Source organism: Podarcis melisellensis (genome assembly GCF_964234715.1).
Source record: "Podarcis melisellensis genome assembly, chromosome: W".
Classification (NCBI taxonomy): domain Eukaryota; kingdom Metazoa; phylum Chordata; class Lepidosauria; order Squamata; family Lacertidae; genus Podarcis; species Podarcis melisellensis.
The window spans coordinates 2,758,480-3,004,600 of NC_138535.1; the positions used below are offsets into that span (position 1 = coordinate 2,758,480).

At 44.8% G+C, this 246,121-nt stretch overlaps 1 protein-coding gene and 1 long non-coding RNA gene across 6 annotated transcripts; one reads left to right on the forward strand and one right to left on the reverse strand.

Moving 5' to 3' along the window:
- Positions 1-69,556: 69,556 nt before the first annotated feature.
- Positions 69,557-181,667, reverse strand: LOC309361311 (integrator complex subunit 6-like). Of its 5 annotated transcripts, XR_014164414.1 has the most exons (19): positions 180,910-181,456; positions 180,630-180,707; positions 151,595-151,744; positions 143,941-144,030; positions 143,106-143,289; positions 140,129-140,257; positions 139,140-139,303; positions 135,239-135,391; positions 130,468-130,600; positions 128,486-128,580; positions 126,494-126,604; positions 110,561-110,776; positions 110,322-110,445; positions 97,478-97,620; positions 97,109-97,340; positions 76,120-76,497; positions 70,955-71,048; positions 70,264-70,643; positions 69,557-69,869 (listed from the first exon to the last, which is right to left on the reverse strand). XR_014164414.1 is itself a non-coding variant. In XM_081896200.1 (18 exons), the coding sequence occupies exons 1-18, from the start codon at positions 181,018-181,020 to the stop codon at positions 69,806-69,808; spliced, it is 2,649 nt and encodes an 882-aa protein (XP_081752326.1). In that variant the 5' UTR covers positions 181,021-181,458; the 3' UTR covers positions 69,557-69,805. The 5 variants fall into 5 exon arrangements, 3 of the variants coding, with proteins under 3 accessions (XP_081752326.1, XP_081752325.1, XP_081752327.1); XM_081896200.1 differs by lacking the exon at positions 70,264-70,643 and having other exon boundaries at positions 180,910-181,458; XM_081896199.1 differs by having other exon boundaries at positions 69,557-70,643.
- Positions 167,179-168,363, forward strand: LOC309361307. The gene is made up of 2 exons (XR_014164413.1): positions 167,179-167,881; positions 168,081-168,363. It is a non-coding gene; the product is annotated as an uncharacterized lncRNA (long non-coding RNA).
- Positions 181,668-246,121: the final 64,454 nt, after the last annotated feature.

The following is a 246,121-nucleotide window of genomic DNA, read 5'->3' on the forward strand; positions in this document are numbered from 1 at the left end:
CAGCCAGTTTGGGGGCGTGGAAGTCCGGAGATGACAAACAGTTAACCATATCATTGATGTAGATGTTGAATAGAACTGGGGCCAGGATGCAACCTTGCTTGACCCCCTTACTGACAGGAACTGGTCCTATAAGATGGCCATTTAACGAAGTTCTTACATGCAGCACCGTGTCTTTATATAAACAGCTAATCAGAAATAATAGTCTTTTGTCTATACTTGATGTGCTCAATTTATCCCAGAGTCTTACACGTGGAATTGAATCGAAAGCAGCCTTTAGATCGATAAAGGCTGCATATAACACCCCACGGGATTTTTTGGCATATTTGTCAATTAAATAGGCTAGGGTGAAGCAATGGTCTATGGTGGTTCTGCCTTGCCTGAAACCCGCTTGCTCTTCCGCTAGAATAGCTTCAGTTTCCAGCCAGCTAGTTAGCTTGATATAAAGATGTTTGGCATATAGTTTGCTGGGTATAGGCAGAAGGCTGATTGGTCTATAACTCGCCGGGTCTGTCATGGGTCCTTTTTTATAGATTGGGATAATTATTGCCTCAGTCCAACCATCTGGGAGTAAACCCGTTGAGTCGATCCAGGAAAATAAAGACGCCAGCAGGGGGGCCCACCAGCCAAGGTTGGACTTCAGAAGTTCGGCAGGGATGTAATCAATCCCTGGGGCCTTGTTGTTCTTTAATTGTGCGATTAAATTCTCAACTTCCTTTGCAGTTACTGGTGGCCAATGAGGTAGGTCCTCCAATTGAATGCATAGTTTGTAATGTTGGGCTTCCTGGTCATAGAACAAAGATTGAAAATGGCGCAACCACTCCATTGGCTCCACTGTACAGATGGAATTAGTACGCTCCTGGTCCAGTAGACCAGATATGGTTCGCCAAAAGCAAGTAGTATCTTTCTCGTGCGATGCCTTAACCAAACTGTGCCATGCGGCTCTTTCAGCTTCCAGTTTCTTTCTCCTTAGTAATTGTTTGTAAGACCGTCTCAGATAAATATAAGCATTGAGTAGGGGGGCAGTCCCTGATTTCCTGTATCCCTGGTAGGCTGTTCTCGTTTGTCTCCTTGTTTGCCTGCACTCCAGGTCAAACCAGCTAGCTCCGTCCTTTGCCCTCTTTGTAGCGGAGCTATGTATCACTGTTGTTAAATGGGGTTTCAATCTTTCCAAAAGTAATTTAAAGCGTTCCATAATCGCATCTACTGAATTGCCTGATACAATAGCGGAGCGAATAAGCTTTAACTCCACTGACTGAAGAAGGAGGGTTAGATTTTCATTCAGTATTGGGGACTGTCAGGGAACTGACATCTAAAGCGCCGCAGGTGCAAAGGCTCCCTGAGGTTGAGAGAGCAGTAGCAGCGGAAGAGGGAACCAGTAGAGGGCGAGCAAGAACTCCAAGGGAAAGTGAGTCGGAGGGATGGCTCAGAGACGCTTCAAGCGAAACCAGTGGGGAGGTCTCAGGACCTCCTATAGGGACACCCACACCTCGACGGAAACTGTCACGCCGAGAGGCCAGACGACGTGTTTCCGTTAAGGAGCTTTTATGTTGGAAACGTTTCCGAAAGCAGCCACTTTCGGATTCTACTAGTGATTGACGCAGCCATGCTGGAGGGGCTCCGTCACAGGCAGAGGTTTGAAAACCTGATCAAACTCTGAGGGACTTGCATTTTACGCACAAGCAGCTCATCGTCCCATCACAGCAATCCGAAAGTCACCGAAAGCCAGCTTGTGCAGAGAGAAGCATCATGAGCAACCCAGCCGGAACCGGGGGTGCAGGAGCAGCTGGAGGGGGTCCAAGCCTGGAAGAAAGGTACAGAGCGTTGGAGATCCAGTTGGCGCTGCAAACGGCGAGGCTTGAGGAGAGGAGGGCTCAGGATGCAGAAAAGGGAAAGGAGAAAACCACCCCGCTCGCCAGAAAGGTACCAGGATTGGTGCAGAAATTCGGGGGGGATCCCAGGAACTATCATGCCTTTAGAACAGAGATGCAATACGCTCTAAACTTGCAGTTTGATGACTTCCCCGACGAGGAATCGCGAGTGGCGTATGTGATTGGCCATCTCGAATCCGGGGCGAAAGATTGGGTTAGACCCCTGATGGCAGCGAATAATGAGATCTTAAAGGACACGAGGAAGTTTTTTCGTGCCATGGACCTGATGTTTTCCAGCGATATTGAGCAGGGGGTGGTGCGAAGGCAGTTAATGGCTTGCCAGCAAGGAAGCAGATCTGTCCGTGAGTACTGGACTGAATTTACTATGCTGATTCATAAATTGGGGTGGGACCTATCGGCGGAGCCCATCCAAATGCTTTTCGAAGAGGGGCTTTCTTCAACCGTCAAAGATGAGCTTTCCCGGGGGCCCAGGGCGGAGTCTATGGACCAATTAACCAAATCTGCGCTGGCCATAGGAGCGTGCCAGGAGGCGAGGGCTTTGGAAAGGCGGGAAGGGAAAGGAGACCGTTGGAGGGAGTTCCGCATTCCAGACATTCCAGAGCCATCTTTCCCGCCGGCAGAGCCGATGGAAGTTGGAACAGCGCGGGCGCGCGCAGTTTCAAATCCCAGTGAAGGGCGGAAGAAGGAGGGAAAGAGCGCCAAGAGATGTTATCTCTGCCAACAGCCAGGGCACTTTGCCAGAGTCTGCCCACAAAGAAAGGAATGGCAAGGGATGGCAGGAGCTGTTGGGGGAAAGGAAGAGGAAAGCAAGGAGCAAGTAAAAGCCAACGCCTGGCTGCCACCGTCGGGGCACAGCAGCCAGGCCAAAGAGCAATGAAAGTGCCCATGCCAGAACCTCCCAGACCTGCTTTAGTGATAGAGGTGTTACTAGAACTGCCAAACGGACACCCACTAAAGGTCAAGGCGCTTTTGGATTCAGGCAGCTCCTGTAATTTCATGAGTAAGGAGTTTGCAGCTGAGCACCAGATACAGACCATCCCTTTAAGTAACCCCTTGCAGGTGACTACGATTGACGGCAGAGAGCTGTTGGGGGGAGAAGTTAGCCAACAGACTGTCCCGATGATAATGAGAGTGGCAAGGCACACCGAACAGATAGCGTTTAATGTGGCCATCCTGGGAGGAGCGCCCATCATTTTGGGGATGAGCTGGCTGGCGCTACACGATCCGCTAGTGGGCTGGCATCAGAGGGTGGTCTCCTTTGGGTCAGCGCATTGCCTAGAACACTGCAAGGAGGGGAAGGTCTCGGGAGGAGACAGAGTCACCCTAGCGGGGATGGAAGTGATGGGCAAAGGGAAGGTGCCCCCGCAATACGCAGATCTGAGCAACGTATTCAGCGAAAGGGAAGCAGACAAACTGCCACCGCATAGACCCTTTGACTGTCAAATCAACCTACTCCCAGGGGCCCAACTCCCAGTAGGCAAGCTGTACGCCATGTCAGACAGGGAGATGCAGGAGCTGAGGGAGTTCATTGACAAAAACTTGAAGCGAGGTTTCATCAGAGAGTCCCGAGCGGTGGGGGGCAGCCCAGTGTTTTTTGTGGACAAAAAGAACACAGACAAACCGAGACTGGTGTGTGACTTTAGGGGCCTCAATGCAGTGTCGGAGCCCCTGGCTTTCCCTATGCCCCGAATTGACGACATTTTGACCAGAGTAAGGAAGGGAAAGATTTTTACAAAACTGGACCTGCGGGGGGCGTACAATCTGATACGCATAAGGAAGGGAGATGAATGGAAGACCACCATGTTTACCCCTTTGGGAGCCTTTGAATACCTCGTTATGCCCTTCGGTCTACAAGGGGGCTCCGCCTGTTTTCAAGCTTTTATAAACCACGTTCTGGGACCTTTGCTCTACAAGAACTGTGTGGCCTTTTTAGACGACGTGTTGGTGTATTCGGAAGATGAGGAACAGCATGTGAGGGACGTTCGAGAAGTGTTGGGCAGGCTGCAAGCCAACCAGCTGTGGGTGAAACTGGAGAAGTGCCAGTTTCATACCAAGGAGGTGGAATTCCTGGGGTACCGCTTGTCAGACAAGGGATTGGCCATGGATCCAGGCAAGGTTCAAGCGGTACTGGAATGGAAGACACCGAAGACCAAGAAGGACGTGCAAAGATTCTTGGGGTTTGGGAACTTTTATCGGAAGTTCATCAAGAACTTTGCCCACTTGACGGCGCCCATCACCGACTGCCTCAGCAGCAAGAAGAAATTTGTTTGGACGGTGGAGGCGGATCGAGCCTTTGAAGAACTGAAAAGGGCTTTCGCCTCGGAAGAACAACTTCTGCATGTGGATTTACAAAAACCCATGAGAGTGGAAACAGATGCATCCGACCGGGCTATAGGGGCGGTCCTTCTTCAACCGGGGAGGAGTGCGTCGGAGTGGAGACCGTGTGCATTCTTCTCGCGGAAACTGAATAAGTCCGAGAGGAATTACACGGTGTATGACAGGGAACTACTTGCCATTCACGAAGCATTCCGGAGGTGGAGACATTTATTAATTGGGGCACAACACAAGGTGCAAGTGTGCACCGACCACAAAAATTTAGAGTATTGGAGAACAGCTCGAGTGCTCAACCAACGACAAGTGAGATGGGCACAGGAATTCTCCAAATTTAACTTTGAGATTTGTTATGTGCCAGGCCCAGAAAACGTCAGGGCGGATGCGCTCTCACGCAAACCAGAATATTGGGAAGGGGAGGAGGTGATCGAAGAGAGACATGTCATCCCGGAGGACCGCTGGGTGTGTGGGGCGGCGCTGGTGGGGCAACGGGAACTGGTGGAGGAAACGGAAAATGATGAATATGCCCAGGATAAGCTCAGAGGTCTCAGGGGGGAGGGCGAGAGCCCCGGAGGTTTTGAGGAAAGAAATGGGGCATTGTATTACAAAGGGGCACTGTATATACCCGAAGGTGAATTGAGGGGGAGAGTACTCAAGCAGTTGCATGATAGCCCCACGGCGGGACATTTTGGGCAACACAAAACCATGTGGTTGGTTACCAGGGAATTTTGGTGGCCTAAGGTGAGGGAAGATGTAAGGGAGTATGTAAGAGGGTGTGACCAATGTCAGCGAGCCAAAGGGGAAAGAAGGGCGCCGGCAGGGTTATTAGAACCTTTACCCACACCAGAACGGCCTTGGGAAGCGATATCAATAGATTTTATGACGGATCTGCCAAGGTCCAAGGGGAAAACAGCCATCGTGGTAGTAGTAGACCTGTTAACTAAGATGTGCCATTTTGTAGCATGCTCACATGCAGTCACAGCGGAAGAAACGGCGAAGTTGTTTGTGGAACATATCTTTAGGTTGCACGGGGCTCCCTCGAGGGTGATCTCAGATCGAGGCAAACAATTTACTTCCAGGTTCTGGAGGAAGCTCATGAGCTTGCTACACGTGGAAGTTAATTTTTCAACTGCCCGGCACCCTGAAACCAACGGGCAGGCGGAAAGGGCAAATGGCATTCTTCAACAATATCTTAGGTGTTATGTCAATGACAGAGAGAACGATTGGGTCGAAAAGTTGGCGTTGGCAGAATTTGCCTACAATAATGCGGAGAATGTGTCCACAGGGATGAGTCCCTTTTTGGCTAATTACGGGTGTCACCCCAGGGCATTTCCAGGGGAAGGAGGGGAGAGATGGAGCGTTCCAGCGGCTGAACATTTTGTAGAAGAGATGGAAGCCATCCATCAGCAGCTCCAGCTCAACTTAGAAAGGGCCAAGGCACAATATAAGAAGCAGGCAGACAAGAACAGAAGGGAAGGTGAAACCATAAGGGTGGGGGATCAAGTGTGGTTGTCAACCCAAGGGTTGCCGTTCAAAGGGGGTTGTAAGAAACTGAGGCCCAGAAGATTGGGACCCTTTGAGGTGATTCAGCAGGTCAACCCGGTAGCTTTCAAACTCCGATTACCCAACCACATGAAATTGCACCCAGTGTTCCACAGGTCGTTACTGTCACCATACAGGGGGGGGACGTGAAGGGGAGCACGTCAGGGGACCAGCCTTGGAAGAGAGGGAACGCCGCAACCATGTAGCGGAAATCCTCGATTCCAGGTGGAAGGGTAATCAGGTGGAGTATTTGGTGGCGTGGGAAGGGGAACCGGAGTCAGAAAACACCTGGGTAAGTGCAGAGGAAGTCAATGACGAGGTTTTAACAGAAACGTTCCACCAAAGGTTCCCGAGGAAACCTCAGCCTATAGCAAGGTTTAGGAGGGAGTATTTCGGCACCACCGATGAGGAAGAGGAAATGGAAGGGTTCACGGAGTCGGAGTTGGAAGATGGAGTGGACTCTGATGACGAAGAGTACCTAGAGAGTAGGAACAGCAACAAGTGGAAGGAAGTGTTCGCGACGTCGGAAGATGAGGGAGGTTCTTTCAGGGGTTTTACCTCCTCACCGCCAGTAGGAGAGGAGACGGGAGGGGGTGAAGGGGGCCCTGGAGGGGAGGTGGATGTCAGGGAACTGACATCTAAAGCGCCGCAGGTGCAAAGGCTCCCTGAGGTTGAGAGAGCAGTAGCAGCGGAAGAGGGAACCAGTAGAGGGCGAGCAAGAACTCCAAGGGAAAGTGAGTCGGAGGGATGGCTCAGAGACGCTTCAAGCGAAACCAGTGGGGAGGTCTCAGGACCTCCTATAGGGACACCCACACCTCGACGGAAACTGTCACGCCGAGAGGCCAGACGACGTGTTTCCGTTAAGGAGCTTTTATGTTGGAAACGTTTCTGAAAGCAGCCACTTTCGGATTCTACTAGTGATTGACGCAGCCATGCTGGAGGGGCTCCGTCACAGGCAGAGGTTTGAAAACCTGATCAAACTCTGAGGGACTTGCATTTTACGCACAAGCAGCTCATCGTCCCATCACAGGGACCATTTGAGTCTTTTGGGGGCAGGTATATCCAAATTTACAGAAGGTATATATTGTGGCTCGGCAATAGAATAGTCAAAAGGCCGACCTGCAAGCTCTAAAATTAGAGGTAGGTGATCACTCAGAGTATTGTGGCCCACTTGGAACTTCCTTACAAAGCTGTGAGCAAATCTTGAGATTAAGATATAATCTATAACGCTTCCCCCAGCCTTGGAGAAATGGGTATATTCCCCGGGGCGGTCCCCCTCTATATTGCCGTTTAATATCAGCAGTTCCCTCCGTCTGGCAGCCTGCACTAAGCAGAGACCTGGGAAATTACTTCTACTATCTTTGGACAGTCGTGTCGCACCAATATCCGTCTGTTCTTCAGGGTCCATAAATTGGTTGAAATGAGTGTATAGACTGTTGTCATCTGTTCCTATACGAGCGTTGAAGTCTCCACACACAATAGTCAGGGCAGACGGGTAAGTAGATTCGAGAGGCTCTAAAAACGCCTCTAGCTCAGCCCATGTAGCCTTGACAACGGGGTTTTTTTGGCCTGGGGGAATATAGACATTGACCAGCAAGAGAGTAGTTCTCTTGAAGCTAAGTAGAGCGGCTGTTGCTAAAGAATTGCAGCTGGGTAGGGCTGTTAGAGAATGCGCCAGCTCCGTGGAAATGAAGCAAGCTAGGCCACCACTAGATCTGCCGCCCCTTAGAGATGGAGAGGCAGGCAGGTAGTGGCAGTTATACCCATTAAGAAATATAGGGTCATTCTGCCATGTCTCCTGAAAGAAGATGATGTCAAATTGCTTAAGGTAGCACAAAAATTGTTGATTATTTTTCTTGGCGTGCCAACCCGCGATATTCCAAGACAGCACTTTTAGGCCCCGGGCCCTTCGGGGAGCTGGATCTATGTCACCACCACGTCCAGCAATTCTTTGGTGTCTAAAAAAACACACCCGTTGGCTCTTTTCGAGGATGACTGCTTGGAGAGAGTGTAGTGATCCTCTTTTCTTGGTGATTTGGGGCTAGATTTTGGAGTTGGGGGGGAAGCTAATTCATTCGGAGACAATTTAAGATAGCTGTGCCAGGAGCTTTGAGGTTTCACACCTTGATTTGGTCTTACTTTATTGTACATCACAGGGGGCTCAGATTGTAATTCCACATCTACACATTTAAAGGTGCCTCCCACTGTCCTCTTATCCACCAGACATTTGGGAGATATGGGCTGCACATAAGGGTCCTTCATTGTCTCACCTTGATCATCCTTTTTTTCTAGTCTGCTTCGAAGTAAATCAAGTCTTTTCAGGATCTCAGTTTGAGCTGGAGAATGCAGTGACCAGAATCGCTTTATCAGCGAGAGTTCTTCCTCCAAAGCGGAGTCCTCACCATCACACGTGAGAGGCCAGACGCCAGTTGGATGTGGGGCTTCCTTTTTTTCATTTGGTACTGTTTGATGGAGATGATCCTGCTGGAACTTATGCTTTCTATTTCGATGGTTTTGGTGGTTGGTTTTTTCCCTTTTGTGAACTTCCATTCCTATGCTCTTGGGCCCCATCAGAGAGGTTGCAGGTGCTCTATTTTCAAATATTCTTAATAGGACTATTCTTTCTTTTTTGAATAGGTTTTTAGCTCTAAAAATGAAACTGGCCAGATTATGATCTAAAAAAGTAATCAATGCTCGTACCGAGCAATCATCTTGATGTAGATACTCTATAGCGGCTATGTCAGTTGCTTTTACTACCCCCGGTAAAATGCCACTTATAATGGACAAAAAGTGGTCTATACGGTCCAACCCTGCATAAAATCTAGGCGGTTTAGGGTAATTAGCAAAGACAAGCTTTTGTGGGATTAGGACTAAACTCCATTCTCTTTTGGGACACAACATCTGTCGAGCTTGGGAGGAGTGGTTCCCCTCAATAGTTTGGGTCGCCTGCTCACCTCTGTCTACAGATTCTGTGCTGGCCATAAGAGGCCTCTGGGGCGGTATAACTGTAGATGGATTAGTTCCTTTGTCCCAGCTCGGTGTTGATTCTTCAAAACTTGATTTAGATTCTTTTATGGGTGTATCTACTTTACGTGTCTCTTTGATGGCACTCGAGTTGGATTTGTTTGTTCCACTTGTAGAAAGGGATGGAAGAAGGTTAAAGAGCTTCTGCCAATATTTTTTACAGGTACGGTGAGTTGTCTTAAGCCGCCTTAGGTTTTTCATATTTTTGCTTTTCTTCATCTTAGGCTCAGCTTTTTTCCTCCGGGGTTTGCTGGGGAGTGGTGGATCCGGGCTGGCTAGGGGATTTGTATTCTGGTCTGAAGCGCTCACATGTTGTTTGAAATTATCCACTAGGGTCAGGAGCAGCCCGTTTGTTATCGCTAAAAATTTTTTAACGTTAAGGAGATCCTTAGAAATCTGGTATATCTGCTCCTGAAGATAATCACCCCACATTTCTGTTCCGCAGTCATTGGCTTTCAACCAATGGGTTGAAAGATTACCTCCACGTTCCAGCGGTGACAAATGAGGATTGGCATCAGGTGTGTTGGCTGTATTAGCCTTTGTAGCATTCTCTGCTATGGCAAGTTCTTGGGCCAAATTTGTTGGATGGTTTGTCCTCTTGTTGTTTGTTTGCAAGTCCTTTAGCTGTGTTGACCAATCCAACACTGTGAGTGGCAAAGGCATAGCTACATCTAGGATACTCTCATTCTGAGTTCTCTTGCTCGAGTCTTTTTGAGGAAAGTAGCTGGTAATTTTACTTTGTCTCCTTCGGCGCTCCATCGGGCTCTGTGGTGAATTAGGCAAAATTCCTTGGTCCTTGTATTTTTTCCTGGTGAGGACCATAGTGGGTATATGGGTATATATGGATATATGGTAGGGGGTGCTTGCTTAACGGCGGCTTATCTTTTGTTCTAAGCTGGAGTAAACAATAGCAGAAATGCCGATTTGTGGAAGTTGCCTCCTAAACCTCTCCAACCTCTCCAACTTGTTAGTTTCTCCAGCAATTTACATCGGGGCTTGTGAGGTATCAGTCATTTAAAATGTTAGAAAATATTACTGGTCTTAAGCTTTCATACTGTGCCTTGTTTCGTTTAAAATTCAACTAGGTCTTTCTCCCTCATTCAACAGCCTCACGACGTAACCAGTAAAGTAGCTAGGTAGTATAACAAAGCAGAAAAAAAAACAAAACAAAAGTCCCTTGGAGTAATTATCGGGTTGAACTTGCCTTGTGTTTCTTGGGGTTATAGCTGCTTCAATTCCTTCCTTTTTTTTATAGATAAAAAGCTCGGCGTCCTTTTATAGATAAAAAGCTCGGCGTCCTTCCAAAGGAGTAGCTGGCCTCCCCGTCTGCTAATTACCAGCTTCGTGAAGATAGGGCGGCTTGCTGAGCCTCTTTTGGATAAAAATAGGCCTTTGGCAGTTAATAAAAAAAGAGTGATAGTTTAAAACTGCTAAGCTCGGTTAAAAAAAGGAAAAAGAAAAAAAAAAGCTTTAAAAGTGCTGATAAATACTGATAAATCTATATTATCAACGCGGAGCACAAAATAGAGCTACCACTAACGACGCCATCTTGGCCAACCTGGAGCAGAAGAGTAAGGGGTTGGTTTCTAGTCACAGGGCTTTGGGAAGTAAGCCAGAGGGAGCCGGTGACCCCTACTCAAGAGGCTGCGTTGGCTGAAGATAGCCAGCAGAGAATGCAAAGAGAGCTTGATATGCTGAAGGCATGCGTACATGCATCGCTGAAACCCCATCTGGAGGGCGTAAAGTCATCAAGGGCTGCCTGGGAGGTGCTGAGAAGTTTGTGTGAAACTTCAGCAGGAGGCCAGAGCCCTGGAGAAGCTGGTGAAGAAGCTCTGTTTCCCGATGAATCAGCCTCAAGGAGCGCTGTTGAGCAGGTCGGGGGGGTGAAGAATTCCAAAGGCAAGGTTAAAGAATTTTCCACTGTGAGTTCTGGAGTGGAAGGCCGTTTCAGAGGGGGCGAGGCTGGCAGGAGGCGCTTTTCCGGAAGAAGGAGGGCCAGGCCAGCAGTAAGGAGCCCCGGGCAGTGTTTTTCCACTGGAGTTGAACGTCTGCGTCGCTGTTGCCCCCACCGGAGCAGAGAATCGGAGCAGGATGTTGCCAAGGTCACTTCCCATGGGAACCAGCTGGGTTTCCATGGCAACCAGCCTGGAAAGGCAGGCAGGCGTGGAGCTGAACGTGGCAAACAAGAGGCGGCTTATCAACTGACTGCCAGTATGGCTTTGTTTGAGAACAGCTGTGTGAGAAACTCAGAGCTTTGCTTTGTGATTGACTCAGCAGCTAATCGCAACATGGTTCCTGAGACCCCTGCAGTTAAGATGTGGAATTGCAAGGCAGTTCCAGCTGGACAAACTGTTTTATTTGCAAATGGACAAAAAAGGAATGTATCTAACTTTGCTACAATATTCCTTTCTGTTTTGCAGGAGGAGGTCGAAGTGTGCAGCATTCCAGAGATGCCTCACTGTCTTTTGTCTGTGCCTTATTTGTTAAAAAAGGGGTTTAAGGTTTGTTTTGAGAATGCTGTCTGCACAATCTCCAAAGGAGAGAGGATACTTGCCACGATTAAGAAGGGGCAGAATGATCTCTTCATTCTTAAAACGTCTCTTGGGGGTGAGGGGAAGGTTGAGAAAGCACAAGCTCTGCGTGCTACAATTCCCGCTCATGTTACATGTGCTTGTGTATGGCACCAGAGGACAATTCATGGTTCTCTAGAAGAACTGCAGGTACTTCCTGAGGTTGCCAAAGGGTGTAAGATTAAAGATTGTGGAAGTGCCATAAATTGTGACACTTGCAGACAGGCAAAGGTAAGAGGGTGCAGTTACCCAAAGGTGGAGAGGGTAACCACTAAACCTTTTGATCTTGTCCACATAGATCTGTTCGGTCCCGTAGATGAACCTAGTCTGGGAGGGGCCAAGTTTCTGCTAACGATACAGGACAGTTTTTCGCAGAACACCTGGACTCACGGTCTCAAGTCCAGGGAGGACGCAGCACAGCTGATCAAAAGCTGGATTGAAGCGGTGGAACTAAGGTTCTCCACCAGAGTGCAAGCAGTCACCAGTGACAGACACGCTACGTTTACTGGTTCTGCTTTGCAGAAGTTCTTTCACAAGAAAGGGATACATCACACAGTGACTTCTCCCCAGCAGAGGGGGGTGGCAGAGCTTAGGAGTGAAGCTCTGGTCAAGGCTGCACAGGTGATGCTGACAGATGCTGGGTTACCTCCAAAGTTTTGGTTGGAGGCGGTCAGTTATGTGTGCTTCACCTGGAATCGTACCTACAATTCACTGGTAGGTGACACACCTTACTTCATGTTGCATGGCAGGAAACCCCAGATTCACTTTCTGCGCACGTTTGGATCACCTGCATCTGTGCCGGTGCCTAAGGCTTTGTGAGGGCCAGATGGATCCAAGTTCCAGAAAATGATCTTCTGTGGGTATGAGCCAGCAGCTTGTGCATGGAGGTTTGCATACCCGTCAGGTGATCAGAGTAAACTGCTGATCAGTAAACACGCTGAGTTCTTTGAGCAGGATGAAAAGCCAAAGATTCCTGCACAGCGTGATGTTCTTTCAGAATGTCTTTCTGATGCAGAACAGGAAGGTTCAGATGAGGAGGAAGGAGAGGCTGAGTCTGCTGATGACGACCAGGTCACTGACCAGGGTCAAGAGCAGGATGGGGCATCTCCACAAATTGTTAAAAGAGAGCCCAAAAGTGAGCCTAGTTCCCCTGTGAGTGTAATGGAGAGGATTCGAAGACGCTTTAAGTCAGAGGGGGAATCCCGTGATGCAGAGGACACACCTGCTGACCACAGTGAGTCAGAGGAAACCCCTGAGTTTGTACCCAGGCGGTCCAGTCGCACAACGAAGGGTATTCCACCTGAGAGGTACCAGGCCACAGGTGCGTGGGTAAGTTTCGCACAGTGCGATTCTGAGAGTTGTGAGGTGGTTCCACAGATGCCTGACAGGAACACCAGGAGAGGGCACAAGGCATTGGGGAAGGGATTGATCTCACAGAGTTTTGCTGAGGATGTTCCACAGGTCTTGTCAGAACGCGACGCAAGAGGGGGTGCTAATGTGAGGAAGCGTGCCAGACCGTTGTAAATGGCTAATTGGCGATCGTAAAGCAATTAGCAGGTCACGTCCCAATCAATAACACTGACACTGGAATCCTATCTTTTTGTCCAACTTAAAAACTTCTTTAATCTGAGCGTAATGTAACCAATCTCTCACTTTATCTTTTAGTTTCTCCAAACTCTGCAACCTCCAGTTATCTCCATCTTTTTCTATTATTTCCCAATATTTCGGCCATTTGGCCTCCATATTGAGTCTTTTCAGGGCCTTAGCTTCCATTGGTGACAACCACCTTGGGGTCTTATTTTCCAGTAAGTCTTTATATTTTATCCAGACATTAAACACTGCTTTTCTGACAATATGGTTCTTGAAAGCCTTATGGATTTTAACCTTGTCATACCACAAATATGCATGCCATCCAAAAGCACTGTTAAATCCTTCCAAATCTAAAACATCAGTGTTTTCAAGAAGCAGCCAGTCCTTCAACCAGCAGAAAGCTGCTGATTCATAGTACAGCTTTAAGTCTGGCAGGGCAAAGCCCCCTCTTTCTTTAGCATTGGTTAATATCTTGAACTTAATTCTGGGCTTTTTGCCCTGCCAGACAAATTTAGAGATATCTCTCTGCCACCTCCCAAAACACTCCATTTTATCCACAATCTGTAATGTCTGAAACAAAAACAGCATTTTTGGCAATACATTCATCTTTATAGCAGCGATACGTCCTGACAAGGAAAGTTTCAATCTTGACCAAACTTCAAGGTCCCTTTTAATTTCAGACCAGCATTTTTCATAGTTATCCTTAAATAAACTCATGTTCTTCGCTGTTATGTTTACCCCTAGGTATTTTACTTTTTTAACCACATTTAGCTCTGTCTCTTTCTGAAACCTTTCTGATTCTAAAGAAGTCAATTTTTTTTCCAAAACCTTGGTTTTCTGCTTGTTAAGTTTAAATCCCGCCACCCGACCAAACTCATAAATCAGTTGCAATACCCTTTTGGTACTTGACTCTGGCTCCTGTAGGGTCAATACTAGGTCATCTGCAAATGCTTTAAGTTTATACTGTTTCGCTCCGACCTGAATTCCTTCCACCTCTAATCATATTCAGGAGCACTTCCAGGACCGAAATAAATAGCAGAGGGGAAATAGGGCAACCTTGTCGTGTTCCTTTTTCAATTTTAAACTCTTCCGTCACCACATTTTTCACTATCAATTCAGCCTTTTGCTCCGAATAGATTGCCTCTATCCCATTCTCAAACCCCCGCCCCACTCCCATCCCTTCCAAGTTTTTCTTCATAAAGCTCCATGAGATATTATCAAAGGCCTTCTCCGCATCTATAAATATCAACACTGCTTTTGTATTGATATTTGTTTGCAAAAGTTCCAAGATGTCAATAATATTCCTTGTATTAGCAAACAAATGTCTACCTGGGAGAAAGCCTGCTTGGTCCTTGTGAATTACTTCATTTAACACTTTTTTAAATCTACTTGCTAAAATGTCTGCAAATATTTTGTAATCCACATTTAGGAGGGAGATGGGGCGGTAGTTCTTAAGTTGTGTCTTTTCAGTTTCTAGTTTAGGTATCAATGTGATGAAAGCTTCTTTCCACGACTCCGGTGCCTTCTTCCCCTCCATAATTTCATTGCAAACCTCCATTAATGGATGTATCAAATAGTCTTTCAATGTCTTGTAATATTTGGAGGTGAGCCCATCTGGCCCTGGAGATTTGCCCAGTTGCATGTTCTGAATGGCTTCTTCAATCTCTTGTTGTGTTATTTTATGGTTCAGGATTGTTCTATTTCACTGAGACAACCTTGGTAAACCATTCTTCCTTAAAAATTGTTCTATCTCCAATTCGTTTTGCGGCCCTTGTGTATATAGTTGTTTAAAGTATCTCTGGAAATACTTTCTAATCTCCGCTGGGTTCTGGATGTTTCTTCCTTCAATCTCTAAATTTGTGACCTTGTTCAATTTTTGTCTCTTTTTCAGCTGCCATGCTAGCAGCTTTCCACATTTGTTTGCCGATTCAAAGGATCTTTGTTTCATTAGCTTAACTTTCCATTCCACTTCCTGGATTATCAATTTTGAATATTGTGCTTGGTAAAGTTTAATTTCTCTTAGGATCTCCTTTGACTTCGGTCTCGTTCTTAACTTCTTCTCACCTTCTTTAATTTTCTCCAGAATCTTATCTTTTTTCTCATTCTGTGCTTTTTTCTTTATAGTGTTCTGTTGTATCAGAAACCCCCTCATAACCGCCTTACTTGCGTCCCAAACAGTTCTTTTTTCCTCCGTGGTGTTCAAATTTATCTCAAAATAGTCCTTCAAAGCTTTTTGGGCCTTTTTAATAATCTCCTGATCTCTAAACAGATTGTCATTCATCCTCCATCTGAAGGAGCCGGTTGGAGTTAGTCTCATATCCATCTTTACAGCGTTATGGTCGGAGCAGGTCTTTGGGCAGATTTCCACTTTTTTTATCTTGGGTGCCAGGCCTCTAGTTGTCCATATTTGGTCGATTCTTGTCCATGTCAGTTGGGCTTCAGAAAAGAATGTTCCTTCTCTTCCTAGAGGGTTCTTTGTTCTCCAAATGTCAATCAAGTCCATGTTGTCAGTCAGTTCAAAAAAAGTTTTGGGTAGTCTGCCATCTTTTGTTACGTTTAGGCTATGTGACTTATCCATGTTGGTTGATACCACCCCATTCATGTCTCCCATCATAATGATGTTATCATAATTCAGATAGTCCAGCATTATCTCATGCAGCTTCTCGTAGAATTCCGATTTTCCCTCATTTGGCACGTAAATTCCTAATATCAAAAACTTTTCTCCTTGATTTTGAATCTTGATTGCCAAAATTCTTCCTTGTTCATCTTTAAATAAAAGTTTTGGTGACAGGCTCTCTTTTGCGTAAATCACCACACCTCTTTTTTTCACTCGATCCGAAGAGATAAATTCTTGGCCTAATCTTTTATTTATTAACACTTTTCTATGTAGCCTGGTCACATGTGTTTCTTGCAAACAAATAATGTCCAATTGTTCTTTTTTCAATATATGAAATATCCTTTTCCTTTTCTCCGGATAGTTGGCGCCATTTATGTTCCAGCTCAGAAGTTGCAGAGACATCCTGGATAAATCTGTTATTGCTCTGGTGGTGGTATCTTTTTTTCCTGGTCTTCAGACCCCGAAGGTGTAGGTGTAGGTGCAGGCGGTGGTCCAGCCCCTGAGGGTCTTTCAATCCCTTTCTGAAGGTCCTCTCCGTAGGTATTCAAAAAAATTTCTTTGTCTTCAGCTGTTTTAATTTTCACCTTCTTCCCTCTGAACGTAAAAGATAATCCTTGGGGAAATTCCCACCTAAAGATAATTGAATTACTCCTCAGCAGCCTTACTAGTTCAGTGTAGGTGGATCTAAGGTCCAAAAGTTGTTTTGGAATATCTTTGTAAATCTCTGCTCTTTTATCCAAAATTTCAAGTGACTTTTCGTAGTGTAGTCCTAGTATTTTGTCTCTTTCCTCCTTGGATCTCAGGGTAATCAAACAGTCTCTGGGCTTGTCTTTCCTTGTTGATTTTCCAAGTCTAAAAGCAGTCACAATTTTAAAGTCCTTTTCTTCCTCCAAAGGCCACCACTTGGAAAATTCCTTTGTCAAAATCTCAATTAAGTTCCCTTGTTCAGGTTCAAGTTCTGGTATAAACCTCAATTTCAAGTTGTTATCCCGAGCCCGTAGTTCGATCATAGACAGGTAGGCCTGCTGTTCTCCAACCTGCTTATGCAGTGGTCTTACCTCCTGCTCCAGTACCTCAGTTTTTTGGATAGCTTCCTCTGCCAATTTCCGATTTTCTGCAGTGGATTCAAATAATTTGCCAATTGATTGTGCATTCAAAGTAACTTCTTCAGTTAGTTTATTGACACTGTCTCTAGTCTGATCAATCTTTGCCGTTTGTTCATCCACTTTTTTGTCTAAACCTTCCAGTTTTTCAAGTATTTTTTCTAATACTGAAGTAGATCCACCTGTTGCCATATCTTCTAACAACGGTTGCTCAGTTTCTTCTAATTCCAAAACATCAGGGACAGATTATCTGCGTGGCTGTGAGGATAAATTCAGAGTTGTTTGCTTTGTTTTCCCTTTAGCCGCTCTTGTTATTCTCCCAGTGCCACTCATTCCAATTCTGTCTACTAGTCAAGGTCAAATTGAGTATATTCCCATGAGAATCCACAAGCCCATAAAGTAAACAACCAAGTAGGAGGAAAGGAAACAGAAAGCAAAGTCACATATAGTTGTAAATCCAAAGTCCTCTAGAGGGAGCCCACTTATGTTTTGAGGGAAGAAATCAAGTTATTAAAGCCAATTATTTAAAACGTCAAACTTTTCCAAATTCCAATACTTCAAAAACAATGTCCATACATCCCTTAATTTCCAAGGAACCTTCAGTTTCCTTGTGTTTAGCAGAGTTGGTCTCAAGGCGTAACAATGTCTCAACAAGTGCAGGATGGAATGAATCAATGTAGCAGTTCCACTAGAGCTCAGCTTGTAATAGCACAAAGCAACAAAGTGTCAAAGTTTGCAATCTGACAGTTCTGTTATATAGGCAGTCCGACTGCCTGGGTTTCTCTGTAAATTTATAAATCCAGCAGAAAAGGTAAAGCGCAGTTCATATTACGAAGTAAGCCTTTTAAAGGGTTAAATCCTAGAAACGACTTCAGTAGATGTAAGAATTGATTGCCTTTTAGCGCCTCTTCAAAGGCTCCAAACATCAAAGTCCTTTGCTTTGAATCTTAAGCAGTGGCAAGAGACGGACTTCCTGGTTTCGTCTCTCGCTTTTAGCCGAATTAGCAATAATTTATCCTCCAAATCTTTCTTTCTTTTCTTACTCACGAGTTGTTGTTTTCAAATCGGATGTTCCCAGGAAAAGAGGACAGCGCTCGCCGACAGCAGCTACGCGGCTTCACTCCACAGAAAGAGCGATTGACTCACAGCACCGCGCCAACCCTTCCACGTTCCGGGACCTCTTACGAGGTCCCTTCTACGTTTCGGGGGGCGCTCCTGGTGCCCGCCGAGTCCCACGGCCACAGGCTTTCGCTGCCTGTGGTTTTCCGACGTGGGTCTCCGCTTCGCCGTAGCGGACGACCCGTTTCTGAAGAGCTCCCTCTTCGCAGTTAGAAGAGGGCAGCCATTGTCGGACGCGCCGCCTCCGGAAGTCCAGAAAACTCGAGACAACTTAACCTCCCCTCGGGTGCCTGTAACTTTAAATCATCAAACAAATTATCAGATTCAACAGGCTTTTTGTCTTCCATTAATTCAGAATCACTATCATTCCCTGCTTCTTCTGTGAGATTTTGACCAGCTTCGGCCCCTCTGAAGCTGATACAGGCTCGTCTTATCTTGAGCCCAAGCAGAGCGTTGTCACACAGTAGAAGGATAAGCAGGTAATGTGCCACATGCTGACTTTATTTACAAGCTATGCTGAGAGCATACAAACATGCATCCTGCCTCTGTGAGAGCAGAGAAGCAACTGTCTCTCTAACAAAGAAACCGAGAGAACACTGAAAAACAGGAAACCAGTGTACGTCACATCCAGTCTCCCATTCCCGTGGGAACCCAACAGTAACTCTGACTGTGAAATGCAAAAGAATGTCTTGTGACATGCATTCGCTGCTCAGTGAGGAAGCAGAAACCAACATCTTCAAGGACTTCCGGTCAGCGCCAGCGATTAATGGCGGATTCCCTCTGAGCTCCGGAGGGAATCGGCTCTGCGGGACCGGGTCTTGCCGCTGCGGCGAAGCGGGGACCCCAAAAAATCACAGGCGGTGAAGCCTGTGAGCGAGGAGACTCGGCGGGCACCATTTGCGCCCCAAGCCATGAAGGAGCCTTTTTAAAGGCTTCGGAACGGGACGGGCGAGCGGCGCGGTGCTGAGAGTTGACTACCCATTCCGTGGAGTGAAGCTGCACGGCCATTATCGGAGAGCGCTGATTTCTTTCTGGAAAATTGGACTTTAAAGCAACTACCCATGAGTAGGTTTAATTGACTCAATTGGAGAAAAATTAGAAGAATTTTGGCACCGAAACGGGAAAGGCATAAACAGGAAGTCTGCCTTTCCTGCCTGTAAATAGACCAAAGCAAAGAGACTGTAAAGCTGTAACTTTGGAAGACGTTTTTCTTCGAAAAAGAGTAAATCCAGCACCAAAAAAAAGCGACCCCCCTCCTGTTGGCAGGAGCGGAGGGGGAAGAATTTGTGCATTATATACCTGCAAGAAAGGGGGAGAGTAAAGACATATCCGCTGCCTTAAAAACCTGGGAACGGGCTGCCTTTGACAGGGAAGCCGATCAGTGGGCTATTAGCACGTTAAAGGTAAAGACTGTTGAAATAACTCTGCGAAAGATGCATTGTCTCTAGGACTGTTTTTGAACATAAAGTAACCTTCAAGGAAATTGAAACTGTGGCTTTCTAGGGGATATGGGAGACCTATAAAGACCATATTTGTTTCAAAAAATTGCAAAGTGAAGTTGGAAGTGTGTCCCCCCTAGAGGAGACTTTGTTGCAACAACAATTAAGCCACTAAGCAGCTAAGCCATTGGAAAATTCCTTTTCAAAACAAATCTACAGATGTGAGACTGACCTTGGCTTTGCATGAGAGTGTTATGGCAAATGATAAAGGGAAAATAGAGCTGGTACAGGAAAAACTACCAGGTCTGGCAGACAATACAAGACTGACACCTTACACCAGCGAAGGGCTTCAACGTCTGGAACAGCAGGCACAGTAGGAGCAGCTGCCGCCTCGCAAACAAAATCAAAAGCTATGTTATCTGAAGATGCTTTGGCCCAGGCACTTGGCAAAATCAAGGAATCTTTGGAAAATTTAACGAAACAGGTAGCAGAGACAAATAAACAAGTTGCAGAAACCAACAAACAAGTAGCTGAGGCCTCAGCAAAAATTGATTTGAACACTACAAGTATTAATGAATTGGGAAAGAAGGTGAACTCTAATACACAGTCCATCGAAAAACTTCTAGAGGAATCGGCCACGACTCGAAAGATTGCAGAGGAAGCTAAGGAAATCGCAATTGCTACCCAGGAGAAGATACCACCGGTGTACAAGAAATTAGAGGACCACGATCTGACACTGTCTATGATTGAACTACAAGGAAAGGAGAGAAATTTAAGAATTAGAGCAGTACCTGAAAGTGAGAAGGATAATTTGGCGGACTTCCTTACAAAGGAATTTATGGATTTTTGGCAACAGGGCCTGGAGAAGGAAGAATTTAAGATTGTAAGTGCATTTAGACTTGGTAGAAGACAAAGAAAGAATAAGACAAGAGACTGTTTGATTACTTTAAGAACAAAAGAAGAAAGAGATAAAATTTTGAATTTGCATTACCAAAGAACTTTGGAAATTGAAGACTCATTTGTGGAGATCTTCAAGGATATACCGAAACATATTTTGGATGTAAGGACCTACTACAGAGATCTGGTTGTTTTATTGAGAAGAAACAGCATACTCTTCAGGTGGGAATTCCCCCAAGGCCTATCTTTCAAATATAAAGGAAGGAAGATAAGAATAAGGACAGTGAATGACAAAGACAAGTTTTTGAAAAACCACGAAGAGGACCTTCAGAAAGAAGCGGAATCTGGAGAGGAACCAATTGCATCAGGAAAAGGAATACTAGACATAGGAAACTTATCATTTGGACTCCCTGTACCAGGGAAAGACAAACCACCGACAGAAGAAGAACAACTACTCAGTGCAGTTGGAGGGGAAACTAAGTAACTTCACCATGGCTCTGCAACTTCTAAGTTGGAACTGCAATGGACTTAATTCCCCGCGAAAGAGAAAATGTGTTTTTCATACATTAAGAAAAGAACAATTGGACTTGATTTGTTTACAGGAGACACATGTAATGAGGCTACATAGGAAAATACTTATTAATAAGAGATTGGGACAAGAATTTATTTCGTCTGATAAAGTAAAAAAGAGAGGAGTGGTGATATATGCAAAAGAGAAACTTTTACGGAAATTAATTTTCAAAGATGAACAAGGAAGATATCTGGCAATTGAGATTCAATTTCAAGGAGAGAAATTTTTGATTGTAGGGGTGTATGCACCGAACGAGGGGAAATCTGAATTCTTTAAGAAGTTGCATGAGACTCTACTGGACTATTTAGACCACAACCTGATTTTGATGGGAGATATGAACGGAGTAGTTTCGACAAATATGGATAAAGCACAGAGACAGGTAGTTACAAAAGATGGCAGACTACCAAAAATCTTTTTTGAAATGAAAGACAATATGGATTTAGTGGACATTTGGAGAACAAAGAACCCTCTCGGAAGAGAGGGAACATTCTTTTCTGAAGCCAAGATGACATGGACTAGAATTGACCAAATTTGGGTAACTAGAGGAATGGCACCAAAGATAAAGAAAGTGGAAATCTGCACGAAAACCTGCTCTGACCATAATGCCGTAAAGATGGAAATGAAACAAATATCAACCGGCTCCTTTAGATGGAGGATGAATGACACCTTATTTAGAGATGAAGATGTGTACCAAAAGGCCCAAAAAACCTTGAGAGACTATTTTGAAATAAATATGAATACTGATGTTGAAAAAAGAGTAATCTGGGATGCAGGTAAAGCTGTTATGAGAGGGTTTCTGATACAACAAAATGCAATAAAGAAGAGAAGCCAAAATGAGAAAAAAGATAAAATCTTGGAGAAGATAAAAGAGGGGGGAAAGAAATTAAGAGCGAAACCAAAGTCTCAAAGAGATTTTGAGAGAGATTAAGTTATATCAAACACAATACATGGAACTGATGAACCAAGAAATAGAATGGAAAATTAAACAAATGAGACAAAAGACATTTGAATCAGCAGATAAATGTGGTAAATTATTGGCCTGGCAAATGAGGAAAAGACAAAAATTAAATACGGTTACAAACTTAGAAGTGGAAGGAAAGAACATAAACAACCCAACTGAGATTAGAAATTGTTTCCAGAGGTATTTTAAACAATTATACTCACAAGGGCCACAGAAAGAAATGGACATAGACCGATTTCTTGAGATAAATGGATTACAAAAAATCTCCCATGAAAGTAAAATAGTGTTGAATCATAAAATAACAACAACAACAATCTTTATTACGGTCCAGAGACCAACAAAACATTACAAATCAATACAGAGTTCATACAGCCTACCTCCAGGTTAATCAAGCACTTTGTTTGGAATATAGGGCTCATTTGTTCTTGCAACCACCGATAGAAACTTTGCCACTGCCAAAGTTCTAGCTTTTGTCCGGTCTTCCAGTAGGAACCTGACATAGTGAGCCTCTAACCTTCCCGGGAAAGGCACCAGCAAGGGTAGTATCAATTCAGCCCTGGCCTGCTCATACTTCGCACAATGTAACAAAATATGATTTATGGAATCGATGTCTTGAGCACACGAGCAAAGTCTGTCCTGGTAGGGAACTCCTCTCAACCTACCATCCAGCACTGCAGAGGGGAAGACATTCAGTCTGGCCTTGGTAAAAAGCCTTCGATAGTTAGGTACTGTCAGGTTTTTGATGTAAGATGTTAACTCGAAGACATACCCATATTGAACTCCTGCTGCCAGTGGACTACAGACTGCATGTGATCGAGATCGCAAGTCACTGTGTGCATTGTCCCATAATCTTTGCTTTAAAGCCTTTTGGGCGCCTTCATAGCCCAGGTAATACAGTTGGGGGGGAGACAGACCAATAGAGGTGGCTTTTTTAGCCATGGTTTTCTGCCATTTGCTGACAAATTCCTCATTGGTCAAATGTTGGTACAGACCCTTCCCTAGATTAAACACTGAAATCCTGAGCCAATGTCTTAGGGCAGCCCACCACGCTCTAGCTGAAATTGGGCATTCACCAGCTTCCAACAAAAGTGCGGAGTTGGGGACGCAGAGTTGGGGACGCAGTTAGAGATCGTATAAATTTTGCCTGAAAGCCATCTAGCTTTGGCAGGTCCCCATTATGCCAGACATTTGCTGCATACAGGAGTTGGGAAACGGGCTTTGTGTTGAAAACCCTTAAGGCTGCTGGAACATATTTGCCGCCCTTTGTGAAGAAGAATCTATGTATGGCTAGCTTTGTAATCTCCGCCTTTTGAAGGGAGGTTTGCCAATGGTGCTTCCAAGATCTTGTATGATGGAATGTGAGCCCTAGGTAACTGAAGTATTTTACCTGTTCAAGGTTATGGCCATCCAGCACCCATTTAGACTGGGAGAATCTTCTTTCGAAGACTAAGATTTTAGATTTTTCATAATTAATGGATAAACCATTTCCAGAACAGTAATCAGAAAAATTCCTCAACAGATAATTCAAGCCCGGCCTGGAACGCGAGATGATGGCTGCGTCATCAGCATACAACAACAAAGGGGTCCTTCTCATTCCTATTTTTGGAATGTGTCCATCTGGGTCCATTAAGTTCTCTTCTAGGTCATTTAAGAATAGACAGAACAATGTGGGGGCCAAAATACAACCCTGTCTCACCCCCCTAGTCATCTCGATGCTGTTCGATAGCTGTCCCTGTCGACCGCATCGGACCTGCAGTTTGGTTCCATTGTACAGGGCTTTTATAAGAAAGAGAAGTCGTTTGTCCTGCAGGATCAGACTCAATTTGGACCATAGCTGGGATCTGGGGATGGAGTCAAATGCTGATTTCAGGTCCATAAAGGCCACGAAGAGTTTACCCTGTAGGTGTCTGGTATACTTCTCAGCTAGGAAGGACAGCATTAGGCAATGGTCTGTTGTTGAATGATTCTCACGGAAAGCTGCCTGGGCTTCAGATAGTATATTATGTTCATTTAGAAAAGTTGTCAATTTGCTACTGAGGAAATGGGCATACAGTTTCCCAATTATTGAGAGCAGGCTAATAGGCCTATAATTGGAAGGTACATTTGGGTGGCCTCTCTTAAAGATTGGAACTACTATAGCATGTTTCCAGCTATATGGTACCTTACCAGAGTTATTTACTACCGTAAAGAGTGCTGCCAGAAGCAGAGCCCACCAGTGCTGGTTTGATGTAATCAACTCAGCTGGGATAAAGTCTTTCCCCGGAGCCTTTCCACTCTTCAGATTCCCAATTAATGTATGGACTTCCTCCACAGTAACCGGCCTCCAATTAGGGAGCAGTGACAATTGTGCCCTGTCATCCTCCTGTAAACTGGAAGGGAGGTTTGGATTTTCCATAAATATATTTCTGAAGTGGTTCTCCCAAACCTGAGCTGGAATGACACAGCTGGGGGCTGAGGAGCTATTTCTCATTGAGTCGGAGACCAGTTGCCAAAAGAGTTTAGTTTCATTGTTTAGTGAGGCATTCAATAGTAGGGACCAGGAATTTTGTTCGGACTGCCTTTTTTTTGAGGCCAAAAGGGCTTTGTACTCTTTTTTGATTTTGAAATAAGATTGAGGTAAGTAGCTTAATCCAGCGTTTCTATAGGCCAAATAGGCGTTCCTTAAGGCTTCCTTCTTTGTGTGGCACTCTTGGTCAAACCAACTGCGCCCTTTAGCAGTGCGTGGCTTGCCGGCTGAGTTTATATTAACCGAGACCACATCCTGCAAGGACTCAATGAGATTTTCATAAGCTGTCAGGGAGGAGTCTATTGATAAATTGTTTATTATAATTGATCTTAACTCAATTGCAGTTTGTGAATTCAATCTATTCTCAACTGCAATTGCTATCTCAGGTGTCCATTTTTTCCTACGCAATGCTGGATCATTTGCTTTGACTATATCCTCATGTTCTATGTGAGAGTGCTGAATTGAATTTTGGCCAGTAGTGGAGATGATAAGAGGTAAATGGTCACTTTCAGTCCTATTATCTATTGTGAATTTTTTAATTGATTCGAAGGCCTGTCTGTTAGTGAGACAGTAGTCTACTGTGCTGGCCCCATTTGAATTTATGAATGTGTACTCGCCTTCTCTGTCCCCGGGGAATGCCCCATTAGCAATGATCAAATCAAGACTTATTTGTAAAAAAAGCCAGACAGAATCCAGCATAGTTGATTTGGCAATCTTTCGAATGTCTACGTGGGGGTGGGTTTAGCAAGAGGGCGCTATTTTCCTTTAGATCTCTTAATATTGGGAATTTTATTTCCAGGCTATCATCATTTGAGCCTATTCTGGCGTTCATATCTCCCATTAGGTAAAATGGCGAGCCAGGGTACCTAATTTGTAGGGAATGAAGGAAACTATGGATTTTACGCCACGTGCTCTCTATCTGTGTTTGCACTGTATGTGGTGGAATATACACTGAAACAAGAATAATACTCTTGGATTCCATATGCAAGGTGATCCCCAGTGCCAGCTGCTCGAAAACTGAGCACTCAATGACTTGTGACGCCAGTTGAGTGGAAACCAGAGTTACTAGGCCCCCCCTCAGTCGTCCCCTTCCAAGCAGTTTAGAGGCCTTGATTTCATAGACATCGTAACCGTCGAGAGCTATGTTATCAGTTGCCCAAGTTTCCTGCAGCATTATTATGTCAAAACCCATTATATATTCACGAAATGGCTCGTCCCCAAGTTTGTTAGCCCAACCCGCTATGTTCCATGAGATAATGTTAAAGCTGCTCGTTCCATAACTGGCTTGGCTTCATTGTGGTGGGGAAATTGTTATCAGCTCTCCCACTGGTTCGGTAATGATGCAACCGTTCTTAGGATATGCACGGTGTTGTTGTTCTCGGGGTTGATTTGCAGCATTTTCCCGATTTCCCGGCATCGACGGTGTTATTTGGATTGCTGGTGCCATCGGGGGGTCTTCGTCAAAGATAATTAAATCTGTCTCTGGCTTTCTATATGTCCCATTTCCCTTGGGAGGGTCGTCACTTGGCATTGGTTGATCAGATTCCAGTTGGGGTAAAGGGTGGTGAAATTCTGGATCTGCCAAAGGCGTAATAGAGAGTCCTATCTTTGAATTATCTAGATTGGGCTGGCGTTCTTTGTGTGTTTGACCTTTTTGGTCTGATGTTTTCCTCTCCAAGTGAGTGTTGCAGCTGGGTTCACTGCACATAATCATCTTTGACGGCCCTTCCGAATGAATCATGGCCTTGTGGCGAAAGCCCTTCGGCAGAGAGGGTGCTGATTGCTTGGGGTTGGTCCGGCTATATGACAAGTTTGGCAGTAGTTGTTTTCGTTCTGTGTCTTTAAAAACACGCCTCAAAACAATATTATAGTCCTGTAAAATGGCCCTATATTTCAGTAGCATTTTAGGGGTAGCTGAGTCAGAAAATGTCAGCGTGAGTCTAGTGTGCTGGGGGTCCGTGCAAAGTAAGTTTATCGCGACCAGAGTGTTGCAATGGATATTTAGTAAAAGCTTAAAGTTTCTCTTCACACTGTCGATTGATTTCCAGTAAGGCAGCATACCATTAAAAGGATATATATCCAGAGCTACTTGAGTACTTTGTAGGATCAGGTCCCTACTTTCGCTTTTGTTGTTTTTAATATTTGTAGTCTCTCGGTTGCACCCCTGTACATGATGGTCTAGAGGGAGGCCAATGCTATGGTCGGTCTCTTTAGTACTGAGTTGGCTATTTTTGGCTGTCAGGAGCACCAACTCCGCCAGGAGAGACGTTACCTTTTCTAATTTGATATTAATTTCCTCCACTGTTCTTGCAGTCAGCAGACAGTGGTCTGCGAGTATTTCTGCATAGAGCGGTGCGCCCTCAGATGGTAGTTCATGGGATAATTCATGAGCGCTCATCTCAGCATTCTCCCCTGGGTGATCTCCGCCCATTAAAGCATCCCCACCTACCTGGGAATGAGTTCTGTTTGGTGTGGTAGGTTCTGAGTTCTGTGCTTTTACAAAATCGTCCATTTTGCTCTGCTTGCTCTTCTGTGGGCTCCCTTCTGGAGATGAGGCCGGTCGTTTCTTTTTCCTAGGCATTTTCCAGGGATAGAGCCGCTGTAAATCAAAGCAGCTTCTGCTGTAAATCAGGAAGCTCGGCGTCGACCCACGATAGGACGTCTAATCTCCACTCCTGCTGAGCTGGAGCTAATTAGGGCCTTCTCCGGAGCTTTCCAGACTTTCTGTAACTCAGGCCCTTGACCTAAGCTTTGTAAATTAATAGCTGCCAACTAACAAAAATAAAGTACTGAGGCTGATAAAAGCTAATAAAAACTGATAAAAAGCTAGTAAAAACTGATAAAAATAATAAAAACAGCATCAACTGATGCGGAGTTCAAGTCGACGCTACTACTAACGACGACGCCATCTTGGATCCACCCAAGCAAATGGATTACAAAAAATTTCCCATGAAAGCAAAATAGTGTTGAATCATAAAATAACTGAACAGGAAATAGAAGGTGCCATTCAAAATATGCAACTGGGCAAGTCTCCGGGACCGGACGGGCTGACTTCCAGATACTATAAAGCTTTGAAGGAGTGGTTATTACAACCTTTGAAGGAAGTCTGCAATGAAATTTTGGAGGGGAAAAGGGCACCAGAATCGTGGAAAGAGGCTTATATCACACTTATACCGAAAACAGAGACTGAAAAAACTCAACTTAAGATCTACTGCCCCATTTCGTTATTAAATGTGGATTACAAAATTTTTGCTGACATTTTGGCTAAGAGATTGAAAAAAGTATTGATGGAGGAGATGCATGGAGACCAAGCGGGCTTTCTCCCGGGAAGACACTTGTCAGATAATGTGAGGAATATAATTGACATTTTGGAAAAATTAGAAGTGAACATAAACACTAAAGCAGTTTTGATATTTGTGGACGCGGAGAAAGCCTTTGACAATATTTCTTGGAGCTTCATGAAAAAGAATCTTCAGGGGATGGGGGTAGGCCAAGGGTTTGAAAACGGTATAGGTGCAATATATTCTGAGCAAAAAGCCGAATTAATTGTAAATAATGTGGTTACGGAAGAATTTAAGATAGAAAAAGGGGCACGTCAGGGGTGCCCAATCTCCCCAATGCTTTTTATATCAGTCCTGGAGGTTTTGTTGAACATGGTTTGTTGGTTAAAGGTATACAGGTCAGAGCTAAACAGTACAAATTGAGAGCATTTGCAGATGATCTAGTACTAACATTACAAGAGCCAGAATCTAGCACCAAAAGGTTTTTAGAGTTAATTCAAGAGTTTGGTCAAGTAGCAGGATTTAAACTGAATAAGTCAAAAACTAAGGTTTTAGAGAAAAACTTAACAGCAATTGAAAAAGAGAGGCTTCAGAATGAGACAGGTTTAAATGTGGTTAAGAAGGTGAAATATTTGGGGATTAATATGACAGCGAAAAATGTGAACTTATTTAAAGATAATTATGAGAAATGTTGGACAGAAGTGAAAAAAGATTTAGAAATCTGGTCAAATTTGAAGCTTTCCTTGTTGGGCAGAATTGCAGCTATAAAGATGAATGTATTGCCTAGAATGTTGTTTTTGTTTCAAACATTGCAAATTATGGACAAGATGGACTGTTTCAAGAAGTGGCAGAAAGATATTTCTAGATTTGTCTGGCAGGGCAAGAAGCCCATAATAAAATTTAAAATACTAACTGATGCAAAGGAAAGGGGTGGTTTTGCCCTGCCAGACTTTAAACTTTACTATGAATCAGCAGCATTCTGCTGGTTGAAAGACTGGCTGCTTCTTGAGAACACAGACATTTTGGATTTAGAGGGTTTTAACAATATTTTTGGGTGGCATGCATATCTGTGGTATGACAAGGTTAAAGCTCACAGAGCATTTAAAAACCATATTGTCAGGAAAGCATTGTATAATGTCTGGATTAAATACAAAGACTTGTTGGAAAATAAAACCCCAAGGTGGTTGGCGCCAATGGAGGCAAAGGCTGTGAAAAGACTCAATATGGAGTCCAAATGGCCGAAATATTGGGAAATTTTGGAACAAGAAGGAGACAAATTGAAATTGCAGAGCTTTGAGAAATTAAAAGATAAAGTGCGAGACTGGCTTCATTATTACCAAATAATGGAGGCTTATAAGTTGGATAGGAGATCTGGCTTCCAGGTGGAAAAATCAAAATTGGAAACAGAATTGTTAGAACCAAAAACTAAGAATTTGTCAAAGATGTATAACTTGCTGTTGAAATGGAATACACAGGATGAAACGGTTAAATCAGCTATGATTAAGTGGGCACAAGATATTGGTCATAACATTATGTTCGCTGACTGGGAACAGTTGTGGACCACCGGCATGAAATTTACGGCATGTAATGCCTTAAGAGAGAATATTATGAAAATGATTTACAGGTGGTACATGACCCCAGTTAAGCTTGCAAAAATCTACCACTTGCCTGATAACAAATGTTGGAAATGTAAAGAAAATGAAGGTACATTCTTTCACCTTTGGTGGACGTGCCCAAGGATTAAGGCTTTCTGGGAAATGATATATAATGAAATGAAAAAGGTATTTAAATATACCTTCCTGAAGAAACCAGAGGCCTTTCTCCTGGGCATGGTCGGCCAATTGGTGCCAAAGAAGGACAGAACATTCTTTATGTATGCTACAACAGCAGCAAGAATACTCATCGCAAAGTATTGGAAGACACAAGACCTACCCACTTTGGAAGAATGGCAGATGAAGGTGATAGACTACATGGGCCTGGCAGAAATGACTGGCAGAATCCAAGACCAGGGAAGAGAGACGGCGGAAGAGGATTGGAAGAAATTTAAGGACTATTTTGGGAAATACTGCAAAATTAATGAATGTTAGAATTATGTTGGTTTAGAAATTAAGTGGTTTTCAGCTGTAATGATTAAGTAAAAAGAAAAGAAAGGTTGAAAATTAAATGAAAACTAAGGGTGAGGATTTGCTGAATTAATAATTAGAACTGGAATACAAAAAGGGGAGGAATGTGGAGGTCTGGGAAGTAAGTTATAAGAAAATAAGGGAATGAAATTTTACTTGTTTTTAAACTGTTTTTAGGTTTGTATTTTTTATATATTTGTTATTTTGTGTGTTTGTGTTTTATTTTTATTGTTTTTTCTTTGTATAACCTTTGAAATTTTAATAAATATCTTAAAAAAAACAAACCAGAAACCAACATCTTCTTCCTCAGTATTATCTATACCATTAGTATCTTGGAAAACAGCAACTCCATTCCAATTTACAGTTTGTATCATGCTTCTGGTAATATGAAAATTGCCAGTTGCTGGTACATAAATTCTGTATGCTCCCTGCTGGTAGCCCATTAATTTTCCCTGAACACTACGCTCACCCAATTTCTGCTTAGCGGGATAATGCATAATTACATCTGAACCCCAAATGCGTAGGTATTTCAGATTAGGGCGTTTTTTAAACAACATCTCATAGGGGGTGACATCTAAACCAGAATGATAACTACGATTCTTAACATAGCAAAAAGCATTGAGCGCTTCAGCCCAAAAAACTTTGGGCAGATTAGCATTGTGCAGATAAGTTTTAACCCCTCCCTGCAAGTCACGCTGCAAAACTTCAACAAGCCCATTTTTGCCAGGGACTTTGGGGGCAAGATAACTCATGCGCTTCCTGTTAAACAGAGCAACGAAAGAATAAGCTGCATTTAAAAGGAAAATTCTTTCTTTTTTAATCTGCCAAACCTGACATTGAACTTAAACCTCCCCCCATCAGGCAGGAGAAGGGGGGAAGATAATTGGACACTGGTAACCTGCATTAAAATAAGCGGAAGGAAAAAAGTTTTTCACTGCCAAACCCCCCGGAATCGGGCTGCCTGAATAAGGCACCGGGAAAGCGAACTGTCAAAACAATTTTGGATACAAAGTGGACTTTACCTGAAACAAAATTACGGGACTTTAGAGGAACTATTTTGCTGAACTTCTGTTGAAACAAAGTAAGGATTTACAGTTTGACTCTTGAACTTTTTCATCGCTCTATGTTTCCTTGTTTCTTTGTCTGTTATTTCCATTTGGATACAATCGAATGCTCCCTCTAGAGGGTTTAAAGGGAAACAGTTTCATTGAAGAAGAAATAGTGGGATTTTCCACTTGTAAACTTTTCCTGTGAGAACGACCTTGAGGACATGAGCGCCCCAGCGGATGAGATATCAACTAGATCCAAAGCAAAGCTTGCACAAAGAAAAAGGGGCTCAATATCAGGAGCAACGCCAGCTGCACAGGAGAAGGCAACTACAGCATCAATGGATCCTATGACACAGGCATTGCTTAAAATAAACCAGTCTTTGGAAGTATTGACAAAGCAGTCTGCAGAAAATTCTAAAAAACTGACAGAATTGACAGCAAGATTGGACCTGAATACTGCAACTGTGACATCTAATACAGACTCTATAAATAGATTAATACAGGAAAGTACAGAAACAAGAAAAATTGCTGAAAGTGCTAAAAGCACTGCAGAGGAGACAAGGCAAAAATTTATCCCGATTGCAAAAAAAGTGAATGAACATGATGCAACTCTGGCTTTAATGGAACTGCAGAGGAAGGAGAAGAATTTGAAATTAAGATTAATTCCTGAAAGTGAGGGGGACAACCTTGTGGAATTCCTTACAGAGAACTTTGTGGAATTTTGGCAAGATGAATTGGAGGTAGATGAGGAGATTGTAATAACCACAGCCTTTCGGCTGGGCAGGAGACAAGGCAAGAAGCCAAGGGATTGCCTAATTACATTGAGATCAAAGGAAGAAAGAGATAGAATACTGAATTTGCACTATCAAAAGGCACTGGTGATCCAGAACTCTCAGGCACAGATCTTCAAGGACATCCCTAAATACATTTTGGAGGTGAGAACCCTCTACAAAGATCTGGTAGACCTGCTGAAGAAAAACTCCATCCCATTCAGGTGGGAGTTTCCACAAGGATTGTCCTTCAACTTCAAAGGTAAGAAGATTAAAATAAGAACAATTCAAGACAAAGAACAGTTTTTGGAGAAAAACTCAGAGGATCTGCAGAAAGGAACGGTAGGAGAGGAAGAAACAACTGACATTGCAAATCTATCATTTGGACTTCCCTCAAGACCAACGGAGGAAGAACAAAAACTTGGAGCAGTCGGAGGAAAAGGTACTTAATAACAAAATGTCTCTGCAACTTCTGAGTTGGAACTGCAACGGTTTGAACCTTCCCCGAAAAAGACGCCAAGTTTTTCACATTTTAAAGAAAGAACAATTAGACATAATATGCCTGCAAGAAACTCACATTGCCAGGATACACAGGAAACTTTTGACAAATAAGAGACTGGGACAGGAATTTATCTCATCAGATAAAGTTAAAAAAAGAGGTGTGGTGATTTATGCAAAAGAAAAATTGGCTCCAAAAATGATATTTAAAGATGAACAAGGAAGATACCTGGCAATTGAAATTCAAATTCAAGGAGAAAAAGTTTTGATAGTAGGAGTTTATGCACCAAATGAAGGGAAGGCTGAATTTTTTAAGAAGTTGCATGAGACTCTAATGGATTTCCTTGACTACAAAATCGTAATGATGGGAGATATGAATGGAGTTGTCTCCACAAACATGGACAAAGCGCAGAGACAAGTGATCTCTAAAGAAGGGAGATTACCAAAGACCTTTTTTGAAATGACTGAAACTATGGACCTTATTGATATTTGGAGAACAAGGAACCCTCTTGAGAGAGAGGGAACTTTTTTCTCTGAAGCAAAAATGACATGGACAAGAATTGACCAAATTTGGGTAACTAGTAGCCTGGCGCCAAGAGTTAAAAAAACAGAAATCTGCCCAAAAACCTGCTCCGACCATAACGCGGTAAAGATGGAGATGAAACTAACAACAACTGGATCCTTTAGATGGAGAATGAATGACACCCTATTTAGAGATGAAGAGATTTATAAGAAGGCCCAAAAAACATTGAAAGATTACTTTGAGATAAATTTGAGAACAGATGTGGAGAAAAGAACAATCTGGGACGCTAGTAAGGCCATGATGCATGGTTTCCTAATTCAACAGAACTCCATAAAGAGGAAAAAGCAAAATGAGAAGAAAGCAAAAATTTTGGAAAAAATGAAAGAAGGAGAAAAGAAATTGAGATCTAAACCAAAGTCTCAAGAAATCTTGAGAGAAATAAAATATTATCAGACGCAATATATGGAACTGATGAATCCAGAAATAGAATGGAAAATAAAGCAAATGAGACAAAAGACTTTCGAATCAGCAGACAAATGTGGGAAACTTCTGTCATGGCAACTGAAAAAGAGGCAAAAACTGAACACTGTGACATGCCTTGAAGTGGATGGAAAAATCATCCACAAGCCGAATGAGATAAGTAATTGTTTTCAAAGCTTTTTTAAGAAATTGTACGCACAAGGGCCAGTAAACGAACAAGGAATAGATGAATTTATTAAAAAACACGGATTACCAAAAATTTCAGAACAAAGCAAAATGATCCTGAATGAGAAAATTACAGTACAAGAAATAGAGGGTGCCATTCAGAACATGCAATTGGGGAAATCTCCAGGACCAGATGGTTTGACTGCAAGATACTACAAAGCGTTGAAGGAATGGTTAATACAACCATTGAAGGAAGTATGCAATGAAATTTTGGAGGGGGAAAAGGCTCCCAAATCGTGGGAAGAGGCATTTATCTCACTTATACCAAAAACAGAGACTGAAAAGAATCAGGTTAGGAACTACCGCCCTATATCTTTACTGAATGTGGATTACAAAATTTTTGCAGACATTTTGGCAAAAAGACTTAAAAGAGTGCTGTTAGGGGAGATTCACAAGGACCAGACAGGCTTTCTCCCTGGGAGACAGATGTCAGAAAATGTGAGGAACATTATAGACATTTTGGAGTTATTAGAGGTGGACATTAACAGGAAAGCTGTTTTGATTTTTGTGGACGCGGAGAAAGCCTTTGACAACATTTGCTGGAGTTTTATGAAGAAGAATCTCCAAGGGATGGGGGTAGGCCAAGGTTTTGAAAACGGTATAGGTGCAATATACTCTAAAAAAAAAGCTAAGTTAATTGTAAACAATGTGGTAACGGAGGAAATACCAATAGAAAAAGGGACACGACAGGGATGCCCAATATCCCCTTTGCTCTTTATATCAGTCCTGGAGGTTTTGTTAAATATGATTAGAAGGGACCAGTTGGTTAAAGGTATTCAGGTCGGAGTCAAAAATTACAAGTTAAGGGCATTTGCAGATGACCTAGTGTTAACTTTGCAACAGCCAGACACTAGTACCAAAAGAGTATTAGAACTAATTGAGACATTTGGTCAAGTAGCAGGATTTAAACTGAACAAACAGAAAGCGAAAGTGTTGGAAAAAAACTTAACAATGGAAGAAAGAGAGAGATTTCAGAGTGAAACAGGGTTGGAAATAACAAAAAAAGTGAAATATCTGGGGGTGAACTTAACATCTAAGAATGTGAATTTATTTAAAGACAATTATGAAAAGTGTTGGACAGAAGTAAAGAAAGATTTAGAAATATGGTCTAGACTGAGACTTTCCTTGTTAGGCCGAATTGCTGTTATTAAGATGAATGTATTGCCTAGAATGTTATTTTTGTTTCAGACGTTACAGATTTTAGACAAGATGGACTGCTTCAAGAAGTGGCAGAAAGACATATCCAAATTTGTCTGGCAGGGCAAAAAGCCCAGAATAAAATTTAAGATTTTAACTGATGTAAAAGATAGAGGGGGCTTTGCCCTGCCGGACTTAAGACTCTATTATGAATCAGCAGCTTTTTGCTGTTTGAAACATTGGCTGCTTCTTGAAGATACAGACATTTTGGATTTGGAAGGGTATGATAATAACTTCGGTTGGCATGCATATTTATGGTATGACAAGGCAAAGGTGTATAAAAGTTTCAAAAACCATATTGTTAGGAAAGCACTATACAATGTTTGGATTCGATATAAAGACTTGTTGGAAAGTAAAACTCCCAGGTGGTTGTCACCAATGGAAGCTAAGGCGGTGAAAAAACTTAATATGGATTCTAAATGGCCAAAATACTGTGAAATCCTAGAACAAGATGGTGAGAAGTTTAAACTTCAGTGTTATGAGAGACTAAAGTTCAAAGTTCGAGACTGGTTACATTACCGTCAGATAAATGAGACATTTAAGCAGGACAGGAAAATAGGATTTCAGAAGGAGAGGTCAAAGTTAGAAACAGAACTGTTAGAACCCAATACTAAGAACTTGTCTAGAATGTACAATTTGCTGTTGAAATGGAATACACAGGATGAAACGGTGAAATCAGCTATGATTAAATGGGCACAGGACATCGGTCATGACATTATGTTTGCTGACTGGGAACAGTTATGGACCACCGGTGTTAAATTTACGGCATGTAATGCCTTAAAAGAGAACATAATGAAAATGATTTACAGGTGGTACATGACCCCAGTCAAGCTTGCAAAAATATACCATTTGCCCAATAATAAATGTTGGAAATGTAATGAGACTGAAGGTACCTTCTACCACCTTTGGTGGACCTGCCCAAAGATTAAAGCCTTTTGGGAAATGATCTATAATGAAATTAAGAAGGTCCTTAAATGGACTTTTCCTAAGAAACCTGAGGCTTTTCTCCTGGGCATGGTTGGCCAACTGGTGTCAAAGAAGGACAGGACCTTTTTTATGTACGCTACCACAGCAGCAAGAATTCTTCTGGCAAAGTATTGGAAGATGCAAGAACTACCTACTCTGGAAGAATGGCAGACAAAGGTGACAGACTTCATGGGACTAGCAGAGATGACCGGCAGAATCCGAGATCAGGGGAAAGAGACAGTGGAAGAGGACTGGAAGAAGTTTAAATTATATCTTAAAAACTGTTGTAAAATTGAGGAGTGTTGAGATGTCAAGGGGTAAGAAGTAGAGAAATACAGCTGTAAATATTAAGTCTAAAGAAATTTAATGAAAGGGAATCAATAGATAAACTGATTAAAGGGTTGCTAAAGAACTTTGGAACAAGGATGCAGCGAAAGGGAGGTATGGGGAAGTCGGTATATGTTTAATGTTGTGTATGTTTTTGTTTTGTAATGTGTTTGTCTTTTATTATGTGTTTGAAAAATCAATAAAAAATTTTATAAAAAAAAAAAGATAACTCATGCGCTTCCAGGAAATCCTCAAAATCCTCAGAAACAAATTCCCTGCCCCGGTCGGAAAACAGGTTCTTAATAGGTTTGTACCTACGGGACCGCCTCACAGAGAAACTTACGGTCTTCAAATAAAAACATCTTGAAGGTCCCAGGCCACAGAGAAGTTAGGCTGACCTCAACTAGAGCCAGGGCTTTTTCGGCTGTGGCTCCGATCTGGTGGAACACTCTGTCACAAGAGACTAGGGCCCTGCGGGACTTGACATCTTTCCGCAGGGCCTGCAAGACAGAGCTGTTCCACCAGGCCTTTGGCCAGGGCACAGCCTGACTCCCTCCCTCGGCAATCTTCGCGGAGCTCTGGCCCAATGGTTGCCAGTGGCTTGATTTGAATTAATTTTATAATGAATGGCTTTAGAGTGATGCTTGTGCTGTACTTTTGTACTGTTTTATTGTTGTTAGCCGCCCTGAGCCCAGCTTCGGCTGGGGAGGGCGGGATATAAATAAAATTTATTATTATTATATTGTTAAAATGTGTTTTTACCCAACTGCAAAAAACTTTGTACCTCTCAAATGCTTGTGACTTCTCAGCTATTGCATAGGTCCAACAATATCTACTATACTGGTCTATCAGGGTAAGCCAGTACTTAGAACCTCCTAATGATGATGGGAGTGGCCCAACTAAATCACAATGTACACTTACTTATCAAACCTTTATTAGGCATTATGCGAATAAAACCATAAAAGAGAAAATAACATATAAAGGCCTTGAAATATATATAAAAGGGCAGCAGTTGGCTACATACATATATATATATATACATATAGAGTCAATGATTTTCTTTCTTAACCTGCTCCTTGGAGGACTGCTACCAAAAACTCGGCTACCCCCGCCGTTACCCTTTGGTCAACGTCGGATAGGTAGAGTCCCACACATTCACCTTGCTGGGGTTCCAGACCACCCGAGAGAGGGGACAGCACGCGTTGACGGAGCGTACTGTACAATGGGCAATGAAAGAGAATATGCTCTACAGTGTCCGGGACATTCATAGAACATCTGCAGAATCTCTTGTTTCTAGGAATGTTTTGATATCTTCCCCTGGCAAATGCTGAGGGAAAAACATTCAAACGGGCCAGCATAAAAGCCCTACGTTGGGCTGGGATTATTAATTTAGTGACGTAATTGGCTCTGCTATCTAAGATATTTAAATCATAGAATATGGGGGAGCAAATTTTGTTTACAGCTGCCATAATATTTTGTCTCTCGACATCCTTTAGTCTAGTTAGGATATTATGGAAAATGTATTGCTCATTAGAATTGTACAGGGGCTCCAGCTCGATGCCTAAAGATTCAATCTTTTTTTTGAGGTGCTGATACCATCTTGATTTATAGGAGTCATTGAGCAAATCAGCGAGCAGACTTGATGGAGGGCAGCGAAAATGGCAGCGTAACCAGTACTTTATTGAGGTGGACCATGCCCAATATTCCATTGTGTGTATGCCTATTTCTGCACACATTGTTTCATATTTGATCATAGCTGGGAGTCCAAGAATACGTCTCAGAAAGCTGGAGTGAATCTTTTTTAAATCACTGTTATATGCTTGGACCCATAGCGGGATTCCATAGAATATCTGGGATTGCACTTTTGTTTGAAATATCTGATTGGCCGCAGGAATAAATTGATTACCTTTCTGATAGTAAAAACGGGCAACTGCTGATGAGGTGCACTTTGCCTGTTTTATGGCGTTTGTGCGATGGGTTGCCCACCCTAAATTGCTCTGGAATAAGATTCCCAGATACCTATAGATTTTCACTTGTTGGATTTCTTGCCCTCTTATTTTCCATTTCTCTAATTTCCAACCATTCGAGAAGACCAAAATTTTTGTCTTCTCATAATTTATAGAGAGTTTGTTGCATTCGCAGTAAAGGATCAGTGAAGATATAAGACGTTTCAGACCCAAGCTCGTTAATGATAGTAGGACAGCATCGTCTGCGTATAATAAGAGAGGAACTGGTTTCTGATTAAGTTTAGGGGCATGTGATTCTATTTTTTGAAGGTAATCTGGCAAGTCTGATAGAAATAAATTAAATAGAAAGGGGGCAAGGATACACCCTTGTTTTACCCCTTTCGAGTTAGGGATGTCTGATGAAAGGTGACCTTTGGTGTTAAGTTTGACTTGACAGGTATTGGAAGAGTGTAGATTTTGCATTAGAATCAATAAGCGCTGATCAATTTTTAATTCTGCGAGTTTCCTCCACAACTTTGGGCGGTCAATTGAGTCGAATGCACCACGAAAATCTACAAAAGCAGCATATATCTTGGATTGCCTTTGGAATCTGTATTTTTCAACCAAGTGCATAAGTATAAGACAGTGGTCTAGTGTAGAGCAACCTTTGGAGAAACCTATTTGTTCTTTCCCTGGTAAATTTAGATTTTTCATCCAGGTAAGGAGTTTAGATAAGAGGTGCTTGGCGTAGATTTTCCCTATCACTGATAATAGGCTAATCGGTCTATAATTCCTTGGTTCTTTTGGGTCGCCATTTTTAAAGATTGGAATAATTATTGATCTTAACCATATCTCAGGTATGATCCCATATTTATCTATGAGAGTAAACAGTTGAGCTAAGGGTTCTGCCCACCAATCTATATAGGTCTTAAATAATTCTATTGGTAGACCGTCTGGCCCAGGAGATTTCCCCGATTTGAAATTTTTAACTATCTCTCTAATTTCCTCTTCCTCTACCCTTGGCCACTCCTGGAGTTTATTAATTTTATTTTTAGTGGTTTCATTTCCTTTAAGTTCACTGTGTAGATTGTTAAATACAGATGTAAAGTATTGGGACCATTTGGATTCTTCAATTGATGGTAGAGTTAGTTGATTTTCGGCTTTCAATCCTCCGTACACTAAATTCCAGAACGCTTTGTTGTTTTTACTCTGAATTGAGTCGAATAATTGTAGCCATTTTTGGGTTGCGTATTTCTGTTTCTTTTCGGCCAGAATGTAATGATATTTTCTTTTTTCATCAAGATAAGAGGGCTCTAGTTTAGTGCGATTATTTTTAAATGTTTGGCGCAGTTTTCTTTTTAGCTGGAAACATTCATCATCAAACCAAGGGCTAGCGCTATGTTAAAGTACCCAAACTTTAGGTGGAGTACTAAGCTCTACGAACATTTGGAAGATTTCATTATAAATTTTCGGTATATCACTGTAGAAATTAGTGGTCTTTAAGTTGGATAGTACTTGTTTTCTCAGGTTGGCTGTAAGTTTTTGCCCCACTGCTGCACTCATTTCCTGGGACCATTTTAATTGGGTCATTTGTTTGTATTGAGAAGGTTCTATGATATTGTGCTTAGTTATTTTGGTTTCGTCCTTTAAGTTAATAGACAACGATAATGGCTGATGGTCGCTTTCGGTGCGCGTTCCAATTTTGAGGTCCATGATCGAATTTATGATATTATAAGGGACAAGAATATAGTCGATGACACTGCATCCTCGGGGGGAGAAGTATGTAAACTCCCCACTTCTATCGCCTTTTGTTGAACCATTCACAATCTGTAAATTAAAGTTGTTACATAATTCAAGTAGGCGTAAGCCTTCGTTGTTTACAACCCTGTCTCTGGAGAATCGTCCTATTTTCAGGGCATGTGCGATATCATTATCAGTATTCCAATTTAGTTTGCTACATAGTTGTTCATTGTTGGTTCCCACTCTGGCATTAAAATCACCTGCTATTATCAGTGAGGCATTTGGGTATTTATCGGTCAAATTTTCTATATAAAAGGTTAGTTGTGACCAATTTTCACTGCTGCTGTTGTTTTTGGTTGGGGGGATATAGACATTTACAAGTAGCAAAGTATCGTTTTTTTGGGTTAAAAGCAGAGCTTGTGCAAGTGGTAAGCATTTTTCTGGTTGCTTGATTTCAAACCCTAAGTTGTCTTTGATCATACAACAGAACCCTGCTTTCGGCCGACCCTTCGCGTTTGTTTTCAATGCGGGTTTCGTATAGGAGGTGAATCCATTGATTTTAATATCTCTAGTTGACCATGTTTCTTGTAGAAGTATTAATTCAAAATCTTTAAAGAAGTTCATTAGGTCTGGGTCTCCGTCTTTGTTTCCCCACCCTGCGATATTCCAGGACAGCAAGCGTAGGATCCGTTTTTGAGTTGGTGGCTGGTTGACAGCATTTAGTCATTCTAGTTCTGTCATTGAGTCCAGCGAGGGATTTTGTCTTGTGCAGATACAGCCATTTGTCGCTGCTTTCGGTGGGGAACATAATGATGGATCTTTTAGATTCTTTTTTAAAGTGCGGGGAATTAAAATTTCCTCCCTTTCTTGATTTTCTTCCTTAACTGTTCCTTGTTCCTGAGAAATTTCTGTGGTTGGTGGACTATTATGGACAGTAGGACTGTTTTCAGTCTCTACTTCCATTTCTTTGGCCTCATTTGGTGTTGAGCTCAGTGTGTCAGGTCTGTTGGAGGTCATCTTTTGTTCGGCAATGTTAGAGTCCTTTGTAGTGCTTAAATAAGGGGTACCTATTTCGTTTGGAGCTAGTATTTGATATCTCAGCCAGGAATTTGTGGTCTCATTACTGGAGTTTTTCCTTGCCATTTCATATTCTAAAGGCGGCTGGATTTGAAGCTCTGCATCTATACATTTGAAAGTTCCATTAGTAGCTCTCTTTTTGACTATGCATTTTGGGGAAAAGGCTGGTAAGTGTAAAGTTTGATTGTGTATTGTTTCTACTGCATTTTGTTGACCTTGTTGGTGAATTTCGGTCAATCTGGCCTGTAGTTTCGTCAATTTACTGAGTATGTTTATTTGTTCTTTATCTGGTAACTTGGTAAAGTTACTCAGCAGATCTTCTTCTTCTGGGACTGTCCAGTCTATTGTGTCAAGGGCGAGGTTGTTATTTGATGCTACAGACGCATGGTTTGGGAGCTTGGATTTTTCTTGCGTGATTTCCCGGATAGCTGGCTGCGGTTTCTCCCATCTACTGGGTTCTTCCATGGGAGTAGGGCAGATGTCGGCTTCTGGTGGAATGGCCTTGTTCATCTTGTTCTGTCTTTTAGATGCAATCAATGGTCTGGGTGATATATCTTCAAAGTGTCGACGCGGAATAATTCCTTTCTGGGCTAAATGAGTCTTTTCCCTTAAGATTTTAGTTGGAATTCTATGACTACCAAATCTTAGTAGTACTTTTTTGGAATATCCATCGTTAGTGAGCCTCTTGACTGCTTTTAAGTCAATGCTTCCACCCTCAAGGCCTAGGAGCAGATTTAGATGATGTCTGGCCCAGAAAGATGACTCCCAGTAGGGTAGGGGCCCTCTATATGGAAAAATGTGGAGAACAATCTCACATGGTCTCAGTATCAGGTTGATTGAGTGAGGGGGGCTTCCTCTGGTTTTTGGCTGGTTTAGAGGTATAAATTTGTATTTGTTCTGTTTATCTCCAGGGCTTGTTAAGGATGGCAAGAAGGGAGTGAGTTGCCTCCTTTCATCTGGGTTATCCAGCTTCTTGGAGATGTTTTGTAATTGTTCAAAGATTTTTTGAACTGTTTGAGCAGTCAATAGGCAGCATTCCTCCAGCAGCTCCACCTTTCTATCAATTAGTGCTTGTGCCTCGGTTATGGGAGTAGTAGCCTTGTCCTCATTTATTCCTAGGGATATCTCTTCAGTTGTCTTTCCATGTAAAGAGTTGAGGAAGGTTTTAGGAGGAGATGCGTGCTGTTTTTGAGGTAGCAGGTAATTATCTAGATTACTCTGTTTGAAACCAGAGGGCTCTGTGTCAGTTTCTGTATCAAGACACCTGAGTCTTTTGGCTCTTCTCATTGCTAGATTCTTCTTAAATCAATGAGATCAGACTTCTAAATAGAGTGATAAAGTGCTAAAATTCTCAGGTCGCAATCTCGTTTAATTCTCATTCAGTCCTGGCTGGGCTGCTGCGAGGAGTTTAAAACTGAGTCCATTTATAGCACTCCTTTGGAGTACCCCCCCCCCCTTCTTCTCTGTTTGTTAAAACAACTGAGATGTTTGGGGGTCCACGAAGTTAGAGGTGGTGGGAGAAATTTGTGGTTTTATGAATTTGTAGTTAGAAGCCCATTGGAAGTCCTTAAAGATCCTTGGAATAAGTTTGTCACGAGGAGTCAACGAGAAACTAGGAGGGAGTGCCTTAATGCCCGGGAGGGAATGTCTGAGAGCCTTCGTTAAAACTTCATTAACTTCATTAAGTCCCGGCACCGAGGAGGATAAGATAAGATGTTCAAAAGCACAGCGAAATAGTGAAAGGAAATAAAATGCAAAGGAAGGAGGAGAGCCAGCAACATTTAGTTAAAAGATCTCTTTGAGCTCCGATAAGAGCGTCTTACCTCGGCGCCATCTTGGACTTGTTTCCCACAATGTACACACTCAAATGGCTCATTTACTTTCCTATCTGAGCACCTACCCTTGTGTGCAACCTTAATCTTATTCTTGCAACAGGATAAACATTGCATAAAGAATTTACATGGTTTTAAGTTGAGGCCATTAACAATATTTGACTTAATTACATCAGCAAAATTCAGATGTCCTAAAAGTCAATGTGCTTCATGGACACACCCAGAATGTGGCCTTACATTCCTCAACCCCTGGCTTGACTGTGCTGCTCTGCAATTTATAGGCGATTGTGAGTCGGTGCGGAAATACAGTCTATATAAACCATCAGAGTCCTGGGCATACAATAGACGTTTGTTCCCAACAAAAAACTCACACATTGACTTTAAGAATCGCACAGTTATGCCTTGACGAGCAAAACACCTTACTGACAATAAATTATCTACTGATGGGCAGTAAATGCAGTTGACTATCGTAATGTTTAAAGAGTCAAGTTTAACAGTACCCCTGCCAAGCGACTGCAAGACTTGTGAATTGGCTAAATGTACATTACCAATTTCCTCTTCAAAAGAAATAAACAAGCTTGATCATTGCAAATATGCTGGGATGCTCCGGATTCCACAATAAAAGAATTCCACTTGGCACCTTTAATTCTTTTACAATCTGTTGTCCAAGCGTGAAAAGCTCACGGCTCGTTTTTGTCTTTACGATATGATATTGGCTGCTGGGCTCACGACTGTGATTGATGAACAGAAACAGACTTGGGAGTACTTTGCTTTCTTTTGGATCTGCAGTCCTTTGCAAAATGTCCTTGTTTATTGCAGAACCAACAACGCTTGGCAGCTTTAAATGCAGTCGTATCACCACAAGTTTGCATATGGCGTTCCTTACTATTTCTGGAAATAGGAGTGCTTATCGCGCAAGCCTCCCTTCTGTCCAACTTGCCCATTAATCTTGCCGTTACCCCTTCCACAGTTAATTGTGCTGGTGGAACGGCAGATATCTGGCTAGCGACACCATCAAAGTCCTCATTAAGGGAACAAAGAATGTTAATACATACTGAATATCAGGTATCTCCATGCCCCTTTGAATCAATTCGCCGCATATCGCCTCCAGATGTCTCAAGTGTGCTGCCAAATCACCACCAGGCTGCAACTTCGTCTGGTACAGCTGCTTGAAAAACGTCAATGCAGACGCCAACTCTTTTCTAATATGTACTGCTGCAAGACTGTCCCACATTTCTTTGGCAGTTTTCTTATTCCTTATATATACTACTTTCTGGTCGCCAAATTAATTATCGCCCTGGCTTTTGCATCTCCTTTCAACCAAGCATTAGTCACAGGGTCAGGAGGGTCATCAGTTACATAGGTCCACACTTCCCGAGAGGTCAAAAGTGCCTCCACCCAAAACGACCATAAACTATAGTTCTCATCTGTCAGCTGTGGGAAGGTCAGAGCTTTCTTGGCTTCTGGAACCTGGTCAACCATTCTGGAACTCTTCCAGACTATACTATATACTATACCCAATTGCTGACACAGCTTAATTAACACAACGTAACAGCACCTGCTATACTGTTTCACAGCTGTAAAACTAGGTCACGTTATTTGCTCTGGCCCTTAAAGAAATACACATTTTGTGGAACAATAATGAACCTTCAAATTTAAAGGGACCATTCAACAAGGTGTAGGGAAAGGGGATCCTCAGAAAGGATGTACAAAAGTGTACCTGATGTGTGGAACCAAGCTGTGGGCCCCCTTGCTACTGGGAAACCACTTGCTATAGTACCCACCTGCCAAATGATGCTTTGGCATATGCATACCCATCTAGTTTGTAATGCTTAACAAACTTAGAGGCCAAAGCCCAGATGGCAGCCCTACAAATGTCCCTCAAGGGTGCATGATGTGAGAAGGCACAGCAGATCCAGGACCCTCATAACACCTGGTGATGCACCCTCGTAGTCAACAGGATAGTGTAACCGGTGAAACTTTCCTTCCTATGGTTTGACACTGAAAAGATACAAAGTGTCAAACAAGCGGAAGGTCTTGGTACAACACAAATAGATGCAAAGGGCTCAACAAACATCCAAGGAGCGCCACTTGCATTCCTGATTGGACTTAGGACAAGGGCAGAAGGTTGATAAGATTACATCCTGTGTCCTATGAAAGACAAAATTCCCATTGAGAACAAAAGTAGGATCCAGCTTCAAGACCATGGCATCCTGCTGAAACATGCAGAGTTCTTTCCTCACCAGCAAGGCTCCCAACTCTGACAAACAGTTGTGGTGATATAAGGCTAGCATGTGGGTTGTGTGGGAGATTCTGGAATAATGAGTTTAAACACAGATATTCCTCATTAAGGTCTCAAGGCCAGTGTTGAAAGGTAATCAAAGACATGTGATGGGAACAGGTGTTGATTCCTTTGGGGTGGAGGTGCATAGTTAGCATTCCCTTAAATCTGGGTTGGAGATGGTATATCAAAGCTCTCCTCATGATGGGATGATCAGTGCCTGTTTGGACCCCAGACAGAATCTTGCTCAGCCGGCTATGATTTGTGTGTGTTTTCTGTCAACTAGCTAGATAAGATAGTTTTGTTATTTTCTTGGCTTCTGAGCAGTCTTAATTTCTGTAATCATACGAAGTTTTTCCTTTTAACAAAGTATTATTTTTAATAAAGTTTCTTGTATGTTTTTAGGAACCTCCTGATTTTGACTGCACTTTTGGAAGTGGGTCATTCATCACATGGTGGCGAGAGGTGGGGTAGGTTGTTACTCTTGAGTAAAATTTATAACACACACTTTTGAATGCTCAGAAGCAAGGTTTTTTTTATCAAATCAAATTTTATTAAACGGTCACAGACCAGATTAACTCGTACAGCTAGTCAGCGAAGCATAACACCAGAAAAAAGGACAATTTCAATACAGATTAGGCCATAACAGCAATTTAAAATTAGACAGCATAAATAAAATTAAGTATTTGCCTTCGCCTGCATATTGACATTGGAAAGCTCTTGTTTCCTGCGCCTAATAGCGGCTACACAGAATTTGGCAACATTGATCGTAATTTCAGGAACCTTATCTTCTACCAAGGCTCTCATACGTTGGAGTTCTGGTTCATTTTTAAGCTTTTGTAGAACTGGGGCAATAAATGTCAGGCGTAGATCCTCGTAGTAACTACAGTGCAGCAATACATGCAGACTTGTTTCCACTTCCGATGAGCCACATGTGCAAACACGTGACTCATATGGTTTGCCCTCATATCTGCCTAGCAGCAGGGCAGAGGGCAGAACGTTGAATCTGGCCAGGGTAAAGGCGTGTCTGTACTTAGGTATTTGTAAATCAGCCAGATAATTTGCGGGTGAAAACCCTCTCCCAAAATCTCTAATTGTGGCATGTTTATCCATTTTGCCCTTATGACATTGCAGCTCTATGTCCCTGATGCGCTGGAGCACTTGACTTCTGGCTCTCTCATATCCTGCCGCTATCAAGATCTGCGGGGAGAATCCCAAGCTTCTTATCTTTTCAAACAGGGAAGCTTTCCAGGTAGAATGAAAGGTGTCTAAGAGTGTTAAAGGAGCCAAACCGGCCGGGGAAAAAATAAGTTTTAACCAGTAGTGTATCTTTAGAATCCACAACCGCGCGTTAATGGGTGGTTGTCCAACTTCTAAGCGGACAGCCATATTAGATACACAGGGGGGGATCCCCAATAGACACCAATAGAATTTTGTTTGAAATGCCTCCATAGGCGCAAAATTTTTAAAACTGCAAACCTGGGATCCATAAGTGAGTTGTGGGAGTATTTTTGCAGCAAAAACCTGGGAGGCCGCCGGAACGTATTTACCCCCTTTCCCGTGAAAAAATCTTATAAGGGCTTTATTGGCCCTTCCTGCGTTGGCAATGGCGTTTTTCATCTGTTGGTGCCACGAGAGCCTTTCCTGAAAAGTTATTCCCAGGTATTTGAAATTTGCTACCTGGTCAATAGGTTGACCATTTATTCTCCATTTGTGTTTCGTTCTTTTTTTTGAAAACACCATAATTTTAGATTTGCTGTAATTTATTGATAGTTGTTCCGCTTGACAATAGTCAGCAAGTGATCTCAAAAGCTTCCTCAAGCCAACGCAGGAAAAGGAGAAGCACCGGGAGGGGCAAATCTGCCAGTTTGGGAGGGTGGGCATTTTCTTTCGCCATATTTACTGCTAGAGAGTTGAAGTAGAAATTAAATAGCGTTGGCACGAGGACACATCCTTGTTTAACCCCATAGTGCGTTTGAATTTCTTTAGTTAGATGGCCTGACCGATCGCATCTTACCCTCACCCTGGTATTTTCGTATAGACCACGAATAAGGCGTAATAAGCGTTTATCTATGTTTGTAGCGCCAAGCTTTTCCCAGAGTCTATCCCTTGGTATTAGATCAAAAGCAGATTTAAAATCCACAAAAGCTGCATATAAAGACCCCCCTTTTCTAGAGTATTTATCTGCCAGGTGTTGAAGGATAAGGGCCTGGTCTATAGTTGAACGCTTTGCTCTAAAGCCAGCTTGAGCTTCTGATAGAATATGCTCTCTTTCCATCCACTCCACTAATTTATCACATAAATGAGCAGCGTACAGTTTGCTAATAATACTTAATAGACTGATTGGTCTGTAGTTAGCTGGCTCAGTTCTGTTTCCTTTCTTGAATATTGGAATGATGATGGCTAAACCCCAGTCCTCGGGGATAATAGCCGCTTGATTTATACTAGTGAACAAGGCGGCTAACACAGGGGCCCACCATTCAACATTTGCCTTAAGAATTTCTGGTGGGATATTATCAGCACCCGGGGCTTTCCCTGATTTAAGAGATTGAATAAGGCCAGTAATTTCTTCTGTGGTTACAGGGGGCCATTCCTTGCCAAAATCACTTGAAGCAGGAAGCAGAACTGGGACCAGTTGATTTGATGAATATAATGAGAGGAAATAGGCCTCCCATGCTCCAGCGGGTATAGAGTATTCGATATCAATTGGGGAGTCTCTCCAGCTTTTTGCAATTGTTTTCCAAAACGTGGCAGAATCTTTCCTTTGAGAGGCCTCCACTAGGCACTGCCATTCCTCCTTTGTGCCTGGAGCTTTTTCTTGTTAATCAAAGCTTTATAACTGCGTTTAAACTCAAACCAGTCTAATGGAAGCGAAGGTAAGTTCGCTGCTCTATAGTTCCTGTACTTATCCAGCAGGAGGCGTTTCATAGCCATGCATTCTTGGTCAAACCAAGGTTTGGATTTATTAGAGTGTAGAGATTGCTGTGGCGTTTTTTTGTTGGTCAGATAAGGTTGTAGGGACGAAATCAGTTCCCGGAACATGTCTAATCTAGCCTCAGGAGTTGGGGAATTAACGAGGTTCTCCTTTCTAGCAAGAAAAGTATCTGAGTGAAGTCTTTCCGATATTTCATCACTCAATTTGCTGGACCATTTAATACGCGAGTATCTTAGCTCCATGTTTTCGAAACATGGGGCTACAAGTTTATCAGAGCAAAATAAATCTTTTCTTACATCCAGTATTAAACAGAGCAGTAGTTGGTCGCTGTCAACCCTCTCCACCACTTTACATTCCCGTGCTTTGCTCAAAAGGTTAGATGACACCAGGACGTAATCGATAGTGCAGGCTCCCATGTTGGATATAAATGTAAATTCCCCACTGGGTTCTCTGTCGACACGACCATTTAATACAGTCAGATCCAGATTGTTGGAAAAACGTAGAAGGCATAGGCCTGCGTAGTTGCAGCCCTTGTCTTTTGAGAGCCTTGGGGGAATAGAATGGGCTTCTTCAGAAATGGGAGGTACGTCATGGAAATGAGCATATAACGCTTCGTCTGATTGGCCAATTCTGGCATTTAAATCCCCAGCCAGCAGCACTGCCGCTGCAGGAGTTTGATTCATTAGCTCATCGACATATGATTCTAGCCTATGCCAGATATTTTTGATAAGCTGCTTGCCTCTTTGGGGAGGGGCATATATAGTAATCAATAGAAGTGTGCAATATCTGCATTTCATTAATAATGCCATGGCCACACTGCTCAGAGGCTCCAGCTCGACGAAAGATGCTCTCAACCTTGTGGATATTAGAATGCCTAGCCCTCCCTTAACTCGTCCCCCTTTGTTGCTTGGTGAACCTGCGAGCGAAAATGAGGCAAAACCATTTACATCTAAGTCCCCTGTTAGCCATGTCTCTTGCAGGAAGACTATATCATGATCTTGAATAAATTTGACAAATGATTGGTCAGTCGCCTTGTTGAGCCAACCAGCAATGTTCCATGATAAAAATTTAAGATTGGCTTTATCACATTCGAGTCTTTGTCAATTATTAGCTAACGTACTTTTAGGGTTTGTCGCTTTATGTATCGCTCGCCTATCGTCTTTGTATGGCGGGCTATCCAGCCGCTCTATGATTTCAAAAGGTGGATGCAAAGTGCTCACATTTGTGAACACCGGATCTTTATTATGCATAAATTCCTTCTGTGGATATTCTGCTGCGGCCTGATTTTGGCCCAGTTCTGTTTCATCTAGGTATCTCAGTTTGTCCCATACGTCTGGTGGGGTCACCTTAGGGATATTTCTCCTTCGGGGGTGATGGAGTGCTCTCCTTGAAGGGTGGCACATTCTCTCTTGGTGGAAAGTTAATCTCCGCTTTAATCTGAAGGTTACGTGTTGTGGTCTTTTTTTGGTCCCCCTTAATAACCTCGTTGCCTGAAGCTGTCTCTGCCAGCTTATCTCTTAGCTTGTCTAGTCTTCCCAAGATGTCAGTTTGTATTAATGGTGGGAACATCCAGAATTGGTCAATTAGGATATTTTCTTCCATAGTAAAGAAATCCTCACCTTTGCTCACAAGGCATTGCGGATTCTGTTTGTCAGGCCAGAATTTTGAGAGTTGTTTCCCCTTTCTAAGATTTGCCTGCTTAGTTTTCAAAAGGGGGCTCAAAGGAGCCTTATTTTCAAAGAGCCTAAGTATTGTTATCCGTGCTTTTAAGAAGGCAGGTCTTGACCTAAAAATAAACTTGGCCAGGTTCTGATCCCTAAAAGTGGTCAGTGCTCTCACTGAGTGACCATCATAATGTAGACATTCCACCGGGGTGATATCATTAAAATTAACCACTCCTGGCAGTATGTCATTTAGGCTAGATACAAAGTTCATTATTCGCTGTTTCCCTGTAAGGAAGCCCTTAGGCTTCGGGAAGTTCGTGAGTACCAATTTTTGGGGATTTAGGATCAAATTCCAATCTCTTTCCTGTCTGGAGGCTTGCCAGGTCTGAAGGGGGGTATCATCTCTACTAAGCGCTTCCTCTTCCCCGCTGTTCGATTTGCTAAGTGTTTTATTGCCTTCATAGGTAGAGGCCTCTACTTCCACAGCATCAGGTTTGTTAAATAGTTGGTTATCCAGGGACTGAATTGCTACTTCTGCCTTCTCACTTGCTACTGGAGTCAGCCTTGGCGAGTCCTCCTTAGCCGGTTGCTGTGTAACTATGTTTGTTTCTCTCTTTTTACCCTTCTTTTTACTGCCCCGTGTGGTTGATTTATTTGGGGCCAAGGGAAGAAGTTTAAACAATTTCTGCCAATGTATGTTTCAATTACTGCGGGTATACTTGGCTTTCCTTGTTGTTTTGATATTTTTACTTTTCTTCACTTTTACCCTTGAGTTGTGTCTTTGCAGATTCTTATTTATTACTGGTTTGTTCGTCCCCACTAGCTCAACTGTTTTATGTTCTTGGGGCATATCATTTAATTTTATCTCTTTTAATTGAGGTGTGAAATTTTCTACTAACGTCAGCAGTAGCCCATTTGTTATTGTTAAATAATTTTTTATGTTGGCTAGATCAGTACTTATTGCTAGGGGATAATCCAAAGGGCGGCCGTCACTCAATTCTGTTTGAGAGTATTTTGGAATAGGTATCTGGTTTTGATGGGTTGATGTAATTTCTTCCGTGGGCAGCTGTTCCTTAGTAATAGAGGTATTTCCCTCCTGAAGTTCCTCGGCTAAAGCTAGTTCTTGCGCTAGGCTGCATGGGAAGTTAATATTTCCAGTATCTTGATATGTCTCTTTAAAATAAGACGTCCAATCAAGAACAGTAAGAGAGGGGGGTATTACTTCATCAAGAATTAACACTTTTTGTGGACTCTTACCCTCCTCCATCTTAGGAAAGTAATTTGTGATTTTGCTTTGTCTTTTACCAGGGCCCGGGGGGCTGATTGCCGAGTCAGGCAGTATACCCAACTCCTTATATGTTCTTCTAGTAAAAACCATGGTAAAAGTTGTCGTGATATAAAGAGAGGGCAGTTTACCCCAGGTGCGACTGCCTTAGATTGGGGGGCAAGTGGGGATATCAATCTATATTCCCACCTGCTCTCTGCAGCAGCTTCCTGATGTGCTCGTCAGCAGCCTCAGTATATTTCTCTATTTTGAGTTCTCTGCTTTTAGATCTTGGCGATTGTCCTAAGCCTGTAGTTTTCACCTCAATCATGCGACCAGCGCTGTTTCACAAATGCAGCAACCTAGTCAGAATATAATAATAAAACAATGCTGCCAAAGGGACAGCAGTAATAAAACGGCTAAAAAATTACATTAAAATTAAAATTGCTTTATTTAGGCAATTTATGTGCCGCTGGAAAAGGATAATAGTGGGGTTTGGCTATAGCGCATGTACAGCTACGATAACCTTGTATTTCGGGCCCTAGGTTAGTCATTAGAGGCCATCTCTCACCGCCCTATACAGAACGAAGGATATCCAAGAGCCCCAGAAGGGAAACTTTCTGTGGGCTGATTCACTGATTCCTTCTAAGCAGTCTTTCAGAGGCCTACCACATAAGGCAGGGCACAGAACGATATCTTGCTGAAGCCGGTTTTCCAAACCTCCAAAGGGTCCTATCCGGCACACTGTTGTAGAGTTATTGTGTAGATTAAAAACTTCCTGTAAAAAAACTCAGGATGCCTTCACCAGGAGACTCTGAGAGTATAAATGCTGGTCTCCTCAGAACAGTTTGTTAAAATGAAGAGTCTTTCCAGCTAATGCACTTCCTCTTCAGCTGTGAAGCAGGAATGCTGTCCCCAGCTAGTTCACACAGCCCCCCAGCTGGGCGGGGGTCAGTCAGTTCAGTTAACCCCCGAGTCTCCAAGCTTTATCTTTCTCTGGGTTCAACAGAGCTGGGTGTCTATGGGCCAGTCTCAAAGCAGGGCTCACAGTCGTGTCTCTCCTTACCCTCCTTCTCCAGGCACCGTTGGTCGGGTAAGCAGTTCACAGTTCTGTCTTTAGACCTCTTCTCTCTCTGCTCTCAGTTCAGGCAGCAGCGTTCTCTCCTCTCTGGCAACCTTGACCGGGCAGCTGATAAGGAGGGAGGGAGCAGGCTGGAACAAGCTGAAGACAAGCTGGGACAAGCTGAAGCTCACAGAGCCAACAGGAATTATAAAAGTGCTCAGTCTTTAAAATGTTTTCCGTTTGTTAGAAATTGGCATCTGGAGGGCAATTAAGATAAGGTTTTAAAAGAATAAAAGTGTTATAATAAACTTGTTATAATCTGAGTGCTTATGGACTTGATACTTTGAAACATCACTGTGGCACTTGTTCAGAAACAAAGTAATGCTTTTTAAACTAACTCTGCTAGTACAATTTAATTGAAGGTTTTTATGAAAACTGGACTTTTTACTGACTTTTATTGACTTGGCTTCTTCCCTCAAGACATTATGAGCTCCCTCTAGAGGACTTTGGATTTAAGGACGTGACTTAAACTTTACTTTCTCTTTCCTTTCCTCCTATTTGACTGTTTACTCTCTGGGCTGCAGAATTCCCATGGGAACAACTTGATTTGACCTTGACTGCTAGACAAAACTGGCATGAGTGGCGCAAGAAAGAAAGAGGCTAGAGTTAGAACCAGACAAACAACTTTAACCTTAGCCTCACAGGCACATAGATCTTCTGTCCCTACTGTGCTGGTGGCAGGGGAAGAGGAAACTGAGCATTCATCAGTGGAGGATATGGCTGCAGGAGCATTAGGCCCAACTTTAGAGAAAATCTTGGAAAAATTGGAAACTTTGGACAAGAAAGTAGATGAACAAACGGCCAAGATTGACCAAAATGCAGCCAGCCTAAACAAAATAACAGACCAAGTGGCTCAGAACGTACAAGCGATTGGACAGTTATCGGATGCCACTGCAGAAAACCGTAAATTGGCTGAGGCAACTAGCCAAAAACTTGAAAACTTGGAACAAGAAGTTAAACCACTGCACAGACAAGTAGGGGAGCAGCAGACGTATTTGTCTATGATAGAACTGCGGAACCGGGAAAATAACTTAAGATTAAGGTCGATACCAGAGCTTGAACAAGGAAACTTAATTGATTTTCTAACTAAAGAATTTTCTAAATTTTGGCCTTTGGAAGAGGGAAAGGACTTTAAAATTGTGTCGGCCTTCAGACTTGGAAAGTTTGCGAGGAAAGATAAACCCAGAGATTGTTTGATAACCCTGAGGTCGAAGGAGGAAAGAGATAAAATTCTAGGCTTACACTACGATAAGTCACTGGACATTTTGGACAGAAGAGTTGAAATTTACAAAAATATTCCGAAACAGCTTTTGGACCTCAGATCTAACTATCTTGAACTGGTTAAATTGCTGAGGAGCAACTCAATTATTTTCAGGTGGGAATTTCCTCAGGGGTTATCATTTACCTTCAGAGGGAAGAAGGTTAAAATTAAATCACCTGAAGACAGAGACAAATTTTTGACTACCTACGGAGAAGACCTTCAAAAAGGGACTGAAATACCTCCGAGGCCTGGACCACCAACCGTACCCCCACCTTTGGAACCTAAAGACCCAGGAAAAAAGACACCACCACCAGAACAATAACAGATCTATTCAGGATGTCTCTGCAACTGTTGAGCTGGAATATTCACGGCTGTAACTTTCCCGAAAAAAGAAGGAAGATATTTCACATATTGAAAAAAGAACAATTGGACATTATTTGTTTGCAAGAAACACATGTGACTAGGCTCCACAAAAAAGTGTTAATAAATAAAAGATTAGGCCAGGAATTTATTTCGTCGGACAGAGTGAAGAAAAGAGGAGTGGTGATATATGCAAAGGAGAGCCTGTCACCAAAGTTTGTATTTAAAGATGAACAAGGAAGAATTTTGGCAATTGAAATACAACACCAAGGAGAGAAGTTTTTAATATTAGGAATTTATGCACCAAATGAAGGGAAATCGGAATTTTACAAGAAGTTGCATGAGAGCATGCTGGATTATCTGGACTATGACAACATCATTATGATGGGAGATACGAATGGAGTGGTATCAACCAACATGGATAAGTCACAAAGACAAAATGTAACAAAAGATGGCAGACTACCAAAGACCTTTTTCGAGTTGACTGACAACATGGATTTGATTGACATTTGGAGGACAAAGAACCCCCTGGGGAGAGAAGGAACATTCTTTTCTGAAGCCCAACTGACATGGACAAGAATCGACCAAATATGGATATCTAGAGGTCTGGCACCGAAGATCAGAAAGGTGGAAATCTGCCCAAAGACCTGCTCCGACCATAATGCAGTAAAGATGGATATGAGACTACAACCAACTGGCTCATTCAGATGGAAGATGAATGACAATTTGTTTAGAGATCCGGAGATCATTAAGAAGGCCCAAAAAGCCCTGAAAGATTATTTTGAGATAAATCTGAACACCACGGTGGAAAAAAGAACCATCTGGGACGCAAGCAAGGCAGTGATGAGGGGGTTCTTGATACAACAGAATGCGGTAAAGAAGAGGACACAGAATGAGAAAAAAGATAAGATTTTGGAGAAAATTAAAGAATGCGAGAAGTTAAGATCCAAACCGAAGTCACAGCTGATTCTGAGAGAAATTAAACTTTACCAAGTGCAGTATTCTAAATTGATAAACCAGGAAATAGAGTGGAAAGTTAAATTAATGAAACAGAGAACATTTGAATCGGCGAATAAATGTGGGAAACTGTTGGCATGGCAGTTGAAGAAAAGACAAAAAATGAATATAGTTACAAATTTAGAGATTGAAGGAAGAAACATACAGAACCCTATGGAGATTAGAAAGTGTTTCCAGAGATATTTCAAACAATTGTACACCCAAGGGCCGCAAAATGAGGCTGAGATAGAACAATTTTTGATAAAGAATGGACTACCAAGACTGTCACAACAAAACAGATCAATCCTGAGTTGTAAAATAACACGACAAGAGATTGAACAAGCCATTCAGAACATGCAATTGGGCAAATCTCCAGGACCTGATGGGCTTACCTCCAAGTACTATAAGATATTGAAAGACTACCTGATACAACCATTGATGGAGGTAAGCAATGAAATCTTGGAAGGGAAGAAGGCGCCGGAATCGTGGAAAGAGGCTTTCATCACATTGATACCCAAAACGGAAACGGAAAAGACACAACTCAAGAATTACCGTCCCATTTCCCTTTTAAATGTGGATTACAAAATATTTGCAGACATTCTAGCAAGTAGATTTTAAAAAGTTTTAAATGAAGTAATCCATAGGGACCAGGCAGGCTTTCTCCCAGGCAGACATCTGCATGCTAATACAAGGAACATTATTGATGTTTTGGAATTTTTACAAACAAACATTAATACTAAAGCTGTGTTAATCTTCATAGATGCGGAGAAGGCCTTTGATAATATTTCTTGGAAATTTTTGAAGAAAAATCTGGAGGGGATGGGAGTGGGACGGGGATTTGAGAATGGGATAGAAGCGATTTATTCAGAACAAAAGGCCAAACTGATTGTAAACAATGTGGTGACAGAAGAGTTCAAAATTGAAAAAGGAACACGACAAGGCTGCCCTATCTCCCCTTTGTTATTTATTTCTGTCCTGGAGGTGCTCTTGAACATGATTAGAGGAGACCGGTTGGTGGAAGGAATTTTGGTCGGAGAGAAACAATATAAACTTAAGGCATTTGCAGATGACCTAGTTTTGACCCTACAGGAGCCAGAGTCTAGTACGAAAAGGGCATTACAATTGATTCAGGAGTTTGGTCGGGTGGCGGGATTTAAATTAAACAAGCATAAAACTAAGGTGTTGGGGAAAAACTTGACAGTTACAGAGTCAGAAAGGTTTCAGAAAGAGACAGAGCTAAATGTGGTTAAAAAAGTAAAATACCTAGGGGTAAACATAACAGCAAAAAACCTGAGTTTGTTTAAGGATAACTATGAGAAATGCTGGTTAGAAATTAAGAGAGACCTAGAAAGCTGGACAAGACTGAAACTTTCCTTGTTAGGCCGAATCGCTGCTATAAAGATGAATGTACTGCCAAAAATGTTGTTTTTGTTTCAAACTTTACAGATTGTGGACAAAATGGAGTGTTTTCGGAAGTGGCAGAGAGATATTTCCAAATTTGTCTGGCAGGGCAAAAAGCCCAGAATTAAGTTTAAAATACTAACTGATGCGAAAGAAAGAGGGGGCTTTGCCCTGCCAGACTTAAGGCTGTACTATGAAGCAGCAGCTTTCTGCTGGCTTAAAGACTGGCTGCTTCTTGAGGACACTGATGTATTAGATTTGGAAGGTTTTGACAATGCTTTTGGTTGGCATGCATATTTATGGTATGACAAGGTTAAAATCAACAAGATCTTTAAGAACCATATTGTCAGAAAAGCATTGTTTAATGTCTGGACAAAATACAAAGACTTATTGGAAAATAAAACTCCAAGGTGGCTTTCACCATTGGAAGTCAAGGCCTGGAAAAGACTTAATATGGAGGCCAAGTGGCCGAAATACTGGGAAATATTAGAAAAAGATGGAGATAATTGGAAATTACAGAGTCAGGAGAAAATGAAAGACAAAGTGCGGGATTGGCTACACTATGCTCAGATTAGAGAGGTTTTCAAACATGACAAAAAGATAGGATTCCAGGTGGAAAAATCGAAGCTAGAAACTATTAGAACCAAAGACTAAGGTATTATCAATAATGTATAACTTGCTGTTAAAATGGAATACACAAGATGAAACGGTTAAATCAGCTATGATAAAGTGGGCACAGTATATTGGATATAACATCATGTTTGAGGACTGGGAGAGGTTGTGGACAACTGGGTTGAACTTTACTGCATGTAATGCTTTGAAAGAAAATGTTATGAAAATGATATATAGATGGTATATGACCCCAGTCAAACTTGCAAAAATGTACCACTTGCCTGATAATAAATGTTGGAAATGTAAGGAGGGAGAAGGAACATTCTTTCACCTCTGGTGGACTTGCCCTAGAGTGAAGGCTTTCTGGGAAATGATATATAATGAGCTGAAAAGGTATTTAAGTATACCTTCCCTAAGAAACCAGAGGCCTTCCTGCTGGGCATTGTCGACCAGAAGGTGCTAAGGAAGGATCGAACCCTCTTTATGTTTGCAACAACAGCAGCAAGGATACTTGTAGCCAAGCACTGGAAAACTCATGATTTACCCACACTGGAAGAATGGCAGACGCAACTGATAGACTACATGGAACTGGCGGAGATGACTGGCAGAATCCGAGACCTGGGAGAGGAGACGATAGAAGAAGACTGGAAGAAATTCAAGATCTATTTACAAAAATATTGTAAACTGTATTGTCAGGGGTTCAGGAGCAGAGGCAAAGGAGAGGGAGGAAATGGAGAGCGATGGGGAGGAATCCGAAGGGAGCGTAAGCGATGACAGTGGTCCGAGGTCCCTGAGTCTTTCCAGCGAATCGGAAGATTGACAGAAGGGGGCGCCCATGGTCAGAGCAAGGGGGGTGCCTAGGGGGACACCCCAGGAAGAAGGGGCCAGAGGGGACTCAGAGAGCAGCAGTTGGAAATCAGGACCAGCTTCCCCACCAGAGCGCAGTAGGGGGGGAGGAGTCCCAGGTATCGGGATCAGGCTGCTCACCACCAGCGGGAGGAGATGAGTCAGGATTGACCATGCCTCCATCGGAGAGCGCGGAAACGGTCAAGAGGAAAGTTGGAGGCTGGGCGCGCGCGCCAAGTTCAAATGTACAGGCGAGCGGCACAGCAGGTAGCCCGGATAGGGAGCCAGGTCCTAAAGCCCGCCGAAAGGAGGGACAAGAGTCAGGGGGGTCAGCGTCAGAAGAGTCCAGAAAGGAGGAGACCCCGGGGGGCAGAAGGACCCAGAGGAGGAAAGAGCAACGGAAGAGGTGGAGTAAGGCTAGAGTCTTAAACTGGTGTACAGGGGGCGGGGACTCAGACGGAGCTTCGCCGATCTAGGTTCTAAGACGTAGAGCTGCACGCTGCGGCTTGGGAATGGAAACTGAACTTCAATAAAGACTTTTGTACATTATTACTGACTAGCGTTGGTCCTCTGTGAGCTGGGACCTAGAGGCAGCTCTGACAGTAAGCTCCGTCTCTTCACACCAAAAACCTCGCAACGTGAGTGGACGCAGCGAGGGGCGAAGATTGGTTCTTCGCGAGCTCACAAAAGCAAGACAAGATGACTACCGAAGAGCAAATGACAGCCCTGCAAAATGCAGTGACGCAACTCAACGCGGAGATACTCGCATCCAGGAAGAGGGAAGACGAAGCAGCTGCCGCCTGCAGGGATCTCCAAGCCAGGTTGGAAGTGCTTACTAAGCAGGGGCTACCGGGACCCAAACCAGAGGGGATTGGGCTGGGGAAGAGAGGAGGCAGCCTTGTGTCTCATTTCGATGGGAGTCTGCAGCAGTACCCTAACTTCCGAGCAGACGTGGTGTTTGCGCTGCAGTTGCTGGAGAAAGACTTTAGAGATAAGCAGGAGAAGGTGGGGTTTATATTAACTCATTTACATAGAGAAGCTAAAGCGTGGCTGCGCAATCTGTGGAGAGATAAGGATCCGGCGCTCCAAAGTGCGGATGCCTTCATTAAAGCGATGGATGCGTGTTTTTTATCAACAATAGACGTTGATATCGCCAGAAAAGAGGTACATGGACTGAAACAAGGGAGAGCCACTGTAAGGCAGTATCATTCCCGCTTTTTTGCATTGGTCAATGCGCTGGGATGGGAGAAAGATTCAGCTGCAGTCAGAGACCTTTTCTGGGAAGGGTTGAATGGAGCTGTGAAAGACGAAATTGCAAGGGGGGAAAGACCCCAGAGCACTCAGGAAGTTGTTCAGAGGGCGCTGACGATTGGGGTGCGGCTGGAAGAACATCCTTCGAGCAAAGACGAAGGGCGTTGGGGACGCACGCCAGCGAGAGCACCTCCCTTCTTTCCCAGGGATGCAGCGCGCGCTCAATCCACGCCTCCGCTGGGAGGGGGAGAGGAACCGATGGAGATTGGAGGCGCCAGGGCTCAGTCAGCAACCAGAGCCCTAACACCGGGAGCAGTCAAAGCGAAGCCTCCTAGAGGGAACAGGAAGTGTTACATCTGCGACAGTGCTCAGCACATGGCGAAAGAGTGTCCCCAGAGGCTCCACAAGCACACTGCAGCCTCCGCAACAGTAACAGAGGCAAATCAGCAGAGAGAACCACAGCAGGGAAACGACGGAGTCTGGCTGGAAGCAGAGGCACTGGGGCCCAGCCAGACGAGTCAGTGAAGCAGTCCCCAGAAATTTTGCAGCCCACAGACCCACTCCCGCCCAAACCAGTGGTGCAACTCACTGCATCGCTCCAGCTACCCAATGGACTCACTATGGAAGTGCCCATTACCATTGACTCTGGTAGTAATGCAGACTTTATAGGACTGGATTTCATCAAGCAACACAGCATAGCGCTCCTGCCAGCCACGCTGCCCCTGAAAGTTGTCACGGTGGATGGAAGGGAATTGCTGGGGGGGCAGGTGGTAAAGCAAACGCCGCCGATGGTGATGCAAATTGGAAATCACCGGGAAGTCATCAGCTTCAATGTCACCCAACTGTCGGACACGCCTGTAGTATTGGGCATGAGTTGGCTGCACAGGCACAGCCCAGCATTGGCATGGTACCAGCGCCAACTGACTTTTGGCTCCTCCTACTGTGCAGAACACTGCATTCTGCCTAGCCCAGAAGGGGAAGAGGATGACCCGCAGCTACGATTAGGCACGCTGCAAGCAGTGCCCCACAAGTACGCAGCGTTTTTGGAGGTTTTCTGTGAGAAGGAAGTGGACAAGCTACCTCCCCACAGGTCCTATGACTGCAAGATTGACCTCCTGCCGGGGGCGACGCTGCCGACCGGGAAACTGTATTCCATGTCTGAAGACGAACTGCAGGAACTCAGGGAGTTCATAGATCACAACTTGAAGCGCGGTTTCATCCGGGAGTCCAAAGCAGTGGGGGGCAGTCCCGTATTCTTCGTGAAGAAAAAAGACACGCCCCAAAAAAGGCTTGTAGTTGATTATAGAATTTTGAACTCGAAAACCAAGCCCACGGCCTTCCCCATGCCCAAAATCGACGACCTACTCGCGACGTTGAGAAAAGGACGCGTCTTCACCAAGTTGGATCTGCAAGGGGCGTACAACCTTATTCGCATACGGGAGGGCGACGAGTGGAAGACGGCCATGTTCACGCCCCTGGGCACCTATGAATACAGAGTTATGCCGTTTGGATTACAAAATGGCTCCCACTGTTTCCAAGCATTCATGCATCACGTGTTAGCGGGACTCCTCTACAAGAAGTGCGTCTGCTTCCTGGACGACATCCTGATATTCTCAGAATCGCAGGAGGCTCACGAGAGGGACGTCAAGGAAGTTCTGCAGAGACTACGGGAGCACAGACTTTATGCCAAACTGGAGAAGTGCCAGTTCGACATGACGGAGGTGGATTTCCTGGGCTACAAATTGTCAGACAAGGGGCTCGCCATGGACAGCGCCAAGGTCCGCTCAGTGTTGGACTGGAAGAGCCCGCGCAATCGGAAAGAGGTCCAACGGTTCGTCGGCTTTGCAAACTTTTATCGCAAGTTCATCAAAGGGTTCGCTATGCAGACGGCGGCCATTACCGACACGCTCAGCTCCAAGAAGAAGAAGTTCATCTGGACGGAGCAGGCAGAGCAGTCCTTTCAGAAACTCAAGCGTCTCTTCGCGTCCGAAGAGCAGCTGCTGCATGTGAATCCCAGCAGACCGCTGAGGGTTGAAACGGACGCCTCAGACAGGGCCGTGGGAGCGGTCCTATTGCAGCAAGACCCGCATGGGGACTGGAGGCCGTGCGCTTTCTACTCCAGGAAGCTCAGCAAGTCGGAGCAGAACTACACCATCTGGGACAGGGAGTTGCTGGCCATTCATGCAGCATTCAAGGCGTGGCGGAACTTCCTCATCGGAGCCAAACACACAGTGCAGGTCCGCACAGACCATAAGAACCTGGAGTACTGGCGCACGGCAAGGTTCCTGAACCAGAGGCACATACGCTGGGCGGAGTTCTTTGCAGATTTCGACTTCAGGATAGAGTACATCCCAGGCGACAACAACGTCATGGCGGATGCACTGTCCAGGAAGCCGCAGTATCTTGAGGAGGCGGCACCGGCGGCGGCCAAGCACATTTTCGCACCGAAAGCGTGGGCGTGCGCTTCGGCAACCGTGGACCTGGACGGCGTACGCCGCGCGCTGCAGACGGACTCCTTCGCACGAGCCAAGATGGAGGAGGTGCGCAGTGGCACGGCGAAGGACGACGAGTTCCAGATACGCGACGGATTGCTCATCCGCAAAGGGGCCCTCTACGTACTGGGAGACGACCTCCGCGTGAAGGTACTGCAGCAGTTGCACGACGCACCCACCGCCGGGCACTTTGGCAAAGAGAAGACTGTAGAATTAGTAGCCAGAGACATTTGGTGGCCCAAGATGCGGGGGGAAGTAGCGGATTACGTCACGAGGTGCGACACATGCCAAAGGGCCAAACCAGTGCACAGACCGCGGGCGGGACTGCTGGAACCGCTGCAGACACCGCTCGAACCGTGGGAGAGGGTGGCTCTAGACTTTGTCACGGATCTACCCAGCTCGCGGGGCAAGACAGCAGTTCTCGTGGTGGTGGACATGTTCACCAAAATGGCCCACTTCATTCCGTGCGCGAAGGTGGCCACGGCGGAACAGACCGCCAAACTGTTCATAGACCACGTGTTCAAGGTTCACGGTCTACCACGGTCTATCCTGTCCGACCGGGGGCGCCAGTTCATCTCGAACTTCTGGCAGAAGCTGATGGGCATCCTGAACGTCAAGATCAACCTAGCGTCGGCGAGACACCCGCAGACCAACGGACAAGCGGAGAGGGTCAACGCCACCATGCAGCAGTACCTGAGATGCTACGCGAATCAGCAGCCTGCGACATGGGTGGACTACCTGCCGCTCGCCGAGTTCGCCTACAACAACACGAAGCACGTGTCCACGGGGGTGACACCGTTCTTCGCCAACAATGGGAGGCATCCCAGAACCTTCCCGGGATTAGAGAGTGGGGGAGGGGGAGCCACAGGCAGCGGACGCCTTCGCGCCGGAGTTGCAGGAGGTCCACGAACAGCTCCGAAGGCAGTTAGAACTAGCGAAACACGCATACAAGCTGCAGGCTGACAGACACAGAAGGGTTGGGGAAGACATACAGGTGGGAGACTGGGTTTGGTTAGCAGCCCAGGCAGTGCCGGCCAGATCGTTAGCGAAGAAGAAGCTCGGACATAAGCAGCTAGGGCCTTACCAAGTCGAGGCACGGATCAATCCAGTGGCCTTCCGGTTGACACTTCCGGAGGGATCCAGAATGCACCCGGTCTTTCATAGATCAGTGCTCACGTCCTACAAGGCACCTCACAGATTTCAGGAGCCAGGGACGGCACCAGGCCCACTCAGGGAAACGCCCACGGACGGGGGGTCACCAAGGGGTGAGCCCCTCAACGAGGTCACAGAGATTTTAGACTCGAGATGGGGGGAAGAGGGGGTTGAGTATCTCCTCGCCAGGGAAGGTACCCCGGCCAGCGCCAACAGCTGGGTGCCGTACTATGCGGTGGAGGAGCACTACCTCAAGGACGAGTTCCACGCACTCTTCCCACACAGACCTATGCCGGCAGATTATTTCGACGAATATCTTTTCACACCCACACTTTCAGCCAGCACGTTCCAGGGGTTCTCATCGGACGAGGAACCAGCACCCGACACACGTTCCACGGAGGGATCACCCTCGGGGGCTGCCACAGACCGCTCTTATTGGTGGGACAATCGACCGGAGGGGGGCTGGAGCAGGGAGCTGCTGGAGGGGCCTTGGCAGGCAGCATCCCCCGAGGCGACAGGGGGGGAGACGGACATGGACGTGTTGGGGGAGGATTTTGGGTTCGAGCACGGGGGCAAAGAGATGGAAGCAGAGGAGATCGCCGTCGACGAGAACATGGAGGACTATCCGGAGTTATCCGGCTGGATGCACGCCACGGGGGACGAACTGTATCCGGCACTCACCCCCACAACGATGGAGCACCCAGAACCCACACCTGAGGGAAGGGAGGGGGGAAGGAGGGGCTTCGAGGGGGGGGTGGATGTCAGGGGCTCAGGAGCAGAGGCAAAGGAGAGGGAGGAAATGGAGAGCGATGGGGAGGAATCCGAAGGGAGCGTAAGCGATGACAGTGGTCCAAGGTCCCTGAGTCTTTCCAGCGAATCGGAAGATTGACAGAAGGGGGCGCCCATGGTCAGAGCAGGGGGGTGCCTAGGGGGACACCCCAGGAAGAAGGGGCCAGAGGGGACTCAGAGAGCAGCAGTTGGAAATCAGGACCAGCTTCCCCACCAGAGCGCAGTGGGGGGGAGGAGTCCCAGGTATCGGGATCAGGCTGCTCACCACCAGCGGGAGGAGATGAGTCAGGATTGACCACGCCTCCATCGGAGAGCGCGGAAACGGTCAAGAGGAAAGTTGGAGGCTGGGCGCGCGCGCCAAGTTCAAATGTACAGGCGAGCGGCACAGCAGGTAGCCCGGATAGGGAGCCAGGTCCTAAAGCCCGCCGAAAGGAGGGACAAGAGTCAGGGGGGTCAGCGTCAGAATAGTCCAGAAAGGAGGAGACCCCGGGGGGCAGAAGGACCCAGAGGAGGAAAGAGCAACGGAAGAGGTGGAGTAAGGCTAGAGTCTTAAACTGGTGTACAGGGGGCGGGGACTCAGACGGAGCTTCGCCGATCTAGGTTCTAAGACGTAGAGCTGCACGCTGCGGCTTGGAAATGGAAACTGAACTTCAATAAAGACTTTTGTACATTATTACTGACTAGCGTTGGTCCTCTGTGAGCTGGGACCTGGAGGCAGCTCTGACATGTATGAATGTTAAGAAGGATGCTAGAGTATAAACAACTGGGCACCATTAAGCTAGAGGAAGTGAATTATGAAGATAAGCTAAACTTTAAGAAAATATTAATATTTGGAAGTTCTAAGTTATATTCAATGTGTTAAGATTTGAGCCAAAAGATATTTAAAATTAGAGATATAACATTGGAAAATTAGATAATAAGAATAGAAACAAGGGGATAAATTTGCTGGACAAAGTTTCATCGACAAGAACGCAGGAGCGGGAGGTGTGAGAGAGTCCAAAGAAGTTAAGAAAATTAAGTTAAGAGATGTGATATTGTGATATTGTTCTGTTTTTTGGCATTGTAATTAAAGAAAACCGCTAATAAATATATTTTTTAAAAAATAAAAGAATAAAAGTGAGCGCCGGAGAGCGTGACTTGCCTCAGCGCCATCTTGGCTTCCCCTCCTCACAGCATCATCTAATCTCTCCCCCAGAAGCAAGTTTGTGAGGATGTGAGGGCGATCTGGCTGCGACATCTGTCACCCCATTGATCGCCAGAAGCAAGTTTGTTATTTTGGCTAGCTAGCTGGATAGTTAGAACGTTTGTAGCGAAGGCTGGAGAGAAATTAAATAATACGGTGCATGAGGCAGCTGAAGTGGACGTCACTGTTTTCGATCCAGAAATAAACATTGTGATGGTGGACAAAGAGTTGTGTGGGCGTTGGGAGTCCCCTACAAGAATGCTGGAATGGAGGAGGGTAGACTCTACCCAGGTAATGGCCAGAGAAGAAGTTGTGGACATCTGGACATGGACAGTGACGCAGAGGCAGGAGTAGAGGATTGTTTAGCAGGAGGTGCCATTGGATGCAGCTGAAGCAGAGAACAGAGAGATGAAGAGGACTGGAGGCAGTGGCTAAAGACTTCCATCAGTTAACTATGGACAGAATATTAGCTCAGTCCAACCGTAAATCTGGAGAGGACTGGAACAGGAAAAATATCCCCTGAATTTCATGTACTTAAATCACCTTGAAGTGACCTGCGAAGGACACAATGTGCCTGAAAGGGAGTACAGCTGGAGTCTTTGCTCTCATATATCAGGAGAGCTGGGTGAGTTACCCCAAGATGATTCACAGAACTATCAAAGTTTTAAGCAGTTGGCACTCCATTGATTTGCTCTAACTGAAGATCAACTTAGGCTGAAACTTTGAAGGGCATTCTTATATCAGCTGTAATTGTTATATCATTAGGCATATGTAATCCCATTCACTAGCTGATTCAGAAATAGTGAACTCCCCTCAATATGTTTTATTATTTTTATTAAAGAAAAAATTAATTGAACAGCATAAAGGAAAAAATGTATATTATATCATTGTAAGAGTTAACAATTACAGTTCCATATATATTTATGTAATGTATGGCTATTTTTATTATTGGAGCCTTTCTTTTAAAAAATCTTTTATTATTTAAAAAAAACTAGGGGGGAAAGTGTGTGTGTGTATCCATCTATCTATCTATCTATCTATCTATCTATCTATAATAAATAGATGAAATAAAAAATAAAAAATAGAACAAGGTAAAATTAGGTAAAGCGAAAGGGAGGGAAAATAAAAAAAAATGAATTTACGATTGAGAGAGGGCAAGTGAAAAACGTAAAAGGGAGATTTGAAAATTGAAAAATGGAATACATTAGGAATGAATCCTTTGGTGGACAGTGCATGTCAATTAAGGGTGAAATATAAGATAAAATAAAAGGTAGAGATTTAAAGTCAAAAATGAAAATAAAGGTTTAAAAAGGTGTGTGTGTGTGTGTGTGTGAAATGAAAGTAAATTGAAATTTTTATATGGATAAAAAGTGAGAGTTCTCTTTGGCCCACAGGCTGGACATTCTTGGCTGGGCAGCCCCAATCCCTAGCCTCTCTGGCTTGGGGGGTGTAGTCAGAAAATGCAGAGGTAGATATTGCTTATTTCTCTAATTGGTCTATTTGATTTTAGTTGTTTATGTATGGAGTGAGGACATGGGTATTTTTTGTCCATGTTAGTTTCACAAACTCAACAGGGAGTCTTGATGGCTTTGTTCAATACCAGCCTGCCATAGCCAGCAAGTTGTGTTTGGGCTGCATCTAGAAATTGAGCCCCAAAGAGGACCTGGCTAAGTCCTCCAGACTCTGGATCCTTGGTTTCCAAATGAGATGCAAAAACTGCTCTCATCAGAAAAGAGATTTGGGGAGCTGAAGGCTGCTACTGAAGCATCCTGGTCTTCCTTAACACCTCAGCAGTGCCACAGGCTGGTAGCATCCATGCCACGCCGCATTGCGGCAGTAATTGATGCAAAAGGGGCCCAAACCAAGTACTGAGTACATATGCATGCTTCTACTTCTCAGAAGTCCAATATTGCTCTATTTGCAATCCTTGTTTTGCTGATTTCATTTAATAATCTAATTTTCTGAGACTGTTAATTTGGGGTTTTCATCAGCTGTACATCATCACAATCATCACAATTATAATAAATAAAGGCTTGACAGACTCATGACATGCAAAGTGAGATATATCTCATATATTAGTTTCACCTTTTCAGTTGAATTACTGAAATAAATGGACTTTTCCATTATATTCTAATTTTCCGAGTTTCGCCTGTACACATCGACTTGTGCTCAGGGTTCTAGAAGAAAGGTAAATCAAGAAACTTATAACAAGTTGTTGTTGTTTAGTCGTGTCCGACACTTCGTGACCCCACGGACCAGAGCACGCCAGGCCCTCCTGTCTTCCGCTGCCTTCCGCAGTTTGGTCAAACTCATGTTCGTAGCTTCGAGAACACTGTCCAACCATCTCGTCCTCTGTCGTCCCCTTCTCCTTGTCCCCTCCATCTTTCCCAACATCAGGGTCTTTTCCAGGGAGTCTTCTCTTCTCATGAGGTGGCCAAAGTACTGGAGCCTCAGCTTCAGGATCTGTCCTTCCAGTGAGCACTCAGGGCTAATTTCCTTCAGAATGGATAGGTTTGGCCTTCTTGCAGTCCATGGGACTCTCAAGAGTCTCCTTCAGCACCATAATTCAAAAGCATCCATTCTTCGGCGATCAGCCTTCTTTATGGTCCAGCTCTCACTTCCATACATCACTACTGGGAAAACCAGAGCTTTAACTATACGGACCTTTGTTGGCAAGGTGATGTCTCTGCTTTTGAAGATGCTGTCTAGATAAAGGGGCATTATGGCCTCAAGCCACTTCTACAAGGCTCCCAGTTTCCATTACTTTTCTAATACCCTCTCACCACTCTTTCTTTTTTGGGGGGTGTGTGTGTAAAAAGTTTTATTTTAAATAATTCAAAAGGATACAAAAAAGACAAAAGACAAGACATAAATAAAAGTACATACGTAGTCCCACCACCCACCCTTAACTCCCCTCCACCACTACTCAATATCTCTTCTTAATTATATTAAATATTAACATTGCATTCCTTATCTTAACTTACTTTTGTATCTCATTTCAAACATCATTCTTATACACCCTACATTCTTAGTCTATACACATCAACATATTGTCTAAAGTATATTTAGTATTTATTCTTCAAAGCATTTCCATTGTAGTTTTAACTTTTGATTTGACTGTAACCTTATGGCTGCTGTTATTTTTGCCAATTGTATATAGTTACTCATTTTACATATCCACTCCTCTTTGGAGGGAATTTTTTCGCTTTCCTGTTTGCTGGCTAATACTGTTCTGGCTGCTGCTGTAGCGTACAGAAAAATTACTTTCTTTTATTGTGGAATATCTTTCCCCAGTAAGCCTAATAGATAGGCCTCGGATTTCTCTTCTATGGGACTCCTCAGTATCTTTTTTATTTCTTCATGTATAATATCCCAAAAACATTTGACCTTTTTGCAGCCCCACCAGACGTGGAACATTGTCCCTTCCAATTCTTGACACTTCCAACATAGATTGGATTTTAATTTATAAATTTTGGCTAGTTTAGAAGGTGTCAAGTGTTGGGATTTACAACGCTGTGCTCGCCTGGAGGCCCCCTCAGTCTCACTGACCTTTCCGAGTGTCCTCCCGGTAAGCACAACTCTGGAATGGCACATCCCTTCATTCCAGTGTGCCCTTTAGCGACATATCCCAGATGAAAGATGCACACTAATCTTCTGGCATAGAACAGCAAGAAGAATGAACCATCCGTAGATCTAAACTACATATTTATTTACACTATATACAGACAAAGAATCATGGCACTCTCTCTCATTCAGCTCCGAGAGAGAACAGAAGCAGACAGAAGAAAAGGCTAAAGTACAGTGTAACAGTACCGCAGCAGAAGAGATAAGACGTTCTTCCTTTCCCACAGTCTTCTCAGACAGACCGTGTGATTTCCACTAATCACATTTCACAGCAACGGTGCAGTGAAATCCTAACATCAAGTGCCATCTAAAAAACATTTTCATAAAATTTTCTTTAATCACATAACAGATGGTAAACTTTATGTCCACCCGCCAGAGTTTTTCCCGCTGTTCCAGATATATTGTATGACCGATATCCTGAGCCCATCTGTGTTGGAATATGAATACAACGCAGCTGCAAACTGGCAGCTCGGTGTTTATATCACATGATGTGGCTAGCTGTGGGAAAGAATGTTCCCGGAAGTTCACAGGATTTACAGAGCTTTGTTCTGTGTGTAATATGAGACCTTCCTGTTGCGTATGTGAAGGAAGTCTGAGTCACTTGCTTGGAGGAGACTGAACTGTACGGTCATGTTTTTGTACAGCTGTAAAGTCAGAAATAAACTGTAAAGATGTAGACTTTCTGGCTATCTTCTTTCTCCTGCTGGTATGCAAAGGGGGAGAAGGGGGTGTACATCTTCCACGCTGGGAGATGTCGCCTATCACGATCTTCCTGAACTTGCAGGGATGCCAGTCAGGGCAGATCACCGGTAAACAAGCTCCGGGAACCTGCAAGGGGGGACCAGCCTCTCCCAAGGGGACTTGTTTTCCAACAATCTGGCCATAGTTTCCTTCACTAATCCATCTTTTAAATCCCATTTTAGTAGCACATCATATACTTTAGATAATAATTTTGTTTTGTTATTTAATAAAGCCAATTCTATTTTCACTGCAGTGGAGGGAATGGTGCAAGATCAAAGGCATTACTACTTCAGGAGCACAAAACTGAGACATGATTAACACGGACTGGTGTGTAGCCACCCTGGAATCACACAAAGCGAGTAATGTCAGTCTCTGTCATGTCAGTGGGCTTCCTCTTTCCCTTCATCAAACTTTGGTTTAGGCAGTAATTACTAAGCAGCAAATCAAAGTCACTGAGTGGAGCTTTAAAGGATCACTCAAAAGCATGTTTTCAAGTGCTCTCTGCATCAAGCTCGTACAACAAAGAGCTGGCAGTTTGAGAGAGTAGTGGTGTGCAAATGGCAGAAAACCTGGCAAAGGTCACCCAGCACCATTCCTTCTCCTAAATTGCAAGCCAGGCAGTCCCACAATCCTCTTCAGAGTCTGTACTTCCTATTCTAAAATGGCAGCAGGAAGTGACACCAGGAAGATACTTGGCATCTCCTTGCCAGAACTAGGTTAGAGCTCCTCCTTGCTCCTGTTTGTGGTTAGCTTTTCCTCCTCTGTGCAGGAGAGTCAGCCCCCATTGTCAGCTGAAAGGATGCTCCTTGGGGCTGGGGTGCTTGCACCTGGGAGTTCCATGCCTCTTTGCAATTGGTTCCAAGTCTATTTGATGTCACACGGTAGAAGCTTCCCTAGTGAAGGGTCAATAAAATGTCAGGTAAACTAGTGTTACAGCAGCTGTAGTTCAGTGCTGTGACACTGATTTCAGAACAGGTGGGGCTAGGCCTAAAATAAGGAGGTTCCTATCCTACTGAAGGGGTCCAAACATAAAGTCATTTGCATTGCCCCAATCTCCAAGGCACGTGGGAGGAGTCACCCCACTCCTAGCTAAGCACTACCACAGAATGAAAATGGCAATTCCAGTAATTGAACACCATACTGTGGAAAGTCAAATAACAACTATCTAAAGAATCAAAGAAAAACACATGGCCTAGCTCTTTCTGCATGGAAGAAATACACACTAAAAGTGTCAAAATGGTCTTTTGGAGAACAATAGATATACAGCAGTTTTCATTGTTTTGGGGTTTTTATTTTTCTGCTTTGTGCTTAACAGGCAAGTGAAATTACTAGAGATTATTCATCAGCACCTCATTCAGATTAGGCACTTCTTAAGAAATCATAAAATTATTTTTATTATAACCAAGTGCAAAAAAAATTCTCACAGGTATGTGTATACACACACACACACTGATATATCAAATTAAGGATCCAGTAAACAACACTGTCCAAAATAATCTCTTCTCATGTGTACATTCAAAATGTAAACTATATCCATAGATAGAAGATTTGGGGGTACAGGACATGACTTGCTTTTTAAAAATAGTTTTCTTTAAGTGCTTTCAAGGCCAAGTTCCCATGAAGAGTCTCCGTCCTCCTCATAAGATGAAAGAGAACTGAAGTTGGGACCTGGGGAGCAGCAGGCACACACTTTCATAATGTCTGCAGACAAAAGAGAAGAGAGGCTGAGTTGGGTTGCTTAGTGGCTACCAGGCAGTAGTCACAGGGCTCTGGACTGCTTTCCCTCAACCCAGTTTTAGCAGCTGCTTTCCTTTCAAATTCATTTTGCCCTGAAAACTTGTTCCTGGGTCGGCTAGCAGTTCTCAGGAACTGTTCTCTATGTGTCTGTAGCGACAATATGCACTATCACCACAGAGGGCATTTTCACTCTCCTCCTCCTCTTCCTCTTCCTCCTCTTCTTCTCAACAAAGGATTTTTCCAACACAAGTGCAGATAAAGGGTGTGCCATTTTTGTTTTATCAGCTTTGACCCGCCGCCTGAAGCAGTGCTTTCAAGTGTCTTAGAACAAAGGTTCAAACGAGTAAATTCTTATCACCTGCAGGAGGAGGGCAGCACTGAGTGTTTTTCTTCAGCCCATTGAGCAGATCAGGCCCTCCAAAGTAGGGTAGAGAGGAAGGAAGCCAGACCTCCTGCAGCAAATCCATCAGGGTCACAGCCCATCTTCCATTGAGAGAGGTTTGCAAATGTACAAACTCCAACAGAAAAACTGCCTAGCCACCATACCAGTGGTAGCTGCCACAACGTCCTCTTTCACACCTCTGCAACATAGTAAACTTATTCTCCCTGCCCTGTGCATTCCTCTTGCTGGGACACTATTATATACTGTTGACAAGATTATCTCTGTTGGGCAGGCTGTTGAACTCTATTTCCTCTAGTATTCTCTCTAAGTGTTGAATTAACACCCGCTTTTTAAACCTAAGAAAAAGAGAGAGGGAGAAGGAGAGCAATTTAATGTGGGTTCTGCACTTGTCTTCAAGTTCCCCCTCTGAAACGAACAGTGACCTTTGCATTACTATGCAGAAATTATGGAGGGACAGGGCTGACACACCTGCCTTTGTGTTTGAAAACAGATAAGGCCCATCAATCTACAAAATAAAAGGCACATCCCAACATTGAAGGCAGCAGTTTCAAAGAACATTTGCAACATATGTAAGAAAAATACAGGCCACCATCAAAACATGTATACTTATTTGTTCAAACTTGGGGCTTGTCATCTTGATACAAACCTTGCTGCTTCCTTGATAGCAAATTCAATGAAATATTTTTGAATTTCCACAGGGCCTTGAACTTCTTCAAGGAGAGAGAAAATTCTTTTGTAATCTACAATTAAAAAGAAAGAAAGAGTGAGATCATTGTAGTGTTGGCAAGGCCATCAGAATCTCCCCTCCTTTCTCTTTGCTTGATTGATTTTAGGCACTGGCCTGCTTTCTCAACTGTCCCACAATGCTGTCAGTTAACCATGGTGGAGCGTTTGCTCTTTCCAGATTCTCAGTGTCCTCCTGAAGGTTGGCCTATCTCACTTTTAAATGACGATTACAAACTGTACGCAGGAATTCTGGCCAACAGACTGAAATCGGAACTAAAGGATGTAATTAATCAAGATCAGGCCGAATTCCTCCCAGACCATCACATGAAAACTAACGTGAGAGTACTGATAGTTTTAATTGAGTATTTAGACCTAAAGCCAAATAAGAAAGCTGCTTTCATGTTACTGGATGCCAAGAAGGCTTTCGATAATTTATCATGGAAATTTTTAAAGAAAGCTATTGACCTAGCTATAATGGGAGAACAATTTACCAAAGGCATAAAAGCTATTTATGAAAAACAAAAAGCCAACCTAATAATCAATAATGCAGAAACAGAATATATATCAATAGAAAAAGGCACAAGACCGGGCTGCCCACTCTCCATAGCTATCATAGAATCATAGAGTTGGAAGAGACCACAAGGGCCATGGAGTCCAACCCCCTGCCAAGCAGGAAACACCATCAGAGCACTCCTGACATATGGTTGTCAAGCCTCTGCTTAAAGACCTCCAAAGAAGGAGACTCCACCACACTCCTTGGCAGCAAATTCCACTGTCGAACAGCTCTTACTGTCAGGAAGTTCTTCCTAATGTTTAGGTGGAATCTTCTTTCTTGTAGTTTGGATCCATTGCTCCGTGTCCGCTTCTCTGGAGCAGCAGAAAACAACCTTTCTCCCTCCTCTATGTGACATCCTTTTATATATTTGAACATGGCTATCATATCACCCCTTAACCTCCTCTTCTCCAGGCTAAACATGCCCAGCTCCCTTAGCCGTTCCTCATAAGGCATCGTTTCCAGGCCTTTGACCATTTTGGTTGCCCTCCTCTGGACACGTTCCAGTTTGTCAGTGTCCTTCTTGAACTGTGGTGCCCAGAACTGGACACAGTACTCCAGGTGAGGTCTCACCAGAGCAGAATACAGTGGCACTATTACTTCCCTTGATCTAGATGCTATACTCCTATTGATGCAGCCCAGAATTGCATTGGCTTTTCTAGCTGCCGCGTCACACTGTTGGCTCATGTCAAGTTTGTGGTCAACCAAGACTCCTAGATCCTTTTCACATGTACTGCTCTCAAGCCAGGTGTCACCCATCTTGTATTTGTGCCTCTCATTTTTTTTTGCCCAAGTGCAATACTTTACATTTCTCCCTGTTAAAATTCATCTTGTTTGTTTTGGCCCAGTTCTCTAATCTGTCAAGGTCGTTTTGAAGTGTGATCCTGTCCTCTGGGGTGTTAGCCACCCCTCCCAGTTTGGTGTCATCTGCAAATTTGATCAGGATGCCCTTGAGTCCATCATCCAAGTCGTTGATAAAGATGTTGAATAAGACCGGGCCCAAGACAGAACCCTGTGGCACCCCACTAGTCACTCTTCTCCAGGATGAAGAGGAACCACTGATGAGCACCCTTTGGGTTCGGTCAGTCAGCCAGTTACAAATCCACTGAGTGGCAGCATAGTCAAGACCGCATTTTACCAGCTTCTTTACAAGAATATCATGGGGCACCTTGTCAAATGCCTTGCTGAAATCAAGGTAGGCTACATCCACTGCATTCCCTTCATCTACCAGGCTTGTAATTCTGTCAAAAAACGAGATCAGGTTAGTCTGACATGACTTATTTTTCAGAAATCCATGCTGACTATTGGTGATCACAGCATTCCTTTCTAGGTGCTCACAGACTGTTTGCTTAATGATCTGCTCCAGAATCTTCCCTGGTATTGATGTCAGACTGACTGGGCGGTAATTATTTGGGTCCTCTCTTTTCCCCTTTTTGAAAATAGGGACAACATTTGCCCTCCTCCAGTCTGCCGGGACTTCGCCTGTTCTCCAGGAATTCTCAAAGATGACTGCCAGTGGTTCTGAGATCACATCTGCCAGTTCTTTTAATACTCTTGGATGCAGTTCATCTGGCCCTGGAGACTTGAATACAAGTATTCTTGTACTATCTCCTTAGTTATTCTGGGCTGTGTTTCCTCTGCTGAATCATTTGCTCCAAATTCTTCAGGTCGGGCATTATTTTCTTTATCGGAGAAGACTGAGGCAAAGAAGGCATTGAGGAGTCCAGCCCTTTCTGTGTCCCCTGTTTGCATTTCACCATCTTCTCCTCTGAGTGACCCCACTGTTTCTTTGTTCTTCCTTTTGCTACAAACATACCCATAAAAGCCTTTTTTGTTGCTTTTAACCTCTCTAGCAAGCCTGAGTTCATTCTATGCTTTAGCTTTTCTGACTTTGTGTCTACACGTGCTGGCTATTTGTTTGAATTCCTCTTTGGTGCTTCCCCCCCTTTTCCATTTTTTGTACACATCCTTTTTAAATCTTAACTCAGTTAAAAGTTCTTTAGATAGCCACCCTGGCTTCTTTAGGTACCTTCCATGTTTCCGTCTCATTGGTATTGCCTGAAGTTGTGCTTTTACTATCTCCCTCTTAACAAACTCCCAGCCATCATGAACTCCCTTTCCTTTTAGTATTACTGTCCATGGGATCTCACCCAGCACTTCCCTAAGTTTTATGAAGTCGGCTTTCTTAAAGTCAAGAAATTGAGTCCTAGTATGCTTGGCTGCTCCTTTCTGCTGTATAGTAAACTTCAGAAGAGCATGATCACTTGCGCCTAATGATCCTTCCACTTCTACCCCACTAACCAGGTGCTCAACATTGGTTAGGACCAGATCTAAAATGGCTGTTCCTCTTGTTGCTTCTCCCACTTTCTGGACAATGAAGTTGTCTGCAAGGCCAGTGAGGAATCTGTTTGACCTTATGCTCTTGGCTGAGTTTGACATCCAACAAATATCCGGGTAACTGAAGTCCCCCATTACTACTATCTCCCTTCCTTTTGCATGCTTGGCCATCTGTACCAGGAAGGCATCATCTATGTCCTCCGTTTGGCTTGGGGATCTATAGTAAACTCCCACAATGAGGTCACTGTTATTCTCTCCCTTAATTTTGACCCAAATGCTCTCACTTTGGCTTTGAGGTTCTAAATCTTGGATCTCTTCACAGGTATACACTTCCCTGACATATAACACCACTCCTCCTCCTCCTCCTTTCTTGTCTGGTCTGTTTCTCTGAAATAGATTGTATCCCTCCATTATTACATTCCAATCGTGGGACTTATCCCACCAGGTTTCAGTGATGCCTATTATGTCATATTTAGTTTGCTGTACCAAGAGCTCAAGCTCATCTTGTTTATTTCCCATGCTTTGCGCATTAGTGCACAGACATTGAAGTCCATTAATCATTCCCCTGTGTCTCTTATTTAAGGATTTTTTCCTCCCACCACTAGGTCTGCGTGCTGTTTGCTCCATTTGGTCTATGACATTTGGATGGTCATCTTCATCAATTGATAAGACTGCTACCTTCAGGAGCACTGTCTCCCTCCCCCACATTAGTCAGTTTAAAGCCCTCCTGATGAGGTTTCTGAGATTTTTGGCAAAAACATTCCTCCCAACCGTTGTGAGGTGCAGCCCATCGCTTGCCAGAAGTCTATCTTTAAGAAACTGCAGTCCGTGATCTAAGAATCCAAACCATTCCTGTTTACACCATTTGCGAAGCCAGTTGTTCACGTCCACTATTTTTTCCTCTCTCCCTGGGCCACGTCGTTCAACTGGGAGGACAGATGAGATGACAATTTGTGCATTTAATTGCTTCAATTTCCTGCCCAGAGCCTCGTAGTCTCTTTTGATCTTCTGGAGGATATTGCTTGCAGTGTCATTGGTTCCCACATGAACCAAGAGGAAGGAGTATTTGTCAGTGGGTTTTATGATTCCTTGCAGTCGTTCAGTTACATCTTGGATCTTAGCCCCTGGGAGACAGAACACTTCCCGAGACATCTTGTCAGGCCCACAGATCACTGCTTCTGTTCCCCTCAGTAGGGAATCCCCTATCACCACTACACGCCTCCTCTTAGGTCTGGTCGGGGTTCTTCCGTGAGCTGTCCGTTCCAAGGTCGCCTGCACATTCCCTGAGGACTGACTTTGCTGCTCGTCTTCATATACCTGATCGACTGTAATGAGGGAGAGATCCTCAGATGGAGTCTGCTCTTCGTCTTCCATGCTAGGGGAGAGGACCTCAAAGCGATTGTGTATTTCTAAACAATCAGAGCGAACCCTGGGCCTCCTACTATTTTAAGTCACGTTTCTCCATGTATCTGGCTCCTGTGTTGGTGAACTAGCCTCCTTCTCAGGGGAGTCCCCTGTCTCCTCCTTGGTGGAGACGGTGTGCTCTGTTGCTTCCAAGAAGAGCTCCAGCTCTCTAATTCTTTGGAGCGTAGCTACACGTTCCTCCAGTTGCTGGACTTTGTCTTTTAAGAGGGCAATCAACATGCAATTGCTGCAGGTAAAGCTGCCTGCAACCTTTGGTAAGATGGCAAACATTGCGCAGGAACCGCAGGCAACTGCAGCTGTTCCCTCACCCTCCATCTTGAGAACGTGTCATTGGGGGTGACTACAGCGGTCCTCCATCATAAAAAGCGTGAAGACAGGACAAATAACTCCCCCCCAAAAAACCTAGGTCTCCCCCAACAAACATTTGAGACTAGCTCCCCTAAATCTAAAAGATGGATCAAACTGTGCTCCTCCTACAGCTAATCACCTGCCTCAACAGAAACCCTGCCCCCTCTGACCTTTGCACAGGGAGAGCAGCTAATCAGCCACAAGAAACACACACAAAACCCCTTTTGCTCCTTCTTCAGCTGCTGCCCTGCAAGCTCTGATAAGCTCCTCCCACAGCTAATCACCTACCTCAACAGAAACCCTGCCCCCTCTGACCTTTGCACAGGGAGAGCAGCCAATACCAAGAGCTTCATCAGATCCACCTTCCAGGCAACAACACAGGACCTCCCTTAGGATGACTCCAATCCCCTTTCAACACTTACCTCTCCCAGGCTTGCGAACCTCCTTCATAACTTTGATTCTGAGAACTTCATTGTTTCCTTCAAACATACTGGGCATTATTTTCACAGTTCCAGGTACAGACTTCACCAATAGTTTTTGTTCCTCTGAAGACATACTGTAATTTACAGGTCTGCAAACAAGGGAGTTAGTAACAGGCCTATGGTCCAATCTATCCTCCTCAATGCAATTCAGTTCACTGGGCAAAGAGTCCACATTGTTTGGCAGGTCATCATCTGTCAGGGCTGCTGGGAGCGGGGCAATCAGGTGCATAGCCAGCCCATCCCCGTGCTTGTCCAGGGACTGGAAGTTCTCTACTTTCTTCTCACCATTGCCATCCTGCACTACATTGCTTTTTGCATCTGAAAAAAACCAAAACAAAACAAAACAAAAACGGCTTTGAACTTAGCTGCAAAAAACAGATGGCACCTCAGAAGAGGTCAAAAGGCTGAAGATCCAACTTCTAGTAATGAGAACTTAAAAATAAGTGCAGAGAGTAATTTCATGGTGGAAACCTAATCAGAGTCAAGGAACAAACCTAGCTAGGCTACATTTAAATAGCTCTTTTACAGTGGTAGGATGCCTTTAGTTCACATTTATAGCAACTAACAGGGAAAGTTCCTGTGCATCATTTTTTCCCCTTTAAGTTCTAATGGCTTAGGATCAAGGTATTTGAAGACCCCCAACCCACACCACGTCTCTTGCTCCCATGCAAATCAGTCCAGAGTTTTCTTCAGAAGCTCAGCTATGGGATCCCATCAAGGCCCTTTTGGGACAGCAGAGGCTCATCTGTGGCACTCTTTCACTTAAATGGTTTATCTGGTGTACCAAATTTTGTGGCTTTTTGCTCTAGATGAACACTTGTCTTGTCCTGACAGCTTTACTGCTGTTCTAAATCACTGCATTGATGGGTGTAAGCAGCCTTGAATTTTATACTGAAAGGCAGGATGGAAGCATTTCAGATAAGTATGAGAAATGGACGCCAAGACACAGCTAAATCTCCTTGATCTCTTCGTACGTTTTGATACCACCCATCCATGGCTTGGGTGTAGGGAGCAATACAATGTCCTATCTGTATGCAGAATCAGTTCCAGAAAGTAGCGGGGGGGGGGGGGAGGGTCTGCTCAATCCCATGGCACTTAATCAGAGCGTCATGCAATATTGTCGGTATGGTGATTTAACACCCAGCTCCATTTCTCTCTGGCATCTAAGTCTGGGGAAGCTGGAGTGGTATCTGGATTCAGTAATGGGATGGAAGAGTGCTGATAAGCTGAAGTTGCATACTGACAGAGATGGGAAGCACTGCAGGATAAATGGCTCCCAGATCCAAGAAACTGATGTTCAACCTATTCTGGATGGGGTTGATCCCCATGAAAAAGCAGGAAGTAGTTCATCAGTGGCACTGGAGTGCCTTCTACTAGCTTTGGATTAGAGGACCTGGAAGCTTGGTGGGGCCACACCATCAAGATCAAAGATAAGCCTGTGCCTGCTCCCACAGCTTGAACTGACAACCAGCCACTGAGCTCCCCCTTCTGAACATGTGTGTAGAGGATGTATATTCTGGTCACTCCACAGGTCTCAAGTTTTTAAATTAGTTTTACCTTTATTTCGACTTTGTGTTAATCGGTTTTAACTCGTCATATCAATATTTTTATGGAGTGGAGACCAAAAGACAGAAGTCTGGATTTTATCTGCCTTTGAGATCTGTTTTTAATTACTCTAAGACTTGCCCATGAAGGAAGTCACATAGCATTTTTCAAATAGGTGTAGTTAGTTGTCTCATAAACCCTGAAAAGCTTCATTTGCCGGGCGCGCAAGGCTTGCAGACACTCGCCCGAAGTACGGGGAGCCCTCCGGAGGGCTCCGCGTGCTTCGGGCGGCAGGCTGCCGCTCCTGCCGGGCGTGCAAGGCTTGCAGACACTTGCCCAAGTACGGGGAGCCCTCCGGAGGGCTCCCTGTGCTTCGGGCAACAGGCTGCCACCCCAAGCCTCGCGCGCCCAGCGGGACCTCCCGCCGGGCGCGCAAGGCTTGCGGACACTTGCTGGGGCTGCAGGCTGCTGCCCGCAAGCCTTGTGAGCCCGCGGGAACTCCCGCCGGGCTTGCAAGGCTTGCGGATAGCTTCCTGAAGCCTGGAGAGCGAGAGGGGTCGGTGCGCACCGATGCCTCTCGCTCTCCAGGCTTCAGCGAAAGCCTGCATTCGCCCCATAGGACGCACACACATTTCCCCTTCATTTTTGGAGGGGAAAAAGTGTGTCCTATGGAGCAAAAAATACGGTATTTATTGTATTTAGACCAACGTTTGAGTTTCGACAAAAAAGAGGAACAGATATTTGATATTAAGTTCTGTGGTTTTTTTTACAGGATGTTGTTAAGGGTGAGCCATGTGTGCTCTCCTACGTACAGCAGGGGAAACACAGGCTAAGATGGGGTCATAACATCTAGGTAAAAAATGAAGAGGCCATATCCACTGACCAAATGTTGAATCTTAGAATAAGCCTCCTAGAGAAAGAGTCATGTAATCCTCTGCAAATCAATATGTTGTGGATCATCTGGGCGCTTACTGTTACACTAATTCCCATCCTAAGTCATGCAATCACTCTCTGAGTTGCTTTGACAAGGGATGTAGACAAGCAAGACAAGATCTTCATATGCTTAGCAGGCAGGTTTATATTGGCTATGCTAATGTACAGGAGGTGTAGTTAAAGCCATGGTTTTCCCAGTAGTAATGTATGGAAGTGAGAGCTGGACCATAAAGAAGGCTGATCGCCAAAGAACTGATGCTTTTGAATTCTGGTCTGGAGGAGACTCTTGAGAGTCCCATGGACTGCAAGAAGATCAAACCTCTCCATTCTGAAGGAAATCAGGAAGCTACAAGCATGGGTTTGACCAAACTGTGTGAGGCAGTGGAAGACAGGAGTGCCTGGCGTGCTTTGGTCCATGGGGCCACGAAGAGTTGGACACGACTAAACGACTAAACAACAACAATGTACAGGAGACTGCCCAGTGCTTTGTTCTAAATCATCCAAGACAGAAATATTCCATTGCCCCCAAAATATATTCATATGCTAGTTTTTTTAGATTTGACCTCTGCCTTTAAAAAAAAAAGAATCAACAGAGAGATACTCTGGTTCAAATTATGAAGGTTGGGGATGGATAGATAGAAGACTGTTGCTTTTAATCAAGGTTTTGCATACTGGAAATACAGGAAAAGTCAGAATAGGCAAGGAAGGTCAGCTAGCAGCAGAAATAAACAATGATTGGTGTAAGGCACGGTTGTCTATTAACCCATTTTTTGTTTAATATATACATGAATGATATTATTGCCCATCTGTGTGGTAAAAACCACATTTCCTGTGTCCACAGGCCCATGAAACTTGAACATATTGCTATACAGATGATATGCTGCTGTTATTCTAGACCCAAATTGGTGTATGGAGGCTGCTGAAATTGTTTGGGGATGCATATGAGGAACAGCTTTATGTGAATCACTCAAAGACTAAGAACAGGCTTCCTCAAACTCGGCCCTCCAGATGTTTTTGGCCTACAACTCCCATGCTCGCTACCAGTGGTCAGGGATGATGGGAATTGTAGTCTCAAAACATCTGGAGGGCCAAGGTTGAGGAAGCCTGACTAAGACTTTGGCTGTCATCCACCTAAGCCTAAGCTGTTTTTGGATGCCCACTGCCTGGAAAAGGTTAATAGATTCAATTATCTGGGAATTTGTTTTCCTCTTAATGGTTCTTGGACAAGCCATTGGCAGGTTAGCAAACTAGAAACTCAAAGATCACTACAATTAGTGTTAATAGTACCAGCCGTTAGGGTCTTCATAGTAAAAATTATTCTACAACTGACCTACAGTGCAGAAATATAGGGCACTCATGAGCCAAATCAGGCAGGGTTGCCATATTTTGAAGAGCAAAAAAGGAATTGACTTTTTTCTAACATCAAAATCATTACATCCCTTTACTAGCCAATGTGACATTGATATTCCCATTATAGCTGATCACTCAGCAGTAATGCTGGAATATAATTTATCTAAAACCCAGGAAGGTGTGAGGAGATGGTATTTTAATATATCATTATTAAACGAAAAAAATTTCATTCAATATATAACCCAAGAAACACAAATATATTTTAAAAATAACTACAAATCTTCAACGTCAAGACTGATGGAATGGGAAGGATATAAAGCTTACATCAGAGGGAAGATAATATCCTTCTCTGCCAACAAAGCTAAGCTGCAAAGACTAAAAGAAAAAAAATCTAAAAATTTCTTTAAAAACACTATATGTCAAATAACCCATTTAATGCTACATATGAAAGAATACAACAACTAACATTAGAACTGAATAATATACTAGCTCAAAAAATTGAGTTCAGCCTACTAAGTCTAAGACAAATATATTGGGAACAGGGTGAAAGACCAACAAAAATTCTAGCTAATCGTTTAAAATAAAAGAAAGCGAAGCAAATAATACCCTTAATAAGAAATGAAAATAACATCGCAGCAACCTCATCAATAGATATCAATAATGACTTTTTTTAATTCTACAAACAATTATATGAAGGGCCGAAAAATATATCAGAAGATGAGGTGGAAAACTTCTTTCAAGATATTAAAACACAGTGGTGCCTCGCAAGACGAAATTAATTCGTTCCGCAAGTCTTTTCGTCTTGCGAGTTTTTCGTCTTTCGAAGCACGGTTTCCCATAGGAATGCATTGAAAATCAATCAATGTGTTCCTATGGAAACCGCCTTCAGACCAGGTCCGGGGACAGTCTGTCCCCCGACCTCTTCTGAAGGCCGGCGGGGGGCGAAAGTCTTTGCTTCCCCCCCGCCTGCCTTCCCGGGACAGCGGAGACTTCTCCGCTGTCCCGGGGCGATCTTAAAATGCTGGCAGGCAACAGCGAAACCTTCGCTGCCGCCCGCCAGCATTTTAAAAACCCCGGGACAGCGGAGGACTTCTCCGCTGTCCGGGGCGATCTTAAAATGCTGGCGGGCGGCAGCGCTGCCGCCCGCCAGCATTTTAAAATCGCCCCGGGAAAGCGGAGGAATTCTCCGCTGTCCCGGGGCGATTTAAAAGCCCCCGGGAAGGCAGGCAGGGGGGACAAAGACTTTTGCCCCCCGCCCGCCTTCAGAAGAGGTCCAGAGGGCTCTCCAAGCTGCGGATAGCAGCCTGCTGCCCCGCGCGAGGGGCGCTCTTAAGCAGAGTGCCCCTCGCGCGGGGCAGACATTCGCCGCTTCCCCTGCAGGGCTCCCCAAGCGGCGAATGTCTGCCCTGCGCGAGGGGCGCTCTGCTTAAGAGCGCCCCTCGCGCGGGGCAGCAGGCTGCTATCCGCAGCCTAGGCGGGAACTCTTCTGAAGGCTGGCGGGGGAGAAGGGCTTTTCTTCCCACCGCCAGCCTTCAGAACAGCCTTCTGAATGTTGGCGGTGGGAAGGAAAACCTTCCTCCCACCGCAAGTCTTCAAGACAGGTCCGGGAACAGAGGAGAAGCGCTGCACACCTTCCCCTCTGTTCCCGGACCTGTCCTGAAGGCTTGCGGTGGGAGGAGGGCTTTCCTCCCCACCGCCAACATTCAGAATGCTGTTCTGAATGTTGGCGGTGGGGAGGAAAAACCCTCCTCCCACCGCAAGCCCCGGGAACAGAGGAGAAGCCCCTCGCGCCTTGTCCTCTGTTCCCGGACCTCCCACCGCAAGCCTTAGGACAGGTCCGGGAACAGAGGAGAAGGCGCGCTGCGCTTCCCCGCTGTCCCCGGAGATTTCCCTATGGGCTTTCGTCTTGCGAAGCAAGCCCATAGGGAAATTCGTCTTGCGAAGCCGCTAAAAATCGGAAAACCCTTTCATCTTGCGGGTTTTTTGTTTAGCGAGGCATTCGTCTTGCGGGGCACCCCTGTACCAACTATTGAAGAATATGAAAAAGATATGCTATCAGCACCCCTAAATATATCAGATATTGAGAATGTAATAGAAACAATGGGAAATGGGAACTCACCTGGACCAGACGGTCTTCCTATAGAATGGTATAAAATATTCAAAAATCTACTAGTCCCTAGACTTCTAGAAGTCTATGAGGAAATAGCTCATAAAGGTATATCTGCTACAACATTCAATGAAGCTTTAATAATAATTATACCAAAACCTAACAAAGACCCTATAAATGTGCAAATTATAGACCAATATCATTAATGAATGTTGATGCAAAGATTTTGAATGCAATATTGGCGGAAAAATTACAAAAGGTTATTCAAGACTTGATACCTAGTAATCAAACAGGTTTTATAAAAACAAGACAAGCCACAGACAATATCAGATTAACAATAGATTTGATAAATTTAAATAAAGATGAAGAGGAGTTTATGATATTGTCATTAGATGCAGAAAAGGCTTTTGACAGAATATATAAAGAATTCATAGGGTTTGTGTTACGTAAATTTGGTTTCCCTATAGAATACTGTAATTGGATTAAAATCATTTATAAAAAACCAACGTCCCGGATTGTTACAAATGGAAGAATTTCGAATTTGATTAGTTTAAATTGAGGAACGAGACAAGGATGTCCTCTTTCTGCGTTATTATTTAATCTGTGCCTGGAACCATTAACAAGAACAATAATTCAGGATGAGCATATCAAGGGTGCAAAACACAACAAAGATAATTACAAAATTGTATTATTTGCGGATTATATCCTTTTATTTATTACAAAACCAGAAGATACAATTCCAAAAATTATGGAGAAAATAAAAACCTTTGGCAGAATATTGAGATATTCTATAAATTGGACAAAATCAGATTTTACCAATTGGGCCAAGGGCGACATTGTATAGAAACCATCAATTTCGGATATACAAAGACTTTATTAAATAGTTGGGTATAATCATTTCATCAGGTATAGACCAAATTGTAAAATTAAATTTCAATCAAATTATAAATGAGATTACTTTTGATATGAAAGGTGGGGACCTCTAAACCTTTCCCTTTGGGGAAAGGTTAATGTCCTCAAAATGACTATTGTTCCAAAGCTTTTATACATTCTTAGAGGATTACCAATACATATTCCCAAATTTTACTTCCAAAAAATAAATCAACTATTTAAATCATGCTTGTGGGGTACAAAGCCACCAAAAATATCACTACATAAAATGCAACTTCCAACTAAGGAAGGCGGCTTTGGTCTCCCAAATCTGGAACTGTATCACCAGGCCTACCTGCTGAGTAAGACTAACGACTGGAGAGCTAGCAGGAATCCCAATTGGGCTACTCTCAAATATAGTTTCTTTGAACCTCTTGAAGGGTGGACCAAACTCGGCTCTAATTTTATGATATATCCTATTATTCTGGAGACTATTAAAGCACCTATAAAAATTTGGACGAATATAAATCAAAATACTAAGGATGACCCTTATCAGCATGAGAAATTAACAATATGGGCCAACCCAAAATTAAAAATTGGAATTCAAGTACCATATTTTTCGCTCTATAGGACGCTCTTTTTCCCTCCTAAAAAGCAAGGGAAAATGTGTGTGCGTCCTATGGAGCAAATGCAGGGGGGAGGCAGGCGGGAAAAGCCCCCAAGAGCCGCACACAAGCTCTGTGTGGCTCTTGCGGGCTTTTCCCCAGGAGGGAGAAGGGACTGACTGGCCGCATCAGTCCCTTCCCCCACCTCCTAGAAAAGCCAGCAGAAGCCGCGCAGTCCCTTTAAAGTGTGTGCGGCTTCTGCGGGCGGTGGGGGAATTCCCATGTAAGCGGCTCCTCTCCCACTTTCCTGCTTCAAAGCAACCACGGAGGAGGGAAGGAAGAGGACCATGGATCCTCCACTGCTTGTGGCTGCAGCAGATTCCCTCCTCCTGGGCTCCCTTTGAAGCAGCAAAGTGGGAGGGGAGCAGCTTACACTCGTGCAAGCAGCTCCTCTCCCACTTTCCTGCTTCAAAGCAGAGGGAATCTGCTGCAGTTGCGAGCAGAGGATCCATGGCTCCGCTTCCTTCCTTCAAAGCAGGGTGCGGGGGGGGGGGGGAAGAGGGCAGGAAATAGATGCCGGGCAGGAAGACACAACCACACTTTGACCACTGGAAAGTCCACCTCAGCCTCCCCAGATTTCCACTGAGACGGCCAGGCTAATCTCGATGGCCATAAGTCAGGCTCAGCATTATTAACTGGACTTAGATAATCCATGGTTCCCCTTCCTACCCTCCTCTGAGGCTCGCTTCAAAGAAGCAAAGCGGACAGGAGCCGCCCACTTTGCTGCTTTAAATAGTTTACTGCAACATTTGACTCAGAATATATTTTTTTTGTGTTTTCCACCTCTAAAAACTAGGTGCGCCCTATGGTCAATTGACATTGAATCAATTAATTGATGAAAATTACACATTTGTGGAATATAAGACCTTGCAAGTAAAGTATGGATTAACCAGTGGAACACAATGGCAATACATCCAATTGAAACATATGTCGGAAAGGAAGTTTTGTCCTGATGCTGTAGCAGCATCGGAATCACCCGTGCTGCTACAAGATTTAATTTCTGCAACAAAAACGAAAACCTCTACACTTGCACTATATAAAACCCTACTTAACAGGAAGAAATATGATTTAGAATATTATAGACAAAAATGGAGTGGAGAGTTAGGGGTACTGATAACAGATGATATATGGGAGTCAAGTATAAAATCATCAGAAATAGCCTCTATGGATCTAAGACTAAGACTTATTCAGCAGAAAATAATATTCAGAGTCCACTGGACTCCAGCAAAACTTTACAAGAAGAAAATAACAAATGCAGACAACTGTTGGAGATGTGGTAGTAAAAATGCAAACTTAGTACATATGATGATTAACTGCCCGATGATAAGATCATTTTGGTGCAAGGTGAAGAGATATATAGCAAGAGTAATAAAAATAAATTGTTATTTAGAGGAATTAAATTTAATTCTAAATTATATACTGGAAACGTGGGAGATTACAAGGGGTCAAAAAAAAAATGGATGTACCGTGCCATATTAGAAGCAAAAAAACTTGTTCTGATGAATTGGAAGAGCTGCAAAAAGATTCCATTGAGCACATGGATTGACAATATGGACAGACTAGCCACATATGAAGAAATTGCATGTCGACGCAAATTAAGAATGGATAAATATGAAGAAATCTGGAAGGAATATTTAAGCGATAAGTTGGACGGTGGTGGGAAGTAGGGGAATGAGACGTGGGGAAATATTGTTAAAAAGGTGTAGTCATAGGTATATCAGTACTTAAATCTGAAATGTTAAATTGTGTTATTAGTGTTATTGCGGTTTTTGTTGTATGTGTTTTTGTGGTGGTGGTTATTGAAAAAACGATTAAATAAATTTTTAAAAAGAGCAAAAAGGGACACATTTGCTGACTTCTACTTTTAACTATGTATTGCTGTGACGACTCATTTTAAATACCCCTACTATAGAAGCTGTGATATATTGGTAGTAGCAATGTTTTTAACTTTCCTTTTTCATGTGTCATATCCATTTCTTTAAAGGGGCAGTTCAACCATGGCTTCTTCTTTTGGGGCTAGGTAAAGGTAAAGAGACCCCTGACCATTAGGTCCAATCATGACCAACTCTGGGGTTGCGGCGCTCATCTCGCTTTATTGGCTGAGGGAGCCAGCATACAACTTCTGGGTCATGTGGCCAGCATAACTAAGCCGCTTCTGGCGAACCAGAGCAGTGCACGGAAACGCCGTTTACCTTTCCACCAGAACGGTTCCTATTTATCTACTTGCACTTTGACGTGCTTTTGGGGCTACAGAGAGCCAATCTGGGTGAAATAATGAAACTGGCAGCAAACTGAGACCTTGTGCCTGTTTGTTGGGTCACCAGGGCAGGGGGGACAAGCGTTAAGCTGGGCAGAGGGTGGGAAGGCATTTTTTCCTTCCAAAGACTGTGGTAAGAGTTAACTCTTCCTAAGTTTTTTTGCCCTTCTCTTGGGCTTGGGAGGAAATTACAGGCCTTGGAGACTAAGTGACAGTTGGTTTGGGATAATGGCAGGGCTTGATGAAGAAATCTCAACTTTCCCCAGGGGATGCTGTGGCTTTAAATGATTCAGAGGCAATCTGGTGGGTTTCCTCCTTGCTCCACTTGCACAAACATCTTTTCCCAGTTCCAGCTGCATTGCCTTGCTTGCTTTCTCACCTCCCAGGACCTCCCCTTCCCTTTTTCAGCAGTCCTCTCCCGCACTCCGTTGTCTGATTAAAGAGAATTAAGTGGGGAAGTGGGGGCTGCAAAGTTCTCACTTTAAGAGGGATCCTGTAATGATGAATTGCTGAAACCTAGCAATCGATTAGCTGGCTGCTGCAGAGCCCACCATGCTGCTGAAATTGCCTTGCCAGCTGCTGGCGCTGCTTGCAAGTGGCTGCCTCGGCCACTGGAGTTTCCCTAGCAACATCAGCACCTGCCTGATGAACCCGAATAAAACAAGTGGTGGAAGAACAGAAGAGGATACTCTGAGATTGTGGGACTAATAGTGAGACTTTTAATATTAATTTACATTATTTGATTTTTGGACTATACTTATGTGGATATATACTGGTCTCTCTTGATCTCCCTGGAGTAACATTTTGTCTGTTAGACAAAGAAATTGAAAGTCATAGTGGGGGGAAGGGAGAGACACCAGGTGACATCTAGGGGTAAATATTTGAATTACAATTACTGAATAACCTTCTGTCAGGGGTTCAGGAGCAGAGGCACAGGGGAAAGAGGAAGCGGAGAGCGAAGGGGAACAATCCGAGGGCAGCGTAGGTGAGGATGACAGTGGGGCAAGAGATTCCATGAGCCTGTCCAGTGATTCGCAAGATTCCCAGAAGGGGGCACCTATAGCCAGAGCAAGGGGGGTCCCGGGAGGGACGCACCAGAAGCAAGGGACCAGCGGTGACTCCCAAAGCAGCAGCTGGAGATCGGGACCAGTTTCCCCACCAGAGCGTAGCAGGGGGGAAGAGTCCCATGTGTCAGGACTGGCTTCCCCTCCAGGGGAAAGAGATGAGTCAGGGCTGACCACGCCCCTATCGCTGAGTGAGGGAACAGAGAGGAAGTCAGATCCAGCTAGCCTCCCCGAAGGGGGAAGCAGTGGTAGGAGCAGTGTAACGGTCAGGAGGAAGGTTGCCGGCTGGGCGCGTGCGCCAAGTTCAAATGCACAGGCGCGCGGGACAGCCGGGAGTGCGGATTGGGAGCCAGGTCCTAAAGCATGCCGGAGGCAGGGGGAAGAATCCGGGGACTCTTCAGCATCAGAAGAGTCCAGAAAGGGCAACACCCCGGCGGGCAGGCGGACCCAGAGGAGAAAGGAGCAAAGGAGGAGGTGGAGCAAGGCTAGGGTCTTGAACTGGTGTCTGGGGGGAGGAGATTCAGATGGAACTTCAGCGGTCTAGGGTTGAGACGTAGAGCTGCGCGCCGCGGCTTTGGAATCGAAACTGAACCTTAATAAAGACTTTTGTATATAACAAGAACTGGCGTTGGTCCTCTGTGAGCTGGGACCTTGGGCAGCTCTGACACCTTCTTTTTGCTCTTCTTGTCCCTCTGGTGGACAAAGTAATATATTGTGATATATAAGTTTTAAAAATGTCAAAAATGGGGAAAAAATTGTAGGAACTCCAGGAGATAGGAGACCGTCCAAGCAAGAAGAAATTAAAGATTTGGATAACTTATGGCTAAAAATAAAAGAAGAATTTAAACAAAATGAACAACATATTGAGAAAAAGTTAGCAGAGGTACAAGAAACCTTGGATAATAAAATAGAGGGAGTGGTCGGGTAACTCTCAAATAAAATTAAAGACTTGACGGTTCAGTCCAAGACAGTGGAGGAATCAGTGAAAATAACTCAGAAAGAAGTTAAGGAGACAAGAAAAGAGACAGATCAGATCAAGGAAGAAGTAACAGAATTGAGCAAAGTACAAGAATAAATCTGGGACAATGTGGCTTTGATGGAGATGCGTCAGAGGCAGATGAATTTAAAATTCAGAGGCAAATGAAGATGTAAAATAAAAAATGATTAAATATATGGCAAGATGGATGGACCTTAAAGAACATGAAATTGAGTATTCAGCTGAGAATGCATTTAGAATAAGCAAAGACTAAATAAAAAAAAATTACCTGGAGACTGTTTGATGATTTTTAACTCATTAGAGATGAGAAATGAAATTCTGAGAATGAGTTATAACAAACTACTCATAGATGGAAGACCAATCATAATTTTTAAAGAGATCCCTTGTGGGAGTCATAAAGCCAGAGGCAGAGGTTTGTAAATACTGCAGGGTGCCCCCTGACATTCCTCTGGGCAATGATTACCTTACAAGGAGAGGGGAGTGTCAAGCCTTGACCGGATGAGGTAACAGGAGACATTGGAATGCAGCCATGCGGCTGGACAGAACAAAGGAGAATAAATCGGAGAAGGGCGGACAGAGGGGCTGCTCTCTCTCTTACTATGGAAATAGTAAGCTTCTGTGTCTTTATTCTACCCTAAAGAAGTGCCACTTGTAACGGCTGGCTCCGACAAGTGGTGCCCCGTGTGAGGCTCAATTAAAAGAAGAGGAAAACTTAAAAGAAAGCAGTGTGAGACAGACTTCAAAGAGAACGGTGAGAAGCAACTGAAAGCAAACAGTCTGAGGCAGACTAAGAGGATTTTCGATCCAAGCAGTGGATATCATCGACACACCACGCCTGGAAAGGGCTTCAAGCGCTATTCATCTAAGGATCCCGGTGAGTCGATCCCTTTTATATTGATTTTAGAAACATGGGCAGCTCTTTGACTACTCCCCAACAGAAATTTTTAAGAGATTTAAAATTTCTCCTCTCCTCCAACCAACTGGAAGTTCCTGAGGGTGATTTGATACAGCTCATTCTAGCCATTGATGAGCATTGTCCTTGGTTTCCAGCAGAGGGCACATGGGAGCTAACACAATGGGATAAGATTGGAGCACATTTTCATGGACATCCCAGTTTTGGTGTTCAAATTTTAAATGCTTGGTGTAAAATTCGTTATGCTATGGGCTCTCTATCACCAAAAAATATCTCCATGGCTACATTGCCAAAACAACCTTCAGCTTCCTTAATTCAGCATGCTGCTGTTCTGCCATGTGTTCCAGCACTTGTTTTGCCAGCAGCCCCAGACCCCAAACCTCCAGATTACAGTGCCTCACCAGAGGACCCAATCCTGCAAAAATACAGTGGTCTGGCTGGAAATGACCCTGCTCTTTCAGCGGCAGAACCAGCTACCCCTTTTCAACGTGCAGTCCTTGCCTGCTCCTTATCTCAGGATACCATGGCATTCCCTGTTATTGTGCCCCCTACTGGTGCTCCAGCAGGAACTCAAGCCCAGCACCAACCCTTTGACTTTAAAATCTTGAAAGAGCTCCAATTGTCAGTTAGGACAAATGGACTGCAAGCTCCATTTACACAAGCTCTTTTGGAAGCTACATTAGCCCAGCCTTTGGTGCCAGATGACATCAAGCTTTTGGCACGTACAGTGTTACCCCCATCAGCAGGTGTATTGTTTGCCCATGAATGGGAAATCGCCTGTCGTGCTTATGCTCCTGCTTTACTGCAACAAGCAAGAGGGAATAATCCTAATCTTACCCTCGCAGATGTGATGGATGCTATGATGGGGCATGGGCCCTTTGATCAGGCTTCAGGGCAAGCCACACTGCTGCAGATCTTATTGAGGGATACTGCTCTTGCTGCTAAACAAGCAATGAGAAAAATCCCAGAACCCACCAGTATCCAGTCTAGGTGGGGTTCAATCAGACAAGAACCTAGAGAATCATATTCCTCCTTCATGGATAGGCTGCTTACAGCAGTGAGTCGCCAAATTGAAAATCCTGAAGCCAAACAAATAATTATCAAACAATTGGCCTTTGAAAATACAAATGAGGATTGTAAGGTTGCGTTAAGACCGATAATACACAATCCTGCCACAGACACAGCAGCCATGCTTCGCATTTGTCAGTCTGTAGGAACAGCAGCTCATCTGCTGGTAGCAGCGCAAAATAAAAACCCGCCTGTAGCCACCGATACGTTTCCAGCATGGCAAACCAAGATCATCGATACCTCAGTGTGGGGAGAAAAATGGCCTCCACCAAAAGTAAAATCTGCAACAATGGCACCATCTCGTTTTTGAACAGCTTATTTCTGAACAATTGACTTTCGGCCACATTGAACTGTCTTCATCCCACTGGCTCCAGCAGACAGGAATGGTTTGCTTTTACATTGCCAGTATATAACAATTCACAGCCCACCCAGCGATATCAGTGGGTTGTTCTGCCACAAGGCATGCGGAACTCCCCTACACTTTGCCAGCATTTTATGGATGAAGCATCGAAACCTTTCCACATGCGCCACCTAGAGGTGCTGAACACCAGCTGCATCTGGCAGTGTTTGCTACACCATTGTTGCCAACAGGAATTTTATATGCTCAGACGGACAAGAAGACGACTATCTGCATTATACCCCTCCAAAGAACATTTATTCAGTAATTGAATCCACATCAGACATTGTGATTAAAGGACGCTCACCTGCTATGGCTTTGAGCGGTTTTGATGTTGCATCAATTTATTTGCCTTTTTCACAGACTGAACAGCAGCATTTATTGATCACAAATGCTGCCGTGCAAATTGCGTTGGCTGATTTTATAGGTGTCACCATTTTTAACCCCCCAAAGGATGACCGTTTGACATTTCTGACACAGGTCACCTATGTTCTGGCTACCCCCTTGTCTCTCATACCTCTCCCCTCTGCACTAACTCTTTTCACAGATGGAACAAGAAGTAGGGGAGTAGTGACGTGGGAGGAGGGAGGAAAATGGAAATGTTTATTTACCCCTCCACAGTCTTCTGCCCAGCGAGCTGAACTAGCGGCTGTGATTCTTGCCTTTCAATCCTTTCCTACTCAACCTTTCTACCTTATTGTGTATACTCAGTATGTGTATCACATTTTTGCTGTCTTACCAATATCTTATATAACTCCTTCCTTGGATTTTGACTTATTTTCCTTGTTTCTTGCCCTGCAGGCTTTACTTCAGCACAGAGAGTTCCCTTATTATGTTGCACATCTTCGCTCCTACACATCGCACCCAGGGTATTTAGCAGAGGACAATGCAAGAGCAGATGCAGCGTTGAAGAACATTCCTGCCTTTTCTCTATTTTCTGATCCTATACTATGTCATAACACTTTTCATCTCCCTGCGAAAGCATTGGCTAAGCAGTTTTCTATTCCCTTGGCCCAAGCAAGGGATATAGTTTCCCTATGTGCTACTTGTTCTAAATCTCAGCTGGTCGTTCCTTTTGATGCTGTCAATCCTAGGGGCACGTCTGCATTGGCGTGTTGGCAGATGGATGTCACACACACACCTGTGTTGGCTCCACTCTCCAAGGTTCACCTCACGGTGGACACCCACTCTGGATTCATATGGGCTACGCCCATGAGGGGGGAAACAGCTCGGCATGTCATTCAGCACACTATCCGCTGTTTCTCAGTCATGGGTAAACCTGCGCGTATCAAAACTGATAATGGTCCAGCATATATTTCTAAAACATTTTCGGAATTTTGTATGTTGTGGAATGTGAAATTAACTCATGGTATACCCTTTAACTCCACAGGACAAGCGATAGTGGAAAGAGCGCACCTGACGTTCAAAACACTATTGCTTAAACAGCTTGGCGGCCGAAGCATACCAACAGCGGATATCCCTTCGGCTGTTCACCAAGTTCTTTTTGTGCTTAACCATATCTTATGTCCATATAACAGGACCCATACCCCCGCTGAATTGCATTTTAGGAAGGAAGAGGCACTCCCCCGCCCCTTGGTGGTGTACCGACGCTTGCCTGATCCCGCGTGGTATGGACCTGTCCCGCTGATTACATGGGGACGAGGATACGCGGCAGTGGACGTAGAGGACAAGCCTTTGTGGGTTCCAGCTCGATGCGTGGCGAGCATCTTCAACCGTGGAAGCGCCTTCCTAACCATTGCCTTGCCATCCTTTGCTGCACCGTTATACAAGGAAGAGAAGCAGACGACCCAGTCCAGTTGAAACCACCATATTTCACCTTATCAGCTGGCAAGCCGCTGTCATCAGAATCCTACTCTGGCCAGCAGCATCCACGGCTCAGCCACTCTCGAACTATAAGAACAGCGTTGCTGAATAAGACTTTTAGGGGAGAAAATTATCATAAGATATGGAGGGATAATATTTTTGTACAAGATATGATTATGTTTACCAGTTTATTGCATGCTTCTAGATGCTGCCCCCTTTTGCCAGCCATTCAGGCTTAATGTTTCATGGTGTGCCTGTCAATGGATCTTTTCGATTTACAAATATTATATCCCCTAAGCAAACCTTTTGGCCTCCAGTACAATTGACCCTCCATGAGCCTGCCCCCGTTTGTTTTCAAATTAGAGAGGGGAAAGAATCATGGGGCATATATCCAAACTGTCAATATACATTGAAATTCACTTTTAATAGCTCTTGTTCTCTTACAGGAACATACAGTGACCAATCTCAGTGTTGTAGGAGTGACACGAGTGCATGGCTATAAACTAGAAAGGAAGCCTACCATGCAGCTTGGAATCAGAATTCTTATATTCTTGGCTTCCAGATGGAAGTTGGCTTCGACATTTATTGATTTTAGTGATTATTATAGTAGTTATTTGCATTATTTTGTGTTGCTATATACAATGTATTCCTTCTTTAATTTCTATATGTACTGCATGGTTCTCCAGTCCGCGGCCCGCTTCCAGTTTCACAAGAGTCGCTTATCGCACTCGATATAACCATATTGGAACGGACATTTAGATTAATAAAATAAAGAAAGAGGGCATGTGGGAGTCATAAAGCCAGAGGCAGAGGTTTGTAAATACTGCAGGGTGCCCCCTGACATTCCTCTGGGCAATGATTACCTTACAAGGAGAGGGGAGTGTCAAGCCTTGACCGGATGAGGTAACAGGAGACATTAGAATGCAGCCATGCGGCTGGACAGAACAAAGGAGAATAAATCGGAGAAGGGCGGACAGAGGGGCTGCTCTCTCTCTTACTATGGAAATAGTAAGCTTCTGTGTCTTTATTCTACCCTAAAGAAGTGCCACTTGTAACGGCTGGCTCCGACAATCCCTACCAATAAAAAACATTTAAAGGGGGGGGATCACTCGGGACTTTGTGGAAAGCATGGTCTCCATGGGGCTGTCCCTGAATAAGTTTGGCCCAACCCATAGCCACAGACATGCCTTAGACCTGGTGTTCTCCTCTATGGACGTGGGTGATCTGACACTAAGTAAAAGTGAAACAAAAGAAGTGCTATGATCGGGTCACTTCCTGGCTCAACTAGACTTCTCCACAACCCTTCCCCTCTGCAGGGAGGTGGGATTGATTCAGATGGACTACCCCCGCCACTTAATGGATCCAGATGGTTTCCAAAGAGTAGTAGGGGATGTTTTATCCCATGCTGATGGCTTTTTAGCTGATTCCCTGGTGGCCCACTGGAATGTGGAGCCCAGAACAAGATAAACTAACAGGAAGGATTCGAAACCGGTGGGACCAGAAATTAATGGAAGACTGGAGTAAATTTACGGACTATTTGAAAAGTATTTGTGAAGTTCAGACGACGTTTGTAGGTTTGCAAGACGTTTTGTGAGGAGCATTATTGGAAGTATTGCAAAAATGGAGACGGGGAAGGATGATTTGTTAAGAGATGTAAAGGCAATATAAAGTTAAGAAATGCATAAGAAGTGGTTAAAACTGTGGATCAGCAGAGGTGCTGATGGAAGTCTAAAAAGACTGTATAAGTGATAAGTTTTGTAGTACATTTTATAATTTATATGTTAAAATCAATTACACACACACACACACACACACGATTGTGGAGCCCAGACAGCCCCACGGTTTTCACCAGAGCTGAGGGTGATGAAACAATCACAGAGATTGAATCGGACCAGACACGAGATAGAGCTCAACGTCGAGCCTACCAAGTGGCAACAGCAACGGCGAAGAGGACTTTCTTCTCTGCCTCTACTGCATCTGGAGAAAACAGCAAGATACTCTTTCAGGTGTTTCACAATCTAATGGAACCACGCCAAGATCTTCCACAATGATTTTACAAAGTTCTTAGCAGATAAAGTCGCTCAGATTCGGAATGAGGTAGACTCCACCGTGAGAGCAGGGCCAGGGTGGAAGAGTGCTAGGGTCTAGTCAAGTTGTATGGGATCAATTCCAATCTGTTACCTCCGAGGATGTGGACAGGCTGCTTGGATGAGTGAAACTGAACACCTTGTGAGGAGAATCAGAACTTACAGGGTTAAACAGTTTTGTGTGACGTCTCTGCTTACTGAGGTGTGGTTTCTTTCACATACGGGAATCTTTGTGTGTGAGTTGCTTTCACTTTTCGATGATGAGCCAGAGAGAATGTCTGCTCGATCTCCTGGCTGGTTTATGATGTTCTGCTGTACATGATTAAAGCCTTCTTAGATTAGCACGAAGCTTGCGTACGGACTATGATTTATTGCACCTACACAAGGCACACACCGCTGCTGCGATACTCTGCTTGGAGCCAGGAAGAAGTCTTGCTGGACGCCATTCTAACTCCAGACACCTGTCTCCTTGATCCATGCCCATCCTGGCTCATAAAAGCGAGCCGGGAAGGGATGGGCGATGGGCTCCATGAGGCAGTGAACACTTCCCTCTGTGAGGGAGCCTTCTCAGACCTGCTGAAAGAGGCAGTTATTAAACTGCTTCTTAAAAAAACATATTCGGAATTACAAGCCTGGTAGATGAAGGGAACACAGTGGATGTAGCCTACCTTGATTTCAGCAAGGCATTTGACAAGGTGCCCCATGATATTCTTGTAAAGAAGCTGGTAAAATGCGGTCTTGACTATGCTACCACTCAGTGGATTTGTAACTGGCTGACTGACCGAACCCAAAGGGTGCTCATCAATGGTTCCTCTTCATCCTGGATAAGAGTGACTAGTGGGGTGCCCGGTCTTATTCAACATCTTTATCAACGACTTGGATGATGGACTCAAGGGCATCCTGATCACCCCAGAGGACCCCAGAGGACAGGAGCACCCCCGAAGCACCCCAGAGGACAGGATCACACTTCAAAACGACCTTGACAGATTAGAGAACTGGGCCAAAACAAACAAGATGAATTTTAACAGGGAGAAATGTAAAGTATTGCACTTGGGCAAAAAAAAATGAGAGGCACAAATACAAGATGGGTGACACCTGGCTTGAGAGCAGTACATGTGAAAAGGATCTAGGAGTCTTGGTTGACCACAAACTTGACATGAGCCAACAGTGTGACGCGGCAGCTAAAAAAGCCCATGCAATTCTGGGCTGCATCAATAGGAGTATAGCATCTAGATCAAGGGAAGTAATAGTGCCACTGTATTCTGCTCTGGTCTGACCTCACCTGGAGTACTGTGTCCAGTTCTGGGCACCACAGTTCAAGAAGGACACTGACAAACTGGAACGTGTCCAGAGGAGGGCAACCAAAATGGTCAAAGGCCTGGAAACGATGCCTTATGAGGAACGGCTAAGGGAGCTGGGCATGTTTAGCCTGGAGAAGAGGAGGTTAAGGGGTGATATGATAGCCATGTTCAAATATATAAAAGGATGTCACATAGAGGAGGGAGAAAGGTTGTTTTCTGCTGCTCCAGAGAAGCGGACACGGAGCAATGGATCCAAACTACAAGAAAGAAGATTCCACCTAAACATTAGGAAGAACTTCCTGACAGTAAGAGCTGTTCGACAGTGGAATTTGCTGCCAAGGAGTGTGGTGGAGTCTCCTTCTTTGGAGGTCTTTAAGCAGAGGCTTGACAACCATATGTCAAGAGTGCTCTGATGGTGTTTCCATGCTTTTAAACATCTATATGAAGCTGCTGGGAAAGATCTTTAGGGGGTTTGGGCTGGGTATTCACCAGTATGTGGATGATAGCCAGCTCTACCTCTCTTTTAAATTGAAACCAGTGAAGGTCCTGTGTGAGTGTCTGGAGGCGGTTGGAGGATGGATGGTGGCTAACAGATTGAGGTTGAATCCTGACAAGACGGAATTACTGTTTTGGGGAGACAGGTGGGTGTGGGGGACCCCCTGGTCCTGAATGGGGTAACCGTGCCCCTGAATGACCAGGTGCGCAGCCTGGGGGTCATTCTGGACTCACAGCTGTCCATGGAGGCGCAGGTCAATTCTGTGTCCAGACCAGCTGTCTACCAGCTACATCTGGTACGCCGGCAGAGACCCTACCTGCCCGCAGACTGTCTCGCCAGAGTGGTGCATACCCTGGTTATCTCCCGCTTGGACTACAACAATGCGCTCTACGTGGAGCTACCTTTGAAGGCGACTCAAAAAATGCAACTAACCAGAATGCAGCAGCTAGATTGGTGACTAGGAGTGGCCGCTGGGATCATATAACACCAGTCCTATAGGATCTTCACTGGCTCCCAGTGCATTTCTAAGCACACTTCAAAGTATTGAAGCTGACCTTTAAAGCCCTAAACAGCCTCGGTCCAGTATACCTGGAGGAGCGTCTCCACCCCCATTGCTTAGCCCAGACACTGAGGTCCTCCTCCGAGGGTCTTCTGGTGGTTCCCTCACTGTGAGAAGCGAAGTTACAGGGAACCAGGCAGAAGGCCTTCTTGGTAGTGGCGCCCACCTTGTGGAATGCCCTCCCTTCGAGGAGATAAAGAATTACACAACTTTTAGAAGACATCCGAAGGCAGTCCTGTATTGGTAGGTTTTTAATGTTTGATGTTTTTATTATGTTTTTAGATATGCTGTGAGCTGCCCAAAGTGGCTGGGGAAACCCAGCCAGATGGGCAGGGTAATAATAATAATAATAATAATAATAATAATAATAATAATAATACCTAAGCAGGCAAAAGGAAATTGTTTAGTGAGGGTTTAGCAGAAAAAGCACAAAGGAGAAGTAAAAGGAACAAAGTAAAAGTCAGATAGGTTGCAGCTAAGCTGTAGTTCTAATTACCTTTGTAGGCTGGCATAGCTTTGAGGGTGGCGTGGGTTGGGGACCCTGTAGCAGAGGAGGCCCCCTTCACACTGACATGATTGACTATCATTGGTGAGGACTGGGACTTCCTTAACAGTGGAGACATACTGTGCCTTCTTTTCAGACAGGCAGGGGTGTTGGTCTCTCCTGGACGCTTGATTTTGTTCTGAGGACCGGTGACAAACTCATCTGCTTCATCAATCATCATGCCCTGGAAAACACATAATCAACCATTAAGATCAGTTAGCAGTATTGTTATTTTGGAACAAAATACCAACTCCACTCACTCAGAGTCATGAAATTTTTTTGGACGAGTGCCCTGGGATAATTACAGTAGGCTCTACCTACCTTCTTATCCTGCTTGAAAGGGTTACCAAAAGTATGAAGTCTTTTGGGTTGGTCTGGGTCAATTTCCCGAAGTAGAGAAGGCATTCTCTTTAGATATTCCTGGTAGTTCCCCATCTGAGCCACTGGAACACTATGAATGCAGTCTGCAACAGAAACAGAAACAATGTATATCATTTTCAGAAGTTTTGAACTTCCCTAAAGTTAAATAGTTAACTTGTTAAGTTTTTCCAGCTGTGCCATTTATAGTCCCATTGTTCTTAAGCATGTGTTCACACACTTTTAAGTGCAGACTGGAGATGTGCATAGGAAAAGTGTCTTTGAACCTGATGAGATTTCCCATTTTGCTAAGAGTTCCCTTGTAACACGTCAATCTTGAATGAAAGTTGTGTGTTGGGAATCTAAGGTAAGACCACACACACTGAAGTGTGGCTCCAAGTCATGTTTGCTGTAAAAGTCATCACAGAGAAGCAGAGTCAGTAAGGTTCAAATGTTTTACTGCTGCAGAAGTAACAGACACAGGAAACAGCTCTGGACAAAGTTATACACAGAAAAAGTAAGTTCTAGCTGGCAGGCTTTTCAGATACAGAATATCCCTATTACTCTAATTCCAAGGTTTCAACTGCAATACTAACACAAAATACACCAGCTGACAGAGTTGCAATCGAAATTATTCAACCCCCCATTGCTAATCAGGTTTATTATAAAAATTTACAAACTTTCAGCTGTTTGCAATGAGCAAATCAAACCAAAGCAATTGAAATAGCTTAACACAGCGGGTACTTCAAGTGGTTTCTCTGTCATGATTAATACCTCTGAGGGCAGAAACTGGAAAATGCTGAAAAATACTGGTTCATTCTGGAAGGTTCTGTTCTTTTCTGCTGAAGCAGCTGGAAATGTTATGCTTTATGTTTTGTCATCTCAAGGTCAAGCTGAGCCAGGAAAGAGAAATCTATGAGCTCAGCAGGCTGATTTCTCATTCTTACTTTTGTTTTCTACCTCTCACATCTGCCAAGTTCTCTCTTTTGTTGGAGGATCCAACATGGCGGCGAAGGTAGTTTCCGAGTAATTTCGCTTACCCTTATCAGAGTTTTTAAGTGGTTTTAAGCGGTTTTTATCCTCCCTTGTTTCTATCCGTGAGTTTTAATGACCTGCTGGCTGTGCTGGCTGTCTTTTAGTATCTTTTAGTATCCCGCTGCTTGTGTTATCTTTGTTTTCTTTTTATCTGGGTTGCTCTGACGCCCGGACTTGCCGCCATGGCTGCCGCCGCCTCCCTAACTGGGAGAGATAAGTGAAAGGTTCTCCTGGGCATAAATCCTCTGCCCTGTCGACCAGCTCTTTCCTTTAGCTTTCAGTTTATTGCATACTACGAAGTGAATTTTGCCCGACTGCTGGAACCGAGCTGTCTCGAAAATCCTAGGAACAAGGAAGAGGGGAAGGAAGAGGCTTGAACTAACTGCCTTACTGTGAGTAATTTTTTATGGCACCACTCTCCTGGAAGTGGTAGTATTCTTGTGAGGAAGACTAAAGGATTTAAGGAGCTCCCCAGCACAGTGCCCACGCCATTTCTCCTGCAAAATTGACTTATGGGTCATGGAAAACGTCCAAGAGACAATGACGAGGCATTATCCTCTCCGAGGCCTAAGCAATTAAGAAAGGGCTCACCTAAAGGAGGGAGAGGCCCCGAGGAATGTACCTACTCAATAGCAACTCAAAATCGTTTCGATCCTCTAACTGCCCTTGAAACAACATCAGAAGATGAGGCCCCTGAGACGTTACAAATTGGAAACGCTAATGGTAACACAAATGGGGATGGTCCCTATCCGAAGGAGGAGTTGGTAGCTGAATCGGACTGCACAGGATGCGAGCAACTCCATCTAATAATTAGAACTCTAAACTGTATATTTAAGAGAATTGACGGCCTATCCTCTCAGCTGCATAGCCTTCAGCAAAAACTGGATGACCAGCCGGCACAGACAGCCCAAGATGGGGCAGGAGATGTTCCATTGAGCCGGCAGAAAGCTCCACCAAACACTGATTGTATGAAGAACTGCAAATACAATCTCAACCCCGCACTGAATCGCCAATCCCTGATTCTACATCCAAGGAAGATTTCCCTAACCATCCGGGAAAGGGACCTAAGTTGGACAACGCTACATGGGTCTAAAGAGCACCTCAGATGGCTTCTAAAACTCGAGACATCACAAATAGATCTTTGTGCTGTGCTTCCCTTAGTCCGCCAGAACAGATATCAGAGAATAATGCTGGCTTTCCACTCTGCAAAAATCCCCTCTCTTCTTATTCAGCAAAAAGTGTTTTTGAATAGTCTTGGCATTTTTCCAACGAGAGTTTTCATGGACTCCATAATTAGACCCCTCCTATCGGAGAGATTAATCAAGGAGACGGTACAACCTTCTCATCCTGAACCACAAAAGAGGGCTGAGCTGTACACCTCATGTCGGGGCCAGTCCCATAGTACCCCCACACCTACAACTAAACACTATGATTGTGCCAGTAACTCTTTGACACCCCAGGAGGAAAGATGTGGAGATATCTATCGATCTTGCCTTATCGATAGAGCCGCGACGTCAGACAGCTTTACGATCCGCATCAATCACCTACAGCGGTCCGGCAGGCTTCCTCTCAAGCTGCGCAATAACTCCTGCTGTCTCTCCTTTCAGTCACGGCTTTTTAGCAGAGTAGAAGCACAGCGTGTAAAGCAGTCTTGCTTCTTGTAAGCACACATAGACAGGTTTGTCTATTTACAGCTCTTTATTCATACATTACAGCATTAAAGTCCAGGGCTTCTTTCAGCCATGTCCAAAGGCACGTCTTTCTCTCTCAGATACACAGAGAGAAGTGAAAGTACAGGGAAAAACTCCTCCTTCTTAGCTTCTAAAAGCTTCTGTCTCCGCCCAGCTTCTGTAAGCTGACGTTAGCAGGTGACACACACCAGGGGAATTTAACCAGATAAATTCTGAACCATCACACCCCCCCTTGTGTCCCTGCGTGATACCTGTGCAACATTTTCAGTAACACCTTGTGAGATCAATTCCTTCCCCAATGCCTTGTGCCCTCCCTTGGCAAACCTGTTTGGCATTTGTGGAACCACCTCACAACTCTCAGAATCGCACTGTGCGAAACTTACCCACGCACCTGTGGCCTGATACCTCTCTGGTGGGATACCTTTCGTTGTGCGACTGGACCTCCTAGGCACAAACTCAGGTGTTTCCTCTGACTCACTTTGATCAGCAGGTGTATCCTCTGCATCATGGGATTCACTCTCTGACTTAAAGCGTCTTCGAATCCTCTCCATCACACTCACAGGAGAACTAGGCTGACTTTTGGGCAGTCTCTTAACAACTTGTGGAGATGCCACATCCTGCTCTTGACCCTGGTCAGTGACCTGGTCGTCATCAGCAGCCTCAGCCTCTGCTTCCGCCTCATCAGAGCTGTCTTCTGGGTCAGAGAGACAATCTGAGAGAACATCACGCCTGACAGGAGTCTTTGACTTTACATCCTCCTCTAAGAACTCAGCGTGTTTACTGATCAGCACCTTACTCTGATCACCTGACGGGTAAGCAAATCGCCATGCACGGGCATCTGGCTCATACCCACAGAAGATCATTTTCTGGACTTTGGCTCCATCTGGCCCTTGCAAAGCCTTAGGCAAAGCGACAAGCGCAGGAGTCCCAAACGTCCGCAGAAAGTGAACCTGGGGTTTGCGGCCATTTAACAAAGAGAACGGTGTGTCACCTACCAGTGAGTTGTAGACACGATTCCAGGTAAATGACACAGCCCTAGTAGCCTCCACCCAAAACTCAGGAGGCAACCTGGCTTCTTTCAGCATCACCTGTGCAGCCTTAACCAGAGCCTCACTCCTCAGCTCTGCCACCCCCCCTTGCTGGGGTGAATTAACTGTGTGGCGTATCCCTCTCTTCTGCAAGAACTTCTGCAACGCAGAACCAGTGTACTTAGCATTTCTGTCACTGATGATCGCTTGAACCCTGGTGGAGAACCTCTGTTCCACCCCCTCAATCCAGCTCTTGATCAGCTGTGCTGCATCCTCCCTGGATTTGAGACCGTGAGCCCAGGAACTCTGCGAAAAATCATCCAAAAAAGTTAGGAGAAACCTGGCCCCCCCTAGACTTGGTTCCTTGACAGGACCGGCCAAATCTATGTGTACCAACTCAAAAGGTTTAGTGGCCACACGTTCCACCTTTGGGTAACTGCACCCTCTCACCTTTGCCTGCTTGCAAGTGTCACAATCAATGGCACTTCCACAATTTTGAATCCTACACCCCGTGGCAACCTCGGGCAGAGTCTGCAAGTCCTCTACCGACCCATGAATTGTTCTCTGATGCCATACGCATGCACATGTAACATTATGAGCGGGAATTGTAGCACGCTGGTTGGGAACTGTAGCACGCAACGCTTGTGCTTTCTCAACCTTCCCCTCACCCCCAAGAGACGTTTTAAGAATGAAAAGGTCATTCTGTCCCTTCTGCACTTTGGCCAGTAACCTCCCCCCTTTGGAGATTGTGCAGACATCATTTTCAAAACAAACTTTGAACCCCTTACTTAACAAATAAGGCACAGATAGCAAACAGTGATGAATCTCTGGAACAATACAAAAATCCACCGTCTCCTGTAAAACAGAAAGATAGACATTAGTGCATTTGCGAACTCTAGTTTTCTGTCCATTCGCGAACTTAATAGTTTGTCCCTTCGGAACTGCTGTGCAATTCCACCTCTCGACTGCAGGAATCTCTGGAACCATGTTGCGGTTAGCTGCAGAGTCAATTACAAGGCTGAGCTGGAAATTTTCCACTCCGCCGTCTTCAAACACTGCCATACTCGCAGAAACTTGATAAGACTCTTCTCGTTGTTTACCACGACCACCTGGCTCAGTTCCACGCCTGCCTGTCTTCCCAGGCCTGTTGCCATGGAAACCTGCCTGATTCTCATGGGAAAAGTCCTTGAAAACATCCTGCATCGGCTCTCTGCTCCGGTGGGGGCAACTGCCACGCCGACGTTGAACTCCAGTGGAAAAACACTGCCCGGGGCTCCTCCCAGCTGGCCTGGCCTTCCTCCTTCTGGAACGGCTCCTCCCACCAGCGTGGCCCCCCCTGAAGCTCCTCTCTGCTTCAGCACAAAGCGAAAGCTGTTTAAACTTGCCTTTGGAACTCTTCGCCCCCCCGATCTGCTCACTAGCGCTCCTAGAGGCCAATCCATCGGGAACAGGGCCTGCCAGTCCAGCCTCTCCAGGACTCAGTCCATCACACAGACGTGTAGAAGCATTACAACAGCTCCCCAACACCGTCTCAGTCCCCATTGGGCTTTCTGGGCACCCTTCTGCCTCTCCAGGGCTTCCTCCAGGACTCTGGCCTTTCGCTGACGCCTCACACAAGCCCTTCAGCAAATTCCAGGCAGCCCACGCTGTCGTTACGCCCTCCAAATGAGGCCTCAGTGATGCATCAACGCATGCTCTGAGCATCTCTAGCTCTTGATGCAGCCTTTGGCTATTTTCAGCCAACACAGCCCCACAGCTTGCTTCACCTGCTCCAGCTGCTGGCCGGCTAAGGGGTGTTTTTGGCTCCCATTGGCTTGCTTCCCAGACGCCTTCAACCAAGAACCATCCCCTTATTTGTCTGGACCACGTTGCCCAACTATTTAGAGTTAGAGGCTCTTCCAGAGGTATATTCTGGCTTTCAGCCATCTTCTCCCGTTCTCCCAAGGTGCCCCAAGCTGTACTTACTCCGTACCAGCTTCCTCCGGCCTTCCCTTCCGTGGAGAAACGATATTTCAGCTGCGTCTCAGCTCCCAGCTTTTAGCTGCTTTTTCAGCTCCAGCTCTCTGTGTATCAGAAGCTCTCACTGCCTCTCGGAAGCAGGCAATGAATCATCTGCTCTCCGGCACCCAGTCAGCTCCCGTTCCGCTCCTCAGCCGCAGACCGCTGACTTCAAAGCATTCCTGAGGCTCACACCGACTGCTTTACGAGCGTTTTCTGACTCCATAACCTGTGCAGAGATATCTATCGATCTTGCCTTATCGATAGAGCCGCGACGTCAGACAGCTTTACGATCCGCATCAATCACCTACAGCGGTCCGGCAGGCTTCCTCTCAAGCTGCGCAATAACTCCTGCTGTCTCTCCTTTCAGTCACGGCTTTTTAGCAGAGTAGAAGCACAGCGTGTAAAGCAGTCTTGCTTCTTGTAAGCACACATAGACAGGTTTGTCTATTTACAGCTCTTTATTCATACATTACAGCATTAAAGTCCAGGGCTTCTTTCAGCCATGTCCAAAGGCACGTCTTTCTCTCTCAGATACACAGAGAGAAGTGAAAGTACAGGGAAAAACTCCTCCTTCTTAGCTTCTAAAAGCTTCTGTCTCCGCCCAGCTTCTGTAAGCTGACGTTAGCAGGTGACACACACCAGGGGAATTTAACCAGATAAATTCTGAACCATCACAAAAGAGAGCTTATCGCCTCCTTTGGAGAGTTACCAGCGATGGAACAACAAGAAATTATAAATAGGCTGGACTCACTTAAACTTCAGCTCCTAAGTATCGCCTGCAACGGAGTTACTATGAATAATACCCACTCTAACTTAGCGGTGCCATGCCCCATGGAGGTGGAAACAACAATCCCCCAATACCCAGCATATAAGGTGCCATCAGCATTGGATGGGAAGGTCTCACTGCTGGAGGCAGACTCTTCTCCTCCCCTTCACACTGGTAACTCATCCCTGCTTTTAATAGACTTATCTGTTCCCTCTGAGATTAACCGATCAAAGAATGAATCTCAGGATAACACTCCCCTGGATAAATCGTCGCCCCTGCACCCCTCCATGCCGGACTTGGAATCAACATACATCGAAGACCATCCACGACCTGAGACGGTAGTGGCCACTCCAAGTCAGGCTTCTCCACCAAAAATTCAAAACTTACGCGAGGAAGACACTGTAGTGTCGAGAGTCAACACAGAGTGGACTGAAGACCCAGCAGGACATATAAATCAAATGATCACAAGTGTTTCGGTTAGATCCCCAAAGAGGACGGCTCCAGCGGACTTGGCAGGAGCCTCTTCAGAGCCTAGTTGGGCCCGACAGCTAAAATCGCCAAATATTATCTCTACTCACCAGGATGCTAACTCTTTTCTGCCCCCCCCAAAATTCTGGCCCTTGCGACTTGATCGTGCCACAACCGGCTCGCACCAGAGCAAAAGACCCACCACACCAGGACGTCAACCCTCAGCAAAGGAAAATAACGGACTTCTTTAAGGGAGCGTCCTTGCTGCATAAGAGCTCCCCACAAGAATTTAAATGACGGTTAGCCGGACAACCCAAAAAACCACCAATATCGATCCTCTGTTGGAACATCGCTGGCTGGCGTAGGAAAAAATGTGACCCAGAATTCCAGTCGTATATCAATTCGTTTCATATCATTCTATTGCAAGAAACTTGGGAGGAGGGTGAAATTGTTATAAACGGATTTCTTCCAGCTTGCCCCTCCCAGAAAGGAGGACGGCCGAAAGGTGGTCTAGTAATTGGTATCTCACTGAAGCTGCATTTCAAATTTTCATTAGTTTTGACTGCTCCCCCCTTTGCTTTATCCGGGTTGATGTCAGGGGGGGAAGTATCACTGCTAATCTCCAATGTCTACCTCCCGCCAGGGGGTTCGTCCCTTGAACTGCATGATAGATGGGAAATATTAGAAGATCATTTAGTATCATGCCGAGTTAAATATTCCAATAGCCAATCCTTAATTGGGGGTGACTTTAACGCACGCATAGCAGCAAATTGGGTCGATTTAACTAAAGCTAAATGGTGGTCTGCTCCATGCCTCGACAATTATGATTTGAGACATGCCGTGAGGAGAACCTCAAAAGACTCTAAAGTAAACGAGGCGGGAGTACTTCTTTACCAAATGGCTATTCGCTTAAACCTAGTACCCCTGAATGGTTGCTGCCCTCCCGATATACCGGGGGAGTATACCCACCTAGACATAAAATCAAACAGTGTACTAGATTACCTTTTAGCCTCGAGTGATCTGATGCCGAAAGCTCTCTCTTTTAAGATTGACAATATTCAGTTCAGTGACCACCTTCCACTTGCTGCTATGTTTGACCTAGACTGGCACGGGGACGAGTACAGTCATCCAACTCAATTAGACACTAACACAGAAAACCCGGTAGACGGCATTAATACGGCATTACGAGTGAAGGGTATAAAGTGGTCTGTAACGCAGGCTCAAAAATATTCTCAATTTTTTCAGCAGGAGATCATACAAACCTATTCAGCCCTTGACATAACCTCATATGAACACGATCAAACTATTAATCTATTTGCCAATCTGTTGAATGACCTTACGTCATTCTTTACTGTCCCAACCCACCAGGTAAATCGGGCCCACTCCAAAACAGGTGCACTGTGGTTCAACCGTAATTGCAAACAAGCCAAACAACATCTTTGTGCTATTTATAATGATTACAAATCCTCAGGGGCGACTATGCTTCCCAAGGAGTACTATCAGGCAAAATCAGCTTACAAATATGTGCAAAAAAAGGCCAAACAGGAATGGCAACTGAACCGCTGGCATGCACTTATAGCTGCCTCAAATACCGGTAATTCTCGAAAATTCTGGCTGTTGGTTAACAGAAAATCTAAAAGTTACCCACTAACAGTTATTCCTGCCCCAGTTTGGGAATCCTTTCTAAGGAACTATTTTGCCTTACCAGACCTTAATATTAATACAATCGATGGATTCTATGAGCAGCTCCCTCTTTGGCCACCTACTGACCCGGAAGAAATCCACGGACTCATTTCCAATCTCAAAGTTGGAAAAGCCCCCGGTCCCGACCTAGTCCCGGCGGAAGCTATAAAACTTCATGCACACTGGTGGGCGAAAATCCTGGCCGTTACTTTTGATGCCGTAAACAGCAGTGGGAAGGTTCCAAGAATATGGAAGGATGCGATTATTATTCCAATCCATAAAAAGGGCTCAACAGATGACCCGGGAAATTACAGGAACATCAGCTTATTGTCAATAATTGGGAAAATATATGCACGGTTCTTGTTAACTAAGCTTACTAAGTGGGCCGAAGAGAACAAACTGATTGGGCCTGAACAGGCTGGTTTTAGACCGAATCAGTCAGCGGTTGAGCATGTCTTAGTTTTATACCACCTTGCCCGGAAATATTCCGCCCCAAATAGAGGCCAACTTTGTGCAGCCTTTATTGATTTAAAGGCCGCTTTTGACAGCATCCCCAGGGGATTACTTTGGGGAAAATTAGCACGATGGGGAATAGACAAAAGACTTTTGTGGCTAATAACTAAATTGCATGACGGATCAGCCGCAAGGGTGAGAATCACTCCGGCCGGTGACCTCTCAAATTCAGTAACCATCAATAGAGGTGTCCGTCAAGGATGTATCCTTGCTCCGACCCTTTTTAATCTATTTATAAGTGATATGAGGGCGCCTCTGATAGATTCTCAAGAAACGATCCATGCCCCTCGCCTTGCCCAATATCGTTGCCCCCTTCTACTCTACGCAGACGACGCAGTGATCCTATCTTTCTCAAGAGTAGGCCTTAGGAGGGCACTGAAAATTTTTGATGCTTACTGCAAATCAAATTTTCTTACAATTAATCATGCCAAGTCCAAAGTTTTAATTTTCACCAAGAGTCGAAAAACCTATAATTGGAGAATAGACGGAAAAGCCATCGACCAAGTCTTTAGATTTCAATACTTGGGAGTCCTTCTCCAACACAACATGGGCTGGAAGGTCCATCTGGCATATGTATTAAACAGAGCTAAAGCCCTTTCCTTTGCGCTACTGCGTTTTTTCTTTTCAGATGGGGCTTTCCATATTCCATCAGTGTTAAAAGTTTTCAAGGCAAAGGTGATTGCAACAATAGCATATGCAATCCCAATATGGGGGTCCTTTGTTAATCTAACCCAATTGGAGGTAATCCAAAACCAGCTGCTAAGAAGGTTGCTAAAATTACCCAGGTGTGTAGGCAATACTGCTATACGTCTCGAACTAAATGTTACATCTCTAGAAACCTCATTATGGAAATGCATCCTCTGTCACTGGTTGGCATTATGGCATAAACTTCCAAATCTCCACTTGATACAGTGTCTCTGGAGAGACGACTTCCCTAGCCCTTGGGCAAAAATAATACATGGGAAACTTGTGTCCTTAGGACTATCTCCATCTGAACTACTAAAATTGGATTTAATTTCTGCCAAGGGAATTATAACTCACAAATTAGAGGAGATGGATTTACAATTTAATATTGCGACAGGTGGTGGCACCTGTTCGCCGATAAACCTTGGCTTAACACCACCAATGAAGCTTCCATCTTATTTAACTACCTTATCTGTGGTGATGCACAGGTACGCCTTTATAAAGGCTAGATTCAATGTTTTCCCATCAAATGTGTTGGGTAACAGACTCTCCAACGGACAGATCTCACTCCTCTGTGACTGTAAAAGTGGATCTACAGAATCGTTATATCATATAATCTTCTGTTGTCCTATACATTCGGCTTCACGGTCCAAGTTTCTGGCCCCATATTTATCGAGAATACCTGACAGACCTCAGGAAGCCCAAATAATATACTTATTAAACGACGAAGACTCAAGTAGATCCCTTGCAGTCGCTAGATACCTGATTAATGTCTTATTTCATAAGAGGAGAAATGGATCACTGTATGACTCTGACAGCTTAGCCAAACTTAAGAACCATCAATAAGTGCCAGAACTAAGACGCATATCCCCCAAAATCTGAGGGATTTGAATTGCGGTCGACATAGAGGGAGCTTATTGTGTATAGTTTACTTAATTGAAGTAAAATTGGTTTTATAGGGGTGTTTTAACTTGGAACTGTTTAAATTGTATTGTTTATGGATAAATTTTGATGTATTGTTTTTAGATATGGGCCAATGGCCGTAATAAACCAATCAATCAATCAATCAATCAATCTCTTTTGTAATGAAGCATGAAAACCTTTACTAAAAGTTATTCTTTTGCTAATGAACTTTTGCCTCCAAAATACGCTTCTGCATCAGGACAAGGAGTTCTTTGGAATTTAAGCCAAATCATGTCAGATTATGTGCCCAGGTTTTTTTTGCGGGGGGGGGGGTTCACCCCTAATTTGGAGCTTTTGGAATATGATTCCTGACCCAAATCATGCCAATTTCCTCAAATTCAGCTAAAATTGCAATTTATACTCACTTTTTCAGTCTCACTATTATTCAACCCCTTCATGGCAAGCATCTTTAGTACTTAGTAGAGCAGAATTCTGCTGCTATGACCTGCTGCAAACAAGATGCATAGCAAGACAGCAGCTTTTTGGCAGCGTTCCTGAGGAATCTGAGCCCATTCCTCATGAGCAATGGCCTCCAGTCCAGTAATATTCTTGGGTTTGTATGCTGCAACCGCCTTCTTCAAATCCCACCAGAAATTTTCTATGGGGTTCAAGTCAGCTGACTGTGATGGCCACTATAGAACCTTCCAGGACTACTTCTGCAACGAAGGCTTGGTGGAATTTGAGGAATGCTTGGGATCACTGTATTGTTGGAAAGTCCAAAGACGCCCAAGATTCAGCTTCCTCACTGATGGCAAGACGTTTCTCCCTTCTGTGTTCAGTACGTGCCTTACTGTGTTCATTGAAACCTCAATGCCTGTGCCTGCTGCCACCAAGTCTTGCTGCAGCTCTTTTGCAGTCACTTGTGCATTTTTCCCAGCCTACCGTCTCAGAAATCCGGTTGCTGCCACAGATCGCTTCCTTTTTCTGCCCTGTCCTGGTAGTGTAACCACTGTTCATTTAACTTTGAACGTGCAAACTATGCTTCTAACAGTGTCACTAGGAACATATGGTGCCTTCACTATCATTTTGTATCCTGCTCCTTGTTTGTGAAGGCCAATGATCTTCTCTTACCTTCTTGGACCATTCTCTTGACTTAGCCATATTTCTAATGTGCAGCCAAATTTGACACTCTGCAACCCCCTAGCCTGCTCAGGTATTTCATGTGTTGCAGCTCAAGCACACCTGGTGCAACTGATGAAGCCCTTGATTAGTTGCATCAGGTGTGCTTGAGACAACACCTGTTGTATTTGTGCTGTTGTGAGGGATTCTATTCAGGGGGTTGAGATTGGAGAAGCCAGTATAAGTTGCATTTTCAGCTGAATTTGGGGAAACTACTTGAAGCATCCATGATGTTGAGCTATTTCAACTGCTTTTGCTTGATTTGCTCATTGTCCACAGCTGAAAGTTTGTAAATTTTGATAATAAACCTGATTTGCCATTGCAAATGATTAAATAATTTTTACATTAATCACAGATTAAGGGTTGCCGTATGGCAGGATTCAGGGCTAGAAGAATCCATAAATTCCATGTATTCCAAGTCCAAATCCCAAACCAGGGACAGCTCAGTGGTAGAGCATCTGTCTTGCATGCAGAAAGTCCCTGGTTCCCAGAAACTCCAGGTAGGGCTGGAAGAGATTCCTGTTGAAATCCTGAAGCGTTGCTGCCATTCAGCATAGCCAACCATTAATCAGTTGGATCAGTGGTCAGACTAAATACAAGGCAACTTCCTACGTTCCTAATGCTTTGCATACAAAAGCTCCCAGGTTCAATCTCTGGCAACATCTCCAAGTAGGGTTGGACATGTCCTGTCTGAGAGCGCTGCTGCCAAACAGTGTAGAGTGTAGACAATAGTGAAGGAGGTGGATTAATGGTTTGCCTCAGAATAAAGCTGGTTCCTGTGTTTCTACTCTTCACCGAAAGGAACCGAACTAGAACCTCAATTCAGTCCAATGACAACAAGGCAGGATACAAGTTACCTTCATCCTGGCCCAGGATAACTTTGTGTGTTTTCAGCAGGTTAGTCCTCATTCGGGTCAGCTGGTCTAAAAGGCTGCAGCGAGGTATATCATAAGCATTCCTGTATGCCCGTGGCTTTAGATCCTGAATTTTAAAAACAAAAACAGAATGTTGGTCAACTCATTGCTGTTTGAATACTACAAAGTTGGAAGATGTAAGGCAAGCATTTTGCTTCCCACTGGTACCACATCACACCCACCTTGTTTAAGAGCCCTATGTGGAAGCCAGCAAATTCCTTAACGTTCGTTTCAGGAAGCCTGAGCAGAGATTCACCTGAGATCCCGGGAAGGAGCTGTTTCAAATCCCTCTTCTGGATCAGGGAGAGACCACTGAAGTGATTTTTCACTTTAATGCCTATCTCTTGTGGTGCTTTCTTGCCCACTGACCCTATTATCCGCTCCGACTCTATTTTCGTCTACAACAAAATCACATAGTATATTGAGGGAAGTAAACAGCACAGCAGATGATTCTGGTATACAACAAATTCTTACTACATCAAAAGGTAGCCCAAACCTGCTCTCTACATGCTGAAAGTGATTGAGGATTAATACATCTCCTCCAAGATTCAAGCCATATATCTAACTGTCACGACCATCTGTTAAGACTACATAAGCATTTGAGTCACACAGGGACTTTTCATAAATGAACAAATGCCTTTTAGTCCAAAATGCATAACAAATGAATTCAGTTACCTGGAACAGAAAGTTAAAACAATGCAGTTTTTTTATTTATTTAACAACATGGAAAATACAAACAATGACCACAGTTCTTCTCATTGGCCAGGATAGAATAACATTCTAGAGAAGCAAATTTAGTCAGAAGCAACTTTTAGTCACAAAATACAGCCTGGTTCACATCTATCCAAGTATGATTAGCTGTATTTGTATGCTGCTGTACAAAGGCTATCTGTGCAACTCAAAAGCTTGCGTATGTGGCATTCACATGAACAGAAGTTGATCCAATAAGGGCTATTATTGTTGTTTTTATTTTGATTATGTATTTTATAGTTTTATATTCTGATTTTATTCTGTGAACCTCCCTGAGACCTGTGGGTATAGGGCGGTATAGAAATTCAATAAATAAAAATACAAAGAAGTTATGATTTGTGAAACCAGAGCCAGGATTCAAAGAACAGTCTGTTCAGTTCTGTGCATTAGCCCTTTTGAAACGGCCTCGGCCCTGTATACCTTAAGGAGCGTCTCCACCCCCATCGTTCAGCCCAGATAATGAAGGCCAGCTCTGAGGGCCTTCTGGCGGTTCCCACCCAGCGAGAAGTGAGGTTAATAAATAAAAGTGTATCATGATGGCCACAATAAGCCTTTGAATAACAGTTGTTGGGAATCACAAATGGTGATGGTGCAGCTGTTGTTTGTGGGCTTCTCATTGGAGGTCATTCTGCAGACCTTCCTCTCACGGATAGACCGCATAATGCATCTTCTGAACATCTTAAATGACAGGCTGCCAGGTGTAGTAAAGCCAAACGACATTGCTTCTATAGAGTATTTATATTGCGATGGGTATTCAGTACAAGCAATGATTACTTTTCACGACCAAAATCTGGCCAAACTAATCTACAGATTAAGACACCTATTCCTGAAGGAAATGATTATAACAAGACTTTTTGAAAATAGGTCACCAATGACTTTATTTTCTGATGCTAAGCCCAACAAACTAACAGTAAATGAGGAACAGGAAAAAATTAGGAAGGGAAACAGGTTTCAAAAGACCCTCCTTGATCATCACAAACAAGAGGTTTTAAAACCAATAAGGGGAACTGCATCCTTATATGATCTGCATCGCCCAGGGAGTGAGCAGAAGAAAACACGCTAGTAAGTCAATTCTGGTCATTGCCTTCCTTAGTACAAACTGAAATTTTAGAAAGACTAGAAACACTTAGAAATAGATTAGCTGGGGGGGTCAAACGTAATGTTGCTAGGGAGGAGGACCTAGCAGAGGACCAGACTTCCTTCAAAAAGGTTCTCACAGTGGAAGAATTTCCTACCCAGGGACACAGCTTAGTAGTTTGTCGATGTCACAATTTGCAGGTAACGGCAGAGATAAATCGGCCTGCAATTACGGAAGCAAAACGTACAGGGGAAGGTAGTAGATTGCCCCTGAAAAGGGAAACCAACCCCAAGGCGACCTCACTGAGCTTTTGGACTAAAATGAGATACTTAGATGAGGAGGAACTAGGCTCCAGTCAGATGGAACATCCCCCAGAGGATGCCTTGCTAAACAAAGGCTCTATGATTACCAATGTGAGTACCCTACATCCACTGTCTGAATTCATTGAACACCTGGGTTGCTCCCCATGCAAAGACGCTGATAAAACAAATAACATCCAGTTGCCACACAAAAAGGCTAACCCCAAAAACTCTTTGGACAATAATTGACAAAGATCAAATCTTAGCAGAGCCAAATCCAACCTTAGCTTTATAACATGGAATATTGCAGGCTGGTCAAAAAAGACATCCGACCTGTCTTTTGTTAAATTCATCCAAGGATACGACCTTGTATTCCTACAGGAGACTTGGAGCATAAGCAAAATAGATGTAAACGGCTTCTCCTCATTCTGCCTCCCACGTTCACCAAGCATTAAAGGGGGGGACGGGACCAAAGGCAGTTTGAGTACCTTGGTATCAACAAGATTAAGGGTTACCCGTGTAAAACTGGAGCCTCTGAACCACCTGGCCATAGTCACGTTAATGAGATGCTTATAGCCTGCTACTGATTAACGTATATCTCAGGAAAACAGCAGATAAAAAATAACTGGTCCAGGCTGGAATTGTACATTGACAAATTGATGAATCAGTTCCCTGATTCAGTGATAATGGCAGGCGATTTAAATGCTAGAATTGGTAAGTCCGATGAGGCTTTATATGAACATTTTCATGAATTATCACCCACCCCAGAGGACGCCCACTCCATACTGAGTCTAAATAAAAAGAATAATAATAGAGTCTAAATAAAAGAATAATAAAAGGTGAAGGCCGGCGGCCGGCTACATGACGAGGTGTGGCGGGCCAGATTTGGCCCGCGGGCCTTGTGTTTGACACCCGTGCTCTAAAGCTTTCGTAAGGTTTTTCTATGGAAAAGGTGGCAAATATATTCCGGCAGCCTCCCGGGTCTTTGCTGCAAAGGTACTATCACATCTGACTTATGGCTCCCAGATCTGCAGCTTTCAAAACCTTGACCCCTTAGAAACCTTTCAAACCAAGTTTTATTGTTCCCTTCTAGGGATCCCTTCTTGCGTGTCTAATATAGCTGTCCGCTTGCAGGTTGGCCAAAACCCTGTTAGCACTCGGATATGGATCCTGAAGATCCATTACTGGATAAAAATCATCTTTCCTGTTGGGTTGGCACCCTTAACCCTCCTAAATCCCTATCAATCAAAATGGAAAACTACATTGTACAAACAATTTGTCAATGAATCTGGGACATAAAATTTCAGTGTCATGTGAGTCAGATAAATAAGTACCCAGCAATTAAAGACAATGGGAGAGGTTTTACCCCAGCAATATATCTGTCAAAATTACAAATATGTAAATATAGACGGTCATTCACCCTTGTTAGATTCAACGTGCGGCCATCTGCCTTATTGCAGGGCAGATATGTGGGTAAACCATATGCGGAGCCAGTTTGCCCCTTGGCCTGATAGAGGTGGAATCCGTCTCTCATGTCTTGCTACTATGTCGTTTTTATGAGAATACACACTCGGTCTTTATCACCCCTGTTATACAGAAAATTCCAAGTGGGTCCAAACCTCAATGCTTAAAATCCCTGATAGAGGATAAGAATCCAGAGATCACACTAAGGGTGGCCAAATTTTGCACTGCTACCATAAAACTCAGGGGACAAGCTGTGCTATTACAAAGACAAGGCCTCAGATACAAACTCTAGATAATATTTTAGATTAAGACCTAAACCACATTTCTAATGGCTGACATATTCATATTGTTTATTGCTATATTTGATTGTTAATTCAAACTTAATTCTATTGTGTTTTATTGTGTTTTATGTTCACTTAGTATGGTATGTGAATCTGGTCTGGAGCATCTGGCTGGACACTGTGAGAATAGGATTTTGACTCCCTGGGACTTTGGCTTGATCCAGCAGCTAAGCTCTTTTTATGTTCTTATACTGCATTATGTATGTTGTACGTTGAACCTGGGTTATACACCCTGGCTGTTTCTAACAACATCTTGAAACGACTAGGGCTGGGTGATACCAGCTTTTCAACATCGTGGTGTATCGCCAGCCAAACATCACAGTTTGGCGATATACCACAATGTTGAAAAAACAAGCTGCGCTGGTCTCTGCCCACGAGGTGCTATGTGAATGCCCCCAGTGCCTTGCAGGCTGAGACAACAAAGCTTGTTTGAGTGGCTCAGATGGGGGGAAGAAAGGCTCCCCCCTCCAACTGAGCCAGCTCTGGTGCTCCCCATGCTCACAGGCAAGTGGCAGGAGCATCAGGGCTCCTTTAACTGCTCGCTGTGGGGAGCGCCAACCCCTCATTTGAGCTGTTTAAAGATGCAGAGTGAGGAACAAGCTGTATCGGCGCCTCGACAGTACAGTTTGTTTCTCCCTCTGTGCCATGAGGGCAGAATGGGATGGCAGTTTCACTCAGCGGTATATCACTGGCTGTAGGAAGGAACTCTTGACTCTCTCCAGCAGACACTGCTAGCAGAGGGACTCAGGAGTGGTGGCAGTTTCACCAATAATATACTGCTGAGTGAAGCAGACATCACGGTCTGCTCCTCATACCAGTCCTGGACGTTATATCAATATTTCACCCAGGCCTAGAAAGGACTCTTAGGCTAGCTAGCACAACGCAAGCAGCACTGACACATTTTTTAAAGTCTGCCCCTGACTGGCATAGGAGAAGCTACTTCAAAGTGTTCCAATACTTTTATTCCATAATAAGAATATTTTTATTATTTTTACCCTGTCCATCTGGCTGAGTTTCCATGTGTCACAAAACGTGTAGGTTTCCAGAGAAAGTTATGGATGCTTCAGTCCCACTAAGACCCAGTTATTTCAATGAACATACTCATGCTTATCCTTCCACTTGCACACCTTTGGTCTTTTAATTCATTTATTCTACTAGGTTTTCACTGGACAATAAAACCTTGTTTGAGTATTTCAAAGCATTTTACCTCAAGGGGAATGCTCTTAAAACTGCTATATTGCCTAGAAGTAGCAATATACTCAAGCAACTTCCTTAAGCTATCCAAAATCAGCAAAAGGTAGGGGAAATAGGTACCCATATTGCTGCCAAGGGAAAGAACAAGTTCACTACTTTGACTTTGCTTACTTTAAGAAGTCCCAACGAAAGAAGATTGGCTTATGAAGATAATAGAATATGCTCAGATGGCTAGACTAACTGAGAATTAAAGATCAGAATGAAGAAAAAATTATTGAAGAATGGGAATATTTTTTGGAATATTTGAAAAAATATTATGGTTATGCTAAAACGTATGCAGGATTTGAAGTACAGCAAGAGATGAGAATTGCAGTTTAATAAATTACAATTAAAGTACATAATGGGTAAAATGTAAGTAATATAGCAGCATTATAAGGTAAAAAAAGAACACCATGGAAGGGTGGATGGGAAAGTGTTGCAGGAATTTAGACAAAGCTTGGGGTGGGGAAGGAGTTCTGCCCACCCCAGCGCCTAAATATACCCACTCACTGGATGTTCTGCAAAGCACCACACTAAAGGTCAAGGTAAAGGTACCCCTGCCCGTACGGGCCAGTCTTGACAGACTCTGTCACGGAAACGCCTTTACCTTCCCGCTATAAAGCGGTACCTATTTATCTACTTGCACTTAAGAGTGCTTTTGAACTGCTAGGTGGGCAGCAGCTGGGACCGGACTATGGCGAAATTTATGGCTATTTGTGTAGCCTTTAGAAGCCTGGCACACTTCCTTGCGCAGCTCTGGTTACCGTCAGCTACTTGTAGCAGAGTTATCGCAGCGTAGAAACTGATGCAGTGCGTGTGTGATAAATCAGGCTGCAGACAAGCGTTCTAGCTTATCTTTTCTCAGTCTTTAATCGTGTAGAAAAACAACATATATCAGACCCGGTGAACGAGCGGACATCTTGCTGTTCACCGTCAGGAGAACGGAAGAACACTGAACACACAGAGAAAAAACACTCCCTTCTGTGAAAACTGGCCACGCCTCAGGAATGTGAGACGTCACTCAGAACTTCTTAACCCTGTTAAGTTCTGATTCTCTCCACACCCCCTCTCGCCTCGCTCCTGAGGGAAATTGTGAACATACATGTACAGACCTCTGAGAGTTCAATCCCCTTCCCATTGCCTTTCGCCCCTTCCTGGCATCGTTGTCAGGCAACTGTTGAACCTCCTCACAACTCTCAGGTTCGCACTGTGCGAAGCCAACCCACAAACTGGTGGCCTGATACCTCTCAGGTGGAACTCCCTTCGGTGCTCGAGCGGATCTCCTGAGCACAAACTCAGGTGTTTCTTCTGACCCACTGGGGCCAGCAAGTGTGTCCTCTACATCAGAAGACTCCCCCTCTGACTTAGTGCGTTTTCGGGCTTTCTGCATTATGCTAACAGGAGACAAAGGCTCACTCTTGGCCTCTCCTTTAACAACCTGTGGAGATGCCCAACCCTGTTCTTGACCCTGGTCATCGATCTGGTCCTCATCAACAGGTTCAGCCTCTGGCTCTCCCTCATCCTCAGAATCAGACAGACATTCTGAGAGAACGTCAGGACTAGCATTGTGCTTTGACCAACCATCCTGTTCACAGAACTCAGCATGTTTGCTGATCAGAAGCTTGGTCTGATCACCTTCTGGATATGCAAACCTCCACCCCTTTGTCGCAGGTTCATACCCACAGAAGATCATCTTCTGGAACCTAGGGCCACCTTGCTTTTGTTGAGCTTTTGGCACCGGCACCAAGGCCGGTGACCCAAACACACGGAAGAAATGCACCTGCGGCTTCTCTCCATAGAGCACAAAATGTGGGGTTTTACCAAAATGTGGTGGAAATTACCGTCCTCATCGCCTCCCACCAAAAACTTTGAGGCAAACCAGAGTCACACAGTAGAACTTCTAGTTACAGATAGGTAGCCGTGTTGGTCTGCCATAACCGTGTTGGTCTGTCAACATAGCCGTGTTGGTCTGTGTATCTGAAGAAGTGTGCATGCACACGAAAGCTCATACCAAGAACTAACTTAGTTGGTCTTTAAGGTGCTACTGGAAGGAATTTTTTTTGTTTTGAGTAGAACTTCTGTTGCTTGAACCAGAGCTTTACTTCTTAGCTCCGCCACTCCCCTCTCCTGAGGAGAAGTAGCACCCGTCACCTTGTGACGTATCCCTTTCTGGCGAAAGAACTCCTGCAGAGCAGACCCAGTAAACTCTGCACGTCAGTCACTCTTAAACCCCTGCACCTTGGTGGAGAACCTTAGTTCCATCTCTGCAACCCAGTCTTTGATCAGTTGTGGTGCATCTTCTTTCGATTTCAGCGTGTAAGACCAACTAACTTGGCTGAAATCATCCTGCAGTGTCAGCACATACCTGGCCCCGCCCAGACTTGGCTTTGGCATTGGCCCAAAAAGGTCTGTGTGCACAAGCTCAAAAGGTTTTGTGGTTACCCTCTCCACCCTGGGATAACTGCACCCTTTTACCTTTGCCCTTTTGCATGCCCTACAATTTAGGGATCTGCCACATTCCTGTATTTTGCACCCTTTAGTGCACTCCTGCAACATCTGGATCTCTTCTAAAGAACCATGTGACGTTCTCTTGTGCCATACACAAGGACATGAAACATGAGTAGGAACGGTTGCACACTTTGCTTGTGCTTTCCCAGCATTCCCCTCACCCTTCAGAGGCATTTCCAGAACAAAGAGGTTGTTCTGCCCTTTTGCAACACTGACCAGTTGCTTTCCCCCTCTGAAAATTGTACAGACATTGTTTTCGAAGCACACCTTATACCCCCCTCCTGTAAGAGACAAGGGACAGATAAAAGACAATGTTTCATCCCAGGTGCCACGTAGACTTCCAACTCCGCCTGCAAGACAGAAACATAAACATTTGCCACATTAGATAACGGCTTTTGTGTCCCATCAGCGAGCTCAATCCTCCCAGCTGAAACAGCTCTGCAGTTCCACATCTCGACAGCAGGTGTCGCTGTTATCAGGTGCCTGCTGGCTCCAGAGTCTATGACCCAGCGCAGCACTCTCTCCTCACTGGAGTTGTCCTTCAGCATTGCCATAGCAACAACCGTCTCGCTGCCCCCGTCCTTGGGGCCTCTGCAGCTGTCATCTCTGGTTGTCACGGCAACAAACTCCCCCCCCCCCGGCAGGAAGACTTGCCCACGACCTTCACAGCTTCCATAGATGCAACTGTCTCAGTTGCCTTGGAAACCGGACTTTTCTCCGCGTTCCCACACAGCTCTGTAGCTCTTATCTGCACTGTTCGCAGGTGGCTGGCCTTGAAGCTTTTAGTTCTTTGCAGCTTCCCAGGCTCCGACTCACGACGAAAACAACTCTTGGCTGCCTTTAGAAAATGAGGCGTTTCTGAGCTTTCACCGCTCAGTGCCCCCCCACTGCTCCCAGGACGTTTTCCTGCACTCCTTCTGGTGGGTAAAGGGCTCCCAATGCTTGGCCTCTCTCCTGGCTCCTCACACAGGCACGTTGCAGCATTCGTACAGCTGCCAGCAACAGTCCCTTCGTCCCCCCGTGGGGGCTTACAGCTCCTCCCAGCTGTGTGTCGGCTCTCAAGAATGTGCCCAGCGCCATCTTGCCTCTCCCCTTCGGATGCAGCCACATCTCGGCCCTTGCTTCCCACTCCCGCTTCACAAGCCTCACGGAGTGCCAGCCAAGCAGCCTCAGGCCTTTTAGCATCCAGGACAACTGGCCTCAGATCAGCATTCACATTCTCTGCCAAAAAAGCAAGCACACGCTTCTCAGCTTCACTTAGCTCTGTAGCCTTTTTAGCTGCCTTCTGTGGTGGCTCAACTACTTCCCACAGCTGTGTCCCGACCAGCCACAGCTCTGCTTGAAAACTCCACTGCAACCAACTTTGGCAACTCAGCTTCTCACATGGCAGCTTAAGCTCAAAGCCATGCTCCTGGGACTGAGCCATCTCTCCCCCGGGGCCCAGCGTACTCACGTAAACAGCAGCAGCTCTCCGGCACCCGACTCAGCAGACCAGGCTTTCCCAGCGAGTTCCTCTGCCTTTAAACGTAGGCAGGACTTCCAGCTGGCTCCAGCTTCCTCAGCTGGCTTCCACACACACCGGCACATCTTGGCATCAGCTTCAAAGCTTTTGCTGACCTCCCATAACCTATGGCGAAATTTATGGCTATTTGTGTAGCCTTTAGAAGCCTGGCACACTTCCTTGCGCAGCTCTGGTTACCGTCAGCTACTTGTAGCAGAGTTATCGCAGCGTAGAAACTGATGCAGTGCGTGTGTGATAAATCAGGCTGCAGACAAGCGTTCTAGCTTATCTTTTCTCAGTCTTTAATCGTGTAGAAAAACAACATATATCAGACCCGGTGAACGAGCGGACATCTTGCTGTTCACCGTCAGGAGAACGGAAGAACACTGAACACACAGAGAAAAAACACTCCCTTCTGTAAAAACTGGCCACGCCTCAGGAATGTGAGACGTCACTCAGAACTTCTTAACCCTGTAAGTTCTGATTCTCTCCACACGGAACAACGGGAGCTCACCCCACCGCGGGGATTCGAACCGCCGACCATGCGATCGGCAAGTCCTAGGCACTGAGGTTTTACCCACAGCGCCACCCGCGTCCCAAAAGCACCACTATATTATTGTTATTTCACACATATATACTTTATTTGATATAAAAAAGGCCCCCGTAAATAAGGGCTGTCTGGAAACTGCTTTTCGGAAGGGGGAGATTATCGGGCCCATCTGGAAGCTGGGTAGACAAGGTATCAAAAAAGCACCGCATTCAAATGACCAGTCAAAAGTCAACCTATCAGCATTAGCTAACACCACCCTCTGAAGCAGAACACACTGGTACTGCAGGCTGTCTTTCAGCATCTCTTTATTGGAACAATATTTCAAGTCCATGAAATTGAAACCACATTTTGTTACATTGTATCAACTTCTAATTGTTTCCTTCCTGGGTTCAAGGGAAGGACTCCTTAAAGCGCTCGCTTCTCTGAACTGCAGAACCTACAAATATTTGTATAAAATCAACCTTATATCGGATCAACACCGTTCAAACTTCATTTTACTCAGGGAACCAAGGACTACCAAAGAGGGGACAGCCATAATCCTTGAAGCATACGCAGGAACCTCTTGCTCAAGAAATAATCCCTGGCATTCAGGCAGATGGGTTCTAGACGAGTAGTCATCAACAGATAATAGTGGACTATTCAAGACTAGATAGCTTCTTTCTTCTTCTTTGGCGATCCCTCGTAGGCGAGTAAGATTGTCTTCCATATACACAGTTTTAACAATGAGTCCCTAAGTGACTGTGGAGGCCAATTCTGGACCCACACGTCTTTCCACAGTGGGGACATTGGTTTCCGGGCGGGAGCTGATCACGGTGTGGATTTGCCAAGCGTGCCTTCCTCTTAGCACGTTTCTCCCTTGCGTCCTGAGTTTGAGTGTCTTCAAAGCCCATGACACCTTTGGTAAAGGCTGTTCTCCAACTGGAGCGCTCGCAGGCCAGTGTTCCCCAGTTGTCGGTGTTTATACTACATTTTTTTTAGTTTTGCCTTGAGACAGTCTTTAAACCTCTTTTGTTGACCACCAGCATTACGCTTTCCATTTTTAAGTTTAGAATAGAGTAGTTGCTTTGGAAGACGATCATCAGGCATCCGCAAAACATGACCAGTCCAACGAAGTTGATGTTAAAAAATCATTGCTTCAACACTGGTGATCTTTGCTTCTTCCAGTACACTGATATTAGTTTGCCTGTCTTCCCAAGGGATGTGTAAGATTTTTCGAAGACACCGTTGATGGAATCTTTTGAGAAGTTGGAGATGGCGTTTGTAAGTGGTCCATGTTTCACAAGCATACAGTAAGGCTGGTAGTACAATAGCTTTGTAAACAAGCATTTTGGTTTCCCTGAGAATGTCCCGGTCATCAAACACTCTGTGCTTCAGTCGGGAGAAAGCCACACTCACAGAGCTCAGGCTATGCTGGATTTCAACACTTTCCAGGGTCACACCATTAAGTTGGATTTCTGACGCTACTGAGGGTGTGTGACACCATTAAGTTGGATTTGTGACTTCAATCGGGAGAAAGCCGCACTCGGAGAGCTCAGGCGATGCTGGATTTTGGCATCAATGATGACCCTTGTGGAAATATAACTGCCTAGGTAGGAGAAGTGATCAACATTTTCCAACGTTACACCATTGAGCTGGATTTGTGGCGCTGCAGAGGGGTTATTTTGTACTTGTTGGTGCAGCACTTTGGTTTTTTGGATGTTGAGCGACAGGCCAAGCTTTTCGTAAGCTTCCGCAAAGCTATTTTTGATGGTTTGGAGATCATCCTCTGAGCGTGCACACAGTACGTTGTCATCAGCATACTGAAGCTCTATGACGGAAGTTATGGTAACCTTACTCTTTGCTTTCAGCCTGCTCAGATTGAAGAGCTTTCCATCTGTTTGATATATGATTTCTACTCCAGTGGGGAGTTCCCTTTAACACAACCCTGTTTAACACCTGATTCCACTGTGAATGGTTCACTTTGAGAGCCATTGTTATCTGCGATTGTTGCTGTCATATTATCATGGAGGAGCTGAATTATGTTTAAAAATTTATCTGGGCAGTCAATTTTCAGAAGGACAGTCCACAGGGCATTACGATTTACAGTGTTGAAAGTCTTAGTCAGGTCGGTAAACACCATATACAGGGGTTGGTTTTGCTCTCTGCATTTTTCCTGAACCTGTTGAGTGGTGAAAATCATGTCCACTGTCCCCTTAGAAGGCCGAAAACCATTTTGGGATTCAGGAAGGGTCACCTCAGATATTGTTAAGAGACGGTTTGCTAAGATCCTTGCAAGAATTTTGCCAGCCGCAGCTAATAGAGAGATGCCTCAATAGTTTCCACAATCAGTTCTGTCACCTTTTTTAAAGAGATTGATAATTTTGGCATCCCTAAAGTCTGCAGGTCGCTTCTCTTTCCCAGGTTTTTTTGATGAGCTTGTGAAGTTGTTGTGTACCGTATTTTTCGCTCCATAGGACGCACTTTTTCCCCTCCAAAAATGAAGGGGAAATGTGTGTGCGTCCTATGGTGCGAATGCAGGCTTTCGCTGAAGCCTGGAGAGCGAGAGGCATCGGTGCGCACCGACCCCTCTCACTCTCCAGGCTTCAGGAAGCTATCCGCAAGCCTTGCAAGCCCGGCAGGAGTTCCCGCGGGCTCACAAGGCTTGCGGGCAGCAGCCTGCAGCCCCAGCGAGTGTCCGCAAGCCTTGCGCGCCCGACGGGAGGTCCCGCCAGGCGTGCGAGGCTTGAAGCGGCAGCCTGCGGAGAGGCGCTGCGCAGAGAGAGAGAGAAGGCGCAGCGCCCCTTCAACAACGCGCCTGTCCAGCGAAGCCGGAGGAAGAACAGAAGGGTCTCCTTCTGTTCCTTCTCCAGGTTCGCTGAAGGGCGCTGCCCCTTCTCCCTCTCTGCACAGCACCTCTCCTGTGAAGGAGAGGCGATGCGCAGAGAGAGAGAGAAGGCGCAGCGCCCTTTGAGCAACGTGCTTGTCCAGCGAAGCCGGAGGAGGAAGAAAAGGGTCTCCTTCTGTTCCTTCTCCAGGTTCGCTGAAGGGCGATGCCCCTTCTCCCTCTCTGCGCAGCACCTCTCCTGTGAAGGAGGGACGCTGGGCAGAGAGAGAGAAGGCGCAGTGCCCCTTCAGTGACGCGTCTGTCCTGGCTTCTGCTTTAGCCCTGCGCAGCCTCTTTGGGCAGGGGGAGCCTTTATCCCGCTGCCCTGAAGAGGCTTGGTGCGGTTACCCCAGAAGCCAGAACAGCCACATGGTATCCCAGAAGCCAGATCCCTCTTGCTGTTCTGGCTTCTGGGGTTCAGAATATTTTTTTCTTGTTTTCCGCCTCCCAAAACTAGGTGCGCCCTATCGTCTGGTGCGCCCTATGGTGCGAAAAATACGGTAAGTTCAATTCCACCCACTTTGAAGATTTCAGCAGGTATCCCATCAGGTCCACTGGCTTTGTTGTTTTTCATTTGGTTAACCGCTGTACACAACTCTCCCAGATTTGGAGATACTGCAAGCTCATCTCTAACTTGTTTTTGCGGAATTTGTGAGAGGACCTCAGCAGCTACGGGGGAGTTGCGGTTAAGGAGATGTCGGTAGTGTTCTTTCCAGCGCAGTGCAATAGCTTCTTTATCTTTTAGAAGTGTGATACCGTCTGCTGAGCATAGGGGGCATATGCCATGATTTATTGGCCCATAGATGGTCTTTGTGGCTTTAAAGAAACTCTGTGCACCATGAGTGCCGGCTATAGCACTCCCAGTCAAGACAAAGGAGTGTGATTGCTTGGCCAGGAGCACCAGGAACCTGTAAATATCCCTATTGTATCACTTGATGAGTGTATGTGATGGGCGAGGGAGGTTGGGGGCAAACTTGACAAACTGGTTTCCACCAGGTAACTCCTCCCTTTCTGTGATGTATGTATGATGTATCTGTGATGTACTTATGTGTGATGTTTCACCAAGGGTGTTTATGGGAAAATGGGAAACTTATAAAAGTTAGAGCATACTTTTGTTCGGGGCTTCTTTCTGCTTCTCCCATGAACTCCTGTTGCAACAGTCTTTTTGCAATAAAGATAAAGCCTACTGGCTGCTGTTTTGTTCCTATATTCTTGGCTAGTTTCTTTGTTTAGTAATCCAAGGGGAGCCCAGGAATTTCCTTTAACAAAAGTCAATGGAAATGAGAGATTTGTTCTGATGGCTGCTTGAAATAATTTGTAAAATTTGAAAAGTTAATTTTAAAAATGTTATTAAAAAGATAGAGCTTATATTACTCCACAAGTAGTGGAAATGGCACTGTGGGGAAGGAACACCACGGAAAATTATGTTTGAGCAGAGTCCAATTTAATTCTTCAGTCCTTATCTACAGGACTGCTCAGACTCCACTGTAGAAAGCTTTAGCTAGCATTTCACATTTGAATTATTCAATTTAATGTCGTGACCTGCAACTCAAGCAAAATCAGAACAGAAGCATTGGCAGCTTTGCTTACATATCATGGGGAGGGGGATAATTTGACCAAGGGGAAAGAATAATTTTTCCTTGAAGTTACAAATGTAGATAGTCCTTTATAAAACTGGTTTCAGACAGACATATAGCTCTCAGCCACCAACCACAAAGATTGATGGTTGCCACTAGTGATGTGAGGTGAGAATATTGTCCGGAGAATATTCTCTGCTAGAAAATACTCCAGGGAATATTCTCCACAAACTAAATTCTAATGAAAGAACCAGTTTTACAACCCACATTTAAAAAATCTAGTAAATAAATCAAGCTGTGATTTTGCCAGGGTAAGTAACGAATAATGGTTTTTTTAATCCAGTTACACTACTGGGCATTATGTCATTCACTATTGGCAGTTCTGAAATGCGAGCTGCAGAAAACATTTTTTGTTTTGTTTTAAAAATGCTATACATTTAATTTGATGTACATTTGAATTCATATGTATTTCAACTATATGTAATAGCCTTTTCCTATTTTGGTGTGACCTTATTCTTAGCAATTCTATACCCTTGGCCATACAGTGTGATTTTTTTTTTTTTTACAGAAAGTAGCTTTAATGCTTTATACACTGAAAGTACCTAGGCCTATGCAATTATGTGTAACAGCATGTGAAGTGGCCTTGATGTAAACAATTGACGTTTCTATATTTTTATTTAGTGTCAGTAACTGGTTTTTGCAGTGCTATTCAATGGTACAAGGTGCCATTTACCAGAGATTGACATACTGAAATATATTATCATATAAAGTTAATATATTTAATGTTAACGGCTTCTTTTTTTTATAAGTATGCATAAAGTCACCAGAACAGTTATTAAGTTTTAGAAGCGCAAGATAGCCTATTACTGAATTTACTTGTATCAAACCTTAACATGCCAATTTTCAATTTCAAGTTTGGTGCAAAAAATCAAAGAATGTGAATTCACTGCATTGCCCCATTGAATAAAAGTATCTGTACAGCTTTTGGTTGCCATCTGAACAAGTTTACATGTATATATAAACATGTATATTAACTAATTATATCATTTTCAATGCATTAAAATTATATCATTTTCAGTGCATTACAATTATATCATTTTCAGTGCACTAAAATGAATATTCTCCTATTTTAAATGAAAATTCTCTAATATTCTCATTAATCGAGAATATTCTTGAGAATATTCTCAATTCTCAATTCTCAATTCTCAGGAATATTCTCAAGAATTTAACATCACTAGTTGCATTAACATCACTAGTTGCCACTATCTCAAATCATTAGCAAAAATGACTGCAATGCTCATTGGCAGCAAACAACTAAACTCTGACAAACAATGGAGCAGGTAAGCTAAATAGTTTCCTTCCTCTACCTGTGTAATTCCCTCCAAGGGCCCCACCACCACTTACCTGAAAACGGAAACAGTCAAATCTTTACCTATCTTAAAATACAGGAAAAAAGGACATTCCTTTAGTGATTTACTTACGTTTCTGAGCACAATTCAAAGTGTTGGTGCTGACCTAAGCGGCCTATGGCCCAGTATACCTGAAGGAGCATCTCCACCCCCATCGTTCAGCCCGGACACTGAGGACCAGCACAGAGGACCTTCTGGCAGTTCCACACTGCGGGAAGCCATGTTACAGGGAACCAGGCAGAGGGCCTTCTAGGTAGTGGCACCCATGCTGTGGAACACCCTCCCATCAGATATTAAAGAGATATCTGACTTTTAGAAGACATCTGAAGGCAGCCCTGTTTAGGGAAGCTTTTAATGTTTAACAGACCACTGTATTTTAATAGTTTGTTGGAAGCCGTCCAGAGTGGCTGGGGAAACCAAGCCAGATGGGCAGGGTATAAATAATAAATTGTTGTTGTTGTTGTTGTTATATAACCAGAGCAACACACACACACAAATCACTATCAATGCACTTCTAATTTCAAAGGTTTTGTCAATACTACCTGTTGGCTGAGTTTTTTAAGGTAAGCGATAACACTGTAACTAAGTCCACAATCTAAATTTTCTGGTATCAGATTTGGAGCTCCCATCATCCTTAGTGCTTTCTTTAATGGCTGTAAGGAAAACAAAATAAGTAAGAATAAGAAGAATATAAGATCTTTGCTTTAAAAAAAAATGGTCTTTTTAAAAAGGTTCTCACTATTAAGTGCTATATAAAGCTAAGGCAGAGTTGGAAGGTGGGTTTCGGATGGCTCACAGGGGGCATTAGATCACATAGCCACATGGTACTATGCAGTATGGCACCACCAGCTGATTTCACACAAATGCTACAGACCCTGACTGCTGGGATGATGCAAGTCCATACTGTGGCATCTTGCCCAAGCTATGCAGGTGATTTATGTCGCTGCCACTCTGCCATCTAGCTTCCTCCTCAGCCCAGTTTTTCTGTTAAAGTTGGTTTATCCATGGATCACTGGGCAGTTTGCAGTATAGAAAAACACAAAAATATGTATCATAACAACAAACACAAACAATAACTCTGCCTCACATCTTTAGAGGCCATAGATTTTTTTCTATATTTAGGTAGGTAGCCGTGTTGGTCTGACACAGTAGAAATATAAAAAAAAAAAATAATAAATTGTCTAGTAGCACCTTAGAGGCCAACTAAGTTTGTTATTGGGAGAGAGAGCAAGAGAGAGAGAGAGAGAGAGAGAGAGAGAGAGAGAGAGAGAGAGAGAGAGAGAGAGACTATCATAGAACAATCACAGGGTGGGTCACAGCATGGTATAGCAAATACCTAAAGCCTATCAATAAAACAAAGTGATTTTACAAAAGTTCAGTCAGATAATCACATCTCCTTTTGTATACTTGAATCAGAATGTCATGCAGGTCAGCTGCCTTTTCATGATATGTTAACTGGTGGTACTGTGTCAAGATATCAGCTGTACATAAAGGATTAAGGATAATTTTATTATCTGAAGAAGTGTCCATGCACACAAAAGCTCATACCAAGAACAAACTTAGTTGGTGTTAGGATATTTCCGTTCCACCTTAAAAGGGAGCAGGCTTTTGTGAGTCACAGCCTGCACATTTCCTGTTCACAGGATGTTTATGTTTGCTATTGCTTTCGTTGGTGCCTGAACACGTTAGCAGGCGGTCATGTTTTTCTTTGTTCTGACCAACGCTGAATAAACTTGTAAATATGCTCTCCTGCTGTGCAACTTTTGCTGTGTGAATTCTGCTGATAGAGTGTGCATCAGCCCAGGAATGCGGCAATCTATTTCTGGAGCTCGTGTCGCTCGCTACTTGCTGATACTGTATCTACGGGAGGTCGATGGACGTCCGGAGTCCGCGTGGAGGCAGTGATGGCCTTTGTCTCCCTGATATATTGTTTCATTAGCCAAAGGCCTGGGAGAAGAGGAATGTTTTTGCCTGGTGCCTAAAGATATGTAATGAAAGCACCAGAGAAGCCTCCCTGAGGAGTGCATTCCACAAACGGGGAGCAAATACAGAAAAAGCCTACTCTTGTGTTGCCACCCTCTGGACTTCTTGTAGAGGAAATGAAGAAGGGTCTCAGGTGATGATTGCAGGGTCCAGGACAGTTCATATAAGGAGAAGTGGCCCTGGACGTATTACGGTCCTGAGCCATTTAAGGTTTTACAGGTCAAAACCATCACTTTGTAAGGTTGAAGAGAATTAACAGGGACACATTTTCCCTGTCTCTCTCTCAACAGAGGTCATCATACAGGGCGACCAAAGCAGTTTCTGTGCCAAAGCCTGGCCAGCAATAAAGCAATCTTTCCAACAAGCAGGAGAGGAGAAACAAAAGAATAGGTACTGGAGTTGTGCTAAACACCAACTGCAAGAGAGCATTTAAGGAAGGACGAGTAAGTCATTCCATGTTGCAAAGCTTTTGAATCATGGCTTGTGAACATTCAACGGTTTTGCTTCCAGCATAACACACAAGACCCATCAAACTGACGAGAGGTACATACCATCAAGTAGTAGGGAGGCATGGTTTTTAAGTAGTTATCCAAAGATTGCCGCCACTTCAAATTTGGCTTAAGTTTGTGAACCTTAAATAAATCATCTGCAAAGGAGAAACAATACAAGTCACAAATGTACACAACAGTGCAAGTATCCCAGCATCATGCTCCATAGGATTGTCCCTTAAAGATCCAGAGAGTACTAATACTCCCAAGGACAGAGATCTCTCCTCCTTATGTTGTATATTCAACTTTTACACACCCCAAGTCAGGCTAGATCTTAGCAGAGTAACAATCACAACTTTTAATGAAGAGAACCAGCACTGCTTAGTCTAAAGACTTCTGAAGTCCTAAACACCTTGGATTCTGCTAATCTTAGATACTGTGTGTGTTTAAGTTATGGCACTAAATACTGAGAGCCAGTGTGGTGTAACGGCTAGAGGGCTGGATTAGGATCTGGGAGAGCAGGGTTTGAATTCCCCCTCAGCTATGAAGCTCACTGGGTGACCTTGTGCCAGTCACCATCTCTTAGCCTAACCTACCTCACAGGGTTGCTGTGAGGATGAAATGGGGAGGAGAACCATGTAATGTAATAAATAAAAAGAACAATAAAATGATATTTGAGAAGCTATTCAACAGTCAAACTATTCCCAATAGAAGCTGGACCCAAAACTAGACTGGTGACTGGGAGTGGCCCCTGGGAGCCTATAACACTGGTCCTAAAGGATCTACATTGGCTCCCAGTACATTTCCAAACACAATTCAAAGTGTTGGTCCTGGCCTTGAAAGCCCTAAACAGCCTCGGCCCAGTATACCTGAAGGAGCGTCTCCACCCCCATTGCTCTGCCCTGAGGGCCTTGCTCCAGCTCTGAGGGCCTTCTGGCGGTTCCTTCACTGCAAGAAGTGAGGTTACAGGGAACCAGGCAGAGGGCCTTCTCAGTCGTGGCACCCGCCCTGTGGAACGCCCTCCCATCAGATGTCAAACAGATAAGCAATTATGTGACTTTTAAAAGACATCTGAAGGGAGCACTGTTCAGGGAAGCTTTTAGTGTCTGATGCTGCATTGTGTTTTACTTTTTTGTTGGGAGCCACCCAGAGTGGCTGGGGCAACCAAATAAGATGGGTGGGGTATAAATAACAACAACAGGGAAACAGCTTGGGTGGGCACACACCATTTTCTCTGTATTGTCCACACAGTACATTTGTTACTGTGGCTGATAGTTCTTCAACTCGATTATATGTAACACTCAGACCCGGATGAGACAGTTTATTTATGATTTTTCTTCTTCAGTGACAGAGTGAATCATGACAGTTATATACAGTGGGAGGGGTGTTTCTCTCTCTGAAACATGCCACATCCTGAAAGAGGGAAAAGAATGGAGGATCTACAATCATGGTTTTTAATGTTAAGGAATAGTTTTAATAACCATATGGCCACATGGTGTTCTACTTTTAACGTTCATAATGCATTATTATAATGTGACACCAGAGGGCATTGCAGAGCAGAAGGGAAATAGCATTTTGCTGGAGGTAAGAAACGCTTACAGGTCTGCCCTGTGATGTTTTAAAACAATATATCTAATATCGCTCTAATAATGTTAAACAGGTCAGTGTAGATCTAGCCTAGGTGAGGAGCATCAAAAATGCACTGGAAGCAGGTGACTTTCCTCTTCTACTGCAGAGAAAAGAGGGTATGCGTAAAAATCCTCTCCTCCCAATGAAGCAGTTTGTAACAATCTTTCTCAACCTTGGGTCCCTAGCTGTTGTTGGATTGCAACTCCCATCATCCCTAGCTAGCAGTACCAGTGGTCAGGGATGATGGGAGTTGCAGTCCAACAACAGCTGGGGACCCATGGTTGAGAAAGCCTGCTCTAGACTCTCCAGTCTCCCAACCCATTTAAGAAAATGGCTGGCAAGTAAACAGCAGACAAGACAAGACAGATATTTCCTTTTCTAGTTGGTTGCGCTGCAAATGGCTCTCCATCACTCACCTAGCAGAGGGAGGAGGACAGGGTAGTTGTAAGGCATCACAAAGAGATTGACACATGTTAGAGTGGTGCTGGCCTTCAAATACCCAAATGGATGGCTCAGTTCACTGTACTTCCCACTGCTGCTCACAAATACCTAGAAAAGACAACGGAAGAGACAAGGTTTATTATACACAAGGGGCTACTGGGTTTCAGATAAACCACATTTTTGAACTCCAGCGGGAATATTTTTACAAAAAAAAGTGGTGTATGTTTTTGAGAGATAGACATTGCCCAATTATTCGCCTCCTTGTCTTGAAAGCACAGGGGAGAAGTCCTGGTCAGTTTACTAGTGTTTGGCCCATTCAGCGTACTACAAGATACAGAAACAGCAGTTTCATGAGAGCTTTCTAATCAGAGTTAATCCAAGTATCCTAAAATCATTCCATTTATAATAAAATTATCCTTAATGCTTTATGTACAGCTGATATCTTGACACAGTACCACCAGTTAACATATCATGAAAAGGCAGCTGGCCTGCATGACATTCTGATTCAAGCTTACAGAAAGAAGATGTGATTATCTGACTGAACTTTTGTAAAATCCCAATCCCAGTGAATGGAATACCAGAGCCAGCATGGGGAACCTTTGGCCCTTCAGCTGCCGCTGAACAGCTAGAGGGCCAAATGATCCCGACCTCTGTACTAGAGACTGCATCAAGGCTTCTTCTCATTCAAAATTTAAGTGCTTAGGCAGGTCCTTTTAGTCTTCCCTGATGCTGGAGTAGATATATTAAGTAATTGTTGCAGTTTTGAGTGGTATTGGCTCCCTTTAACATTGTATGGACTGAGGCTCCTTGAGGCCCTGCTTCTTGTCTAGATGTTGGGATATACAATTTTAAAATCAGAAAATTTTAACTGCCTGAATCACATGGCTACCCCATCCCTGCATGTTGTTCTAGATGGAAGACGACAGATCACCCAACTGCCAGAATTTGGGACAAAGGCAATGGGATGAAGTTCAAATCAAACAGCCATAGTTTCTTGATAAGAACTGGAGAGTTAGGGAGGGAGAGGGTACACTACAATCCAGAACAATCCCAGGTGTTGAGAGGATGTAGAAGCAGCCCCAATTTAATTGTATTTGGATTTTTTAAAGAAGTTATAGGGCTTTGGAGATCTTTCTGGATTCAAAGGTGGGACAGAAATAAATTAAAGCTGTATCACCACTTCACTGAAGATAAATACATGGCTAGAATCAAAGGAAAAACAGTGACCACCAAAACTCAGCTCTGCTGAGTGACACTTCTATAAATGGGTACAAAGTCCAATCGTATGTCAATAGCAAACAACCTGTTAAATAATTTGTGAAGAACTGCGTAGCACCCTTTCTTTTTTATCCCTGATTTTAAAGTATTGGGATGCAATTTAAACAAAAATAAGGGGTTTTTTGGTGTGTTTTTTGTTTGTTTAGTCGTGTCCGACTCTTCGTGACCCCATGGACCAGAGCATGCCAGGCACTCCTGTCTTCCACTGCCTCCCGCAGTTTGGTCAAACTCATGCTGGTAGCTTCGAGAACACTGTCCAACCATCTCGTCCTCTGTCGTCCCCTTCTCCTTGCGCCCTCCATCTTTCCCAACATCAGGGTCTTTTCCAGGGAGTCTTCTCTTCTCATGAGGTGGCCAAAGTCTTGGAGCCTCAGCTTCAGAATCTGTCCTTCCAGTGAGCACTCAGGGCTGATTTCCTTAAGAATGGAGAGGTTGGATCTTCTTGCAGTCCATGGGACTCTCAAGAGTCTCCTCCAGCACCAGTATTCAAAAGCATCAATTCTTCGGCGATCAGCCTTCTTTATGGTCCAGCTCTCACTTCCATACATCACTACTGGGAAAACCATAGCTTTTACTATATGGACCTTTGCTGGCAAGGTGAAGTCTCTACTTTTGAAGATGCTGTCTAGGTTTGTCATTGCTTTTCTCCCAAGAAGTAGGCGTCTTTTAATTTCGTGGCTGCTATCACCATCTGCAGTGATCATGGAGCCCAAGAAAGTAAAATCTCTCACTGCCTCCATTTCTTCTCCTTCTATTTGCCAGGAGGTGATGGGACCAGTGGCCATGATCTTCGTTTTTTTGATGTTGAGCTTCAGACCATATTTTGCGCTCTCCTCTTTCACCCTTATTAAAAGGTTCTTTAATTCCTCCTAGCTTTCTGCCATCAAGGTTGTGTCATCTGCATATCTGAGGTTGTTGATATTTCTTCCGGCAATCTTAATTCCGGCTAGGGATTCATCCAGCCCAGCCTTTCGCATGATGAATTCCTCATATAAGTTAAATAAGCAGGGAGACAATATACAGCCTTGTCGTACTCCTTTCCCAATTTTGAACCAATCAGTTGTTCCATATCCAGTTCTAACTGTAGCTTCTTGTCCCACATAGAGATTTCTCAGGAGACAGATGAGGTGATCAGGCACTCCCATTTCTTTAAGAACTTGCCATAGTTTGCTGTGGTCGACACAGTCAAAGGCTTTTGCATAGTCAATGAAGCAGAAGTAGATGTCTTTCTGGAACTCTCTAGCTTTCTCCATAATCCAGCGCATGTTTGCAATTTGGTCTCTGGTTCCTCTGCCTCTTCTAAATCCAGCTTGCACTTCTGGGAGTTCTCGGTCCACATACTGCTTGAGCCTTCCTTGTAGAATTTTAAGCATAACTTTGCTAGTGTGTGAAATGAGTGCAATTGTGTGGTAGTTGGAGCATTCTTTGGCACTGCCCTTCTTTGGGATTGGGATGTAGACTGATCTTCTCCAATCCTCTGGCCACTGCTGAGTTTTCCAAACTTGCTGGCATATTGAGTGTAGCACCTTAACAGCATCATCTTTTAAAATTTTAAATAGTTCAGCTGGAATACCATCACTTCCACTGGCCGTATTATTTGCAGTGCTTTCTAAGGCCCATTTGACTTCACTCTCCAAGATGTCTGGCTCAAGGTCAGCAAACACACTACCTGGTGTGTACGAGACATCCATATCTTTCTGGTATAATTCCTCTGTGTATTCTTGCCACCTCTTCTTGATGTCTTCTGCTTCTGTTAGGTCCTTTCCACTTTTGTCTTTTATTATGGCAATCTTTGTACGAAATGTTCCTTTCATATCTCCAATTTTTTTGAACAGATCTCTGGTTCTTCCCATTCTGTTGTTTTCCTCTATTTCTTTGCATTGCTCGTTTAAGAAGGCCTTCTTGTCTCTCCTTGCTATTTTTTGGAAATTGGCATTCAATTTCCTGTATCTTTCACTATCTCCCTCGCATTTTGCTTGCCTTCTCTCCCCCGCTATTTGTAAGGCCTCGTTGGATAGCCACTTTGCTTTCTTGCATTTCCTTTTCATTGGGATGGTTTTAGTTGCTGCCTCCTGTATAATGTTACGAGTTCTTCATAGTTCATAGTTCTTCAGGCACTCTGTCCAGCAAATCTAAATCCTTAAACCTGTTCCTCACTTCCACTGTGTATTCATAAGGGATTAAAATAAGGTTAGGCTTAAATAATATGAAACTTGTTTTGGTACTAAATTATTTATTGTTAACATATCACACAGGTATTATAAATAAGAGCATCTCTAAAATGGTGCAACTTCCCTGAAGTTGCATCGAAGAAGTTTGGTACATGTCAGATGGCAAGGGTGGTTGCTCACGAGTAACCAGGCAGGACTCTGACCTGTCTTTTACAGGTTTTATTTTGGTGCAAAACTATTTGCAGTGCAGAACCCCAAAGTTCATGTCTGCCTCAATCGCTAGTAGAATCCGGGAGTGGTTGCTTCCTGGACCTCTGCCAACATAAAAGTCTTGTTACTCCCAGCCTTTTCCTTCCCTCTCTGCGCTTTAGACTTCTGCGCAGGGTGGGCGACGGAGGGGTCGTGCTTCCCTCCTGGCCGGCTTTGCCAGAAGTGGTGCTGAGGCTCCCACCAGAATCCTCTGGTGCTTTTACCTCTTCCCCACTGGAGGTGGGGCTTTCCTCATCAGTGGAAGAGGAACTGCTTCGCAAGATTTTCGGAGGCTCCCTGTAACACAACTGCCCCTCTGTTTCCCGCCCCTGTTCCAATGGCAGTTCCCTGACAGTACACATCACCACTGAAGTACTGCAGGTTATTTAACAACTCTGCAATTTCAGTCATGGCGTATAAACATGTGCAGCTGCTACCTTATGGCTGGGACTGAAAACTGTCTCGGGAAGAGAAAGTTATTTTGTAGCTCTGCTAAATTTGCCTGGATACGCCAAGGTTCAAATCTTGGGTCTTCTGCAGGCAAGGCTGAGAAAATTTTAGCTTGCTTCTGCCATCTCCAAGCTCAGCATTCTCTCTACTTTCCCCCCTGTTGGTATATGCGAAACTGAAACTAGGAGTCAATCCTTATCAGCACTGTGTTCTGGAAACTAGAAGCAGGTGGCTTCTAGGTAAGAAACATGAGTTAATGTTCATGTGCAATGTTTTTTAGGCCTGGATAAGAGACTGAGAGAAAGAACTGAGCTTTGTTCCTTTCTTTCTCTGCTCTTCTTAAGCAGCGGACCATCCTAGCAGCATGCTAATGACTGATTTATGGGTTAATTATGTGCAGAACCATTAAGTTGTAAACTGGCAATAAACCTTACTGCCTGGGCTGTGGGCTTGTATTGCATCGGTGATTGTCTGCAAAGCATGTGGAAATGTGTACACCTTTGTGAGTTGGAAAATATACTCACTAATATCCAACACCCGCTTCACTGATCTGTCCTGCAAGTTTGCCCAGCATTAGCTTTGAGTATATAGCAAATACCTGCCAGCAGGAATGAGGTAATTTCCGCTCCAAGATGTACTGCGTTAAGGGTGATGGTTCAAGCTCATACTTGTCAAATGGAAGCTTATCGATTACCATAGGCTCACAATCCATGCAGGAGAACCTCACCACTGGATGGGCTGTGCGGGGAGGCTTAGAAGGAAGAAAGGGAATCAGAGCCAATTAGAGGAGAAGGAAAGCCACAAGTTTGCTAAACATTATCCCCAGAGGTACTTTATCTGCTATTCAAGAAGGTTAAATTATAACGTTTTTCATAAGCCTCAACAGTTGCAAAGAAAAATAGGGTAACACACTAGTTATCTAGCGCTATTTCTAAATGTTTGAAATGTCCACATGCCTTTTGTATTATTGTGATAATGATCCCCATAGCAGGAGACAGAGGTTGCGGGGGGGGGGAATGATGATTATTTGAATTTATACTGCCTTACATCTGGGGGTCTCAGGGCAGTTCACAGAATAAAATCAATATATAAAACCACAAAATACAAAAAACAACAACAACCCAATAGCCCCCCCCAAAAAAAAATTATTAAAAAGGGCATAGGATGTAAATTGGATCAACCTAAGGCCTGGTTAAAAAGGAACGTTTTTGCCTGGCTCCTAAAGATGTATAATGAAGGCGCCAGGCGAACTTCCCTGGGGAGAGCATTCCACAGATGGGGAGCCACTGTAGAGAAGGCCACATTCTCTTGTTGCCACCCTCCAGACCTCTTGAGGAGGCAGCACATGAAGGAGGGCCTCAGAAGATGATCTCAGGGTCCGGGTAGGTTCATATGGAAAGAGGTGGTCCTGAGGCGTTTAAGGCTTTATAGGTCGAAACCAGCACTTTCAATTGGGCCAGGAAACTAATTGGTAGCCAGTGCAGTCAGACCAGGATTGGTATAATATGCTCAAACTATCTTGCTCCAGTGAGCAACCTGCCTACTGAATTCTACACTAGCTGAAGTTTCCTAACTGTCTTCTGAGGCAGCTGTAGGTATGACGCATTGTAGTAATCTAACCTTGAGGTTACCGGAGCATAGACAACAGTAGTTAGGCTATTCCTGTCCAGACAGGGGCGTAGCTGGGCCACCAGCCGAAGCTGATGGAAGGCACTCCGGGCCACTGAGGCCACCTAAGCCTCAACAACTGCAGAGGATTCAGGAGTACCCCCAGGCTACGAACCTGCTCCTTCAGAGGAAGTGTAACCCCATCAAGAGCAGGTGACCTCCCAGCCATCTGGTCTAGGGAACCACCCACTAAGAGTGCCTCAGTCTTATCTGGATTGAGCTTCAGTTTGTTGGCTCTTATCCAGTCCATTACCAAGGCAGGACACTGGTCCAGCACTTCCACTGCCTCACCTGCAAATGTAAAGGAGAAATAGAGCGGAGTGTCATCAGCATACTGCTGACAATGTACTCCGAACCTCTGGATAACCCCACCCAGCGGTTTCATGTAGTACTGAAACCATCGCAAAGCGGTGCCACCCAACCCTAGTTCGGAGAGTCGCTCCAGGAGGATACCATGGTCGATGGTATTGAAATCTGCTAAGAGGTTGAGAACAATTAACAGGGACATGTTTCCCTTGTCTCTCACTCGACAGAGGACACCATACAGGACGACCAAAGCAGTTTCTGTCCCAAAACCTAACCCCCGACTGAAATGGATCCAGAAAATCAGTTTCTTCCAAAAGTGCCTGGATCTGGTCCGCGACCACTCACTCCAGAACCTTGCCCAGGAAAGGGAAATCAGCAACTGGCCGGTAGTTAGTTAGGTTTTCTGAATCCAGGGAAGGTTTCTTAAGGAATGGTTTTACCACTGCCTCCTTCAAACAAGCAGGGACCACCCCCTCTCATAAAGAGGCATCGTTCACCTCCCTGGTCCAACCAGCCAATCCCTCCCTGCTGGTTTTTATCAGCCAAGTGAGGCAAGGGTCTAGAGCGCAAGTAGTCGCCCTGACCAATCCAAGCACCTTATCCACATCCTTGAGCCTTACCAACTGAAACTCATGCAATACACCAGGACTAGACTGTACTCTGGACACCTCATGAGATTCATCTGTTATAACAACAGAGTCAAGGTCTTGGTGTATGCAAGCAATTTTATCCTCAAAATGCCATGCAAACAAGTCACAGAGAGCTACGATTGATTCTACCACCTCCTTTGGGCCAGTCTTTAAAAGGCCCCGTACAACCCAGAAATAATGAGCCCTTACCAGTGTTTGGTTGCATTCATTCAGATCCTTCCTCCTCTTGTGTTCAAGCCGTCTCCCAGCTTGTTTCCTTGCCCTATGCTCTGGAGTATAACAAGGGGCCAATTGGGCTCCACAAGGTGGGAGAGTGCACTCAGGGGCGCTCATGTCAATGGCCCAAGCCATTCGAGTGTTTTCCCAAGGTCGGCCAGGGCTTTGACAGGAGCACCAGTCATGTCAGCCAGAAAACCCAGCAGAGGGGTTTGGGATCCTACTGGATCAATCAGCCTCCAAGAGAGGACCTTCCTAATATAGTCATACCTCGGGTTGAATGTGCTTCAGGTTGAAAGTGTTCGGGATGCGCTCCGTGGCAACCCGGAAGTAACGGAGCGTGTGACGTCATTTTGAGCGCATGTGCGGAAGCGGCGAAACGTGACCTGTGCATGCGCAGTTGCGCTGTCGCCTCTTGCATTCCGTTCAGGATGCGAATGGGGCTCCGGAACGGATCCCGTTCGCATCCCAAGGTACCCCTGTAGATCCCCTGCATCTGCGGAGGGGAAAAGGTGCTGACACCCAAAATCTCAACTGGAAGTGATCTGACCATGACAAGGGACTGATGTCAATGTCTCCCGCCTTCAAATCACTTTCTTCCTGCCCCATTTAGAAAACAAGGTCCAGAGTGTGGCCTGCCATGTGCATTGGGTTGGTGACATGTTGGGACAGCCCCATGGTTGTCATGGCGGCCATGAAGTCCTGAGCCACCCCGGAGCCAGCTGCCTCGGCATGGATGTTGAAGTCTCCCTGAACCAGCAGTCTGGGAGTCCTCAACACTGCCTCCGAGACCAACTCTGTTAGCTCAGGCAGGGAGACTGCTGGGCAGCGAGGTGGGCAGTAAACCAGCAGAAGCTCTAATCTGTCCCGATTGCCCAATGCCAAGAACACACACTCTAGATCCCCACCCAAACTGGACAGAGAACCTGGAGATAGAAAATCTCTACAGACCACAGCAATTTTCCCTCCCCAACCTTCAATTCTGCTGCACTGAGTACCCAGGTGGGCACAGCTGGGTAATACCAACTCCACCCTGTTCACCCACCCAGGTTTCAGTGATACATGCCAGATAAGCCTCCTCACCCATAATCAGGTCATGGATGAGGGAGATTTTATTCTGAGCCGACCTGGCATTCAACAACAGCAGTTGCAGACCCAAGTGCTAGCTGAAATGACAACCAGTTCCCCAGGTTGGAGGAGGGGCTGGCACACGGCAGTCACTAACAGCTTGGGCCGCGTGCCCCTTACCCGGCCTGCCCCATCTCCCATGCCATACCTCCTCCTACCCAGAACCACTGAAATTGGGCCTATCCCTGCCTCTTTCCTGCTCCTCTCCTCCCAGGCACATCCCACAAAATGCCCTTACAACTCAGTTAAAAACAGTTAAAACACTAAAAAAAGAATATAAAAGGATATGAAAATAACAACAATAGTTCTTAAGAGCCTGTCAGGCCCTGCCCTAGGCCAGATGGAGTGAGACAGGAACAGGGCCCTCAGGCTCTCAGCAGGGCGGTCCTCGCTTAGAGCCAACCCAGTGATCCCTGAGATGCACTGTGATTTGAACTGCTCCCCAGTTACAACAAACTTTTCATCATATTACCTAAGCTCACTTTTGTATCACTAGGATCTGCACAGAAATTCTAAAGCTCTATTTCATACCAGTGTTGGTGAATTTTGATCAGGCCAAAAGGATTCTGGAATTGGCCAATGGCCAACAGGAACTCCCGTTTTAGGATTAGGCCTCACATAGATGAGTTTATGACAGCTGTGCCATGGCTGAGAAGCAAAAGAAGTGATGGGTCTTGTGACATCAACAACTCCATCTAAGTTCCAAAGAAGAAGAACAGAACATTAAGTAACATTGTACATTAGGACGCGGGTGGCGCTGTGGGTTAAACCACAGAGCCTAGGACTTGCCGATCAGAAGGTCGGCGGTTCGAATCCCCGCGACGGGGTAAGCTCTTGTTGCTCGGTCCCTGCTCCCGCCAACCTAGCAGTTCGAAAGCACGTCAAAGTGCAAGTAGATAAATAGGTACCACTCCGGCGGGAAAGTAAATGGTGTTTCCATGCACTGCTCTGGTTCACCAGAAGCGGCTTAGTCATGCTGGCCACATGACCCGGAAGCTTCCTCGGCCAATAAAGCGAGATGAACGCCGCAACCCCAGAGTCGTCCGCAACTGGACCTAATGGTCAGGGGTACCTTTACCTTTTACATTAGGTTCCCAGCGTTAGCTTTACAATTTCTACTTAGATATATTTTCTCTAAACTGCGCAAATGACCACCAAAGTTTTGACTAGTATTTTGGGACAGTGAAGATTAAAAAGTTTCACAATAAAAAAGTGTTCAGGAAAAAGATAGTTTAGTGGTTTTGTGTCTAAGAAAGAAAACACTTGAAGACATTGTTACAGGTTTTTCAGTGTCCACCAGGAGAATAATTTATGGAGTAATAAACGAACCAGTTTAATTGTTCAAATAAGTGAAGGGCAGTATCCAATCAATCTAATTGTCAGAGGCAAAGCTAGAATATAATATTATGCACATAATCTACACTGATTTAGCAATGCCATACAGTACTTTTTAAACCTTAAATACAGTTGTACAGTTGTTAACATAATAGTTTACTATGACCATAAACAATTTACTGTACCTTCCCCAATTTGTGGTGGGTCTGGTCCTGATTTCTCAAAGTTGATGACAACACCACTCTGAACTTTCTGAGCTAGAGATTCTAAACACTGATTCAACATTCTTTGCGTCCGAACACAATATGAGCGTCCTATAACATAAAGCAGAGAAATAAGAAGGTTCTGAAGGCAAGATTTGGCAACTTCAGGTAAAAAGCAGAATAGCAAGAACCAAAAGTACAGTGAACCGAAGAACTGCACTGATGTTAAACCTAATGTGTTGTGCACATAGAAATACTTTTAAAACACTCAGGAAAGACCCAATGGAGGCAAAATGGTGGGCGCCATGACACACCTGAACGCAGCTAGCACCAATTGCACTGGCTAGCTGGTCCCCAGGCCCGCTGCCGAAGAGGAGTCGGTAGGGTCCAGTGCATCAGCAGAGGGAGCCGCCAAGCCCCCCTCCCCCAGCAACCTTGGCCATGATGACAGAACCCACCTGGCCAACGGCCCAGCTTAACTCCTGGAGGCCTCCGGAGCCGACACAAAAAGAAAGAAAAAAAGGAGCCCCGACCTCCCCAGCTTACTGCTGCTGCCGACACCGAAGGAGAGGTAGAAGAGCACCGGGAGGGCCAGGGAGGCCGCGCGGACAAGCCCAGGCCTGACCCGAGCCTACCTCCCAGGTGGCTAGCGCGCCAAGAGCAGACTAGGGCCCAGAGGGAGGCCACGCAATGGAGGACACCCCAGGAGAAAAACCTGCATAGCACGCCCCCCCCCAGGCTGGGAAAACACCTCTGCCCCCCTTTTCTTTTTGTGGGGGGGGGGCACCGCCGCTAAAGCCATCTATTATTTTTGTATTTTTATTTTTAATCTTAATTCCCCTTACTTTATTTTAAAAATATTTCTTACTAATAGGTCCCCCCCCCCCATTTTTCTAATTGTTAAGAATTAAAATGACGGTGCCCAGAAGAGAGCCCTGAACCAGCACAGGCCACTTCCTGGGATTGCCACTCCACCCCTGACTTTCTGTTCTTTTTTATTTTATTTCTTTATTTTTCATTTTTCTTCCTTTTCTCATTTTTAAAAAAATTAAATAAGAAAAAAGAGAATAAATAAAAAATCTAATTCCCTTTTTTGTGTGTCTGTTTGTTTGTTTGCTGGGGGGTGTTCCTTCCTTCCTTCCTTCCTTCCTTCCTTCCTTCCTTCCTTCCTTCCTTCCTTCCTTCCTTCCTTCCTTCCTTCCTTCCTTCCACCCTTCCTTCCTTCCTTCCTTCCTTCCTTCCTTCCTTCCTTCCTCCCTCCCTCCCTCCCTCCCTCCCTCCCTCCCTCCCTCCCTCCCTCCCTCCCTCCCTCCCTCCCTCTTTTTTCTTTCCTCCTCTTTCTCTCTAAAGAGAACACACACACACACACTATATTTATTTTATTCTTTCCCTATTATACTACCAACTTCTGCTATTATACTACCAACTTTACAGTACGCTTGTGAAACATGGACCACTTATAAACGCCATTTCCAACTTCTCAAAAGATTCCATCAGTGGTGTCTCTGAATTTTTTTACGTATCTCTTGATAAGACAGGCAAACTAATGCCAGTGTGCTGGAAGAAGCAAAGTTCACCAGTGTCAAAACATTGATTCTTCAACATCAACTTTGTTGGACTGGTCATGTTGTTCCGATGCCCGATTATCTTCTTGGAAAGCAACTACTCTATTCCAAACTTAAGAATGGAAAGCATAATGCCGGTGGACAACAAAAGAGGTTTAAAGACGCTCTCAAGGCAAATCTTTAAAATGTAGTATAAACACTAGCAACTGGGAAACACTGATCTGTGATCACTCCAGTTGGAGAACAGCCTTTACCAAAGGCGTCATGGACTTTGAAGAAGCACAAATTCAGGACGAAAGCGAGAAACGAGCTAAGAGGAAGGCACGTTTGGCAAATCCTTACTATGGTCAACTCCTGCCCAGAAACCTATGTCCCCACTGTGGAAGGATGTGCAGATCCAGAATTGGCCTCCACAGTCACCTATGGACACACTGTTGTCATGGAAGACAATCTTACTTGGCTACGAGTGATTGCCAAAGAAGACCATCCACCTCCCATTAAGTCTTCCCTAGGGCACAAATGCCTGGTTTGACTAAAGCTGAGAATATTTAGCTTCACACAGGGGCTGATGAATTTGGTTCTACCCCTTTGTGAGGTTAAGAACAGCCACTGAGCAGACTAAGATCATGCAGTGGTTTTGCTCTAATTGTGTCTCGGAGCAAAACTGTGTCCCAGACTCAATGTTCTCTGAACACCAGTGCAAGGGCTGCTGCACAAGCATAAGGGTGAGAATAACAGTTGCTGTGCAACCAGATGTGCAACAGGAAGTATCAGCCCTACAGCAATCTGTTGTGTAACCAGCCACAAGAACTGCACTGGTTTCCTGGGCCTTCTCTTGTGCAAGTGATTCCACTAGTGCATTTAGTATACCACTAAGCGACTTTTAACTTGGGCACTACATTGAAGTAATAGGGAGGAATTCAAAGTTAATAAAGAAATGAAGCTTTATGTGATTAGGACCTGAATTTCAAACTTACATGATTTTTAACTTAGAAAAAGCATGCACACACAGTATTCAGTGCCTTGGTAAGAATAGAACAGGATAGCTATTTTTTTGCCACCCTGAGGAGCAGACAGACTTTGCAAAACAGAAATACCATTATTTGAAGCACACCAAGGAACTCTGGGCCCACCTCCATTATTCCATCTGGCAGTTTCCCCCACCTCACTTTCCAGCTTTTACTCTGAAGGTGCTCTACCAGATTTCCAAGCTAGTCAGTAATGATAAATGAAAGAGGGAATTGTATACCCCCCTGTATGCAGGCATACACACACACAACATATAGACATGAATGAGAATTTGAGCCATATAATACATGTGAATGCACCAACACCATTATTTCAAAGTAGATGGATTTGCAAACCAAGAATAGGGAGAAAAAAGCAGCAACTACCTCCTGTGACTTCACACATCTGTGTAATAGCAGACTCATATGTAGGGACACTTCCTAGCTGTTCCTGTTCCACTGAAGACGCTCCAGGCAAGCGCAGCACAAGGGCAAACAGCCTCTGATCCCAGCGAAATGGTTCTTTGGTTAACTCACTTCCAGGCAGGGGAGAAGTCAAAGGAAGATGAAGCTAAAAAGACAGACATCCATCTAAGGGCTTTGCTAGAAGAAGAAGCCCATTTGATTCTAACTGAAAAGGAACATGTAGCTAGTTCCATTTTCTGCTAAAATCTCAAGGAAGATCAATGACATTCAGCCCTCTGTGTGTTTTTAAACAGTGAAAAATAAGAATACAGCCCAGATGGAGATTTATTTTCTTCATCTAATTTTGTCTATATTCCAGCTGTTCATAGGAATGATTTCTAGTCAGCTATGAAGTTCACAGTTATCTCTGGGCTGTGATTAAGCATGGTAGAGCACTTGCTTAGCATGAATAAGGTCCCAAGTTCAGTCCCCAGCATTTCCAGGTAAGGCTGGTAAAGGCCCTGTTTGAAACCCTGAAGAGCTGCAGCTAGTCATGGCAGAGAATCCTGAACTAGATGGACCAACAAATTTGAATCTGTATGTAAGACAGGTTTCCTTCCTTCTCTCAGTCTAATCTCTCTCTTAGCAACACAGCAAGAGCAGGAAAGAAATATAACCAATAATTCTGCACAAAATTGTTATGAAACACCTTTAACACCATAGGAATATCAGGACAGGAGTACTTTTTTAAACTCCCAAGAGGAGAACACATTCCATGCAGCCATATTACAGTTTAAAGCTTAGGAGCATCTCTTACCTCCTCCTGCACACCTGTAGTATTTGTCAATTTGCTTCCATCTGTGATTGTAATTAAAACTGATGGTTCTAAATAGAAAGGGTTCCTTCCCTACAAAGGAGGAAATGTTAACATTTTAAACACTGAATCATTAGAGCGTCACAACACTCACCATGTAAACACATTATTTTTTTAAAAGCCGCAAGGTCTGCTCTAACGCTTGGTAGAAAATATATCACTTCACCATGTAAGGAACTAAAAATGCATTTTTTTTCAGGCTCTGGTAGCTGCAGAAGCAGGTAACAATGAGTTACTCAAAACGGTGAGAATTAAATATAAATTATTAATAGATAGTAAAAATAGAGGCGGATTGTCGTTACCCAATTTAAATTTATATTATGATGCAGCTTGCTTCATGTGGTTAAGAGAATGGCTAACACTAAACAATGGAGATTTATTGGACCTGGAGGGGTTCGATAATCGTTTTGGCTGGCACGCCTACCTAGGGTATGAAAAAGTGAAGGTGCATAAGGGCTTTCTTTTCATTGAAGTGATAATAATTAAAAAGAAAAATATGGAAACAACCTGGGCTACATATAGGGATTTGCTAGAGAAAAGGGATAATAAATTAAAATTAAAGGATTATGAAGAAATAAAGCACTACCTAACAGAGTGGATTCAATACCACCAGTTATTTGGGAAATTCAACGAAGACAAAAACAAAAGATTTATGACAGAAGTCTCACTATTAGAGAAAAATATATTACAAAGTAAAGTAAACGTAATTTCAAAAATGTATGGATTATAATTAGAATGGGAAGTTAAGGACGAACAAATCAAGGAAGTAATGATTAAATGAGCTATGCATCTGGGTAAAAACATTCAAATAACACAGTGGGAAAAACTATGGAGGGAAAATTGGAAATTCACAGCATGCAAAGCAATAAAAGAAAATATGATAAAGATGCTCTTTAGGTGGTACTTAACACCTACCAAAATTCATAAAATGTATGAAACTAAATTAACTTTATGTTGGAGGTGTTGGGATTTTGAATACGTGCAGCTTCACACAGAGTCAATTAGGAGTTGGCCGACAGCCAAGGCAATGTGAAGGAGTAAAATCTGCCTGGTGATACAAGGCCTGGAGACAGCTCCATCATTGGCCAAGTTCTCATGGGAATAATGATTTATGGCCTACTGACTGGAATGTGCTAGTCAGAGAGTAGGAGTTGGAGGTTTGAGAGTTGTGAGCCACAAGAGAGAGCAAGTTAAAGATCCGTGTTCTGTTCTGTTCTGTTCTTGTATATAATAAACACCAATAAGTACAAGTTACTGGTTCCTGCTTCGTCCACCCTGCCTGCAGCCGATTGCTTTCGTGAACTCTGCGTATACTCTGCCAAGGTCTGGTTAAGGTCCTGCAACAAGTCAGAAAGTTGCGAAAAACACAATAGGAGGTGCAATCGAGTGGGGGGCACGCTTATACACATGTGGTGGCAATGTGAAAAAATTAAGGGCTTCTGGGATTTGGTTTTTGAAGAGATGGGGGGAATTATTATTTTTTATTTTTTGGGGGGTGGGGGAGCCTTTTTGTTGGGAATAATTGATATGGATATAGCCAGAGAGGATAAGAAATTATTCTTGTATGGGGTGGCTAGAACCCGGATTGCGAAAAACTGGAAAAAAGAAATAATTCCAACAAAACAAGAATGGAAGATAAATTACAGTGGTACCTCAGGTTACATATGCTTCAGGTTACAGACTCCGCTAACCCAGAAATAGTACTTCAGGTTAAGAACTTTGCTTCAGGATGAGAACAGAAATCGTGCCACAGCAAAGCGGTGGCCGCAGGAGGCCCCATTAGCTAAAGTGGTGCTTCAGGTTAAGAACAGTTTCAGGTTAAGAACAGACCTCCAGAACGAATTAAGTTCTTAACCTGAGGTACCACTTTATTTAGTTATGTTGAATTGGCAAGATTTACAGATGCAATCAGAGGTTATAGCAATCAAAAAGATTGGAAGAAATACAGAGATTACCAGAAAAAGCAATGCCTGCAAATTACTACTTGGACTTGTTTTAATTACCGTATTTTTCGCCCTATAGGACGCACTTTTTCCCCTCAAAAAATGAAGGGGAAATGTGTGTGCGTCCTATGGGGCGAATGCAGGCTTTCACTGAAGCCTGGAGAGCGAGAGGGGTCGGTGCGCACAGACCCCTCTTGCTCTCCAGGCTTCGCGGACCTCTCCGCAAGCGGGGGGAGCACTCCCGCTGCTTGCGGAGAGGTGCCTGCATGCGGAAGCCTGGGCGCGCTGAGCTCAGCGCGTCCAAGCTTCGCGCACCTCTCCCCAAGCGGGGGGAGCGCTCCCGCCGCTTGCGGAGAGGTGCCTGCATGCGGAAGCCTGGGCGCACTGAGCTCAGCACGTCCAGGCTTCGCGGACCTCTCTGCAAGCGGCGGGAGCCAGCCCTGGGCTCCCACGGCTTGCAGAGAGCTGCCTGTTTGGGGGCTGGGGTCAGGGGAAGCTCCGGCGGGCCTCCCCCGCCCCAGCCCCGCGCCTGGGGGGGAAATAATTTTTTTCCCTTTATTTCCCCCCAAAAAAACTAGGTGCGCCTTATGGGACGGTGCGTCCTATAGGGCGAAAAATACGGTAACTTTTGCAAATGGATTTATGGTTAGAATAAAATATTTAAATAGAAATATAAAGAGAGTTCATAAGAAGATAAAAGAAAGCAGATTATTATGGTTGATAACTGTCAGGGAAAGGGAGGCAGCCAGAGAAGGGGGGGGCATGGAAGCACTTACCGAGAGCCTAAACAGCCCTTTTCCAGCCAGTCCTCTGAATCAGAGACTGAATTAGGGAGTGGCCAGTCTGTTCCAGGAACTAGCTATTTTCAGAAGAGGGGAAGTAAGAGGCGTTCCCTGCCTCGCTGGGCATGCTGGTCTATAAAGAAACGTCACGAAAATTCAGAAGCGTCAACTGACTAAGCAACACGGACGCGTTGTTTGGAGCTCCGGAGTTGGCTTATAATTTGCAGCGTCAACTGACTAAGCGACATGGACGCGTTCAAGGCAAGCAGAGGTTGGTTTGACCGGTTCAAGACAAGATCTGGAATCCACAGAGTGGTAAGGCATGGAGAGGCTGCCAGTTCTGATGTTCCTGCGGCTGGCTGAAGACTTTGCAGTGGAGTTCCTGGAGGTTGTGAAGACGGAGGGCTACGTTCCACAGCAGGTCTTCAACTGTGACGAGACCGGGCTGTTTTGGAAGAGGATGCCCAAAAGGACTTTCATCACTCAGGAGGAGGCCAAGTTGCCTGGCCACAAGCCCATGAAGGACCGTCTGACCCTGCTCTTCTGTGCCAACGCAAGCGGCGACCTGAAGATCAAGCCCCTGCTGGTGTACCACTCGGAGAACCCACGGGGCTTCAAGAGACACAAGATCGACAAGGAGCAGCTGAGTGTCATGTGGCGATCCAACAGCAAGGCTTGGGTCACACGTGTGCTGTTTGTGGACTGGGTCAATCTTGCTTTTGGCCCTGCTGTCAAACAGTACCTGCTGGACAACGACCTGCCGCTGAAGGCTTTGCTTCTGATGGACAATGCTCCTGCTCATCCTAAAGGACTTGAGGAGGACTTGTTGGAGGAGTTCAGCTTCATCAGCATCATGTTCCTGCCGCCTAACACCACGCCACTGCTCCAGCCGATGGATCAGCAGGTCATCGCCAATTTCAAAAAAACTCTACACCAAGGAGCTTTTCAGGCGATGCTTCGAGGTGACTGATTGTACCAACATCACCCTGCGGGAATTCTGGAAGGACCACTTCGACATCATCACCTGCTTGAAGATGATCACCACGGCCTGGAACGGCATCAGCCAGAGAAATTTGAATTGCGCTTGGCGCAGCCTGTGGCCGGACTGTGTGGCACCAAGTGACTCTGATGCACCAGAGTCAAGAGTGGTGCAGGACACTGTTTCCTTGGGGAGGACCATGGGCCTAGAGATCACAGAGGAGGATGTCAGCGAGCTGGTGGAGGAGCACGACCACGAGCTGACCACACAGGAGCTGGTCGAACTGCAGGCAGAGGCTGAGCAGGAGCAGGCCTCGCTGGAAGAGGAGGAAGCAACTGAGGAAGGGCTGTCCTCCAAAGAACTGAGGGACATTTGTCTGAAGTGGAAAGATCTGCAGGCTTTTGCACAGCGGCACCACCCTGACAAGGATCTGACACATGACCTTGCGAACACTTTTGATACGACGGTCATGTCGCCTTTCAGGGAGGTGCTGAAAAGGTGGATGAAGCAGCAGACCATGGACAGGTCCTTCAGCAAGAAGCCAAGAGTGGAAGAGGAACCTTCTTTGAGTTGTCCCCCAGAGTCTTAGAAAATGTACTGTACACTTTGTTGATTTTTAAACGTTTTTCTGTCATGTTTAGAAACTTAATTTATTGCTCCTTCAATTTTTGAAATGCTCTTTACAGTATGTGTGACTTTAAAGAGCAGTTAATAAACTCTTTTTGTACCAAATTTGGCTTTGTTTGGACTTTTTTTACCATAGGAATGCATTAATTGATTTTCAATGCATTCCTATGGGATTCCGTGCTTCGCAAGACGAAAAATTCGCTAGACGAAAAAACTCACGGGATGAATTAATTTCGTCTTGCGAGGCACCACTGTACTTTGCATTCCAGGGAAACTGATAACGTCTGCCGTCGCCTGCCAAGTTCCGCTGCTAAGCGACAAGACATGAGTACTTTTTGAGCTGATTTATGAGCTAGCAAGGAGTGAGACAAAAGCAACCCGAAGCAAAAGCAAGGCTGGGACTTAGAGGCTGGGAACTACTGTTGGAATTGCAGCGTTTGTTTGTTATCTCACTGACTGAGAAAGGGACTTTCCAAGCAGCTAGGCTGCAAAGAGCTGTTGGAATTGCAGCGAAGGCTTGTTGTTTACAGACTCTTGGAAGGGACTTTCCAAGCTGGGCTAACTGCCAGATGCAAGCAGATTGTAAACAGCCCAACAGCCTTTGGAGTTATCAGCTCGCTGCTGAAAGCTGAGGCTTGAAATTGAGATGGCTTTGTTCTCTCAGAAGCTCCGGAAAGCTTGTGCAGCTGGAGTGAGAAGCAAGGGCCGAAAGTTGGCTGCACCAGAAAGGGAAAGCCAAGATGGCGTTGGCCAGATTCTTGAGAGCTTATCGAAAGCTGGGAGGAGCTTTGGGCCCCGAAAGGGGAGTGAAGGAACTGGTGCTGTTCCTGTTTTTGCTGCAATGGATGTCGCTGACAGGGGAAGTGAGGCTCGGAGTTATAGCACCCCCACTGCTATTGCAAAGCAAGAGCAAGCTGAAGCTCTGAACGTTGTTTGTTGTTACAATTGTGGCCAGCCTGGGCATGTTCAGAGGAACTGTAAGAAGCCACGTCAGCAAAAGGGAGCTAGAGGGAGTTCTGCAAAGCCTGAGGCTTCAAGCAAAAGTTGTACCAAGTCCCAGGTGAAACCAGCTAAGGCTTTGTTGTTGACAAAAGCCGCATTTTCGGTAGAAAATACATTTGTTTTGGACACGGGAGCGACGCAGCACATGGAATCACGCCGGGAACTGTTTTCTACGTTTGAGAAGCAAAGCTTCACTGTAAAACAGGCCAATGGCCAGGAGTTGGAAGTGACAGGGATCGGAACTGTTTACCTGAAAAGCCTGAACTTGACTATACGCAATGTGTATTTTGTTCCTGATTTAAAGTTTAATCTGCTGAGTGTTTCGCAGATCACAAAGAAAGAACTGGTGTTGTCCTATGATAAAGAAAGCTGCAAAATCTTCAAAGATGGAGAGCTGTATCTTTCTGCCAGAGAGAAAGATGGACTGTATCTGTTGACATTTGAGGAATCTGATTACAATATGTCTACTGCATGTGATTCTAACATGATTTCTCTTGCAGGTGTAACGAAAAACGTCGAGGATCAAAAGACAAAGAAGGTTAACAGAGTTTTTCAGCGAGTGTACGCTGATGTGATTGGTCCTCTAGACCATCTAGAGGCAATGCTAAATATTATCTTGTATGTGTTGATCATATGTCTCATTATGTATGGATTTACATTTTGCAAAGTCCCAAAGAAGCCTTAACAAGGTTTAAGGAGTTTTGTGATAAGGTTAAGAATGTTCATGATGCTATTGTTGATTGTCTTTTCACAGATGAAAAGTCAGTTTTTCTTTTACAGGATTTTCAGGATTTCCTGGAGAAACAAGGGATAAAGCACAAGGTTGCTGTTTCTCAAGCTGCATGGAACAAAAGTATTTGTGTAAAAGTGAACAAGCAATTGCAGAATGGCATGAAGGCACAATTGCTGAGTTCACATTTGCCACATGAGTTTTGGGCTGAATCTTTATATTGTTTTTGTTATACTTGGTTGAGAAAGGTTTCAAAAGGTATGGAATGTTCTCCTTTTGAGAAGCTGTTCCATAGAAAACCTTCTCTAGCACATTTTAAGGTTTTTGGATCTCATGTGCAGACAGAAGCTCCAGGTGGAGTTAAAAATGCAAAAGGCATTTTTGTGGGTTATGAAAAAGGTCTCTACAGAGTAATTTTGTCTGAATCTGGTCAGGTGGTTCTCACAAAATTCCTAGAGTGCTCCTGGACAGGAGAGAGTAGTTTTTCACACATTTCCCACTGAGGACAATTCAGATGATGATTCTGATTTTTCTGATTATAATGGCACTGAAAGTGACACAGAAAGCTCAGAGAGCTCTGTTGACACAGTCATTGAGAGAGGTTCACACACAATGGCTAGACCTTCACAGGTTAAGGATGAACCACTGTTTACTATTGGAACTGGTTCTCCAAAGAGTCCAGAGGATGAGCCAGTCAGCAAAGAGGATCAGCACCTCATACGCAGATCTGAGAGGGTTACAAAGGGTGTACCACCCAAGAGGTATTCTCAAGAGTTTGCTAACTCAGCTGTTGCATGTGTTACTATTGTTGGCAACTCTAGACAAGTTAAAGCTGTGTCTAAGTCAGAGACAAAGGCACAACTGGGAGTTGCTAAGCGTAACACTACATTCCCTAGCCAAGGTAATGCAGATGCCCCTTACATAATGAAGCAAGAGAACAATTTTTAGCACCTATAATGACAAGGTCCCCTGGCCAGAACCCCTCTGACATGATTTTATTTCTCCTCAGAGACATAGATAAGTATGTGACCTGGCGTGTAGCACTCTTTGCAATTGCCACCAGGAAAATTAGAGCAAATTATATACCCAAGGTAGCCACCAACTGTAAAGGAGATGAATTTATTTGACACTATCTACATCAAGCTATATTCTAACTTTATCACCAAATTCCGTATATAATTGCACACTGTATTAATTAACATTATTTTAAATATATTAGTGGCTATTTGATAATTTTAGCTTATAAATTTTAATGTTTAATGTTTTAATTTGTATATTAAGGTACTTTTATAGCTCTGTTTAGAGTAGGTAATGTCTTGATAATAAAAATGTTTTTAAGTTTTTTGTATCAATTCAGTATATTTTCTTTTAATTGTTGAATGATTCTGTGTACATTGCAGCAGCCTTTGGCTATGTGCAATAAAACTGACTGACTGACTAATCATGTCAGCAAATTCTCACATCCTCTTTACAAAAGAGATGTAAAGATTTTTCAGATGATGAAATGAAGGTATTAAATGCTATCATCCATTACCTGTCCATAGTTGTCTATTCCAGACACTAATCTGTTGAGGTTTAGCAAATCAAATGATGATCGAAGAGCCTGTCCAAGGGTGGTTAATCCTGCAGCTTGTAGATTTTTCAGTTCATTCATGAAAGTGGCATGGTTCTCCTTCCATCCAGCCTACAAAGTAACATTATTCCACACTTACTTTGTGATAGTCTAATTTTTTTTTTAAAATCTGCAAGGCGAATAGCAGCTTTTCTTCAAAACATTGGGGGTGAGGATGAAAGAATGCACGACACTCCTCACACAGGTAAGCTGTGAGCAAAACCATCGACCAGAAGTATTTCCATCTCATCTATTATTTACAGTGGTACCTCGGGTTACATATGCTTCAGGTTACATACGCTTTAGGTTACGGACTCCACTAACCCAGAAATATTACCTCAGGTTAAGAACATTGCTTCAGGATGAGAACAGAAATCGTGCAGCAGCAGGAGGCCCCATTAGATAAAGTGGTGCTTCGGGTGAAGAACAGTTTCAGGTTAAGAACAAATCAAGTTCTTAATTAAGTCCTCCAGAACGAATTAAGTCCTTAACCCGAGGTATCACTGTATTATATTCATATCCCACCTTTTCTCCAAGTAGCAAGATGGCATACGCTTCTCCCTCTCTCCATTTTATCTTCACAACAACCCTATAAAATAGGTTTGGCTGAGAGACATTGCGTGGCTCAAGGTCACCCAACTGGCTTCATGGCTAACTGGGGATTTGAACTGCAGTCTCCTAGGTCCTAGTCCAGCACTTTAACCACTACAAAATTTTTCACTTCCACAGAAGGCAGCTTGCCCAGTGCTTTCCCCTGTTGGCAGTGTCTTTTAGAACCCATTCCAGTGCTTTTAAGTGAACAATTACAGAGGATGTCTGAATCCTGAATCCTTGGGTATCATTAAGTTAAACTGAATTTCACTAGGTAGAAACACATGCTGAATAGGTCACTCTCCTTCATATCAAACCAAGTCCCAGTACAAGACACATTTTCCTGAAGACTAATTCCCCAAGCCTTTTTCTTATGCGGTGAGAAACAGAACATTGCCAATTCTATGAAGTAGGTTCAGATTCTGTATACCTTCCTTCCCCATATATATGTATAAATGGGCTTTCCTGCTTACAGTATGTACTGAACACCTCAGAAGAAATTTTTGAGGCACAATAGTGTTGCAGGAATTTAGACCAAGGTTGGGGTGGGGTGGGGGTTCTGCCCACCCCAGTGCCTTAACAGACTCACAAAGCACCACACAATACATACACTATTTCAGATGTATATTTTATTCTGTATCAAAAAGGGCCCCCATAAATAAGGGCAGCCTGGAAACTGCATTTCAGAAAGGGAAGATTACAGGGTCCATCTGAAAGCTGGGTAGACGAGGTTTCCAAAACCCAGTGCATTCAAATGACCAGTCAAAAGGCAACCTACCAGCATTAGCTAACACCACCCTCTGAGGCAGAACACATTGGTACTGCAGGCTGTCTTTCAGCATCTTTTTTTTTAAATAATTTTTATTATTTTCCAACACAAAAATACAATTATGCCAAATTTGATACTTTTTAGACTTCCTTCGGCTTCTCTGACAATCATCCATAATTTCTTCTCAGTTTACGCAATTCTCTGTTTATATTGCCATTAAACTTCCCTCCCACTCCTATTTGTTTTTAACAATATATCTCTGCTTTCACAGTGCTTCTTGAAATCCCACCAGTGTTGTTTGCACATCACATATTCTTTTCAGATATTCAACAAATTTTCCCCAGTCCTCGATGAACTTTTGGTCTTGAAGATATCTAATTTTTCCGGTTAATATGTCCAATTCTGCATAGTCAGTCAGCTTCAGTCTCCATTCTTCTATTGTCGGTATCTCCTCTTGTTTCCATTTCTGGGCCAGTAGAATTCTTGCTGCTGTGGCTGCATATTGGAAAAGTTTACAGTCTTTTCTTCTAATTTCGTTCCCTGTAATTCCTAAAAGATCGATCTCTGGTTTCTTTACAAATGTATATTTTAACATCTTTTTCATTTCGTTATAGATAATCTCCCAGAAACCCTTCACTTTCTTACATTCCCACCACATATGGTAAAACATACCTTCTTTTTCTTTACATTTCCAACATTTGTTGCACGTCTTATACATTTTTGATAGTTTTACCGGTGTAATGTACCATCTGTAAAACATTTTCATAACATTTTCTTTAAGTACTGTACATGCAGTAAATCTTAAATTCTCTTTCCACAGTTTTTCCCAATCCTCAAACTGAATATTATAACCAAAGTCTCTGGCCCATTGTATCATTACCGATTTGACTTCCTCATCTTTGGTATTCCATTCCAACAATATTTTATACATTTTCAGCATCTCTTTATTGGAACAATATTTCGGTACACGGAAATGTTGCAGTCAATTGTAACCTCCATTAGCTACACTGTATCAACTTCTAATTGCTTCCCTGAGTTCAAGGGTAGGGCTTCTTAAAGCACTCACTTCTCCAAACTGCAGAAACCTACAAATATTTGTATAAAATCAACCTTATATTGGATCAACACCGTCCGAACTTCATTTTACTCAGGGAACCAAGGACTACCAAAGGGGGGACAGCCATAATCCTTGAAGCATACACAGGAACCTCTTGCTCAAGAAATAATCCCTGGCATTCTGGCAGATGGGTTCTAGACGAGTAGTCATCAACAGATAATAGTGGACTATTCAAGACTAGATAGCACTCCCAGTCAAGACAAAGGAGTGCAATTGCTTGGCTGAGAGCACCAGGAACTTGTAAATATCCCTACTGTATAGCTTGATGGGTGTATGGTGATGGGCAAGAGAGGTTGGGGGCAAACTTTTCTGTGATGTGTATGATGTATCCGTGATGTATGTGTGATGTTTCCCCAAGGGTGTTTATGGGAAATTGGGAAACTGATACATCCTTTTGTTCAAGGCTTCTTCCTGTTTCTCCCATGTGGTGGGTCGAAGTCCTGTCGCAGCAGTTTTTGGAATAAAGATCAAGCCCACTGGTTGCTGTTTTGCTCATATATTCTTGGCTAGCGTCTTTGGTAATTTCCTTTAACAGTATGAAGAGCACTAAATCATCTGCATACATCAAGATTAAGATCTTTCTGTTCCTAATTACTGGAGAGTGAAAGTTTGTGCTGGCTAAACATGGCAGCAAATCATTAATATAGAAGTTCAAAAGAGTGGCAGCCAGAATGCTACCTTATGTCAATCATCGCAACAATCTGAAGGCAGTATTCAACCATTATTTGGAGATGATTTGGTACTAACATTAGAAGTGTTGAGAGATTCCATTCCACCTTTTGGTTCAGACATGGAACTGTTGCATATCACATGTCTGTTTACATTCCAGCACTGTTTGCTGGAATATGCGGAACTTCCATTGTGTTGCTTTTGGCTTTTGCCTCTCTCAGAAGACACAGCAAGGAGAGATGGCATGTTTCTTGATTTATGTTTAATAAATCCGTAGTATATAGTGTTAGGTTTCTGTTATGCCACTGTGCAGTGCTTAGAGTCACAAGACTCTTTACATTCCAGACTGTTGGAAGTCTCACGGGAGATGGATGTTGATATTACTGGTTTCCTGTTTCTTTGTACCAGTTGCTCTCTGCCTTTCACAGAGATACGATGTATACTCATTTCTGTCTGCGTAGTTAGAAATAAAATGTAGCGATGTAGCACATATATTTCTTGTCCTTCTGCTGCTTGGATACTCTGCGTAATGGGAACGTGCCTGGAGCCTCATCAAAGGCTCAGGTCGTTAATCACCATTGGAGGAGATTCCGGAGGACTCGACTGGAGGATGAGCTTTTTCAGCTCAGTTGTAGCGAAGGCTCAAAGATTTTTGGTCATGGGCTCCAGAAGACGGATTGCAGCTTATCTTCTCTGCGTGTCAAGAAGATTGATGAGAGGTATGTGCTCTTGCCCCGGGAAGCCTGCCAGTCCCTAATTAATTGGCAATAAGGGTGGACTTTGAACTTCTAGACAAAAGCACTGACCGGCTGCGGCAGGAGAAGCAAAAGCCTCATGCAGTGTGCTTTTCGAACCGCAGCCTGCTTTAAAGACACAGACATGGCTAATGCTAAAGTAACAGAAGCCCTTTAAACCGCGATGAGGGTACCGCAGCTCTCAAAGGCTTTGTGATACAACTAGCACTACGCCGGGAATGGGTGCAGTATGCAGAAGCCCGGCTATGCAAAGAGGGCCTGTTTTATAATAATAATATTAATAATAATTACACATCTGCCTGGGTTTCCTCAGCCACTCTGGGCAGCTTCCACAGAGACCAAAAATACACTAAAATGTCACACATCAAAAACTTCCCTGAACAGGGGTGCCTTAAGATGTCTTCTGAATGTCAGGTAGTTGTTTATCGCTTTGACATCTGATGGGAGGGCATTCCACAGGGTGGGCGCCACTACCGAGAAGGCCCTCTGCCTGGTTCCCTGTAGCTTTGCTTCTCGCAATGAGGGAACCGCCAGAAGGCCCTCGGCGCTGGACCTCAGCGTCCGGGCAGAACAATGGGGGTGGAGACGCTCCTTCAGGTATACTGGGCCGAGGAGATTTCACCCCTCCCATATCCAAGAATCTCCTGAGATCTCTGCTGATTCTCCAGAGAGGAGGAGCGGTGTTCTGCTCTCTACTTATTCTACTCCAGCACCAAGTCAGTCAGTCAGTCAGTCAGTCAGTCAGTCAGTGTGTTGGAGAGAGAGAGACTGAGTGTTAGAGATCGTGTGCATAGATAACGTTGCTACTAAGAGCAGCTGCAGACACTCAGTGCAGTGCAGCATTCTTTATGCTTAGAGAACCCATTAAGCTCTGTATATAATTGTATAATAGTTGTAGATAGAATAAAGAAGTTATTCTACAGAGCTGCTCTCCAAGTCGTTTATACTCTGCTGTACTCTGCTAGACTCTGCTGTGCGACGACTGTCTTCTTGTGGAAGTGAATCCGGTGCTCACAACTCTAAGCTGTGAGTCCACAGCACTTTGACCTGTTCCTGTCCAGAAGGTGGTCTCTGGAAGTGCTACCCAGCTTACCTAGCCCAGTCGGGCTGAAGTGCATGAGTCCAGTTGGTGGTACTGGCTCAAGGGCGATGCTGACATCGGTTATGGGCTTTAAAGGTCAACACCAACACTTTGAATTGTGCTCGGAAACGTACTGGGAGCCAATGTAGGTCTTTCATGATGTGGTCTCGGCGGCCACCCCCAGTCACCCGTCTAGCTGCCGCATTCTGGATTAGTTGCAGTTTCGAGGTCACCTTCAAAGGTAGCCCCACGTAGAGCGCATTGCAGTAGTCCAAGCGGGAGATAACTAGAACATGCACCATTCTGGCAAGACAGTCCGCGGGCAGGTAGGGTCTCAGCCTGCGTACCAGGTGGAGCTGGTAGACAGCTGCCCTGGATACAGAATTGACCTGCGCCTCCATGGACAGCTGTGAGTCCAAAATGACTCCCAGGCTGCGCACCTGGTCCTTCAGGGGCACAGTTACCCCATTCAGGACCAGGGAGTCGTCCACATCAGCCTGCCCCCTGTCCCCCCAAAACAGTACTTCTGTCTTGTCAGGATTCAACCTTAAGCCATTAGCCACCATCCATCCTCCAACCGCCTCCAGGCACTCACACAGATCCTTCACCGCCTTCACTGGTTCTGATTTAAAAGAGAGGTAGAGCTGGGTATCATCTGCATATTGATCCAGTCCAAACCCCCTGATGATCTCTCCCAACGGCTTCATATAGATGTTAAAAAGCATGGGGGAGAGGACGGAACTCTGAGGCACCACACAAGTGAGGGGCCAGGGGTCTGAACACTCATCCCCACCACTTTCTGAACACGGCCCAGGAGGAAGGAGCGAAACCACTGTATAACAGTGCCCCCAGATCCCAGCCCCTCTAGACGGTCCAGAAGGATGTTATGGTCGATTGTATCAAAGGCTGTTGAGAGATGCAGCAGAGTTGAGAGCTGTTGAGAGATGCAGCAGACTCTTCACTGTCATCAGGATAACATTGGAAAATCCCCACATTCTCCCCCCCACTTGGCATTGTACTCAACACTTCTAGTGAGTCTAATTGTATTAGTGTCAGTAATCATTACTCTATAACGGCGGCACAAATTTTACTAGCTCAAAAATGGAAACAGCAGGAGCTACCAACAATAGAGGAATGGCAGACAAAGGTAATGGAGTATGTGGAAATGGCAAGGCTGACCGGACGCATCCGGAACCAGGGTGACCAAATGTTCCAGAAAGAATAGACTAAATTTATACTATACTTAGAGACTCATTGTACACATATAAAGACACCAGCAGGACTGAGATAAGAGTCACTTTGTGAGAAGAATCAATATTCTATTTAAGAAAAAAGTGAATGTTAAGACAAGGTAAGTTAAATATAGTGTGGAGATATTATAAATGAGGAAAATAAAATGTAACAGAAGGTAATCAGAAAAAGAATGGAGGATCCAGGGCAGCCAAAGCTTTGCTAAGGCGCTGGAGTTGTCCAGAGAGAGAGAGAGAGAGAGAGAGAGAGAGAGAGAGAGAGAGAGAGAGAAGAGGAGCCTCGGCAGTCACAGGCTGTGCTTCTCGTGTTTTCCCCTCGGTTTCCTTTCCAGCTCTACTGTAATGCCTCCTCAAGATACCATAATCCTTCCTCAAATCCACCGCTGCTGCCCCCTGACCACATACCGCTCTTCCCACACATACCTATGGAAATATACCGGTGCTGATAATGCACACACAGAGAATTATACCCTGCGACTATTATGCAGTGAATGCTTAGAGACCAAAGAAAGGGGGTTTGACTATTATGCGGTGAAATATAGTAGTTTGGACCAAAAAAAGGACCAAGGGAAGACTGGAAGCAGGCATGGCTGGCTTGCATCCTTAACAGGAACTTTCCACACATGGAAAACATTTTGTTGTGGACTCCACTTGTAGAAACTAGTAGAGAATGCTACTCGTCACTGTTGAAGGCTCTTAACCATAACCAGTTGAATATTGCAAAGCATACGAAGACTGTCCAGAAGCAAGTCAATTGCAAGCAGGCAGGATGAAGCAGGAACAAGATGTTGCTACTAGTAACTTGGTTACTTATATGTTTATTATTTACAGCAGACCCACAAGTTACTATATACAGGATACAGACACGGATCTTAACTCTCTCTGAACAAACTCCAACTCACTCTCAGAACACACTGAACAACCAACCAGCCAACAGGAAAGTCATCATGCCTATGTGGGTGACCTCGACCAATAGCAGAGTTGTATCCAAGGCCCCGTATCTCTAGGCAGAATAACTCCCTCTGCTCAGTCTTCTTGGCCTTCGGCCAACTCCTTGGTAGCTTCTGTGGGAAGCTGCATCAGATAGCAACTAGGCAAAAATCCCAACATTCTCATGGCCCTTGGGGATAAGAAAACCAAACAGACAAAGCCTTAAAAGAATTTAATAGGGGCATTTCCCAAAGTGAGCTATACCTCCCTAAAAAGATAACGGCAGTTGTATGTGCGACTTGAGTTCTCCTGCCTATCCCTAGCTGACATGCTAGCAATTTCCCTACCAGCTATAACCAGTTTTCCCATGAGAGGGTCTGCATTGCTCTTTCAATGGGAAACAAACACTCTTGGTCCAGTCATCAATGTCTGACAAGAGGAAAGCAACTTGACAGCAACTTCAGTTTCAAGTTCCTGGAAGTCGATCTTTCATAGGTGACATTGCATGATGAAACACTAACCACTATCCTGGCTGCCCCCTGCACTGCTAACACCACTGCCGCGGTCTGGGGGGAGCCAGGGGTGTCCAACACGAAAACCAAAGAGGCAGCGTGGAGCCCCCAGGCCCCCCCCCACACTCAGTCCTGTTGCAGCAACCCAACAGAGGTCTGGGTCCCGGAGACCTCCAGAGCTAAATAAAAAGGAAAGCGGGGCTGCTGCCCCCGCCAAGCACACACTTATTGTTGCCGCTGCCAAGGCCATCACCGTCACTACCACTAAGGGAGAGGGGTAAGAGGGGACCAAGAGAGAATCTCTATGTTGTTGTTGTTTAGTCGTTTAGTCGTGTCCGACTCTTCATGACCACATGGACGAGAGCACGCCAGGCACTCCTGTCTTCCACTGCCTCCCGCAGTTTGGTCAGACTCATGCTGGTAGCTTCCAGAACACTGTCCAACCATCTCGTCCTCTGTCGTCCCCTTCTCCTTGTGCTCTCCATCTTTCCCAACATCAAGGTCTTTCCCAGGGAGTCTTCTCTTCTCATGAGGTGGCCAAAGTATTGGAGCCTCAGCTTCAGGATCTGTCCTTCCAGTGAGCACTCAGGGCTGATTTCCTTAAGAATGGAGAGGTTGGATCTTCTTGCAGTCCATGGGACTCTCAAGAGTCTCCTCCAGCACCAGAATTCAAAAGCATCAATTCTTCGGCGATCAGCCTTCTTTATGGTCCAGCTCTCACTTCCATACATCACTACTGGGAAAACCATAGCTTTTACTATATGGACCTTTGTTGGCAAGGTGAAGTCTCTACTTTTGAAGATGCTGTCTAGGTTTGTCATTGCTTTTCTCCCAAGAAGTAGGCCATCTGCAGTGATCATGGAGCCCAAGAAAGTAAAATCTCTCACTGCCTCAATTTCTTCCTCTTCTAATTTGCCGGGAGGTGATGGGACCAGTGGCCATGATCTTCGTTTTTTTGATGTTGAGCTTCAGACCATATTTTGCGCTCTCCTCTTTCACCCTCAATAAAAGGTTATTTTATTCCTCCTCACTTTCTGCCATCAAGGTTGTGTCATCTGCATATCTGAGGTTGTTGATATTTCTTCCGGCAAGGGATTCATCCAGCCCAGCCTTTCGCATGATGAATTCTGCATATAAGTTAAATAAGCAGGGAAACAATATGCAGCCTTGTCGTACTCCTTTCCCAATTTTGAACCAATCAGTTGTTCCATATTCAGTTCTAACTGCAGCTTCTTGTCCCATATAGAGATTTCTCAAGAGACAGATGAGGTGATCAGGCACTCCCATTTCTTTAAGAACTTGTCATAGTTTGCTGTGGTCAACATAGTCAAATGCTTTTGCATCAATGAAGCAGAAATGTATCCAAATTGGCAGGGAGGTCACAGTGGAGCAGCAAGACTTTCTCCGCAAAAAAGCTCGCAAATTCCTCACAGCTGTGGGTCGAATTCGTATTTAAATTTGGATGTTCCTCTAGGGACGTTAGAAACCTGATTATTCTAAAAAGTTGTGCTGGGTGAGAGCTAGCGGATGCAATGGAGGCTGAGAAGTAAAACTTCTTCGCCTCTTTCAGTGCCATCTCATAGGCTTTCATAAGCGTAATACCCCCAACCTCAATAATACAACCAACCAACAGGCTAAAATCTGACACACAACTAAGATACAGTGGTACCTCGGGTTAAGAACTTAATTCTTTCTGGAGGTCCGTTCTTAACCTGAGGTACCACTTTAGCTAATGGGGCCTCCCGCTGCTGCCGTCGCTCGATTTCTGTTCTCATCCTGAAGCAAAGTTCTTAACGTGAGGTACTATTTCTGGGTTAGCGGAGTCTGTAACCTGAAGCATCTGTAACCTGAGGTACCACTGCAATGCTATCACAAGCGAATGGGGGGACGGGTCTGTTCCTAAATAAGGCCCTCCACGCCAGCCGAGACCCAAGACCAAACGGTTGGAAGCCAAATGGTCCAAACTACCCCAAACACCTATAGGCTACTTTCTGCAACCCACCCCCCCACTCTGCAGCCCAACTCTAACTCCAATCCCCCTCTTCCCCTGCCCATCATGGTTTTGGCACAGAAACTGTATTGGTTACCCTGTATGATGACCTCTGTCGAGTGAGAGACAAGGGAAACGTGTTCCTGTTAATTTTTCTCAACCTCTCGGTGGTTTTCAATAACATCGACCATGGTATCCTTCTGGAGTGACTCTCCGAATTGGGAGTGGGTGGCACCATTTTGTGATGGTTCCAGTCCTACTTGGATGGTAGTTCCCAGAGGGTGTTACTTGGGGGATATTCTTCATTCCTGTGGAACCATCAATGTGGGGTTCCACAGGGTTCAATCCTATCCCCCATGTTGTTTAACATCTACATGAAACCGCTGGGTGGGGTTATCCAGAGGTTCGGAGTACATTGTCAGCAGTATGCTGATGACACTCCGCTCTATTTCTCCTTTACATTTGCAGGTGAGGCAGTGGAAGTGCTGGACCAGTGTCCTGCCTTGGTAATGGACTGGATAAGAGCCAACAAACTGAAGCTCAATCCAGATAAGACTGAGGCACTCTTAGTGGGTGGTTCCCTAGACCAGATGGCTGGGAGGTCACCTGCTCTTGATGGGGTTACACTTCCTCTGAAGGAGCAGGTTCGTAGCCTGGGGGTACTCCTGAATCCTCTGCAGTTGTTGAGGCTTAGGTGGCCTCAGTGGCCCGGAGTGCCTTCCATCAGCTTCGGCTGGTGGCCCAGCTACGCCCCTGTCTGGACAGGAATAGCCTAACTACTGTTGTCTATGCTCCGGTAACCTCAAGGTTAGATTACTACAATGCGTCATACCTACAGCTGCCTCAGAAGACAGTTAGGAAACTTCAGCTAGTGTAGAATTCAGCAGCCAGGTTGCTCACTGGAGCAAGATGGTTTGAGCATATTACACCGATCCCGGTCCAACTGCACTGGAGGTGACGCTCCGCTTGTGCTGAGGCAAACCTCGCACCAGGCATGCAACCGTGTGCCAAGGAGCGTTGCACCCACGCTCCCTGACCTTTTGCCTTCTTGGCTAGCAAACAGGGTTTTTCCCCTGACCGTTTGTCCTCTCACGGATTTGGTTACTAGACATAACGCTTGGCTGGAGCATGACCGGCAACGCAGATGTAATCAAGTATCGCGAAACATTTTAGGGAAACACCTGCTGACACGTGTATTTGCTAATGGTAGAAATGTGCTTAGATGGAAATACATCATGTTCAGAGTGGTGTCACTACTGCTTCCAATTGTTGACTTCTGCTAATAAAAGGAGCCTCTACAGAGCTAGCCAGCAGCTTGTTTGGAGCATGCTTGCCAGCGTGCTTCTGCACAGCTCACTTGCATCCAACCTCTCGTTGTCTCGTTATTTCCACAGGCTACCAATTAAGTTTCCTGGCCCAATGGAAAGTGCTGGTTTTGACCTATAAAGCCTTATACGGCTCAGGACTGCAATACCTCAAGGACCGCCTCTTTCCATATGAACCTACCCGGACCCTGAGATCATCTTCTGAGGCCGTTCTTCCTGTGTCTCCTTCTCAAGGCGCCTTCATTATACACCTTTAGGTTTATTTTCTCTTGGAAAATGAAACACCATGGTGGCTTTCCCCATTAGAAGCAATATCAGTTTAAAAAGTCAACATGAAAAGAGAATGGGCGACTTATAAGGAATTGTTAAAAGAGGTTGAAAACCAATTAAAGTTGAAAGAATTTATTGATATAAGGTATTTCTTAACAGACCGGTTACAATATCACCAACTTCATGATGTATTCAGGTGTGATAAAAGAGTGGGTTTGGGAAGGAATTTTCAAGGTTTGGAAAATAAGAAAATGTATGGAATGGGAGACAAAAGATGAAGTAAAAAGCAGTGATGACACACTGGGCAAAGGATGTAGGTTATAACATACCAATTAATCTATGGGAGAGGTTGTGGAAAGAGGATTTAAAATTTATGGCTCGTTGTGCATTGAAGGAAATCTATATGAAAATGATGTATCATTGGTAATTGTCACAGGACTGCCAAGGGTCGCCTTGGAGTCAGGGCGAGAAGAGTCAGAGCAGGAACAGTCAGAAGGAAACGGTTGGGAGATGATGCAAGGGGAAGAGGGGGAGAGCCAGGAGGAGGCAAGGCTCTCCAATGCTGAAGCAAGGCCCCAGCACCGTACAGGGAGCTCAGGTACTGAGGAGATTTCACCCCTCCCATATCCAAGAATCTGCTGATGTTCTCTGCTGATTCTCCAGAGAGGAGGGGCAGTTTCTGCTCTCTACTTATTCCGCTCCAGCCTCACATCAAAGTGTCGGGGAGGGAGAGAGAGAGAGACTGAGTGTTAGAGAGAGATCGTGTGTATACAAAAGTTTGCTGCTAAGAGCAGCTGCAGACACTCAGTGCAGTTCAGCTTTTTTGTTTAGACCTCATTTAGCTCTGTATATAGTTGTGTATTATAGTTGTAGATAGAATAAAGAAGATATTCTACAGAGCTGCTCTCAGAGTGGTTTATGCTCTGCTATACTCTGCTATACTCTGCTGTGCGACGACTGTCTTCTTGTGGAAGTGAATCTGGTGCTCACAACTCTAAGCTGTGAGTCCACAGCACTTTGACCTGTTCCTGTCCAGAAGGTGGTCTCTGGAAGTGCTACCCAGCTCGCCTAGCCCAGTCAGGGCTGGAGTGGATGAGTACAGTTGGTGGCACTGGCTCAAGGGTGATGCTGACAGGTACAGACCTTCGGCACAGGAAAGGAGAGGGTTAAAGCGCAGGGATCAGAGACGTCCCATGAACGTTCCAGCCGCCTCTTCTGTTGGAGGAGAAGCAGGAAAAGACCACTCCCCGAATCTGAACCTGACAATTCGGATGCATGATTGTACTGTGCCGTTGTACGTATGTAAAATAAAGAACTGTAAATATCTCTCTGAGTGAGCAGAGGGTGCTTATTGCAAAGAGTATACACAAACCATCACAGTACTTGACTCCAGTAAAGTTGGCAAAAATGTACAAAAATACATCTAAGTTATGCTGGAAATGTAAGGATAGAGAGGGTACTTTCTATCATATATGGTGGTCATGTAAGGTAGTAAAGGGCTTCTGGGAAATGATATATAAAGAATTAAATAAAAATGTTTAAGATAACATTTGTTAAAAAACCAGAAGCCTTTCTACTAGGTTTAACAGGAGAAGAAATACCAAGAGACCTAAAAAGACTGTTTATGTATGAAAGAACAGCTGGAAGAATGTTGTTAGTCCAGATGTGGAAGGAAGAGAAGGTCCCAACCAAAGAAGAGTGGATTACCAAAATGATGGACTATGCTGAAATGGCAAAGATGATAAAAAATTTAAACAAAAATGGGGAAAATTTGTTGAATACCTTATAAACAACTGTAGCTATTTAGAAACAGCAGGATTGATATAACATTTATGAAGTAAAATGAATTAAAGTAGTAAATAAGGAGATGAAATAGAATGGATAAGTTATAATTATATACAAGAAAAGAGGGCAAATATGGAAACCAGGGTGGGACAGGGGGACGTCCGTGGGGTTTGTATAATCCCAGTATTGTATACAGTATATGGAAAATGTTTTGAGTGTATGGAAATACAGTGGTACCTCAGGTTACATATGCTTCAGGTTACATACGCTTCAGGTTACAGACTCCGCTAACCCAGAAATAGTGCTTCAGGTTAAGAACTTTGCTTCAGGATGAGAACAGAAATTGTGCTCCGGCGACGCGAGGCCCCATTAGCTAAAGTGGTGCTTCAGGTTAAGAACACTTTCAGGTTAAGTACGGACCTCCAGAACGAATTAAGTACTTAACCCAAGTTACCACTGTAATGTTAACAAAAAAACCTGAAAATTAAGATTAAAATAAAATAGAATGTGGCTTTTGGGGGGGGGTATTGCTTTTGGTTTGATTTTATATGTTGTGGTCTTGTGAACTTCCCTGAGACCTCCAGGTATAGGGCAGTGTATCAGTTGAATGAATAAATAAATAAATAAATAAATAAATAATCAATCACACTTTATGTCAGTGCAACACACTAAGTTCAATAGACAATACAAGGTGAGAGACACGGGACAGGCCAGACAGGTTGGAAGGGATTAGGGAATCATCCTATAAAGTAGATATGCAGAATGGCTAGTTCAAAAGCAATTACACTAAATATGAGGGGGTTGGGAAACCCTATCAAAAGAAAACACACCACCTCGTACGTAAATACCATTAAACCACACATTGCCGTCCCACAGAAAATACACAATCCACCCAAAGGAAGCAAACTCCTGAACGAACCCCGCTTCAGCCAACCATGGGTTGCACCTGGCTCAGGAAAGGCTCGTGGGGTAATAATAATAATAATAATAATAATAATTAATAATAATAAAATTATTTATATCCCGCCCTCCCCAGCCGAAACCGGGCTCAGGGTGGCTTACAATAATAAAATAGTACAACATACCAAAATCATTAATTATAAAACTAACTCAAATCAAACTGATGGCAACCACTGGGCCAGAGCTCTGCGAAGATTGCCAAAGGAGGGAGTCAGGCTGTGCCCTGGCCAAAGGCCTGGTGCAGGGGTCTGCAACCCGCGGCTCCGGAGCCGCATGTGGCTCTTTTACACCTTTGCTGCGGCTCCGGGGCGGATACTAGCGAGGGGAGGAGGCGCATTGTGCGCCCCGACACTCCCCACTGTGGCGGGCGCTGTACTGGCTGTGACGTCACATGGGGGCGGTGCGTGCGTTAGTCACTCACCGTCCCGACGTCACCTTCCCGCCCGCTGTCAGATCGCGGCTCCGGAGATATATTTGTTGTAAATGTCGCAATGGTTTTGCGGCTCCCAGATTTTTTTTTCCTTCGGAAACGGGTCCAAGTGGCTCTTTTTGTCTTAAAGGTTGCAGACCCCTGGCCTGGTGGAACAACTCTGTAGCATAATACTCAGTAGAGACTTGAATTTTAAAGCCACCACATTGCTAAAGGCAAAACAGGCAGGTTCATTTTCACTAAAGTAACACTAGATGACAAAACTAAACTAAAAATTGGCTCCCTATATTCCCCAAACAAAACAACTAGAAATCATCCAGAAAACACTAAACAAATTCCTCTTCTTCTTGGGAGGGGAATCAATCCTGGGAGGTGACCTCAACCTAAACATGAGGGGCATCTCCCTGAAAGACATCCACCCCACAACCCCATGGGGAACCTTCCTCCAAGGGAAACCCCAAATAATTAGAGACTCTTACAAAAATACTTCAAAAAATGCGGCTTTAACAACATATGGGGCGAAAAATACCAAGATGACATCAGCCTCACATTCCAGTCCAGGCGCCATGGCACAATGTTCAGACTGGATAGCATTCTGCTCACATAAGACCTGACCCCCTTCGTTGAAACAACAAACTTGGGTAACATCAAAATCACAGACCACACACACACCAGAGAGTCTCACGAAAACTCTCCAGAACTGCTTCAAAGAAAGTGTGATAGACAGTATAAGAACCCCCCTCCCCTGGGAAACAATGAAAGCAGTCATCAGAGGAGCATGCATATAAGAGAAAGCATCCCTTAAAAAACAAACCTCATCAAAAATTAGCAAACTAGAACAAGATATCACAGCCCTCTGATCACGCTACAAACAAACAAGAGCTAAAAGACTCCTTAAACTTCTAAAACAAAAAAGAAGGGAATTTGACTTACCGTATTTTTCGCACCATTGGATGCACTTTTTTACTTTTAAAAAGTAAGGGGAAATGTCTGTGCGTCCTATGGAGCGAATGTGTGGTCCCTGGAGCCAAAGTGCCGGAGTGCGGCACACTCTTGGACTGGTCTTTGGTAGTGGTGGTGGAGCCGTGCTCCCCTGCCGGCAGCCTCGGCTTCCCCCTGCAGCCCCGGGAAGCTTTGGAGGAACGGGAGGGCTGTGCGCCCATGCCCCGCACTCCTGGGCTGTTGAATGGGGGAGGTGGGGAGAGCCTCACTTGTCTGCCGGCAGCCTCGGCTTCCCTCTGCAGCCCCGGGAAGCTTTGGAGGAACGGGAGGGCTGTGCGCCCATCCCCCGCGCTTCTGGGCTGCTGAATAGGGTTGGGGGGTGCTGCTCTGCCAGCAGCCTGCCCTTCCCCTCAAGGTTTGGAGCAGTGGGCAGGCTGTGCGCCCATGCCCCACACTCTTGGGCTGCTGAATGGGGGTGGGGGGTGCTGCTCTGCCAGCAGCCTGCCCTTCCCCTCAAGGTTTGGAGCAGCGGGCAGGCTGTGCGCCCATGCCCCACACTCCTGGGCTGCTGAATAGGGGTGGGGGTGCTGCTCTGCCAGCAGCCTGCCCTTCCCCTCAAGGTTTGGAGCAGTGGGCAGGCTGTTCGCTGAGAGAGGGGAGGAAGAGGACGGAGAGGAGGGGGACCAAGAAGCTGGGTGAAGGGAGAGGAGGTACCATAGGTTGCCATGAGTGGAGAGTCATGGTAGAGGGCAAAGGAGAGGGAGCAGCGAAGGGGAGAAATTGCAGACGTCCCCTGAGGAGTTTGGGTGAAAGGAATGGAGAGGAGGAGGCTGGTAAAGGGGACTGTTCTGCTTGGGGGGGGGGGGGAGAAAAAAGTGGGGAAAAGGAAAGCCTCCCAAGCCTGCCGCTGAGAAGCTCTGCTTGGCTGTTTCTTGACTGTAATTCAAGTAAAGGGAATGTTTGCAAGCAGCTGGCAGGCTGTTCGCTGAGAGAGGGGAAGAAGAGGATTGAGAGGAAAAAATGTGGCATTAGCAATGCTTTGGATGGGTACGAAGATGGTATTTTACATGAAGATAGCGAAGAAAGTGATGTCAGTGACTGTGAGCAACTGAGCTTCATAAATTCTGACTCTAGCAGTGAAGAGTTCTTGGGGTTCACAGAAGACTAGAAGAGTACTCAAACCTTAAAGTCTCTCTTCATTTGTTAATGACAGTGATGATGGTTCTTAATGCCATTGTTGACTGCTGTTCACTTTACATGGCTGTAATGTGATTCTGATATACCGGTTGTTTATTAAATACAGTAGTTTATACAACATTTGATTCAGAATATTTTTTCCTTGCTTTCCTCCTCTAAAAACTAGATGCGCCCTATGGTCGGGTGCGTCCAATGGAGCGAAAAATACGGTACTATAAATCAACAAAACGACCAACGTTCTATACTCTAAACAATGCTTCTACAAGTATGGAAGGGGAAACTCCAGATTATTAACAATCAGGTGTAGGAAAATATCACTCGAAACAAGAATACATCATATCACCAAAACATTCTCCTCAAAAGAAATAACCTTGGCAGTTGCTCCAAACTATACACCTCCCACAACCCATCCGAGCAGGAAATCAGAAAATTGCTAACAGAACTGACCATGCCAACCTTAACTGCCAAGGAACAAGTATTAATGGACAGTACTAGAGGAAAGAGAGACGGTCCTCAAAAACCTGAAACCACACAAAGCCCAAGGCCCAGATAGCTTCACAGCAGAATTCTATAGGAAATTCAAAGAACTCCCAAGCATCCACAAATGCAGGGTTAATATGGACTCTAATACCATAGCAATCCAAAGAGGCACAAAACAAGGATGCTCACTGTCCCCTCCCTATTCATACTGGCCCTGGAACCCTTGGCAATCTGAAACCAAGCAAACACTAACATCAAGGGAGTGGAACACTGGACCCCATAAACACAGCAACCACCCTAACCAAAGAACTCCACACATTTGCAACAGTGTAAGGCGTACAAGTAAACTTTGCAAAATATGAGGCTATGTGTTTCAACACTCCCCCTCATATCCAAAAAGAATTCAGCAACATCACAAAGATAAAACTCTGTGACACCAAGTTCAGATACCTAGGGATACAAATAACCAGAAACCTCAACAAATTACCGTATTTTTCGCCCCATAGGACGCACTCCCCCCCCTCCACCGACCCCTCTCGCTCTCCAGGCTTCCCGCAGATCTCTGCACGGCTTGTGGAGATTTTCCTGCATGCCGAAGGCTGGGCGCGCTGAGCTCAGGGAGCCCAGACTTCGCACGGCTTGTGGAGATTTTCCTGCATGCCGAAGGCCACATGCGCTCAGCGCGCCCAGACTTCGCGCGGCTCTCCGCAAGGTGCGGGAGCCCGGCACTGGGCTCCCACAGCTTGCAGAGAGTTGCCTGTTCTGGGGGCTGGGGGGGAATAATTTCCCCCCCTTTATTTCCCCCCAAAAAAACTAGGTGCGCCTTATGAGACGGTGCGTCCTATAGGGCAAAAAATACGGTATATCTCCACAATTTCAACCCCATATGGCGACAAATTAACAAAGATGTCAGGAAATGGAACAACACCAACTTCACCCTCTCATACAAAATTGTCATCATCAAAATGATCACCCTCCCAAAATTAACCTGCCTATTCCAAACCCTCCTAATCTGGATTTCCTAAACCCAACTTTGCAAATGGCAGAAAAAGTACACTTGTTTTCTCACACAAAAAGCCCAGAATATGCCCCAAACACCTGCACCTCCCCTCAGGAGAATGGGGAATCCCCAACATAAAATTATACTACATCGCCAACCAATTGTGCCACATAATCCCATACATTCTAGAAGATGAGACGAAACAATGGCTACACTTGGAGAGAAACATAATCGAAAACACCCCCCACCACAGCATACCCATTGTCAGGGACCGTGCTGAGGAGGGCTGCACCAAAGAGGAATGGTGAGAAGCCCCCCCTCCTCCTGCTCAGGTTCCTGAATCTTCCCAGGATCAGTGGGACCGTACAGATTTGGAACAGTGGTTTGCAGAGAGACATAGTTCAGAAGACAGAAATTGGAAAGAACTGGGTGGTGAACAGCTAGGAGGAGGAGAACTGGGAGAGAGTGAACAGACTCACTGTCCATCCACTCAGTCCAAGGTCAAGGAGAGCAGATAAGGTGGCAGAACAGAAAGCACAGTGGTTGCAAGATCAGGAAGTGACGGGGATGACTAGGGGGGAAGTGGGTGGAACCCTTAATTGCAAGCACCTTCATCCCTAGGAATAGATTCTTTGTTCTCTCACTGTAATCATTAAAATTTCTAACTGGTAAGAGACTCCTTTTGCTTTGTTCTGCTTCTCTACTGTCAAAGAGGGGTGAGGAAGCAGACACCCTGAAGCCCGACACCCATTCCTCCAAAGTAAACTCAGGAAAGTCACCACAACGCTAAACAGATTCACCAAGACCATGCTTAAATCATGGAAGGGAAAAGTAGGCAAACTGTTCCCAACACCATCCCCACTAATCCCTTTGGCTCATCACCCATTATTTCACCACGCAGCACAAAACTTCCAGATAAAAACCTGGCAAGCCAAAGATCTATATTGCCTAACAGACTTCTACAAAAGAAACAAACCCGTTGCTGGACTTCCGGAGTGGCGCCTTCGGCAATGGCTGCCTCCCTCTGAACTGGAGGGACCAGCTCCGCGCGAAACGGGTCGTATCCGCTACGGCGAAGCGGGGACCCTCTCAAAAATCACAGGCGGATGAAGCCTGTGACCATGGGACTCGGCGGGCACCTTTAGCGCCCCCCCCAACCCGCTAAGGAACCCACCAACGGGCTCCGAAGTGAAGAGGGGGAAGTGGCGCGGTGCTGAGAGTCATCGGCTATTTCCATGGAGCGAAGCTGCATAGCTGTTGCCAGAGAGTGCTGCCTTTTTCCTGGAACAATTGGGACTTTAAAACAACAACCCATGAGTAGTACGGAAATTGGATTCTTTAAATATCTTGAAATTCGGCACTGATCGGGGAAGGTCCAAACAGGAAGTCTGCCTCCCCTTTCTGTAAATAATCTAAAGCAAAGAACCTCCAACTAAGGTCGTGGAGAGCTTTATCTTTTGCAAAAGATTTTAATTCTACTGATTGAGATTACAAGAAAATTTATTTGGAAGCAGGGGAACCTGCGGGAGAACTAAATTTAAAAATTGATGTGCCACCCCCCCCTGGACCTGGGAGTGGGCTGTGAGAGCCGGCGGATGAGCAATTGAACAATTTGACAGCTGTCAAGTTAGCTGTCAAGATACAAAAAGAGGACTTTGTCTCTGCTGCTTATATTGGTTACAAGTTTATGTTTTAAAAGAAGGAAGGACTGCTACAATTTAACGTATGGAACTTTTGGTTTTGTGCTGAAAGGAGTAAAAAGAAACTTAAATCCCCCTAGAGGGAGTCTTGGGACATTGCATTAAGAACCAGCTGAGAAATTGTTTTTTGACCTTGATATGCTTAAGAATGGCAGCTGGTAAGGAAATCCAGTCTGAACTGAACAGGACTTTCTTTCTCTTGGGAAAGCTGCAAGGTCAAATAGGTGTTTTGACTACAAACGTTACAACTTTGGGCACAAGAGCTAGTACTAGCAATGAACTTGATAAGAACTTGGTACAGGAATTCTACTTAACTGAACAAACAGAGAAAATTGAGAAGGAGAATAATGTTGCCTTTGAAGAGAAAAAAGGGGGGGACTCAACCCTGCAGATGCAAAAGGTGAGCTGCAACTTGAGGCTTGACAGGATGGTAACAAGAAGAAACAAATTTCTGAAGATGGAAGCCTAGCCTGAATTGGAAAATGAAAGATGGAGAGACCTCCTTATCTGGAGATCATATGACCCTTGGATTATAAATTGGATTCAGCTGGAAGTTGGAGCTATGGGGACATTTGGAATTCAAAGGAGAATGAAACAAGATGTGGAATACCCTATAGGCCTTATCTTCAAGTACGTAGGGCTGGCTGGAAGAAACGTGGATGCTGCAGGGTGGGAGTCTCCCCGAGATTCAGTCTTGAATATCAAAGACTATCAAAAAGACTGGCAGAGGAGCTATGAGAGAGATTTAAGAGCCTCGGACATAAGCTCACCGGGTTGATGGTCTTATTTTGAGATTTGTTGGGGACTGAAACCGGGAAGGGGGGATGGGTGGAACGAAAAATGGGAATTTAAAGTGTACATAATATAAGTTGCTTTTTTATTTTATTTTGTTTTATCTTACTTTTAGGAGAATTGGAAATTCGTGGAAGGGAATTTTCTTTCCACCTTAGGGAAATGTTTTAAGAACAAGTACCGGTATATAGGTTTGGATGAGAGTTAAGTTTGGATCAAGTAAAAAAGTGGTTTTTAAAAATATGGTAAAATTAAGGTTTTTGTTGATAAGATGTTTGAGAAAGGAATTGGATAAGGATTTGCTGAACCAACAATTTGAATCAGAATACAAAAAAGGGAGGTAGGAGGAGGTCTGGGAAATAAGTTAATGAAAAATAAGTAACAGAAATTTTATGTGTTTTTAATCATTTTTAATTTTGTATGTATGTTATTTTTTCTTTTTTCTCTTATTTTTGTATGTATGTTACATTTTTTTATTATTATTTTTATTGTATTACTATTGGAAACTTTAATAAATATTCTTTAAAAAAAGAAAAAGAAACAAACCCGTTGCTAACTTGGAAGATGTTTAGCAGTGCCAGTTCTGGGGTGGCTTCTAATACCTGTTTAGCTATTTTGCATGCTTCTTGTATGATTGCTGTCCAGAAGAGTTGAATCTCTACCATTTTCGTGAGGTTCCTGGGCATATCAGTGCCAGTTTCCATGGTGTTAGGTACCATGTGTAAGTGAGTTTCAGAGCAAGTTATTTTCTTTTGGCTGAGATGGATTTAAAGGGAGGTTTAGATCACATTCTAATCTAGTGGTTCCCAATTAGCTAATTATTGAGGACCCCCTATTTTTCAAAAGCCAAGCCACGAACCCCCTACTTTTGAAAATGTTGATAATTCTATGGTAATTACCTCTGCAAAGCAATTTTTTGAACAAAATGTGCGGTAGCCCCTAATAAGCAAAGGATCTTAGGTATACTAAAAAAATCAGACTACAGCTGAGCGATATCTGGTTTTCAACATTGTGATATAAAGGTAAAGGTATCCCTGCCCGTCAGGGCCAGTCGTGACCGACTCTAGGGTTGTGCGCTCATCTCGCTCAAGAGGCCGGGAGCCAGCGCTGTCTGAAAACACTTCCGGGTCACGTGGCCAGCGTGACGAAGCTGCATCTGGCAAGCCAGCACCAGCGCCGCACACGGAAACGCCGTTTACCTTCCCGCTAGAAAGCGGTCCCTATTTATCTACTTGCACTTAGGAGTGCTTTCGAACTGCTAGGTGGGCAGGAGCTGGGACCGAACGACGGGAGCTCACCCCGTCACGCGGGGATTCGAACCGCCGACCTTTCGATCAGCAAGTCCTAGGCACTGTGGTTTAACCCACAGCGCCACCCGCAGTCTCCAAACATTGTGATATATCAGCAACTAAACATTGCGATATTCAGATGTCTGAAATTGGAGATCAGGTATGAGGATGAGGGAAGGAGCAGCCACAGAGATCGGATGGGGCGGGGGGGAGGAGAAGCAGAATCACCTCCACTGCATGGTTTGAGTAGGAGGGGATGGAGTGTGCATCAAACCACTGTCATCAAACTGTGATCCACTTTGGCTGCTGCTTTCCTGCTGAGAAAAGCTGCTCCACCTCAGTGCCAGGGGAAGGTAGTGCCACGGTGCCTTGAAGTGAGGCTGATCAGCTGTCCTTGAAGTGAGGCTGATCAGCTGTCCTGTTTTCCCTCAACATGAGGGAAGGATGCAGCATTATCGGCTGCCCTGGTCTCCCCCTCAGTATGAGGCATGAGGGAAGGCAGCTCAGATCAGCAGCGTTATCGGCGAAGAGTGATATATTTCTGCGTACTGCCAAGTTAAAATCATTATTGCAGTGTGATTTCAAAACTGATTTTGGCCAATATATTGAAAAATCGCACAGCGCTAAAACAGAACATAGGATTTGTGATATTACCATGAAAAAATGACAAAAAAATTGGGTGGGGTTAATTTCGTAGTCTGTGTCGTCTTTTTATTATTGCGTCGAGGGGGTTTGTGGGGCTTTGGAGTAGTATTTTGCATATTGTGGATACCATCTCCTTGCTGTATTCCTTTGCTGTTAGAAGAAGGCTTTCAAAGGTGGTCAAGGGCCAAGTGTCAGCTGATTTTACTACTGGATTGTTTAAAAAGGCATGCAATTGGTAGCATGTTAGCCAGGGTGTCCCCTAGTTTGTCTTGTATTTCTTGTGTTATCCCACTAATCCCTTTGGCTCATCACCCACTATTCCACCACGCAGCACAAAACTTGCAGATAAAAACCTGGCAAGCCAAAGGCCTATGTCATTTAGCAGATTTCTACAAAAATAACAAACCCATATTGACATAAGAAATACAAATACCCTAGCTACCACCACCAACTAAAAGACTTCTTAAACAATTCAGTAGTAAAATCAGCAGCCACTAGGCCCTTGACCACCTTTGAAAACTTTCTCCCAATAGCAAAGGGACATGGAAAGGGGATGGCATCTACAATATACAAAATCTTGCTCCAAAACCCCACAAACCCCCTTGACACAATCAAAAACAATGGGAACACGACATAGGCTATGAAATAAACCCTACCCAATGAACTAGAATGTGGTCTAAACATCTCTTTAAATCCATCTCAGCCAAAAGAAGGGAACTCACTCTGAAACGTACCTACAGGTGGTACCTAACAACACGGAAACTGGCGCTGATACACCCAGGAACCTCACCAAAATGCTGGAGAGGCTGTACCTCTATAGGCACGTACCCCCACATGTGATGGGAATGTCCCAAAATCCAACCCTTTTGGACAACAGTCCTACAAGAAATAACCAAATAATTAAACAGGTATTAGAAGTCACCCCAGAACTGACCTTTTTGAACATTTTCCAAGACAATAATACCCACTCACGTTATAAAGAGCTTATAACCCACCTACTCTCAGCAGCCAGAAGCATCATAGCCAGGCACTGGAGGGACCTGTCTGCAGTGAACATGGACCACCCATATCAAACTGTATGGGGAAGAGCCTTACTAGAAAAGCTAACCAATAGACTGAAACTGACACAGGGACAAATAGAGGAGGATGCCTTCATTCTGGTAAAGCCCCCCTTTATCACCCAACAGGACAACAACAAGAACCCACAGATAGCATACAAATCAATATGGCTAACTTGAACCAACAGTTCCCCCCCCCCCCACATACATGCAAACGAATCTCACTACAGCCAACCAAAGACAACCAATCAAACCCAAGGCCACCCCCAATCTCGCTCACTACCAAAGAACTATAACAAGTGACACTGACACAAAGACCCCACACATACGCTAAGCAGGGTGGATAAAAATCAATGATTTAAATAAAATAAAAAATTTTAAAAATGGATTTTTCTAAAATAAAATGCTTTTGGAGGAAAAATCTTTTTAAAGATAGTTTTCTATTTAAGTTGCATTATAGTCCAAAGGCTATTCATCAGGAAATAAGGATTTTTTAAAAAAAAAAAACTTTATTGAGCACAACTTTTTCTAGAAAAAGACAACATTCAAAAAAGAAAGAGTTTTATGTAGACTATATTTTTTTGTATATTCTGTGTGTTTCACACAGTATACTTTATATTTTGTATGTCAGATATTTCGATACTTTGTATCTATAAGTGTGTATCTATCTTGTGGTTTATTTCTTTTTTAGGAAATAAGGATTTTTTAATTATGTAGCATAAGGCATTATATGCAATGTTTAAATTTTTTGATAAATGAATTCCATTAACCCACACTCCATTAATTCCATCTCACACTTTTTAACTGGAAATGTTAGAGCTTGTGATCAGAAAGCAGCAATTGCATAGGAATATAGACCAAATAAGAGAATTAATAATGTTAGTAGGGTAATTAGGTGGTCGTGATAGGCTGTAAACCTTGAAGTGCCCTGCCAATGGGGAGACAAGGGAGGGAACCTGCGCTTCAGGTATAGGGAATATAACCTTATGCTTTGCCAAAGCTGGAGTGTGCCTACTTTGGACACCCGCTCTTGAAAAAACATATTGTATTCAATAAACTCTTTGCTGCTTCACCAATTTTGTTCAGATTGTATTTTAAGGAGCGAGATTAAGGGACTTAGGACTCACTTCTCACATCTTACACCCCCACCCCCAAATGTTCTCCTATGGAGACAGCAGTAGGATGTGTACAGTCGTACCTTGGTTCTCGAACGGCTTAGTTGCTGAACAAATTGGCCCCCAAACGCCGCAAAGCCAGAAGTGTTCTGGTTTGTGAACATTTTTCGGAAGCCGAACGTCCAACGCAGCTTCCGCTTGAGTGCAGGAAGCTCCTGCAGCCAATCAGAAGCTGCGCCTTGGTTTTCAAACCATTTTGGCAGTCGAACAGACTCCCAAAATGGATTAAGTTTGAGAACCAAGGTACCACTGTATGTCAAAAGACTCTTTTTGAGGTGGGGTGGGGGAAAGAGAATACTGTGAACAGAAGCCCACTGACCATCTTTTTCCGCCCCCCACCCTGCAAGCATCTTCCAATAGCAATTAGAGATGGGGGCAAGCTAGCTGGGAAAATGTGCTCCAGGCTACCAGCCTGATTCCATTTACAGGAGAGTATGCCCCATCACGTTTAATAGGACTTACCGGTACTTCCAAGTAAGCATGGTTAGGATTACAACAGGGAAAAAGCACTGTGACCTCGCCCTTCTCTCTATTTTTCCATCTCCTGCCCTCCCTCTCTATACCACCTGGAGAACAGGGTGGGGCTCCATCAAGGAGCTATCCTTCCTTGGAGCTTTTTAAGCAGAGGTTGGAAGGCTTAAGCTGTCATGGCTGCTTTAGCTGAGATTCCTGCATTGCAGGGGGTTGGACTAGATGACCTTTGGGGTCGCTTCCAACTCTAAAATTCTATGATTCTATGAACAGACGTGTTCTGATTTGCCTTTCACACCTAGACGCATATATGGAGAAACTCACTGTTTCTCATGAAATTAACTCCCAAATACTGTGCTTAGGATTGGGATATGTTCAGACACTCTTACTTGGAAGTAAGTGCCACAGAAAGACATCCAAGTGAAGCTGTTCAGGATATGATGCTGTGTAAATCACTTGCAGGGTTCCTCTCTCTTTTTCATGGGCTAATTCTTATTTTGTTTCTGGTGCCCTTCCTTCTTGGGTTAGATGGAAAGGTGGGGGAAGTTCTGCAGCTGACTAATATTATCCCTCTTTGCCTGTATTGATGTGAGATCTTGAGGAAGTGGCTGCTCCTGGCTCTCTCTCCCCCTCCAAGGCTCTGACTTGTCCTCCCTCTTTCCTTCCTTTGTTCTCCTCCCCTTTCCCTCTCTCTTTAAAAAGATTTCAAGGCACTGCTGGCCCAAGAGCAGCTGTTGAGCTCTTCAGAGGGAAAGCAAGTGCTTGCTTGCTTCCATCCCAAGACATGGGAAAGAAGGAAATAAAACTCCACCACGCAGCTGAGGTAAACCGGCACCTGCAGGGACAGCACCCCTCCTCCCTATCTGCTAAAACCCATGGAACTGGCCAGCTCAGCAGCCACAATTATTGCAAGGCCTCAGTAAGAATAGTGGGACATCACATTTAATATTTATTCTATCAATTTCTTCAGCTGCCCTACTGATTTATTTTTAGTACTGTTTCTTGCCAATTTGGGGGGGAGGGAGGCAGGGGTGATGAGTTAAGAATTATTAATTCCTCTACTGCAGAAATGTCATGTCCAGCTACTCCCATTGAGGCATTGCAATAATTGCTATCTGGGTGCAAGTGGCATTTTAATAATTGCTCTGTTCCGCTTGGCTATTGAACTATTTATTTGCCATTGCTCCCTTATTCCATCAGTTGCTCAAAGTGGCACACTCCCTAACAAATACAGTGGTACCTTGGGTTAAGTACTTAATTCGTTCCGGAGGTTTGTTCTTAACCTGAAACTGTTCTTAACCTGAAGCACCACTTTAGCTAATGGGGCCTCCTGCTGCTGCTGCGCCGCCAGAGCACGATTTCTGTTCTCATCCTGAAGCAAAGTTCTTAACCTGAAACACTATTTCTGGGTTAGTGGAGTGTGTAACCTGAAGTGTATGTAACCCAAGGTACCACTGTACCTTAGTAGGTTTTGAGGTTTTTTTAATATTAGACTTACTTAATTTTGCAGCAAGGAGACATCAATTATAGTGTTAATGAAAACAAACTTTTATTATTACATAAGAAATGCCTACACCAGGGTGGTCCACCTTTTCATACCAAGTGGGCTGGAAGAGTACTTCAACACGGAAGTCGTGGGCCACACACTGCCTTGTCACATGAGGGTGGAGCAAAGCCAAAATTTGACTCACACTGACACACACACACACATTGCTGTCATGTTGCCTTCCCAAAACTGGGTAAGTGAGGCGTTGGGCTTTGTTTGGGAAGGAGGTATGAGGGCTCTGACAGGGTTGTGGAATCCTCCCACCTCCTTCCCAAAGCTGCGAAAGTGCCAATTAGGCTTTGGGAAGGAGGATGGAGGACTCAAAGGCCCCGTCAGAGCCCTCACACCTCCTCCCCAAAGCCCAGCACCTCACTTACCCAGCTTTGGGAAGGCAGCACAAGGGCTGGGTGGCAGGTATCAAATGCTGCTGAGGGCCATCAAAAAAAGGCCTCAAGGGTCATGTGCACCGTGGCCTACACCATCTCCAGACAGAATATGCAAGCTGAACTGGAAAAACAGCAAGTGTCATCCTGGCCAGATTCAAAAGCACTTTCCAGTGACAGATCCACTGAGACCAGCCAGCTCATTTAAGAGGCCAAAGCAACAGAGGACACAGTAAGGCCAGAAGGATAAGAGCAAAAGCAATTTTGGAACGTCAAACACAAAACTTAGTGTTAGTGCCCATTACTTGCTGCCATTATACCGGTGCTAAAACCCAGGCTTCACAACCAGCTTCTAAATAATCTTTCCCCCTACACTCCTTAGTTCAGCAGTTATCAACCAGGGAACTGCAGCTCCCTGGGGGGCCTTGAACAATTGTCAGGGGAGCCACAGGCAGCCCCAGCCTCCCTACCTCCCTCTTGCCTGGCGAGCAGCTTGGAAAAACTCCTGCACAGGGGCCATATCATCACACAGGGAGAGGGAAAATGCACACTTGTGGTATCTTTAGTAGACATCATAGAGAAGAGGATGGAGAACTCAACATGTGGATGCCATTTGGCAGGGAGGCCCCACATTGTTCTTCAGCTTTAGAACTACCTTCCCACTTGTGAGGCATGTGGAAAAAAACCTGAAGCTTCCTTTTGGTGGTGGTAGAAATACAGAACCTTTGATATTTATACAAGTGCCTAATGCAGTATTGATGCTGCACAGGATTGGAATTGAATATGCTTCTGTATGCAGACTCAGTCTAACAAAATGGGGGGGGGCACCTTGTAAATATGAACAGAAAATCTTGATAGGGGTTTGAAACAATGGGAAGAGGCAGCAGAGACACAAAATTTGGGGTGTGAGCCATCTGTTTATTTTATTAGTAGTGCAAGTATGCTTGTTCACATGCCCCAATAAGTGTGCCAAGAGGACTGTCACCTGAGGGATTTATATAACCTACCTTTCCATCAAACCTACTAGCCACAACAGCAGCCAGAGAGCTCTGTACCTTCCAGGACATGAGAAGCAAGAGCTGAGAAAGCTGAGGAAGATTTTCAGATCTCCTTTCCCCTAACTTGATGGCCTCCAGATGATGTTGAACTAACTCCCATCAGTCCCTAAGCAGCAGGGCCATCTGACAGATGATGGGCGCTGTAGTCCACCAGCCCCAGCAGCCTTTCTCAACCTGTGGGTCCCCAGATGCTGTTGAACTACAACTCCCATCACCCCTAGCTAGCAAGGCCAGAGCTCAGGGATGATGGGAGTTGTAGTCCAACAACATCTGAGGACCCACAGCTTGAGAACCACTGCGAGGGTGCCAGGTACAGCCTAGTCCCACTTTGAAGAGGCAGAGGGAAAGAATTGGTGATATCTGCACACCCTTCCTCAAAAGTAGTGTGTTAATAAAGGTAGCAAACCGCCCACACTTAAACGGTAGAACGACCAAGCCCATCTATCCCGCCCCCAGCCTGCGTCGCAGGGCGGGCTGAGGGGAGGCGTCACGTGGTGGAGGAGGTGGGCAGGCCTCTCCCTCGCTTCCACCTTCTCTTCGCCTCCCTCCCCGCTCCCACGCCCCGCCTCCATCTCAGCAGCGTCTTCAGCCTCTCGCTCGCTTCCATACAAAAGCAAAATGTCCGCCATTTTCACAGCTGTGCCCCCGGGGCTCCTGCGCCCGACCAGGGCAGCACTTGGGGAGGGAGAGCGGAGAAGGAACCGGGAGGGAGGTTGAGGAGAGGAACGGGAAAACAAATGCGGAGTCAGGGGGGATCCTTCCCCACCCCACCAGCGCTTATACTTACCTTGATGCAATAATGCGGTTCGTCGAAGGTGACCAGCATGTACCTGTCGCTGCGGCTAGCCGGGTCGCGGGCCCGAACCTAAGAAGGAGGAAGAGAAAAAGTTTAGATATAAATATATACACACATACACTACACACTATACACACTACTATATTCTGTGCGTGTGCGAGCGCGCGTATTTCGGAAGAACGTCCCAGGCGAAGGGGCCGGAATTGATGGAGGCGCGCGGGGGGGGGGGGGTTACAGGGAGGGAGAAAAGCACGGCCAGGCTGGACCCTACCTTCATGAAAAGCTCGACTGCGCCCTTAGCGATATCCAGGTAGCTGGTGCCCAGATACGTCCTCTGGTTCATGGAGGCGGACGTGTCTATGAGAAAGAGGAGGATCGGCATGGTTCGGACGACCCCTATGGCAGGCAGCGACGACGCCGGGACAGGCAGTATCAGCCCGCTCCGTCCTATTCCGTACCGGTGCCCGGTCCCGCCAGCTGAGCCGCGTCCCGGCTCTGCCTTCTCTGGTCCTCCTCCCCGGCTGACTGGCTGCTCGCTTCCGCCAACGTTCCCTCAGCTGCCGCTGCGTGTACGTCTAGCCTTGCTCAAGCTGCCGGGTTTACTGAAAAGAATCTCAAATTCTGTTGCCTGAGCTGCTACGCTGCAGCAGCCACTTCCGGCTAGGACAGGATGTGATCAAAAGTTGAACGCCATTGGCGGGACTGGGTAAAGGGCGGATCCAGATGATTTTAAACGGATCCTCAGGAATTCATATGATTTTTTCATTCATATTAAATAAAACCACAATGATACTGTCTTTGTCTGTAGGCAGCATAAAAAATCATGCATCCACTGTTTCGTGGGGCCACAATGACGGAAAAACATGGTTATAAGCACTCTGCCGCCCAATCACCGCCTTGCTCAAGTCCCGTATTCCCGCCTCGCTTTACTTCTGCTCAGTCTAATCATATCGCGCAGCCGCAGTGTGTGAGCAAGGCATTTCCTAGATAACTCGGAAGTCTCGTCTCTAGAATGAGAAGAATTATAGATTTCTAAGTCTATGCAGAGTCCGTAAGGAGACCGAGAAGCGGGAAGCAGAGCCGGAAGTGGCTCCGAGGTTCTTCCTAATACTGGTCTAAAATTTACTCTTTCCGGTCAGAGGCGGGACAGAAGGAGAGCGGGGCCACCTCCTAGGATGAGTATTTTCTGTTGCGGAGTGGGATGGGCCACTCCGACCGGAAATGCCTGGAGGGAGCGAGGCAAAGCCCCAGAACAGGAGAACGGGCTGGCGGTGTGAGGGTTGGGAAGGAGTGAGAGAGCGCAGCTGACTGCCTCGGAGACTCCTGCCCGGAGAAGCAGGTAAGGGGCGGTGGTGAAGGGGGAGTACAAAAAAATCATCATCATAACAACAACAGTTAATTATCATGAATTATTGTTGTGGGGTGCTGGTACTTCTATTTTTTTATAAGATATTTATTAAAGTTTTTAAAAGTACAAAAAGGAAAAAAAAAATCCATTTAAACAAGAAAAGATAAAATACAGAAAAGAAAAAGATAAAAATCAAAAGGAAAAAACAAAAAATTGAAATCCATTAAGGAAGTAAAAAAAGAAAAAAGATACAGCAAATCTTTCCATTACTTTCCTTTCATTGACTTATTTCCCTGACCTCCTCACACCTCCCTTTTTTGTATTCTAAGTCAATTTTCCATTTCAGCAAATCCTTTCCCCCTTTTCAAATTTTTGTCCTGAAAATTTATCTTGGTATTAATATAAGTTTACTTTCCCTCCTTTCAGCAATTAACAGTCTATTTTTCTTAAATCTTTGTTACATTTCTGCTAAAATCACATAAATCCATTCCAACGTCATTCTAACATTCATTAATCTTACAATACTTATGTAAATAGTCTTTAGATTTCTTCGAATCTTCCTCCATTGACTCTTCTCCCTGGTCTCGGATTCTGCCAGTCATTTCCGCCAGTTCCATATACAGTGGTGCCTCGCAAGACGAAATTAATTCATTCCGCAAGTCTTTTCGTCTTGCGAAGCACGGTTTCCCATAGGAATGCATTGAAAATCAATCAATGCGTTCCTATGGAAACCGCCTTCAGACCAGGTCCGGGGACAGTCTGTCCCCCGACCTCTTCTGAAGGCCGGCGGGGGGGCGAAAATCGCTGTCCCGGGGCGATCTTAAAATGCTGGCAGGCGGCAGCGGAAGCTTCGCTGCCGTCCCCCAGCATTTTATAAACCCCGGGACAGCGGAGGACTTCTCTGCTGTCCGGGGCGATCTTAAAATGCTGGCGGGCGGCAGCGCTGCCGCCCGCCAGCATTTTAAAATCGCCCCGGGACAGCGGACGAATTCTCCGCTGTCCCGGGGCGATTTAAAAGCCCCCGGGAAGGCAGGCAGGGGGGACAAAGACTTTTGCCCCCCGCCAGCCTTCAGAAGAGGTCCTGGACCTCCCACCGCAAGCCCCGGGAACAGAGGAGAAGTGCTGCGCACCTTCCCCTCTGTTCCTGGACCTGTCCTGAAGGCTTGCGGTGGGAGGAGGGCTTTCCTCCCCACCGCCAACATTCAGAATGCTGTTCTGAATGTTGGCGGTGGGGAGGAAAAACCCTCCTCCCACCGCAAGCCCCGGGAACAGAGGAGAAGCCCTTTGCGCCTTGTCCTCTGTTCCCAGACCTCCCACCGCAAGCCTTAGGACAGGTCCGGGAACAGAGGAGAAGGCGCGCTGCGCTTCCCCGCTGTCCCCCGAGATTCCCCTATGGGCTTTCGTCTTGCGAAGCAAGCCCATAGGGAAATTCGTCTTGAGTAGTTGAGTAGTTGCATTTGTGCTTTTTTCTTCAAATGCACTTGTTTTGTTTTTTCTTTCTTATTTTTCCTGTATGTGTGTGACAAATGAAACTCAAAAAAAAAGATTTTTTTTTAAAAAAAATTCTTATTCAACTTAAATCCCGCTACTTGTCCAAATTGTTGAATCAATTCCAGTACTCTTTTAGTACTAGATTCTGGCTCCTGTAGTGTCAATACCAAATCATCAGCAAATGCTTTCAGTTTGTAGTGTTTAGCTCCAACTTGTATACCCTTAACTGTTTGGTCCCTTCTAATCATCTTTAAAAGAACCCCCAGGACCGATATAAAAAGCAATGGAGAGATTGGGCAACCTTGTCGTGTTCCTTTCTCTATCTTAAATTCTTCTGTCACTACATTATTCACAATTAATTTAGCCTTTTGTTCTGAATAAATTGCCCCTATACTGTTTTCAAACCCTTGACCAACCCCCATCCCCTGTAGGATTTTCTTCATAAAACTCCAGGAAATATTATCAAAGGCTTTCTCCGCATCCACAAAAATCAAAACTGCTTTAGTATTAATATTCACTTGTAACTTTTCTAAGATGTTAATTATGTTCCTCGTGTTGTCAGATAAGTGTCTACTCGGGAGAAAGCCAGCTTGGTCTTTATGAATTAGCCAAAATGTCTGCAAAATGTCTCTTAGCTGCAAAATGTCTCATATGAATTAGCCAAAATGTCTGCAAAATGTCTCTCATGAATTAGCCAAAATGTCTGCAAAATGTCTCTTAGCCAAAATGTCTGCAAAAATTTTATAATCCACATTAAGCGAAGTAAAAGTGTAATATAAGCTTCCTTCCACGACTCTGGTGCCTTTTCCCCTTCCAATATTCCATTACACACTTCCTTTAAAGGCTGTATTATCCATTCTTTCAAAGTTCTGTAGTATCCTGAAGTCAAACCGTCCGGTCCTGGGGATTTACCCAATTGCATATTCTGGATGGCCCCTTCTATCTCTTGCTCCGTTATTTTGTAATTCAACATTAACTTATTTTCTTGAGAGATTTTTTATAGTCCATTTATTTTCAAAAAACTGTCTATATCCATTTGTTTCTGAGTTTCCTGTGTATATAGTTGTTTAAAATACCTCTGAAAACATTTTCTAATCTCCACTGGATTCTGTATATTTTCCCCTTCTACTTCCAAATTTGTGATAGTGTTAAGTTTCTGTCTTTTTTTCATTTGCCAAGCCAGTAGTTTTCCACATTTGTTTGCCGATTCAAATGTCTTTTGTCTCATCTGTTTAATTTTCCATTCTATTTCCTGATTTATCATTTTCATATATTGTACTTGATGTAGCTTTATCTCTTTCAGAATCTCCTGCGATTTTGGCTTCGCTCTCAGTTTCTTCTCTCCTTCCTTTATTTTCTCCAGGATCTTATCTTTTTTCTCATTTTGGGCTCTCTTTTGGATCGCATTCTGTTGTATTAAAAATCCTCTCATGACCGCTTTACTAGCGTCCCAAATTACTCTTTTTTCTACAGTGGTATTCATATTTATCTCAAAATAGTCTCTCAAAGTTTTTTGGGCCTTCTTAGTCACTTCTTCGTTCCTAAACAATGTGTCATTCATCCTCCATCTGAAGGAGCCAGTTGGTGTTAATTTCAATTCCATCTTTACAGCATTATGTTCGGAGCACATTTTAGGGCATATTTCCGCCTTTCTAGTCTTTGGAACCAGCCCTCTAGTTACCCAAATTTGGTCAATTCTTGTTGTCTGGGGTTCAGGAGCAGAGGCACAGGGGAAGGAGGAAGTGGAGAGCGAAGGGGAACAATCCGAAGGCAGTGTAGGTGAGGATGACAGTGGGACAAGAGATTCCATGAGTCTGTCCAGTGATTCGGAAGATTCCCAGAAGGGGGCACCTATAGCCAGAGCAAGGGGGGTCCCAGGGGGGACGCACCAGAAGCAAGGGACCAGCGGTGACTCTCAAAGCAGCAGCTGGAGATCGGGACCAGCTTCCCCACCGGAGCGTAGCGGGGGGGAAGGGTCCCACGTGTCAGGGCCGGCTTCTCCTTCAGGGGAAAGAGAAGATGAGTCAGGACTGACCACGCCCCTATCGCTGAGTGAGGGAACAGAGGGGAAGTCAGAGCCAGCTAGCCCCCCCGAAGGGGGAAGCAGTGAAAGGAGCAGCGTAATGGTCAGGAGGAAGGTTACCGGCTGGGCGCGCGGGACAGCCGGGAGCGCAGACTGGGAGCCAGGTCCTAAAGCACGCCGGAGGGAGGGGGAAGAATCCGCGGACTCAGCATCAGAAGAGTCCAGAAAGGGCAGCACCCCAGCGGGCAGAAGGACCCAGAGGAGAAAGGAGCAAAGGAGGAGGTGGAGCAAGGCTAGGGTCTTGAACTGGTGTCTGGGGGGAGGAGATTCAGACGGAGCTTCAGCGGTCTAGCGTTGAGACGTAGAGCTGCGCGCCGCGGCTTTGGAATCGAAACTGAACCTTAATAAAGACTTTTGTATATAACAAGAACTGGTGTTGGTCCTCTGTGAGCTGGGACCTTGGGCAGCTCTGACACTTGTCCATGTCATTTTGGCCTCAGAGAAGAAGGTTCCCTCTCTTCCCATAGGGTTTTTAATTCTCCAAATATTAACTAAGTCCATATTGTCAGTCATATAAAAAAAAGTCTTTGGCAATCTACCATCCTTAGTGACTACCTGTCTCTGTGCTTTGTCCATATTTGTAGACACCACTCCATTCATATCCCCCATCAAAATCATATTGTAGTCCATATAATCCATCAGAGTCTCATGTAACTTCTTAAAAAATTCCGATTTCCCCTCATTTGGTGCATAGATACCTAGTATCAAAAACTTCTCTCCTTGCGTTTGGATTTCAGTTGCTACAAATCTTCCTTGATCATCTTTAAAAATAAATTTCGGACATAGGCTCTCCTTTGCGTAAAGTACTACTCCTCTTTTTTTTACTTTGTCTGATGAAATAAATTCCTGTCCCAATCTTTTATTTACCAATATTTTCCTATGTAGCCTTATCACATGTGTTTCTTGTAAGCAAATCAAGTCCAATTGTTCCTTTTTTAATACATGAAAGACTCTTCGTCTTTTTTCGGGGGAGTTCATCCCATTAATATTCCAGCTTAATATTTGCAGTGCCATGATGTAGTTACTTTAAATCTCCTCCAACTGCGCCAGTGCTTGTTCTTGCTCTGACGGTGGTGTTGGTATCCCTTTCGCTGGGTAATCCAATCCAAAATTTAGCTTTGCTAAGTCCAGTATGGGTGATATTTTGTCCAGTACTCTTTGCTCTAGTACTCTATCTGGTGATCTTCTGTCCGATGCTCCTGGTTCTTTTCCAAGTCCGTTCTGTAGATCCTCTTCGTGGGTGCTCAAAAATTTGTCTTTATCTTCAATTGATCTTATTTTTATTTTCCTTCCTTTAAAGCTGAAGGATAGGCCTTGAGGAAATTCCCACCTAAAGATGATACTGTTCCTTCTCAGCAGAGCAACCAAATCTCCGTAATTGGACCTAAGGTCCAAAAGATATTTCGGGATATCTTTAAATATTTCCACTCTTGACTGCAATTGTAGGGGTTCTAGGGGTTGCTCGTGCGTAAGTTGCTGCCACTCCTGGCTAGGTTACCTGGTTGAAACCTTTCTGTCTGGACAGCCCTTCACTTCGTGGCTGTCTCAGTCGCTGGCAGAATCCGTCAGTGGGCGTTTCTTGAACTTCTTCCAGCAAAGAAGTTCTTTGACGCCAAGTCTCCTCCTACTCTCCCTGCGCAGAAGTCTTCTGCGCAGGGAGGGTGTGGGCAGCGGAGGACCCGTGCTCTCCCCGCTGGTCTCCGGTGAAGAGTCCTGGAGCCTCCTCTCCGATTCCCCCATCTGCCCCCTCCTCCACTGGTGTTACACTGATTTCCTTCCCCAGCAGATGGGCTGCCTCTCTACCTACTGGGACCCTCTCCGGCATCCCTCTGGAGCCTTCCCTCCACCTCTAGCTCCGATAGCAGTTCCCTGACATCCACCTCCCCCCCCCCCGGACCCCCTCCACCCCCGGCCCGATCTTCTGATCCAACCTCGTCCCTTTCCTTGGCCGACGATGCGGGGAATCCCCTGAAGGAGCTGTCGCCATCCTCTGAGGATTCAAAACCCGCTTCCCACCCACTCCAATCTCTTCCCGCGGGGTGGGCCTCCCAGTCTGATTCTTCTCCCTCTGATGCCTCCCCTCCCTCCTCTTCGGAGGCAGGAAAACCCACAAAGTTCTCTTCGTCATCTGTAGTTCCAAATTCTTCCTCCCAGAATCTCGCTAGTGGTTTTGGTTTATCTGGGAACAGGCTGTGGAATTCTTCCACCAGATACCCGTCATTGATCGCCTCAGCGGGGACCCACGTGTTTTCTGACCTGGGTTCTCCCTCCCAAGCTACCAATAAATAAATCTTTTAGATTTAGGGGAGCTAGTCTCAAACGTTTGTTGGGGGAGACCTAGGTTTTTTTGGGAGGATTTATTTGTCCTGTCTTCATGCTTTTTATGATGGAGGACCACTGTAGTCACCCCCAACGACACGTTCTCAAGATGGAGGGTGAGGGTACAGCTGCAGTCGCCTGCGGTTCCTGCGCAATGTTTGCCATCTTGCCAAAGGTTGCAGGCATCTTTACCTGCAGCAATTGCATGTTGATTGCCCTCTTAAAAGACAAAGTCCAGCAACTGGAGGAACGTGTAGCTATGCTCCAAAGAATTAGAGAGCTGGAGCTCTTCTTGGAAGCGACAGAGCACGCCGTCTCCACCAAGGAGAAGACAGGGGACTCCCCTGAGAAGGAGGCTAGTTCACCAACACAGGAGCCAGATATATGGAGAAACATGATTCAAAGAAGTAGGAGGCCCAGGGTTCGTTCTGATTGTTTAGAAATACACAATCACTTTGAGGTCCTCTCCCCTAGCATGGAAGACGAAGAGCAGACTCCATTTGAGGATCTCTCCCTCATTACAGTCGATCAGGTATATGAAGACGAGCAGCAAACTCAGTCCTCAGGGAATGTGCAGGCGACCTTGGAATGGACAGCTCACGGAAGAACCCCGACCAGGAGGCGTGTAGCGGTGATAGGGGATTCCCTACTGAGGGGAACAAAAGCAGTGATCTGTGGGCCTGACAAGATGTCTAGGGAAGTGTGCTGTCTCCCAGGGGCTAAGATCCAAGATGTAACTGAACGACTGCAAGGAATCATAAATCCCACTGACAAATACCCCTTCCTCTTGGTTCATGTGGGAACCAATGACACTGCAAGCAATAGCCTCCAGAAGATCAAAAGAGACTACGAGGCTCTGGGCAGGAAATTGAAGCAATTAAATGCACAAATTGTCATCTCATCTGTCCTCCCAGTTGAACGACGTGGCCCAGGGAGAGAGGGGGAAATAGTGGAAGTGAACAACTGGCTTCGCAAATGGTGTAAACAGGAACGGTTTGGATTCTTAGATCACGGACTGCAGTTTCTTGAAGATGGACTTCTGGCAAGCGATGGGCTGCACCTCACAACGGTTGGGAGGAATGTTTTTGCAAAAAATCCCAGAAACCTCATCAGGAGGGCTTTAAACTGACTAATGTGGGGGAGGGAGACAGTGCTCCTGAAGGTAGCAGTCTTATCAATTGATGAAGATGATCATCCAAATGTCATAGACCAAATGGAGCAAACAGCACGCAGACCTAGTGGTGGGAGGAAAAAATCCTTAAATAAGAGACACAGGGGAATGATTAATGGACTTCAATGTCTGTGCACTAATGCGCAAAGCATGGGAAATAAACAAGATGAGCTTGAGCTCTTGGTACAGCAAACTAAATATGACATAATAGGCATCACTGAAACCTGGTGGGATAAGTCCCACGATTGGAATGTAATAATGGAGGGATACAATCTATTTCAGAGAAACAGACCAGACAATAAAGGAGGAGGAGGAGGAGTGGTGTTATATGTCAGGGAAGTGTATACCTGTGAAGAGTGTTGGTTTCTGCTTCCCTCACTGAGCAGCAGAAGTGCTTGTCACAAGACAGGTGTTTACATTCCACACAGTCTGTACTGTTGGAGGTTTTCCCACGGGAACGGGAGACTGGATGTGACGTATACTGGTTTCCTGTTTTTCACTGCTCTTTGCAGTTTCAGTTTGTGTGATTCTCTCCGTGCTTTAGAGGAGAGATGACGCTTTCTCTGCTCTGGCAGAGGGAAGATGTTTTTCTGTAACTTACCAGCTTTGAACTGTAAATAAAGTAGTATAGAGCATGTTGGCTCATACTTCTCATCATTCCGCTGTGCACCGGATACTGCTTATCAACAACATTTGGTTATGGGCCCAGAAAAATGCAGTGTTTTGAGAATGGACTTCCAGAAGTCGGGCTCCTGGCAGAGGAACAAAGAAACGAAGTGCCGGCAAAGCAACGGAACAGCAGCAGAGGGACGGATCGCAACGCTATCTGCTCTGCGCGTCAAAATGATTGATGAAGGTATGTGCTACTGCTCCGGGCAGCCTGCCAGCTTCTAATTAATGGCTTTATGGCTGGACTTTGAACTTTTAAAGCCGTTTTCCACGGCACAAGCGTAGTGGCTTGGATGGCTGGGAAAGTGAAAGTAACTTTTACAAATGCTGTTGTTTCAAAGCAGCTGCAGATGTGACGCAGCAAGAATTAAAGGGCAGTAGAGAAAGCACTTGGGGACTTTCGCTTTTGAACTTGCTTTTGGAATGCAGTTTGAAACAGCTGCAGATAAGCAACGTAGCATACAGAAAGCAGCACAGGCAAGGCAGAGGCTGTTTTGAGATTGCCTTTGGATTGAAGCAGCTGTACACAGAAGCAGCATGTATACAGCAGCTTGATTTAAAGCAGCAGTGATGGCTAGCTGCAGAAGGCTGGATGTAGCAAGTGGGGAATTTGATACCACTGATCAGCCAAATGCTCAACTCACAGTAGCTTGTGATACTGCCATGATTCAGAATGAAGCAGATCGGCGGGGTGCTGGCTGCATGGGAAAGGGGGAGTCTTCACAGACGTCATCCCATAGTGCAGTGGAACCACCAGATGGCGCCAAAGCTTTGAAGGCAGTGAAATGCTACTCGTGTGGACGTCTAGGCCATATGAAGAGGGAATGCAAATATCCCAGGGCCAAGACAGAGCAGCGCAGCGGAAGCTCATCGCGTGGAAAAGGCCGAGGCAAAGGCAAAGGTCCGGTGTCCAGGACAACGCAGCACAAGGCAATGGTCTCACGCTACGCTCCAAAGGTTGCAAAGGTTGCAGAGGTTGCAGAGGTCCAGAAGAAGTCTAGATCTTTCTTCGTTGTTGATTCAGCGGCAACCCACCACATGTGCAACGATAAGCGACTGTTCGTGTCTTTTACACCGCAGGAAGGTGCGATTCACCAGGCGGATGACCACACAATCCCCAGTAAAGGCTACGGAACTGTTGTTCTTCACAGTTTGGACTTATCGATACAGGACGTGCTTTATGTGCCGGATGCGAAACATAATCTGCTCAGCGTTGGACAGCTGATTGAGAAGAAGATTGACGTTTCCTTTAAAAACAATAGGTGCATCATCACTAAGAAAAATGATTATCAATTGTATGCTGAGTTTGTTGATCGTTTGTTTCTTTTGTATTATGATGATGTTGTGCAGGATGACACTTGTTGCATTGCAGGTTCTAACAAAAGTTTGCATGCAGAATGTATTCACGATTTTCATCGAAAATTTGGTCATTTGCATTTTGAGGCAGTATCTAAAATGCCTGCCTTGGTTGAAGGTATGACTATTAAACCCTGCAGGTACCACATGAAGTGCAAGGCATGCGCAGCAAACAAGGTGAAAATGGCTGCGAAAGGTAAGGTGTCAAGTAGGCAAGCTACAGAACCATACCAAATTGTTCATGCTGATTTGGTTGGACCACTAGCGCCCTCTTTGGGTGGGAATAGGTACTTCATGGTTCTCCTTGATGCATTTTCCAGATATATTTATGTGTACAATCTCAAGCAGAAATCAGAGGCTTTTCCTAGGTTCAAGGAATTCTGTGCTTGGTTGGGTAATGTGCATGGTAAGAAGATAAGGATTCTTTTCACTGACCGGGGGGGAGAGTTCACTTCTCAGCAGTTTGAAGCTTTTCTGGCTGAGAAAGGAATTCAACACGATTTGTCTAGTCCTCGCTCGCCATGGCAGAATGGACTTGCGGAACGAGCAAATCAAACATTGCTTCAAGGGTTAAAAACCTTGCTGCATGATGCAAATCTTCCAGAGAGTTATTGGGCCGAAGCTCTCTCATGTTTCACTTACAGTTATAATCGCAGGTTATCTTCAGCGATTGGTTGTACCCCCTATGAGAAGATGTTTGGCAAGAAGCCATACATCAAACACATGAAAATTTTTGGTTCTGACATGTGGGTTCACTCACCACAAAACTCCAAGTTAGACAAGCGTGGATTGCATGGTATCTTTCTAGGTTATCAGAAAGGGTCTTACAGAATAATGATGACTGACTCTAAGGAAATTAAGCTCACAAGAAGTGTTGAGTACAATGCCAAGTGGGGGGAGAATGTGGGAATTTTCCAATGTTATCCTGATGACAGTGATGAGACTGAGGATAGTCAAAAGCAATCGCAACAACCCACACCCACTGATGAAGGTTCTGATTCTGAGTCTGAAACTGAATCAGATGATTCAGAGGATTTCAAGAGTGCGAAAGCCTCTATGCGACCCTCTGAAAGCTCTGATCAGGAATTGGAAGAACCATTGTTCACAATAGGTCACTTTTCTCCTAAGAAGGAAAAGGAGAGTGTTGAAGACTTAAGGCTAATTCGCAGGTCACAGAGAGCCACTAAAGGCAGACCTCCAAAGAGATTTGCTGATGAGTTTGCTAAGATAGCAGTAACAGCTGTTAAAAGCTCCAAGAAGGTATTTGAACCTTCAAGTTTCCAAGAAATCCAGGATTTGGATTCAAAGGAAGCTGAGCCATGGTTAAATGCCATGAAGGCTGAGCTTGATTCCTTGGAAAGGAACAAAACATGGGAACTTGTTCCAGTAGTTCCAGGAATGAAATTGCTTGGAAGCAAATGGGTCTTCAAAGCGAAGACTGATCAAAATGGCAAGATAGTCAGACACAAAGCCAGATTGGTAGCCGGAAGTTTTGCTCAGGTACCAGGTGAAGACTATCACGAGACCTACTCACCCACAGTGAGGTATGAGAGCATTAGGCTTATGCTCAAGCTAGCTGCAGAGGAAAATCTACACATTAGTCACCATGATGTGAATACAGCTTTTCTGTACGGATCTCTAGCTGAATCACTTTATATGCTTCCACCTGATGGCGTACAGGTAAAACAGGGATTTGTTTGTGCTCTGAAAAAGTCAATTTATGGTCTCAAACAAAGTGCACGGTGTTGGCACACAAAACTCACTGAAGTATTGTTTTCTCTAGGTTTTAAGCAAGGGAAAGCTGATCCATGTGTATTTGTCAAAGAGGAGGGGCAAAAGAAACTGTATTGTTTGTTTTATGTTGATGATCTTTTATTCTTTTGGAAAGATGTCACGATGTACAATAACGCCCTAGCTCAACTAAAAGAGCACTTTGACATGAAAGATCTTGGTGAGGTAAACAACTACCTGTCTCTGGAAATAGAGAGAGATCAAGATGGTAACATTCTAGTACACCAGTCACGGAAAATTGCTGATGTGTTAAGCAAACTAAACCTGATGGATGCTAACCCTGTGGACACACCGATGGTAACAGGTTATCAGGTAGATGACACTGAAGAAGCATTTTCTGACACTACACTGTACAGAAGTGTGCTAGGCAAGCTAAACTTCATTGCCAGATGTTCAAGACCAGACATTGCTGTTAGCTGTAATTTGCTAAGCAGACAAGTCAACAATCCTACTGTTAAGGATTGGAAAGCTCTGAAACGCATAGCGCGGTATTTGAAAGGCACTATGCATTACAGACTGAGATTTAACAATCAGAAGTCTGGTGGTCTTGAGATATTTGCAGATGCTAGTTTTGGAAGTGACACTACAGACAGGAAAAGTACGTCTGGAGTTTGCTATAAGTACAATCAGGGTCTATTTGATTGGTCATGCAAGAAGCAAACAACAGTTAGCTTAAGTACTTGTGAAGCTGAACTAAATGCACTGTCTTATTCACTTAAAGATTGTGAATGGTTGTTACAATTGTGCAAAGACATGAAAATTCCTGTCAAATGTCCAATCCAGGTTTACCAGGACAACAAAGCATGTTTGGCTTTGCTGAATTCTGAAGGTTGTAAGCAAAGCACGAAGCACTTGCAATTGAAGTTGCAACATGCTAGGGAACGTATTCAGAAGGGACTCGTAACGGTGTCCTATATGCCAGGTAATGAAATTCCTGCTGATGTATTGTCCAAGATTGTATCAAGGGATCAACACTGTACCTATGTGCAGAAGTTGGGTTTGTACTGATATTGTACGAACACGCTGCCCAGTGATGTTCACAGAAAGGGGGAGGATGTTGGTTTCTGCTTCCCTCACTGAGCAGCAGAAGTGCTTGTCACAAGACAGGTGTTTACATTCCACACAGTCTGTACTGTTGGAGGTTTTCCCACGGGAACGGGAGACTGGATGTGACGTATACTGGTTTCCTGTTTTTCACTGCTCTTTGCAGTTTCAGTTTGTGTGATTCTCTCCGTGCTTTAGAGGAGAGATGACGCTTTCTCTGCTCTGGCAGAGGGAAGATGTTTTTCTGTAACTTACCAGCTTTGAACTGTAAATAAAGTAGTATAGAGCATGTTGGCTCATACTTCTCATCATTCCGCTGTGCACCGGATACTGCTTATCAACAACAAAGAGATCCAAGATTTAGAACCTCAAAGCCAAAGTGAGAGCATTTGGGTCAAAATTAAGGGAGAGAATAACAGTGACCTCATTGTGGGAGTTTACTATAGATCCCCAAGCCAAACGGAGGACATAGATGATGCCTTCCTGGAACAGATGGCCAAGCATGCAAAAGGAAGGGAGATAGTAGTAATGGGGGACTTCAATTACCCAGATATTTGTTGGATGTCAAACTCAGCCAAGAGCATAAGGTCAAACAGATTCCTCACTGGCCTTGCAGACAACTTCATTGTCCAGAAAGTGGGAGAAGCAACAAGAGGAACAGCCATTTTAGATCTGGTCCTAACCAATGTTGAGGACCTGGTTAGTGGGGTAGAAGTGGAAGGATCATTAGGCGCAAGTGATCATGCTCTTCTGAAGTTTACTATACAGCTGAAAGGAGCAGCCAAGCATACTAGGACTCAATTTCTTGACTTTAAGAAAGCCGACTTCATAAAACTTAGGGAAGTGCTGGGTGAGATCCCATGGACAGTAATACTAAAAGGAAAGGGAGTTCATGATGGCTGGGAGTTTGTTAAGAGGGAGATAGTAAAAGCACAACTTCAGGCAATACCAATGAGACGGAAACATGGAAGGTGCCTAAAGAAGCCAGGGTGGCTATCTAAAGAACTTTTAACTGAGTTAAGATTAAAAAAGGATGTGTACAAAAAATGGAAAAGGGGGGAAAGCACCAAAGAGGAATTCAAACAAATAGCCAGCACGTGTAGACACAAAGTCAGAAAAGCTAAAGCACAGAATGAACTCAGGCTTGCTAGAGAGGTTAAAAGCAACAAAAAAGGCTTTTATGGGTATGTTCGTAGCAAAAGGAAGAACAAAGAAACAGTGGGGTCACTCAGAGGAGAAGATGGTGAAATGCAAACAGGGGACACAGAAAGGGCTGAACTCCTCAATGCCTTCTTTGCCTCAGTCTTCTCCGATAAAGAAAATAATGCCCGACCTGAAGAATTTGGAGCAAATGATTCAGCAGAGGAAACACAGCCCAGAATAACTAAGGAGATAGTACAAGAACACTTGTATTCAAGTCTCCAGGGCCAGATGAACTGCATCCAAGAGTATTAAAAGAACTGGCAGATGTGATCTCAGAACCACTGGCAGTCATCTTTAAGAATTCCTGGAGAACAGGCGAAGTCCCGGCAGACTGGAGGAGGGCAAATGTTGTCCCTATTTTCAAAAAGGGGGAAAGAGAGGACCCAAATAATTACCGCCCAGTCAGTCTGACATCAATACCAGGGAAGATTCTGGAGCAGATCATTAAGCAAACAGTCTGTGAGCACCTAGAAAGGAATGCTGTGATCACCAATAGTCAGCATGGATTTCTGAAAAATAAGTCATGTCAGACTAACCTGATCTCGTTTTTTGACAGAATTACAAGCCTGGTAGATGAAGGGAATGCAGTGGATGTAGCCTACCTTGATTTCAGCAAGGCATTTGACAAGGTGCCCCATGATATTCTTGTAAAGAAGCTGGTAAAATGCGGTCTTGACTATGCTACCACTCAGTGGATTTGTAACTGGCTGACTGACCGAACCCAAAGGGTGCTCATCAATGATTCCTCTTCATCCTGGAGAAGAGTGACTAGTGGGGTGCCACAGGGTTCTGTCTTGGGCCCGGTCTTATTCAACATCTTTATCAACGACTTGGATGATGGACTCAAGGGCATCCTGATCAAATTTGCAGATGACACCAAACTGGGAGGGGTGGCTAACACCCCAGAGGACAGGATCACACTTCAAAACGACCTTGACAGATTAGAGAACTGGGCCAAAACAAACAAGATGAATTTTAACAGGGAGAAATGTAAAGTATTGCACTTGGGCAAAAAAAATGAGAGGCACAAATACAAGATGGGTGACACCTGGCTTGAGAGCAGTACATGTGAAAAGGATCTAGGAGTCTTGGTTGACCACAAACTTGACATGAGCCAACAGTGTGACGCGGCAGCTAGAAAAGCCAATGCAATTCTGGGCTGCATCAATAGGAGTATAGCATCTAGATCAAGGGAAGTAATAGTGCCACTGTATTCTGCTCTGGTGAGACCTCACCTGGAGTACTGTGTCCAGTTCTGGGCACCACAGTTCAAGAAGGACACTGACAAACTGGAACGTGTCCAGAGGAGGGCAACCAAAATGGTCAAAGGCCTGGAAACGATGCCTTATGAGGAACGGCTAAGGGAGCTGGGCATGTTTAGCCTGGAGAAGAGGAGGTTAAGGGGTGATATGATAGCCATGTTCAAATATATAAAAGGATGTCACATAGAGGAGGGAGAAAGGTTGTTTTCTGCTGCTCCAGAGAAGCGGACACGGAGCAATGGATCCAAACTACAAGAAAGAAGATTCCACCTAAACATTAGGAAGAACTTCCTGACAGTAAGAGCTGTTTGACAGTGGAATTTGCTGCCAAGGAGTGTGGTGGAGTCTCCTTCTTTGGAGGTCTTTAACCAGAGGCTTGACAACCATATGTCAGGAGTGCTCTGATGGTGTTTCCTGCTTGGCAGGGGGTTGGACTCCATGGCCCTTGTGGTCTCTTCCAACTCTATGATTCTATGATCCCATCCAGCAAATTACATAAGTACACTGGATACCCTAAACCAGGCATAGGCAAACTTGGCCGTCCAGATGTTTTGGGACTACAACTCCCATGATCCCTAGCTAACAGGACCAGTGGTCAGGGATGATGGGAATTGTAGTCTCAAAACATCTGGAGGGCTGAGTTTGCCTATGCCTGCCCTAAACATCGTTGGACATCTTCCAGAGCTTGTCTTAATGTTCTCGCTTCAGCACTACTAGAGTGCAGATACCATGACCCCTGTTGAACAAATGTTATGTCCATGCAACTCTAGTGAGGTTGAATCCATTGGACACATTCTTATATACTGCCCACTGTACTGTGGTGCTCAAAGAGAGCTAATTTTACCGTTATTAAGGAAATTACCTGGTCGCTCATAGGAAATCATAGAATCTTAGAGTTGGAAGGGGTCCCGAGGGTCCTCTAGCCGAACCCCCTGCAATGCAGGAATCTCAGCTAAAGCATCCATGACAGATGGCCATCCAACCTCTGCTTAAAAACCTCCAAGGAAGGGGTGGGTAAAGGAGGCGAGGCATACCTGACAGAGATGTTGTAAAGATTAAAAGAATACATACCTGCAGCATCTGAACACTTGAGCACAATACAAGCACTTGTTACTGTTACTATATTTAATGTTTCCTTGCTGTATTAACTCTTCTTGGAACTTTGAAGTGTCAGGCATAGCCCTATTGGCTTTAGCCCAAACGTAGCAGAGTTTTCCTGCACAGCGAAGAAGCTAGTTGCGGCAGTAATGACTAGTCAGCTAGACTCAGAATAACTATTTACAGGATTTATTAAAAAGGAGAAAATAAAACCAGCAGAGTTTCTGCATACAAATAAAAGCAAAATAAATCCTCTCTTTCTCTCTCTCTCAAAACCATACACAGCACTTCTACTCCTAACACACCTCACATCAAACTGAGCTAGCAATCCCTAGTTAAGAGTTGAATGCTGGTCGTTAACCAATCAGAGTAAGCAGTTTCTAGGTCAAGCTGACCTGGGCTTTCTGCCAAGAGTAAATTGACACTGCCTTGAGTTAATTGTTTGAAGCCAGAATCTGCAAGTTTCCCATGAGAATCAATTAACAGAAACTGAACACCCCCTCACAGATTCTGCTGGACAATTAACATCAAATACACCTATGTAGAAGATCATTTTTCCAGCAAACCTACACCCTTGCACATTCGCTTGTTCTTTACCTTTGCCAATGGTTTAGTTAACACATCTGCTACATTTTCTTCACTTGATACATAAGTACAGGTGATTATATTGTCTTGTACACAGCAACGCACATTTTGGTATTTTACAGAGATATGTTTAGAACGTGATTTGAAACCCTCTGTTTTACTTAAAGTTATACAAGCTTGATTATCAATGTAAACTTGTACTGGTTCTCCACAATTTACATTTAAATCTGCTAACAAATGCTTGAAATAAATCACCTCGTTGCACAATTCACTCAATGCGGCGTACTCTGATTCCGTTGATGACACACTTACAACGTCTTGCTTGCGTGACCGCCAGCTGATTAAAGCTCCACCGACCATTATGACCAGTCCTGTGACAGATTTTCTATCCGGCAAATTTCCCCCGTCACTATCACAGAAGCAACTCAACATTTCATCCTCTGAAGAATTTAATTGTAACATATAGCCAATTGTCTGTTTGAGATACCTCAGAACTTGTTTTACCCCTTTCCAGGCATTTAGTGTGGGTTTTGAGACCAATCTACTTAATATGCCTACTGCATAGCTAATATCAGGTCTGGACCACTGTGCTAGATACAATAAACTTCCAATTACAGAATGATATACATCAGGATGTTCAAATTCAGGACTCTCATCTATATGAAGTGTTTTTATGAAACCTGGATCCATAGGCACCACTGCCCCTTTGCAATCCTGCATCCTGTATGTAGTCAGTAGTTGTTTAACTTTGTTCTGCTGACTAATTAGGCAGCTGCCATCTTGGGCCCAGCACACTTCCAACCCTAGATATGTCCTAACCGGGCCTAAGTCTTTCACTTTGAATTTACTGGACAATTGCTTGGCAGCCTACAATCTTTGCCCCCTCAGGCGCTGCTACTGGTGTAAAGACCTTGTATTCAGAGAGGACATCTCTTCCTCCATTGCCTGTTTCCAGAGCTCTGCCTCCTCTTTTGGTAACTTTAACACCTCCTGAAAACTCTTGGGTTCTGCAATTACACTAAAAACATTTGCAGTATCAGGAGAAAAACGCACTGGAGGCACTCCTTTGTTTTGTCTTTTAGATCTTCTGAGAGAAAATTTTTCTTCTGACCCACTTTCCTCTTCAGAACTACGACCTCTCTTTTGTTGCTTAGCAACTGGTCTCTGGCTAACTCCACTTTCTTGAGAGCTCTTATCTGAACTTTCCTCCCCCTCAGACTCTGATTCTCTATGTTTACCTTCAGAGTCATGAAGCTCCTGGGAAGGTTCAAACCAAACCTCAGTATTGGCATGTAGTCTCTCCCAGCCACTATGTTCACAAAAACTGGCATTCCTGGAGATCACAATGCCATTTGTCCCTTCAGCAAAGCGGAAACCTTTTCCCAGCTCCTGGTAGCCCACAAACACTAACTGTTTGGTCTTAGGATCTCCCTTCTTTCTCATTTGTTTTGGAATTAATACCCAGGCTTTTGATCCAAACACATGCAAATGGTCAATTTTGGGTTTTTTCTGAAACAATTTAAAGTACGGAGTTGTACCTATTGTTTGATGAAAGAGCCTATTTTGGAGATAACACGCGGTGAGCATGATCTCCCCCCAATAAGACATGGGCAAATTAGCATCATCAAGCATGGCAAACATCATATTTTGTAAAGATCCGTTTTTTCGCTCTGCAACGCCATTCTCCTCTGGGGAAAAAACGTTCGTTTTTCTATGCCCAATGCCATGCTTTTGTAACCAATCTCTAAAAGCATTTGACATAAATTCGCCACCTCTGTCCGTCTGAATCCTTCTGAGTTTAGTGGACAGAAATCTTTCCACAGATGCCACCCAGCCTTTAAACTTAGTGAACACGTCACCCTTATTCTTCATGGGAAAAACCCAAGAGTAACGCGTGGCGTCATCCACAATTGTTAATGAAAAATGCGATCCACCCCTGCTTACAGGAAATGGACCAATTACGTCCATGTGAACCAGCTGTAGCGGTGACTCACTAACTCTGTCACTTCTGGGGTAAGAGACTCTGTGGGTTTTAACCTTTTTACACACATTACAATCAAGGTACTTGTTACAACTCTTTAAATTACCCCCATCAGCCAATTCAGACATTTTTAGTACACTTTTCCAGCTAGCATGCCCCAATTTCCTATGCAATAAGTGCACACAGTTGTCATGTATAGCTTTGTTGTTCACTGCAGGCTGAGATTTACTGACTACTGCTGCAACTTGAGATCCTGCTTTAAGCCAAAACAAGCCTCCCTCTGACTTAGCAGTGCCTAAAATCTCACCAGCCTTCTTAATGATGCAACTGTCTCCTTCAAAATACACTTTAAACCCAGCTTTTAGCAAACAATCTACAGACATCAGATTGCTCCTTAATGAAGGCACACACAGTACATTTTGCAGACATTCACGAAGACAAGGAACAAAAACTGCACCCCCTGAAATCACTTCGGAAGTACTTCCGTCTGCTAGAGCCACCTGGCTGCGCTGTGCTGAGTTCTTGGAAACAAACAATTCATCTGAGTTTACGATGTGGCGAGATGCTCCCGAATCGACCACCCAGACCGCTTGTTTCTCATCAGCAATCTTGACCTCGCCGGTCACCGGCTGAGCCGACTGTTTTCGTTTGAAGAATTTCTTTTTCCACTGCTGCTGCTGATCTCGTCTCTGCTCCTGCACCGGCAACTGATACTTGACCAACTCCGGACATTGTCGTTTTAGATGCGCTGAGGACCCACATCGGAAACAACGCCTAACAGCAAACGCTGACTCCTCACCGGTACGCTGCTTTTGCTTCACCTCTGGCACGGCATGAGAACTCCTTCCAAACCGCCCGCCTGTAGAAGCCTCTGCAGTCAACGACCTTTCTTGCCTCTTCTGCCATTCTTCAATCAAACGCCCAGTAACATAACTGACGGATAAATCACGCTCCTGTATGCCTTCTAGAGACAAAACTAAATTATCCCAGCTTTCCGGGAGAGAGCTCAAAATAATAGCCACCTTCTCCTGCTGGTCTAACGCACAGTCTCTTTCCTGTAGCGCAGTAAACTTTAACTGTAAACTGTGTAGGTGTTCCTGCATTGTAACCCCAGGCTGTAACATTGCCTTGTACAATGCCTTGCGAATGAACAGCTTGGAAACCGCTGTCTCACGCACATGGAGTTCTTTAAGTGCTTGCCACACACCTCTAGCTGTCTTGATTCCCCTCACATACGGCAACTGGGAATCTTCCAGCCCCAAGACAATTGTGGCCCTTGCTCTTTGGTCTTTATCGAGGTCTTCATCATCAGGCTTCGCAGGAAACTTACTCACCACTTGCCAGAGACGATCCCTCTGCAGCACTGCCTGCATGCGTTCCGACCACAGCAAGTAATTGGAGTCATTCAGACGCTCAAAAGCCATCTGAACTGGTTGTGAGGCCATCTTGAGAGCGATGTCCCTGGAACCCGGAACCAGCTACTCACGACCACCGAGAGAGAAAACAGGAACCACAGCACCCAGCACTCCCACGCTGCAGCTGTTGTCCTTGTGTCCACTGAGTCACCAACTCACAGCAGTCAGGAACCAGCCAGTGTCCATCTGCTGCACCAGCAGGAACAACAACTTCTGGAACTACTGGAACCAACACCGTTGATGCTGACACCACCACAACTCAGGCTGGCAGCACAATACCCATAACCTCTTGGAACTTTGAAGTGTCAGGCATAGCCCTATTGGCTTTAGCCCAAACGTAGCAGAGTTTTCCTGCACAGCGAAGAAGCTAGTTGCGGCAGTAATGACTAGTCAGCTAGACTCAGAATAACTATTTACAGGATTTATTAAAAAGGAGAAAATAAAACCAGCAGAGTTTCTGCATACAAATAAAAGCAAAATAAATCCTCTCTTTCTCTCTCTCTCTCAAAACCATACACAGCACTTCTACTCCTAACACACCTCACATCAAACTGAGCTAGCAATCCCTAGTTAAGAGTTGAATGCTGGTCGTTAACCAATCAGAGTAAGCAGTTTCTAGGTCAAGCTGACCTGGGCTTTCTGCCAAGAGTAAATTGACACTGCCTTGAGTTAATTGTTTGAAGCCAGAATCTGCAAGTTTCCCATGAGAATCAATTAACAGAAACTGAACAACTCTTAACGGTTGCAGTGTTTGAATGTGCTTGGTCTTATTTTTTATATGTGGATGCTTATTTTAATGTTTCAATGAAATGATGTTATTGTGCATATTTATTACATATTTTGTAAGTTGTTTTATACTTGTAAGACTATTGTGGATTATTATTACTATTATTGTTACTATTATTACTGAACTTGAAAGAAATTTGAGAAAGTGAAACAAATGTGCAACTACTAGATTATTTGGAGAGTGGCTGTGAGACGAGGAGGGAGGGGAAGTAGAAATATAGTTTTATGAGCAGTTCCTCCTAAAAAATGGGGTTCGGGGAACAGATGATGTCTCAGACCTCTCCAAAGTTGCCTTCCAGCCTTACTTAAAACAAGAAAGGAACTCGCCAGCCTCTCCACACCCCCCTCCAACTCCCAAAACAAAGCTCATTTTGCTTAAAAACACACACTCATACACACCCCTTCTCTTCTTTTGGCTCTTCTCTTCTGACAAAAGGGGGTGGTAGCAGAAAGTGGGGTAGGGGAGTTGACCGCCCAGGGAAGAATGAAGAAGCAGAGAGAAACCAATCCACCCCCTCTCCAAAAACGTGCCCGTTAAAAGGGCGACAAAAAACTGCTGGCTTAAACACAAGCAGCTCTGGAGGGGAGGTGTGGGGGTGGGCTGAAAAAACCAGCTGCTCTGCTGTTTTTTCTACAGCAGACCAGCAGACAATTTGCTTTGCATCTCTTGCAAACAGTAGCACAATGGAATCAGATTTCTTCTTCCTGCGTATCTAAAGGCTTCTTGCAGAGTGCCTTAAGTTCAACAACCTGGTAACAGGTTTTCAGCTTTTGTGCTTGCTCTTAGGGATGTTGCCCTTGCTGGAGATTTTAGTCTCAACATTGCAACAGGAAATCTAAACTTGGTTGCAAGGTGGCGCTATTGAATTGCAAAACGCACGTGTTCGTTTTGAACCCTGGGCCGAATGTACCTCGACCCCAAGGAGTTGGCTCCAATGAGTGATACCCAAGTGAATGTGATATGGACATCAGTGCTTCTGGAGATGTAAGTCTTTGTAGTTTTCAGTGGTGCCCTCAGGGAAGTGGTTCAGTGTAGCTAATACTCTGTCCTCCAACATTCCACATCCTCACCTGTTCTCCAGCAGCCGCTATGAGCTACCCAAGGGAGGGGGTTGGTGGCGGCGGCAATGGCCATGGAGAGTCCACAGGATGCTCCCTCACCGCCGCAGCTCAGGACAAGTGCCGGCTCCTCCCTGAGTTTGGTGGCGGCAGCACTGACATGGGGAAACAGGGACATTCCCAGATCAAATCAGAAGCCAGGATGGCTTTCGTAATTCTGGGACTCTCCCTGGAAAATAGGGATACTTGAAGGGTGTGCAAGGGTATGCAATACTGAGAAAGTTGGGCCAATGGTCCTCAGCAGCACAAAGCAACTTCCTATGTCCTCTCTGTCACTTATACTTCCAAACAGACAAGTATATGAAATTGAGCCCCAGTCCTGACTTGGTTTCTAGGTTGCTCCCCGCTGTCTCTGAGTATCTTCCTCTGCTACTGCATTCCCACCAGCCTCTGTCTGGGCTCTGACCCTCCTAACTACCCCCATAGCAGCAGAGCCTGTCTCTCCCCCTCCCCTTCACCACCCTCTCAAGTCCCCTACGTGGGAAGCAGAATGCCTTCCAAATGTTGGTGTGGGACTCTGGGAGAAAAAGGGGGGCACTGCCTCCATACAAGGCAAGTGAGTGTTACTGTGGCACCTATAAAATTCCTGTGAAGCAGTGAGGTGGCTGCTCCTGTGTTCACCATCTGGATGACCCCAGAAAGATTGAAAGAGCAGGTGTGGAGTGGACAGTGGCAGCAGTAGCAGGATACTCTTGGTGATGGGCTCTGGGAAGCCATTCTGGGATGCTCTGCATGTTGTCTCTTCTCTGTACACTGCCCAAAGCAAAGGTGTGTGGCAGATGGGCAAATCCTTTATCACCTTTGTGGAAAGCTTTTGCTGCTTTGCCTGTCTGTGTTCTCTGTACAGTAAATCATAAATAACTTGTCTGCAAAGACAAAAAGATTTCTGGGGCTGGGTCTTCCAATCACTTTGCTACTTTCCCTCCCTTGCCTTCCCTGCAGTTCACAAGTTCAGGCGAGATGGTGCTTGCTTGCCGGTGTAGGGAATCAGTCACTGTTTGTTCCAAACAAGTCTCCCCGTTCTGTTAATTGCTCTCACTTACAGAATCTGGTTTTCTTTTCTTTAATGCTGCTCTCCCTTTATCTGTCCCCATATGATGTTTGCACTCTGTGGTGCCCATGCTGCCCAATGTGAAATTCATAGTTACACACAGCAAAGCAAGCTTTTCTTGAATGAAAAGTTTACTTTCTGTGAGGAATGTAGGAGGCACTCTGTATACACTAGTGGCCAAAATTGTGGAAACCTTTTGGAAAAAGTGTATTTCCGAGGTTTGATGGCTCATAACACCACTATTTTTTGAGTAATACCATAAAATTATATATCAATGGAAAGATAATTTAATGAAGAATGTAATGCAATAAATGTTATGAAGGATTATTTATTACAACAGCAGTCATCAAGAAGAAACATGAAACACATACAAAGAATGAGATATACAAAAATTCTCACCATGTCAGTTAATACTTAGTTGGGTAACCTTTAGCTTTAATTACGGTCTTACAACGCCTTCCCATGGAGTGAACCAAGTTTCTTTAGTTCTGCAGCTGTAATAATGTGAAACCCAGATTGAATTATTGCCTCTATTAATTGGGTTTTATTGCTGAGTTGCTTCTGACTAACAAGGTTCTTTAGTCGGCTCCATAGATTTTGGATTGGGTTAAGGCATGGGTAGGCAAACTAAGGCCCGGGGGCCAGATCCGGCCCAATCACCTTCTAAATCTGGCCCGTGGGTGGTCCGGGAATCAGCATGTTTTTACATGAGTCGAATGTGTCCTTTTATTTAAAGCGCATCTCTGGGTTATTTGTGGGGCATAGGAATGCAGTAATTACTTTTTTTCAAAATATAGTCCGGCCCCCCCACAAGGTCTGAGGGACAGTGGACCGGCCACCTGGTGAAAAAGTTTGCTGAGCGACTTCCGGGTTAGCGCGATCGACTAATGGCGGATTCCCTCTGAGCTCTGGAGGGAATCGGCTCCGCAGGATCGGGTCTTGCCGCTGCGGCGACGCGGGGACCCTTAAAATTCACAGGTGGTGAAGCCTGTGAGCGTGGTGACTCGGCGGGCACCATTTGCGCCCCCCCCGAGCTGCGAAGGAGACTTTTTAAAGGCTCCGGAACAGGGATGGGGTGAGCGGCGCGGTGCTGAGAGTAGACTGCTCCTTCTGCGGAGTGAAGCCGCATTGCCATTGTCGGAGAGCGCTGACTTCTTCTTGTGAGCAATTGGACTGTAAAGTAACAACCCGTGAGTAGTACGGAAATTGGATCTTTAAAGAAAATTTTTGAATTAGGCACGATCGGGGAAGGCTTGAACAGGAAGTCCGCCTCCCCGTTTTGTAAAAACTTTAAAGCAAAGGACCTGCTAACTAGGGTCGAGAGAACTCTCTTTTTTTTGGTTAAAATTTTTAATTTCACGGTTTGGCAGTATAAGAAATCTTACTGGAGGATAAAGAACTAATTTTGGGAGCTGAAGTGTCACACACCCCCCCCCCCGGACCCGGGAGTGCCCCGCGAGAGAGCCTGTTGATGAGATATTGAAGAGTTTGACAGCTGTCAAATTAGCTGTCAAGACGGAAAAAGAGAACTTTGTTTTTGTTATTTCTGCTGGTTATACTTGTTACAATTTGAAAATAAGGAAGAGCTGATACAAACTAACTTGACTTTTGGATTTGAGCTGAAAGGAATATCAAGGAACCAAAATCCCTCTAGAGGGGGTTTTGGGACAGTACAAGAATGGCTGGAGGAGGGAAAATCCAGGCGGAATTGGACAGAGCATTTGTTCTCTTGGGAAAGATACAAGGCCAACTTGATGTTTTGGCTACAAATGCTACAACTCTGGACTTAACAGTAAACAACATCATTGAGTTTGATAAGGACTTGAATCAGGAAGCCTATTCAACTGGGCAAACAGAGAAACTTGAGAGCTTTGAGAATTTGGAGAAGGAGAAAGATGTTGTCTTTGAAGAAAAAGAAGGAGGAGCTGCAATTCTGGAGGTGTTAAAGGAGAGCTTGAGGCCTGACATGATGGCAACAAAGGAAGATAAAAATTTGATGTGGAAAGTCTGGCCTGAATTGGAGATTGAAAAATGGAAAGATCTCTTTATGTGGAGATCTGAAGACCTAAGGATTACAAATTTGATGGTGGAAGTTGGAGCTTTGGGGACATTTGGTTTTGAAAGGAGCAAGAAACAAGATTTGGAGTATCCCATAGGCCCCACTTTTAAGTATGGAGGTCTGGCTGGAAGAAATATGAATCCTGTTGGGCCGGAGCCTCTCTGAGATTTGGTGTTCAATGTTAAGGACTATCAAAAAGACCGGCAGAGAGGAACAGAGAGAATTAAGAGCCTCGGATGTGAGATCTCCAGGCTGATAGTAGATTGATTGATAGACACTTGTTGGGGACTGAAACCGGGAAAGGGGGGGGTGGAGTTTGGAAATCCAAAGGGGACATAATTATAATTTGTTCTGTTTTTATTCTGTTTTGTTATTGGTATGAAAATTGGGAAATTCGTGGAAGGGAATATTGGTCGATCTTAGAAAAATGTTTTAAGAATGAGTATTAATGTATAAGTATTGATGTTTAAGTTTGGATAAGGCAAAACTGGTTTTTAAAATGAACTAAATTAAATGAAAATAAGGTTAGCAAAAATAAATTGAGGAAATAGACTAAAGAGAAAAAGTAAAATAATAATATGTTAAAATAAATTATTAAGTTAAGTTAAGGTTGAGAAATAAGTAATAAGGATTTGCTGAGTTAACAATTTAAATTGGAATACAAGAAGGGGAGGTGTGAGGAGGTCTGAGAAATAAGGTAAAAGAAAATAAGCAATTGAAAACTTATGTGTTTTTATTTTTGTATGTTGGTTATTTTTTGTTTTTTTTTGTTTTTGTTTTATTATTGAAAATACTAATAAACATTTATTTTAAAAAAAGAAAGAAAAAGTTTGCTGAGCCCTGGGTTAAGGTCTCTAGGCTATGTATTTGGGGGCATTTACATTCCCATTAATGATGCAAATTCTGCTCACACCTTTTGCTGTCACACAACCCCAGATCATAACACTAACTGGGTGTTTCATGGTAGGTGTAATGCAAGTAGGATGTAAATCTCCTCTGATTCTTCTCACATATTTCATGCCATCACTACTAAGCAAAGAGATTTTGGTTTCATCACTCCAAATAGCACTGTCCCATTGTTCCGCTGTCCAGTTAACATGGGTTTTAGCTCAGTTTAATCTTTTCAACCTTTGTTTGAGAGATAACAATGCCTTTTTTAAAAACAATGGTGACAGGGAGCGGCTGTCGAGACCACATAACACCGGTCTTGAAAGACCTACATTGGCTCCCAGTACGTTTCCAAGCACAATTCAAAGTGTTGGTGCTGACCTCTAAAGCCCTAAACGGCCTCGGTCCAGTATACCTGAAGGAGCGTCTCCACCCCCATCGTTCTGCCCGGACACTGAGGTCCAGCCCAGAGGGCCTTCTGGCGGTTCCCTCAGTGTGAGAAGCCAAGTTACAGGGAACCAGGCAGAGGGCCTTCTCAGTGGTGGTGCCCACCCTGTGGAACGCCCTCCCATCAGATGTCAAAGAAATAAACAACTATCTGACATTTAGAAGACGTCTGAAGGCAGCCCTGTTTAGGGAAGTTTTTAATGACTGATGTTTTAATGTATTTTTAATCTTTTGTTGGAAGCCTCCCTGAGTGTCTGGGGAAACCCAGCCAGATGGGCGGGGTAGAAATAATAAATTATTATTATTATTCCATGGAATTCTAGCATTTAGACCATATTCCTTCAATCTGCGCTGAACAGTGCTAGCAGTCAACTTCACATTACGTTGCGCCATGTCATCTTGTATACACCCAGATGATTTTCTTCTGTCACGTAGGTACAGTCTCTCAGTTCCTCTATCGTCACATGCTGTTGTGCACCTTTTCCTGCCTTTACCAGTCTGATTTTGTAGTGACTAAGTCTCGTTGTTGTTTAGTCGTGTCCGACTATTTGTGACCCCATGGACCAGAGCAGGCCAGGCCCTCCTGTCTTCCACTGCCTCCTGCAGTTTGGTCAAACTCATGCTGGTAGCTTCGAGAACACCATCCAACCATCTCGTCCTCTGTCGTCCCCTTCTCCTTGTCTAAGTCTCCTTACACCTCTTCAAAAATTTAGGAATGCCACCTTTGGTTAAGTTTTCACTATTTTTTATTCTAATTTCTTCATAACTGTTCACTTGATAGTACTATTTTACATCACTTTCTGGGTGACCAGTCAACTCTTTGTGCCATTCCTTTAATTTTATTACATTTTACAAGCTCACTAAATGAAAGAACACACAAAAAATAATCAACTTGATAGGAATCACATAAAAACACTGACAAATGTCGTCCTCTCAGCTCCAGTACATAACATCAATAGCTGAATCCTCCTCCTCCTCCTTCTTCTTTGGCAATTACTCGTAGCCGAGTAAGATTATCTTCCATAAACACGGATTTAACAATGAGTACGTAAGTGACTATGGAAGCCAATTCTAGACCCATAAGTCCTTCCACAGTGGGGACATTGGTTTCTGGGCGGGAGTTGATTACAGTGTGGATTTGCCAAGCATGCCTTTCTCTTAGCACGTTTCTCCCTTGTGACACCTTTGGTAAAGGCTGTTCTCCAATTGGAGCGCTTGCAGGCCAGTGTTTCCCAGATGTCTGCATTTATACTACTTTTTAAAGATTTGCCTTGAGACAGTCTTCAAACCTCTTTTGTTGACCACCAGCATTACGCTTTCCATTTTTAAGTTCAGAATAGAGTAGTTGCTTTGGAAGATGATAATCAAGCATCCACACAACATGACCAGTCCAACGAAGTTGATGTTGAAGAATCATTGCTTCAAGACTGGTGATCTTTGCTTCTTCCAGTACACTGATATTAGTTCTCCTGTCTTCCCAAGTGATGTGTAAAATTTTTCGGAGACACTGTTGATGCTATCTAAACACTCATGCTCATTGGCTACCTTCCAATGAAGGAAAGCTACAGCATATCAACCTAAGCAAGTTGTGCTTCCTTTTTCTGGTTATTTGGCTATAACCTTTGATAGAATACAGATAATTGAACAAACTTTCTTGTATTACATTCTTCATAAAATTATCTTTCCATTGATATATAATTATATATATATATGTGCTTGTAAAAAATAAACATCCTGTGGTCGTCATAGTGCAGGGTTCACTAACCCATAACCCTTCCTGGACTACAACTCCCACCATAGGAAACCTAGGAAGCTGTCTTATACTGAATCAGACCTTTGGTCCATCTAGCCAAGTATTGTCTACACTGACTGGCAGCAGCTCTCCAGGGTTTCAGGCAGGGTTACCTGGCAGTTTTACCTGGAGATGTTGAAGATTGAACCTGGGACCTTCTGCATGCAAAGCATGTGCTCTAACCACTGAGATACAGCCCTTTCCTACCATTGGCCATGCTGACTGGGGCTAATGGATACTGGAGTCCCAGCAACAGTGTTAGAAACTGGGATAGGAAAGCTAGGAGCCGTGTGGCTTCTGGGACCTAGGTTGTGGGTGCCAAAACAAAATGTCTAGGTGCCATTTTTTTATTTTTACTGCCGTGCCACCCCGCAGAACACCTGATTTGGTTTCAGGAATATTGGGGGAGAAGCAAAAAGGTTACAGATGGTGAATAAATGAGGCTGTATTAAATAATTCAGAAGTAGTAACCAAAGGGAAGGCGATTCTAAGATAACAATTTGAACTTAATCTCAACAAAGACGTAGATGCAAATGTGGTGTGGGACACAGGCACGGTGGTCATGAAGGGCATATATGATCCAACAGAATGCATACCAAAAAATAAGAGAGGCAATTATTCAAGGTATTTTAAAGGAACTAACAAAAAGAAAAAAGAAAGATTAGTAAGAAATCAGGTAATAGAGTCAGAACAAGAGATAAAAATATTACAAACACAATACTCTGTTAATTAACCAAGACATAGAATCAGGTGGTCTGCCGAGTCTTCTGCAGCCACGCTAACCCACAAAACACCTGATTCTCCCAGAGGCGCTGCATCAGAGAAAAGAGGCATCTTGCGTATTTTGCTGCTGTGGTGCCCGGCAAACCAGCTGACTGTAGCCAGGCAGGTGGAGATACTAGGCCCCAAGGGTGGCACCCGGACATCTCCATCCAGTCACAAAAGGCCGGTTGCCTGTTGCAAAATGTGATTGGTGCCCGGCTAATTTCGAACGCTGCTATTATGGTGCTTGTTGATATATGGCAGGCATGTCCAACTTCAAGTAGCCTGTGATCTACATCTACCATCCATTATCAAAAACTGGCAGTGATCTACCACACTCTTCCATTGGCATTCTTCAACTGTGAGAACAGGATGCTGGACTCGGTGGGTACTTAGTCTGAGCCAACAGGCTCTTCTTATGTTCTATTTTCTCCACCACCTAGGCTGGGTTCAAACATCATTACCTTGGAGGTGTGAGAGACACAGCAGCAATGCTCCTTCCCACTTCACCCCAGAAAGCCCAGGGAAGAGCTCATGCTGTGGCTTCCCACTGTGCCACAGTTTGACCCACTTTCCTGAGGTTTAGGCTTGCTGTGGGGGGAGGTGACCTTCTCTGGCCAGCTCCTATAGCACCAAGATAACTTGAAGGATTTTAAAAACACTGAAAAGAGAGGAGTAAAAGCTGAGATGTAATACTAGTTCCTGAATGATATTAAGATAACTCCTTGGTTGCCCATTACCTATCAGTGCCCTGATATAGCAGGAGCAAAGGTATGCTTCACTTCTGCCAGGAAGTGTGCCATGCCTTGAGGCAGAATCCCCAGCCTGCTGCCACCCAGCTGCTTGGGAGCACAATACTCACCAGCCAGTGTCCTGCCTGGAGGAAGGCTGCCTTAAGGCAGAAGTGCACAAGCTACAAAGGTTGTCGTGAGTGCATTAAATAAAGACATTTGCAAGTCTGAGAGACCCAAACTTCTGTGGCCTGATGAATTTCTTCACCTTTTTCTGACACTTGCCAAAGAAAGCACTATTTTGTTTTTACATGTGGTGGGCTCATTGCAGGCAGGGCTCCTTCCCTTCCTCCTCCAAGACATTTGCAGCTCAGTATTGTCTGTGAAGATGAATGAACTAAGACCCACTTGGCAGAGGACTCAGAAACCCACCACTTTTGAGGTGCCTGTATGTATCTCGCAAGGTCCATTCCCTTCCTCCCTGTCAAAGGGAGCCGTGCAGCTGATGCTGTTTCTGGTCCTGATCCTGCCTCCCCTTGGCAGAGATGCGGCTCCTCATCGTGCCTGGATGAAGTCCCTCCCTCGCCACACCTGCTTCTCATTACTGCCTCCATTTCCTGCACTCCTGCCGCACACATGCCTCAGTTTTTCTCCCCTTATACCACCTCGCAGATCATTTCTATATATGTTTTCACACTGTGTTCAGGAGGGCTTCCTCCCCAGTAAATGTACCTATATATTTTTTTAAAAAATTCATTAATAACAATCCAATGGAAGCCACATCAATGCAATACCAAATCATGCCAAATCACATACACTCAAAAAAGCCAATTAATCAATTCCGAATTCAATGTTTTTGGATGACTTCCCGTGTTCCGGTTATCTGGAGTTGATGTTAATCCTTGGTCCTGCTCCAATTCTCTTAATTTGTAATAATAATAATAATTTATTATTTATACCCCGCCCATCTTGCTGGGTCCCCACAGCCACTCTGGGTGGGTTCCAACAAAACATTAAAATACAATAACCTATTAAACATTAAAAGCTTCCCTGAACAGGGCTGCCTTTAAATGTCTTCTAAAAGTTTGGTAGTAATTTTTCTCTTTGACATCTGGTGGGAGGGCATTCCACAGGGCGGTTGCCACTACCGAGAAGGCCCTCCGCTTGGTTCCCTGTAACTTGGCATCTTGCAGTGAGGGAACCACCAGAAGGCCCTCTGGGCTGGACCTCAGTGTCCGGGCAGAACGATGGAGGTGGAGACGCTCCTTCAGGTATCCTGGACCGAAGCCGTTTAGGGCTTTCAAGGTCAGCACCAACACTTTGAATTGTGTTTGGAAACGTACTGGGAGCCAATGTAGGTCTTTCAAGACCGGTGTTATATGGTCTCAGCGGCCGCTCTCAGTCACCAGTTTAGCTGCCGCATTCTGGATTAATTGTAGTTTCTGGGTCAGCTTCAAAGGTAGCCCCACATAGAGCGCCTTGCAGTAGTCCAAGCAGAAGATAACCAGAGCATGCACCACTCTGGTGAGACAGTCCGCGGGCAGGTAGGGTCTCAGCCTGCGTACCAGATGGAGCTGATAAACACCTGCCCTGGACACAGAATTGACCTGTGCCTCCATGGACAGCTGTGATTCCAGAATGACTCCCAGGCTGCGCACCTGGTCCTTCAGGGGCACAGTTACCCCATTCAGGACCAGGGAGTCTTCCACACCCACCTGCCCGCCTCCTGTCCCCCCAAAACAGTACTTCTGTCTTGTCAGGATTCAACCTCAATCTGTTAGCCGCCATCCATCCTCCAACCGCCTCCAGACACTCACACAGGACCTTCACCGCCTTCACTGGTTCCGATTTCTGCATACTGATGAACACCCAGCCCAAACCTCCTGATGATCTCTCCCAGCGGCTGCATGTAGATGTTGAAAAGCATGGGGGAGAGGACAGAACCCTGAGGCACCCCACAAGTGAGAGCCCAGGTTTCTGAACACTCATCCCCCACCACCACTTTCGGAACACGACCCAGGAAGAAGGAGCGGAACCACTGTATAACAGTGCCCCCAGCTCCCAGCCCCTCTAGACGGTCCAGAAGGATGTTATGGTCGATGGTATCAAACGCCGCTGAGAGATCCAGCAGAACTAGGAAACAGCTCTCACCTTTGTCCCTAGCCCGCTGGAGATCATCGGCCAGTGTGACCAAGGCAGTTTCTTTTTTTAAAAAAAATAATTTTTATTAAGAGGCCAATCACATCATATTATTCAAATCACATTGGTTCCAAATTATACAGCCAAATTTTAAATTTTTTGGGAGTACCCATATATCAAGCTCCGCACGAGTCCAAAATTCCGGCTATTTCCAGACTTCACTTATTTTACTGCATTAATTAATCAGTTCTATCCAGTTCAGACCAGATAGTTCTTTATATATTTTCTTCATCTTCTTGTTATCGTATTCCTTTCTTTGCGATCCCTGATGATTCTCATAAGCAGACTGAAAGCTGGTTTCTCTCTGTGTGTGGGTTTAGTCCAGGACAGCCCTGTTCGACACCTCCGTAGACAAAATTAATCTTCATTGTCCTTTATTTTTCCAGGCTAGCCGAATAAATCAAGTAGATCAGGGGGCTCTGTCAGGTCAAACTTCAGTTTCGTACTCCTCCTTCCAGCATTCCTGATTCTGCTCCCCCGTCTTTCTCTTTTCTCCTGCAGCCTGTCTTGGCGAGACGCCATTTTTTAACTGCGTCATAAAAACTCCTCAGCGTCCACCGATCTTTTTTCCATCTCCCACACAGCTCTTAAACTTCTGCTTATGCTTCTTAAAAAAAAACGCAACAATCTTGTTTCTTTCTGGAGTGGAGGATTATTTTTATCACATCATATAAAGAAAAAAAAAGAGTTTTTCCTCCACCCCCCCTTCGTTCCAAACATACAGTCTCTTGGTGATGACATATCAAAAGATTTACTTATCCATCCGTCGCTCTCGTCGCAGAGATCCATTATTCAGCAACCTTATCTGTCGAGCATTGCTTGATATATGTGCTTCAGGTTCATTTCCAATCATCTGTTTCCAATTATAAATCCAGACTGAAGCAACCAGCACGCGCTAATCGGAATCGGCGTCAGGAAGAGCTGACCTCACCGAGGGCTCGTGCCAAGTGTTCTGCACCCCCATCTCTCGGATCAGGGGGTGCATTATGAACACCGCTGGCAAGACAGGGTCCCACCACATCCGGGTGGGAAGGGAAGGCTGCCTACTTCCCATAGCAGCCCCTGAACTAGCTCGTGTGGGTCAGAGAGATGTCATTGTCGGCCATCTTCCAACGCGCCCCCTGGTGGTCTCCGTGACCAAGGCAGTTTCAGTCCCATGATGAGGCCTGAATCCCGACTGGAAGGGATCCAAATGGTCCGCTTCTTCCAGGCGTGCCTGGAGTTGTTCAGCAACCACTTGCTCAATCACCTTGCCCAAGAATGGAAGATTTGAGACTGGGCGATAGTTGGCCATATTGGCAGAATCTAAATATGTTTTTTTAAGAACTGGTTTGATAACTGCCTCTTTCAGCGGGTCTGGGAAGGCTCCCTCACAGAGAGAAGCATTCACCACCCCGCAGAGCCCATCGCCCAGCCCTACCCGGCTAGCTTTTATTAGCCAGGATGGGCAAGGATCAAGGAGACAGGTGGTGGTTTCACTCGTCCAAGCAGCCTGTCCACATCCTCGGAGGTAACAGATTGGACTTGTTCCCACGCAACTTGACTAGACAGAACTCTAGCACTCTCCTGCCCCGGCCCTGCTCCCACGGTGGAGTCTACCTCTTCCCGAATCTGAGCAACTTTATCTGCAAAGAACTTTGCAAAATCATTGCAGGAGATCATGTGTCCCGTACTCTGCTAAATTGCGAACCACCTGAAAAAGTCTCCTGCTGCTGTTTTTTGCAGATGCAATAGAGACGGTGAAGAAAGTCTTCTTCACCGTCGCTACCACCACTTGATAGGCTCGACATTGAGCTCTAACCTGTGTTTGATCCGATTCAGAATGAATTATCCACCATCGGCGCTCTAGCCGTCTCAACAATTGTTTCATTGCCCTCAGATCCGTGGAAAACCACGGGGCTGTCCAGGCTTCATGCAATTGGAGAGGGCACTTCGGAGTCAGACAGTCAATAGCCCTGGTTAACTCCGCATTCCAGCGTGCCACCAGGAAATCAGCTGAAAGGCCATCAACATGGGATAAAGCATCCCCTACCACTCTCTGGAAACCATTTGGATCCATTAAGTGGCGGGAGCGGACCATCCGAATTGGTCCCACCTCCCTGCAGAGGGGAAGGGTCGTGGAGAAGTCCAGTTGCACCAGGAAGTGATCTGAGCATGGCACTTCTTTCATTTTGCTTTTACTTAGTGTCAGATCACCAACATCCATAGAGGTAAACACCAGGTCCAAGGCATGTCTGCGGCTGTGGGTTGGGCCAGACTTATTCAGGGACAGCCCCATGGAGGCCATGCTTTCCACGAAGTCCCGAGCGGCCCCTTGTAAGGTCCTGTTGGCATGGATGTTAAAATCCCCTAGGACAATCAAACTAGGTGTCTCCAGGAGAACATCCACCACGACCTGAAGCAGCTCGGGCAGGGAATCCTTGATGCAGCGGGGAGGTCGGTACACCAAAAGGAATCCTGTACTGCTTCTATTGCCCAACTTCCAGAGCATGCACTCAGAGAACTGGGTCTTCCCAATAGGACGCCTGGTGCAAACTAATGACTTCCTAAAAATCACTGCAACCCCCTCTCCCGCCCACATGACCTGGGTTGCTGTGCGTAAGAGAAACCTGGTGGACAAGCAGCGGCAAGGACAGGCCCATCTGCTTCATCCAACCAAGTCTCTGTTACACATGCCAGGTCAAGTCCTCCATCCATGATCAAGTCATGGATGGCAGTGGTCTTATGAATCATTGACCTGGCATTGCACAGCAGCACCTTCAGGTCATGTGGGTATCTCTTGCTGATTCTAGTATCCGTCCGGTCAGGACCAGACCCGGAGGCAGGTATTTAATAAATCTATATACATTAGCTTGCAGAGGGAATTTATATCCTGTAATTTCTGTTTGAAATATTTGTTTACCTACTTTTCTTTCATGTTGTAATCAGTCCATTTTCTTCAACATTGCTCTGCCTTTGAAAACTCATTTATAAGTACACCACAACTTCTCCATTTTGTCTCTCCAAAACCGAAAGCCCCCCAGGGTCTGGCCACGGCTCCTGGCTTACTTCCAGCGTTTGTCTCCTCTGATCCTTTCAAACTTTCTAACGATCTGGTGTCTCGCCAAAACCATAATAAATCAGAATTAGAGCTCTCTTTGGTAGGCAATGTCACAAATCACCACAGTACTTCACACAGTCCATTCTTTCAAGTACTCTGTAAATAAAATTATAGGTTTTTGTTGGATCCCTCTTGCATTCCATATATAGTTGTAGTCCATTCAGTACAGGCTTGCCGAATCATAGCACAGCAAATATAATGTAAATATAATGTAAAAAGAGAGCAAAGGCTCCTCTTCACTTACATAGCATTACAGTTACGATAACGAGAGTCCTCTCCAGATCAAAACCTTGGCATTCAGTGGCTGATTCATTTAGCAGGTTATCTTTCTCCTTCATCCAGAACACACCTGTTTCTTAAATCCAAATTGAGATCCGTCTTAAAAGAAAAAGAAGTACCATATTTTTCGCTCTATAGGATGCACCCGACCATAGGGTGCACCTAGTTTTTAGAGGAGGAAAACAAGAAAAAAATATTCTGAATCAAATGTTGCATAAACTACATATTACAGCCATGTAAAGTGAACAGCAGTCAACAATGGCATTAAGAACCATCATCACTGTCATTAACAAATGAAGAGAGACTTTAAGGTTTGAGTACTCTTCTGGTCTTCTGTGAACCCCAAGAACTCATCACTGCAAAAGTCAGAATTTATGAAGCTCAGTTGCTCACAATCACTGACATCACTTTCTTTGCTATCTTCATGTAAAATACCATCTTCGTTTCCATCCAAAGCATTGCTAATGCCACATTTTCCCTCTCAGTCCTCTTCCAGCTGCTTGCAAACATTCCCTTTACTTGAATTACAGTCAAGAAACAGCAGAGCAGAGCTTCTCAGCGGCAGGCTTGGGAGGCTTTCCTTCTCCCCACTTATTTCTCCCCCTCCCCAAGCAGCACAGTCGCCTTTACCAGCCTCCTCCTTTCCATCCCTTTCACCCAAACTCCTCAGGTGACGTCTGCAATTTCTCCCCTTCGCTGCTCCCTCTCCTTTGCCCTCTACCATGACTCTCCACTCACGGCAACCTATGGTACCTCCTCTCCCTTCACCCAGCTTCTTGGTCCCCCTTCTCTCCGTCCTCTTCCTCCCCTCTCTCAGCGAACAGCCTGCCCGCTGCTCCAAACCTTGAGGGGAAAGGGCAGGCTGCTGGAAGAGCAGCACCCCCCACCCCCATTCAGCAGCCCAGGAGCTTGGGGCATGGGCGCACAGCCCTCCTGCTGCTCCAAAGCTTCCCGGGGCTGCAGGAGGAAGCCGAGGCTGCCGGCAGAGGAGAGTGGCTCCCCCCCCACCACCACCAAAGAGCAGCCCAAGAGAGTGCCGCACTCTGGCAATTTGGCTCCAGGGACCACACATTCGCTCCATAGGACGCACAGACATTTCCCCTTACTTTTTAAGAGTAAAAAAGTGTGTCTTATGGAGCGAAAAATACGGTACCTCCGCTCATGGTGACTGCATTGGGGATTTTCCAGTATGTGCAGTGCTATGCACTCTGCGTCCCTGCCCCCCCCCCATTCCATCGGAGCGAGAAGCAGTTATTGGACGATCCGTGAGTGAAAGCTCTCCCCTCTCCAACCCAGGCGGGGGGGGGGGCTTGCAAGGATAATTACTCCCAGATTATCCTAAATTAACTGCGCTGCTGGCATCTGCTATCATGGGATCCACAGTTTGCCATGGCGGCAGCACCAGAAGTCCCACCAGTAAATGTGTAAATGGTGGGGGAACTGTAGCCAAGCTCCCTGGCTTCCTTCCTAGAGGAGGAAGAGGCGAGCAGCAATCCTCCAGCGTGATCGACCAAAATGCATCCCACAATCCATGAGTCGATCACGATTGATGTGTTGGGCATGCCTGATATATGGCATAGATGTTGTATAAGCCTCATTCTTCTGAGTCTTTGGTAAAGTAAATCATTTTTCCTAGACTAGGGGTCAGCAACCTTTTTCAGCTGTGGGCCGGACTATATTTTTTGGGGGGAATGAACAAATTCCTATGCCCCACAAATAACCCAGAGATGCATTTTAAATAAAAGCACACATTCTACTCATGTGAAAACACGCTGATTCCCGGACTATCCGCGGGCCGGATTGAGAAGGCGATTGGGCCGCAGTTTGCCTACCCCTTTCCTATACTGACCTTCTTGAACTTGGAAGTGTCTCAAAGACCTACATAATTCAGGTCACAAAAATTCTCTCAATCACATGACTTTTCTCATAAGAATTGCTGGGCCGTGTCAGTATGTGAGGAGGCTATGGTCTTTGCCAGTGTTGGAAACCGGGATAGAAAAGCTATCCATCACATGGCTCCTAGAACCTAGGTTGCAGGTGCAAAAACAGAATGACTAGTCACCATTTTTTACTCAATTTGATTTTTGTACTGCTTTCTGAACACACTCACGTGCTGTTAGTCACATACATGCACATGCACACATGCACCATTGCTTGAACCAATTGAGTTATGCTACTGGCCTAAAGAAATAACTCCCACCACATAGCAGTTCTTCATAAATCACAGTACTTCAATTGTACCAGCTTTACAGATACACACATGCACACACTATATTCCTGCATTGCAGGGGGTTGGACCAGATGACCCTTGGGTCTGGGGCATAGGAAGGGGTGTGTGTGAGATGCGGACCACCCTGGGTGTCATCCTAAAGGGGGGGTGACATTCGGTGCCCCCTGCACCAAGATCGGCCCCCAGGGAGGATGGCGGGTCGTTGCACCCAGCTTCGCCACTGCCTTGGGGTACCTTCCTACTATGATTCTGTGACTACCTAGATTTATTCAAACTACAATGAAAGCTAGTTTTCATACTTGAGATTTTATAATTAAATATGAAAACGGAAATTATCTCAAATACTTGAAAGCCTTTCCTGCAATATAATAATACTTAATAATAATAATAATTTATACCCCACCCATCTGGCTGGCTTTCCCCAGCCATTCTGGGTGTTTTCCAACAAAAGGGGAGGATTGCGGATCAGCCTGGGTGTCATCCTGAAGGGGGGTGACATTTGGCACCCCCGCGCCAAGATCGGCCCCTGGGGAGGATTGTGCAGCCGTGCCGAGATTTCTTGGAAATTTATGATAACCATGATACAACAAATGGAATTTGGAGAACTTTTTTGTAATGGAATCCAGGCAATCTATACTAAACAAAAGGCAAGAATAATTATTAATGGTAACATAGCTGAAGAGTGTGAGATAAATAAAGGGACCAGACAGGGATGTCCTCTTTTGCTGTTAATATTCATCTTAGTGATGGAAGTGCTAAATAAGAAAATTAGAGAGGGGAAAAAAACATTAAGGGAATAACACTCAGAAATAAAACATACAACCTACGGGCATTTGCGGACAATCTCGTTATAACAATGGAAAATCCTAAAAAAAGCATCAACAAAATTTTAGAAATGATTAGCAACTATGGGAGGGTGGCAGGGTTTAAACTAAATAGTAAAAAGACCAAACTTATTGCCAAGAACCTCACGGTTCAAGAGAAAGAAGAAATTGAGAGGACAACACAATTGAGGTTCTGCCAAAAAATGAAATATCTCGGAATATGGCTAACATCGAAAAACATTAATCTTTATCAAGACAATTATATTAATACATGGTCCGAAGTAAAAAGGAATATGGAAATTTGGAGTAGACTAAATTTGTCGTTTTGGGGACGCGTATTGGCTATAAAAATGAATATCTTGCCAAAGCTACTCTTTCTGTTTCAAACCATTCCAGTTATTGGGGGCACAGGCTGTATAACAAAATGGCAGAAGGAAATCTCTTAAATTTATTTGGCAGGGGTGCAGACCGAGGGTAAAACATACTCTACTTATTGATATCAAGGGGGGGGGGGAATTCGGCCTTCCTGATTTAAAATTATATTATGAAGCCGCATGTCTCTCTTGGATAAAAGTTTGGTGTCAACTTAAGAATACAGATGTACTGGATCTCGAAGGGCATGATCTCCGTTTCTGTTGGCATGCCTATTTAAATTACGACAAGTCAAAAGTACATAAGAGCTTTACCAACCACATAATAAGAAATTTGTTGTTTAAAGTATGGGCAAAATATAAAGCCCTGTTGGAACCAGAAACCCCACGTTGGATTTCTCCCTTAGCGACTAAGGCAGTTAAAAAGAAAAATATGAAAGGAAATTGGCTGACTTACAATTCGTTATTAATACAAGATGGTAATCAAATAAAATTAAGGAGATATGAAGAAATAAAAGATCAGTTATCAGGATGGCTAGAATACCACCAGCTCTTTGAGACATTTAAGCAAGATAAAAAAATGCATTTAACAACGAGCCCTCAAAATTAGAAAAAGAATTGTTAAAGAACAATACCAAAATTATTTCCATAATGTACCGACTCCTCCTTGACCGGGAAGTCAAGGAGGAGGAGGTGAAGGCGGTAATGATTAAATGGGCACAAGACATCGGACGCACCATTATGATGAGTGAATGGGAAACTCTTTGGAAAACTAACATGAATGACAGTGCAGTTCAGGTGGTACCTTACACCATCCAAACTCTCCAAGATGTATAAAAATATTTCAGACAAATTTTGGCAGTGTGGAGAAACAAAAGGAGATATGTACCATATGTGGTGGACATGCCGAAAAATTAAAGAGTTCTGGAACCTCATCTATGATGAGATGAAAAAGATCTTTAAATTAACATTTGCAAAGAAGCCAGAAGCATTTCTACTTGGAATTTTAGGCAATGATATCCCCCAAAATATAAGAGAATTTTTTTTATATGCAATTGCCGCTGCCCGGTTATTAATTGCATCGAACTGGAAAGGGGGGAAATTACCAACAGTAAGGGAATAGGATGCTGTGGGTTAAACCACAGAGCTTAGGACTTGCTGATCAGAAGGTCGGCGGTTTGAATCCCCGCGACGGGGTGAGCTTCCGTTGCTCGGTCCCTGCTCCTGCCAACCTAGCAGTTCGAAAGCATGTCAAAGTGCAAGTAGATAAATAGGTACCGCTCCGGCGGGAAGGTAAACAGCGTTTCCGTGCACTGCTCTGGTTCGCCAGACCCGGAAGCTGTACGCCGGCTCCCTCGGCCAGTAGAGCGAGATGAGCGCCGCAACCCCAGAGTTGGTCACGACTGGACCTAATGGTCAGGGGTCCCTTTACCTTTACCTAAGGGAATGGCAGAATAAGTTATTAGACTATGCAGAATTGCCTCAGTTGACAGAGAGATTAAGGGGAAATACAAAAAAATCATTCACTCAAAAATGGGATATGTTCAAGAAATACCTGCAAAAATATATAACAGCAACATAACATCTATGGCAGCGTTTGTGTAAATTAAATATTACTAAGCAAGGAAAAATGGTACTACCGTAGTTTTCGCTCCATAACCCGCATTTTTTTCGTCCTAGAAAGTAAGGGGAAATGTCTGTGCGTGTTACGGAGTGAATGCTTCCCTCCTCCGTGGCTCGCTTTGAAACAGCAAAGCGGGAGAAGAGCTGCTGAATGGGGAGGAGAGAGGGACAGAGAGCCTGCTTCTTTAAAGGAGCAAAGCGGGAGAGGAGCCGCTTACACGAGTGTAAGCGGCTCCTGTCCGGTTGGCTCCTTTAAAGCAAGCAGGCTCTCTGTCCCTCCTCCCCACTCAGCTCGCTAAATAGCAGCAAAGTTTTTCAGCTCGCTAAGCCGGGGAGGTGGGAGAGAAGCAGAGCCTGCTTGCTTTAAAGGAGCAAAGCGGGAGAGGGGAGGAGCCTTCTCCCTTATACCCCTCTTCTTCATTATTAGCAGCATCCTTCTCCACACACCCCACGCATGCTCCTTGTTCCTTGAGTGCTTTTCCTTCCCTCCCCACTTAAAACGTGGTTACAAAGCACAGATCCACATGGATCCTCAGGATTTTTGCATTGGGTCACCCCAAATTCACCATCAGATCACATAGCATGTCCATGGCTACAGTTTGCACCAAAAAAAAATCATGCACCCACTGTTGCCTGGGGCCGCAGTGGTGCAAAACGTGGTTACAAACATGGATCCACATGGATCCTCAGGATTTTTGCATTGGGCTACCCCTAACTCACCGTCAGATCACATGTCTGTGGCCACAGCATGAACCACAAAAATCATACATCCACTGTTTCATTTCGAATATTCTTTTTCCTGTTTTCCTACTCTAAAAACTACATGCGTGTTATGGTCGGGTGCGTGTTATCGAGCGAAAAATACGGTATATGTTATAAGAAAGTACTAGAAACTATAGTAAGAGTAAGGTAAGAAGTATAAGTACATTCAGTGTTGTAAATGTAACTTACATCGGGAAATGACAGGAAGTCTGGGTTTTGTTTTTTAATAACTTTTATTCAAAATTAAAACAAAACATATTATCCAGAAACATATCCTTATTCCCCCCATTTTTCTCCCTCCCCTACCTCCCCCCACAGAACTCACCCACCCCCCGACTTCCCTCAGTTCCAGTCTTTTGATTTCTCTAAAAATGCTGTTTTCTGCATGTTACACAGTTGTATAAATCCTCAAACTATTTAACTGATTATTATCAATAAAAAGTTTGTGAATGTTTATTCAAAACCAGCCAAGGAGTCCAGTTTGCTTTGTTGCGTCTTCACATACTTTGTAGAGGGTTCCCATTCATCTTTAAAGTCACAGTTATCCTTGTCCCGTAGCTTGTATGTCAGTTTGGCCAGTTCTGCCTAGTCCATCCATTTTTCTGGCCATGATTCTTTAGTTGGGGTTTCTCCAGTCTTCCATCCTTGTGCTATTAGAACTCTTCCTGCCGTTGTCGCATACATGAAGATGTTTTTCAACTTTTTTGGCAGGTCTTTCCCATCATGTTCCTTTAATAAGTCAGCATATGTGAGCCATTTTCCTTTCTTTCCAAGTGGTTTGAGCAGTAATGCTTCATTTGGTGAAAGCCACCATGGGGTCTTTTGTTCCAATAAGTCTTTGTATCTCACCCATACTATCATTAGTGATTTCCTGATTATATGGTTGTAAAATCTTCTATGAACCTTCCCTTTCCCGTACCATAAGTATGCATGCCAGCCGAATCTGTTGTCATGTCCTTCTAGTTCTAATGCCTGTCCAATCTCATCCAGTCCCTGATCCATACCAAACAAGCAGATTCATAATACAATTTAAGGTTTGGGAGGGCAAACCCGCCTCTATCTTTTATGTTTTATGTTTTATCCTTGGCCTTTTGTCCCGCCCCCCCCCCGATAAATCTTGAAATCTCTTTCTGCCATTTTTTAAAACATTGATCTTTCAGGATGACTGGTATTGATTGAAAAAGAAAATGCATTTTTGGCAACACATTCATTTTAATCGCCAATATTTTTCCTAACATTGAGAGATTCATTCTGTTCCATATTTCTAAATTTCTTTTGACCTCAAGCCAATTTTTTTCATAGTTATTTTTAGATAGGTTTATATTTCTTGATGTTAACCAAATCCCTAAACATTTAACCTTTTTATGGACTTCAATCTCAATGTTTTGTTCTAATTCAGTTCTTTCTTCTTCTTTCATGTTTTTAACTAATAATTTAGTTTTTTTCCTATTTAGCTTAAATTCTGCCACTTCCCCGAAATTCTGATTTTTTTCTATTACTTCAAGGAGTAAAGTTTTAGGTTCTTCCACTGTTATCACTAGCTCATCTGCATACGCTTTTAACTTGAATTCACTTTTCCCAGTTTTTACACCTGTAATCTCTTCATTTGCTCTTACGTTTTTGGCAAGTACTTCCAAAACTAGAATAAACAATAATAGTGACAATGGGCATCCTTGTCTTGTTCCTTTTTGGATCTTACAACCATCCGTTATCACCTGATTTATAATTAGTTTGGCTTTTTGTTCTGAATAGATTGCTGCTATTGCTTTTAAAAACTTAGGACCGCTTCTGATTTCTTCTAACAGCTTTATCATGAACTTCCAAGAAACATTATCAAAGGCTTTTTCAGCGTCTATATACCGTATTTTTCGCTCTATAACACGCACCTGACCATAACACACACATCGTTTTTAGAGGAGGAAAACAAGGGAAAAACATTCTGAATGAAACAGTGGATGTATCATTTTTGTGCTTCATGCTGTGGCCACAGACATGTGATCTGATGGTGAATTTGGGGTGACCCAATGCAAAAATCCTGAGAATCCCTGTGGATCCATGCTTTTTAACCACGTTTTTGCACCATTGCAGCCCCAGGCAACAGTGGGTGCGTGATTTTGGGGGGGCAGGCTGTAGCCATGGACATGCTATGTGATCTGATGGTGCATTTGGGGTGACCCAATGCAAAGATCCTGAGGATCCATGCTTTTTAACCACATTTTTGCACCATTGCAGCCCCAGGCAACAGTGGGTGCGTGATTTTTGGGGGGCAGGCTGTAGCCATAGACATGCTATGTGATCTGATGGTGAATTTGGGGTGACCCAATGCAAAGATCCTGAGGATCCATGTGGATCCATGCTTTTTAACCACATTTTTGCACCATTGCAGCCCCAGGCAACAGTGGGTGCGTGATTTTTGGGGGGCAGGCTGTAGCCATGGACATGCTATGTGATCTGATGGTGAATTTGGGGTGACCCAATGCAAAGATCCTGAGGATCCATGTGGATCCATGCTTTTTAACCACATTTTAAGTGGGGAGGGAAGGAAAAACACGGAACGGACAAGGAGCACGAGAGGGGTGTGCAGAGAAGCAGCTGACTAAGAATGCAGGAGAGGGGTATAACGGGAGGGAGTAAAGGAAGGCAAAAGTTTTCCCTCACCTACCCACCCAAGCCAGCCAGCTCACGCGTTCTCTTTCTCTCTCTCTCTCTCTCTCTCCTGCATGTTTTCAGCAGCACTGGCTGCTTTCCCCTCTGCTTGCCTGGAGGGGAGGGGCTTTCCCTGCTCTTTGTTCCGTTTGAGCAAACACAGCAAGGAAACAGAGGAGGGTGGGCAGTAAGACCCTGAGGCAGAATGCAGGAAAGCAGCCGCTTCCTCTTTTCAGGTTTCCCTTCTCAGTGAAGCGCGATCTGATTTTTGCATGATTTTTCGGCTCCAGGGACCACACATTCGCTCTATAACACGCACAGACATTTCCCCTCCCTTTTTAGGAGAAAAAAATCTGTGTGTTATAGAGGGGAAAATACGGTACATCATTGCCACTTTCTTTTCATTTTTAGCCTCCAAATATTCTATTATATTCAAAATATTCCTTATATTCTCCTTCATTTGTTTTCCTGCTAAGAACCCGGCTTGATCTTGATGTATATATTCATTTTTTTTAAATCTGTTAGCTAGAATATTTGCAAACAATTTAACAAGGAGATAGGCCTATAGTTTTTAATTTGCAGTAAATCTGCCTCTTGTTTTGGAATTACTGTTATATAGGCCTGTTTCCATGTTTCTGGGATTTCAGCTGTGTTCAATATTTCATTCATGACATCTTTCAATGGGTTCGCTAATTGTTCATTTAATTTCTTATAATATTTTGCTGTAAAGCCATCTGGGCCTGGGGACTTGCCATTTTTAGAGCTTTTTATTGCCTCAAGTAGTTCTTGCATTGTTATCTGGGAGTTAAGGATATTCCTTTGTTCTTGTTTTAAATATGGCACATTGCTATTTCTGATGTACTCTTCTATCTTAAATGTTTTTTCTTTCCCTTATCTATACAGCTCAGAAAAATATTTAAGAAATCCTTCTCGTATTTCCTTCAGCTTGTCTGTAATTCTGCCATTTATGTTAATTTTATTTATGGAGTTCCTTTGCTCATTTTTATTCACTTCCAGGCTAACAACTTCCCCGGTTTATTTGCATGCTCAAAATATTTTTGTTTTACTCTTTTTTTCCAGCTGATTTCCTCGTTTATAACCATTGAATATTGGGTTTGTAATGTTTTGATTGCCTGTTTTACTGCCTCTTTATTTGCTTTGTTTGGCAGCTGTTTCTCCTTTTTCATAATTTCCTCTAATATTTCTTTTTTCTTTCTCTCTCTCAATTTCCTTTTAAATGAGTTTTGTTGTATAAAGAGTCCTCTCATTACAGCCTTGCTTGCATCCCAGACCGTCTGTAACTTTGTTTGCCCTTGACTATTTATTTCAAAATAATCCATCAAGGGCTTTTTTGCTTTTTCAACAAATTTGTGATCATCTAATAAATCATCATTTAATCTCCATCTAAAAGAGATTTGGTTTTCTTTTTGTAATTCCATAGTCAGGGAATTATGGTCTGTAAAGGTTCTGGGATTGATTTCAATTTTTTTGACTCTTGTTTCCAATTCTTTGGAAATCCATACAGAGTCTATTCTCGAGCTGCTGTCATGTACATGGCTGTAAAAAGTATACTCTCTATCAAACATGTGTCTCATTCTCCAGATATCTATCAGCTTTAGATTTTGAGTCATGTCAAAAAAAGGTTTTGGCAGTTTACCATCTTTGGTCTCTTTTTTCCTGGCTGATCTGTCTTTGTCTAAAGTTGGAACTCCATTTAAATCTCCCATTAATATAATCTTTTGATCTGCAAATTCAAGTAGTTCTGTTTCTAGTTTTCTGGAAAAAAATGCTTTTTTATCATTAGGGCCGTAAATACCAACCAATATCACTTTCTCTCCCTGGATTTTAATTTGTATTATTAAAATTCTGCCTTTTTCGTCCTGAATCAATTTGGGTTCAAGTGCAGGATTAATATAAAAAACAACTCCTCTCTTTTTTGTTTTATCTGATGAGATGAAATCCATACCTAATTTTTTGTTAATTAAGACCCTTTTATGCTTTTTGGCAATATGTGTCTCTTGGGGACACATTATATCCAATTTCTGTTTTGCTATTACATGTTCAATGCGACGTCGTTTGGCTTCATAATTTAAACTGTTAACATTTCAACTCAGTAATTTAAGACTGGCCATTTCCAGAGTCAGTTACAATATCTGTTTTCCCTGAAAGCCTGTTCCAAGGCTTTCTTTTGCTTAGATCGGAGGTCTCCCCTGTCTTGTTTGGGGTCTAAGTCTCTCCTATTTTTATCCAGGAATTCTCTCGCCTGAAATTCTGATGTCAGTTTATATTTCCTCTTCATGTATGTAAAGGAGATACCCTCAGGAAATTCCCATTTGTATCTGATGTCAGCTCGCCTAAGAGCCGTTGTCAAAAACCGGTATTTTGTTCTTCTTAATCTCAATTTCAGAGGAATTTCTCTAAAAATGCCTACTTTCTGTCCAGCAACCACGAGATCATTTTCAAAGCTATTCTGAAGGATTGTGTCCTTCACTTTTTTTGTCACTGATGTTAACAAAATGTCTCCTGGCTGCTTCCATTCTCTGCTCTGAAACGATTTAATTCTAAAACAGCTTTCAACTAAATCATTCAGCCAATCTGTACTTTCCCCCATCCACTCTGAAATTATCTGTGTCACATATGTCTCTAGGACTGGCTCAGAGTCAGAGTCTGGTAGCCCTATGATTCTGACCGTCCTGTCCCATTCTTGTAATTGCAGAAGTAAAACCTGATCTTCTAAATCACTCTTTCTCTTGAACCCCTTGTACCAATCCTGGCATCCCTTTTTGTTCCTCCCTTACTTCTGTGACTTCCTCTCTTAATTTTTCTAATTTATCTACTTTTGTCTCCAAATTGCTAACCTTATCTCCCAGTATCCCAAACTGTTCTTTTAGAACTTTGTTTGAGTTCTCAATATCTCTATGTACTTGTTTCTTCAATGATAATTAGATTTTTCCATGTCACTACGGACCTGTTGTGTAAATTCTTGCATTGATTTCATCATCTCTTTCCTAAATTCTAAAAGCTGCAGTGCAAAAGGGTCTGTCTGTTCTTTGTCGCCTTTTTCCCCATTATCGCCCTGTACACTGGCCCATCTTGCAGCTGCAGCAGCAACCGAAGCTGCTGTTTTACGTGTTGTTATTCTGTCTGGCCCCGACATTTCTTATCTGTTGGTTCCAAGTATTGTATGAGTTGTTCAAGGTCACACCTGCCAGCTCTGAATCTGTTAGGCTGTACAGCTATCACCCCCTCCCAGCTTTCTCCCGGTTTCCCTTTCCCTTTTGTCAGCTATCTCTCTCCCTGTCACAGTTTCACATTCACTTTTATCCCCTAAGCAAAGGAAGATATAAAAAGAAAAAGAAAAAAAGGGGAAACTTTCAATAAAACAATAAAACATGTAACATAGAATATGTAAATACAATATTTAACAATAAGGGGGGGACCAGTTAATATTCCAAGAACAAGGGAGGTAAACTAAAAAATATATTAGGCCAGTCCAATTTCCAATACAGTGGTGCCCCGCAAGACGAATGCCTCGCAAGACGGAAAACTCGCTAGACGAAAGAGTTTTCCGTTTTGGAGGTGCTTCGCAAAACAAATTTCCTATGGGCTTGCTTCACAAGATGAAAATGTCTTGCGAGTTCCTGCGGGGTTTTTTTCCTTTCCCCCCCTTTTTCTAAGCCGCTAAAAGCCGCTAATAGTGCTAAGCCGCTAAGCCGTCAATGGGCTTGCTTCGCAAGACGAAAAAACCGCTAGACGAAGAGACTCGCAGAACAGATTCTTTTTGTCTTGCGAGGCACCACTGTATTGTCTTGGAACAAAAGGCATTCACAAAACAAATAAAAAACCAGCAGAGAAGAAATTATTCTTTAAATTATACTTATCTACTTCTAGTCTCTCAAATGGTGGTGGTTTGCAATATTTCCATAACTTGTAGGTCTTTTTAGTTAGTTCTTATTTTTAATCCCATGGCCGTAGTCTTGTTTTCCAAATCGCAAATTCACAGGCAACTAAAGTTCCAATTATCAAGCAGCTGAGGCTTTGATTAACAAATCTTATTTGGAGAACTCTCCCATTTCTTTTTTCTTTTTTCTTTTTAAAGGGACACGGGTGGCGCTGTGGGTAAAACCTCAGTGCCTAGGACTTGCCGATCGTATGGTTGGCGGTTTGAATCCCCGCGGCGGGGTGAGCTCCCGTCTTTCGGTCCCAGCTCCTGCCCACCTAGCAGTTCGAAAGCACCCCTAAAAAGTGCAAGTAGATAAATAGGTACCGCTATATAGCGGGAAGGTAAACGGCGTTTCCGTGTGCTGCGCTGGTGCTGGCTCGCCAGAGCTGCTTCGTCACGCTGGCCATGTGACCCGGAAGTGTCTCCGGACAGCGCTGGCCCCCGGCATCTTAAGTGAGATGGGCGCACAACCCTAGAGTCAGACACGACTGGCCCGTACGGGCAGGGGTACCTTTACCCATTTCTTTTTGGAGTACTTTAGAGTACTTGGGAAGCTGTTCCAGGCTCTTTTCTACTTTTATTTTGGAGGTTGCCCCCCAAATGTGCAAGAGTTCCCTGCAGGCTTCCTGTCTTTACTTCCCCCTTTCTTCTTTAGCTCTTCCAATTTTTTTATAAAGTTGCTTAAACCTCCAGCTGTGTAGATTTTCACTTATATCTCACTGGGTAACTGGATACAGTTAAAGTTGCAAGCCATTAGAATGTAACCATCTGTCAGGGAGCTGCCATCGGAGAGAGAGATGGGGGAGAGGCTCCAGGAGAATAGGAGAGACCCTACAGCAGAAGCAGGAACCAGCAGGGGGAGCGCAGGAGTTCCAGCGGAAGGGGAGTCGGAGGGAAGGCTCTGGGATACTTCTAGTGAGAATAGTGCAGAGGTATCAAGACCCCCGTTAGCAACTCCCACCCCTCGCCGGAAACTGTCACGCAGAGAGTCACGAAGGCGCATGTCCGTCAAACAGCTTTTATGTTGGAGTAAATTCCGTAGACGCCCACTGTCAGATACTACCAGCGACTGACGGAGCCATGCTTTGGGGGCTCCGTTAGTGCCTGGGTTTGGTTGACCAGCCAAACCAGAGAGGGATTAAGCTTTTACGCACAAGCAGCTCATTATCCCATCACAGCAATCTGACAGTCTTTGAAAGCGGCTTGTGCAAGCAGAGGGCATCATGAGCGAACCAGCCGGAACCGGAGGAGCAGGAGCTGGAGCTGGAGCAGGTCCAAGCCTGGAAGAAAGGTACAGGGCGTTGGAGGTCCAGCTCGCTCTGCAAACGGCGAGGCTCGAGGAGAGGAGGGCGCAAGATGCGGATAAGGGGAAAACCGCCCCACTTGCCAGAAAGGTGCCTGGATTGGTGCAGAAATTTGGGGGGATCCCAGGAACTATCAAGCCTTTAGAACGGAGATGTAATATGCTCTCAATCTACTGTTTGATGACTTCCCCGATGAGAGCTCTAGAGTGGCGTACGTGATTAGCCATCTAGAGGGAGGGGCGAAGGACTGGGTCCGACCCCTGATGGCAGCCAATAATGATATCTTAAAGGACACGAGGAAGTTTTTTCGCGCCATGGACCTGATGTTTTCCAGCGAGATTGAGCAGGGGGTGGTGCGCAGGCAGTTAATGGCGTGCAAACAGGGGAGCCGATCTGTACGTGAGTACTGGACTGAGTTCACTATGCTGATTCATAGACTGGGGTGGGATCTGGCAAGTGAACCGATTCACATGATGTTTGAAGAAGGGCTCTCTCCGTCAGTGAAAGATGAACTTTCCCGGGCGCCCAGGGCGGAGTCTATGGATCAGCTGACTAAATCTGCGCTGGCCATAGGAGCGCGCCTAGAAGCAAGGGCTTTGGAAAAGCGGGAAGGAAAAGGGGAACGTTGGAAGGACTTCCGCATTCCAGAGATTCCGGAGCAGTCTTTCCCGCCAGCAGAGCCGATGGAACTTGGAACAGCGCGCGCGCGCGCAGTTTCAAACACCAGTGAAGGGCGGAAGAAGGAGGGAAAGAGCGCCAAGAGATGTTATCTCTGCCAACAGCCAGGGCACTTTGCCAGAGTCTGTCCGCAGAGGAAGGAATGGCAAGGGATGGCGGGAACTGTTGGGGGGAAGGAGGAAGGAGAAACCGAGGAGCAAGTAAAAGCCAACGCCTGGCTGCCAACATCAGGGCACAGCAGCCAGGCCAGGGAGTAGTGAATGTGCCCACGCCGGAGCCTCCAAGACCAGCGCTTGTGATAGAGGTGTTGCTGGAACTGTCAAACGGACATCCACTAAAGATAAAAGCGCTATTGGATTCAGGCAGCTCCTGTAATTTCATGAGTAAGGAGTTTGCAGCTGAACACCAGATACAGACTATTCCATTAAGTAAGCCTTTGCAGGTGACCACCATTGATGGGAGGGAACTGTTGGGAGGTGAAGTGAGCCAACAGACTGTACCAATGATTATGAGGGTGGCAAGACACACAGAGCTGATAGCGTTTAACGTAGCCACCTTGGGAGGAGCTCCTATTATTTTGGGAATGAGCTGGCTGGCACTACACGATCCGCTAGTAGGCTGGCATCAGAGAGTGGTTTCCTTTGGATCAGCACATTGCCTAGAACACTGCAAGGAGGGAGAGGGTCAGGCAGGGGCCAGGGCCACTCTAGCAGGGATGGAAGTGACGGACAAGGGGAAGGTGCCACCACAATATGCTGACTTGATTGACGTCTTTAGCGAAAAGGAAGCAGATAAACTGCCACCGCACAGACCATTTGACTGTCAAATTACCTTACTCCCAGGAGCACAATTGCCAGTGGGCAAGCTGTATGCAATGTCAGACAGTGAGATGCAGGAGTTAAGGGAATTCATTGACAAGAACCTCAAGCGAGGTTTCATCAGAGAGTCACGAGCGGTGGGGGGCAGCCCAGTGTTCTTTGTGGACAAAAAGAAGACGGGTAAACCCAGGCTGGTGTGTGATTTCAGGGCCCTAAATGCTGTGTCAGAACCAGTGACTTTCCCTATGCCTAGAATTGATGATATTCTGACACGGGTGAGAAAAGGGAAAAATTTTACCAAGCTGGACCTTAGGGGGGCATACAACTTGATACGTGTGAGGAAGGGGGATGAGTGGAAGACCACTATGTTCACCCCCTTGGGGGCTTTTGAGTATTTAGTTATGCCTTTCGGACTACAAGGGGGTTCGGCCTGCTTTCAATCATTCATGAATCACGTCCTGGGGCCATTGCTCTACAAGAACTGCGTAGCGTTCTTAGATGACGTCTTGGTGTACTCAGAGAATGAGGAGCAGCATGTGCGAGATGTTAGAGAAGTACTGAGCAAACTGCGAGAAAATCGGCTGTGGGTGAAACTGGAGAAGTGCCAGTTTCATACCAGGGAGGTGGAATTCCTGGGGTACCGGTTGTCTGACAAGGGGTTGGCCATGGATCCCAGCAAGGTTCAAGCGGTACTGGAATGGAAAACACCAAGGACCAAGAAGGACGTGCAAAGGTTCCTGGGCTTCGGAAACTTCTATAGAAAGTTCATCAAAAACTTTGCCCATTTAACAGCGCCCATCACGGATTGTCTTAGCAGCAAGAAAAAATTTGCTTGGACGGAAGAAGCGCAGCGGGCGTTCGAACGCTTAAAGGCGGCATTTGCGTCGGAGGAGCAACTTTTGCACGTGGATCTACAGCAACCAATGAGAGTGGAGACTGACGCGTCAGACCGAGCGGTGGGAGCCGTGCTTCTCCAGCCGGGAAAAGATACATCTGAATGGAGACCGTGTGCATTCTTCTCGCGGAAGTTGAACAAATCCGAGAGGAACTACACAGTATACGACCGAGAACTGCTCGCCATTCATGAAGCATTCCGGAGATGGCGGCACTTGCTGATTGGGGCGCAGCACAAGGTTCAAGTCCGGACTGACCACAAAAATCTGGAGTACTGGAGAACAGCCCGAGTGCTGAACCAGAGACAAGTGAGATGGGCCCAGGAGTTCTCCAAATTCAACTTTGAGATTCGTTACGTGCCAGGCTCTGAGAACGTAAGGGCGGACGCTCTTTCCAGAAAACCTGAGTACTTAGAGGGGGAGGGCGCGCCTGAGGCAAGGCATGTAATCCCTGAAGACCGCTGGGTGTGTGGGGCGGCATTGGTGGGGCAGAGAGAACTGTTAGAGGGTACGGAGAACGACGAATACGCCCAAGGGAAACTCAGAGAGCTCAGAAGGACAGAGGAGAACACAGGGGGGTTTGAAGAAAAGAATGGGGCGCTGTATTACAAAGGGGCACTGTACATACCCGATGGGGAACTGAGGGGCAGAGTACTCAAGCAGTTGCATGACAGCCCCACAGCGGGGCATTTTGGACAGCACAAAACCATGTGGTTGGTTACCAGGGAGTTTTGGTGGCCCAAGGTGAGGGAGGACGTATGGGAATATGTCAGGGGTTGCGACAGGTGCCAGCAAGCGAAAGGGGAGAGGGCGGCGCCAGCGGGGCTCTTACAACCCTTACCCACACCAGAAAGGCCATGGGAGGCAGTCTCCATAGATTTTATGACGGATCTGCCAAAATCCAAGGGCAAGACAGCTGTCATGGTGGTGGTAGATCTACTAACTAAGATGTGTCATTTTATAGCCTGTTCACATGCGGTCACAGCGGAGGAAACCGCCAAGTTGTTTGTAGAGCATATTTTCAGGTTGCATGGCGCCCCCTTGAGGGTGGTCAGCGACAGAGGGAAACAGTTTACTTCCAGGTTCTGGAGGAAGCTTATGAGCTTACTGCACGTGGAAATCAATTTCTCCACTGCCCGGCACCCAGAAACAAATGGGCAAGCGGAAAGGGCAAACGGGATTTTACAACAATACCTGAGGTGTTATGTAAAGGACCGAGAAAATGATTGGGTAGATAAGTTACCTCTGGCAGAATTTGCCTACAACAACGCGGAGAACGTGTCCACAGGGATGAGTCCCTTTCTGGCAAATTATGGGTGTCATCCCAGGGCATTTCCAGGAGAAGGAGGGGAGAGGTGGAGCGTGCCGGCGGCGGAACGTTTTGTTGAAGAGATGGAAGCGATCCACCGTCAGCTTCAACTTAACTTAGAGAGAGCCAAGGAAGAATATAAAAAACAAGCAGACAGAAACAGGAGGGAAGGTGAAACTATAAGGGTGGGAGACCGGGTGTGGCTATCCACCCAGGGACTACCGTTCAAGGGAGGGTGTAAGAAACTGAGACCCAAAAGATTGGGACCCTTTGAGGTCATACAGCAGGTCAACCCAGTAGCATTCGAACTCAGACTGCCCAGTCACATGAAATTGTACCCAGTATTTCACAGGTCATTACTGTCGCCGTACCGAGAGGGACGTGAGTGGGGGGAGCGTGAGAGAGAGGTCACCCAAACGCCCGTGATAGAAGAGAGAGAACGCGACATGAACGTGGCAGGAATCATTGATTCCAGGTGGAAGGGGAATCAGGTGGAATATCTGGTAGAATGGGAGGGGGAAGCAGAGTCGGAAAACACTTGGGTACCCGCGGAGGTAGTCAACGACGAGGTTTTAATAGAAACATTTCATCGGCGTTTCCCAAAAAAACCGCAACCCGTGGCACGATTTAGAAGGGAACACTTTGGGACCACCGATGAGGAAGGAGAGTTTGAAGGGTTCCCAGAGTCAGGGGTGGGTGAGGAAGCCGACTCCGACGAAGAAGAGGAAGACGGGGAGAGAGACGGTACGCCATGGCTAGAAGTGTTTGAATCCTCGGACGATGAGGAGAGTTCCTTCAGGGGCTTTCCGCCCTCACCGCCAGTGGGAGAGGAGGTGGGGGGTGAAGGGGGCCCTGGGGAGGAGGTGGATGTCAGGGAGCTGCCATCGGAGAGAGAGATGGGGGAGAGGCTCCAGGAGAATAGGAGAGACCCTACAGCAGAAGCAGGAACCAGCAGGGGGAGCGCAGGAGTTCCAGTGGAAGGGGAGTCGGAGGGAAGGCTCTGGGATACTTCTAGTGAGAATAGTGCAGAGGTATCAAGACCCCCGTTAGCAACTCCCACCCCTCGCCGGAAACTGTCACGCAGAGAGTCACGAAGGCGCATGTCCGTCAAACAGCTTTTATGTTGGAGTAAATTCCGTAGACGCCCACTGTCAGATACTACCAGCGACTGACGGAGCCATGCTTTGGGGGCTCCGTTAGTGCCTGGGTTTGGTTGACCAGCCAAACCAGAGAGGGATTAAGCTTTTACGCACAAGCAGCTCATTATCCCATCACACCATCCTTCCAGTCAAAGTTAGCTGTAGCAATTCTCCATAGCAATAAACAAGGTCTGAGTCCCATTCACAAAAAAGTTCCCTTGCAGAGTCTGTCCGCAAAGATCGGAAACTGACTTCCTATTTTGTTTCCGTTTCGCCAAATTGAAGTTTTATGGTCTATCTGTGCCTTTAATTGTTTTATTGGCTTTTACCTCTAATTAGGAAGGTCTGCTGCTTCTGGTGATGGATCGTAGCTTCAGCAGGAGGTTGCGATGTTGCCTGGAGCGTTCTCAAGCCTCTTCCCCTTTCCTCCCGTGTGCTAAACAGCAGCCGGGGGGGGGGGGCTCGGAGGGGGGGGAGAATTCTTGCTCTGCAGGTTTTTTGGGGGGGTGCGCTGAGCTCCGTGTCACAGACGACACTCAGCACACCGACATTTTTCTCTGCAGCAGCCGGAACTGAAGTCTGTTTTCATATAATTTAGTTTATTGGATTTTTTACTTTGGCTTATTTTTGTTTAGTTAGAAATTATAAGAAAAAAAGTATGTACAAATACAAGTTTAAATCAATATTTAATGGTATAACTATTTAAGGCTGTACATGTACCTAAGATCGTGTATGGATGTAAATTAATTTTAAAAAGAGAGAGATCGGCCCTTGGGGAGGATTGCGGCACCAGCAAACTATTAAAATACAATAGTCTTTCAGATATTAAAAGCTTCCCTAAACAGGGCTGCTTTCAGATGTCTTCTAAAAGTCTGGTAGTTGTTTTTCTCTTTGACATCTGATGGGAGGGCATTCCACAGGGCGAGCACCACTACTGAGAAGGCCCTCTGCCTGGTTCCCTGTAACGTGGCTTCTTGCAGTGAGGGAACCACCAGAAGGCCCTCTGGGCTGGACCTCAATGTCTGGGCTGAACAATGGCTTTGACAGGGGCGCCAGTCATATCAGCCGAAAAATCCCCCAGACCTGTTTGGAATCCCACTGGATCCATCAGCCTCCAAGGGCGGACCTTCCTAATAGATCCCCCTCTGTGGAGGGGGAAAGGTGCTGACATCCTAAATCTCAACAGGATGTGATCTGACCACGACAAGTGTGTGTTGGGCTGGTGACATGTTGGAACAGCCCCATGGTTGTCATGGCAGCCATGAAGTCCTGAGCCGCCCCAGAGCCAGCTGTCTCAACATGGATGTTGAAGTCTCCCAGAACCAGTAGTCTGGGAGTCCCCAACACTGCCTCCAAGACCAACTCTGTCATCTCAGGCAGGGAGACTGCTGGGCAGTGAGGCGGGTGGTAAACTAGCAGAATCCCTAATCTGTCCTGATTGCCCAACGCCAGGAACAAACACTCTAGGTCCCCCCCCCCCCCCCGCAAACTGGACAGAGAGCCTGGAGATACAGAATCTCTCTGTTGTTGTTGTTTAGTCGTTTAGTCGTCTCCGACTCTTCGTGACCCCATGGACCAGAGCACGCCAGGCACTCCTGTCTTCCACTGCCTCCCACAGTTTGGTCAGACTCATGTTTGTAGTTTCGAGAACACTGTCCAACCATCTCATCCTCTGTCGTCCCCTTCTCCTTGTGCCCTCCATCTTTCCCAACATCAGGGTCTTTTCCAGGGAGTCTTCTCTTCTCATGAGGTGCCAAAGTCTTGGAGCCTCAGCTTCACGATCTGTCCTTCCAGTGAGCACTCAGGGCTGATTTCCTTAAGAATGGAGAGGTTTGATCTTCTTGCAGTCCATGGGACTCTCAAGTGTCTCCTCCAGCACCATAATTCAAAAGCATCAATTCTGTGGTGATCAGCCTTCTTTATGGTCCAGCTCTCACTTCCATACATCACTACCGGGAAAACCATAGCTTTAACTATACGGGCCTTTGTTGGCAAGGTGATGTCTCTGCTTTTTAAGATGCTGTCTAGGTTTGTCATTGCTTTTCTCCCAAGGAGCAGGCGTCTTTTAATTTTGTGGCTGCTGTCACCATCTGCAGTGATCATGGAGCCCAAGAAAGTAAAATCTCTCACTGCCTCCATTTCCTCCCCTTCTATTTGCCAGGAGGTGATGGGCCCAGTGGCCATGATCTTCGTTTTTTTGATGTTGAGCTTCAGACCATATTTTGCGCTCTCCTCTTTCACCCTCATTAAAAGGTTCTTTAATTCCTCCTCACTTTCTGCCAACAAGGTTGTGTCATCTGCATATCTGAGGTTGTTGGGGAAAAAAAACCATTTAAAAGGCTATCGAAACAGTTTAAAAACAGTTTTTTTAAAAAAGAGGTCCTCTCTGCTGAGCAGCAGTCCTCATGGGCCTGTCAGGCCCCGCTCTAGGCCAGGTAGAATGGCAGGAATGGGGCCCTCAGGCACTCAGCAGAGGAGTCCTCTGGTTGAAACCCAGATATCGCCCAGTCCTACTATTGCATATCTCTGCCCAGGTGCTAAGTACTTTTATGCTGCTTTACAAATGTGTCCACCACCTAGTTGATTTGTGCAGTATATTTGCCTGTAAAATAAATATAAAGAAAGTAGTGGGGGTTATTGGGAATGTTTGATGTTTTATTGTGTTCTTTATCTGCAGGAAGCTGCCTAGAGTGGCTGGGGAAACCGAGTCAGATGGGCAGAGTACAAATAATAAAATTATGATTACTGTTATTTGGTTACAAAGAACAGGAAGTAAGTGACACAGGGTGGCGTCACTAGAAAGTTATCTGTGATTAAGCCAAGAGTAAATGCAAACATGGGAAAAGTGAAAGTGAAAATTTCACTAGCCTTTATCTGCTTTAATGTGTATTTGAGGTAAATATTTATATTTTATTAGAGAGAAATTTTGAATTGTCTTAAAACAAGCCTATCCAAGAAGCAGAGAACAGTTTGCGTATTAAGGATCCATAGCTAAAGCTGAAGTTTGCGCATCCCATTTCTTGTGATCTTGTGGAATTTATTTATCACTTCAAATTTCTAAACTGCTTCTCCTCTCCAAAAGGAAACTGGGGAGCTAACAACCATCAAACTGCTACATGTAAAAACCTGGAAGACATCAACTGGAAGCTATAGCGGTTAATGCATTCACTCTAAAACTTCCCTAAACTGCATTTCAAAGGCCTTGAGAAATAATAGTAAAAAGTGTTAACAATCTTCCCGGGTGCAACTATATTATGAGACTGCCCAATTTCCCCTGGGAACATAGGAGGGTTGTGCATATATTATCTTCAAGCATTGGCAGATTCCTTGTTCATTTTCTCGGTAGTGGTACCCGCCCTGTGGAACGCCCTCCCATAAGATGTCAACGGAAAAAAAACTACCAGACTTTTAGAAGACATCTGAAGGCAGCCCTCTTTAGGGAAGCTTTTGATGTTTCACAGACCACTGTATTTTAATACTTTGTTGGAAGCCGCCCAGAGTGGCTGGGGAAACCCATCCAGATGGGCGGGGTATAAATAATAAATTATTATTATTATTGTTGTTGTTGTTGTTGTTGTTGTTGTTGTTGTAACCATTTTGGATTACAACCACGTCAAACAGTCCCAGAGTCAGTTCTCAGCATCTCCAGGTAGGGCTGGGTGTTGTCCTCTGTAGGAAACCCTGGAGAGCTGGTGCCAGTCAGTGCAGACAATATTGTGTTAGATGGAACACAACGATCCAACAGGAGGCAATGATGGCCACCAAATCAGATGGCTTTAAAAGAGGTTTAGGCAAATTCAAGGAGCATAATGCCGTCAATGCATAGCTGTCAAGTGTCCCTTATTTGAAGGGACAGTCCCTTATTCCAGCGCCATGTCCCGCTGCTGTCCCTTATTGATGGATGTCCCTTAAATGATGTCCTTTAAATTTCAAAGGAAGCAGCTCCACTCCTTCCCTCCCTGCCGGCCAGGGAGGAGGGAGGCTCCAGTTGTGTTGCTTGGCTGTGTTGCTCACCCAATAAGAAGTCTAAGAACAACTGGGGGTGGAGCTTGCATGCCTTGTGTGTGGCTAGTTAATGCAAGCTGAGGGGGTTTTTGAATGCTGGGCACCATTTTGTTGCACATGCTGCTGCAAACTTTGCAGTGCAAAGCCAGGCCGGGGAGCCATCTTAAGTTGAGGCTGCATAGGCCTTGTGGTGCATGTGATTCAGATTCTATTCAGTTGAACCTCTGGTTACAAAGTTGGTTGGACAGGTTCTCGAAGCTACCAGCATGAGTTTGACCAGACTGCAGGAGGACAGGAAGACTGGAGTGCCTGGAACAGGTGAGGCTGCAGGTCCCTTATTTTGGCTGCTGGTCCCTTATTTTCAAGGCTGCTGGTCCCTTATTTTCAAATCTGTAAGTTGACAGCTATGCTCTGCCTCCATGGTTGGAGGCAATAATACTTCTGAATGCCAGTTTCTGGAAACAGCAGGAGGGGAGAGTGCAGTTGTGCTTGGGAGTTGCTTGCCAGTCTCCCACAGGCATCTGGTTGGCAACTGAGAACATGTTAGAATTCATGCCCGTCTCAGAGGTATGTGCCTATCTGTTCAGGCACCGGCTGAATTCCTTAGACCTCCCTCCGGCGACTCCCGGCAGGATAAAACATACGAGGTCCGTTCCGGCGATTTTCCTCAGGCTGTGAGGAAAACACACCAACTGCTTCTCCTCCTTCTCCTCCTCCCTGCATATCCCCAGGGAGGGGAATCAGACACAGACAGAAACGTATCTACATGTCTTTATTTGTGCCTTTTAGCAGTCATACAGTAAAGATGTCTGCTCTCTTCAACAAACAGAGAGAGACTCGACCTCCACCCATGTACATCCTGTACAGGTCATATGACAAACCCACTGAGCTAACATCCGGTGCTCAGTACAGAATGGACTGCCCCTTTGTTCCCATGGCAACAGTCACAAACTTCCTGTTTGGCTTTCCAGCCACAAGCAGCAGACTTGGCTGCTATAGCCTTTGCTTGCTGCAGCATTGGTGCTTTAGAATAACATACTCCCCCTAAAGTATCAATGCGTGCTGCGAGCAAAGCGTCATCCAGAGAAGAAAACAAACAGTTGTTATACTTATAACATTCCCCTGTTGTTTCAGTTCCACCCTTGGAACTACCCGCCACTGGTTTTACCAATGTACCTCTCCGGTTGTGTGACTTCCAAGGAATGAGTGCTTCTGCATTACCTTGGTTAGCAACTCTCTGTTGTGCCTTTGTCTCTGACTCAGACACAGCTTCAATCTGACCTTGGTCGTTTACAACAGCAACACATAAGTTAGCAAACTCTTGTGAATACCTCTTGGGTGGTACACCCTTCGTTGCTCTCTCAGACCTACGTAAGAGGTGCTGCTCTTCTTTGCTTTCTGGTTCAGCCTTTGAACTCTCTGGAGAACCAGTACTAAGCTTAATCAGTGGTTCATCCTCCTCTTCTGAAGGTCTAGTCATTATCTGAGATTTCCTCTCAATGACCGTGACAACTGAGCTGTCTGAGCTATCGCTGTCATCATCGGTACTACTGAACTCAATAAGATCAAACTCATCATCATCATCATCATCATCATCATCATCACCTGTGGGAAATGTGTGAACAATCACTCTCTCCTGTTCAGGAGCACTCTCTAGAAATTTTGTGAGAATCACCTGATCAGATTCAGACAAAATTACTCTGTAGAGACCCTTTTCATAACCCACAAAAGTGCCTCTGGCATTCTTTACCCCACCTGGAGCTTCTGTCCTCACATGAGACCCAAAAACCTTGAAATGGGCAACAGAAGGTTTTCTGTGGAACAGTTTCTCAAAAGGAGAACATCCCAACTCTTTTGAAAACTTTCTCAACCACGTGTAACAATATGACATTAGTGACTCAGCCCAGTACTCATGTGGCAGATGTGAACTAAGCAATTGCGCTTCCATTCCCTTTTGCAATTCTTTGTTCACCCTAACACAAACACATTTGTTCCAAGCTTCTTTGGAACTAGCAATTTTGTGTCTTATCCCTTTCTTCTTCAGGAACCTCTGGAAAACCTGTAAAAGAAAAATTGGCTTCTCATCTGTGCAAAGACAATCTATGTCAGCATCATGCATATTTTTAACCTTGTCACAAAACTCTTTAAACCTTTCTAAGGCTTCTTTCGGTCTCTCCAAAAGATAAATCCAGACAAAACCTGTAAAAGAATCAACACATATTAGGTAATACTTTGCATTGCCTCTAGATGGTGCTAAAGGACCAATCACATCAGCATACACCCGCTGAAATGCCTTGTCGACCCTCGAGGTGACCTGCTTGGCGTTTTCCTTGGCTACACCTGCAAAAGAAATCATGTTAGAAACACAAGAATTACATTCCATGTAATCACTTTGATCAAAAGTCAACAAATACAGTCCATCTTTCTCTTTGGCAGAAAGATACAACTCTCCATCTTTGTAGATCTCGCAGTTCTCATCATCATAGGACAGTTTTAGTCCCTTCTTGGCAATCTGCGAAACGCTGAGCAGATTGTACTTCAACTCTGGAACCAAATAAACATTGTTTATAGTCAAGTTCAGACTTTTAAGATACACAGTCCCAATTCCGGTCGCTTCCAGCTCTTGACCGTTGGCTAGTTGCACCGCGAAGCTTTGCTTCTTAAATGTAGAAAATAGTCCTCTGTGTCCTGTCATGTGAACTGTGGCTCCAGTATCTAGGACAAAGAAATTCCCCGCTTCTGGTGTGGCTTTTAGCGACATCAAAGCTTTTGCAGTCTTTGCCTTTGGCTTGGTGTGACCTTTGTCTGACGCCTCAGACTTTGCGGAGCTCGCCTTAGCTCCTCTCTCACGTGGCTTCTTGCAGTACCGCTGAAGATGCCCAGTCTGGTCACAATTGTAGCATCGGACAACGTTGAAAGCTACGGCGTCTTCTCCAGTAGCAACAGCAGTGGGGGCGTTAGAACTCCGTTCTTGGCTCCCCCTGTCCTTGACTTCCAGGGCGGCAAGTCTGTCATGTTCACAAAGAACAACGGCAAAGACCCTCTCCGACGTGAGATCAGCTGCTGGGAGAGACCCCAGCTGACTGGCAACCGTTTTGTAAGTCCGATTCAGACTGTTGATCACCATGAAGCAAAACACTTCCTCCTGCAGACGGAAATTGCGTTCCACGATCTGTTGACGCAGAAATTTCATTTCTGTCAGGTGCGCTTGAACATCTCCATCAGGCGCAAGCCTCAGGTTGGTCAGCTTCTCAAAATACAGCAACGCTGAAGAACCTGCATCTCTCTGATGTGTCCTTCTCAGCGTGTCCCAAACATATTTCGCGTGGTCTAAAGCCTGTATGTGGATCAGCTGCGAATCTGACACGCACAGAATTATAGCAGTTCTGGCCTTCACATTCTGTGACTCCCAAGCACGCGTTGGTGCTGCAGGAATGGGGTTCTCTATCACTGCAAACAGTCTCTGATTCTGCAGCAAGGCCTTCATCTTGATAGACCAAGATGCATAATTGTCACTGGTCAGGAGGTCTGGAGAAGGCAAACCTCCCTTCTTTGCATCCATCTTGAGTCCTTGCATTGACTCTCAAACGCAAGCCTCTAAAATCCAATAGCTGGCTTGTTTACACTCTGTGCACCTGGCAGCTCTAACACTGGCCGCGTTGGAACGTTTCTTCCAAGAGTTCCTTTGGAAGGGCCTAGTCATAACAAAACCTTGTTTTTGCCTCTCCGAGGCAAAAGCCTGACTTGTCCAGCCCTCTCATGAAACTGGCCTTCGTTGCTAAGCAACAACATTCCTTCCCTTGAACAGGAAACCACAGGAATGTTTGGAATGCAGAGCTATTGTCTCTCGGAGCTGTTTTTCCCAAACGTTTCTCCCTCGAAGCAGAGAATGAATCAATCTGCATTCACACTTCTAAGCCCGAAAATCGCATACCTGGGCTCCGTAGCTTGGCGTTCAGATTCTTCTGGTCAGCGTCTGGCTGCAGAGAATCAGCCTTCTCACCTCAGGCGTCCATGGAGGCCACTTCCTGATGCAGAGGTCGATGGATCGAAACCATCCTCTGCTACCACTGTTAGAATTCATGCCCGTCTCAGAGGTATGTGCCTATCTGTTCAGGCACCGGCTGAATTCCTTAGACCTCCCTCCGGCGACTCCCGGCAGGATAAAACATACGAGGTCCGTTCCGGCGATTTTCCTCAGGCTGTGAGGAAAACACACCAACTGCTTCTCCTCCTTCTCCTCCTCCCTGCATATCCCCAGGGAGGGGAATCAGACACAGACAGAAACGTATCTACATGTCTTTATTTGTGTCTTTTAGCAGTCATACAGTAAAGATGTCTGCTCTCTTCAACAAACAGAGAGAGACTCGACCTCCACCCATGTACATCCTGTACAGGTCATATGACAAACCCACTGAGCTAACATCCGGTGCTCAGTACAGAATGGACTGCCCCTTTGTTCCCATGGCAACAGTCACAAACTTCCTGTTTGGCTTTCCAGCCACAAGCAGCAGACTTGGCTGCTATAGCCTTTGCTTGCTGCAGCATTGGTGCTTTAGAATAACAGAACAGGGTGCTGGACTAGATGGGTGATTGGCCTGATATGTCAGGCTCATCTGTGTTCTTTTGTGTGGCTCGATATAAAGCAGCTTTCTATGTTGTTGAACTTTGCTCAGAACATTTCTGTGTTCGTGTTTTCAAATAATTACAAATAATTATTTCTCTTTCTCTTTTTTATTTTTGTGTTTATCTGCAGAATGGGTGCATGTCGTTGGTGCACCTCTGATGATTCAGTCGTCAACCTGCTAAAAAGTTATGCTTCCTCTACATTGCCTGCAAATGAATTTGCTTCAGCCAATAATGACCTCTGTTACTGCATAGAGTGTGTGGATGAGTACCATAAAGCAAAGGATGAGTTGCCATCCTTCCATGAGGTAATAATTTGCCTTGATTGATAGCCCACTATATCCTGGCTGTGTTGGGGCTGGCTGATGACAGAGACAGTCATAGCAGATTTGGGCAGGCAGAAGGCCTGTAGTTATTTGATAGCTTCAGGGGTGGGTAGCTTGATTCAGCTGGTGGTAGAGGTTGGTGGGGTTGCTCACCTGAAGTCGCAGTGATGTCATCAGGTGACTCATTCCCCCCTCCCCTATGTGATGTGCAGCACTTTGAAGCCACAACAACAACAAAATATTGGGGGTGCCAAACAAATCTCTTCCTTACCTTCCTCCCGCCTGCTGAAATCTGCTTTGGCCTGTAAAGTGGGTGGTAGCCACCCTGGTGTATGATCCTAAGAACTGGCTTAAAATAAGATCTCCAATTAAAAAAAGACAGCCCACATGACTGCCCCCTGGAGAGCTGATGGTCAAGCAGAGCAGGCAATACTTGGATAAATGGGCCAGTGATACAAAGCTGGTTAATATGTAAGAAATAGGATCTGTAAAGGTGCCCTTAGGAATGTAAGCACTGCGCAGTTCCAACTCACTTAGAATTATTATTAATGGTCCTTCAGGGGCACAGTTAACCCATTCAGGACCAGGGAGTCGTCCACACCTGCCCACCCCCTGTCCCCCCAAAACAGTATTTCTGTCTTGTAAGGATTCAACCTTAATCTGTTAGACGCCATCCATCCTCCAACCGCCTCCAGGCACTCACACAGGACCTTCACTGCCCTCACTGGTTCTGATTTAAGAGAAAGCTAGAGCTGGGTATCATCTGCATACTGCATACACCCAGCCCAAACCCCCTGATGATCCCTGAGGCACCCCACAAGTGAGAGCCCAAGGGTCTGAACATTTATGTTCATCTCCACTTTCTGGACACAGCCCAGGAGAAAGGAGCAGAACCACTGTATGACAGTGCCCCCAGCTCCCAGCCCCTCTAGATGGTCCAGAAGGATGTTATGGTCGATGGTAACAAAGGCGGCTGAGAGATCCAGCAGAACTAGGAAACAGCTCTCACATTTGTCCCTAGCCCGCCGGAGATCATCGACCAGCGCGATCAAGGCGGTTTCAGTCCCATGGTGAGGCCTGAATCCCGATTGGAAGGGATCCAAATGGTTCGCATCCTCCAGGCGTGCTTGGAGTTGTTCAGCAACCACTCGCTCAATCACCTTGCCCAAGAATGGAAGATTTGAGACTGGGTGATAGTTGGCCATATTGACTGGGCCTAAAGATGTTTTTTTAAGAAGCAGTTTAATGACCGCCTCTTTCAGTGGGTCTGGGAAGGCTCCCTCACAGAGAGAAGCATTCACCACCCCGCAGAGCCCATCGCCCAGCCCTTCCCGGCTCGCTTTTATTAGCCAGGATGGGCAAGGATAAAGGAGTCAGGTGGTTGGTTTCACTCGTCCAAGCAGCCTGTCCACATTCTCGGAGGTAACAGATTGGAATTGATCCCACACAACTTGACTAGACAGGACTCCAGCACTCTCCCGCCCTGGCCCTGCACCCACGGTGGAGTCTACCTCCTTCCGAATCTGAGCGACTTCATCTGCAAAAAACTTAGCAAAAGCATTGCAGGAGACCTTGGGGTCCCTACCAGGCCCCGGTGACGAAGGTGGTTTCAATAGATTGCCAACCACCTGAAAGAGTCTCCTGCTGCTGTTTTCTGCAGATGCAGTAGAGGTAGTGAAGAAGGTCCTTTTCGCCGTCGCCACTTGGTAGGCTTGACGATCCGATTCAGAATGAGTTTTCCGCCACCGGCGCTCTAGCCATCTCAACGATTGTTTCACTGCCCAGGGAAAACCACAGGGCTGTCTGGGCTCCATGCAATCGGAGAGGGCGCTTTGGAGCCAGGCAGTCAATAGCCCTGGTTAACTCCGCATTCCAACGGGTCACCAGGGAATCAGCTGAAAGGCCATCAACATGGGATAAAACATCCCCTACCACTCACTGGAAGCCATTTGGATCC

Excerpts from the sequence above, each read along its gene's own strand:
- LOC309361311 (XM_081896199.1), bottom strand. The coding sequence starts at position 181,020 with ATGCCGATCCTCCTCTTTCTCATAGACACGTCCGCCTCCATGAACCAG. Across the intron at positions 130,601-135,238 it reads TACCTCATTCCTGCTGGCAG|GTATTTGTGAGCAGCAGTGG; the intron begins GTATTTGCTATA and ends TGTCTTTTCTAG. Across the intron at positions 70,644-70,954 it reads GCTATCAAGGAAGCAGCAAG|GTTTAAAAAGCGGGTGTTAA; the intron begins GTTTGTATCAAG and ends TCTTTTTCTTAG.